At 38.1% G+C, this 274,110-nt stretch overlaps 10 protein-coding genes and 3 long non-coding RNA genes across 16 annotated transcripts; 8 read left to right on the forward strand and 5 right to left on the reverse strand.

Annotated features, from left to right (window-relative positions):
* Positions 1–2,378: 2,378 nt before the first annotated feature.
* Positions 2,379–3,688, forward strand: LOC105385091. Its single transcript, XM_038113439.2, has 2 exons — positions 2,379–2,559; positions 3,386–3,688. Exons 1-2 carry the CDS (start codon positions 2,444–2,446, stop codon positions 3,612–3,614), a joined length of 345 nt encoding a protein of 114 aa, XP_037969367.1. The 5' UTR covers positions 2,379–2,443; the 3' UTR covers positions 3,615–3,688.
* A 3,898-nt stretch (positions 3,689–7,586) lies between these two features.
* LOC105381303 (alpha-1,3-mannosyl-glycoprotein 2-beta-N-acetylglucosaminyltransferase) lies at positions 7,587–33,730 on the reverse strand. 2 transcript variants are annotated; one of them, XM_048628946.1, is made up of 11 exons: positions 33,290–33,730; positions 32,785–32,913; positions 31,887–32,011; positions 30,621–30,834; positions 30,168–30,246; positions 29,569–29,718; positions 28,344–28,434; positions 26,859–26,963; positions 9,251–9,313; positions 8,741–8,848; positions 7,587–7,936 (listed from the first exon to the last, which is right to left on the reverse strand). In XM_048628946.1, the coding sequence occupies exons 1-11, from the start codon at positions 33,444–33,446 to the stop codon at positions 7,838–7,840; spliced, it is 1,320 nt and encodes a 439-aa protein (XP_048484903.1). In that variant the 5' UTR covers positions 33,447–33,730; the 3' UTR covers positions 7,587–7,837. The 2 variants fall into 2 exon arrangements, with proteins under 2 accessions (XP_048484903.1, XP_048484865.1); XM_048628908.1 differs by lacking the exon at positions 8,741–8,848 and having other exon boundaries at positions 9,143–9,313.
* Positions 17,586–26,157, forward strand: LOC125490269. Its single transcript, XR_007267586.1, has 2 exons — positions 17,586–17,662; positions 26,048–26,157. It is a non-coding gene; the product is annotated as an uncharacterized LOC125490269 (long non-coding RNA).
* A 399-nt stretch (positions 33,731–34,129) lies between the features above and the next one.
* Positions 34,130–38,548, forward strand: LOC105381302 (translin). The gene is made up of 8 exons (XM_048633147.1): positions 34,130–34,302; positions 34,388–34,475; positions 35,403–35,499; positions 35,834–35,949; positions 36,546–36,628; positions 37,062–37,153; positions 37,542–37,747; positions 37,851–38,548. The coding sequence occupies exons 1-7, from the start codon at positions 34,225–34,227 to the stop codon at positions 37,714–37,716; spliced, it is 729 nt and encodes a 242-aa protein (XP_048489104.1). The 5' UTR covers positions 34,130–34,224; the 3' UTR covers positions 37,717–37,747; positions 37,851–38,548.
* A 765-nt stretch (positions 38,549–39,313) lies between these two features.
* On the reverse strand, positions 39,314–45,992 carry LOC105381301 (dihydrofolate reductase). 3 transcript variants are annotated; one of them, XM_038113494.2, is made up of 6 exons: positions 45,742–45,992; positions 45,299–45,470; positions 44,263–44,373; positions 42,496–42,603; positions 40,342–40,362; positions 39,314–39,549 (listed from the first exon to the last, which is right to left on the reverse strand). In XM_038113494.2, exons 1-6 carry the CDS (start codon positions 45,825–45,827, stop codon positions 39,469–39,471), a joined length of 579 nt encoding a protein of 192 aa, XP_037969422.2. In that variant the 5' UTR covers positions 45,828–45,992; the 3' UTR covers positions 39,314–39,468. The 3 variants fall into 3 exon arrangements, with proteins under 3 accessions (XP_037969422.2, XP_011549297.3, XP_011549299.3); XM_011550995.3 differs by lacking the exon at positions 40,342–40,362 and having other exon boundaries at positions 42,490–42,603; XM_011550997.3 differs by lacking the exon at positions 40,342–40,362 and having other exon boundaries at positions 45,742–45,991.
* A 6,903-nt stretch (positions 45,993–52,895) lies between these two features.
* Positions 52,896–175,883, forward strand: LOC105381300 (diacylglycerol kinase 1). Its single transcript, XM_048633137.1, has 24 exons — positions 52,896–53,326; positions 122,648–122,741; positions 124,483–124,550; positions 150,803–150,876; positions 160,878–160,989; positions 161,875–161,983; positions 162,534–162,701; positions 164,167–164,289; positions 165,598–165,722; positions 166,321–166,397; positions 167,333–167,493; positions 168,196–168,309; positions 169,180–169,271; positions 169,418–169,558; positions 170,096–170,348; positions 171,500–171,586; positions 171,978–172,068; positions 172,446–172,554; positions 172,717–172,806; positions 173,135–173,290; positions 173,515–173,653; positions 173,959–174,027; positions 174,584–174,696; positions 175,305–175,883. The coding sequence occupies exons 2-24, from the start codon at positions 122,654–122,656 to the stop codon at positions 175,395–175,397; spliced, it is 2,652 nt and encodes an 883-aa protein (XP_048489094.1). The 5' UTR covers positions 52,896–53,326; positions 122,648–122,653; the 3' UTR covers positions 175,398–175,883.
* Positions 175,884–199,234: 23,351 nt separating this feature from the next.
* LOC105393568 (cuticle protein 1) lies at positions 199,235–205,022 on the forward strand. The gene is made up of 3 exons (XM_011565352.3): positions 199,235–199,365; positions 204,278–204,465; positions 204,909–205,022. The coding sequence occupies exons 1-3, from the start codon at positions 199,351–199,353 to the stop codon at positions 204,979–204,981; spliced, it is 276 nt and encodes a 91-aa protein (XP_011563654.2). The 5' UTR covers positions 199,235–199,350; the 3' UTR covers positions 204,982–205,022.
* A 6,259-nt stretch (positions 205,023–211,281) lies between these two features.
* LOC105395767 lies at positions 211,282–212,737 on the reverse strand. Its single transcript, XM_038113547.2, has 3 exons — positions 212,462–212,737; positions 212,118–212,261; positions 211,282–211,587 (listed from the first exon to the last, which is right to left on the reverse strand). The coding sequence occupies exons 1-3, from the start codon at positions 212,528–212,530 to the stop codon at positions 211,324–211,326; spliced, it is 477 nt and encodes a 158-aa protein (XP_037969475.2). The 5' UTR covers positions 212,531–212,737; the 3' UTR covers positions 211,282–211,323.
* Positions 212,738–220,620: 7,883 nt separating this feature from the next.
* LOC105393570 (glucose-6-phosphatase 2) lies at positions 220,621–225,236 on the reverse strand. Its single transcript, XM_048633464.1, has 7 exons — positions 225,041–225,236; positions 224,556–224,720; positions 223,899–224,090; positions 222,812–222,942; positions 222,067–222,251; positions 221,659–221,780; positions 220,621–220,905 (listed from the first exon to the last, which is right to left on the reverse strand). The coding sequence occupies exons 1-7, from the start codon at positions 225,091–225,093 to the stop codon at positions 220,683–220,685; spliced, it is 1,071 nt and encodes a 356-aa protein (XP_048489421.1). The 5' UTR covers positions 225,094–225,236; the 3' UTR covers positions 220,621–220,682.
* A 3,402-nt stretch (positions 225,237–228,638) lies between these two features.
* Positions 228,639–229,643, reverse strand: LOC125491365. Its single transcript, XR_007268273.1, has 2 exons — positions 229,256–229,643; positions 228,639–229,010 (listed from the first exon to the last, which is right to left on the reverse strand). It is a non-coding gene; the product is annotated as an uncharacterized LOC125491365 (long non-coding RNA).
* A 533-nt stretch (positions 229,644–230,176) lies between these two features.
* On the forward strand, positions 230,177–230,832 carry LOC125491366. Its single transcript, XR_007268274.1, has 2 exons — positions 230,177–230,215; positions 230,461–230,832. It is a non-coding gene; the product is annotated as an uncharacterized LOC125491366 (long non-coding RNA).
* A 2,670-nt stretch (positions 230,833–233,502) lies between these two features.
* Positions 233,503–244,095, forward strand: LOC105393571 (segmentation protein even-skipped). Its single transcript, XM_011565354.3, has 4 exons — positions 233,503–234,042; positions 241,347–241,407; positions 241,617–241,749; positions 243,247–244,095. Exons 1-4 carry the CDS (start codon positions 233,670–233,672, stop codon positions 243,553–243,555), a joined length of 876 nt encoding a protein of 291 aa, XP_011563656.2. The 5' UTR covers positions 233,503–233,669; the 3' UTR covers positions 243,556–244,095.
* Positions 244,096–262,510: 18,415 nt separating this feature from the next.
* Positions 262,511–272,936, forward strand: LOC105395960 (putative ammonium transporter 2). Its single transcript, XM_048622096.1, has 12 exons — positions 262,511–262,744; positions 262,947–263,033; positions 265,821–266,019; positions 266,813–266,958; positions 267,150–267,313; positions 268,880–268,965; positions 269,345–269,427; positions 269,705–269,854; positions 270,314–270,391; positions 271,419–271,597; positions 272,046–272,165; positions 272,496–272,936. The coding sequence occupies exons 1-12, from the start codon at positions 262,564–262,566 to the stop codon at positions 272,901–272,903; spliced, it is 1,881 nt and encodes a 626-aa protein (XP_048478053.1). The 5' UTR covers positions 262,511–262,563; the 3' UTR covers positions 272,904–272,936.
* The last annotated feature ends 1,174 nt before the right edge of the window (positions 272,937–274,110 follow it).

The following is a 274,110-nucleotide window of genomic DNA, read 5'->3' on the forward strand; positions in this document are numbered from 1 at the left end:
CACTTCTGATTGGCCGAAGACGCATTTTGATGTGTTGATCAACATCCCATACTCCTTCAACTTCTGGAAGAGTAGGTGGAGATGCTGCTTGTGCTCTTCTTCTGTAGCTGAAGAGACCAGAATATCGTCGATATATCCGTAGCAGAAGTCTAGGTCTCGTAGGACTTCATCGATGAATCGTTGGAATGTTTGAGCTGCGTTTCGAAGTCCGAAGGTCATGTATGGAAACTCAAACATCCCGAACGGTGTGGTGATCGCTGTTTTGGGTATGTCGTCTTCAAAGACTGGTATTTGGTTGTACGCCTTGACCAAGTCTACCGTGCTGAAGATTGTCTTGCCTGACAGCTGATACGCGAAGTCATGAATGTGACGTACCGGATATCGGTCTGGTATGGTGCGAGCGTTTAGCGATCTGTAATCTCCGCATGGACGCCAACCATCATCTTTCTTGCGGACAAGGTGGAGAGGTGAAGACCATGGGCTGTCTGAGGTTCGAGCTGTACCGCTAGCGAGCATGTCGTCAAACTCCTTCTTGGCTATTCGTAATCGCTCTGGGTCTAAGCGTCTTGGGCGGCTGGATACTGGTGGGCCGGGTGTTATTCTTATGTGGTGTACTGTATTGTGCTTGGGAAAATCAGGTTTACCGGCTGGACGGGTAACTTCAGGATACTCTCTCAGGATATGGTGGTACGGTGTGCTGTCTATGAATGTGCGGACTGATGCGATACTTTCTGTACCTGATTGACGTGGGACTGCCACTGTAAGTGATGTGAGTCCATCGATGAGACATTGCTTGCGGCAGTCGACGAGTAGGTTGTAGAAACCTAAAAAGTCGACTCCTATTATTGGCTTCGAGACGTCCGCGATTGTGAAGCGCCACTGGAAGGCGCGCCGTAGGCCAAGGTCTAGGCTGATATTAATGTATCCATATGTGGGTATTACTGTACCGTTAGCGGCGAATAGCTCGTACTTGGCTTTCTTGCGATGAGGCACCCGAACAGCTGACCGAGGGAAAACGCACAAGTCTGAACCCGTGTCTATAAGATAGCGTATCTTGGACTTCCGGTCGGTTATGAACAGGCGGCCTGTAGTGATAGGGCAGATGCTTGCCACCTCTAGTGGCTGCCCGTCTCGTTTCCCGAGTTATAAGTGCACGGGTCTGAGCATTTCTTTGCCTTTGCCCCAAATTGGAAATGGTACCAGCAGTATGAGTGTCCTTCAGGGTACTCTCTGGATCGTGATTGCTGACGGTGTCGGGGTTGTGAGTTTGATCTGGATCGGTTACGCCTGTTGAAGTTTCTTTGGAAAGGACGATTCTGGGACTGTACCTTTACTAGCGCTTCCACTTGACGAGACAGTTCTTCGATTCTCGCTTCCCACGGAGCAACGCTGGCGGCTGGAACGCTGACTGAAGTACTAGCGACGACGTGTGAGGGTTGCACCACGTCACATATCTGGTCTGCGAGTTCCGCCACCTCATCCAGGTCTACTCTACGCTGTGATGCTACGATAGGCTGCACGTGTGGGGGCAAGCGACTAGACCATACGGTTCTGATAAAATCATCCGGCATGTTGGGGCCTGCTACGTGCCGGAGATGACGCAAGAATTCAGTCGGCTTTCTATCGCCGAGCTCTTCGTGTTGCATTAACTGAAGCGTCTTTTTCTCCCGTGATGCTGATATGCGCCTTATTAATTCTAATTTAAACTTATCGTACCTGCCTGTGGGTGGCGGCTTGGCAATCACATCCTTGACGATCCGGGCGTACTCCTGTTCCAGTTGACACGACACGAAGTGGAATTTAGTTGAATCTTGAGTAATTCCAGACAATATGAACTGACTCTCAACTTGTGCAAACCATACCTCAGGATCATCGGGCCAAAATGGAGGAATGCGTACACTCACACGACAAACTTCACTTGAACCAGCGAGCACGTTACTTGCGTTTGCGTTTGTCATGGAATTTTCACTTGGACCACTGCCGAGTCCGCCGCCATTGCCGCTTGGAGATCCGAGTATTTCGCCGTCGTTTTGCGTGGCCATTTTCATTTGCGGAGCGGAATCACAGTGTAGCGGGTTGTGCCACTACAGAATCAATGGAATGGAAAAATCTGAATTCCACATACCTCCTACAACCAATTAAGTTTGCATCTAAAGTGCCATTAGGTACATTTACTATGATTTTTGTGCTATAAGCATTGTCGGTAGGTAGGTTTAAAAAAGCAAAATTATTATTCTCCAAAATCCATCAATCACCAATGCCAAATGCGGTATGTCAGGTATTGTTTTACAAAAAAAAAAAACTGTCCATATCTGTGGTCCAACTATTGTCATAGTTGTCATTCTTTATTTAAAATTCAACGGTCTATCAAATCAAAGTTCCAGCTGTTTTTCAATATTTTCTATTTACAATAATAACATTAAAATTCACTAGTCAGTTAGTTATGAAGACAAACTCTTCAGTGTCGATTCTTCCGAAGAAATGTCGATCCAGGACGAAGGGCTCCAGGTGCTACGCTCTGCCCCGGAAACAGGAGGAGAGAATCAAGACTGGGCTTAGGTATTTCATTATTTAGATCACTTAGGCCCTGTCCGCACAGCGAATATTTCGCCGCGCTAAATTAATTCGCGCGAATTATATGTAGGTACCTATTCCGCGCCCGAGGTTCGCCTGTTCACACCGCGAATAAAATTTCGCGCTTTTGTCACTTCTATGCAGATCCCGGCTGAGACAAATCCGCATTTGCGGAAACTCCTATAGTATTCAATGTGTTACAGAATTGCCAAAAAATATTCGCGCGGCGAAATATTCGTGGATAGGGCCTTACTTACCTGAATACTCAGCCACCTTCTTACAGGGTATCTAGAAAAGAATAGAATAGAATAGAATAGAATAATATTTATTTCAGACATAAGTCCATAGTTGTGTTAGTAACAATTTGGCTTATTATCTAGGTTAGTTACATTATCGAAAAGAATAATCGTTGGCTAGTTCGTTACAAAGAAAAGAATAGAAATCGTTAGCTTGTCGATGCTGTCCTACAGATAAATAATATCTAGTTAGCGGTGAAATATACATCAGTCGGATAAGCGCCAGCTTCTCACGCCAGAGATGCGGTTTTGAATCCCAGCGCTGAAATGTAGATACCAATGAGTTTTTTTTTTTTTTTTTAATTTAAGAAGAATGTGTTCCATCGCTCTTACGGCGAAGGAAAACATCGTAAGGAAACCTGCATATTATTATCTAGATTTAGCATATCTAGAAGTTGTCCTATGTACCTAAGAGACCGCGATGCAAAACTTTTATCACGTCTTGCGCGTATCTTGCGCCCCGTGCTAGACCTTCAGGATATAACACCCCACTATAACCACCATTTCCTACCCAGATACAACAACCCAGCAGCGATGGTGGTGTGGGCGATCACCCGCATCCCCGCCTCTGAGAAGGGGGTCACCGGCCGTCGGCTGATAAACTTTATGAAGCGTCACTACGAGGCCACTAACGACCCCGGCGGCACTGGAAAAAGTTTAGGAGCGTTGCTGCGCTATGCAGTGACCTTCGGCCTCCTTGCTAAACGCGGGAATAAATACTTTTTGGCGGTTAAATATACGTAAAAAGTGTTTTTGTGTTTTTTGTACTTTTTTGAGTTTTGTTATTTATTTATTGTTATTATACCTATTTAAAATCATTGTGGTTGTAGTTATTATGGAGAAATACATCTTCAAAACACACATTGTGTCTTTTTGGTTTCATAACTTATGCATAACCTCCTATTATATTTCACCAAAGTAGTTCGGAATCAATGACGAATGAATTATTTCTTCGTCATTGTTCGGAATACATTTCTCTCTTTCTACTCTTTTTATATCGCCCTTCTTAAAAGGAGAAGGGGGTGACGGGCCGTGGACTGATAAACTTCATGAAGCGTCACTACGAGGCCACTAACGACCCCGGATGCCGGCGGCACATGGCGGCACCGGGAAGAGCTTAGGGGCGTTGTTGCGCTATGCGGTGACCTTCGGCCTCCTTGCTAAACGCGGGAACAAATACTTTTTGGCGGTTAAATACCTATACGTAAAAAGTTTTTTTTTAATATATATTTTTTTATCGTTGGTATTCTGTTGGCTCTTCTATAATGAGCAAGTGTTGGCTCAAAAGGACACGTATCCAGGGCTGTTAAACCTAATATTACAAAAAAAATCTATAATCAGTCTGTGGCAAGGACTTTGGTCTGTGGTTGTACTTATTTATTGAGAAATAAATCTCTAAATAGCTACGCTTTTTTGTTTTCAACTGATTATTCGTAAAACTCAGAAACACAAGTAGGTTATTCAGTCAGTACCTATTACCTCCTGTCCGGTCTCTCTCTTGGGTACTGTGTGTTTTTTGTTTATTTATTTTTGATTGTTATCGTGCGCACTGTTGCGTAAGGATCTTCTGAAGAGATGGGAAATAAATATTTAAAACAAGCGTCTTGGCTTTCAAATTATTCATCACCTTCTAATTTGGGACTCGTAAAATCAAAGTTATTCGGCTTCACTCTCTTTAGCTGTTATAAATAAAATTGATGCTGCGCTGTCTGTCTAACAAACATTCTGACGCGAAAGCAAAAATTATTTTCCCCGGATAACTCTTTATCTAACCATTAAAAAACTGATACTTAATATGAAAGAAATAAAATAGGGAAAAGAAAAAATACATGTAACAAAACACACATTAATATATTTTAGCATATTTACATAGATTATTATATTAGATAGCTACAGTAAAAATTATATTATTATGCTACTATTATCTACATAAATTAGGAATCACTTATTAATTTTAAATAATATAAACGACTACACCACAAAAATCACAGTCTTATCTCGGCATGAGCCATTTTATTCTATTAATAGGTATATAGGGTGTTCCAAAATGGTCGTCTCAACTTTGAAAGAACAGATTTTTTTACAAGTAATAAATAATTATGTAGGTACTTGGCGTTTTAAATTGCAAATGTAGTTGTTTTATGAAAGTTCAGAATGTAAAAAGAACATAATATGTAACAGAGGTAGGTTACGGAGACAATCAGTACATTGGTTTAATGGTGAAGCCACACGAGCGTAATTTTGTGTGCGCGGGGTCGAGGGGAGCGAGTAACTTCCCCGGCCCCCTCGTCCCCGCGCACATATTATTTCTGCCGGAATACGCGACTCACAACTCACAAAATCGCGCAAAAACGCTCGTGTCGTCTCAGCCTAAAGGAAAAATGGTTTAGAAACCAAACATTATGTTTTACAGAAATAGATAGGTAAGTATAGGTACTTCGGTTACGAATTATTACGATAAATGCCACCGTAAAAGTAGCATTTAAAATTAATAATACAGCGAATAGCCGAACATATACAGGATGTTGCAAAATTGGTATACTAAGCCGAAACCTACATGTGCAGCATGTTATATCTAAGCCCAAAACTGAAATCAGAATTTGTAAATTCGTGAAAAAAAAATTTTTTTTTCCATAGTAAAGTCACGTGACCAACAAAGTTTCTATGAAAAATGAAAATTTTTTTTCGCGAATTTCCAAATTCTGATTTCAGTTTCGGGCTTAGATATAACATGCTGCACATGTAGGTGGTTTCGGCTTGGTATACCCTTTTTGCAACACCCTGTATAGCTTACATTATATCTGTACCTCAGAGGCAAATAGTAATAAGTCCACTTTTTTACACTTATGTGATAGAGCTCATTCACGCGATCTCAATAGAAAAAAAAGAGACAAAAAAGTGGACTTATTACTGTTTACCTCTGAGGTACAGATATTAAATACTACAGGATGTTGTAAAAAAGCTACAGTAAGCCGAAAAGGGTTGTCTCAGTTCAAAATCTATAAAACGTTTCATCATCACGACCCATTACGTCCCCACTGCTGGGGCACGGGTCTCCTTCCAATGAAGGAAGGGTTTAGGCCTAGTCCACCACGCTGGCCGAGTGCGGGTTGGTGGACCCCAACACAAGCAAGCTTGTGCTGAGAGAGTTGTCGGGTAAGTGGGCAACCCGACTGTCAGATGTTTTCAAGCCGCCCGAAGGCCTCTGACTAGGCTTAACGACTGCTACCGAAGCAGCAACCGGGACCCACGGCTTAACGTGCCGTCCGAAGCACGGAAGCGTCCAGAAAAGCACCACTTGAAATTGGTCACCCATCCAATGGCTGACCGTGTCAGTTGTTGCTTAACCTCAGCGATCAGTTTTTTTTTTTTTAGAATAGAATAAATCTTTATTCAAAGAAAACAACTTATGCTATTACATACATCCCACAAAACCAAATGTTAATATGGTTTGACTGTGGGTAAGGAGTCGCACTACATAACAAATTTATCATAGCTTAGTAGCACATATGCACATTTATATATACCTAGCTTACATTATAGTTAAACAGGAGTTACGATCACTGAGGCCCGCTCGACTACGGACGCTTCATAAACAAAATAAAAAATGTTCCGAGAGATAGCAAAAAAATATCTTCATCATATCGTCATCTTACCACTTTCGCAACAACCTGTAGATTAACTACTAATTGTAATCATATCACTGAAAATTTAATGTGATGATATTTTATTTTATATTTACTGTGCATGTGATATTATAATGAATATACCTAGATTACGTAAAGTTATGTACAAAAAGTGGAACTACTTATAAAATATTATTACATCTAATGTTCATCATAATATATTTTAATACATATAATGCTAGTTTCTCAGAAATACTAGCATTTATGTTTCGCATAAAAATCAACAAAAAAAAGCAAACTTGCTAAACATAAAATACGCAAAAAATTCTTGCGGCATCCATTTTTTAAAATATTCTAATTAAAATAATTATTAGATATAGGTAAAACAAATAGCACTTTTAAGCAAAACTTGTTTCCTACTAAATAATGCCATATTTGATAAGGTTTGATTAGAACTACAATATTTTGGTCACTAAAATGATAAAAGGGTTTTTTTTTCTGGAGACAATTGTACAGAACAATGTTGTGTTTATAGCACAATACTTTGCTCGTTCACTGATAAAATGTCAACCTAAGTGCCAGTTTCTCCATAGTCGGTTATCTAACCGACCAGTAATCATTCATCAATTATACGTCATATCCATATAAAATTCATGCCAGATGTGTCAAAAGTCAACCACTCACTACTCCCTGGTTATGCAGTATGCTCTAACCGACAATGGAGAAATTGGCACTAAATATAGGTACCTAAAGTATAAACAAAATGTAGAAAATCATTTTATAAATGCTAATATGGAATGAATTCGGGCCGATTTAACAAAAAAAAAATACACAAAGAACTGAAGTTTCTTTAGGGAGCTATTTAATTGGTGAGAGAGCATAAAAATGCAATAAGTGCGTACGTACGTATACAGGGTGGGATTTAATAACTCTAACACATTGAATGAGTGCCTATTTTTTGTGAATGAAATTAACTTTTGGTACCACCCTGTACTTAGAATAGATTTTTTTATCGGTATAATTAATATGTAGCTGCCAAGTATTTTTTACACCCATCCCGACCAAATCAGTGGTCGTACACGGATTTGGTCGTGTAGTACACGGCCCACCGGCTAGACAGGGTGCAAAATTATCAGTGATATTCCCGCAGCTCGGTTGTCACTGATAGAATTCCACGCGGCTAGGCATAGTCTTATCGCCCACCTCGAGAGCGCGATATACACTCTTATCACAGTTTATCTTGTGCGCCATACGACGGCACCAATATTTTTGTCACTATACAAAAGTCACATAAAATGTGTCAACTGTACACTATTCAACCTAATTAAGTTGCAAGTCTGTTTATATAGTTCTCAATGTTTCCCTCGGCACTAAGTACACTCGGCGACCTTTAATGAAGCATGTCACTATGCCTTCGTAGCCAGTTCTGGGTATACCGCCCTGGAACAAAAATAATACTATTATTGAAGAAAGAAATAAAGATAAAAACCTTATTTATCACAGACAGCAACAATGATACATTAATTAAGAAAGAAATGTAAACATAATCTAATTTAAATTTGGAGTCGTCGTCAAAAAAGGTGTTCACTCAGCTAATGCAGAGCCTTTGGCTAGCTCAAAGGACACTGCTGGTATTGGCGTTATTGCCGACTTTTCTGTTTAATGCAAGTAACAGATTGTGTGTGTAAAAGTAGGTGTTGATTTTTGTGTGTGAATGTTGAATGGTTTGTTGGTAAATCCATCTTACCCTCAAATCATCCATAAGTCCGAGAATTTTGGCTGAAATTTCCCTGATTTATCGTTAAAACACTCATCGCTTACCCTCAAATCATCCATAAGCCCCAGAGCCTTGGCTGCCCTAGTGTACTTGGGTACACTGTCGTAGATGATGATCACAGACTCCGGCGCCACAGAGTAGCTGTTCTTGACCTCAGTAGCCGTCATCTCCTAGCATTCTAATGTAGCTAGTCTATTCTGGTCTACCGAAAACTATAATCTTTGGCTCTTTATAATCGATACAATGATTAACAAGAAATTTAATACATTCATCGACATTACTGCAACATTTCTCACATTTTCAACACACGAATGAGGTTGTGTTGTGTTTTAGTGTGTGTAAAAGTTTGTGTTAATTTATGTGTGTGTAAATGTTTATGTCGATTTTTGTGTGTGTAAAAGATTTTGTCGATAGTTTATGTCTTAAATTTCCGTTGTTTATCGTTAAAATAGGTACTCATCGCTTACCCTCAAATCATCCATAAGGCCCAGGGCCTTGGCCGCCCTAGTGTACTCGGGTACACTGTCGTAGATGATGATCACAGACTCCGGCGCCACAGAGTAGCTGTTCTTCACCTCTGTGGCCGTCATCTCCTAGCATTCTAATGTAGCTAGTCTATTCTGATTTACGGATAATTATAATCTTACGCTCTCTTACAATGGACGCAATGATGCTCAAGAAATTGAATACATTAATTGGCATTACTGCAAAATTTCTTACATTTGAACACACGAAAAAGGTTGTGTTGTGTTTTAGTGTGTAAAAGTTGGTGTAAATTTTTGTGTGTAAAAGTTTGTGTCTAAAATATTGTGTTAATAATTTATGTCTTAAATTTCCGTGGTTTATTATATATTAGGTTTATCGCTTACCCTCAAATCATCCATAAGTCCCAGCGCCTTGGCTGCCCTCGTGTACTCGGGTACACTGTCGTAGATGATGATCACAGACTCCGGCGCCACAGAGTAGCTGTTCTTCACCTCTGGGGCCGTCATCTCCACCAGGGTGGGGAGAAGCATGCGCAGGTTGCGGTCGTAGTTTTCCTGAGGAGATGAAGGTGGCTTAAGTATGTAGGATGAAGTACTGTGAGTCTGATTTTGCAAGACTACTTAGTCTAACTCAAATGTTTGTCACTGGTGAAAGTGAAAAGATAAGGGTCTCAGCACATCCTAACGTAAAGGGATCATCATCAAAGTAGAACGCGAGCTCGCGAACGCCTGGTTGACCAAAGAAAAACAGTCCAGTCTATTTATGCACCTTATTACAGTGGTAGGGCCAGCTTCATAAGTAGCAATAGCTATTTTTTATTTTTACTTATGTTTGCTTAAAATAAGAGATGATTTTTGAGTTTGCCAAGGAACAGTTTCTAATGACGTTGACTGTACCTTTTATTTTATGAAGTATGACTGTACCTGTTTTTTAATCTCATACACTGAATTGACAGATTCTGATGGATTCATCCACAGTCGATTGTCCCGCGATTAAAGGTATTCGCACATTATAACAACTCCACGCCAACGCGGCAGCAACTCTACTCACACTCTCAATGAGTAGTCAACTAGTTGATCCACCCAATGGTCACTAACGTGGTGTCAAAGAGTGGACAACGCCAGGCGCGGATCCACCCATATGGGCAAGATGGGCATGCCCATCACGTCATCCGTCGGTCTCCGAGTGTTGTTACGCACAGTCGCGCTCCAAATCCACATTACAAGCGGTTCTCAACCTTTGATTAGAGATGTACAAGTGCGGTCGGTGTAACGCTGAGATGTCTGACGGGGCTCTGTGCAGCGTTTGTAGCCGTCACTTCGATTTTCCGTGCTCCGGTATCACTGAGGCCGGCTATCGCAAGCTTGGTGACAGGAAGGCTTCATGGCGCTGTCCCTCATGCAAGGCAGGATCATCCCCCCAGGTAACTCCAAAAGTCTCTGCACCGAATGTTGAGCAACTTTACAAGGAATTGCAACTTATAACTAAGAAGTTGGCTCCTCTCACTACGCTGGTCGAAGATGTGAAGACTATCAGATCCGACATAGATGGGCTTATGGCTTCAGTCGAAAATGCACATGCATCTATCAAGGACTTTAATGACTCCGTCAATGTGCTGAGTTCCAGACTTAAACTCGTCGAGGAAAGAATGGAAATTATTCCTGACCTTGAGAAGAAACTGTCTGATCTTCAAGAAGAAACAAATCAGCGTGAACAATGGCTGAGAGCGAACAATCTGGAAATTAAAGGTGTACCGCAAAAGCAGGGAGAGAATCTTCTCGACATCGTTGTGAAGATTGGTAGTGAGATTAATTACCCAGTTACTAAGACGAGTATCAACTATGTGGCTAGAGTGCCGTCACGTGATACTTCCACACCAAAACCTATAATAGTTTCATTCATAAACAGATATATGAAAGAAGATTTCATTGCTGCGGCGCGTTCTTTAAACAAGCCTCTCACTCCAGAAAATATTAATCTGCACGGCACAATGAGAATTTATATAAACGACCACCTCACTGTAGCTAATAAACAACTATTGCTGAAAACTAAGGAAGCCGCACGTCAGTATGACTTTCAATTCGTTTGGGTCAAACATTGTAAAATATTGGTCCGCAAAAATACAACTTCACATATCATTAAAATACGCTCAGCCATTGATCTCAAAAAGATTATGTAAGAATTTGCTTGGCTATCATCATTATATTATATTGTTGCTTTTTATCACTTGCTGTTATCACAAATGTTTGAGGACCACTGACCCTAAACAAAATTATATTTTGCATTACAACTTACCACTCGACTTCGCTACCGCATGCCTTACGCCGTTAATTAGAACAAGTAATTTGTACCTTATATGCATTTCGTGTAGGTCGCGATTACTTTGTCAGCACTATTGCTTACTTTTTCTGTATACCTTCTATCGTATCGCACTTGTATTTAAAATAATGTCAATGTATCTTACACTTGCAATCAAATTTGTTTACAGTGTTTTCTATGCCTTTTACTTCGTTATTTTCGCTTTGATAATATTAAGAGGTCGTGATTGTGGAATTTTAATGAGTGGGACAATAGTGGCGCTCACTCATTTATTTCTAATATTATGCCCTTTGTATGATAAGAATAAGGTGGCTTTTAATTCCTATTGTGGTGTAATTATGGTTTCAAACGGTGTTCATAACGAGTTCTACAGTTTATACATAAAATACATAGTGTGTCATGCTTTGATTGTCTATTACAGTGATTTACTCCAGTTATTCTCACTAATTACTAATGGCTAGCCTAAACATTTATCATCAGAATGTTCGGGGACTACGGACTAAAACTGAGGTCTTTATTCACAATGTATTGCTTAACGACTATGACGTGATTACTATAAGCGAATCATGGCTTCTTAGCAGTATCGCAGATTCTGAGTTATTCGATAGTAGGTATACTGTATATCGGCGGGACCGTGATTACGTAGCTACTAGGCAATCCCTGGGAGGTGGAGTGGCGATAGCAGTCAAGCGTAGTCTTCGCTCATCATGCAGCTATGCGTGGCAGTCTTCGGCCGAGGATATCTGGGTGACAATTTCTTATAAAGACTTAGTGAGGAAACGTATTCTCAAATTACATATTTGTACTATCTACCTTTGTAGTGAAAATCTAGGTCATAGTTTTTCCAGGCAATTATATAACTTTACAAATCAATTGACTAATTTGTTTTCTACTCATAGTGATGACTTATTCCTTGTGTTAGGTGACTTCAACATGAGCGATATTACTTGGTTATCATCGGCAAATGATTTCCTAATACCGTCAGGATTATCTGGTGACCATGTTTATAATTTTATTGATACTCTCAGTTTATGTAATCTAAACCAGTACAATAATATCCACAATAACTTTGGGCGCCTGCTGGACCTGGTACTGTCCAACAAAAATGTCTCAGTTAAAGAATGCTTAGACCCGCTAGTGCCCGAAGATCCACACCATAAAGCCTTGCTTATTGACATAGCATTATCTACTACCACTCCTCTCCCAATAAACCCGCATACTTTATACTCATACTCTCGTGCCGACTATACTAACATTAAGAAAAGTGTTCGCGAAATTAATTGGCATGATAAACTGTCATCTCACGATCTTAATACTGCAGTGGATTTATTTTACAGTACGCTATACTCAATTAGAGATAAATATGTCCCCACCCGCCGGGCCGGTAATGAGTCGTACCCACCATGGTTCAACTCAGCACTTGTGAAAATACTCAAGGAAAAGCATAAATATTATAAAAAATTTAAAACTTACAGTAATATATCAGATGAGCTCTCATTTAAAACTCTAAGAGATAGGGCGAAAAAAGTCGAAAATGAATGCTATGCCAACTACATAAGGTCGATCGAATCAGCCATAGTTCAAAACCCAAAAGCGTTCTGGTCGTACGTCAAGTCTAAGCGAGAAGGTAGCTCTGTCCCCTCCAGCGTCTCGTATGCAGGTGTCACTAGTGATACTGGTCCGGGTATATCCGAGCTATTTTCCTCTTATTTTCACTCGACGTTCATTCAAAATAATATTTCCAATAACAACCCTTATCCTAGTGACATATTATCTGTGTGCGATATATCATCTATCGAAGTAAGAACTGGTGAAATCGAAAGGTTTCTGAAGTTGTTAGATTTATCGAAATCTGCGGGACCTGATGAGTTGCCAGCTGTATTTCTTTCCAACTGTGCCTCTGAATTAACTGTTCCAATTGCAATCCTCTTCAGTAGGTCACTAACTGAAGGTGTTGTCCCGTTGCGTTGGAAACTGGCATTCATTTCTCCAATTCATAAAAAAGGTTCTAAGGATCAGGTAGGTAATTATAGACCGATTTCGAAACTCTGCCTTATAGCAAAGGTGCTGGAGCGGATTGTCTTCAACCAACTTTATAACAGACTAAAATCAGCGTTCAGCCCTGCCCAGCATGGCTTTCTTAAAGGACGATCCACTGTATCTAATCTTGTTATTTTTAATGATTTTATTACTGAGGAGATGGACTCGAATAACAACCAGGTTGCTACAATCTACACAGATTACAGCAAGGCCTTTGATCGGATTGACCATTACCTGCTTCTCCAAAAACTACATATCATCGGTGTGAGGGGTCATCTTTTAGACTGGTTTCGCTCCTACTTGAATAATCGCAAACAAGCTGTTGTTCTTAATGGTTTTACATCTTCCTGGAGGAGTATTCCATCAGGTGTCCCTCAAGGATCTCTACTAGGACCTCTATTATTTATCATTTTCATTAACGACATCGACACGTGCTTTATAAATTCTAACTATCTGTTATTCGCTGATGACATGAAAATATTTAGAAAGGTAAACAATTCTTTAGATGAAGCGCTTCTCCAGGATGATCTTCAAAGGCTTGACCAGTATTGTACAAATAATAGTCTAGACCTCAATGTTGACAAGTGCTATTTTATTGTGTTTACTCGCAAACGCAAGCCATTCATGTGCTCCTTCAAAATTAAAAATCAATCACTTAATCAGGTTTATAGCACTAAAGATCTTGGAGTTACTCATGATTCAAAATTATTATTCGATTCGCATATTGACAACATTGTGGGCAAAGCTAGTAGGGCTATGGGTTTCATTATGCGTGTGTCAAAACCTTTCAAGTCAATGAAGACCTTAAAAATACTATATTGTTCATATGTCCGTAGTCACCTAGAATACGCTAGTCAAATATGGAATCCGAAATACGAAACCTATATAAACAGATTGGAGAGAGTACAAAAAAAGTTTACTCGGTTTCTTGGTTTTAAGTTCAAACTACCCAAAATGTGCTATCAAACAAGATGCAGCAACATGCACTTCTTATCTCTTCAAAATCGCAGAGAGATTGCCGACGTACTATTTCTAGCCAAATTAGTGAAGGGTAATATCGACTGTCCGGCATTGCTGTCCAAAGTAGGACTAAGAGTACCCCCTCGACTGACCCGTTTGAAACCGTTATTAAATGTACCCACCTCAAAAACCAACTACAGACAAAACTCATTCCTGATCAGAGCTTGTAGAACTTTTAACAAACACTTTACTGGTTCTGACATAGATCTTTTTTGCAACAGTTTGTCCTCAATGAAACATCATCTCATAAATGTGTGCTGTTAGTTTAAATTAATAAGACCCTTTGTTTTTTATGTGATTGTGGTAGGTACCTATTTGGGTTTTTATTTAATTGTCACGGTTTTTTGTTTGCTCCTACTTACAGTCATTACTTTTGTGTTATATGCGGGAACCTGTTAATGGCATCTAGTTGTTATATGTTCATAAGTAATATTTAGTTATTAACAAAATGCTGTTGGTTCTCCACGAAAATGTAAAAATAAATAAAATAAATAAAAATAAATAAATCACCTAAATGACTTGTCATATCGGGATTTTAATATAATGATTTCTCACTTTCGTAAGGCTGTTTTTTACCATTATGTTGGTGGTGATGATTTCGGATTATGCTAAATACTTTTTTTCCATCTCGAAAGCCCTCCGGATAGTTGAGTTTCGGCTTACAGCAAATGTGACTAGTTATTTACGTAAACAACGAGATTAGTTGAAGTCAAATACTTTTTATGATATAGTTAGGTACATATTATAAAAAAACGCGAAGATCAATCTAAAATGTTTTTAGAATCTGTTTCTAAAATGTTCTTAAATGGGTAATTCGGTGTCGACATTTTGTAAGTGTAACTTTTTCATTGCTCGTGAGTGTGAATATCTAATGAAATGATACGAGTTATGTGTATTAAACTTGATAGTGTTCTTGAGATTCAGCTGTTAAGTTGTAGGGGTAATTAACTATTTATAATTAGGTATAGGATCCTTTACATATTAGAATTCCAATTTTGCCGCCATTTTAAATGACCGCGCGTTGAGTTATGGCTGAGGCAAAATTTGAATTATATCTACTACTATGTGAAGGATCCCAAACAACATACCTAATTATCAAAAATGCAGCGATACCGCAATGATTGCAATTTAAATATACTTAATTACTGCACTTGTCTTAAGTTAGTTACTTTGCTACAATTCCCGCTTTCTACGCTTTGCCTTAAAAATATTCCTTTGGGAATTCTCTAATAAAAAGTAACCTGTATTTAAGTTCAAGGTGTCTGTTATCTACATTCGTTTTCTCAACGATTTTAACAATTATTGATCCAGAGGGCTTTTGAGGAGGAAACATTGCATTTAGCATAACCGTAATAATATATGATCACACCTAGGGAATGCCATCTCGATCCCGCGAGATCGAGATTTCACCGAGATCTCGAATAATTTTCTTCAAGAGATTCAACCTTAAAGGCCATCAATCTCGAATTTTGACAACTCGTCGAGAAAGCGACAAAATGAACCGACATTTCGAGATCTCGAGATTTTAAGACTGGGTGCCACCGAAGTCTGGATTGCATAATTTTTGTCTGTTTTCCCAAAATCCTCAAAATTGTTGATTAATAAAAATCATATGTTTAGTAATAATATAAAAGAAGAAAGTGACTGATTGGGCATCAACGCACAGCTATGCCAGCCAGCCTGGCTCAAGCTACAATCATGAAACTTGGCACGTAGGTTCCTTAGATAGTGTAGTTAGGTGAGCACTAAGAAAGGATTTTCAGAAACTCCACCCTGAAGGGGTAAAATAGGAGATGAAAGTTTGCACCTTCAGTTTCAAAGTAGGATCTTAAAATTTAGGATTTCGAGATTGAAAAATAGTGTACACGTGTCTCGGTGATTCTGATGATTCCACCCCCATAAGGGTAAAAATGGAGATTAAGTTGTGGAAAAAAAACTGTCTGGGTGAACCGGTAAAAGAGCGGTGGTAGCTCAGTCGGGTAAGCGCCCGCTTCTCACGCCAGAGATGCGGGTTCGAATCCCGACGCTGACATGTACCAATGAGTTCTTTTCTGAATTTAAGTACAATGTATACCATCGCTCTTACGGTGAAGGAAAACATCGTGAGGAAACCTGCATATCTAGATTTAGCACATCTAGATATGTGAACCCACCAACCCGCAGTGGACCAAGCTTAGGAAGGCAGTTTAGACCTTGGGGATATGCACAAAGGTTCCATTCGAGAGAGCCAGGTGCAGGTACTGTTACCCCCACAGAAAATAGAATAGAAAATAGAAATAGAATAGAACCGGTAAACGTAGAGACTTGAAATTTATCCTAAATTTCATCGCGAGCAAAGCTAGTTTTTAATAATTCCCGATTCACAACGTTTTTGGCGAAATTAAATACTTACTGGTTATTACAATATCAGAAATGAGGTTATCCGTCAGAGGACTAAGGTTACCGACATAGCTGTCAAAATATGCAAGCTGAAGTGCCAGTAGGCTGGTCATATCTGCCGAAGAACCGATAACCGTTGGGGTAGATGAGTTCTCGAGTGGAGACCACGAACAGGCAAACGCAGCATGGGACGCCCTCCTGCCCGCTGGACTGATGACCTTAGGCGGGTAGCCGGTAGTGGTTGGATGAGGAAGGCCGAGGACCGAGCGTTGCGGCGCTCTTTGGGAGAGGCCAATGTCCAGCAGTGGATGATTATTGGCTGATGATGATGATTACAAGTTACAGAAATTATTTGACAAAAATAGAAACTATGTATAGATCTGTTAAATCTTGAATAATCTCGATTTTGAGATCGATATCTCGACCCGGATCTCGACGAGATCTCGAACGATCTGGAATGGTCAATCTCGGTCGGAGATTGCATTCCCTAATAAAAACCAACATACAAAAAAAACTGCTATCAGTACCTCAAGGCGAGGCAAAACCACATTTTTTTGACGTGCCCATCACCTATTTTGAGGTCTGGATCCGCGCCTGGACAACGCGGTGTGAAGAGTGGACAACGCGGTGTCACTATTTTTCGAATCATGAGCTGGCAAATGGTTGCCCGTCACGCGTCAGTCGCAAACGCATAGTCGTTGCGTGGACAACGTGTGGTCATGGCGTGACCAACGTGTCGGGGTTGACCTTTAGTGTACGATGTGTAGGCCACTCGTTGTACACTACTTTATAATCATTTTTTGTTAAACCTTGAATAAATTAAATTAAACCTTGAACATATGACACAGGGCTTAAATATCAATGTCTATACCATTTTCCAGGGGCAAAGACATGGGTGACACTTTAAAATTTTCCATTTAACGCATGAATAGGTACTATTGCAAAATCTGTCATTTTATTGACAATGACCACAGATAATATATTTATAGAGTACGCACTTTGGTAAAATGGAATGTACTAGAGATGCGACGCATCAAAGTCGACATTCTAAAATCGATTAAAATTTATACAATATTAGATTTTTTACAACGTTGTATTATACAGGTTGTCCGAAAAATCAACGGCACGCTAAAAACTGATGCAAGGTGGAATCGAATTTTCGATTTTTTACTAAGGTCATTATTACGATATTCTGGCCACTCCAGAGCTAGCCTCTAGCTCTTATAGGCCCTTAGAGGGACAACGTTGACTTTTGGGACATCCTGTATAATATAAGTGACCAACAAATTTTATATGGAGAACCATTTTTTCTCGCGAATTATCTGGTTAGAGTTGTAAAACAAAAGTTGTTTAGAAGTATCACCCTCTTCTATTTTATTCTATTCTATTATCTGTGGGGGTGTAAGTACCTGCACCTGGCTCTCTCGAGTGGAACCTTTGTGCATATCCCCAAGGTCTAAACTGCCTTCCTAAGCTTGGACCATTTCCCACCACGCTGGTCCACTGCGGGTTGGTGGGTTCACATATCTAGATGTGCTAAATCTAGATATGCAGGTTTCCTCACGATGTTTTCCTTCACCGTAAGAGCGATGGTATACATTGTACTTAAGTTAAAAGAACTCATTGGTACATGTCAGCGCCGGGATCGAATCCGCATCTCTGGCGTGAGAAGCGGGCGCTTACCCGACTGTTTAGGCACGTAAAGTTCAGTTTTGTTTAACGAGGATTGATGAAATAGAAATACGTCTTATAGGTGTCACTCTTTATTTGCTACTGAATTTGCTTATAACTTGGTACAGTTAAAAAGGTGTTCGACATTCCGCCCACCAAAACGAAATGTTTTCAACAAATTTCTACGATATTAATGGACTGTAACATTATTTGAATCTAACATACTTAATCACTGTCAACTAAACCAAATTAAATACATGCAAATTACAAAAAAATACTTTACATTAGAAAGCATTGAAAACTACATAGTCCACCGCCCACCATGATCTAACAGTTTTCTGAATTAGGTAACAATATTAATTTAGATAAGGGCCTCTTCACTTCTGTTTGTCCCTTGCATTGTACAGTTACAACTCGAACTAGATTGTCTGCTCCGGGGTGGACATTTTTTATGATTCCTAGAAGCCATTTTGTAGGTGGTAAATCATCTTGTTTTATGACAACAATATCTCCGATTTTAGGCGCCGGTACTCTCTCTTGCCATTTGTATCTTTGCTGCAATGTGTTTAAATATTCATTTTGCCATCGACGCCAGAAATCTTGAGTCATTCTTTGAATTAATTGCCATCTGGTCAATAGGTTGACATTCTTGTCTTCATAGTTCATATCTGGGACAGTGATCAGGGGCTCTCCAACAAGAAAATGTCCAGGTGTGAGGGGTGTCAGGGTATCTAGTGTATTGTCCAGCTGACACAGAGGACGCGAATTCAGACATGCCTCTATCTGTGCCAGTAAAGTTGCCATCTCTTCATAGGTCAACTTTGTATCACCATTCACTCTGGTAAGATGTCTTTTTGCTGACTGGACTCCGGCCTCCCACAGTCCTCCGTAGTTTGGCATTCTCGGTGGTATGAAATGCCAAGTTGTGCCATCATTAGCCAGTAGTTCAGCGACTTGCGTACTCATGTTAGCCTTGCCCTCTTCGAACAGCACCTTCAACTCTTTAGCACTGCCGACAAAATTGGTCCCGTTGTCGCTCCATAGATGAGCGCAATGTCCTCGCCTCGCCACGAAACGGCGGTATGCACTCATGAATCCTTGGGCTGTTAAGTCCGTAACAGCTTCAAGATGTATAGCTCGTGTTGCCATGCATACAAACAAGCATATGTATGCCTTCATGGTTTTCTGACCACGACCCTTTGACATTCTTATATGTACCGGACCAGCATAATCTACGCCACTGTTCAAAAATGCTCTGTGGGGGCGTACTCTTACTGCAGGCAGCTGTCCCATAAGCTGTTTTCTTACTTTAGCCTTGTCAATTATGCAGGTTTTGCAGCTACGTACGTGGTTTCTCACTGCTGCTTTCAAGCCAATAATCCAGTATCTACTGCGGATGTATGTCATCATCAACAGGTTGCCACCATGGAGTGTCTTAATGTGTGCTTCTTTCATTATCAGATTTGTAATGTGTACACCTTTGGGGATGATTATTGGGTGTTTAGCCGTTTCTGCTATCTCAGCGTTTTGTAAACGTCCTCCAACTTTCATTATGCCATTCTTATCTAAGAACGGTGAAAGTGTGATCAACGAGCTCTTGTTTCTAACCTTTCCCATCTTCTTTAGGTCTTCTATGTCTCTTTCATATACTTCATTCTGATAATATCTTATACATGCTTGCAATATATCTTCCATTTCATCTGCTGTTATGTTTACATCTTTGTTTTCCTTTGGCTTCGCAAATCTCTTACATAAAGCGAGCACTCTCTTCATTCTAGTTATATTGGAAAATCTTTCCCAAATTGGACTTTCTTCTTCGTGTGTCTTGTCTTGTCTTGTATGAAATGAACTCTTTTCTTCTAAATCTGTAGCAGGTACTGTATTTGTAACATATTCTATGTCGTTTGACTTTAGCCATTCAGGCCCGTTCCACCAAATTCTGTAATCAGGTAAGTCAGCTGCCCTGATACCACGACTAGCGATGTCTGCTGGATTTTCATTTGTTGTAATATGTCTCCATCTTTCATTGTCTATAATTCTTAGAATCTCTGCGACTCTATTAGCGACAAATGTTTTCCAGCGATTTGGATGAGCTTGGAGCCACGCTAGTACAACCATGGAATCGGTGTATGCAAATATGTTGCCTTGTGACACTTCTAATAATTGTGACACATCAGCTATCTGTTCAGACAACATCACAGCAGCACATAGTTCCAATCTTGGAATTGATAGTTGTTTTATAGGAGCCACCTTCGTTCGGGATGCTATCATCGTGACATGTACGACGTCATGTTCATTAACCACTCTGAGGTAAGTTACTGCAGCATATGCTGAGCTGGATGCATCAGCGAACCCGTGGATCTGGACTTCTTTACAGCGAGGAGTTGTTTGCAGCCAACGTGGGATTTCGATCATTCGCAGGTCAGTAAGATCTTCTCTGTATTTTAGCCATTCTTCACACAAGTCAACGGGCAGTTCATCATCCCAACTGAGATTGCTAAGCCACAATCTTTGTATCATTATCTTGGCTGTGATGACGACTGGTGAAACCCAACCGAATGGATCAAATAGACGAGCAACATCTGAGAGAATGGATCTCTTCGTTATTGGATGGGGTGCATCAGGTAAGTTGACTGTGACATTGAAGTTGTCATTCTTTCTATCCCATGTCAGACCAAGAATTCTTATAACTTTGTCAAGCTTTATTTCTATTGTGTCTTTCGTATCATCTCCTTCCTTTAGAAATTTTAGTAATTCTTCTTCATTACTTGACCACTTCTGCATTATGAATCCTCCCTTTCTCAATATCTCCTTGATATTTTGGCATAACTGTTTTGCTTCTTCGACATCATCATGTCCTGTCATTAGATCATCCATGTAGAAGCAATTCTTTATAGCATTCGTCGCAGCTGTGTATTCTGGATGTTCGTGACCTTCATCATCAGCTAGTTGGTTCAATGTACGTACTGCAAGGTATGGGGCTGCAGCCGTACCAAATGTGACTCTCGTGAGTTTGTAGCTTACTATATCTTCATCTGGGTTGTCTCTCCACACAATGCATTGTAAATTTGTGAAATCATCTGCAGTCTTCACCATTCTGTACATTTTCACTATATCACCCACTACGCAAACCTTGTGTTTTCTCCAACTTATAATGAGGCTGCGCAGGTCAGGTTGTAATACTGGTCCAACCATCATGGTTTCATTCAACGATTGTCCATTGGATCCCTTAGCCGAGGCATCAAATACCACTCGGATCTTGGTTGTATCTTTATCATCTCTGATTACTGCGTGGTGTGGTAAGTATATTTGTTTGTGGTCTTCTTCATCTTCAATCTTGTTCATATGACTCATGTCAATATACTCATCTATCACTTTCTTGTATTGGTCTTTCAGGTTCTTGTTTCTCTCAAGTTTTCTTTCTAATTGTATAAATCTTTTGATTGCTTGTTGTTTTGTGTCTCCTACCGTTTGTATCGTTTCTTCTATTGTTTGTTTTAATGGTAAGTGCACAATTTATCTACCGTCTTCATCTCTCTTTGTTGTATTTTTGTATATTGTTTCACACTCTTCTTCTTCTTTTGTCAGGATCTTCTTTTTGTGGTATAAGTCTGTTTCTATTTCCCAAAACTGTCTCAATAAATCATTGTTTTCTCTTACTAATAAACTTGTTATTTTGGGTTGTGTTTCTTGTGTATTGTTTGTTCTTCCTGACAATATCCACCCAAGACACGTCTTTTGTGCTATAAGTCCATCTTGTAATCTGACTAATCCTTCTTCTATGATGCTTGAAAATATGTCAGCACCGAGTAGTATGTCAATTTTACCCGGTACGTGGCATGTAGGATCAGCCAACTTCAGTGATTTTAGTTCAGGCCAGTTTATGTCAACTTTCTTTGCTGGGAGCGTAGATGATATAGTTTTCAGAACGTAGGCATCGACAGGAATGGGCATTTTGGATTCTGATAACACTGACAGACTAACTTTGTGCTTGAGTTCATGTTTTCTTTCTCCCACACCAGATACTGTGCCATTGATTTTTGTTTTCTTAAGTCCCAACAACTCTGAGGCTCGTGCTGTCACAAAGGAAGCCTCTGAACCTTGATCGATGAGCGCACGGAAGACGTGTGACTCTCCAGAACTTGATACCACGTCTATCAGTGCTGTAGCTAACAAAACTGTTCTGTTAGTTGTTTCTTCTCTTGAGTAGTGTGACGTAATGTTGTTATCTGTATCTTCTTGACTTTCAGTTGTCTCTGTTCTACTTGGTGTGTTGTTGTTTTCTATATTTGTTTTATTTTCTTTATGTAGCAGTGAGTGATGTTTTCTTCTACAAATTCTACAAGACGTTCTATGTTTGCACCGGAACACAGTGTGGTTTGGAATGAGGCAGTTGAAGCACAAGTTACTTTTCTGTACGAATTGATGCCTATCTTCAACTGTCAGTTTAGAGAACTCTTTACAATTGTACAGGTAGTGGGTTCCGTTGCAGAAGGTACATGAAACTTGCGGGTTTGGTTTTATATTGTCGCAGCGAGCGTTACTCTCTTCTTTGTGATTTGTCATAACGTGGAATGATTTGTGTGGGGTCACTCTATCTTTTGTTGTTGTTTGTGACGTAGGAGCGATCATTTCTAATGTTCGGAATTTTGATTGAAGAAACTTTTGTAATTGATTCCATTTGGGGAGCTCATCAGTGTTTTCGTTATAAGCATGCTCCTCCCACTCTTTGTGTGTTTGCATGTCTAACTTCTGAACCACTAGAAACACTATCATCGGGTCCCAGGAGTCTGTTTTTACACTAAGGTTCTCAAGGCTATTTAAACACTCAGTGGTCGTATCCATCAGTGATTTGATATGGGGCGCAGACTGATTAACGATCTTCTTTTGATTAAATAATCGTTTAAGAAGTGATGTTGTTACTAATCTTTTGTTTCCGTAACGACCCTTCAGCATATCCCACGCTTGTTGATAGTTACTCTCGGTTATGTTAATGTGACGTAACAATGCTTCCGCTTCCCCCGATACACTAGTCTTCAAATAATGCAACTTCTGTACGTTAGATAAAGAAGTGCTGTTGTGTACGAGAGATGTAAACAAATCTTCAAAAGTCGGAAATTCATCATATTTGCCCGAGAAACACGGTATTTGTATTCTAGGTAACTTCACACAGGATAATGCTAAGTCTGAAGTATCCATGGAGGGCTGCTCAGGTTGTTTCTTCGCCTGTTCTAATTTGTTCAACAAGTCTAACAGGTCCGCCTTGATGCACAGGTAAAGATTAGAGATGCCACGAATATTCGGCAAGTATTCGGTATTCGGCCTATTCGGCTAGTTTTTTCAGTATTCGGTATTCGGCCGAATAGTAAGTAGTATTAAAGGTACGATTAAAGGCCTCTACACACCAAAGCCGCTGACCCGGCGGCATAGCCCGGCGGCCTAGTGCCGGCGGGTTAACATAGTACAAAATGAGGCATGATTGTACAAAATGTGGCCGGCGGGTTGAGCCGGCGGCCTGAGCCGCCGGGTCAGCGGCTTTGGTGTGTAGAGGCCTTAACGTAACATTTCACATTTCACTATCAAACAATCATTAATTACGAAAACCTGAATACAACATCAGTATTTTTTAAATTTAAAATTAATTAAAGGCAAATTGTGATGAATAAAGACAAGTTTATCGGCATTTGTTCGTAAGAGACGGTGGCACTTTTCTTCATAAAATATACGATACCTGCTACTGCTATGGCTTGCGGGATGACGCGGGTACACTGAACGGATCGCGCCCGGTTACTGAAATTTATTTTAGGCTGCAGGTTGTGGGTGCGTTCGCCGTTTCATTATGGCTACCCACTACTTTTTCGCATCGCACTATTACATATTTATTTTGCTCTGTATTTAGTATAAATTTATTTTGCTCTGTATTTAGTATTTATGTTACTGATACCTTTTGTAATATTTATGTATTATTAATGGAATTAGTGTATATATTATTATTATTTTTTTAACAAGTACTATTTATTTTTTACAGAATTTACACACACATACCTATCTATTTTTAATGTAAGCTGCATTATTTATTTACTTACCATACACACTCATAACAGTAATCACACAACACACACGTCCCATATACCTATACTTATATATTATTATTATTTTTTTTGTACATAGTTAAGTAGGTACTCGTGTACGTGACTGAGGTCACTTAAAAGGGCCAGCTGAAAATCAGCGCTGTGGCCTTACTGTCCACAGCTCATGCTGAGCTGGTGCCGTTTCGACACTCCGGACAGCAACCCGTTGTGTTATTGTTTTATATTTTTCCTGTATTTTTGTTTTTGCCTCATGTTAGTTTTTTATTATTATTTTTTTGGCCTTGTTATTTTGTATATGTATTTCTTTTCTTTAAGTCTGTATTTTTCTTTTTGTTGTTGTTGCTGTCTATGTGTCGAATAAATGTTTCTTTATCTTTTTATCTTTACTGAGACACAGGTATTTTTTAACATAATATATAAGGTTCCGCTACTGATTAGAGTTGGTTGACCACCAGTTGTACGGATCTGCCGTAAGATAAAGAGGAGAGTATACCTTCGCGATTCTAGCGAAATAGGTATTTAGGAAAACATTTTCTATCGCTTGTACTCTCATGCCCCGGGTACGGGTGCGATAGAGATGCACTGCAGCTCGCGACTGATAATAGGTACTTTTCTTGATGAAATTCTGGTTTCCGGAGAAAACTTTTTACACTAATTAAATATCAACCAATCTCTTTGATTTTGATGTCAATCGCTTCAGCATAATATAAATTAGGTTTATAGCTTTTGCTTTTAAAGAAAAAAATATATATATTGTTATTGTACAACAAACGGTTTGATTCAACAAAGTTTTTATCACAAAAATTACGTTATTTGAGGTGCCTATAAGTTTGAATCTATTGAAAATATAAAAAAAAAGCTATAAACCTAGTTATTCCTTGTCTCAACAACATACAAAAAAAATCATGGAGATTGGATAATATTTAGTAGTAGTAAAACGTTTTCTCTTTTTGTATGGACGAGCAAGTGGTATACGATGGTCTTAAGAAGAACATTCTTTAAAAAAAATTTCAACTTATTGAAATACTAGATCACCTGCCGAATATTCGGTGGCCGAATATTCGGTATTCGGCTGAGAGCGCCGGCCGAATATTCGGTATTCGGTATTCGGCCAAATCACTATTCGTGGCAACACTAGTAAAGATCTTCATATGTGAAATATTCTTCATTAAGGAAGTACGGTAATATGCCGCGTTGTTCCCGTGGTGTGATCTTCGTTAGACTTTGATTAGTCTCATTGAATGTCTTCCAATAATCTTCAATACATTGTAAACGCGCCTTAATGTATCCCTGAGTAAGTCTTGCCTTAGGACATTTCTTAAGGTTAGTCTGAGTTTTAGTAAACATAGCCGCAACATCCTCCAATGTAGTTAAATAACTCGCTTGTTCCGGAGTTGGAGGCATTTTTATTTATTTAATGCAAACACAACACTTTTAGAATAATATTCAACACGTAATGTAAATTGTTTTGATTAAAATAGCACAGTTTTATTCACTTGCAAAGTCTCTTATCGCTTTGGAATGCGGTCCTTTTGTTCTCGCTCGCCGGCCGTCTATTCAATTCGTCGTAAACAAAATATTAATCCGGTTCGATGTGGGCCATATGTTTAGGCACGTAAAGTTCAGTTTTGTTTAACGAGGATTGATGAAATAGAAATACGTCTTATAGGTGTCACTCTTTATTTGCTACTGAATTTGCTTATAACTTGGTACAGTTAAAAAGGTGTTCGACACCGACTGAGCTACCACCGCTAAAACTGATGCAAGGTGGAATCGAATTTTCGATTTTTTACTAAGGTCATTATTACGATATTCTGGCCACTCCTGAGCTAGCCTCTAGCTCCTATAGGCCCTTTGAGGGACAACGTTGACTTTTGGGACATCCTGTATAATATAAGTGACCAACAAATTTTATATGGAGAACCATTTTTTCTCGCGAATTATCTGGTTAGAGTTGTAAAACAAAAGTTGTTTAGAAGTATCACCCCCTTTTAGCTTACCACTTTTGCAATACCTTGTATTTTCAAAACTATTATTTTAGGGTATGCAGCCAGAAACAATAGGTACATCACCACCCTTCACTGCTAACAAAATGTTGAAATTGAAGGTGGTCGATAGAACAAAAAGAATGATACTACATGACTGTGATCGTTTCGCTCGGATAGATTGTTTGCACTTGAATTTAATTTAGATTGAACTGATCATTAATGTCGACTGTTGACTCTGATACATCAGATTCTGAGAGCTATAACAGTAGTAGCATATACTGAAAGCGTTATAGCAATTATAATGCGTTTTCCGAAAATACGAATAAATTCATATTTATATTAATCTATGGAGTATATACAAATCGATAGGTTCAAGTCGATAGGATTTCACTCTCGGACACCTCTAGAACTGTCAAACTCAAAACGTCCCACATATCAATAGCTCTGAAAAATGGTATAGCATAGAGTCGAGTCGCCGGTGAGTTGTTATAATCTGCGAAGACCTTAAGTTGACGTATCGTTCTATTCGCGGGACAATCGACTGTTGATGAACTAGTTTATGGTAACACATAATACGGTAAATGTCTTACTTTAAGTAAATAAGTGAGGTTGAGCTTGGTGAAGTGCACGAACTGGGTGTTGAGCTGCATGTGCCGCAGGTGGTTCTCGAAGTACTGGCCCTTGCTCACGCCCACCTGGGGAGAAATATACGTTACAGTGCCACAAACTTATCTGTTCCGGTGAGATTCCACATAAATGTCTAATATTTCTTAATTCTATAAGATTTTATATTTGCTCGTATTGTAAATTCGCTCTTGCGGTGTTCATAAACCCATCTATTCATTAACAATATACAATTCATTAGTAAGTAATGAGATATGGATCAATTTAGTTCGCTTTCATTTATTTTTTATTTTATTTTTTATTTTATTATTGTTAAGGAAACATACAGAGCAGATGGATGCATTAAAGTTGGTGTGGAAATGGTCCAAGCTTAGGAAGGCAGTTTAGACCTTGGGGATATGCACAAAGGTTCCATTCGAGAGAGCCAGGTGCAGGTACTTACACCCCCACAGAGAATAGAATAGAATAGAATGCATTAAAGTTAAATACATAAGTAGTACTTTTTCCAATAAAGTTTCCATTAATATTTAAAGACATTTTAGTTTTAAAAATCCACAATACACACTAAAAACTTAACACACACAAAAACATGGTTACACAGAGCAATTATACTACAAAATTAACAGAAAAATTACAAAGGTCACAGAGACTATGCGAAATTTAAGATACTACCAGGCTCAATATAATAATCCTTATAAACCTATTCACAAAAGGTATTCATTAGGTATTTTTTAAATATACACATTTTAGTATGGAATGGATCAAGTTTGGAGAAGTTTTTATTAAAAGACGTACATAGTACATGCACGTGATATAAAAGCATTATCAGCATACTTGGTTCGAGTTGAAGGTACATGGAATAACTTAAGCTTTCGACAATTTACCCTAGGGCATAAAATAGATACTTTAGAAAGCAGTTTGGGGAGTCAATTTTATTATGTATTAAGTAATTTGTACATAAACATTTGATCAAGATAATTGCGCCTATTTTTAAGTGATACAAGTGAAATGGAGTTATCGGATTTATCGGATTTGTTCACCGGAACAGATAAGTTTGTCGCACTATAAATTAGATTTGTGTAATTTCGGAAGCATCTAGTATTTATGGTACAGTAAAGAATTATCCAGAATAAGCCAGATGATTGCCGACCTCCAAGTATTTATTACGAACAACTTGTAACCGCGAAAAAAAAATTGCTTCTGTATAGAAACTTTGTTTTACTTGTCTTTACTATAGAGAATATTTTTTTACACATATAAAAAAGGTAGAATAAAAATTGTTTATTAGGTAGGTAGGTGGGCCAAAACGAGGTGAATAACAAATTAATATTGAAAATATTGGCTCACCTACTATCACTCAATAAATTAATTTATTTAATCCTTTATTGCACAAATATACCGCATTTACATCATCCTGTAGACAGCAGACATGTATTGAAACACAATCTTACCTTCCCGAAGGAGTAAGTCCTGGAGATCTCCGGCCGGATGCAGGAGCGAGATTTGATGATGGCGGGGTCCCGGAGCCAGTCGTCGAAGAACCTGCAAAGAAGGATGGGAATAAATATTTATGATTCATCACTCATGCTCGGAGTGTAGGTAAGAGTGATTGGAAACAGGGGTAAAAATAGCTGCTTTCGTCCCTAGAGAAAATTGCTTTCCCACTAATATTAATATTGTTTTGTAAAATGCAATGATGAATTTCATTAAAATCTTCATAAAATTAACGTCGATTGTGGTTGTGAAGTTGTGATGAAACTAAACCCCGACTCCGGGGACGAAAAATTATTTCATCCCTTGGGTAATAATTAACAGTCAAACTTTGATAATGGTGAAAAAGATAACATTGTTGCATTGGGAATGAAATACTTTATAAGAATAAGAATAAGAATAAATTTATTCAGATAACTATAGTAATACATATTTTAAAAATAGGTCAACTCTTAAATCTAAAGGTAGGTGAAATACTGCTCTGAACTAGGAAATAACAGAGTTTTTCCTGTGTTTCAGATTAAAAAGTTACATAAAGAAACTTAAGCATCTAATTAAATAATCTTAATACTTTATCCTCTTGAATTTCTATCTTCGACTGTTTTACTCAACCGATTTCAACGAAACCCAGTTTGACTTACGCCTCGGGCCACACAGGTCGCAGCTCCCCCCACACCCCGCTCCTGAGCAGCCAGCCCAGCCCGGGGAAGAACTGCGTGCGATGGAGTAGCCCCGAGTAACAACGATGACGACCAGTTGAGTGTGTGAGGCAACGATGATGCTCAACGATGACGAAGTATTTAGGGCCTTACCAAAAAAACTTAGATTGATACTACTTAGACTTAGATAGACAGTATTTAACAGATGTTTAGCGCTGTCAAACGCTTACAAAATCTGTCATATTTAGTTTTAAACACTAGTTAAACAGTGTTTATAGTTTTTTTGTGGTAGCAGTATTAGTGTGTAAGTCAACAATGAATTCTAGATACTTCTTCATGTTGGTGTTAAAAAGTGTAAGTTGTAATTTTTCCATTCATCGATGAATTTTACCGATGATTGTGTAGCGTGTTAATATTCATCGTCCTTTTCATCGATGAGTTAACAATGAAGATCTATGATAAAAGGAAAAAACATTTTTTGACATTTATCGACACGACTAAACCAATTTTGATTACTCATACTCACGCCTCTGGCCACACAGGTCGCAGCTCCCCCCACACCCCGCTCCTGAGCAGCCAGCCCAGCCCGGGGAAGAACTGCGTGCGATGGAGTAGCCCCGGGGAAGCCAGGTCTATTAGGCTCTGTTTGCCGTTGTCGTTCCACGCGGATATGCACCTGAGGGGGAAATAAGGGGTATTATAGTTTGTAATGGTTGTTCTACACTCGGGAGTAATGTAAGAGCTCCAGCAACATAAAATAAATACTAGGTGGCCTTATTGCTTAAAGCAATCTCTACCAGGCAACCTTTGGATGGAAGAGATAATATGAACATATTTTGAGGTAACTGTACGCCTAATATAGCACATAATGGGATTTAAAGGATAGAACGCAATCGAGAGGCAGCGTGAAAGTCTAGTTCGTATGTAATTTTATTCTCTGAAAAGAGGCATGAAAATACCCCTTTTAATGCCCGGGCAAAATTGCTTTCTTACATCTTAAATTATGATGAATTTCCAGAAAAAGCCTTGTTAACCGCTAGTAAGTACACTGGGCTGCAAAAATAATACAGTACTTTATATTGCAGCCGAGTGTAGTTAGTAATTAGTAAACAGGTAAATACATACCACAAAGTAGGATCCTTGGACAGAAGTGGGTATGTACCGAGGAAGTATTCAAAGAAATCCGGCGATATGTCCAAGTCATCTGAAACAATGGAAGGAGGTCGCACGCTATAATAATATATGCAGCTGGACAAATATTAATGAACGCATTTTTCAGTTTCAGGTTAATTTGCTATAATACTGAACAAATAAGTATTTGATTTGCAAATTTTGTTAGTTCAAGATACTTTCTGTGAGAGGCTCTTATTATCAATATTTTTCTTATCTTAATGAAAAGAATTTAGCTAGTTAGATTAGTTGTCACTGACTCCCGAAGTAGAGTGCGTTGAGTCATATTTAGCCGGGTCAAAATTAGTATCAGATCTCCATATCAAATCCCCATCATAATTGCTGATACTTCATTTGGGAGGGATCCTTTGGATTTTGAAAAAAAAAACTCTATTAGACATGTCTTACCTTCAACAATAATAACAGCCTCATGTCCCAAAGTCACAAGCACATGGTCCAGTGCGAACTTGTAGTGTCTGGCGATCTTATAATACCCCTTTAGACTCCTCATTTTCTTTGGCACGGTGATATCTGACTGGTTCGGCTGGAGAACCACTGATATTGACGGATCGGCATCGACGAAGCTTTTGATGACTTGGTATGTTGCGTTGTGACCGCAATCCTGTGGGTGTAATGGTTTATTTAGCTTGGAGGTGAGACAGAGCTAACTTTGCAAAGGGTAAAAGATGGGAAATTTCTGAATCAAATGCTGTAGGGTCCATATTTGGAGAATCGTTTTCGTTATTTAATCCGTACATTTCCCAGGAAAAAGTTGATTAGAATGACCAGTTGTGTGACTACTCTACAGTAATCAATTCGTGTGTCCAGGGTCCTGTAGGTACATTTATAAAAAGGGGTTTTTATAATTATATACATATAAGTCATGTGATTCATTCATGTTATTAGATAGCCACACTGATTTCAGCCAACACTATAATCATATCAAAAGTACATTACGCACTATCAGAAACGTCGTTAAACGATAATTATAATTATTGTGCCTATTATATAGTATCCAAGGACATGGTATGTACGAAACTAATCACTCTTATCTTAAAATTTCATTGATTAGAAGTATTACAAGAGAGCCATAATACAACGATTGTAATCAAATAGCACAATCATGCTCACGCTACGCCGCCATGTTTAGGAAAATATCTACCATGCACTGAAAATATTTTATAAGTATAGTATTGTAGAGGTATGTTTAGAGGAATGCTAATTATCCCTGAGTAAGGGTTTTTTTTTCAATGGTTATCTGATGAATAAAATTGTTGCTGTCACACTGTCTAATACAAACATTCAGACGCCACAGCCTCAGAATTATTCCTCAGATAACTTTTCTCTGACTATTGAAAAATAAGTCCTAAATGTCATGATTTTTCCATAAACTGGTGCAGAAAAGATACTATACTATACAAATCTTACCTTATTCATAATCACATTATTATGGAGAGGAATTTTATAAGTTACATTCCTGTTGCCACAGTAATATGCACCAAACATACTGATTACTCATATATTAACCCACAGTCAAACCATATTAACATTTGGTTTTGTGGGATGTATGTAATAGCATACGTTCTTTGAATAAAGTTTTATTCTATTCTATTCTATTAAGTTTCATCATCATGTTGCCAACCCTGATATCCATCAAAATTACACAAAACTCACCTGACTGACGATGATGGGGAATGTCTCCGGATCGGGGCGGTGCTTGACCAGCTGCTCGAGGCAGCGGCGCACCGTGACGCGGTTGCACGCCACCACCAGCACCGGCAGTATGGGCTTCTTTGGAGCTGGGGAGTTTAAATTGTGGGTTGATTTGGGATCTTACATAACTGATGTCTGAAAATTTTAATAAATAGATTGGGGGCATCCTTCTTTTCGTCATCCTAGTTTTATTTTTATTTAGGGTTGGTTTTATACATCATGCTAGATAGATAGATAGATAAGTTATTTATTTACTTAACACAACACATACACAGGTTACACAGCAAGATTTCTAACATGAATTTTTAGATTACATAAAACACAAAACATTATTATAAAACATGCAGATAGAAAAGCAACATGTGTATTTATCACGTTAGCAAAAGAGTTCTGACTCAGCATAATACTATGATTATAATTAAATAATCACAGGGCTGGTATTCTGCCAGGACCAAATTAGTGAGTGGGAGTGGAGCCTCAACCACACACACGTTGGTTACATGCTACACCATTTACGTTATTGGCGCTTCTGCTCCTCATGATGAGATATGAGATGTGTGTTCTTTGGAATTTATGTAGGTATGTGTACAAAAACCACTAAAACCTATTTTCTGTTGCTGTATTTAATTGCATAAATTTTAAAACTTAACAAATTTTAACTTTTGACTTAAAAGGTTGTAGTCAATAGAGTACCATTAAAAACAGGATCTCACACCCCCTAAAACAATGCAGTGGAGGATCAGAGATAATGTTTCAGAATATGTTAGACTCTAATAATTGATGTTTCTACAACTGATTTCATAAACCCATATTCAGGAAAAAGAATCTTCATCTCTTTATTTCTAAAATAATGTCTTACATTCTCTCACACCCCCTCCTCCGTGCCTCGCCAGCAGTTTCTGCTGCACCTCCAGCAGCAGCCGGTTGCTCTCCTCCAGCTCGTTGCTCACTTGCTCGAACAGTATGTCCACCTTCTGACTTATTGCTTCTGTAAATGAATGTAGGAGGTATTGTGAGGGCAGTTTCATGTATGAGACAGTTAACTAAGTTAAGCTTAACTTTGGTATGATTGGATTTGATTTGCTGGGTAATTAAGGGCAGCATTTAAGTTTCTTTGATACATTGACCCAAATGAAAACTGGGTAACATTATTTTATAGTACTTACACTCCATTATATTATTTTATAGTACTTACAGTCAATTAAATGAAAATAATTTATATTCATTATAACTGGTACATCTTTTGTACTGATCTATTCATGATGCTCATTTTGTGCTAGCTTTATCAGATATTGTTGTGTGTCTTTATTACTCTAAATAGGTTTATTTTTTCCAATGCAAAAATAAAAGTTTGAGTGTCTTACCTTTATCAATATTATCATACTTTTGGGCAGCTGATAGCTTGTTCCTGACATCCTTTAAAGGCTTTGGTATATCCTTAATTAATAAAAACATCCACACTAATACGAAAATAACGAGGAATGTTGTGACCCGTCGGTAATTTATCCTTTTAAACGACATGATTCCTCTGTTCAGTTTTACTTTATAAATTTGGGTAAAGTTTACACATAAATGTGCTTGTTACACCGGCCTATTGTAGCACCGTCCACGTCACATGTAGAACACAATAGTCGACATAGAGCGCGACTGTTTACAATCAATTTCGTATCAAAATACACCATCGTAGAGACCAAAAGAAAATTTGCACATAAAGTTGGGTTTCAGTACATTCAGTTCGACAAATACTGGTACAAAACTAGTTGGAGTGGACACGTAATCTGTTTAGATTAGATCAGATGATAGCTACAGCAGAAAATAAATGGAATAAATCCAAATAATCGCGAATATTGCACTGCCTTTGCCAGCTGAATTTCAATTTCAGTCAGCAGTGACAACTTGATGATGTGTGTGACATGACATGACATTATCTGTCAGTTGCAATTCTGGTCTGTGTTATTTTCTCAAAATAATAACGGTTTCTATTTCTCTTGCCACTAGGGCAACAAAAAAACAAATAGCAACAATACCTAAACCACTGATATGTTTGCGACTACTTTTGCGTATGAGTGTTGTGCAAAACAAAGTTACGCTATCGCTAATGCTTACTTCGTTCGTAAGAAGGAATATGTAAAGTAGGTCTCAGAATAATCATTATCTCAGAATAATCAGTACGCATTTCCACAAAGAAATATTGTTCTGTGATTAAAAAAAAATACGTCAAAACAAAAACGCGGCGGCGACGGCGTGCGGTGTTTTGAGATTTCTATTTCGTTCGTGATTTCCTAAAAATATAGTAAAAATGGCAGAGAATTTGAAATTAAAAGCAATATTCAGTGAATTTCAGAAGAGCTTAGATACCGAGCAAGAACGTCGTGAGGTGAGTTTGTACAAAAACCTAAAAAAAATACATTTTGTGTCAACCGAATCCATTTTGTGGTTTAATTTGATTCCATTTATTCCAGATTATCCGTACTATTTGCCGGGAAATCGATCAGTTATCGAGAGAAATAACAACAATCCTGCAGGCTATCCACCACAGTGAACAAGCAAGTAAGTTACCAAGTTATCATGCCTAAACTTCACGTTATTCACAGGATTACCGGCAATGTACGGTCGAATGGCGTAGTGGTTAGTGGCCCTGACTGCTATGCCGAAGGTCCCGGGGTTCAAAGGGCTTTGAGAAGATTTCTCGATTCCCGACTGGGGCAGATATTTGTTTAAAGACAGATATTTGTACTCGGGTCTTGGGTGTTGATATTTATATTTTATATTGTATCTATCTATGTATTTGTGTAGATATATCAGTTGTCCGATACCCATAACACAGGCTCTGCCTAGCTTGGGGTCGGATGGCCGTGTGTGAGATGTCCTCACATATTATTATAATGTATGCCTTTGTCATGTTCATCATTGTTTAACACTGAACACTGGTGATTTTGTTCTACGGCACTCATCGGTTTTCATGGAATGGCCTTCTGCATTCCTCCTCCCTCATTCACGTTTATGAACTTAATCCTCATCATCATCAGGTCCTGGGATTCCTAATCTGGGACATATGGCTCGAAGTGTAGCTTTCTACTCTGACTGGTCCTGTGCCACACCTTCGACTTAATCCTCTGTTCAGCCAAAACAATTAAGGAGCTCATCATCATCTGCCTGTAATTGTACACTTCGGGATATGGGCCTCATTCATATTATTATAAAATCAAAATACACTGTGAATGGAATGAATGAAAAGGCTTGGTAGCCTTATGATCAGATCGCTGGTAGTAGAAGCGATGTTTATTGGTACATTACAAAGGGTCATTGACATAGAAGAGAACTTAATACTGTGATGTAGTTTGCGAGATAGTGACATCTATGTATAATACGAGAAAGCTATTTGATAACTGAACACTTACATTGACTGAAGATAGAGGTAAAACATTGTGCAAGTTGATTACAATATCCAATACAATAAACTAAACATGTTTTCAGTACCACAAGCGTGCTTGAAGGCGCGCGAACTGTTTGCGAAGACCAATGAGGGGTACCAGAAGCTGGTGGCGGCTGTCCCGCCTACAGACTACTACAAGTAGGTTACAACCTAAACATTAAATTTTAATAAGACTATGTAGCACAAAAGTAGCCTCACAAGATGGCATTTATACTTTCAATTATAACTGGCCCTGCATTCATGGTCCAAACAAAACCAGTGATAGAGTTCATAATTTGCAGTAATTAACTTCATAATGCATGCTCTTATGGAGTAATTGTAATGCTTAAATATAAAAAAAGTACCCTTTACAGATCAAGTTTGCCTTTATACAAATTTCTTTTGTGCAATAAAGAATTTAATCATAATAATATAGTCATAGATCATAGTCACGTTTATTACACCCTAATGTATTGCTATGCTATGACTTCAGATACCAGGACCACTGGCGGTTCACGACGCAGCGATACTGTTTCCTGGTGGCGCTCGTCATCTGGCTGGAGACCGGCATCATGGCCACTCATGCCACCATCGCGGAGGTGCTTGGCAGTAAGTGCTTAAAATTTATGCCATGGCTGGGGATCAATCTCAGGACCAGACTGGGTACAGCAGTCAGTAATTACTGCTGCCGCTACATGAGTTCCCTATCGACGTAGATCATCGTCACCTATAACGCGATTCGTCATAAATACGGCGCTGAGATTGGTGGAACGATCTGCGCTGACTAAAGCAGTGTAACAGCTGCTGAGCTTTAGCTATATTATTATCTTATTATCGTTGTCAGTTACTGCATCATACATAAATAAACACTTGCTTTTCCTGCAAGTCCTTTTTTATATTGTTTTAAAAGGATTTCCAGTAAATGTTTTCTTCCATTACTACTATTCCATTGTCATTACAAACATTTAGATATGTCCTACCTGACAAACACGTTAACTACAAATTTTATCATAATTCACTTTTTTTTTCTGGCTTTCATTAATACTATACTTATAACCTACCTACCCCGCAAGGGAGTACATTAGTACAAGGCGTGAGTGTGTGTTTTTTTGTTTTTATACTTATAACCAAAAAGTCGCATTCATGCGTCATTGCCGCTACTTTTTAAAACCTCTGAAATTCATTAGTCTATTATTAATTTCCAGTAAGTGCAGTGGAGAGCAAGATCGGTTTCCACCTGGACATTGAGGACTACCTCGTGGGCATCCTGCAGCTGTGCTCAGAGTTGGTGAGTTATTTATCACATAATATGATTATAATTGTTGAAAGGTCCCTAAAACATGGTATTATGTAAATAGAATGAAGTTAAGAGTAAGTTTGCAAATTTTCATATTTGAACATGATAATAATATTCATGGTAGGTTCTAGGTTGATAATATATCACTGTACAGAGCCTCAGTACAAAATTCTTACTAAATTAAGTCACTGAGAGCAGGCATCATTGCCATTCCAGTTACCTAATTAGGTATTTAGACAAGCTAAATATGTAGTCTCTTTCAATGGTTTTATTTTATCGTAATATTAAAAAAAATACCCCATCTATCTAAATATCTGCTTATAATGTCTTGGTAACAGATTCACTTCCTTCTCTATCACCTTACCACTTCACCAACACCCTCTACACACCCCCCACAATGCTCACACCACCCTGTACATTGCAGTCCCGGCTGGCAGTGAACGCGGTGACTCGCGGCGACTACAACACTCCTCAACAGATCTCCAAGTTTGTGCTGGAAGTTAATGCTGGGTTCAGGTTAGTAGATGGATATTTTTTATTAGCTAAGGGGCGAGACCAGTACTTCCACTAGTGAGGGAATGGAGGGATGTGTAGATATTATAATAATTTTCACACAGTATACTATCACATAAAATGAGTGACCATAACAAAAATAATATTAAATATAATTTTTACTAGCTTTTCCCCTGCAAACTATAATAGTTCGTTGCTTTTACCACCACCAGCTTTGGTCCGCCTCGAAAATACTTCAAAGATGACCGTATGTCTTAATCTTTTTATTTTGGCCTACCAGCTAATAAATAATAATAACCACGCATATTTTCCTCGTTGCAAAGTTAGCATGATTGCCCCATGCTTTACCTGTTGTAAATTTAGCTTTAACAATATTTTGTCTCCCTCCCAGACTACTGAACCTGAAGAACGACCACCTGCGCAAGCGCTTCGACGTGCTCAAGTACGACGTGAAGAAGATCGAGGAGGTGGTGTACGACCTCAGCATCCGCGGGCTTCTGCCTCGCACTGAGGCAGCCCCCGAGGCAGCGGGGGCGGGGGCCGAGGCAGCGGGGAATGAAGTGTAGTGAATAGTGAAGTAGGAGGAAAGAGGGGGTGGTGCCGCGCGCGGCAGAGGCGACCCCCGAGGCAGGGGGGGCGGGGGTCGAGGCAGCGGGGAATGAAGTGTAGTGAATAGTGAAGTAGGAGGAAAGAGGGGGTGGTGCCTCGCGAGGCAGTAGCCCCAGAGGCAGGGGCCGAGGCAGCGGGGGCGGGGCCGAGGCAGCGGGGAATGAAGTGTAGTGAATAGTTGTGTAGTAGAAGACAGGGGGTTGTCGCGCGCGGCAACCAATGCATAGGTCGAGGCAGTAAGGGGGTTGGAATGAAGTGTAGTGCAGTAAATAGTGATGTGAAGCCTGAGGCAACGGGCGAGGCAGGGATTGAAGTGGATGCGGCATGCCACTAGAGTTACTATTTGATCTGCTGTCATCAACCAATTTAGGATTACTGTAGCCTTACAGCAACACCCTGTATTTTAAGTAACAAAGTTAACAAGTTGTCAGCTCTCATTGGGTCTGGGCTATGCTCATTTGGCATATTAAGATGTATGGCCCTTTATAAGGCAACAATGTTTAAATATTTCAGTGTATTTAAACCTTAATTCCATGGCATAAAGATTAAATAATATATGGTAGCTATATTTCAGCCACTGCCTGTAAAAGGGATAAACGAGTGTTGGGTACAAAACAAATTATATCTTTCATAGTTACTGTACTGCCTTAGTTGTTAAGGTTTTTATGTTTAAGGTTAATTTAAGAGAGTTGTTATACCCCATGAGGTATTGTGTTTAAATTATTTCAGTAATGATTAATTGAAAAAACTAAATAAATAAGGACAACTTCATAAAAACATATTTTAAAATGCATTCGTTTTATTTTACTTCAAAAAATTATCATTTCGTAACTAGAAAAATATAAAAAGTAACAAAAATTAACATAACATGGCACAATCAATAATTAGCATACCTACTACATTATAACTACAATAAATGCATATAGATCTTAGTGGTAAATCGAGACAGATATAAAAATGAATTATTTATCTTAAAATTACGTAAAGAACATACATTATTTGGCTTAGACGTTAAAGACGTTTTATTTGACTTACAAAATAATAACATTAAAATCCCAAGGGTTATTTAGTATATTTACACATTATAGCAATATTAGAACAGATCATCTTTCTAGGGTGCAGGCCTAAAGACTGAAAATCACATATCTGGATAATGGCCACCTCCTACGGTATAAAAGACATGTTGCCACTCTCTGTAATTATATTTTAGACAGTGCTAGCATGTCTTTTATCCCATATGTAGCTATTATCCAGACATTGTGAAACCTTAGAATAGCAAGCAGTGGAATTTAAATGAAATCTCTTCTAGATTTTGGTGGCTTATTACCTGACTGTCCGGCCCGGCACTGTCATCCTCATAACTTCCTAATAACTAATGAATTAAACTATTTGTTCGTAAATTAAATGTTCGCGTAAATCTCTTCATCATCCAGTAAGCAAATTAAAGTTATCGACCATCTAGCTTCAGTTAGCTTTAAGAATCGAGCCCATGATCTATTCAAAAAGTCGAGATTCTTTTTATACTGCCACCACATTTGGCTATCCGTATTAATCATTGGATGTTAGCTGTATTTGCCAAATACCAAAAATGGAGGCAAATTCGGCAATAATTTTGGCGTATTTACTTACCACACATAGCAGTTTTGGCAAATACGAATAGCCAAGTGGGGTGGTAGCATTACGTTTGGTGTTTCGAGATAGATGCCGTTTTATAACATCTTGTAGACTCTGAAGTAGTAGCTGATGTCTCCTTCTGTCTGCTTCTCTTCAGGTATTTCGTCTTCCTTCACCTGTGAACGAGATAGAACAAGTTAGGGTGAGGCCACACGAGCGTAATTCCGGCAGAAAAGTGTGCGCGGGGACGAGGGGGGCGGGGAAGCAACAATACGCGACTCACAAGTCTCACAACACTCAAAATTACGCTCGTGTGGCTCGCTCACCCTTAGACAGATAAAAATAATGTCGTTGCACGTTAATAAGTCTTGCGGCCGCTACACGGGTTTGTTATCGCTAAACTCGTTTAATGCGCGTTCCACCAATCACAGCGCCGTATTTATGGGGATTTGCGATATGTTACGTTTGTCCACGTCGATAACGAGCCCGTGTAGCGGCAGCTATGCTATGCTAGGTAATTTACAATGCGACAGAACGTGTTGTCAAACTAATTTTCATAATACTTCAGGGCTTGTTGGTTCTGCTGAAGGTACTCAGTGTTGAAAGATGCGGGATACGTAATGATTATGGCAGCAGGGTGCATTCGCATTTTGCACGGCTTATAAATACTGCCTGAGCAATTTGTGTTATTTAAAGTACGGATATATAGAGATAGAAAGGTAAGAGATAAGGTAATATGTAATATGGGTGAGTCAATTTCAGTTCCATTAAAATCAGTTCACCATAAAAATATTAGTGCGCAACTTCATTCGTTTTAATTAAGTTAGGGAATGGGCTTAGGGCATAAAAAATCATTAATATGTTATCTTTAAATTATTAATAATATCCATATGTGTATAAATAATACTATTAGTTAGAGAAAAAAATAACAGTCAAAAGTTAATTTTATTTATTACTCAGATACTTACCAAGTTTGGATCCATACCCAACTGTGAAGCGTGCAAAATTAAATATGCGTCAGTTAAATCATTTAACAAGTTTTTAGTAATTTATATAATCATGATTGTGATAGTAATAATAATACGTGGGCGACATAGACATAGACACATCGTCGTTTATTCACTCACAAAATACACATCACAAATACAAAACAACAATGTAGGTACAGTGGCATAAAGAATAACAATAATTGTGGTGTGTATTATGTCAGTAAAATGGCTCTGACTCAGCATGTGCTGTACAAAAAAGTATACAGCGCTGGTAATTCTGCCAGAACCAGCGAGTTGAGGTGGTACGCGGCTAAAATATAATATGATATAAACGTGCTGTGTTTGCTCCGAAAGATTTATGTTTAAATTAGAATCTTTGTGTTAATAGTTTAAAACAATATATATACATATCATAATATAATAGGGTAATGTGTTAAAGTGTGGTTTGTATAAATATACATAAAAGGTTGATGCTTAATCAATAAAAAATAGTATAATATTAAAATAAAATACAGGATAAGGCGATAAGTGCTGGAAGCTTAAATACATGTTAGGTACTGGCGGAGTTTAATCTTAAAGAGGTGCTTGGACTTAAGTTTGCGCAGTGGAGGGGGAATATTGTTCCAGCACTTTGTCGCCTGGTACTTAAAGCTGCCTCGGAAGGCTGCAGTTTTACTCTGTGGCAATACAAGAGGTGGCGTGTGGTACCTTGCTGCATTTCGGCTACATCGCCAGTCGAGCTTTTCGTACAAATAGATAGGAGTTTTTTTGTGTACCACTTCGAATAGCAATGTTGCAAGGTGAAGCTTTTGTCTCTGCTTCATGTTTAAGATTCCGGCTTTTTTGAGATACGGAGAGACATGTGTCCGTGGTGGAATGCTAAAGCAGAACCGGGCACATGCGTTCTGTATTCGCTGGATGAGTCGTTGCGACCTCTCTAGAAGGCAGGGCCCATACACCGAAATGCAGTGATTGAGTTTAGACAGCACTAAGGACTCACAGAGGCTAATTCTTAGTTCCTCGCTTAAGTATTTGCGGATATTATATAGTACTCTTAGTCTGTAGAAACAATTTCTAACAAGTTCCAGTACATGCTTCTCAAAACGTAGCTCACTGTCCATAGTTAGACCAAGATTACGAGCCTCTTTGACACATTCGATAGGAGTGCCTGACACCATTATCATGGGGTCCAGTCTGACCATACTCTGAACTTGTTTCGATGTTCCTAAAAGCATAAACTTGGACTTGTTAGGATTGAGAGTAAGACAATTTCTATAAGACATCTCACACAGATCCTATAATATGGGTATCGGACAGCTGATATATCTACACAGATACATAGATAAATACATATTAACATCCAAGACCCGAGAACAAATACCTAAGTATCTATTTTTAAACAAATATCTGACCCAGACGAGAATCGAATCCAGGACCTCTGGCATAGTAGGTAGTCAGGGTCATTAACCACTATACCATTCGGTCGTAAATAGTAGTGAAGTCATCATTATCACGTCCTAACTGCTGCGGCACGGGTCTGCTTCCAATGGAGGAAGCGTTTAGGTCTAGTCCACCACGCCTGCCTAGTGCGGGTTGGTGGACCCCAACACAAACAAGCTTGTGCTAAGAGAGTTGTCGGGTAAGTAAGAAACCCAACTGTCAGATGTTTTCAAGCCGTCCGAAGGCCTCTGACTAGGCTTAAAGACTGTAGCCGAAGCAGCAACCGGGACCCACGGCTAAACGTGCCGTCCGAAGTATGCACCATATGAAATTGGTCACCCATCCAATGGCTGACCGTGCCATGTGTTGCTTAACCTGATCAGTTATGATCACTGAGCTAGCTAGACTACGGACCTACGGAACTGTACCTTCTTCAGTAAATAAGTACAAAGTGTATACGATCACTGAGGCCCACTCGACTATGGATATGGACGCTTACCAGATGTGCTAAATCTAGATATGCGGGTTTCCTCGCTTCACGGTAAGACCGATGGTATACATTGTACTTATACTCCAAAGAACTCATTGGCAAATTTCAGCGCCGGGATTTGAACCCGGGCGCTTACCCGGCTGAGCTACCACCGCTCTTCAATAGGTCTAGTGGTAGTGTATTATAAAGGCTAATACCTGTACCTGTTTGAACACCTCCTGCGGTATCTTGGGGAAGAAGGTGTCGCACTCGAAGCTCCTCTGTATCTCCGTCAGGTAGATCTTGCCACAGTTGGGGTGTTCCATGGCGGCCTGCGGGGAAAGAAGAGGTTAAGGGTCAATTTATACTGGGGCAGAGTCGAAGCGCAGCGAAGCGTCAAATTCTTCACAACTAATGCAAAGCCGCACGAATGGTTGGTTGCGTTGGTCACGCGTAGACGCGCGAATCGCGAAGAATGCGCGCGACTTTTTAAAATCTCAGTAGCAATGTGTGGCGTTATGCTGTGGAGTTAATGTTGTATTTGTAATGTTCAGTATTGAATAGACGCTTCGCTGCGCTTCGACTCTGCCCCAGTATAAATTGACCCTAAGTAGAAATATATATATATATATATATATATATATATATATATGGAAATTCGCGAAAAAAATAATTCATTGTCCATAGTAAAATGTCACGTGACCAACAAAGTTTCTATGGAAAATAATTTTATTTTTTCGCGAATTTTTGAATTCTGATTTCAGTTTCGGGCTTACATATAACATGCTGCACATGTAGGTTTCGGCTTAGTATACCCTTTTTGCAACACCCTGTATATATGTATATATATATATGTGGGGACATCTCACACACGGCCATCCGACCCCAAGCTAGGCAGAACCTGTGTTATGGGTGTCGGACAGCTGATATATCTACACAAATACATAGATAGATACATACTAAATATAAATATCAACACCCAAGACCTGAGTACAAATATCTGTCTATAAACAAATATCTGCCCCAGCCGGGAATCGAACCCGGGACCTCCGGCATAGAAGTCAGGGTCACTAACCACTACACCACTCAGCCGTCAAATAGGCACCTGTGTAGGTATTGTAACCAGAGATAGTAGTTTAATTGTCTAATGGCCTGTACTCACATACGGTTTTACTGTCGAGGGCCAAACTGTTGAGTAAAACCCATCGCATAATTACAATACAATACAATACAAAACACTATATTTGCACCAAGAACAAAAATTACAAAAAAAAAACAGTACAAAGAGGCGGCCTTATTGCTTATAGCAATCTCTACCAGACAACCTTTGGATGGAAGAGAGAAGTAAGTAATTAATTTCATTTAATTCCATCGATCTGTGAATTTTGCGGTCCACACATAGATTTTTACTGGACTTCGACTTCGAGTAAAACTTTCGAGTAATAACGATAGTGAGGCCTTAAGACTGTAACCTATTGTTTCGGAAGGGGACGTCCTAGGCGACATAGTCAAGAAAAGCCACTCATGTGCCACTCCTAATGGAGTTTCCGAAACCAACGAGGTATATGAGTAGACCTATGAATGTAGAAAGGAGTATTTCAGGATCGTGGCACATAATCCATGGAGCCCGAAGTCTATAATCTCTGCCTACCCACACTACTGTCATTGGTTTATAGTGTTTGGGTCTGATGGTTATGTTTATAAAATTTCTGTTTCCATAACACACATTATTACACTGCCGGGCAATGAAAAAGTTCCATTCACAAAATTTCGACAGCAAACGACCCAATTTTTTCAAAGATTTAATTTAAAATTTGAACAAAATATTACCGATTTTAGTTGGTAATATCCTGATGCTATGTTAAATGTACTTCAATGTTGCAGAAGACGGCATTAAGCTAGCCTTTTCTGTTTAGAAGTAATTTAGTGCTTTTCTCAGTAGAACCTTTCCATTGCCCGTGAGTTTGAAGATTAATAAGCTTAAAGTATACCTGGTATATTGAAGAGCCTCCAATGACCCATGTGCTTTCAATGTCTTCCCTCCCCTCAATGTATGAGATGGCCTCGTCTATGCTCGCCACTACTATCACACCTTCTGGGACCTGCAAAATTTATTTATAACTCATTGTAGGTGATGGACGAGGAAAGCAATAAAAAACGATATTTTTGAGAGTGCAAAACGGAGCGCGCGCGACATCAACTTGAACAGGCGGAAGAGCTTGCTGCTCGCGGGGTTCTCAAGATGGCCGCTTTGCAAAAGCGCGGCTAATTTAAATTTGGAACAAAATACGATCTCGAGTGCGCTCGTATTTATTTAAGATATTAAATCAAAACAATTACATAGGTACACGTAGGTACCTAAATAGGGCATTTTCAATGCAAGTAAGTAGATAAATATTATAGGTACAAATAGTTTAGAACAATAGTTATTTGTTATGTAGTGCGTCGCCTACACTCATCATCCTGGGACCAATAGCTTTACATGCCATCCGAACCATGGAAGCGGCCACAAAACAACCACTTGATGTCAGTCACAATGGGCACCATGCCATGTGTTGTTTTACTTCAATGATAGCTTCCGTATACTGAAGCTAGTTGTACAACTAGCTTCAGTAATCAGTATTTACATTGAAAGATTTTCTTTTAAATTATAAAATTAATTTCTTAGTCTATAATTATTAGCCAGCTATTCTATTATACTTAATTATTATTACTTCTTAAACTATCTTGGTGTATCACGTCTGTGATTTCTTCTTCTTAGCAAGTCCATGTGGAGTAGAGTTTGTCACTATGGTGAAAGGATTAACTAGTCAGATTAGTTTGCTGACCGAGAATAAGTATAATAAATTTAAAATAAATGTATAATGATAATAAGTACCTAGACATAAACATATGCACTCACAACTGTAATCCCCGAAGGGGTAGTCAGAGGTGGCTCATAAGTCACAGTCATAGGTTGCGAACCATATCACTGTTTTGGAATAAGTACAATGCAATAATACCTTTAATAATACAAGTAATAAGTACCTTTTCCTTCAAAACATCAACATTATGCGTAAGCACAATGTTAACTCTCTCGGACAGTGGTTTGTACTTTGGTGGGATACACTCCCAAGTTCTCCGTCCCATGATCACCGCATTGACCTTAGACGGATCCTTCACTTTTATTGTCATTGTAGAGAAGTATGCCATTTCTTTTCTGTAACATAAAGAATAATATAATAGTATGATGTTATATAGAATGTATGTTTGTAATGAATAAACTCAAAAACTACTGAAACATCGTTGCAATAAATAAATGATTATGATTAAGACTGTCCTAAAAAATGATACAATACCCCTGAAAGATACAGACTAGTTTTTATCCCATTGGAAACCCTTTAAAGGCTATGCGACGCAAAGAAAATTAGTAAAAGGACAATAACATAACCTAAAAAAAATACTTTAATTTCTTTGTTAAAAATACTCACTTTAACCGCCACGGCAAGGCCCCATTGGATCCAATGCCCATATTCTCACACGCAGCAGCAATCAGATTCAGTTTAGTCTTACACATGATAGATAACTTAATGGTAATGGTAATAAGAAAATACAAGTGTAAGTAGTTGGCTGGAATGTGTATGAGGAATGTAGATTTAACTAAACTAACAGACACAGTTATTTGTTAGGTAGATTTGTATTCAATTTGCGCTTCTTTTATGATTAGAATTCACGGCTTTATGAGGTTAGGTTAAGTTCGAGAGTCGAGCTTTAAGATATAAAACTATTCTGTGGTATGGTTTGACATTTGTAGTGTAGGGACATTTTATGGGACAATGACGGAGAGAAACGGACTACATGAATGAATCGATAGTAGGTAAGTATTCGATAAAATTCGGATCCATCGCATCAAGTACATTTAATTATTTAAAAAAAATGTAGTACGGGGCGCTAAATGCGCACGAAAAGACCTTACAAAAGTTTATTTATTTATTTATTTTATAAAACTTATACTATCATTACAGAGTAACCTAATTCGATAGCAAGCTCAATTTTATTATAATTATAATTAATTTTAACAATGGCAAATCACATACACAATAATACAATAAAAATTACATCTAATCAATAAAATAAATCTAAAATCAACATAAAAGCAATTTTCACACAAACATTTCATTACATATTATAAAAATTATTTTTCCTTAATTTATCATTGTAGCATAAAGCCGACTGTGCAGTTTTAGTAAATTCGTTCAGAGAACAACAAAATATGTCAACTGTCTCTGAGATACAGTTGAGAACGCGGAGGGCGCGGGTGAGCGGGGCGTCCCGCAGCAGGTTGGTGCGCGCGCGCGGCACGGCCAGCAGCCCCGCGCGCCGCCGCCGCCCCACCATGCGGTCCGGCACGTTCAGACTCACCATGCGGAGCACCCCTGGGTTGCACTGCGTACCTCGCAACAACTGCATAACGTACGTGGCTAGTGCAAGCTCCCTTCTAACCTCCAGTTGGGTGTACCCGACCATGCCCAAGACGAACAAGGTAGGGTACATGAGGGGATAAAATGGATATACCCCGTACATTTTTAAATAGATGGCTCTAACAAATTTGTTTTGTATACGCTCCAACATAAGTCTATATTTTTCCTCATGTGGGCTCCAGATGACTGAGTTACATTCAAGATGACTTTTAACAATTGCCTCGTACAGAGCCCGAATGGCTGTGATGTTGGTAAAATTATACGATTGACGCATTATAAAGCCAAGGTGTCTAAAAGCTTTTTTACATACGCTTCTAATGTGATCGCGAAATGATAAGTCGGCGGAGAATCGAATGCCGAGGTCACGCACCTCCGTAACGCGCTGCATAGTGACTCCATCCACACGGTAATCATAGTGATGCGGCGATTGCCTACGGCTAAAAGAGATGACCTGACACTTGCTTACATTAAAAAAGAGCTGGTTTGCGTTACTCCAGGCCACTACCCTATCAATGTCAGCCTGCAGTTCGAGACAGTCTGACTCTTCCCTAATTTCTTTTACAAGTTTAAGGTCATCAGCGAAAAGTAGGCAGATCGAGTTAGCTACTTCTTGCGGCAGATCATTTATCATAATGATAAATTCTAAAGGCCCTAGGTTACTGCCTTGACTGACTCCGGACCTTGTAAAATATGGTTGGGACCTATGACCAGCGCAGTCCACATACTGTTGTCGCCCTCTCATGTACTCTGCAAAGAAATTGAGAGTGTGAGGAGTGCAGCCTACGCGTGCCAGCTTTATTAACAAGATGTCGTTATCCACAGTGTCAAAGGCCTTTTTAAAATCAAAATAGGCTACGTCAACCTGCCCTCCGGCATCCACCGCAGGCACGACATTAGCCATCAGATGTAGCAGCAAGTTTTTCGTAGCACTCGCTCACATTGCCACGTTATGTCGCGCGCATCTTGCGCCTTGTGCTAGGTATGCTAGTAGGCTGTGTCCTTTTCTGCATCTACACTAACTACATAAATAATAATATTAACGTTATAATGTTAAATATAAAGAGAAAGCTTTAAAGATGAATCATCTTTTATTTTTTCAGCTCAGTATGTTGGTGACAGCTGTGGTGTGAATGTTTCAATTTTATAATATTCTTTGCGCAAAAGACTCGTACTTTTAAGTAAGTATCTAGCTTCGTGCCACATAACCTGTAGCAACCAACATGCTACGCGTCCGCACCCGTAGCAATACAATTTTCTTAGGTTGTTGTTGCAAAAGGTATATTGATAAGCCGAGGGGGGGGGGGGGTAACTTTTGAAAATCGCGATATTTTTTTGGCAATGGAAGTACGACGTGACTCGCACTTGGCCGGTTTTTTCGAATTCACTTTTCGCTGTATGGGCTGTAAAAATAATTATTTTTCGATAATTTTAAAACCAATTTTTGGATTATCTATACTTATACATGTCTCCATCAATAAATCGGTGCAGAAACAGCGGAGATCGAGCCAGGACGGACATACGGACAGACTGACGGACAGACATGACGAAACTATCTTCCTAGTAGACTACGGAACCCTAAAAATGGGTCTAGCCGAACTCGACTCTTTCACCGAAAAACGTCCATCCATTGATGATCAATGATTGATCTATTCATCCATCCATACTTACCAACTTTGACTTAATTATAAATTAGCCTTTGCTTAGGATGCTGTAATACCTGCGATCCCTAGATATATTTTGGTACCTACTTACAATACAAAGCACTTCAGGTCAAGTACCTGTACAAAAAAACCGGCCAAGTGCGAGTCGGGCTCGCGCACAAAGGGTTCCGTAGCTTAAATCAACCTATCTCAAAAACTATAAGAGATACTTTGATCAAACCAAAAATCGTTGAAAGAGTTAATTAGCATGCATCACCTCTATTTTTTTTAGAATTTTATACCCCGTAGTTATAAAAATAGAGGGGGGGGGACATACTTTTTACGACTTTGAGAGCTGATATCTCAAAAACCGTTCACTTTAAGAAAAATGTTTTTTAGAAAACTTTATATCATTTTAAAAGACCTTTCCATTGATACCCCACACGGGTATGTACATCGAAAAAAAAAATTTCATCCTTCAGTTACATGTATGGGGGGCCCCACCCCCAATTCTTTTTTTTACTATTTAGTGTCATTTATTTATTTATTTATTTATTTATTTGATTCACCAACAAAGATTACATCAATTACATGCTAAATTAAATTAAATTAAGTCTAATGATAAATGCATCTTCAATTATAGGTGAATACAGCATGCATTATATAAGGAATAAATTCATTTATTAATTTACTATTAATAAATATACAATTTTAATTATAAATCAGAATGTAACATACTATATAATTTTAAATTAGATTAAAATTTTGATGATCAATATTAATTATACATAAATTATAAATCCGGTTAACACGAATTTATATACTAAGAATTAATTACAATAATTATAAAAATAAAATTAAAATTAAAACGTTGCCAAAATAATAATTAATTGTAGGTAAATGGGATTGAAACAATAATTTTATTGATCCCCAAAATAAAATTAAGAATAGAACAATTTAAAAATTGAAAATAAGAATTTGAGGATTAAACATTTGAAGGCAACGACCGCATGAGTTCCTTTTTGAAAAGTGGAAGCCCCTGGAATATGCATAGATTCGTTTTCTTTGATATTATATTATACGATCTACAAATCCTATTCAGTGGAGAATATTGACCCAAATTCGAGTTGCTTTTATTAATATGAAAGAGGGTATATACATTTTTTCTTGGCAACCGTGTGGGGATAGCTATATGCAATTTAGATAGTAATGTCGGTGCATCTATCTTTCCGTTCACTAACTTATGCAAAAAAATAATGTCAGCAAACATTCTACGTGAGGATAATGAATGCATATTAAAATGTTTCAATCTGTCTTCGTAGCTGTGCAGTTTTTTAGCTAGACCAAATCTGTAACTTAGGTGCCATAGAAATCTTTTTTGAACACTCTCGATTCGTTTTATATATACAGCATAGTGAGGATTCCACACCGGACTGCAATACTCTACACAGCTTCGGACAAGCGAGTTAAATAAAATTATCCAGGACGTAACGTTTTTGAAGTCTTTAGTGTTTCGAATTATAAAGCCCAACATTTTAAAACTACGAGTCACCATAGATTCTATCTGCTTATGAAATTGCAGTTTACTATCTAGTCTCACGCCAAGATCCCTAACCTCAATCACATTTTTTAAAGGAGAGTCGTTTATGAAGAAGGTTTCAGGTGGAATATTGTGCCTAGACCTCGAAAACATCATGTGGTAACATTTCGAAGCGTTTAAAGACATGCCATTTAGATCGCACCAATCAACGAGACGGCTTAAATCATTTTGAAGCTCTTCTTTGCTCTGCAATGACATCATAGGCTTGACGATTTTTAGGTCATCGGCAAATAAATGTCATAATAAGTGTCATATTTTTGTAGCGGTTCATACAACACATATTCCCATCAAATTTCATCACTGTAGTACTTATAGTTTCCGAGTAAATCGGCTGTGACAGACGGACAGACGGACAGACGGACAGACGGACATGACGAAACTATAAGGGTTCCGTTTTTGCCATTTTGGCTACGGAACCCTAAAAAACCGTTTCCTAAGTTTAAGGTAAGTGGAGTAAGACGATATTTTCATTCACCGCAAGTAACTTTGGACCTATTACACTGACAAGCAATGAAAAAGTTCCACTCACAAAATGCCGACACCATAATAATGTCCCCAATGTTATAGTTTTTAGTTAGTTGGTTATATTATAACAATGTATTCAATATTCAGTGCCATTATTATAGACAGCTGTTCCCGCGAGCTTCGCTTCGTCTTAGAAAGTTTTCCTAGAGGAATTTCGGGATAAAAAGTAGCCTGTGTTCTTTCTCAGGGTCTAGACCATATGTATACCTAATTTCATTCAAATCCGTGCAGTAGTTTTGGCGTGAAAGAGTAACAGACAGACATACAGACAGCCACAGTTACTTTCGCATTTATAATACTAGTTAGGAAGTTACCACAAAAACTTAGACAGTATTAAACAAGTGTTTAGCGCTGTCAAACGCCTACAAAATCTGTCAAATTTCATTTTAAACAGTGTTTAAAGTTTTTTGTGGTAGTACAGTTAGGATTCAGTGCCATTATTATAGATTTTACCGTTCAGGAGTAAGTACTTAATTTGTTTCTGTCACTGGAACTTTTTCATTGCTCGCCAGTGTATCAGCTAAGGACACACACACACACACACACGCACTCACGCCTTGTACTAATGTACTCCCTTGCGGGGTAGGCAGAGGTGCATTGCTGCACCCACTTTTCGCCAGAGTGTTATGTTAGTCCCAATGTAATAGGGGGCGGGCCTATTGCCATTTTACGGGCACATCCAAGACCCGAGAACAAATATCTGTGTTTAAACAAATATCTGCCCCAGCCGGGAATCGAACCCGGGACCATCGGCTCAGTAGTCAGGGTCACTAACCACTACGCCATTCGGTCGTCTAAGGAGGGCCCAATTAAACTTCCCATTCTGCCCCAGTATCCAGTCGTTTATTCAGTGTTTTACGGCTGAGTCCAAGCACATGGCTACTCTGATTAGTAGGTTAGTGACGTAGTAAAGATAGCTAGACGTGAGAAGGGAAATGTATGTTGGGCTTTTTACTGACGCTGACGTAACAGGCGGTAAGGCCCGGGTCTCCTATTACGCACCGTAGATCGCGTCCAGCGTCACGCCGTAGGCCGCGACACGATGCTCACTATAGAAATGTACTGATGCGGTCTCCCTCACACGCCGACGTTGGCGCGTAGACATAATGAGCATTGTGACGCGGCCTACGGAGTGACACTGGAAGCGACCTACGGCGTAAATAGGAGACCCGGGCCTAACATGAGTAAATTCGATGTTCGATGTAGATAACGTGAAGAAGAAGGAAGAGGAATTTATAAAAAGGTTTCCATATGATCAGAGGTTTCCATACATTGATCCGATTACAGTTGGGATGCAACCACTTGATAGTTTTGAAGTAGGCAGCAATAACAAAGTCAAAGTCAAAGTCAAAAAAATTTATTCATCGTACAAATATAAAATTTTCTGATGAACGTCAATTTTTACAAATTACTCTCCGTTCGGATAAGGGGGGGCTCTTTCTGTCTACACTACTTTCTGTCTAACACTTTTGTGCTTAGTCAAACTTACCAACTTTACTGACAATCTTTGAAAGGATTTAATAGGTGGTTTGTTAGTTTGATAAGGTACAAAAGTGTATTCGCCAACTATCAAGTTATTTGAACCGAACTGTACGTGCGATGCGAATCAGCTTCAATCCTTCCTCTGCGGTGATAGATAAACTCTAGTGTTTTGTGTGTCAATGATACGCTAAACGACCTACCCATTTAGGGTAGTTGCTTATTTTAGGTACTTGTTACAGTTTGTATTTATGTTCGTTTTAGGAAAAATATGGGGAAAGCTTAATTAAGTATCCAGGTGGAGACTCCTTCATTCATTAGCTATTTAATTAACTTAATTAGTTATAACAATAATGGACGGATCCGAAGAATGAATATTTTATATTACCTACTTACGTATATTTTTACTGGAATGTACCTACAGAGTGGGGATTTGTTAGTGACCTCCCCGCTGACAGATGAAGGGTGGGCAGTGGGTAGGTATATTTCACTTTACTATGAAGCAGAGGTATATTTTTTTAGCTATTTTTCAGTTTGTCCAATAATGACAGTTGTTCAGTATGAAGGGTGTTCACCTGTGGACGGGACGCCACTGATTAAACTCCCCCCTGTATACAGATAGGGCTAGCCATAGCCACCGATACGATAGTGTAATAAAGTCTAATCCTTATACCCCAGCAATAAAAACGAAAGCAATAAATAAAATCTGAAAGCGTAAATAAACATATAAAAACAGTTAACGACACGCGAACTCGCAACTAACTAAAACTAATTGAAACGTCAAATTGTGAATCGCATTTTTCACATCTACATCAACGTGATGTACGTAGCTATAGATTTTCTTGACTAGGATAATTATAATAAAGAGGAAGGACGTAGGAATGTCCTCGGGTTAGAAAGGGACGGGGGATTGTGTACTTGTGCTTATAGATTCGCTGAAAGCTTCAATATCCCTTTCAGATTTCAGTGTTGGAGAGACCGTGGAGTGGGACGCACGTCGCTGCGTTGCGTTGCGGGGAAAAAACCGCTTTTTTCCACATGTGTCAGTTCGCTTTCCGCACGGTTTTAGTTTAGCACGTTTCACGCGTTTATAGGACAGAAATGTGAGTTTGGAGAAGGAAAGAAGTTGCTGTAGGACCAGCAAGGATTGTGGTGTTTTTAACGGTGGTTATTCTAATAATAAACCATTAAATCTGCCGATCGTTCGATGGACGGACTGTGTTTGCATTGTTAACAGTTCTCATTGTAAATTTCCGTTGAGTGTTGTGCGTTTTAAAATGAGTTACAAAATGTGTTCAGTGTAAATTTAATTGCAACTGTTTTTTTCAATGTAGAAGCGATCCGCAAACAGGTGAGTTATTAAAACTAAGTATCTTCTTTTGTTTTTGAAGAGACTGCACGTAATATTTTGTGTTCGTTTACATTTCTAAAAAGCCCGTAATATGAATACATAATGTTATCAAATGGTTAGACGTAGGTACATACCAGTATCTAGTAGTTTTGTTTACTAAACCGATAGATATCAGCGCGCAAACATATGCAAAGAACGCTGCACAGAGTCTGTTTTATTTATTTTCGTATTAAAATAAGTGTTATGTTATTCCTCTATCAGTCAGTGCTTCCAATTAGGGTGGATTTATGTGTTTTTTTCCGCACGAATCCATTAATTTATCGTTTATCACTTTGTGAGTTTTAGAGGGTAGATTTTTGTTTTTATTTTGTTCTACCACATACCTACATTATGTAGTAACTGTTATACAGCGATAATATCATCATCATCATCATCATAAGCCGATAATCATCCACTGCTGGACATAGGCCTCTCCCAAGGAGCGCCACAACACTCGGTCCTCGGCATTCCTCATCCAACCACTACCGGCAACCCGCCTAAAGTCGTCAGTCCAGCGGGCAGGAGGGCGTCCCACGCTGCGTTTTCCTGTTCGTGGTCTCCATTCGAGAACTCTTCTACCCGATTATCGGTTCTACGACGATAATACGGTGTACTTAATTAAAAAGCTTAGGTACTCGCCTGTTGATCATGAGGCATGCATAAGATTCAAAATGTCACTTTCTGAGGAACTACAATTTAGACAAATGGGTACCTTTTAAGGTAAGCGCCCACCTTTCAGCATCGTACGCAACGGACGCATCGCCTGCAATATTCTTTGTATAAAATAAAATAAATAAATAATAATTTATTTCATAGCCAAACTTAAACTTAATTACAAAAAAACAAAGTTAACAAGCATAGATGTAAGCTACAAGCGTACTGTAAGCTGTATATATATGCATGAAAAATATGTCCCCTGATACTCAACTAGGTAAAAACCTGTAAGATGACGATGTACTTATAGAAATTCACACAAGTGGCATTTGCGATGCTGTTTCTCCGTACATTTATGAAAATCCGTTTGGTCCGATACTCGAGATACCGATACGTGGACGCTTACGTTTATAGGCAGCCTGTGTGGAACGAGTTCTTAGTAAGATAACATCCTAACTACTATTATAAATGCGAAAGTTACTGTGTCTGTCTGTCTGTCTGTTACTCTTTCACGCCAAAACTACTGAACGGATTTGAATGAAATTTGTTATACATATGGTCTAGACCCTGGGAAAGAACATAGGCTACCTTTTATCCCGGAATTCCCACGGGTAAACTTTTAAAGGCGAAGCGAAGCGCGGGGGCACAGCTAGTTTTAATATGTTTCAGGATTAAGTAAATTATGTTGGTATAATAACTTAATACACTCTAGAAACATAACTTTTTGAAGCTCTCATTTAGTCAGCTATAATGCAAATGCATCTGAGCGTACCTGGTATTTCCCAAGAGAGAGTACAACAGAGGGAAATTATACCGTATCCCTTTTAGCTAAAGTTGATATTCGTAACAGCAACTTTCCATGCTTCTGTACGCTACAAAATTGCAAACTTCATTATTTTGAAAACTAATTTTCTTTGAAGCATTTTTTTTTGTTTAGTTGGATGGTGTAGTGTATGTGGTGTGTATCTATCTACGTTATAATTATAAATAGTAGATACATGACACATGAGTGTAAAATAAATAATTATAAGGCCAAAAAATATGCAATTATTAAACTTACTTAGGGCTGATTTTTCAATAGTCAGATACATTGAGTATGAATGGTCTGGAGACGAAATAGGCAGACGTTCCCCTCTGGCGGGGTGGTAGGCCAAAAAGGCCCACCGATTTATAAAAACTAGTTGCAGTTTCAATTTTCACTAGACTCAATCTAGTTGGCAAAGCGTTCGTTTCATAGAAAATGATTTGTTTACATACTAAAATGACAGCTTCAATTCATAGAATATCCGGATTCCGGATTTGATCACAGATTTGGTCATGGTTTATTGTTATTAGCTGTTTCCTAGCAACCAATGTCAAAAAAATGCAATAGTGATGTACCGGTATGTAGATATGTATTAATCGACAAAAAAGGTCATAGTTGGGAAGCGTCCGTAGCCGAATTGGCTTCAGTAATCGTAACTGATCACTGAGGTTAAGCAACAACTGACACGGTCAGCCATTGGTAGGTACAGCATGGCATGAGTTACCGATTTCAAATGGTTCTTTTCTGGACGCTTCCGTGCTTCGGACGGGACGTCAAGCCGTGGGTCCCGGTTGCTGCTTCGGCAGCAGTCGTTAAGCCTAGTCAGAGGCCGCCCGAAGGGGCGGCTTGAAATCATCTGACCGTCGGGTTGCCCACTTACTCGACAACTTCAGTGCATCGTACTCATTCAAAAACGGCGATACGGCTCGCGACCTATCACGTGAGTATAAATGTACAGCGAAAAGCGGGTGACTTCGTTTATTAATCATTCCTAATTAAATTTAACTATACCTAATTAATTTGAAATTAGTATTTGTAACCCATGTTCTCGAATTCATCGATAACACTTATCGATAATTGTTACATCCATTGGCAAGAAAAATGAAGACACTGTGTTCATTATTAAATGTCACTTCACGTTACCCTTATTGCTGGGAATTAAAACTCATAATGATATGTCCCATGAGACATAATCATGGTAAACGGTAAAATTTCCCCCCGCAAAAATTGGCAGACTTTTTTGTATCAAGAAAGATCGCTATGGCGCTTCCCGAGGGTACACCCGAGTCCGCGTTGTTCTATGGTCAGATAAGTGATATCTAAAGAATAAAATTTTGCTGTCGTTGTTTAATGTTTGTAACATTCAGATGTGACACCAACAATTTTATTCGTCAGATAACACTTTAGTAGGTATCTGACTATTGAAAAATCAGGCCTTATCTACTTACTTAAAATTAAGGTAACTACATTTTCACTAGGTACATAGTATTGAGCAAAGTCGCTTTGGGCGTCTGTCTTTATTGAAGTGTGTATGCTTTGATCTTAAAACTAACTGTTTTGTACAAAACTTATTTTGATGATTCACATGTACGTACTCGGAATTGACACAGAATCTATAAATTGGTTCTCCAGCTACCTTGAGAATCGCGCTCAACATGTTGTAATTGATAACACAGATGGTTCTTTTACTATGTCCGAAAGAGAAGCACTAAATCGCGGTGTACCTCAGGGTTCTATTTTAGGGCCCTTACTGTTTATAATCTACTCTGCCGACTTAACTCATACTATAGCCGATTGCAAATATCACATTTATGCAGATGATACTCAGGTTTATATATCATTTGACCCTAAAGATACAAACTCTGCCATTCAAAAACTAAACAAAGATTTGGATAATATTAACGTTTGGGCAAATAAAAATACACTTGTCTTAAATCCTGCGAAGTCAAAATTTCTAATCTTAGGATCGCGAAAACAAATCTCCGCCGTTGAATCTTACGACTTTATTGTAGAAATACAACAGCAACCGCTTGAACGCGTCTGGGAAGCACGCAATCTCGGTGTGATTATGGATGCTGGTTTAAAATTTGAACATCATGTTAGCGAACTGGCTAAGGTTTCTTTATACAAACTAAAGCTTTTATACAGGATACGAGATTGCTTAAGTAAAGAATTGCGCGTAAAACTATGTGAGTCTCTGGTCTTATCGAAATTAAATTATTGTGATACACTATTCGGACCCTGTTTGCTTGAGAGTTCCAAACGCATATTACAACGAGTACAGAATGCCTGTGCTAGATTCTGTTTCAGCATTCCACCTAGAAAACATATCACTCCGTTCCTGAACGCTGCCAGTATGCTTAGGATGGAGGCTCGCAGACAGCTTCATTTTGCCGTTCTTTTATTCGGAGTAATTAAACAAGAAACCCCTAAATACCTTTTTGACAAACTGGGGCGCTCTCGTGAGCCACCCCTTCACTTTACCCGAGGATCCCTTTATATGATAAAAGTACCCAAGCATAAAACTCAGGCATTCCGCGGAAGTTTTCGATATTTATCATCTAAATGCTGGAATAATTTACCTCCACCAATTAGACGAGCTAAAACCAAAAGTTCTTTTAAATATCTTCTTAAAAAATACCTTCTATCCCTTCAAAAACTTTGTAATACGTCACATTCCGCAACATATGCCAAGTCATATTTATTATTTTGAATTTGCTTGTACCCCGTCTAAAACTGTCGTTTAATAATCTGTAAACTGTATGTCTATTTATTTTTATATTGTTGGTATGCATTACTATTCTTTTGGTATGTTACTTAACTGTGTGTGTTTACCTAGTTGTGTTAAGCCATCCTGTTTATTCTAAAATATAAATTAAGTATTATAATATTTTTTCACACTGCACCGAGCACGACTCGCGGCCACCTGATGAAAATCAGCGTCACAGGCTTCTGTGACATTATGTTGAGACGGTGACCATTTTGTTTGAGACACTTTGTAACCTAGTGTATTTTTTTTTTAATTTGTTTTATTTATATGTTTTGTGTCTTGGACGAAATAAATGCCTTTTTCTTTCTTTCTTTCTTTCTTTCATGTACTTAAGGTAATTCAGGAACTTAGGTAAGTAATTATTTTATCTATCAGGCCAAGCGAAACTCTCGGGAAAAACTATGTATGTACTATACAGGGTGTTACAAAAAGGGTATACTAAGCCGAAAGGGGGTGTCTCAGGGGGCCATTCTGAACAACTTTTGTTCTACACCCTGTATATAAGACAATGATAACCATTCGGAACTTCCTATCCGTTTCCCAAAATATCCATTCTCAAGACATCAGTTCCCATATAAAACAGTATTCAAAGCCGCGTTTAAAGCAGAACAATTTTTAAACAGATACAGATAACAGAGTTGTCCTATATAATGTTATTGCTATGCTAATAAGTCAAAATTGGTCCAGCCATTGAGGCGTGAAAACAAATGAGACAAACTCTGTTATTCGCATTCACAATATTCAATATTCTCGCAAAATTTTGGCCAATGATTATGTGAATGTTTTTCCTATAGAAATTTCCTTAAATTGTTTACCCAAATCAACGATATGTTAATACCTACTAGATGGAGTGTCAGTGCAAACGAAACGACTCGACAAATAACACCCCATTCTACTACTGAGCTCTTATTTTGAACTAGCGGTTCCCGCTACCTTCGCTTCGCCTTAAAAAGTTTTCCCGTGGGAATTCTGGGATAAAAAGTAGCCTATGTTTTTTCTCAGGGTCTAAACCATATACATACCGAATTTCATTCAAATCCGTTCAGTAGTTTTGGCGTGAAAGAGTAACAGACAGACAGACAGACAGACAGACACAGTTACTTTCGCATTTATAATATTAGTTAGGATAGTTGGGATTAGGATTAGTTCGGTTAGTTAGAAGATTCGTGACTTTATTCTGGTTAGTGCAAGTTTAGTACTTTTCATAACAACTAATGGTAAACTCGCACTAGTGCCAGAATTTTTGCGTGTCAGTTGCCTCCTAACCCCTTTATTCAGTGATTCAATGAATGGTTGTGATTAGGTTAAGCTCCAATTTCACAAAAGTCGGTAAAATCGTAACCAGGGAATGGTTGATCAATTATACGTCATCTCCATATTAAATTCTTGACAGACGTGTCAAAAGTCAAGCAATAATCCCTGGTTATGCTCTAACCCACTATGGAGAAATTGGCACTCAACTTCAAACAATTTAACAGTAAACAAAATGCGGGCTGTTTTTGCTTTATTTTTGTATGTGACAAACCATCCTGTTCGTATATTGTTAATCTAAGACCCAAATTAAGGAAGCGGCAATATCGGTAGGTTCTGGGGCTTATTTTAAAGTATTCTTCACCTCTATTTTCCTTTCCTCCGATATCAGTAAACGTTGGGCTGAAGTTACAGCGTCATGGGTACAGTGGTGAAACTATTTATTTATTTCAAATACTTATACATAGAATAGAATAGAATATTGCTTTATTGAACACCACATAAATCAGACACACAAAAAAAACATACTTATAGACTAGAACTAATGTACAATAGGCGGCCTTCTCGCTGAGAGCGATCTCTTACAGACCTTATATGTTGCGGAAACAAAGTGACAAATTACTTAATTACTTATTACTATAACAGGATACACCTAACACAATAATATAGAAAGTTATTTTTGCCTATATCCGACTGTGGCTGTAGCACTATAACGAGGAATATTCTTTGGTTCACAACTGCGTTTCACAACCCAACACAACTCGTCTAAATATGATGCGCCCGTTTTGACGAGAAAATTTAAATTTACTCTTGTTTTACTGAAAACGGAAGTGTCATCACGACCCATTACGTCCCCACTGCTGGGGCACGGGTCTCCTTCCAATGAAGGAAGGGTTTAGGCCTAGTCCACCACGCTGGCCAAGTGCGGGTTGGTGGACCCCAACACAAGCAAGCTTGTGCTGAGAGAGTTGTCGGGTAAGTGGGCAACCCGACTGTCAGATGTTTTCAAGCCGCCCGAAGGCCTCTGACTAGGCTTAACGACTGCTGCCGAAGCAGCAACCGGGACCCACGGCTTAACGTGCCGTCCGAAGCACGGAAGCGTCCAGAAAAGCACCACTTGAAATTGGTCACCCATCCAATGGCTGACCGTGTCAGTTGTTGCTTAACCTTAGCGATCAGTTACGATCACTGAGGCCCGCTCGACTACGGACGCTTCGGAAACGGAAGTGAATCCTAACTAATTGTTAAAAAACCGTATTTTATCGATCTATTATATTTATTAAAGGATAATCCGTTAAAAATCCATTATCAATCGGTATTTTATTTGTAAAATATATTAGCAATATCGCAGCCTTTATTGTCAGAACTATATAGTTCGCCTGTAAGTATTTATTTTATATAGATACCATATGTTTTGATTTAAAACTATAGGTCTACTTTACTACTATATTGTAGCAGTCTTCTTGTAAAATGTAAACTTAACACAATATCAAAAAGTTATTTGTGGGATATGAATGTGCGTCCACTCGCTAAAATTACAGCAGTAGGTATCTCTCGAGGCTTTCGGGCACTGATAAAGTCCACCATATACCATCGCCACTGTGGACCAGCGTGGTGGGAAATGGTCCAAGCAGGCAGTTTAGACCTTGGGGATATGCACAAAAGTTCCACTCGAGAGAGCCAGCTGCAGGTACTTACCTACACCCCCACAGATAATAGAATAGCATAAAATATAATACCATCGCCACTGTTCTACTAGAACTGTACCGTGGATCATTGGAATGCGCACAGCGTATCTCATTACAGGACCTTAAGACGTCTCTTATTTGCGTCATTCCAGTGATATACAGTTCAGTATACAGGGTGTTGCAAAAAGGGTATACTAAGCCGAAACCTACATGTGCAGCATGGTATATCTAAGCCCGAAACTGAAATCAGAATTTGAAAATTCGCCAAAAAAAAAAAGTTAATTTTCCATAGAAACTTTGTTGGTCACGTGACCTTTACTATGGAAAAAATTTTTTTTTTTTCGGGCTTAGATATAACATGCTGCACATGTAGGTTTCGGCTTAGTATACCCTTTTTGCAACACCCTGTATATCTAGTGCTGAACTATCTGCTTTGTGACTAAACTGAAGCAGAATGTTACAAGTTTGATTTATGTGATAAAGGAACTTTAAGCTTAAATGTATTGCTGCCTGCTTGCTTGACTAAGGGTGAGACAGACAGACAGACATAAGATTAGGCCTAGTTTCACCATACTCTGTTAGATCATTAACATCACTGTTACATCTGTCAGGAAATTGATGATGGACATGGCGTGTAATTTTATTTCAGATTACACTTACAATGTAACATGGGTGTTAATGATCTAACAGACTGTGGTGAAACTAGGCCTTAATGTTACTTTCTGCAACTCGGCACATCAGTTCTAATGGGTAGGTCATAATATTATCATAATATTAATTATATAATGTCTTATTATGTTGCCAATCTAGATAGATGTGATTTATTTGTACACAAACGAGATAGGTACGGTTACAGAACTTAAACCTCACGTTACGTACCTATACTTATGTACAAAAGGTGGTCTTATCTCTAAATGCGATTTCATCTCGCGTTGCACAGTTGTAATTTGTTAAAGTTCTGTTTTTCTATTGTATTGTTTTTCAAAAAGTCGGTATATTATTGTCTCACGGAATTAGCAACCGTTAAAATATTGATAAATCTATGTGTGTTCCTGTAACGTATTGTCACTATGACAAAGTCCCATCAGCGTAGCTCACGAGCGTGCAGTTCCCATGGAGAACCCTGTCACACTCACCTCTATTTATAGGACAAATCGATCGATACAATGTACGCTAAGGGCTTGCTTTATAGTGTTTGAGGAAGTGACAAGAGTAAGAATGTTCTAGTATTTACTAAAAAAAAACAAACAATCACACCTTGTACTAATGTACCTTGCGGGGTAGGCAGAGGTGCATTGCTGCACCCACTTTTCGCCAGTCTTATGTTTAGTCTAGGGGGCGGGCCTATTGCCATTTTATGGGCACACCCAAGACCCGAGAACAAATATCTGTGTTTAAACAAATATCTGCCCCAGCCGGGAATCGAACCCGGGACCTTCGGCTCAATAGTCAGGGTCACTTACCACTACGCCATTCGGTAGTATTTACTAGTACCTAATAATTGTTATCAGCATTAGTAGTGAAGTCATTTATGTCTAGTAAAGTGGGTACACTCATTACCTACTCATAACAGAAAAGACTGGCTTCTAGCTTTATGACGCCGTCTGCAATATTGAAGTACATTTGAAAGCACATCAGTATATTACCCACTAAAAACGTCAATGTTTTGTACAAAATTATACAGGGTGATGCTAAAAGGTAAGCTAAGACGAAAGGGGGTGACTCAGGGTGTCATCCTGAACAACTTTTGTTTTACAAGTTTTGAAAATTCAATGAAAAAAATAAAGTACCTACACATTTTGTGCAACATTCTATATATGAAATGTTAAAAAAAAATGGGGGTTAACATTAAATTTTGCAAGTGAAACTCTTTCATTGGTCGCGAGAGTCGCGAGTGTAAAATAAAAGAAAATAAATAATTACTGTTGTAGTAGTATTCATACAATACAATACAATACAAAAAAAAACCAAACATAAAAATAAAACAGTACAAAAACGCGACCTTATTGCTTATAGCAATCTCTACCAGACAACCTTTGGATGGAAGAGAGTGTGTCTATCTATATACGATTGTGAGGAATAGTTGTACTTACAAAGTTTCCTGTATCTCGCGTGCTATTTACTTTTCTATATCCCGGTAAGTCATTCGAGATTTATGAGGACAAACACATTAATAAAATGTTATCAGCTGTTCAGCTGTTATCTTGGTGTCTAGTATAGAAACAGCTAGTTAAAGTCAGATTCATTATTCAATATATAATATAATATGTGGGGTCATCTCACACACGGCCATCCGACCCCAAGCTTGGCAGAGCCTGTATTATGGGTATCGGACAGCTGATATTAATTATAAATATCTACACCCAAGACCCGAGTACAAATATCTGTCTAAACAAATTTTTGCCCCAGCCGGGAATCGAACCCGGGACCTTCGGCTTAGCAGTCAGGGTCACTAACCACTACACCAGTCGGCCGTCGAAATAAGAATACTCGAGAATCTCGAGATATTTGCAACTGTACGAGTATGTTGGGGGACATTCACCTGGTAACAGGAAAGTCATTAATAAAAATTTACACTGTCATTGGGAAGAACGTAAGTACGTCTAGTTCAACGTAAAAAGTTCACGTTTTTGTGTGTCATGCGTAACTATATGTATAATTGGATTTTGTCGGTGCTTTCTGAAAAAAAAAACAAAAAACCTTTCAACCTTTCAAGTTTCTTCAATCTAACATCGATGTAATGATAGCATAAAGGGAAGACAAAAGCTTAAAATAGGTTTTTTTTACCTCAAATTATATTATTCAAAAATTACACAGCGAAGCAAATCGTAACGGTATTTTTTTGATAAATTCAATGTCAGCCATTTAATACAACCTGTAAAAAGAGAGGAATAAAAAAATTACCTCTTCATCAAAGAACCTACAGGGCTAAGACAATGTTATTTAATAATTGAATTCTTTTCATTAAAACAGGCTCGCTTGATTAATGTTACAGGGAAAACAGAAGGAAATTATAGCGAACAGGAAAATTGGAAATGTAATTGTATTTTCAGTGGATATTAAAGATATCTTTCATTTACATAGAAAGAGTACAGTGTTTCAACAATGAAGTTAATGTTTAAGTAGTATATATTTTTATATGTATATACTTGCACTTATATGATTTTATCCGTCAGAGGACTAAGGATACAGACATAGCTGTCAAAATATGCAAGCTGAAGTGGCAGTGGGCTGGTCATATCTGCCGAAGAACCGATAACCGTTGGGGTAGACGAGTTCTCGAGTGGAGACCACGAACAGGCAAACGCAGCGTGGGACGCCCTCCTGCACGCTGGACTGACGACCTTAGGCGGGTGGCGGGTAGTGGTTGGATGAGGAAGGCCGAGGACCGAGTGTTGTGGCGCTCCTTGGGGGAGGCCTATGTCCAGCAGTGGATGATTATTGGCTGATGATGATGAATACTTGCACCACAACTACCTCACAATCGTATATAGACACACTCTCTTCCATCCAAAGGGTGTCTGGTAGAGATTGCTATAAGCAATAAGGCCGCCTTTTGTACTGTTTTTTTTAAGTTTTGTTTTTTTTTGTATTTTTTGTTCTTGGTGCAAATAAAGTGTATTGTATTGTATTGTGACTACGAAAGAGCGCGGAGTGTACCTACCATGAGTTAACTACGAAAGAAGTACAGTCTAACTACAGTATTCTGTTAAATATCGTAGACTTAATTTCTTTATTACTATAGTCAATCTACAAAGTCACAAATCTTCTAACCTAACCGAACAGATTGAAAATAAAAGCTCACTTGGAAAATGAGGTGTTATTTAATTTTATCGAGACGTTTTTTTTTTGCACCGAAACTATCTTGTTCGTTTATTACACTTTGAAAAACAATAAACAAACACGATAGAGTGTCGGAATACTCATACTAGGAGCTATCAAAGTTGGTTTTGCGAACTCTGATTGCGCTAAGACAAACAAATCTAGCATCTAATATTTGCAAAGCTACCTAACTACCTATGGAGTTATATTGAAGTGCCGTTTGACTCGTTAGGACTCATGGTTTTGAAGTTTTGGGACGGTAAGGTCATAGGACCAGTGAGATGACGCTATGTCGAAGGTCCTGGGTTCGATTCCCAGCTTGGGCAGATATTGATTATTGTTTATTTTTTAAATACAGATATTTGTACTCTATATAATATGTTCCTATCTAAGTATCTGTGTAGATATGTCAGCTGTCCGATACCCATATTACAGGCTCTGCCTAGTTTGGAATCGGATGGCCGTATGTAATATTAATAATGATATGTCCTCACATATCATTATTAATATTATATGTATCTACAGGGGATGCATATGGAGTGTAGACAATTTTGTCAAGTCTAAGCGGTCTGAACTAAAGCTCTGTTTAATGTAAATATGTAAATACGAAAAGCTCAAAGCTAAAAACAAAATCCCATTGGAAACCAGTTCAGCTCCTCAGCTATATTAGGTACATTCTGCATCGAAGCCTTCTGATAGATACAGCGTGTAAATGTGACATGCTCCCGATAGATGAAACTAGATGATCTTTACCTACTGGTCACACTGATCAAAGGTCCACAGTTGGTATGAAACTTTGCTAAAAAAACAATGTTGATGATCCTTTTTTGATTTATAAAAAGAAAGTACGGTGACAAGTAACATGACATTTTGACATATAAAATAACAAACTTTGAGATCAATAATAAAAGCTATTGAAGGAAGATCATTTCTATTTATTGTGAGATATTTGACCAATTCTCTACATTTGTGGTCCAATCGAGTCCGGCATGGACCGACCACTACGCCGTAGTGCTAGATTAAACAAAAATGAAGTAAGTGCTGACCAAGAAAGTAGGCCTGACGAGCAACAGCCGAGGGTGCCGTGCTCCGATCGATCATCGAGCGCGCGCTCCAGCGCCGCGACCATGCGCCGGCTGGCGGAGGCTCGGGCGGCTCGAGAGCTTGCCGAGCTGGAGGAGAGACGGCTGGAAACTGAACAACGGCACCTGGAAGAGCAACGACAGTTGGAGCAACGGCGCCTGGAAGAGCAACGACAGTTGGAGCAACGGCGCCTGGAGGCTGAGCGCGCAAGGATAGAGGCTGGACTAGAGGAGGAAAAGGCCCAAATAGAGGTCGAGGAGGTGGAGAAGGCCTCAAGTCGTGCCTCGCTTTCACGAGTGGAGAAGGCCTCAAGTCGTGCCTCGCTTTCACGAGTGGTACATTGGCTTAATCAAAATCACTCGCCCAAGCCTGAAGCGAATCGAAGTGACAAATTGCTAGGCCGCCTGTCAGCCAGAGACCTGCCTACGTTCTCTGGCGATGCACTCGAATGGCTGCGTTTCAAACACGCCTTCGAGTCGACGACTAGAATAGGCCAGTACTCGGAAGACGAAAACGTAGCCCGCCTACAGAGATGCCTGCGTGGAGAGGCGTGGGAGACGGTAGCGGCCCGCATCATCACCGTGTCCTCGGCCCAAGAGATCATGAAGACTCTCGAAATGCGCTTTGGAAGACCAGATCTTATAGTGCAGAAGATTATTGGAGAAATAAAGAAAATACCGAAGCTAAGTGGCTCTAGGACGGAGTTAGTGACGCTCGCGACTAAAGTTTCAAATTGTTTAGCTGCTATCACAGCGACCAACTGTTCAGATTATTTATACAGCCCGGATTTGGTAATGGAAATTGTAAATAAATTAACTGAGAACTTAGTTTATAGGTGGATAGATTATAGCGTTACCCAAGATGCCGCCCGCCGTCCGAAATTAGCCGCATTATCCGATTATTTGATGCGTGAGGCCGAACTAGTGTGTAGGGCTGGGGTAATGGAGCCGCAACTAAAGACTAAGACTTTTTCCTCAGGTTTTGGCCGTCATCCTGTGCTCGCGATGGTCGATGATTATTCCGATTCCGGTGCGGCCAATGCGACTAATGATTATTCCGATTCCGGTGCGGCCAACGCGACTAATATGGCTTCGATCAATGCAGTTTCCTTTCAGAAGCGCGGTGGGCAGACCGACACAACACGACCATACTGTCCCTTCTGCGAGAAAGATGGTCACGACTTGAACAGCTGTTCTCCATTTAGTTCTAGGTCTGTGGACGAGAGATGGGACTGGATTTGTAATAAGAAGCTGTGTTTCAAATGTTTCAGCCCCAAACATCGACGTGAGCGCTGCAGGTCCAGACGTCAATGTGCCACGTGTAGTCGTGGGCACCACACATTGCTTCATCGCGAAGACTGGCTAAATTGGACCAAAAGTAAGCAGTCTAATGGCGATAATGATAAAACGACTGAGACTACGGCCAACTTATGGACTAAACCCGAACAAGAGGGGCGGAGGTATGTAGGAGTCTTACCTGTCAATGTGGAGGGTCCTGCTGGTAGCGTCCGCACGTGTGTCATGATAGACGGGGGGTCTACCATAAGCTTGATAGACTCCCGCCTAGCTGAAAAAATTGGTGCAGAGGGTCCTCGCGTGAACCTTAATTTGCAGGGTGCTGTCGGCGAAACGAAAAGAGAGAACGATAGCCTTGCAGTTGCCGTGAGGTTACACACTTCTACGGGTTCCTTTTATTTGCCGAAAATACGTACTGTAGACTCACTCCGCTTGCCCACACAAAAGGTCGATAGAAAATTAATAGAAAGTTGTCTACATTTACAGGATGTGCCGCTAGAGGAGTATGATGGCTATCCGGAGATTCTAATTGGCCAGGATTATTTACAGCTGATATTGATAAGAGAGAACCGAGAAGGACGAGCGAACGAGCCTGTTGCTTCGCGGACTAACCTAGGCTGGGTACTTCACGGATTCGTATCATCTAGTTGTAAGGTAAACAAAGAATTCACAAACCATCTCCATCACTCTGAAGCTGACGTCGAATTACATGAATTGGTTAATGATTATTTTCGTGTCGATAGCCTTGGTGTAAAACATGAAGAGAATGATAAGTTTTCACCAGATGAACAGCGAGCTATGAGTATTCTCGACGCGAAGACCAGGAAGATCGGTTACAGATGGGAGACCGGGCTGCTGTGGAGATCGGATGACGTCGCTCTGCCGGAGAATAAAGGGAGCGCAGTGCAGCGACTGAAGGTGATAGAGAGGATGATGGACGTAGACCCCGCTTTCTCGATTGACTATTCGAAGCAGGTGGATAATTTACTGGAAAAACATTATGCAGAAGAAGTCCATGAAACTTTGGCCGGCCCGAGACTTTGGTACTTGCCACATTTCGGAGTACGCAATCCGTCTAAACCGGGAAAGCTTCGCCTAGTGCATGATGCGAGAGCAGAAACAAAAGGCATTTCTCTGAATACGGAGTTGCTAGCAGGCCCTGACCTTCTTAATTCATTAGTTGGTGTTTTGTTCCGTTTCCGAGAGAGGGCGGTAGCAGTTACGGGAGATATCAAAGAAATGTTTATGCGTGTCAAAATAAACGAAGAGGATCAGAAATCGCAACTATTTTTGTGGCGTGGGGTGAATAGAGATCAACCTCCCCGTACGTACAAAATGACTTCGATGATTTTTGGCGCGAAATCATCCCCGTGTACTGCTACGTACATTATTAGAAAGAATGCTGACCAATATGCTGAATCTCATCCGCGCGCCGTGATAGCTATTAAAAGAAGACACTATGTAGATGACTATTGTGATAGCGTGGACACAGTTGAAGAGATGAAGCAACTAGTAGCGACGTCACTGCGATTCACCATGCTGGTGGATTTGAGATAAGAGGCTTCGTATCGAATAAACCTGAATGTCTTCCTGAGCCAACAGAGACGCCGTCGGTTAGCTTATTGCAAACGGAGAGCTCTCAGCGTACCTTGGGAATGATATGGAAGCCACAGAAAGATGCTCTTGGGTTCGACCTGAGTTTCAAGATGTTGGAAGCAGACATTGTCGACGGATCACAAAAACCCACTAAACGTCAAATGGAGTGAATTCCTGATAGATTTAAAGTCGTGTGAAGAGTTTATGGTACCTCGTTGTTATGGTTTCAGTGCTTTCGATCAGTTTCAACTGCACGTTTTTGTGGATGCCTCAGAACAAGCATTTTCGGCAGTAGCTTACTTGCGTAGACACAACGGTGAGGTAGCCTTTGCAGCTGGAAAATGTAGAGTCGCGCAACGGTTAGCCGACGCGTTTTGGAAGCGATGGCTGCGTGAGTATTTGCCCACATTGGTTCCTCGACCGTCTCGAGTACAGGATTGTTTGTTAGTCGAGGGGTCTTTGGTTTTGGTGGCGGATCCATCTCTACCTAGGAATGTTTGGCTTAGAGGAGTGGTTGTTAAAGTTTTCCCTGGGCCCGACGGTTTATGTAGAGTAGCGGACATTCGGACGTCGGGCGGCATATTGCGGCGACCACTAACTAAATTAATAGTGTTAGGTAGCTCTGAATGAATTTATTTTGTACCTTTAATTTTATTTTGTATCTTTTTAAATTTATGTATTTTTTTTGGCCGGGAGAATGTTGATGATCCTTTTTTGATTTATAAAAAGAAAGTACGGTGACAAGTAACATGACATTTTGACATATAAAATAACAAACTTTGAGATCAATAATAAAAGCTATTGAAGGAAGATCATTTCTATTTATTGTGAGATATTTGACCAATTCTCTACAAACAATACAAAAGCTCGTATCTCCATACAAATATAAGTTTACACGTTACTTTTATTATGTACTACTCTTAAACAAATGAAGAAAAATCAAGTGGCATAGACAACAAAGAATAGAAACCTAGACGGTCTCCTTGCTGAAACAAAAGAAATATATAACGAGAGATTCAAATGCAATCTTCAGACTCATACTATGAATGCAAAATAGAACCGTAACACAACCCTTATCCCTTAAAATCCCCACTTTCTTAAGATAACCGTACAAAATCTGCAATCACTCTTCTGTAAGTCGCTTGGATCTCTTCATCTTCTACAATCCATTTATCATTCCCAATATCGTAGTACACTCACCAGTAATGAAAACGTTTCACTTACAAAAGGAGAATGGCCATTTCTGGCGCCATGACCCACCAGAGCAGCCATTGATGAAACATATACTAATGTGTAGCCCATGACTACATTATATCCTGGTGTAAACTTTATTACTATGAGGCATGGGAGAACGAAGAAATAGGTGCTGAAAGATCAAGTCTTTGTACTGTACTAGAAGTTTCCCTAAAGCAAAGTATCTTTTTTAAAAGTGGTTTAGATTTTTTAAACATTTTTTTGTCACTGAATAAAAATAGGTTTGGTTAGTAGTTGCAAAGCGGGTCAGATTTGGCCAACCACCGACACCAAAATCGGAGTCATTTAGAGTCCGATTGTTTCTAACATTTAATTTAAAATTCAGAACAAAATATTTCAATTTTTAGTTGGTAATAACCTGATGCGTCGTTAAAAATGTACTTCAATATTACAGACGACGTCATTAAGCTAGTTTTTTTTTCAATTTAGGAGTAATTTGGCGCTGTCTCTGTAACTTTTTGATTACTTGTGACTCCCATGAGTGTATAGACTTCGTTTTTTTAAGTACTACTTTAATACTGTTTACATTAAGTATAAATATTAGCGATTAGTTTGCAATGTAACCGTCGCTGAGATATAATAAACAAACAACGATAAACACATGTATTTATAATTCTCAAGTGTTTTCTCCAACAGTCAGACATTATGGCAGGCTACAGATGTGTTCATTTCAAGAGGTGTTTATTTTGAATACAAATCGTTATTATCATAATAAATGATTTATTGCGAAGTTAAAAGACGAAACTTTGGTACCCAGTAACCCATTCATTCCTTACTTAAGTGTGTACGATTTTTTTATGTCATTAACGTACCTACATGCTACATGTTAATTAATGGTTACTTGAAAGGTTACTGGGGTGTCAACTTCCTGTAAATGTATAACGAATTTTATCAAAATTGGTTCAGTCGTATCCCCGTGAAATAGTTATTTACCTAGGCCTTTCGTTTATAATATTAGTGTTATGTATCAATATAGGTATGTATGAGGTAGGTACCGGTAGTGAGCGGTGGTATCTCAGTCGCGTAAGCGCCCGCTTCTCACGCAAGAGATGCGGGTTCGAAATCCCGACGCTGACATGTACCTTCCAATGAGTTCTTTTAACTTAAGTACAATGTATACCATCCTAAGCTTGGACCATTTCCCACCACGCTGGTCCACTGCGGGTTGGTGGGTTCACATATCTAGATATGTGAACCTACTTAGGAAGGCAGTTTAGACCTTGGGGATATGCACAAAGGTTCCACTCGAGAGAGCCAGGTGCAGGTACTTACATCCCCACAGAGAATAGAATAGAATAGAATAGAGGTAGATACCTTTATCATCCATTTCAATTAAAAAATCCTATTTGTTTAAAGTTATTTCTGCTGAAACGTGGTTTTTTAAAACTCCAAGCGAGCACAAGTTAATCCTCGCAAAAAAATTGCCATGTCAATATCAGGAACGGACAGAAAAAACAAAACACTTCCAAAATGGCGGATCCTATTAGTAGAAGTCAACATCAAAGGAACGATACGATGTACAAAAGACCGATAACGTTAGCGATGCAAAGTTAGCACTGTATTCCACACTACACAATCTATACATATTATACAACTCACTCGTTTTAAGGGTGTGATTTCAGGTATTTTGATAATTAAATTATATCCATTTTATTTCGGGCATATTTATATAATTCATGTAAAAAAACAAGAGATCACAATATAGGTACTTACTACTAGACTGTATTTTTTTATCAACCAGTGAATTTCAAAAGAATAGAATAGAATAGAATAAAATTTTATTTCAGACCACGTCCATAAAACTTTGTAACAAAACATAACATATGAAAACAAACAAATACATAACATATGAAAACAAACATACAAAACTTAATACTAATAAATACTAAGTAATCTAATGTTGACAACACAAAAAAAAACGTTTTCAAAAATCTACGTTTTGCCGTTGCGACACGTCGTGACACTTTTTTTGTTTTAGTAATTGGCATCCCACTTTTATATGAATTTACTATCATTATTTATAATTGAATTTGTACACTATTTTGTAACGACATAACACACATTCCATTTCGATTATTAAATATCTATAAACCATCTATCTATATGGCGTTGAATTCATGCTGTTACTCGTATATTTGTGGAATTTCTGCGAATTTTCAATTTGCTCGGTCCATTTTTGCGAAACGCCGATAGCCTTGATACGTCAAAGCGAGTGAAACCGAATATTCTGGAAACCGGCGGGGGTGGCAGAAATTTGGTAAATAAGCCCTGAAAATGAAACCTCGTGTCCACTTCGGTGTGATTAAATGAAAAAACTTAAATTATAAATTGTGTACGTACCAACGAAGGTTGACAACAAGAAATTACTCTACACAGGGTGTTGCAAAAAGGGAATATTAAACGAAAAAAAATGTTTACTTTCCATAGAAACTTTGTTGGTTACGTGACTTTTTACTATGAGAAGGTTTTTTTTTTTGCGAATTTTCAAAACTTGTAGAACAAAATTGGTTCAGAATGAACCCCTGAGTCATCCCCTTTCGGCTTAAAATGGTATACCTTTGTGCAACACCCTGTAGGGTATTCGGCACATGGACCTACAATTTTTTAGGTGATAGAAGAGTATTTTGTTCTTTGAGACCTATGTCCAAAACCCAAAAGTTAATGAAATATTTTTTTTCTACTTTTTCAATATAATATATAGTAATAGTTACGAGTACATTTAAATTTCATATAATTTAAGTTGTCAGTGTAAAACTTATAACACCCCTTATGATGCGAAGCTTAGTCTATTAACCGGCATTTATCACATTTTCGCCAGACCTCATGCCACCCATAAACTTTATCAGAACATAAAACAAGTACTTTCAAATTAAATATTTTAGTAGTCGTAAAAAATCATTTTACCAAAGTCTATAAAAATGAATAAAGTACAGGTGTTACTGAACAACTTTTGGAAATTCATGAGTTTCTAGTTATGGAGAAACAAGTTTTTGTACAGTTTAAACTATCATACAATTTTTGCAACACCGTTTTTAACTATTTAGTAGTATGAGTGAGGATAATTAGTAGTATACTATTATACTACCTGCGCAGCGATCACAGGATTCGATACTATTTTCGAATCTACACAAACATATGGAAAAACAAATGTCACTTTTGAAACTGTCAAATTTGCCTTACATTTTGACAGTGTCAGTTGACAATACTGTTCTTTTTCCATATATTTATGTAGTTTTGAAAATATGTAGTTTCGAATCCTGTGATCGCTGCACTGTACTTATGTACACTTGTTAATAAAACTTTTAATTTGATATAAACTTTATCTATTATTTTATGCAAATCGTCAATAGGGGTAGAGTAGCCTTCAAACACTATAAAATGCTCGCGATATGGCAAAGATATTAATATGTAGGGAGTATCACAACTAACTATTACTGGATTTGATTCCCAATGGCATTCTGAAATATATACTTGGCGGCCGATACTTATAATAATAATAATAATAATAATAATAAACCTTTATTTCAGGCATCAGTGGCCCATATTATAAACTAAACACATACATTTTAAATCATACAAAATAATAAATAATTATAAAATTTAACTAACTTAAACTCTAGCACTATTAATAGCAGGGAATTTAATAGTCTTTTTCGCCTCCCTGTAACGACGGAAAACGATTCCCGCAGGCCAGAAGTCCTTGTTCAGTAGAACCTTCTGCTGGTCGGCGGGAACCCGAAGACGGAAGGACTTGAATGTTTAACATATGTATAATATGGTTGTTTTATGAGATATTAATTAATTTAAATGTTTATTATTCTTTTAAGCAGATACATAATAATAATAATAATAATAATAATAATAATAATAAAAAACGTTTATTCCGTGCCATCGCACACACACAGAAAAAAAAAAGAAAACATAATGAAAAACAGTAATAAATGAACACAAAGAAGACATTATGACTAAACAAAAGAAATAAATGAGAGGATATGTGTGCGTTGTCTGGCACCGAAACGGACGGCGGCTCAGCTAAGGCGGTAGAAGATAATATATTACCTACTACCGCGCTGATTTTCAGCCGCTTCCCTTTATGATGCCACTGACGTAGTATTGAATATTTATGTATAAATAGGTAGTTATGGCAAGTGCACGGCCGGCAGCTGTGAACCAAGGTCACCCGGGGTACTTCACACGCATAAGCGGTTCGTGTTTTCAGCGGCCCCGAGTGCCTCACGCGGCAATGTATTTTGGTTTACAAATAAAGAGTATTCTATAAATCCTTTCGAATGAGCACTAGATTCATATTTAATTTTAAGTTGTGTTTCGTGAAATTGTTTCAGTATTTTTAGTTTTTTACCTTTTTATACATCTCTTTGACGTTCAGCAGGAGCAAAAGCATAGACAACTTTTTAGTGCATATTTTTTTAACAGTCGAGTTTTAAAAAAGATCTCTAATATACACGAAAAAATGCACGTAAATTTTATTACAAAACCCTGAATATACTCATTGTTCTTATTGTTACATTCAAATGGGATTACATAACCCAGGAGGTGGGTCTAGCTTGGCAAAAAACATCCAAACGAAAGCTGGAAAAAAATGTTTATTTAACCAAAATTAACACAAGTTACCTATCTTTATAAATGTTGTGGATATAATTTACTAAGCTACTTAAGTATTAAGTATGATAATTTTTCCTATTTGGTTGTCTGGAAGGGATTACTTTTTAGTAATACCTAAGGCTGCTGATTGTACAATTTATTTTCTGTTCTATGTTTGTGAAATAAATTACTTAGTATGATTAAAGCTAAGCGTCCAACTTTCGACATCGTACGCAACAGACGCATCGTATTCAGTATTCTTTGGATAGAAATTCACACAATTGCGTCCACTTCATCGGCATTTCCGACGCCGTTTGTCCATACATTTAAGAAAATCCGTTTGGTCCGATACGTACGATACCGATAGGTAGATGCTTACATTCGAGTCGCGTGATGGCAGCAAGCGCCCCAGCCCATCTAGTATAGGTTTGATAGTTTATCGAAAACTATAAAAGTATACGTTTTCTCGCATAAAAAGTGGCGTCTCTAGCGGAAACTATGATTAAACTTATGACGGATTATGTATGCAGATGACAAAAGGAAACCTAAACTTTTTTCGTTTTCAAAAATTGCAAAGCCCGTACTAGACGGTCAGAAGTTTTTTTTGTAAGCTAGAGAACCCCCTTGGGCCGCATCGTGTAATATTCATGAGTTCCCAACACATATTTACCATTCAATGGCGACCTGAAAATTCAGAGCTTATTTTGGGGTTCAAAATGAAGTAAAAAAAACTCCGTCTCACCGTTCAATCAATGAAACACAAACGTGAATTTATTGATTTTATATATACCTACCTCGTTTCAGCTAAGATGATTCCTGTGACGTCATAGAGTTTTACGGTTGATTTATTGTATGATTCTTAGGGCTGATTTTTCAATAGTCAGATAAAAGTTATCTGTGGAATAATTCTGATGCTATCAAATCCGAATGTTTGTATTAGACAGTGACAGCAACAATTCTATTCCTCAGATAACATTTATCTGACCATTGAAAAATCTGTCCTTTTCCAATGAAATAAATATAACTATATAATTCTCACAGATTTCGCAATAGTGTTTGTGCGTAATTCGGAACATTGTGACTTCTCACAGGCTCATCTGCTAGAACTTTCAAAAGTCGCGAACTTTTTTGCGAATTTTCAAAAGTCGTAGAGCAAAAGTTTTTCAGTATGATCTCCTGAGTCAACCCTTCTCATTTTACTATACCCCTTTTGTAACACCCTGTACATAATGATAAACAAAACATAATACACTCACGGGCGATGAAAATTTTCTATTCAGAAAATCACCAAATTAGTTACTCCAAAACGGAACGGATTAGTTACTAAAAAACTAACTTAATGACGTCTTCCGCAATATTTAAGTAGGTACGCATATACAGTATATTATTACATACATAGTATATTTAAGTATTTCACGGTTCATCAGAATATAACCAACTAGAAACATAAATATTTTGTTTAATTTTCCTGAAAAAATTGGGGCCATTTGGTGTCTGAATTTTGTTTAAGTTGAACTGTTTCTTTGCCCGTGAGTAAAATAATAATAATAAAAAAACTAAATATACTTTTTACACATTAGTATGATAAAATGGCTTGTAACAAATTGTTGTTTTCATTTTCATGTTAAATTAATTGTATTGTTCAGCTTCAGTTTAAAACTTTTGTCGTGAAAAGTCTTAAAAGCTGTCTAGAGAGATCCCAGTAGTAAAATGCATAATTTATTTACTCACAAAAACTTTGTAAGTCTGTGTCCCTATTACGTAGGTAAGTACCGTACATATTTTTTTAATGAATATTCTTCATGGTAGGTACGATACTTTATCTATTAATATTAAATTAAAACGTAAAACACTTAAAAAAACCAGAAGAGCTTTTTGGTTAAGCACTTTTATTTTTATGGTGCATGTTCTTGTATATTTCTCGTAGTAGACATGCATATTATTCACAATAATAATATTATGTAAAAATAATGCTCATAATTCAAGAAATTATGTACCACCCAAGGACAAAAACAACAACAAATTTTGATATTTGATTGTTAACACACATACACACATACTCACGTCTTGTACTACAGTACTCCCTTGCGGGGTAGGCAGAGGTGCATTGCTGCACCCACTTTTCGCCAGAGTGTTATGTTAGTCCCAATGTAATAGGGGGCGGGCCTATTACCATTTTACGGGTGATTGTTAGGCCCGGGTCTCCTATTTACGCCGTAGGTCGCGTCCAGCGTCACGCCGTAGGCCGCGTCACGATGCTCACTATAGAAATGTACTGATGCGGTCTCCCTCACACGCCGACGTTGGCGCGTAGACGCCGTAGGTAGGCCGTAGGACGTTGATAGAAACGTTTACGTCAAAGTCGGACGCCGCATATAGCATAAAATAGGAGACCCAGGCCTTACAAGTTTGATTTATGTGATAAAGGAACTTTAAGCTTAAATGTATTTCTGCCTGCTTGCTTGACTAAGGGTGAGACAGACAGACATAAGATTAGGCCTAGTTTCACCATACTCTGTTAGATCATTAACATCACTGTTACATCTGTCAAGAAATTGATGATGGACATGGCGTATAATTTTATTTCAGACTAACAGACTGTGGTGAAACTAGGCCTTAAGAGGAGAGTATAGCACTTGTTCGTCCATACAAAAAGAGAAAACGTTTTACTACCTCTAAATATTATCCAATCTTCATGATTTTTTTGTATGTTATTGACACAAGTAATAACTAGGTTTATAGCTTTTTCTTTTTTCGATATTGTTTATAGATTCAAAATTATAGGCACCTCAAATAACGTAATTTTTGTGTATTGAATCAAGCCGTTCGATGAACAATAACAATGTATTTTTTTAAAAAAAGCGAAACCTATAAACCTAGAATATATTATGCTGAAGCGATTGACACCAAAATCTAAGAGATTGCTTAATATTTAGTTAGTGTAAAACGTTTTCTCCCGAAACCAGATTTTCACTAATATAAGAAAAGTACCTATTGTCAGTTGCGTGCAGCAGTGCATCTCTATCGCACCCGTGCCCGGGGCATGAGAGCGCAAGCGATAAAAAATCTTTTCCTAAATACCTATTTCGCTAGAATCGCGAAGGTATACTCTCTCTTAATGTTACTTTCTGCAACTCGGCACAGCAGTTCTAATGTGTAGGTCATAATATTATCATAATATTAATTATATAATGTCTTATTATGTTGCCAATCTAGATAGATGTGATTTATTTGTAGACAAACGAGATACGGTTACAGAACTTAAACCTCACATTACCTACCTATACTTATGTACAAAAGGTGGTCTTATCTCTAAATGCGATTTCATCTCGCGTTGCACAGTTGTAATTTGTTAAAGTTCTATTTTTCTATTGTATTGTTTTTCCAAAAGTCGGTATATTATTGTCTCACGGAATTAGCAACCGTTAAAATATTGATAAATCTATGTGTGTTCCTGTAACGTATTGTCACTATGACAAAGTCCCATCAGCGTCGCTCACGAGCGTGCAGTTCCCATGGAGAACCCTGTCACACTCACCTCTATTTATAGGACAAATCGATCGATACAATGTTCTCTAAGGGCTTGCTTTATAGTGTTTGAGGAAGTGACAAGAGTAAGAATGTTCTAGTATTTACTAAAAAAAACAAACAATCACACCTTGTACTAATGTACCTTGCGGGGTAGGCAGTGGTGCATTGCTGCACCCACTTTTCGCCAGTCTTATGTTTAGTCTAGGGGGCGGGCCTATTGCCATTTTATGGGCACACCCAAGACCCGAGAACAAATATCTGTGTTTAAACAAATATCTGCCCCAGCCGGGAATCGAACCCGGGACCTTCGGCTCAATAGTCAGGGTCACTTACCACTACGCCATTCGGTAGTATTTTCTAGTACCTAATAATTGTTATCAGCATCAGTAGTGAAGTCATTTATGTCTAGTAAAGTGGGTACACTCACGATAAATGAAAAAATGTACAGTGACAATGGCACCAAATTACCTACTCATAACGGAAAAGACTGGCTTCTAGCTTTATGACGCCGTCTGCAATATTGAAGTACATTTGAAAGCACATCAGTATATTACCCACTAAAAACGTCAATGTTTTGTACAAAATTATACAGGGTGATGCAAAAAGGTAAGCTAAGACGAAAGGGGGTGACTCAGGGTGTCATCCTGAACAACTTTTGTTTTACAAGTTTTGAAAATTCAATAAAAAAATAGAGTACACATTTTGTGCAACATTCTATATATGAAATTTTAAAAAATGGGGGTTAACATTAAATTTTGCAAGTGAAACTCTTCGAGAGTCGCGAGTGTAAAATAAAAGAAAAAAAATAATTACTGTTGTATCAGTATTCATACAATACAATACAATACAATACAATACAATACAAAAAAACCAAACATAAAAATAAAACAGTACAAAAACGCGACCTTATTGCTTATAGCAATCTCTACCAGACAACCTTTGGATGGAAGAGAGTGTGTCTATCTATATACGATTGTGAGGTATAGTTGTACTTACAAAGTTTCCTGTATCTCGCGTGCTATTTACTTTTCTATATCCCGGTAAGTCATTCGAGATTTATGAGGACAAACACATTAATAAAATGTTATCAGCTGTTCAGCTGTTATCTTGGTTTCTAGTATAGAAACAGCGGGTTAAAGTCAGATTCATTATTCAATATATAATATAATATGTGGGGACATCTCACACACGGCCATCCGACCCCAAGCTAGGCAGAGCCTGTATTATGGGTATCGGACAGCTGATATATCTATACAAATACATAGATAGATACATATTAATTATAAATATCTACACCCAAGACCCGAGTACAAATATCTGTCTAAACAAATTTTTGCCCCAGCCGGGAATCGAACCCGGGACCTTCGGCTTAGCAGTCAGGGTCACTAACCACTACACCAGTCGTCCGTCGAGATAAGAATACTCGAGAATCTCGAGATATTTGTAACTGTATGCTGGGGGACATTCTCCTGGTAACAGGAAAGTCATTGATAAAAATTTACACTGTCATTGGGAAGAACGTAAGTACGTCTAGTTCAACGTAAAAAGTTCACGTTTTTGTGTGTCATGCGTAACTATAATCGTTTGCAATAGAATCCAACAATCATGTAAACAAACCAAATTGTCACGATTACTCCGTAATCACATACATTTGACGATCAATTATGAACATAGTCTGATTTCAACGAACGCACCATTGTTTTCACATTATCTTCAACACGATTTAACTTGTATTTATAAGTTAAATTTGTTAAAACATTTGCAACGTAAAAATTTCGAAGTATTTGACAAGCTGTCATCTTTGTTTTTTACTCATCTAACTCTATAAGTCATTGAAAAGTTAGTGTTGTTCGTAATCTGAAGTTATGTTTTAATTTTAATTTAATAAATTATTTTAATTTAATAGTATTTGAATACAATATTTTTTTTTTTCAAGAGCTTAATATAATTAACCAAAACGAAAAAAGGAAGAGGAAGAAATGAAAAAGCTCGACGGCATTTTAGACACGGCAAGCGATGACACAGTGGTTCCATTTATAATTACGGTCACCGGCGACACTTCTGATAGTGATGATGAAGAAGACGAAGATTTAAATTTGTTTTAATAACATTTTTTTATATATAATCAGTTTAATTTTATAGTCTATGGCTTATATATTTAATCTAATTAGAACACTATGGGCATAAACAATACGCTGTCAATGTCAGTCCGCCATATTTGTTTACATGATTGTTGGATTCTATTGCAAACGACTATATATAATTGGATTTTGTCGGTGCTTTCTGAAAAAAAAAACATAATTATAAACAAAAAACCTTTCAACCTTTCAAGTTTCTTCAATCTAACATCGATGTAATGGTAGCATAAAGGGAAGACAAAAGCTTAAAATAGGTTTTTTTACCTCAAATTATATTATTCAAAAATTACACAGCGAAGCAAACCTTAACGGTATTTTTTTGATAAATTCAATGTCAGCCATTTAATACAACCTGTAAAAAGAGAGGAATAAAAAAATTACCTCTTCATCAAAGAACCTACAGGGCTAAGACAATGTTATTTAATAATTGAATTCTTTTCATTAAAACAGGCTCGCTTGATTGTAATGTTACAGGGAAAACAGAAGGAAATTATAGCGAACAGGAAAATTGGAAATGTAATTGTATTTTCAGTGGATATTAAAGATATCTTTCATTTACATACATTTATAGAAAGAGTACAGTGTATCAACAATGAAGTTAATGTTTAAGTAGTATATATTTTTATATGTATATACTTGCACTTATATTATATGAGGTTATCCGTCAGAGGACTAAGGTTACCGACATAGCTGTCAAAATATGCAAGCTGAAGTGGCAGTGGGCTGGTCATATCTGCCGAAGAACCGATAACCGTTGGGGTAGACGAGTTCCGAGTGGAGACCACGAACAGGCAAACGCAGCGTGGGACACCCTCCTGCCCGCTGGACTGACGACCTTAGGCGGGTGGCGGGTAGTGGTTGGATGAGGAAGGCCGAGGACCGAGTGTTGTGGCGCTCCTTGGGAGAGGCCTATGCCCAGCAGTGGATGATTATTGGCTGATGATGATGAATACTTGCACCACAACTACCTCACAATCGTATATAGACACACTCTCTTCCATCCAAAGGTTGTCTGGTAGAGATTGCTTTAAGCAATAAGGCCACCTTTTGTACTGTTTTTTTTTGAAGTTTTGTTTTGTTTTTGTAATTTTTGTTCTTGGTGCAAATAAAGTGTATTGTATTGTATTGTGACTACGAAAGAGCGCAGTGTACCTACCATGAGTTAACTACGAAAGGAGTACAGTCTAACTACAGTATTCTGTAAAATATCGTAGACTTAATTTCTTTATTACTATAGTCAATCTACAAAGTCACAAATCTTCTAACCTAACCGAACGGGTTCCGCTCATCTCGCATAATCTTTATTGACCAAAACTCATTTCGTATAACTCGTATGGTCTAAACTTTTTTGGCCGAACCATTACTTTGCCAAGACTAAGGGTGCTTTTCCACCAGAGATGTGCTATGCTACGATGCTATGGATGCGTTTGATATCCACCAATCATATTATTGGTGCACATAGCTTAGCACTGGTGGAAACGGATTCAACTAAGATATGTTTTTTGTATGGAATGATGCGTGCTATGGATGTGTGCTATGGATGCGTGCTATGGATATGTGCTATGGACCATCGCGAGTGGTGTAGCTATGTATGTGCCGCCCCCGTCGTTTCCCTACTATCGATACATAGCATAGCTCGAGATGTGCATCTTTCTCGCACAGCTACTTTGCGGCGGCGCATCTTCGTAGCGCATCTTCCTCGCACAGCTACCTAGCGTAGTATTGGTGGAAACGGTCACATATTTTCGTAGCGTAGATATCACATCTTCGCAGCATAGCTGCATAGCACATCTCTGGTGGAAAAGCACCATTAGGGTGCGTAGACAGTACAAACGGTCACATATTTTCGTAGCGTAGATATCACATCTCTGGTGGAAAAGCACCCTAATGGTGCTTTTCCACCAGAGATGTGCTATGCAGCTATGCTGCGAAGATGTGATATCTACGCTACGAAAATATGTGACCGTTTCCACCAATACTACGCTAGGTAGCTGTGCGAGAAAGATGCGCATCTCGAGCTATGCTATGTATCGATGGTAGGGAAACGACGGGGGCGGCGGCGCCATAGCTACACCACTCGCGATGGTCCATATCACATATCCATAGCACGCATCCATAGCACACATCCATAGCACGCATCATTCCATACAAAAAACATATCTTAGTTGAATCCGTTTCCACCAGTGCTAAGCTATGTGCACCAATAATATGATTGGTGGATATCAAACGCATCCATAGCATCGTAGCATAGCACATATCTGGTGGAAAAGCACCCTTATGTGGAATAAGGCTCGTTTCGTCTAAAACTCTTTAGGCACAATCTTTAAACACCTAAGTTTTGTTTGCTCAAATTTATGTTCGTCTACACTACACCTATGTATAATCTTGTTTCTCCTAATGTTATCTTAATAAATAATATATTAAGTATGTAGTAAATGTACAAATTGTGGTATTTTTCTCCTACATCCTGAAAATCACGATATTGTATGATCAAAAAATCGAAAGTTGACGACCAATATAATTATTACAAACCCCATGAGATCGAAACCTAAAAATAGGTGCGACGACGAGCAAAGCGAGGAGGAGCGTGTTAGGTGCACATGTTCATCAAAACCAAAGCGGAGCGCAGCGAAGCGGAGCGGAGCGTTTTCCAAACAGCGGAAACAATACAAGCTGCACCAGTTTGAGCTATGTAGGGAGACGCTCCGTCAAAGTTAAAGCCAAACGAATATTATTACTTTGTATAAACCTATGCCATAGCATTATTAGGCTATTCAAGATTCGGCCATACCATTATTAGGCAAAACAATGTTATGCGAAATAACTTTTTACTTAACGAGATTTATGCCATACGATTTTCGGCGTAACGAGACTTTGACCAAACGTTACTATGCAATACGAGATTAGGCAAATAAATCTTATGCCAAAAAAGGTAGAACCATCTTGTTTGTTTATTACACTTTGATAAACAATAAACAAACACGATCGAGTGTCGGAATACTCATACTAGGAGCTATCAAAGTTGGTTTTGCGAACTCTGATTGCGTTAAGACAAACAAATCTAGCATCTAATATTTGCAAAGCTACCTAACTACCTATGTAGTTATATTGAAGTGTCGTTTGACTCGTTAGGACTCATGGTTTGGAAGTTTAGGGACGGTAAGGTCATAGGACCAGTGAGATGACGCTATGTCGAAGGTCCTGGGTTCGATTCCCAGCTTGGGCAGATATTGATTATTGTCTATTTTTTAAATACAGATATTTGTACTCTGTTCTTGGGTGTTAATTTGTTTATAATACTAGTATGTGCCTATCTCTAAGTATCTGTGTAGATATATCAGCTGTCCGATAGCCATATTACAGGCTCTGCCTAGTTTGGAATCGGATGGCCGTATGTAATATTAATAATGATATAATGTCCTCATATATCATTATTAATATTATATGTATCTACAGGGGATGCATATGGAGTGTAGACAATTTTGTCAAGTCTAAGCGGTCTCAACCTAAAGCTCTGTTTAATGTGAATATGTAAATACGAAAAGCTCAAACAAAATCTCATTGGAAACCAGTTCAGCTCCTCAGCTATATTAGGTACATTCTGCATCGAAGCCTTCTGATAGATACAGCGTGTAAATGTGACATGCTCCCGATAGATGAAACTAGATTATCTTTACCTACTGGTCAAACTGATCAAAGGTCCACAGTTGGTATGAAACTTTGCTAAAAAAACAATACAAAAGCTCGTATCTCCATACAAATATAAGTTTACACGTTACTTTTATTATGTACCTTACTACTCTTAAACAAATGAAGAAAAATCAAGTGGCATAGACAACAAAGAATAGAAACCTAGACGGTCTCCTTGCTGAAACAAAAGAAATATATAACGAGAGATTCAAATGCAATCTTCAGACTCATACTATGAATGCAAAATAGAACCGTAACACAACCCTTATCCCTTAAAATCCCCACTTTCTTAAGATAACCGTTCAAAATCTGCAATCACTCTTCTGTAAGTCGCTTGGATCTCTTCATCTTCTGCAATCCATTTATCATTCCCAATATCGTAGTACACTCACCAGCAATGAAAACGTTTCACTTACAAAAGGAGAATGGCCATTTCTGGCGCCATGACCCGCCAGAGAAGCCATTGATGAAACACATACGTGTAGCCCATGACTACATTATATCTTGGTGTAAACTTTATTATTATGAGGCATGGGAGAACGAAGAAATAGGTGCTGAAAGATCAAGTCTTTGTACTGTACTAGATGTTTCCCTAAAGCAAAGTATCTTTTTTAAAAGTGGTTTAGATTTTTTTTACATTCTTTTGTCACTGAATAAATATAGGTTTGGTTAGTAGCTGCAAAGCGGGTCAGATTTGGCCAACCACCGACACCAAAATCGGAGTCATTTAGACTCCGATTGTTTCTAACATTTAATTTAAAATTCAGAACAAAATATTTCAATTTTTAGTTGGTTATAACCTGATGCGTCGTTAAAAATGTACTTCAATATTACAGACGACGTCATTAAGCTAGTTTTTTTTCAATTTAGGAGTAATTTGGCGCTGTCTCTGTAACTTTTTCATTGCTTGTGACTCCCATGAGTGTATAAACTTAGTTTTTTTAAGTACTACTTTAATACTGTTTACATTAAGTATAAATATTAGCGATTAGTTTGCAATGTAACCGTCACTGAGATATAATAAACAAACAACGATAAACACATGTATTTATAATTCTCAAGTGTTTTCTCCAACAGTCAGACATTATGGCAGGCTACAGATGTGTTCATTTCAAGAGGTGTTTATTTTGAATACAAATCGTTATTATCATAATAAATGATTTATTGCGAAGTTAAAAGACGAAACTTTGGTACCCAGTAACCCATTCATTCCTTACTTAAGTGTGTACGATTTTTTTATGTCATTAACGTACCTACATGCTACATGTTAATTAATGGTTACTTGAAAGGTTACTGGGGTGTCAACTCCCTGTAAATGTATAACGAATTTTATCAAAATTGGTTCAGTCGTATCCCCATGAAATAGTTATTTACCTAGGCCTTTCGTTTATAATATTAGTGTTATGTATCAATATAGGTATGTATGAGGTAGGTACCGGAGGTGAGCGGTGGTAGCTCATTCGCGTAAGCGCCCGCTTCTCACGCAAGAGATGCGGGTTCGAATCCCGACGCTGACATGTACCAATGAGTTCTTTTAACTTAAGTACAATGTATACCATCCTAAGCTTGGACCATTTCCCACCACGCTGGTCCACTGCGGGTTGGTGGGTTCACATATCTAGATATGTGAACCCACTTAGGAAGGCAGTTTAGACCTTGGGGATATGCACAAAGGTTCCACTCGAGAGAGCCAGGTGCAGGTACTTACACCCCCACAGAGAATAGAATAGAATAGAGGTAGATACCTAGATACCTTTATCATCCATTTCAATTAAAAAATCCTATTTGTTTAAAGTTATTTCTGCTGAAACGTGGTTTTTTAAAACTCCAAGCGAGCACAAAGTTAATCCTCGCAAAAAAATTGCCATGTCAATATCAGGAACGGACAGAAAAAACAAAACACTTCCAAAATGGCGGATCCTATTAGTAGAAGTCAACATCAAAGGAACGATACGATGTACAAAAGACCGATAACGTTAGCGATGCAAAGTTAGCACTGTATTCCACACTACACAATCCTACACATATTATACAACTCACTCGTTTTAAGGGTGTGATTTCAGGTATATTGATAATTAAATTATATCCATTTTATTTCGGGCATATTTATATAATTCATGTAAAAAAACAAGAGATCACAATATAGGTACTTACTACTAGTTACTATTAGTATATAATTTAGCACCTAAGTTCAGGGCATACTGAAAACCAGCGCTGCATAGATTATACGAGGTATAACTCGCAGCATTGCTGAGTTTGTCCTTTTGCCACCTTTTAATCTTAAGTTAATTTTTGTATTTGTGTTTTATTGTGTTTTCCCGATTATGTGGCAATAAATGTTTTTCTTTTCTTTTCTTTTCTTTCTTTTTACTAGACTGTATTTTATATCAAGCAGTGAATTTCAGAAAAATCGTTGTCAAAAATCCTCGTTTTGCCGTTGCGACACGTCGTGACACTTTTTTTTTTAGTAATTGGCATCCCACTTTTTATATGAATTTACTATCATTATTTATAATTGAATTTGTACACTATTTTGTAACGACAAAACACACATTCCATTTCGATTATTAAATATCTATAAACCATCTATCTATATGGCGTTGAATTCATGCTGTTACTCGTATATTTGTGGAATTTCTGCGAATTTTCAATTTGCTCGGTCCATTTTTGCGAAACGCCGATAGCCTTGATGCGTCAAAGCGAGTGAAACCGAATATTCTGGAAACCGGCGGGGGTGGCCGAAATTTGGTAAATAAGCCCTGAAAATGAAACCTCCTGTCCACTTCGGTGTGATTAAATGAAAAAACTTAAATTATAAATTGTGTACGTACCAACGAAGGTTGACAACAAGAAACTACTATACACAGGGTGTTGCAAAAAGGGTATATTAAACGAAAAAAATAGTTTACGTTCCATAGAAACTTTGTTGGTTACGTGACTTTTTACTATAAGAAGGTTTTTTTTTTGCGAATTTTCAAAACTTGTAGAACAAAATTGGTTCAGAATGAACCCCTGAGTCATCCCCTTTCGGCTAAAAATGGTATACCTTTGTGCAACACCCTGTAGAAACAACCCTGCCTAAGTAGATATACAGGGTATTCGGCACATGGACCTACAATTTTTTAGGTGATAGAAGAGTATTTTCTTCTTTGAGACCTATGTCCAAAACCCAAAAGTTAGTATAACAAAGTAGTTATTGAAATATTTATTTTCTACTTTTTTGAGTACATTTAAATTTCATATAATTTAAGTTATCAGTGTAAAACTTATAACACCCCTTATGATGCGAAGCTTAGTCTATTAACCGGCATTTATCACATTTTCGCCAGACCTCATGCCACCCATAAACTTTATCAGAACATAAAACAAGTACTTTCAAATTAAATATTTTAGTAGTCGTAAAAAAATCATTTTACCAAAGTCTATAAAAATGAATAAAGTACAGGTGTTACTGAACAACTTTTGGAAATTCATGGAAAAAGGAAAAGTTTCTAGTTATGGAGAAACAAGTTTTTGTACAGTTTAAACTATCATACAATTTTTGCAACACCGTTTTTAACTATTTAGTAGTATGAGTGAGGATAAATAGTAGTATACTATTATACTACCTGTGCAGCGATCACAGGATTCGATACTATTTTCAAATCTACACAAACATATGGAAAAACAAATGTCACTTTTGAAACTGTCAAATTTGCCTTACATTTTGACAGTGACAGTTGACGATACTGTTCTTTTTCCATATGTGTGTGTTTTGAAAATATGTAGTTTCGAATCCTGTGATCGCTGCACTGTACCTATGTACCCTTGTTAATAAAACTTTTAATTTGATACTAACTTTATCTATTATTTTATGCAAATCGTCAATAGGGGTAGGGTAGCCTTCAAACACTATAAAATGCTCGCGATATGGCAAAGATATTAATATGTAGGGAGTATCACAACTAACTATTACTGGATTTGATTCCCAATGGCATTCTGAAATATATACTTGGCGGCCGATACTTATGTTTAACATATGTATTATATGGTTGTTTTATGAGATATAATTAATTTAAATGTCTTTTGGTTTACAAATAAAGAGTATTCTATAAATCCTTTCGAATGAGCACTAGATTCATATTTAATTTAAAGTTGTGTTTTGTGCAAAGTTTCAGTATAAAAATACTGAAACAATTTTGCACAAAACACAAGTTTAGTTTTTTACCTTTTTATACATCTCTTTGACGTTCAGCAGGAGCAAAAGCATAGACAACTTTTTAATGCATATTTTTTACAGTCGAGTTTTAAAAAAGATCTCTAATATACACGAAAAAATGCACGTTAATTTTATTACAAAACCCTGAATATACTCATTGTTGTTATTGTTACATTCAAATGGGATTACATAACCCAGGAGGTGGGTCTAGCTTGGCAAAAAACATCCAAACGAAAGCTGGAATGCAATGAAAAAACTGTTTATTTAACCAAAATTAACACAAGTTACCTATCTTTATAAATGTTGTGGATATAACTCTATAATTTTTCCTATTTGGTTGTCTGGAAGGGATTACTTTTTAGTAATAAGGCTGCTGATTGTACAATTTATTTTCTGTTCTATGTTTGTGAAATAAATTAGTTAGTATGATTAAAGCTAAGCGTCCAACTTTCAACATTGTACGCAACAAACGCATCGCATTCAGTATTCTTTGTATAGATATTCACACCAGTGCGTCCACTTCATCGGCATTGCCGACGCCGTTTGTCCATACATTTAAGAAAATCCGTTTGGTCCGATACGTACGATACCGATAGGTGGAGGCTTACCTTAACGAAACGTTATTCGAGTCGCGTGATGGCAGCAAGCGCTCCAGCCCATCCTAGTATAGGTTTGATAGTTTATCGAAAACTATAAAAGTATACGTTTTCTCGCATACAAAGTCGCTGCTCTCTAGCGGAAACTATGATTAAACTTTTGACGGATTATGTATGCAGATGACAAAAGGAAACCTAAACTTTGATCGTTTTCAAAAATTGCAAAGCCCGTACTAGACGGTCAGAAGTTTTTTTTGTAAGCTAGAGAACTCCCTTGGTCCGCATCGTGTAATATTCATGAGTTCCCAACACATATTTTACCATTCAATGGCGACCTGAAAATTCAGAGCTTATTTTGGGGTTCAAAATGAAGTAAAAAAAACTCCGTCTCACCGTTCAATCAATGAAACACAAAAAAAAAAAAAAAAAAAAAAAACACGCACTCACGCCTTGTACTAATGTACTCCCTTGCGGGGTAGGCAGAGGTGCATTGCTGCACCCACTTTTCGCCAGAGTGTATGTTAGTCCCAATGTAATAGGGGGCGGGCCTATTGCCATTTTACGGGCACATCCAAGACCCGAGAACAAATATCTGTGTTTAAACAAATATCTGCCCCAGCCGGGAATCGAACCCGGGACCATCGGCTCAGTAGTCAGGGTCACTAACCACTACGCCATTCGGTCGTCTGAAACACAAACGTGAATTTATTGATTTTATATATACCTAGGTACCTTGTTTCAGCTAAGATGATTCCTGTGACGTTATAGAGTTTTACGGTTGATTTATTGTATGATTCTTAGGGCTGATTTTTCAAAAGTCAGATAAAAGTTATCTGAGGAATAATTCTGTACCCGTATCACGAAAATTCGAGCTAACGAATAGAATCGAATGCGAGTGCGACTATTGTCAACTTGACAGCACTTTCGAACACTTTTTACCTTTCGAATTAGTTTCGAAAAGAATGACCACAGAGTACATAATATTATTTTGACAATGACCTATGGAATGATAGCTGTCAAACTTTCGCAAATCTATACACCGCCATTTTGTTGTTGACAGGTTGACAGCACTTTCGAATAGACTATCGAATAGAATGTTCTGCGTTTTTTCCGGATCGCTCTACTGATGCTATCAAATCTGAATGTTTGTATTAGACAGTGACAGCAACAATTCTATTCCTCAGATAACATTTATCTGACCATTGAAAAATCAGCCCTTTTCCAATGAAATATAACTATCTAATTCTCACAGATTTCGCAATAGTGTTTGTGCGTAATTCGGAACATTGTGACTTCTCACAGGCTCATCTGCTACAACTTTCAAAAGTCGCGAACTTTTTTGCGAATTTTCAAAAGTCGTAGAGCAAAAGTTTTTCAGTATGATCTCCTGAGTCAACCCTTCTCATTTCACTATACCCCTTTTGTAACACCCTGTACATAATGATAAACAAAACATAATACACTCACGGGCGATGAAAATTTTCTATTCAGAAAATCACCAAATTAGTTACTCCTAAACGGAAAAAACTAACTTAATGACGTTTTCCGCAATATTTAAGTACGCATATATAGTGTATTATTACATACATAGTATATTTAAGTATTTCACGGTTCATCAGAATATAACCAACTAGAAACATAAATATTTTGTTTAATTTTCCTAAAAAAAATTGGGGCCATTTGGTGTCTGAATTTTGTAAGTTGAACTGTTTCTTTGCCCGTGAGTAAAATAATAAAAAAAAAAAACTAAATATACTTTTAACACATTTAAGTATGATAAAATGGCTTGTAACAAATTGTTGTTTTCATTTTCATGTTAAATTAATTGTATTGTTCAGCTTCAGTTTAAAACTTTTGTCGTGAAAAGCCTTAAAAGCTGTCTAGAGAGATCCCAGTAGTAAAATGCATAATTTATTTACTCACAAAAACTTTGTAAGTCGGTGTCCTTATTACGTAGGTAAGTAGTAAGTACCGTACATATTTTTTTTTATGAATATTCTTCATGGTACGATACTTTATCTATTAATATTAAATTAAAACGTAAAACACTTTAAAAAACCAGAAGAGCTTTTTGGTTAAGTACTTTTATTTTTATGGTGCATGTTCTTGTATATTTCTCATTAAGTAGACATGCATATTATTCATAATAATAATATTATGTAAACATAATGCTCATAATTCAAGAAATTATGTACCACCTAAGGACAAAAACAACAACAAATTTTGATATTTGATTGTTAATAAGGTAATATCATAAATACAGGCTACATGTGAGCCTAGTTATGATAGTAGTCGTCAAAACTATTATGTTACGTTGATTTGTTTTTTACTATGAATAAAGACTATTTACTATTAAAAAAAAAAAAAAATTGGCCCTAAAATCTGAAGCCCGTTAAATTCGCTACTTCTAAGTAATAGGGCCGCGAACCACAAAGGTAAATGTTTGACATTTATAACGCTTTAGTACCTCAGGAGCACCCTTTATATAAAAACTAGCTGTTCCCGCGCGCTTCGCTTCGCCTTAAAAAGTTTTCCCGTGGGAATTCCGGGATAAAAAGTAGCCTATGTTCTTTCCCAGGGTCTAGACCATATGTATACCAAATTTCATTCAAATCCGTTCAGTAGTTTTGGCGTGAAAGAGTAACAGACAGACAGACAGACAGACAGACAGACAGACACAGTTACTTTCGCATTTATAATATTAGTTAGGATACTGAAAATATTCCATCGAGTTGGTTCATTGTACGAATGTTTTTGCTGTATTTTGATGTTGTGTTTTTATAATGTCTGGGGTTGTTTTGGCTGAAGGCAGTCAACCCCTGATTATTCACTCGAGAATATTGTAAGAGTAAATAAAATTAATTCAAAGCAAACAACACAGATAAATGTATTGATGCGAAAGAATATTTTCGCAAAGATAGATAGATAGATAGAGTACTCTTTATTTGTACACCAAGAAATGATTAACAATTTTACATAGACACTTAACTAGGGTACAAAAGGCGGTCTTATCCCTTATAGCGATCTCTTCCAGACAACCTTTGGATGGATGGACTAGAGATATAAAAGGGGTACAGTGTACTTACTCAAGGAATATAGTATAATTTAAGTTATTAATTTAATTAAAATTTAATTTAAGTTATCAAGGAATATAGTATAATTTAAGAACATGTTTTTTTATGAGACTTCTATGTAGGTATATATTTTTAGCTGATATTCCTATGTCTTATAATGATTTCATCGATCATAGAAATACCTTTTTAAATTAATAAATAAATTAGGCTTTAGCACTTTTTAGTTTCTATAATATGTCTATAAACACGTATCCATGCTCCGGCCGAGGATCCAACTGCCCTTCGGTTTAGCAGTCACTAACCACTACACCATCAGAGCATCAAACGGTATAACCCCAGATTTTTTAGCCGGTGGATAAATCTAAATGCGAAAGTAACTGTGTCTGTATGTCTATTTACTCTTTCACGCCAAAACTACTGAACGGATTTGGATGAAATTTGGTATACATACGGTCTAGACACTGGGAAAGAACATAGCCTACTTTTTATCCCGGAATTCCCATGGGAAAACTTTTTAAGGCGATGTACCTACAAAAAATAAATTTATTTTGTAAAAAGTCTATTCAAAAGTCAAACCTCCCTACACTACAGCCAGATTGAATCCATCGTGTCGTAAAACTGTAAGTTTATGTCTTAATCGAACCCGGGTCCGCTGGGGTCGTAAACCGCAGAGTTGATGAAAAATACACCAGACGGTTGGTCTTGTTTGATTGCTGTGAAATTTTACGGCGCGGAGATTCTTCAGTGAAGACTGGTGAAGACCGATTTAGGCCGGGTTTTTGAACCGTAGTCAAGGTAGTCAACATAGAACAACGCAGACTCGGTTGTCATACTTAATGGTAGACAACCTTAACCCAACCAAAACCCAACCTTAAGTGCCAATTTCTCCATAGTCGGTTAGTTAGAGCATAACCAGGTATTAGTGGTTGACTTTTGACACGTCTGTCAAGAATTTTATATGGAGATGACGTATAATTTATGAACCAATCCCGGTCGGTTAGATAACCGACTATGGAGAAATTGGCACTAAAGGTATTATATACATACATGATATATACAAAGTCCTTGCGTATGCGTATGACATAGCTCCATATAAATTCTGTTGGTTAATTTGCGGTTTTTGTCCAATGGTTGTGTTGGTTACGGATCAAAAAACTACTAGCACGGCGTGCTTAGAATTAGCGCAGAACTAACAAACTGTGAACAGTTTGCCTACTGTGGGCTCAACCTTATAATATACTAGAACCAGGTTCAACGTACAAATCAAACTTCTTATTCTAAGAATTCACAAATCATATCTCATATCATATTTGATAGACGGGCCATAAAGAGCTTTGAAGATCACATCAAGTTTAAATTAACTTTTCCTAGGTAGGTACATACATAATATAATTTGTCAAGATATTTGCGGGTATATGCAAAGATCTTCGTAAAACTTTGCAGACAAGCTGAATGTTTTAGCGAATTAAGGTAGGTACTTTTAACTTTTTAACCCGCGACGAAAAACAGTGGTTTTATAAGTTTTACGTGTAAGTATCTGTGTGTCTGTGCAGGTAGCTCCCAGACGGCTTCACCGACTTTCGATTTGTTTTTTTTTTGAGTCGTAACTACATAGGTAGGTTACTCCGAGTGTTTTTATCATATTTTATCAAAATCGGCCTAACCGTTCGAAAGTTCTGCAACTTTTATTATTATTAAATACTTTATGCCGATACTAAATATGTACATAGGCGAACTTAATGCTAACAGCATTCTCTTCCAGCTAACCTTGGGTGTTGTGGAGAAAGTTATAGGTAGTGCGGTACTAGTTATTATTCTGTGGTAGTGCGAAAGACTGAGAAGAAAAAGACAATTTGTTTAAAATACCTATAAACACTACAATACTTACTTTTATACATATAATAAACATTCATCATCTGGGGCGAGGAAATACATGTAGAATAGAATACTAGTTTATTGATTTCACATAACTCGAAATAACAATTTGATAAAACGGAAAATTACTGAATAGGCGGCCTTATCGCAAAAAAGAATCTCTTCCAGGCAACCTTTGGGTGCAGGAATTACTTAAAGAATAATTGAGGAAGGTGTACAAATATTTTAGTAAACATTCATATGTTTTTAATTATTAATACTTAAAAACTACAGTCAGCAAAATAAATGTGTTAATAACCTTTATTTTGTCTACTCTCTTTTGCTGACTGTACAATATTGAAGAGTGAACCTGCCTTTACCGGGAGTAATGACCTGACCCGAAATAGACCAAAACTTCACTCAGGTTAGTTTTGGAATCTCGGTGACCTAAATATAACCTCACGTTTCCGAACGGAACATTCTACGTATATGTATAGAACTCATGATTAATATTAATCTCTTATCTGAGATTTTAGCTATCGGTTTGTCCACCGACAAAAAACGAGGTGTTATAAGTTTAAAGCTTTTATGTATCTGTGTGTGTGTATGTCTGACTGTGGTAGCTTAGCTTTCAAACAGATAACTAATTTTTTATTTGTTTTTTTTGGTCATAGGTAGACAAGGTTACCCCGACCGAGTGTTCTTCGCTATAGGTACTTCATGAAAATTGGCTTAGCCATTTAAAAGTTACAAACTTACGCGATGTTTTGAACGTTGGTTTTAGTTTAAATACTTTAAATGATTAGTTTAACAGTATGGTATGTATGCAAAAGTGTGGTAGGATTATTGTCATTGCCCGCGTGTGTAATATAAATAAGCGGACTTATCACTAACAGCGTTTTCTTACAGGAAACCTTCAGCTAGATTATGGTAAGGGTTAAATATGAATGATACACCTGTTTGTTGTTGAAAAAGTCATTACTCGAGTAAGAATCATCTAGCTTAAATATAGCTTTGTGCTTGATCCAATGTAGGATGTAGGTGGTATGTTTTATATCAGGTCAGGCGTAAGTGTAAATCCGAATTCTGCTGCATAAACTCACGAGCAATAAAAACGTTCCAGTGACAATAGCACCAAATTATTCACACACACACACACGCACTCACGCCTTGTACTAATGTACTCCCTTGCGGGGTAGGCAGAGGTGCATTGCTGCACCCACTTTTCGCCAGAGTGTATGTTAGTCCCAATGTAATAGGGGGCGGGCCTATTGCCATTTTACGGGCACATCCAAGACCCGAGAACAAATATCTGTGTTTAAACAAATATCTGCCCCAGCCGGGAATCGAACCCGGGACCATCGGCTCAGTAGTCAGGGTCACTAACCACTACGCCATTCAGTCGTCTGCACGATAGCACCAAATTATTCCTAAACGGAAAAGGCTAGCTTAATGACGCCGTATGCAATATTGAAGTACATTAAACAACGCATCAGAGTAACATTATTAACAATAAAAAAAACACACTAAAAACACGCACTCACGCCTTGTACTAATGTACTCCCTTGCGGGGTAGGCAGAGGTGCATTGCTGCACCCACTTTTCGCCAGAGTTGTTATGTTAGTCCCAATGTAATAGGGGGCGGGCCTATTGCCATTTTACGGGCACATCCAAGACCCGAGAACAAATATCTGTGTTTAAACAAATATGTGCCCCAGCCGGGAATCGAACCCGGGACCTTCGGCTCAGTAGTCAGGGTCACTAACCACTACGCCATTCGGTCGTCTAAATTAAAAATGTTTTGGAATTCCGGTAATTTGGTGTCGACATTTTGTAAGTGGAACTGTTACATCGCGACTGTTCTTAGTGTATATACGTATATATATAGTGCATATAAACTTACGCTGTATTAAAAAACTCTTCATTCTACAGGGTGTTGCAAAATTGGTATACTAAGCCGAAACCTACATGTGCAGCATGGTATATCTAAGCCCGAAACTGAAATCAGAATTTGGAAATTCGCGAAAAAAAATATTAATTTACTTCATAGTAAAAAGTCACGAAACCAACAAAGTTTCTATGGAAAATGAATTTTTTTTTTCGCGAATTTTCAAATTCTGATTTCAGTTTCAGGCTTAGATATACCATGCTGCACATGTAGGTTTCGGCTTAGTATACCCTTTTTGCAACACCCTGTATAATTTAAACTAAAATAGATTCCGTAGTATTACCAAAACTAAACGCATTAAACGAATAACTCGAAAATAAACCTTTTACCGAAATGAGTTCGCGAGTCCGATCGGCCGTTATTAATTTGTAAATGGAACCTCCATTGCGGTTAATATAACAAAGATTTACAAAATGTTCACTAACATTCACGTATAATAACTACGTATAGACGTATGATGAAATTCCGTTTAAATATCCGCGATTTATGTCAATTCTAATATAATATTATAAATGCGAAAGTAACTGTGTCTGTCTGTCTGTTTGTTACTCTTTCACGCCAAAACTATACGTTGTGTACACCTTTAATAGGCTTTTACAACAAAATTATAATTTTAAGAAATGATTTATTAATGTAAGTTGTTTAAGCTGCTGGTGTTCCATTTTGAATAAATAAATAAATAAAACAACTAAACGGATTTAAATGAAATTTGGTATACATATGGTCTAGACCTTGAGAAAGAATATAAGGTACTTTTTATCCCGTAATTCTCACGGGAAAACTTTTTAAGGCGAAGCGAAGCGCGCGGGAACAGCTAGTTTAATGATAAAGTAACCAACGTTAAAAACCCCGAAACGTATGAACTGAATATCTATTTGTTTTTTGAGCCATAGGTAATGTTTACCCTGAATGTTCTTAGCCATATTTTATCAAAAACGGCTTAGCCATTCAAAAGTTATGCGACTTTTCGTTATATATTTATATAGATATTCAGTTCATACGTTTCAGAGCTACGCTACCACCTTTGGGGATTACAGTCGAGAGACTAGACTAGACTTAGTTATACAACTTTATCTTATTTAAATAGATTAATTTAGATTTAATAATTAAAAAAAAAAACACGCACTCACGCCTTGTACTAATGTACTCCCTTGCGGGGTAGGCAGAGGTGCATTGCTGCACCCACTTTTCGCCAGAGTGTTATGTTAGTCCCAATGTAATAGGGGGCCGGCCTATTGCCATTTTACGGGCACATCCAAGACCCGAGAACAAATATCTGTGTTTAAACAAATATCTGCCCCAGTCGGGAGTCGAACCCGGGACCATCGGCTCAGTGGGCAGGTCACTAACCACTACGCCATTCGGTCGTCTTAATCTTTATCTTATTTGAATAGATTAATTCAGTTTTAATAATTCATACATTATATTACTTAGAAACAATACAAAATACATAAGTGGAACATTGTCGAGCATGAACTAGAGAGCTTAGTATAAGCAGGTTGAGTGGAGAGCGGTGGGTTTGCGGTTGAAAATGATATGTAGCGTCGCTGTTTTACGATTGTGCCTGTGATCATAACATTATGTATATTTATGTGTTATTACTTGTTAGGTAGATTACATCCATGGAAGTAGAAAATACACCAAGTTACCAAAAAAAACTATCTCTGCAATATTGAAGTACATTTTACAACGCATCGGATTATTACCAACTAAAAAAACTTATGTGATCAAATTCTAAATTACTGACATGTTTTAAAATAATTGGACCATTTTTGCCGTATTTTTTTGGGGTGGAACTTTTTCATTGCTCCCGAGTGTGTTTAGGCCACGCCATCGCACACGTTTGTCAGACAACCAGCTAGCAATGATAATAGACCTCACATACATACACACACAGTGAATCCTCCAGCATTTCGCTTTATACGGCCTGGTTGCGGGGACTGGATATGAAATTCCACGCTTTGTGACGGACCCTGGTGCAAGAGACACGCTCAGGGCGTCTAGTATGAGTTTTGCAATTTATTTATTTATTTTTATTTATATACACTTTATTGTACACATACACAAGCAAACATAAAAGAGAACAGTTACAAATCAAAAAACAAGACGTATACAAAGGCGGGCTTATTGCCAAAAAGCAATTTCTTCCAGCCAACCTACGACTGGGTGAAAGATAAATGACATTAGATCCTTTAACTAACTTGAGTAGGTACAATTAATAATTATCAAACAGAAATTGGCCTATGGTTTAAATCTAAAATTAAATTAACAGTGCATGATTACAACATAAAATAAACATAATATTATAACATATAACTTATATATAAATACCCTACCAGCCCAACCGACCCTTGCACCTGGCAACATATAACGCACGGACACTGAGGGAAGACGTGAAGATAGAGGAGCTGGAAGAGGAAATCAGCAAGTTAAAATGGGACATTATAGGGTTATCCGAAGTCCGACGAGAGGGAGAGGATACGGAAATTCTCCAGTCCGGAAACTTGCTGTACCACCGGGAGGGCGACCAACTGTCCCAAGGGGGTGTCGGGTTCATCGTCAACAAGTCCCTCGTCAACAACATCGTTGAAATCGGAAGTGTGTCGACACGGGTTGCGTACCTCATCCTGAGAATATCTAAACGATACTCAATGAAGGTCATACAGGTTTACGCACCCACATCTAAGCACACCGATGATGAGGTCGAACTTGCGTATGAAGACGTATCGTCTGCCCTGCGTAAGTTCACTACTCATTTCACGGTGGTGATGGGAGACTTTAACGCGAAACTCGGAAAACAAGAAGGCGGCGAGACGAAAGTGGGGTCACATGGATTTGGAGTCAGGAACCATCGTGGGCAAATGCTGGCTGACTTCTTGGAGAAGGAGGGCCTCTATATGATGAACTCCTTCTACAAGAAGAAGCCACAAAGGAAGTGGACGTGGATTAGCCCCGATGGGAAGACTAAAAACGAGATCGACTTCATATTGACGGATAAGAAGCACATATTCAATGATGTCTCAGTGATCAGAGGCGCGAGCATAGGATTCGATACTATTTTCGAATCTACACGAAGGGTCACTTTTACCAAACGCTAAACGTATTTAAATCAAAATTTAAATACATTTTGTACTAACTGACAGACGTATGACAGGCTACTAAAAACGTTTAGCGTTTGGTGAAATTCCACCTAACATATGGTCAAAACGAATGTCACTTTTGGAACTAAGTTTGCCTTACATTTTGACAGTGACAGTTGACGATACGCAACGCTAACGGAGGATCGAAACTTGTGCTCACGACTCTGTAGGGTTAAGACCGGCAGCGATCACCGACTCGTAAGAGGCACTTTGAATATAAACTGCAAAATAGAACGCTCCCGTCTAATGAAGTCCACGCTCCGTCCTACTCCTGCTCAAATCCAGGATCCCGAAAGCTTTCAGTCTGAGCTTTGCGACCGCCTGATATGTTTAGAGAATTGCGTTACAGTTGACGATTTAAATAATAGGTTTGTGGAAACTGTCCGAGAGGTAGGATCGAAATATTTTTCGTCCCGAACCAACCGAGGACCTCAAAAACTCTCAGATGGGACTCTGAGTCTCATAAGAGAACGGAGAGAAATGAGGTTGCAGTCTTCAGTTGATATGGTCGAATACAGACGTCTAAACAGACAGATCGCCAAAGCAAGACGTTGCGATATGAGACGCTACAATTGCAAGCGCATTCAAGACGCAATAGAGCAAAACAAGGGCTCCAAAGTCTTTGCTAGAGATCGATCTGTTCGGCAGACTCTGTTGACCCAACTGAAGACCGACACTGGCAACACCGTTTCATCAGTGCCCGAAATTCTGGGAGAAATTGAGAGATTCTACGGACAGTTATACACCACAACACAAAACCCTATTACCAGCGGTGCTCACGACAGCCGAGCGCCACTCACCCGACACTATACCGAAGATAATCCGGACGTCAGTCTAGACGAGATTAGTATAGCTCTCAAACAGCTAAAAAACAACAAAGCTCCGGGAGATGATGGAATAACGACAGAACTTCTGAAAGCCGGCGGTAGACCGATTTTAATAGCACTTCGGAGGCTGTTTAATTCCGTCATACTCGAAGGCACAAGCCCGGAGGCATGGAGCAGAAGTGTAGTGACTTTGTTCTTCAAGAAAGGCAACAAAGCCCTATTGAAGAATTATAGACCCATTGCACTTCTGAGCCATGTGTACAAGCTGTTTTCGAGAGTTATTACGAATCGTCTCGAGCAAAGACTCGACGACTTCCAGCCACCCGAACAAGCCGGGTTCCGAAAAGGCTATAGTACCATAGATCACATACACACGCTTCGGCAGGTTATACAGAAGACCGAGGAGTATAATCTACCTTTATGTCTAGCGTTTGTGGACTATGAGAAAGCCTTTGATTCTATTGAGCTCTGGGCGATGCTTCAATCCCTTCAGCGGTGCCATATAGACTATCGCTATATCGAGGTGTTGAGATTTATGTACAATGCTGCCACAATGTCAGTTCGATTACACGAACATAGCACAAAACCGATCCAGTTGCAAAGGGGCGTGAGACAGGGAGATGTTATTTCTCCGAAACTGTTCACCTGTGCACTGGAAGATGTTTTTAAGCTTGTAGAGTGGAAAAGACTGGGCATTAACGTCAATGGCGAATATATCTCTCATCTACGATTTGCTGATGACATAGTTATTATGGCGGAAACGCTGGAGGAGTTAGGCGAAATGCTCACAGACCTCAATGATGCCTCTAAACAAGTTGGGCTGAAAATGAACATGGACAAGACAAAGGTCATGTCGAACGAACATGTTTCATCATCGCCCGTAACTGTAGGAGGTGTCACCATCGAAGTTGTTGATCAGTATCCCTACCTAGGACAAGTGATCCGATTAGGTAAATCCAACTTCGATAAAGAGGTAGCTCGTAGAATCCAACTCGGATGGGCAGCGTTCGGGAAATTACGACACATCTTCACTGAAAACATACCTCAGTGTCTGAAAACAAAAGTTTTCAATCAGTGCGTGTTGCCAGTGATGACTTACGGAGCCGAGACGTGGTGCTTCACCAAAGGGCTTATCCACAAGCTCAGAGTTGCTCAGCGTGCTATGGAAAGGGCTATGTTAGGCGTGTCCCTGCGAGATAGGATTCGTAATGAAGAAATACGCAGGAGAACTAAAGTTACCGACATAGCCAAAAGGATTAGCACGCTGAAGTGGCAATGGGCTGGCCACGTAGCCCGCAGAGCCGACGACCGATGGAGTAGAAAGGTTCTGGAGTGGAGACCCCGTGTCGGCAAACGGCGTGTCGGTCGCCCCCCAACCCGTTGGTCTGATGATCTGCGGAAGGTAGCGGGAAGCCGCTGGATGCAGATGGCGGGTGACCGTTTGGGGTGGCGATCGTTAGGAGAGGCCTATGTCCAACAGTGGACTACGGAAGGCTGAGAGAGAGAGATATATATAAATATATACTACATACATATAAATATATATACCTATATATCTATTTTACCTGCCAACCTATACCTGGATCTTTTATTCGACGGAATTCTGACAGTTATCTACTTTTGACATGTCAGAGATCACAAACCTTTTTTGGCTGAGCCCTTTTTTCAATACGAGTCTGGAGAGCCACTACCAAAATCAAACGAACGAACGAACAAGAGCTCGGCTCTATCTCGTTGTATTAAGCGTGCCGATTGCGTGACAATTCTTGTTCATTCGTTCGTCGATTTAGAGAGACCCCCCTGAACATCTAAGTCTAAACTACTCTATACATTTTATTTGTTAGTGAATGTATCTATCCATTTTATTAAGTGCGGCGCTCCAAATTAAAAGGGGATATACTCTACGGTGAGTAATAATTACGTCCCTTTACATCAAAAAAATAATATACTTAATTAAAGTATAAATTAATAAATAAAGAAAAAATATAATTGATTATTAAAATATCTAATCGATTATTAAATAATAATAAGAGCGGTGGTAGCTCTGTCGGGTAAGCGCCCGCTTCTCACGCAAGAGATGCGGGTTCGAATCCCGGCGCTGACATGTACCAAATGAGTTCTTTTAACTTTAAGTACAATGTATACCATCGCTCTTACGAAACCTGCATATCTAGATTTAGCACATCTAGATATGTGAACCCGCCAACCCGCAGTGGACCAGCGTGGTGGGAAATGGTCCAAGCTTAGGAAGGCAATATGAATAGACCTTGGGAATATGCACAAAGGTTCCACTCGGGAGAGCCAGGTGCAGGTACTTACATCCCCAAAGAGAGTAGAATACAATATCTAATCATTATTAATACTAACCGATTATGATGATACTGACTGCTCAATGTAAGCCATTAAAAAAATTTATAGTGGCAATTGGTTCAATCGTTTCGGAGATATGCGTGGACAAACATTATAAACATACATACATCCATAAAATTTTGCAAGTATATTGGTTTGTTGTGCAGTCCCAATAATCTTACATAAGTACATACAAGTATGTACCGAATAAAGAATCTTTGTTTGAAATCGATTAAAAAGGTTTACTATCCCTGAATTTAGTAGGAAGTGATGCCAGCTAAAGAATAAAATAAAGTAATTAATATGAATTCCATACATTATCTGTCATTTTATTTTTTTATTGCCCAGAAATGGATCCAAATTTTTCCTTTTTTCGGTGAAGAGCTTTTTAAGTAGCATCACTTTTGAAATGTCAGAATTCCGTCGAATAAAAGATCCAGGTATAATGATTCAAAATAGTGATGTCTAACATTTTTTTTAAAAGTTGCCATTGATGGTGACTGTCGCACTCCCTCTGGCAAGGAGTTCCACAAACATGCTGCCTTCATTGCGAGTGAATCGCTATAGGAGGCAGCATTATGATCAGGAATGCTCAACAATTTGTTTTCTACCGACCTCATGGCTCTACTCTGAGAATGAGAACACAAAAACGAAAACTTGCACTTCAGGTATTGGGGAGATGAGGGGTTATTTAAAACACTGTACAATATGTTGAGAATATGAGTATTCCGGCGAAGGCGAATCGGAAGCCACTGTAATTGAGCTCGATACTCAGAAATGTGATCATATTTGCGCAATCCGAAAATGAATCGGATGCACAGGTTCTGGAGACGTTCGAGTTTGTTGAGTAGCTCTTCAGTGAGGTCAAGATAGCTTACATCGGCGTAATCAAGAATGTATGTAAATTTATGTAAACGAAAAAAGTTTTGGTTTTCTTCTGTCACCTGCATACATTATCTGTCAAAAGTTTCATGATAGTTTCCGCTAGAAGCGCCACTTTGTATGTGAGAAAACTGAAACTTTTATAGTTTTCGACGAACTATTAAACCTGTACTAGACATGCAGGCGGCTTAAGAATGAGGAAACTCGAGCTTTGGGCGTATCAAACCACAAACTCAATATCACAGACTTGTGAAGTAAGTGTGGATAGGGAGAGGGTTCGATGCAAAAACCTGCATCTGGTAAGATTGCAAATACGAACAAGATGTCAGAGTATTTTATTTTATTTTTATTTATTTTATTGGAAAAGGTGTAATAACAGCCAATAGATTACCATATTACATAAAATTCAGCACTATAAAAACATTTTAAATCTATTGCCCTATTGATAATTACACACAACACTTACATTAACACTAGCTTAAATAAAACTTAACTTAAAAAGAGACGTCTCGACAAATTGATAACACCCATATTTTATTCACGATCTTATTGAATATGTTCGTTTAGAATATTTGTGACTTTATTCATGGCTACAAAGGTAAGGTACCAACCAAATGCGGTAATTTTTTTGCTTTGTATTTGCTTGTGACACAGCATCTTGTTCGTATGTTCGTTGACTTAAACCAAACAGTTAATAAAGATCTATTAAATCTATAGCTCTCTTGCTACAGCAATAGATTTAATTGCGATTTAATGTTTGGTGCAAGTCACCTTTAATCTAAAATTGGACCACACTCCAGCCATGTTGTGGCTCTGTTTGATCTTCAGGCAGTTTTCAGTGTGTTTATTGTCTTCCTAAACAACCTGCCGGAGACATGCCTCCGCTTATCTCTGCATACCTCAGTAACCTCCTTTATTATGAAACTGAGCTTTTCATTTCCACATTTAAGGTAATTGTCAAACTTTCGGCATCGTAAGCAACGGACGCATCGCATTCAGTATTCTTTGTATAGAAATTAACACAAGTCTAATTAACATTAATAATAATATGTGGGGACATCTCACACACGGCCATCCGACCCCAAGCTAGGCAGAGCCTGTGTTATGGGTATCGGACAGCTGATATATCTACACAAATACATAGATAGATAAATATTAAATATAAATATCAACACCCAAGACCCGAGTACAAATATCTGTCTTTAAACAAATATCTGCCCCAGCCGGGAATCGAACCCGGGACCTTCGGCATAGCAGTCAAACCACTACGCCATTCGACCGTCAACATTAAATCAACACGTCTACTTCATCGGCATTGCCGACGCCGTTTCTCGATGCATTTATGAAAATCCACGTGTGTGATATGAACAATATCGATAGGTGGATTCTTACCTTTATGTAGAACCTACGTAACTCTAGTATTTGCCGAAACTGTATACAGGGTGTTTGGTGATTGTGTTTTATTTATTTAAACTTAAACTTCACAACTTTGAGTGTATTTATATAAAGTTTTAAATCTAGATTTAGTATAAATTTATGGCATAAGTAAATCGAGATCTAACACTAAATCTAGATTTAATATGTTGGTGCAAGTGGCCAGATCATCAAGTGGGATAAAAATTAAATGGGGAATCAATAAAAACGTTGAATTAAAAAAACAACATTACAACTTACACTAAATTGTTGTGCATTTTAACTGAAATCTTAGCTACCTCAAAACAAAATACTATGATGGTACAAGATCTTTATAAATACGAAATATAGTATCGTAAGCCTTATATCCGGCAGCAACAGAATAGTTTCAAGATATCCGTAGGTTTGTTTCCAACATTGCGTCTATGCACGGATAAACTATGTTCAGAAACTTTGATAAACTTTATAACATAGCACAAGACTTTAGAGCATTGGTACTCAACCTTTTTTATATAAGGGCCACAAACACGTTCAAGTCATGCTGTCGCGGGCCGCAAGCAATTTTTTTTTAACTATTATAAAGCGATGTATACTAATATTAAAAAACACATGCATATACTATTAGACCAATAAAACAAAAAAATATTGTTATTCATCCAAATTTATATATCTATCACCTTCAATGTATGCTCCTTCAGGAACGATACACATACGCCAATGAATTATCCAATCATCACAACATTTTTATACGCTTTTTGCAGAGTTGTGTTTAGTACTCGCGGCGATTTTTTCTTTTTGTTTTCTATCGATTGTTATTTAAAGTCATGTTGACTGTTTTCTTTGACTATTGTGGTGTTGTGCTCTCGGAATTCTTGCCAGAAAGTCAAACGGTAGGAAAATAGTATTATTTGCGGGTTATGTAAAATTTAATACAGCAAATTCGACGAAGAAGGCCAGATTTGTGGAAAAAAACCAAGAAAGATTTTGCACCACGATATCGCACCTTTCGCACAATTGTGAATGAATTTTTCAACAAATACCATCGAGCATCCACCATATTAACCAGATATGGCTGCAGCTCACGGCTATAGCTTCTTTTTTTCCTAAACACAAAATACCACTTCGAGGCATTGTTTTCAATCGATAGAAGACAATAAAGAAAAATCGCCGCGAGTACTAAACAGAACTCTGAAAACAGCGTTTAAAAATGTTGTGATGATTGGATAATTCGTTGGCGTATGGGTATCGTTTCTTAAGGAGCAAACTTTGAAGGTGATTAAATAAATTTGGATGAATAACAATATTTTTTTGTTTTTTATATGGATATAATCCCGATACTTTTTACATAGAATGTTATTATCTATTATCTCTCATGGCACGCGGGCCACTGATAAAGGCCCGGCGGGCCACATGCGGCCCGCGGGCCGCAGTTTGAGTATAGCTGCTTTAGAGCCTTCAGGCGTAGTGGTTTGACGCTGGTCCTGGCTTCAATGCCCGGCCGGGGTACATATGTACATGTTAAAAGACAAAAAAATATTAGTTTTCGTGTCTTGAGTGTTCGGTATGTGCGTTATTTTTTATTTTTAACTGCCTCTGTGGTCTAGTGGTAGAAGCTTCGCTTCATGACCCAGAGGTCCCGGGTTCGATTCCCGGGTGGGACCATCAATTTGTGTTTCTAAATTGTGGTTCTAAGTTTGGTTAGGACATAGAAGGCTGATCACCTGTTGTCCGAAACAGTGAAACGATCCATGCTGTCGGATGGGCATGTAAAGCAGTCGGTCCTGCGCCTAGCTCTCTCCAGTCGTGTCGGTCAATCCGTCCCATTGGGCTATGAGAGTGATGGAACAGAGAGTGCTCCTGTGTACTGCGCACACACTTGGGCACTATAATCTACTCCTGCGTAGATGGCTGATCTCAATTGAGATTGGCCGCTGTAGTCGAAATTCGGCTAGGAGGACATTATTATTATTTTTGATGAAAAAGTTATCTTAATATTTCAATTTTTATTATGTATAAGTATCAAACAATTTTACCACGTTTAACGGCTGTTTAGAAAGGGTAGATAAACAGCGTTTTGCATGTGATGTGATAAAAGTTGTGAAGGAAATAATTTTCTTTGTTAATAAAATAAATGATGAAATATAAAACTTTGTCGTGTTCGCTGATAAAAACTTACAAATTAACGTTGCTTTATGATGAAAAATTGCAAAAAATGATGAAAAATGGCGGCCTTATCGCCAGCAGCAATGTCCAGGCAACCTTCCGGTCCGTAAGTTCTAGGTCAAAAGTACTGAAAAGCTATCATCATTAAATATTAAAATGAAATTCTCTTTGTAAATAGTACACGAGGCTCGATACTACAATACAAACCCTTTGTTACGACGGTCCAATGGAAAGTTCTTGTTAAAGTTATAAAATAATACATTGGATCCATTGTGATCTGTGATATAATGAAACGGCATTTTAAATTCTACTGTGATATAGAATGACGTGAAGTTAGTGTCGCCGCGCACGGGCCACCGGCCACAGCCGCAAACGCCGCCACGAGAAGCTTTTGTATGGGAACAATTTGAAGCGTGTGGCGGCCACCGGCGTCAACCGGGTGCGGCGAGTCCATATAAAATGTACGAAAATTACAGGAAATATGCCAGTGACGGCGTTTTGTGGTTGTAGCCGGTAGCCCGTGTGCGGGAGCCCTTAGAGGCGAGACCTTTAGAACGAATCTATAATTCATTCCTGAACTTTAGAGCATATAAAGGATTCCCTGTGTGAATTTCAGCACCAAAACGTTACTCAGGTAGCCTGATTATATAGAGTGCGTACTAGCTGTTCCCGCGAGCTTCGCTTCGCTTTATAAAATTTGCCCGTGGGAATTCCGGGATAAAAAGTCCGAGAGCTGGTCTAAATGAACAGCTGACTCGGGCCGAGCGTACTCTAATCACAACCAGTATCTCTTCGCCAATTCACAGTACAGTGCCACAAACTTATCTGTTCCGGTGACAGCTCACGTAAATGTGGAATATTTCTTCATTCTATAAGATTTTAAGTTTGCCAGTAATGGTAATTCGCTCTTGTGGTTTCAATATACCCATCAATCAATATATAATTCATTAGTAAATAATGACATATGGATCAATTTAGTTCGCTCTCACCGGAACAGATAAGTTTGTCGCACTGTAGCACATTTTACGATCATGTTCAGAGCAACAAACAGTTCTCGAGGTGTTGGAACGAGCGTCAGTATTTACCGCCGAATCCTACGGATCAGCTACTGAAACATCATAAATATCGCACAGACAGAGTGTTACCACGCTACCTTTGAAACGGTAAGATATTAAAGGTTGTCTGGTAGAGATTGCTATAAGCAATAAGGCCTTTATGTACTGATTTTATTTTTAAGGTTTTTTTGTATTTTTTCTGGTTTGGTGCAAATAAAGAGGATTGTATTGTATTAAAGATTATATCTTGAACTGTAGCCCTACATTGAATGAACAAACACGGCATAATCAGAAATTTTTAGTAAAAAATATACTTATTGCTAAATTTGTTGTTGTTGTTGGCAGTAGTTTCTGGTGCAAAGTCAACGTGGTCGGAATGTAACGCGGCCAACAATGTATTTCAACGTAACGCACATAAAGATCACGTCAAACTATAATTATCCGTAATAACAAGCAAATGGGTGAATTTCCCGCAGCCAAAAATTGCGTGGCATCAATGAAATCGGTACTAAAAACCCAAGTTATAATTTTCTAATATTTTTTTCCGGTTAAGTGAAATAGTTATCTATGTGTAACACTAAATATTTTATTAATAGGATTAATGGATATTTTTAAAAAAATATTAAACCTCCAAATCTTTCATTGCCGTGTCTGTCCCCAGGTCACCACGTTTTGTATTATTCTTCATTGATGAAAAAATATTGAGTATTGATAGTTAAACTTAGTTTCATTTGATACAATAATAGTTAAAGTATTGTCACAGAATACATTTATTGAAATATATAAAGAATATAACGAACGGTAAGTGAAAATTCATGTGTCCCAGAACTTCTGTTCATCGCCATGTCCTAAACATGATCAAGGATATTGTTTTACCTATGAACTTGTGTGCCCCCCTCAGTGCGCTAATCGTTTCTTACAAGTGTCGCCTAACTGCTCGACGTGGAATGAGGTACATCGGTGCCCGCGTTTTTGCGCTATAGTGAAAATCAGTAAAAATTTTGGGGACTGGACATTTTTTCTTTCATTGCCGTGGACAGATATAACTTCTATAAAATTAAGTTTGTCTTCTAGAGTAAGCATTCAAAAGAAAGCTTTTTGAAAATATTTATCTTATAAAGTGTTTATTTCTTCGAATAGTTAATACTTTTTTAGTTATTTATATTTAATGCCTTGGTTTTCATCGCCATGCTTTCATTTCAGTGGCTTCCGTGGCCAATATTTGCTATGGCAATGAAAAAAAAGCCACGGCAATGAAAAAAAATTCATTGCCATGTCCTGTAAAATAATTTGTATTCATTGCCGTGGTTAGGTTATTCATTTCCGTGGCCAGGTTATTCATTTCCGTGACTTATGTTTTCATCGCCGTGGTATGTATGATTAGGCAAAGTAACATATCTTTACCATCTTTTACCTGTAATACAGGTAATACCAATCACTGACATATTACCGACAGGACTAGTCAAATTACCTCTTTTTGCAGTGCGTTAAGACGGGTGCGTATCGAGATGTATAAAAACGAAATATATAATATTACATTAATAATAACAATGGAATCAATTATAATGAACGTTATGTATAAATAAGATCGGTGGTAGCTCAGTCGGGTAAGCGCCCGCTTCTCACGCCAGTGATGCGGGTGCGAATTCCGGCGCTGACATGTACCAATGTGTTCCTTTGAATTTAAATACAATGTATACCATCGCTTTTACGGTGAAGGAAAACATCGTGACGAATCCTGCATATCTACCTATAGATTTAGCACATCTAGATAATATGTGAACCCAGCCACCCCCTGTGGACCAGCGTGGTGGGAAATGGTCCAAGCTTAGAAAGGCAGCTTTGACCTTGGAATAGAATATTCACATTGCACAAAGGTCCCATTCGAGAGAGCCAGGTGCAGGTACTTACACCTCCCACAGATAGTAGAATAGAATATAATAGAACATACATCTCTGCAGGAACTCAGCTAGATGCTAAGTGGCCTTAATGCTGCTTGCAACGTGTAGGCCTCCGTATGTACTTGGGAAAGACAAAAGTCATGTAGAATGTTCACATAAAACCGGAGCCGGTGATCGTTCGTGAGACAACTATCGAAGTTGTGCAATAATATGACTACCGGAGGCAGACTATTCGGCTAGGCAGAAGCAACTTTGACAAGGAGGCTGAAAGGCGCATCCAACAGTCTTCAACCATTGCGCCCTGCCAGTTATGAAATATGGTGCAGAGACGTGGACACTGATGGTGGGACTGGTCCACCGATTTAAAGTCACTCAGCGTGCTATGGAGAGAGCTATGCTTAGGGTTTCTCTTATGGATGGTATCAGAAAAGAGGTTATACGTCAGAGGACTAAGGTTACCAACATAGCTGTCAAAATATGCAAGCTTAGGCAGGTAGCCGTTAGTGGCTGGATTCGGAAGACCGAGGACCGAGTGTTGTGGCGCTCCTTGGGAGAGGCCTATGTCCAGCATTGGATGATTATAGGCTGATCATGATAACATGTACATTTCATATTATTATACCAATTAAAATATACTATGATTTAGCATAAAGTTCATAAAATATTCTATCATATCACATAATCTGTGTTAAATTACACAACACCATCAAAACCTCTAGCACCACAACCTAAAGATAGGTGCGATGACGAGAAAAGCGAGGAGGAGCGGTTAAGTGCACATGTTCATCAAAAGCGAAGCGGGGCTACATGGGGAGACGCTCTATGTTTAGGTTTTGGTGCAAGGAGTTTTGACTGCGTTATTATTATTGGCGCTATGTAGGGGGACGCTTAGTTGACCAACATGTGCACCTAACCGCACCTATCTTTATATTTTGGTGCTAGGTGTTTTGCCGGTGTTGTGTAATTCTGCACAGATTATGTCATATTATAGTATATTTTATGAATTTTACATAAAATTAACAGTATAAAAATTGGATATTATACCTTATGAAAATATAGATGTTATAGGTAAGGTTTATGATCAAGGTTTGTGAACGTTATTAGTGTGAAATGAAACATTCTCTTTCATACGTCGCAATACGGACCCCACAATGCTACTTAGAGAATTCCATACTATATTCTTATTTTTTATACATACTGTCGTTCTTTCGTTCCAATATCTATCCAAATATTTCTGCTATACATACCTGTCTAAGTTTGCGTTTCCCTCACAGTCTTTTTAAAAAAATGCAGTGGATTGATTCTTTTATTTCCATTGTATACAGTTCTTTCATTGCCGTGGAAGTTTGTTTCATTGCCGTGGGCCTTTGTTTCATTGCCGTGGACGCTTGTTTCATTGCCGTGAACGCATGTTTCATCGCCGTGGCATGAAATTTTTAATCATCCGTATCTCGTTAAGTTTTTAACTTATCTGCTACCCATTTAGTAAGAACACTAACATGAAAAAAAACTTTAATAAAAGCGTTTTTCTAATATAAAAAACCTTAAGATAAAAAAGTCCACGGAAATGAAGATTTTTTAGGACTTGTTGAAATCCACCCAAATATAAAGTGAGATTTAAACATTCTCTTTGATCCCGGGAAGAAATATGGCAACTCAACGTGATGTGGGTGATAACGGCGATATACAGGGTGGTGTTAAAGTGAGACAGGGTGTTGCGAAAGCGATATAGTGAGCTGACATGGGGCGACTCAAAAGGTCATAGTGAGCAACTCTTATTTTATTTATTTATTTATTTATTTATAAAATATGGAACGCCAGCAGTTTACACAACACAAAATACAAAGATAAATTAATAGGTAACAATTTCGTTGCGAAAACCATTTATAGGCGTACACATCCTTTTTAAAGAAATTATCTTAAAAACAACAGAATATTAAAGATGGAAATAAACAATATAACAAACATTAAAATAATTTGTAGCAAAACAAATTGAAGGAAAAAATATAACTATTATAGCAATTATTTCTGGCATATTTTTTTCTTAAAGATATTAAAGGAGTCGTGAAAGATGTCAATGTTTAATTTATTATTATACATGTTATAAAGATCACATAACCTATTGATTGGAGAGTGGGATCCAACATTCGTGCGAGCTTGGGGTCCACTGAGAAGTTTCTTTATGGGATATCTTGGAAGGTGATATGGGATTGGGAAAGAGATAAATGCAAGAATATCGGGACAGTCTAATAAATTATTTAAAGTTTTATAAAGAAATATTAAGTCATGCGTTTCACGTCTATTTCGTAAAGAAGTCATTTTAAAGAATTTTAGTCGGTGCTCATAAGGAGATCTGTGGGAAATATTACGGGATATAAAGGCAAGATGGCGAGTGAAAGATCTCTGTATGCTTTCGATTCGTTGTGAATGTATTGTGTAGGATGGGCTCCAAGCAGAAGAAGAGAATTCCAGGTGACTCCGCACTAGGGAATTAAATAATAAGATTTTGGTTTCGGACTTAAATTCTTTGCTATTGCGTTTAATAAATCCAAGCATTTGTGCAGCCTTCTTGATAATATGGTCGATGTGGGATGAAAATTTTAGTTTGGAGTCAATGATTATGCCAAGATCTCGAATTTCAGATACTTCAGTGACTATATCGGTCCCAAGAAGATAATTGTTGTTAAAAGGATTTCGTTTACGAGTAAATTTTATATGAAAGCATTTTTGAGCATTAATAGACATATCATTGGAATGACACCAATTTAAAATATTATTGAGGTCATTTTGAAGAAGAGTACTATCCTGAGAAGATGTGATTGTTCTATAGATTTTAAGATCGTCAGCAAAAAGAGATTGATTACTATGTTTAATTTGGTGAGTAAGGTCGTTAATGAAAACTAAAAAAAGAATAGGTCCTAAGTGCGAACCCTGGGGAACCCCTGATTCTGCATAAAAAGTTCTAGACTCGTGTCCATTGACAGAAACAAATTGTTCTCTATTTCCTAAGTAAGAAGTAAACCATTGAAGTAGCCAATCATTAATACCTACAGATGCAAGCTTCTTTATCAGTAATGAATGGTTTACTTTATCGAATGCGCTGGCAAAGTCTATGTATATTGCGTCAATTTGGTGACCAGTATCTACTTTATGGGACAGTTCATTTATATAGCTGACTAAGTTAGACTCGACTGAGCGCCCTTTTCTGAAGCCGTGCTGAGATGTACTTAATATGTTTTCTAATTTTCTGGTAACAATGGGACAAATTATGGATTCAAATAGTTTGGAGAAACATGGAAGAATAGAGATTGGTCTATAGTTAGATACCACAGATAAATCACCTTTCTTATGGATAGGAGTAATTCTAGCTCTCTTCCAAGGATTTGGAAACTGTCCGTCTTGTAATGAGCGATTGAAAATAATAAAGAGAGGGTAGGTTAGATATTTTGCACAGCGATTAACAAAGAGAGGGTGTATGCCATCCGTACCAGCGCTCTGGTAAACGTTTAACTTTCGTATATGTTTATTGATTTCTTTCTCGGTGATGAAAATATGTATGTTATTTGTAATGTGTGAAGAACTATTACTCAGGAGAGGGATATTATTGGCAATATTTTTGTTATATATATTGGAGAAATGAGTTGCGAAAAGATTAGTTATATCATGTGCATTACATGCAGTTTCACTATTTAAATGCATCTCAGCCGGTATTGCTGAGGAACCTTTTCGTTTATCTTTGATAAATCTCCAAAAGGCTTTTGGCTGAGTCTTCATTTCAGATTCAAGTCTATTTTTGTAATCTCTATAGCATGTATTCATAAGTTTGTGACATCTATTACGTAGTATATCGTATTCCAGTTTATCTCTAGGGTTTTTGTATTTATAATATCTAATACGAATCTTGTTTTGCTCAGAGAGAACCCGAATCAGTGTTTTAGTAAACCAAGGAGGATACTTTGACATCTTTCTGCTCCGTTTAGGTACAAATTTGTTGATAATTGAATGTAACGTATCGTTAAGTAATATTACCATAGAATTAACATTATCACAACTTAAAAGTAAGCTATCCCAATCTATAGAACTTAATTCTAAATTAATGCTCTCATAGTCAGCCTTGTAGTAATTAAGGTTAGAACTAACATTAGATTTAAGATATTGCACATCAGTTAAAGGAACTTGTATAAGAAGACTTGGGTGCAAATTATCAACTTTACTTAAATTATCTAGGGCTACAGAGTTACTTAAATTACTTATATTACTTAAGATGAGATCAAGAGTTTTATCCTTAACATTTCTAATTTTATTTATTTGGAATAAATTATTTGCATGCATAAAATCTATTAAGGGGTAACCTAAATTATTATTAAAATTATTAGGAACTGTATGTATAAAGTCTTTGTTGGCAGACCAATTAATAAAGCTTAGATTAAAATCACCTATTATAACTACATCGTTTACATTTTGCATAACATCGTTTGCATTATCAAGGAATGCTTTAAGACTATTTAACTTGACTGGTGGAGGAATATATACTGCACAAATAGTAATTTTTTTAAAGATATTATTAATTTTAACATTAACGGTGACCCAGATGTCTTCTGTGTTACTTTCATAACTATAAATTCGGCTAGATTCTATATCTCGTGAGACAGCAATTAGGACACCACCACCATCTTTTTTGTCATTAGAAATACGGTCTCTACGATGCACAATGTATCGATCATCAATAAATTCTCTATTGCTTATGTTAGAATTTAGCCAAGTTTCGGTAAGTACAATTACTTTGTAATTATGACTTAAAATATTTTTATACAAATCATTAGTTTTAGTTTTTATACCTCTTACATTTTGATAATAAATATCAATTATTTAGTGAGTACACTTATAATAGCATTGATAAGGTCAATTTAACTTAAAAATTAATTAATTTTGTTTAGACATGAGGAATTACGGATAACTAAAATGGGCGAATATTCGTCCTTTCGCACTTGTATGCGTCCATTCCGTACCCATATAAATTTGTAGGACAACTCTTTAGCTTTCTTCCGTGCTTCCGCGTGAAGTGCCTTGTATGTCGGCGTCAAGTGTTCAGCGACATAGACCGGGGAGCTTGCTCCATCATAGCCAAGGTGGTTTGTGCTAAGTTTGTTTCCTGGATTTTTCCTGTTGTAGCTAGAGACTGCAGCGATGAGAGCGTCACGGTGGCGGGTACTGCGGAGCTTAGCTACGACCGTCCTGGGCCTTGGGTTTTCCTTGTTGAGCTTAGCGACACGCGTCACATGGAGTACATCATCATCCTTCAGCTGGCAGTCGACGGACTTCGCAATTTTATTTACTATACTCGATAGATTTTCGGAGTTCTTTTCGGGGATACCATTAATCTCAATGTTGCTTTCCCGCATTTGCTGCTCTACCAGACATAATCTCGAGGATAGGTCATTGACCGTGTTTTTTAAATTCAAGTTTTCTTCTTGTAATACCTTGATGTGAGTCGACTTTTCTTCGAGATTCGCTTTTAAATCCTCAAAGTGCTGATTAAAGAAAGTCATGGAGTCATGGAAGCTGCCAATTTGTTGGTTTATATTTTGTAGCTCAGCCATGACCAATTCTTTAATACTTGATTTTATGGCTGCAGTAATCTCTTGCTTTAAAATAGCGCGGAGATTAGACTCTGTTACAAAGCTGGTTTCGTTTTGAGTGTTACTATCGTTTTGCTTCTTGCGGGTGGTTACATGATAGTCAGCTGGTGTTTTAGTCAAGTTATTTGTTTTGCTTGAGGAGGCGGTAGAAGTTTGCGGTGTTGAGGTGGTTGTGCAGACCGGAAACTTCTTAGACACACATACATCGCACTTCCAGTTGGTCTTGTTTTCCTTCGTCATGAGCGCATAACGTTTAGACGACACAACCGCGCAATCCAAATCGTACGTGTGTGCACATTGGGAACACTTCATAAATTGGGTATTTATTATTTTATTGTTACAGTTAACACAAACACTGTTCACTGGTGCCATTTTTAAAATTACACAATATTTTATTTTTCGTTTAACGGCAGCGAGCGCTCGAATCTAGCGCTGCAGCGCTCAGGCAACGATAGCGCAAGAGTGGCCGTTGGCTCAAGGTCAGCGCTCGAACCGCGAGCAACAAAAATGTTGAGTTTATAAAATGTTTATGCTTATTACTCACTTAATAATACACTTGCACTCGAAGCACAAACACTAACAATAAGTACGTAATTAGACGAATAGAATGATATATAGTATGAATATAAACGGTTACTGTTTACTATTGTTTTGAATTAAAATAGACGGAGAGAAAATTAATACATGTTGTCGGTAAGATAGCGCGCGCGCGAAAAAAGTTTTATAAGTTTTGAAAATAAGGTCAACCGGGGCCAAGTCGCCTACGGGGCTAATGCCTCGAATCCATTTATCTTCCGAACCTTATACTTTAGAACTACTGGAGTCATCTGCTATCTATCTTTGGAACTCAAACTTTTACCACTGACCAATAGATGTCGTATCCGAAGCAATTTTCTTAAATAATTTGCCATTTTAATTTTTTCACGTCTTTTGGCCACCTCCGGTTTCCTGACACGTTTTTTTTAATCGTTCCAAATGTGTGTTTGTTTAAAAGAATCTATGTTTCCTAACTGTAAATACTGTTATTGTTTTGTTGCTTTACATATTGTTTTGATTATTTTATTGAAATAACGTATTATTCGGACACAATATGCAATTAAAAATGTACAGGTTTAGCTTTTTTTTTTGGGGTAAATGCCTCTGGGCTGATGGGGTTATTGCCTCTATTGCGGCTAGCCCCATTTCCAGAGGTTCTAAACATTTTATGTTATGATAAATGTATTTAATACACTCACAAGCAATGAAAAAGTTCCAGAGACATTAGCACCAAATTACTCCTAAACGAAAAATAGTAGGTTAATGACGCCTTCTGCAATATTGAAGAATATTTAACAGCGTATCAGAATTAACATTCTTAGATTGGTAATCCAACTAAAACGTAAATAATTTGAATATGAATTAAACTAAATGTTTTAAAAAATTTGCGTCATTTGGTGTCGACATTATAAGGTTTTTAACACGGTATATAGAAAATAATCATATAATAAATAATAAATAAAAAAATATTCATATTAACTGAATGATCCCACTTGTTTTTTTAACTTTAAATAGTTTTGTAATGATTTAAATTCCGTCAGACTCTAAAAATGGTATACTTACTAATTTAAAGTTGTGGTTTGATTGCAAATTATAAAAAATATGCCCTTGTATGCTTTTATACTTTATTTGTATTTGTCATGTAAGTATTTATACTTTTTTAAGTCCAATAAAGTATTCATAAATAAAATGTTGAGCACCCCTGGAATCTTAGATGGGGTAAATGCCACTACAAGAAATTAGGGTGTGTAGGCGCCATAGCCCCGAAAATTTTTGATCAACTAATTCTCCTTAACTAAGCGCAGTATTTAGTTTACAAGCTAATAATTACCTACGTTAATAGTAAATCTATACATTATATCTACTGAAACTTGTAAAAAGCTCTTCCAAGCACACAAAACTAGTGAAAGAGGCATTAGCCCCACTAGGGGTTATTGCGCCAAAAAATCCCATTTTTTGTAGAAACGTCGTTTACACGTAGAAGATATTTAAAATTCTACAAAATTGCATCAATATATGAAACTAGATAAAATTTCCTAATATGTATCACAAGTTATAGCTTAATAGGGCGTATAGTCTGTTTGTTATGTTCAAATGAATATGAAAGTCAAAGTATTGTGGCGCAATGGCCCCGGTTGACCTTACATATACAGGGTGTTGCAAAAAAGGTATTCTAAGCCGAAAAAATATATTCAATCTCAATAGTAAAAAATCACGTGACCAACAAAGTTTCTATGGAAAAGGAATTTTAATTGTCGTGAATTTCCAAAACTCGTAAAACAAAAGTTGTTCAGAATAGCCCCCTGAGTCACCCCCTTTCGGCTTAGTATACCCTTTTTGCAACACCCTGTATACTATCATGTTCCATATTTTTTATTTTTACCTTAGTACCTAGATACCTAATTTTGTAATAAATTAGTTGTCGTGGTCAGACTGAGAAACTAAAACAGCCTTTTAACTTATAATGTCTCTTTGCCTCTTTTCGGATACGAACTCCAAAAACTACTAACTTAACGCAATTTATAATCAGTGTAGACAAAAAGTTGGATACCGTAAAAACAAAAAACTAGTGAAATAAGCCCAAATCTTGATCTGCTTGGTAAGCAAAACAAACGACGAACCTTCTCGAAGACTTTCCAACTTTTCTCATTTGTTCTATTCTATTTTCGAATCTCAAAATTATGAACATCCGGCGGAAAGGGAAATGTATCTGAAGTTTTTATGTTGGTAGCCATGTCTTATCAATGCTAATTCTTTTACAATCGTCTTCAAAAGATATTGGTAGGTAGATCTTGTCAGTAGACATGATGAAACTTATAGTTTTTGTATTTTCATAATTAAATATGTGAGCCCCTTCGACACGACTCACAACTATTACGAATGCCGGATGGTACTATCTTAAAAGAAAACACCAGTATTACTATCACTATTCACTTCGAGGATCTCTGGAGAAGTTCACTATTCGAGCTTTCTATTAGAACTGAACTGTTCGACTGTTACTATTAAACTGAACTTAATGTGCGCCGGACGCCTCGCTTTATATAGGCCGGCGGGCGATCTTCCCGAAAGTTCCAGAGATACTCGAGATCACACTATTTATTATTATTATTATTACTAAGTAGGTATAAACAATCCATACTTATCTACTAACTATAAGTACCTAACTTAGCATCTAGAAAGTTCGCGGACGTTGTGGAACATTCCCTAACTATTGTTCTAGAAGCTTCCAGACTATTGTAGATCTATTGAATCCATACTAATCCTTCTAGAACTTTATCGAATCTACTGGAAAGTGATAGAATGTTCCAGAACCTTCGCGAGTTATCTACTCTATCGATATCGATTGTCGCGAACATTACTCCCGCCGCAGCTCTTGTAGCTGAACTATCCGCGGTCGCGACATCTTCGTCGATGGGCAGCTCCTCGGTCATCTCCATGGTAGGCGCCCGCAGGATTCGTGACGTCTCCTTGCTGCTGAGAATCTCGCACATACTTCTCCATCCATCGTGCCCAATACTTGTCCGTTAATCTCTTGTCTATGAGATCCAGTCTTCTAACTGCCAAGTCGTACTTGCTGTTGGACACTACTTTCCGCAGCAGTTCGTTCTCTCCTGCCGGTATACCCTTGAGTTTGTCCGCCAGAAACGGCAGCGCATGCCGATCTATTTCACTATCTGTCGGACTATCGAATTCTGGAGGGAGATGAACCGTTTTTATGGCCCTCACACTCATCCTACGATTCTCTAGACTACGATCTGTGGTCGTGTCTATAGATGGTGTGGGTGCTCCGATGACTTTAACTAGGGGTGGCAGTGTTGGCCCCTCACTTTCAGCACTGACTGGCTCACTTGTCGATGTGAAACTGTTTACTGGAGCCACTCTATTTCCCTGCAGCGGTTTGTTCCGCTGTGGCTCCCGCCGGTTTTCACCGGCGACGACTACTTCCGCAAGTTCAGGCGTAACTCTGCTTGCGACGACGTTTTCCACAGGTTCAGGCGGGAGAAGGCAGGGCAAGATTTCTACCACAGGTTGGCTGACGACGACTTCTTTTCTTACTGGTGCAGGCGTAACTCCGCTGGCGACGACATTTCCCGCAGGTTCAGGCGGGACTTGGCACGTGGTGACGCCTTGCGATCCGCGTGCGAGTGTACTTCTCCGAACCCGTGCTTGTTTTATCTCTTCTTCTAGTGCGGCGACCTTGGCTTCAGCCAATTTAGCTTTTAATTCATCTTCCTCAGCTTTAGCTTTAGCTGCAGCTATTGCCACCAGAGCGTCAGCTTTAGCCATCTCTTTTTGTCGCTCAAGAAATTCCAAACGGGCTTGTAATTCTCTGCGCCATGTTCGAGAATCAATGTGGCGCGATAAACTTGGTGGAAGTGAAGTTCCGTTCTTCGACGATCTAGACTCGTAGACACTTCCTTCTATTTGCTCCTCTTCCGAGTCCTCCTCTAGCGCGGCGACCTTGGCTGCAGCCAATTCAACATCAAGCATAGCTGCCTCCGTTTTAGCTATGGCCGCCTCTTTTCGTCGCTCGAGAAGTTCCAAGCGAGCCTGGGCCAATTCTCTTCGCCGTGCACGAGAAGCAGTGGAGCGCGACGAACATGGAAGACATGATCTTCCCTGATTTGTCGATGTTGACTCGACACTATCTAATACTATTGCAGCGCTGACTGCGGCGGCGGGGGCAACGGCAGTTGTGACACCGGCAACGACTATAGGGCAGGGTGGCAACAATGGAGGGGACAGCGTCTCCGTCGTCGGCTCTGACGGCGGTTGTGGACCTGGTGTACCTCCTGTGGTTGCACCCAATGCCGATGCGTACTCCGTTGCATCTGCAGACCTCGTCGTGGAGACGGCAGATTCCTCGTCCGTAGTCCTCTTCACTGCGTACAACTTCTGAGACCTCGTTACAGGCATCTTCTTTTCTTCCAATCCGGATGCACGAATGACCATAAATGTAAGGTCATTTCACGAACGAATACGAATGCCGGCTCGACTATAACTCTCCGGCTCAAAGGACCATAAATGTGAGCCCCTTCGACACGACTCACAACTATTACGAATGCCGGATGGTACTATCTTAAAAGAAAACACCAGTATTACTATCACTATTCACTTCGAGGATCTCTGGAGAAGTTCACTATTCGAGCTTTCTATTAGAACTGAACTGTTCGACTGTTACTATTAAACTGAACTTAATGTGCGCCGGACGCCTCGCTTTATATAGGCCGGCGGGCGATCTTCCCGAAAGTTCCAGAGATACTCGAGATCACACTATTTATTATTATTATTATTACTAAGTAGGTATAAACAATCCATACTTATCTACTAACTATAAGTACCTAACTTAGCATCTAGAAAGTTCGCGGACGTTGTGGAACATTCCCTAACTATTGTTCTAGAAGCTTCCAGACTATTGTAGATCTATTGAATCCATACTAATCCTTCTAGAACTTTATCGAAACTACTGGAAAGTGATAGAATGTTCCAGAACCTTCGCGAGTTATCTACTCTATCTATCGATTGTCGCGAACAAAATAAGGTATTAAATAAGGTAGATATTCTGAAGTTTTTTGGCATTTCTTATGTGATGCGCAATTAACTGTCTGCAAAGTAATTAAGTGATCTACAAACATCTACGATGATGAACTTTTCCAATGCCCAAATTTTTTTTAAAATGCACAGTACTACTAGATTACCTGATTCGGGTTCGAATCCCGGCGCTGACATGTACCAATGAGTTTATTGGAATTCAAGTATCTATAATGTGTACTTTCGCTCTTGCGGTTACAAAAACATCACGAGGAAATCTGCTTAAATCTCGATTTAGCACATCTAGATATATGAGTCTACCAACCTGCAGTGGGCCAGGGTGGTGGGAAATGGTCCAAGCGTAAGAAGGCAATTTAGACCTTAATAATATGCATAAAGGTTCCATTCGATAGAGCCAGATACAGGTATAAAATATCATTTTAGTTAAGTATAGTATGTATAAGGTTTATGTATTGTATATGTATGTAACTTATAGGGATATATTTATTATACATGTATTATATACAAGTAAGTATATTCTAGTGTTTATAGGTATTTTAACAAAATTATCTTTCCTCTCAGTCTTTCGCACTACCTATAACTTTCTCCACAACACCCAAGGTTAGCTGGAAGAGAATGCTATTAGCATTAAGTTCGCCAATGTACATAAATTTATTATTGTGCAATAAAGTATTTAATAAGGTACTTACGAGTACAACGCCACCGTAGCTAAGGCGGCAGTGCAGCTGCTTCAGAATTTTGGGGTTCGAATCCCGCCCAGGGCAAACATCGGGTGCGCATTGCGACGTATAAAAACGAAATGTATAATTTCACATTAATAACGTTCACAACATATAATGAACGTTACGTATAACAACAAAATCTATATTTTCATAAGGTATAAGATTCAATTGGTATAACGTACATTTTATATAATATCAAAATATATAATACTTACGAGGACTAATATCAATTCGTATAACATACATTACGTATATCGTTTAAAATATATACTATCATTTAGTATACAGTTCATAAAACATACTAACATACAATAACATAATCTGTGTTTAATTACCAAACACCGTCAAACCCCTTAGCACCAAAACCTAAAGATAGGTGCGACGACGAGCAAAGCGAGGAGGAGCGTGTTAGGTGCACATGTTCGTCGAAACCAAAGCGGAGCGCAGCGAAGCGGAGCGGAGCGTCTCCCCACATAGCGTCAATAATAATAATAATGTCAAAACCCCTTAGCACCAAAACCTAAAGATAGGTGCAACGACGAGCAAAACGAGGAGGAGCGTGTTAGGTGCACATGTTCGTCGAAACCAAAGCGGAGCGCAGCGAAGCGGAGCGGAGCGTCTCCCCACATAGCGTCAATAATAATAATAATAATGTCAAAACCCCTAGTACCAAAACCTAAAGATAGGTGCGACGACGAGCAAAGCGAGGAGGAGCGTGTTAGGTGCACATGTTCGTCGAAACCAAAGCGGAGCGCAGCGAAGCGGAGCGGAGCGTCTCCCCACATAGCGTCAATAATAATAATAATGCCAAAACACCTAGTACCAAAACCTAAAGATAGGTGCGACGACGAGCAAAGCGAGGAGGAGCGTGTTAGGTGCACATGTTCGTCGAAACCAAAGCGGAGCGCAGCGAAGCGGAGCGGAGCGTTCCCCACACATAACGTCAATAATAATGAAAATACGATACGACAATCTTTTATACTTTTTGTGCATTATACATTATGATAATTATATCCGTTGTAGAATATATGTTATAGGTAAGCGTTATATATTATAAACGTTATGCATTTTAATCGTTATATCAATTGAAATTATACTTTTTGAACGTTATTCTTTACGAAATTATGTATTTAGTAATTATGCCTTTCGTTTGTTATGCACAGTGATCGTTATACTTAATAAATTTATATCATATGGGCGTATACCTTGTGAATGTTATACCATTCGTTTTTATACCTCGTATTACTTACCCGCAAACATCTGTGTGATGAACATTTATGTTTGCCTTGTGTCGGGTTTTCGTTTCTATTTAACATGTATCTGTCTATGTATTTGTGTAGATATACCAGATGTCCAACACCCATATCACCGCGGATGGCCGTGTGTGAGATTTCCCCGCTTATTTGATGATGATGATGATTCTGTCCGACCGGGTTCGGTCACGCCGACTCGCTCGCGTGTTGCGGCTGGGGAGGGCGTCGCTTGTGTGACCTCATTATATGACTTACTAGCTGTTACCGCGAGCTTCGCTTCGCCTTAAAAAGTTTTCCCGTGGGAATTTCGGGATAAAAGTAGCCTATGTTCTTTCCCAGGGTCTAGACTAGACCGTATGTATACCAAATTTCATTCAAATCCGTTCAGTAGTTTTGGCGTGAAAGAGTAACAGACAGACAGACAGACAGACAGACACAGTTACTTTCGCATTTATAATATTAGTTAGGATTTATTTATTGTATATCCTGTATTGTTTCAGTCGGAGATGCCCAACACCAAGGCTGCGGCGGCCAGCTTCCAGTGGGACAAGCTGTCTCCGGCAGAGTTTCAGCAGCTTCAGGAGCTCGCCTCGTGTGAGTACCTGTCATCAGCATTGCCAGTTTCAATAACTATCTACCGATGACTGGTAGTTACAGTGCCACAAACTTATCTGTTCCGGTGACAGCTCGCGTAAATGTGTAATATTTCTTCATTCTATAAGATTTTAAGTTTGCTAGTAGTGGTAATTCGCTCTTGGGGTTTCAATAAACCCATCTAATCTATATCAATATATAATTTATAAGTAAATAATGAGATATGGACCAATTTAGTTAAGTGTCACCGGAACAGATAAGTTTGTCGCACTATACCGATGACTGGTTACTTTCATACTATTTTGACACATAAGTTACAACCTGTCAAACTCATATGAAAGTAACTACAACTATTGAAACTGGTAGTAAGTTGATCATCATTATCGCAATTATCATCTACAGTCCATGTTTAGAGTCATGAAAAACAATGTGGCCTAGATTTTTATCATTTTCAGTTTACTTACAGTTAAAATAAATGTAACCTTTCGTACACCCCACCAATATAATAAATAAAATAATTTAGGTCCGCTAAGAAAGGATATGAAGATAATAAAATTATATGCTGTAATTCTTCTTTAAGTACCACCTTCTTATATCGAGAATTGACAATCATTTGACTTAATTTCTCTCTCGAGACTGCTACTCGGTACAAGGATGTGGTGTTAGACAGATAGATAAATTGTTCATTTACTGAACCCAATCCATACACAGGTTACATGGAAACATTTTGTACACTGCGACAACTCAACGCACCAATGGGGCCCCGCCTTTACATTCAACAAGTGTGGCAAACTATACGACTCTCCACCTAAAGCCGGTTAATACACACTTAGTAGTTACTGAGTCTTTCCTTTTTTTCAAGCTGTTTACTCGATCAAAATAAGGTGTTATAAGTTTTGTGTCGTGGAGATGGCTTGGTCGTCTTTTTACACCATTATTTTACCTTTTCAAAAAGCTAATAGCTATATCCAAGGATGTTTACATACTAAATTACTTCGGCTATTGAGTAGTCGATAATTTTTTTACAGTTTGTCGAAGACTTAGGTGGAATTTCACCAAACACTGAACATATTTAGTGGCTTGACAAACGTCTGTCAGTTAGTACAAAATGTATTTAAAAAATTTCATTAGCGTTTGGTAAAAGTGACCCTGGCTAGTTTACACAGTGCGAGCTAGCGTACGAGTAGCTGCACTGCAGTAACTCGCACTGTTTGGACGTAACTTACGAGTAACTCGTACGTGCGAGTTGGTCAGTAGCTCGCATCCGAGTTACTTCAACATTTTTTGTTTTCACTCGCCTGCTCGCCCGGCAGCAATTCGCCATGACAGCGGCTCGGCCGTCGCTCGCATCGTTTGGACGCGTTCGGCAGTAGCTCGCCAGTGCCAGCTGGACAGTTGTGAGTGGAACCCGTGTTTTTTGTGTTACTTCGCCGCGACTCGACTCGCACTGGGACTGGGTGTCGTGTAGACAGCAAAGGCGAGTCGAGCTACTGGCGTACGAGTACACAAACCGAGTAGCTGTCTACTGGCCAGGCAGCAGCTCGCACTGTGTCAACGAGCCACTCTCGGATTAATAGAACGAATCACTGGAGTTTTAGCGAAGTAAAACGAAGTAAAATTAGTGCCAATTCAATACAATTTGAATCCAAAAATCGTCAAAATAGGGACGTTGCAACTTTACAGCGTCATCGTGATAATAGAAGCTCAACTCAGTGTCTTACATGTATACATGGTGTTTCAGATTCTACAAGAAAGCTACAGGATGTTCTCAACGAGTACTGCGAGGTCAAGAAACAGAGTTCGGATGGGGTGAGTTTATTCTTAATTTGTCAGGTTTTTAACCGACTTCAAAAAAAGGAGGAGGTATGTTCACCGATAACTCCGCCGTTTATGAACCGATTTTGAAAATTCTTTTTTTGTTGTATTGGGTTGAGCTTCCAGGTGGTCCCATTTTTTTTTCAGAATTTTATCTCACCCCTAAGGGTGGGTAAAGGGGTAAAAACAGGGTATGAATTTCCATTTTGGACACATATTAACCGATTCTAATGAAATTAAGAACGTAAATATAGTTCTTATAACAATAAAATATGATGGTGACCTTGAGCTGATCTGATGATGGAAACGGAAGGCAGTCAAGGGAACTCCTCAACGGTATATAGCAACTACCTCGTGTTTAGGCTTGAATGATTCGTATTGATTAGTAGGACTTTTTGGTATCATTTGCATCTTACTTTTGATTAAAAATTATTGCAAATAAACTAAAAACTATAAAATAAAATAATAATTTAAAAAAATAAAAAACCGACTTCAAAAAACCACTAAAATGTAAGTAATAATTTAAGGTTTACACAAATTATATGTGACAGTACAAATATACCTAAGCAGGAACTGTTCTTTTTTGAAGTTGGTGCCATATTTCTTCAGATTACTTTGTCACTGCACCAACTTCAAAAAAGAACAGTTCCTGCTTAGGTATATTTGTACTGTCACATATAATTTGTGTAAACCTTAAATTATTACTTACATTTTTGTGGTTTTTTGAAGTCGGTTTTTTATTTTTTATTCCTGGGCTCTAATTCAAAGTAAAATCTATTTTCTTTTCAACGCTTCCACTTTTGTCATGTCATGCCAACCAAATAACTGAAGTATGAAATTTCCTGGCGTTTACAAACATCCAATTGACATTATTAAATTTAAGCAGACTTCGGGACCTCGGGGACCTGTGGGATAAAAGACATTCTGGCACTCTTAGTAATAATGTTTAACACAGTGACAGCATGTCTTTTATCTTACAGCTAGCCAATCTCATGAAATTGTGAAAGAGGCCCTAAGTATTGCATGCTACCGTAACAGTAAGCAACTTACGACCATCCAAACGCCTGCAATTTTATTAGCACAAAGATTTTTATAGCTAACAAAATATTATAATCTGGATCATAAAAGTGTCATATAAGCGATAGTGTCTGCCAATAAAGATAAAATGCACTCATTGTTGGATTGGAGGGCTCTCCACGTTTATAGACACTTCAGAGTTAATTAGGTAAAACAATCACAGGGCATTGCTTAGCTAGGCTTTTTCAAAGATGCATTTTTGTTTTCACCCTTCTCAAGTTTGGTTGTAAACCACTCATGATCCGTCGCCGTTATTTAGCTAGCAAGTATATCATAAAGGCCAGGTCCTTCCAAAACAACGCTATTTTAAACAAAATTACTGAGTTAGCTACTTTATGCGAATCTAACAGGTACTGGAGAAATAAAAAACCTATTCTATTGGTGGATGTTTATAATCATATTAAGGATACCCCGGTTCAAGCTTGTGATATACTCGAGATGTTCACACTGGAGACTTGGGTTAGCAACATCGATTTGTCTAATATTGTGGTTCATTCAATCGAAAGTGTAGATAAATCAAAGAGAAGATACAAATCCTCTGAGCTATATGAAAAGTGTAGTGTATACCTAACCGAAAACTACCCTAATTTTTATAGGATCTTTACAGATGGCTCGAAGAGTGGTGATGGTATCGGGGCAGCATTCTTTGATAGTCAGGCTAATGTTCACGGCAAATTCAAAATTACGTCTAACCTTTCAATAATGTTTGTTGAACTACTGGCGATAGCGGAAGCCATGTCTTACTGCTTTAGTTTGGATAAAAACAAATTTGTTATCTTGACTGACTCAAAGAGTGCGCTTCAGCATGTGGCTCGATGTACCTCTAGTAGTAGAGGTTCACCGATAGGCTACACAATTTTAGATATGCTTTTAAAATTTGCAAAATCTAATAAAACCATTGTTCTTCAATGGATCCCATCACATATAGGCATACTTGGAAATGAAGAAGCCGATCGCTTAGCGAATGTAGCCATTACAGATGGAATCCCCACACAAACCTTACCTTTTTACACGGACCTGCTACCCAAAATTAAATTAAAATGTTATGATATGTGGAAGGAATATTTTGATGAACGGTCGCAAACTTTGGGCATTTGGTACCGAACTATTCAATCACACCCTACTCACTCACCATGGTTTGATACATCAGAGTTAACAAGAAGAGATATTGTTACAGCTTTGCGATTAAGATCTGGGCATATACCGTTAAACAAGTTCGCATTCCTGATGAAAAAAGTTGACTCTCCTAATTGCACAGAGTGCGGTGTGATTGAAGACGTTTACCATATTATTGTAGAATGTGTACGTAATTGTAGTGTAAGAGAACAATTGTATATTGATAATAGTTTACAAGTAACTGGTGGCTGTAATAGCATTTTAGCACGACCAAACTCTGATAAGGCTAAAATACTGTATAAAATTGTCAACTTTGGTTTAAGTGCTAGATTTAATTCAAATAGATAAGCTTAATTAAGTGTGTGTAATAATGAGGGTGACATGGTCACTTGTGTACCAAGCCCTTTTAAATTAATAAAGATTTAAAAAAAAAAAAAAAAAGTTTGGTTGTAATGTTCTAACTATTATGAGGCAATGTGTCTAAACTAAGTTGAATAATGCGCAATTGTTTATAATTAGATTGTTAAGATTTTACAATTGCAATACAATTAAAAATATATTCCAATATGGCATTTTTTGAGTATTTTTTTTGTTCTTTAAACATAAAATTTAGAATAAAAACTTGAAAGAAACCCCAAATATCTCAGAAATGGTCGAGTTTCGGATACGACATTAAATGGAACGATTGGAAAAACCTTCCTCTTTCACGCATTTAAATGAAAACATCTATTTACCAATCACCCTGTATATATTGTAATGTAGGCATTCCCATAATGTTAAATGAAAACGACTGAAACGCCACACAGTTGCCCACTCCGCACAACTTTAACTTTAACTTTGAAAGTTAAATTACTTTGCCCGGTGTGTGGACCAAGTCTGAATCGCTGAAAGTTGGTATCAATTTGATGTCATATATGAAGTTGCGTGTTATATTTAGTTGTGGAAACTCCTTGCCTTGTTGCAACTTTCATAATATCAATGCAATATTGAAAGCTACGACCGAATGGCGTAGTGGTTAGTGACCCTGACTACTGAGCCGATGGTCCCGGGTTCGATTCCCGGCTGGGGCAGATATTTGTTTAAACACAGATATTTGTTCTCGGGTCTTGGATGTGCCCGTAAAATGGCAATAGGCCCGCCCCCTATTACATTGGGACTAACATAACACTCTGGCGAAAAGTGGGTGCAGCAATGCACCTCTGCCTACCCCGCAAGGGAGTACATTAGTACAAGGCGTGAGTGCGTGTTTTTTGTGTTTTTTATTGAAAACTTCTATCGGACAGTCGGCAAAATAAATGTGGGTTAAAAAAGGGTTCAGTAATCCGAAAGGCTAAGGAAATAATTTTGAACAAACTTTTGCTCTGATAATTTTAATCCTAATCCTAACTAATATTATAAATGCGAAAGTAACTGTGTCTATCTGTCTGTCTGTTACTCTTTCACGCCAAAACTACTGAACGGATTTGAACGAAATTGGTATACAACCTGAGAAAGAACATAGGCTACTTTTTATCGCGGGATTCCCACGGGAAAACTTTTTAAGGCGAAGCGAAGCTTGCGGGAACAGCTAGTTAATAATAAAAAACTTTTGATCACGTGACTTTTAGTGCCATTTTTTCACGTATTTCTTGGTCACCCCTTGGCTTATAAAGTGGTAAAGGCTGATTATGATGGCTTATAAAATGATAGGTATTTAATGTATGAACTTTTGCAACACCTTGTAAATATGATTCTTTATTTGTGATCAGTAGGTATAGCTATAACCACAAAATCGTATTCCTTATCGAAAGAAATCGTCTGAACTCGCAAACTCCAAGAGCAATAACTTTTTAAGTACCCACCAATCTGAATGATGAGTCGAAATACTACCCAGTTCGTGACGTCACAGTTTTCCAACTACCGCATGCAATTTCCAGCCTTACACTAACGATGTAAAGACTAAATTCGTTCAGGAGGCTTGCACCATCGATTATGGAGTGACGTCAGCAAAGGCCGTTTGTGACGTCATGATATTTTCTTTCTCTTTCGTCGGGCGCCCGTTCCGGCCAGTGCTAAAATAGTATGGGATCAAGGATGTTTTAATACGTAATAGATAGAGTGTCAGTGCAAAGGAAATGACATTTCTTTATGTTTAAGGTTGCCTGTAAGAGATCGCTCTTAGCGATAAGGCCGCCTATTGTTCATTGTTCCTAATTTATAAGTTCTCTTTGTATGTTTTAATTTGTAGTGTTCAATGAAGATATATTCTATTCTCGACAGATAAGACCACACTTCTACCACTGAGATCTTATTTTGAATTAGTTCGGTTGGAAGTTTTGTGACTTTATCCATAGGTATAGTGCCACAAACTTATCTGTTCCGGTGAGAGCGAACTAAATTGGTCCATACCTCATTACTTACTAAATGAATTTCATATTGACATAGATTATATGGACCAATTTAGTTCGCTCTCACCGGAACAGTGTCGCGAGCATAGGATTCGATACTATTTTCGAATCTACACGAAGGGTCACTTTTACCAAACGCTAAACGTATTTAAATCAAATTTAAAATACATTTTGTACTAACTGACAGACGTATGACAGGCTACTAAATACGTTTAGCGTTTGGTGAAATTCCACCTAACATATATGGAAAAAACAAATGTCACTTTTGGAACTAACTTTGCCTTACATTTTGACAGTGACAGTTGACGATACGCAACGTTAACGGAGGATCGAAACTTGTGCTCACGACTCAGATAAGTTTGTGGCACTATACAATGGTTGTCATTACTTTGAACTTAAAACGGTTTGACAGTAAACAAAATGCGGATAGTTTTGACGTGAATACGATGAACGTCTATTGTTTTGGATAGGGGGGCTATCTTAGAAAGTTGAGCCCCCAAAAAAATGTGCATCACCGTTTTCGTTATACCTTTCGAAATATCGTAAGCACCTTTTTTAGATTAATGTATACCACTGGAGAGCTGAGATTCCAAAGAACAGATTTAAATAAGTAAGAACAGTATGGCATTGTGGGGGGGCTTTTCTTCATTTTTAGGGTTCCGTAGCCAAAATGGCAAAAATGGAACCCTTATAGTTTCGTCATGTCCGTCTGTCCGTCTGTCCGTCTGTCCGTCTGTCACAGCCGATTTACTCGGAAACTATAAGTACTACAGTGATGAAATTTGATGGGAATATGTGTTGTATGAACCGCTACAAAAATATGACACTAAATAGTAAAAAAAAGAATTGGGGGTGGGGCCCCCCATACATGTAACTGAGGGATGAAATTTTTTTTTTCGATGTACATACCCGTGTGGGGTATCAATGGAAAGGTCTTTTAAAATGATATAAAGTTTTCTAAAAAACATTTTTCTTAAAGTGAACGGTTTTTGAGATATCAGCTCTCAAAGTCGTAAAAAGTATGTCCCCCCCCCTCTATTTTTATAACTACGGGGTATAAAATTCTAAAAAAAATAGAGGTGATGCATGCTAATTAACTCTTTCAACGATTTTTGGTTTGATCAAAGTATCTCTTATAGTTTTTGAGATAGGTTGATTTAACTATTTGCTGCTACGGAACCCTTTGTGCGCGAGCCCGACTCGCACTTGGCCGGTTTTTAGATCATTTTATTGCTTTGTTTTTGTATGTGACACGCCATTTTGTCCGTATATCGTTTATCTAAGTATGGGGAGTTATTTTTGGCCGTGTATGGGTCGCTTTACCTCGTTAAAAGGGATGAAGGTTTTACAAGTTACATGGTGGGAATTTGAAATAGGTCAGTGAAAACATGTTTAGTGGAACATAATGAGAAAGCCGCATAGTTGGTAAACGGCAAAGGTTAACCTACCTTTAGTGGTTGTGCAGGTTGGTACCTCTAATCAAAGGCTTGTATTTTATTATATTAATATTTAAATATTCCTTCGAATAAAAGAACTCAATTTAGCCTACATAGACAGTTTCGATAAACTGGATAAAATATATTTACCAAAAAGTTAGTAAGTACTTAAAGTTTCTTAAACACTTGCAGATCTAGCTAATAGTGGTTATGTTATTTATTGTATTAAATTGTTCGTGTTCGTGTTTAATTTAACTTTTACAAAATTAAGATATTATGTCTTAAGTTTGGCTCTAAATAGCAATGTCAGAGGGTAAATATAATAGAGACTGGAGTGTAACCAGTTTGTAACGACGATATTTGAATGAGATCTAGAATATTCATTAAAAACTAATCACAACAAAACTGTTGGAACTTTACCAATTAAATTCAAATTTGTAACTCTTTAGGAGCTGTCAACCCGATGTAATGAATGGCGGGAAGTTCGTAATTCAAGGGTTTTAAGCAAAGCAAAAAGTTTATATTCAATAGAGATAACGCTTTACCCTTTTGATACAAGTGAACATTGTGGCTTTCAAATTTTTTGTGTCATCGTAATCATTTTTCATCTCTCATGCCACGAAAGTACACTCCCAGGCAATGAAAAAGTTCCTCTCACAAAATGGCGACACCAAACGACCCCAATTTTTTCAAAGATTTCATATAAAATTGGAACCAAATATAGTTAATACAGTTTTTAGTTGCTAATATCCTAAGGCTCTGTTAAATGTACTTTAATGTTGCAGCAGACGTCATTAAGCTAGCCTTTTCCGTTTAGAAGTAATTTGGTGCTTTTCTCAATGGAACCTTTTCATTGCCCGTGAGTGTAGTAACTAGGGATTGCCCTAAAAAATGCATGATATTAGGTATTTTCATCCCTAGGAAAAAATGCTTTCTCTTTAACATTATTTGTTGAAATCCATTGGACGATCTCAGACCAAGTGCCTGAAGATATTTACATTGTATGTAAGTGTTTTTAGGAAATATTTTTGTTTTTGATACTTATAGGTAAAACCTACACCTATTTTGTACCTCTCTCTCTCTCTCTCTCTCTCTCTCTCTCTCTCTCTCTCTCAGCCTTCTGTAGTCCACTGTTGGACATAGGCCTCTCCTAACGATCGCCACCCCAAACGGTCACCCGCCATCTGCATCCAGCGGCTTCCCGCTACCTTCCGCATTTTGTACCTATCTACATTTAATTACTTAGGGTCACTTTTAGCAAACGCTAAACGAAATCATACTGACTTTACATACATTTTGTACTAACTGACAGACGTTTGGCAGGCGACTAAGCTCTAATTTCTCCATAGTCGGTTAGATCGTAACCAGGGAAAGGTTGATCAATTATACGTCATCCCCATATTAAATTCTTGACAGATGTGTCAAAAGTCAAGCAATAATACCTGGTTATGGTCTAACCCACTATGGTGAAATTGGCACTAAATAAGTTTAGCGTTTAGTGAAATTCCACTTTAATCTGTGTAAGTTTGTTAGTTACAGTCCCACAAACTTATCTGTTCCGGTGACAGCTCACGTAAATGTGTAATATTTCTTCAATTTATAAGATTTTAAGTTTGCCAGTAATGGTAATTCGCTCTTGTGGTTTCAATAAACCCATCTAATCTATATCAATATATAATTCATTAGTAAATAATGAGATATAGATCAATTTAGTTCGCTCTCACCGGAACAGATAAGTTTGTCGCACTGTATTGTTCTTGTTTGTTTATTTGCTGTCACTGACTCAATTTGTCTTTCTTTCACAATATACCATCAAGATGTCACATACAAAAACAAAGTAAAAAAAAACTGCCCGCAGTTTGTTCCAATTCTGAACCAATGAATAAAGTTACATATCATCTAACGCAGTGTTTTTCAACCTTTTTCATGACGCGACCCCCCTGGTATAAAAAAATATTTCGCGACCCCCTTGACCCTTTCGGTTTTTTATCATGTATGTATGTGTATGTTACAGTATTCCCAATATTCATTCCATACGACGTATTGATGGTCTCCATGATTAGGATTAAAAGTAGTACATACTTATCGGATTTAAAAACACATTATTTTAGAATTACACACTTAGAATACGTGTGGCCATGTACATAGGTACGTACAACTATTGCCATTGCGACCCGGAATTTCTTTTTCGAAATTAGCTTTTTTTATTTGACTTTTTTGAGCATTTCAATATCTTGAATAAAAGTTTTCAACGGTGAAATGAAAGTAAAAAGACAAACTACCTGGCTTTACAAAAAAATTAATACTTGTGGTCGTCGTCTTTGAACCAGGCAGGAAGGCCTACCCACGCTACGTTTGCCTATTCGTGGTCTCCACTCGAGAACTCGTCTACCCCAACGGTTATCGGTTCTTCGGCAGATATGACCAGCCCACTGCCACTTCAGCTTGCATATTTATTATTGCTTATTGCTTCTGCCTAGCCGAATTTGCCTTTTGTCTCCCCGAGGTAGACATATCTTGCACAAATTCGATTGTTGCCTCACCAACGATCATCGGCTCCAGTTCGATGTGAGCATTGTACCTATATGACTTTCGTCTTGTCCAAATTTATACCCCAAAGCCTGAAGGATACACGTTGGGAAGCAGCATTTAGGCCACTTCCATCATCCAGCTGAGTTCCTGCAGAGATTCTGCCATAATAACAATGTCGTCCACGAAGCAGAGAGGTGTGTCATGTACTTACTCGCCATTTATACATATGCCAAGTCCGGCGGCATCGTCGTACAGACTCCTCAACTCCTCGATATAGGACACGTTGGGAAGCAGCATTTAGGCCACTTCCATCATCCAGCTGAGTTCCTGCAGAGATTCTGCCATAATAACAATGTCGTCCACGAAGCAGAGAGGTGTGTCATGTACTTACTCGCCATTTATACATATGCCAAGTCCGGCGGCATCGTCGTACAGACTCCTCAACTCCTCGATATAGCGCCATTCGATTTGAAATCTCTGCAACGCTACCAAAATTTCCCATGTCTCGATTGAGTTGAAGGCGTTTTCATAGTCCACAAAGGCTAGACACAGAGGCTGATCATAATCTTCGGTATTCTGTGTAATCCGCCTTACTGTGTGGATGTGGCCTATTGTAATAAAACAGATCCATGAGATAATTTTATAAAAAACAAGCTGAGCCTTCGCATTTAAGATTTTTTGTTATTTTTAAAGTATGAGTACTAATTGTCTTTATTGTTTTTGTACTAAAGTTCCCAGTTTTTTCGCCCTTTGGCGACCCCCCTACAGAAGCTTCGCGACCCCCCAGGGGGTCGCGACCCACAGGTTGAAAAACACTGATCTAACGGATCTAATCCTAACTAATACTATAAATGCGAAAGTAACTGTGTCTGTCTGTCTGTCTGTCTGTCTGTTACTCTTTCACGCCAAAACTACTTAACGGATTCGAATTAAATTTGGTATACATATGCTCTAGACCCTGAGAAAGAACATAGGCTACTTTTTATCCCGGAATTCCCACGGGAAAACTTTTTAAGGCAAAGCGAAGCGCGCGGGAACAGCTAGTTAGAAATAAGAGCTCAGTGGTACAAGTGGGGTGTTATTTGTCGAGCGAGTCGTTTCTTTTACACTGACACTCTATCGAGTTCGTATAAAAATATCGTTGATCATGTGTTTATTTATTTTATTTATGTAAGTACACTTGTCCAAAATTAATAATGCACATGCAGATCTTCACACCTGAATCATTAAATCGTAAGAGCCTTAAAAAACACTTGCAGTTTGCACCTTGTTCGAAAGAAATAGTAGTCAATATCATGTGTCACATAATCGAAAACAACCGATCTGTCAAAGATTTCTATGCGCATTATCAATTTTGGAGCACTGTACTTATGTACAAAGCACAATCCTGCGAGGATTATTGTAGTATCTTTAAGCTTGTTTTTTTATGTATTAATTCTTACCTATAATTCAATAAATAATAATAATAATGTGTTGTTTTCTTTATAACTGATAGCTACTGTTGTTCTATGCCAAAAGTTTGCAAATTACTAATGTGTAAATGTTATGTTATGCCAAGTTGTTAATGTTATACCAAGTTATTCTAGGATTTAGTTAATGTAGAAACTAATTATGTAACCTCATAATATAAAATAGTCAAGTTGAACATAAAATACCTATGAAATTTTTTATATTTATAAAATTTATCATGAAAAGGTAAGTTTTTAACTTTACTTACCTACTTATTGATTTTTCCCTGGATATCAGATCTGTACCTATGTAGTAAATATTTAAGTACGTACCGAGTAGGTATTATTTAAGTATGTATGTTTAGTTTATACATACTTTCCAACATGATTTCGCATTTTTACGACACACCCAATATTTTCGCTACATGTCATCGTTTACGTACCTACGTCATCATATAAAATGGTGGGTTATATCCTTAGATTAACAATTGTATAAACCAGATGGAGTGTCAGACCAAAAGAATCGTCTTGACAAATAAAAACCCACTTCTTCCACTGAGCTCTTTCTATTCTATTCTCTGTGGGGGTGTAAGTAGCTGCACCTGGCTCTCTCGAGTGGAACCTTTGTGCATATCCCCAAGGTCTAAAGTGCCTTCCTAAGCTTGGACCATTTCCCACCACGCTGCTCCACTGCGGGTTGGTGGGTTCACATATATCTAGATGTGCTAAATCTAGATATGCAGGTTTCCTCACGATGTTTTCCTTCACCGTAAGAGCGATGGTATACATTGTACTTAAGTTAAAAGAACTCATTGATACATGTCAGCGGACATTATTTAGGTTGTAAGTGACACAGCATCTTCACCATCTCGTTGGTATATTGTTATTCTATGTTTACCTATATTCGTTATATCATGTCATATATCATCAGTGTGACGTCACACGTGCCATTTTGTTTTTCGATGACTTGGCACAACCCTGCTTTAGCTTAAATTATGCTTATGACCCTCAATGCTAAGAAGAGGTGTTATATGTTTTAAGTCTCTGTGTATGTGTGTATGTATGACGTACGTACGTATGATGACGCTTGGAAAAAATACTATTTATGATTTGAACGTACACACTACCTATTTATATGCGATGATATTAATTAGTTTATTATTTGTTCGTTTTTAAAGTTATTTTTTATGTCAGGTCGGGGGTTTTAAATTTAACTTTTATTTTAGTCATTTTAAAGTAGGCACCAGAAATTCTAAGGAAGGTTGTAGTAATACGGCTGAGCTACCACCAATCTATCTATAGAGAGATACTCGTAAAGTCTGAACTTTTTTTTAAAGATTGTTTAGCTGCATGTGCTGTCGCACATCGTAATCTGCTACTTCACGGTGTTGTTGGGTACAATTATATACACAACCTAACTGTTTTAAACAAATTACAATTGATAGAGAAACTTCCAAAGTCGAGGGACAAAACTACTCAATAACAGTTCTCGAGTTACTTTCATGAAACAGTAAGTTTCACCATTTCTTTTTATTACCGAGCCACGTTCATACCATTTGAATTCTCGTTCCCTGTAAAAAGCGCGGAATTTATACGGTGAATGTGGACTGAAATATTTATTGTTAAAGTTCTTGTGTCGCTTCTGTTCGAGAATTCCTGCCGTTTGCATTCTTTGCCAGTAGCTATGAAAGGTACAGAGTGTTGCAAAAAGGGTATAGTAATGACAAAAGCACATACAGTGCCACAAACTTATCTGTTCCGGTGCGAGCTCAAGTAAATGTCTAATATTTCTACATTCTATAACATTTTAAGTTTGCTCGTAGTGGTAATTTGCCCTTGCGGTTTTTATAAACCCATCTAATCTATATCAACAAATAATTAATTAGTACCTAATGAAATATGGATCAATATAGTTTGCTCTCACCGGAACAGATAAGTTTGTGGCACTATAACACGGAGGGACATTCTAGACAACTTTTGCGCTACTTATTTTGAAAATTCGCTAATAAGGGTTTAAATTTCCATTTTCTAAACTTATTTTGCCAGGTTGTATGTTACTCCTCCAGTTTGTTGTTAACCTGTGGATTATAAACCCGGAAGTAAGTACAGCCTCCTAATATTAGTGTTCGTAAACGAAACCTCATTTATTATTTACTCCTCACGAGACGAGAAAGTCAAAAGTACCTACATAAACCTCTCGTCGTGAAACCGCCTAGCCGCCATCTTGGATCCAGTTTGAATAATCATTTGGGTCCGATTGGTGTTGCCAGTTTAAAGTATGATTTTTGTTTTCTTTGCGTGAGTTCAAAATGTACTGGCAACAAGGGTGACCCGCCTGCGAATGGCCTTTGACTACCCCTTCGGGGATTACGATTAGCATGCATAGGCCTTTCAGGCCTATCTGTAACGTACTCTAGATTATAAATCAATAAATGAGCTTGTTAGGTACTTATCTATAGAAGTATATAACATTCACGTATATATCTGCGTATCTAAAATTTATATTGCAGTCATGGAATACTATAAGATCTTACTCGATACAATTCAGATATATCCATTCAGTTTCTCAATACACATATACAATATTCTTTATGTTATTATATCCTACACAAGATATTCTTATTTATTATTGTACTTACATCAACATTATGCCCAGCAACTGTCTCTAAATCTCCAGATTCCGGGTAAAATCGCCCAGTTGCTGGCAACACCGGCTCTCAGACTCAAGGCCGCGTGCTAGTGGGTGCAATAAACTGGCGAAATGACGCCATTTTGAGAATTTACTGGGCCCCGGATAGCCTGTTAACTTTGCCGATGGTGACATTACACTGCCCAACGGTGACATACTAACTAGAGTATAGATTGAGGCTTCAAAGTTTGAGTGTTATTTTTATCTTCTCATAAAAAAGAGAGGTTTCTTCATTTTACGGTTGAACTGGTCCAGAGTTTCAAGAGCTGGCAAGCGCAGCGTGGGACGCTCTTCAGACCGCAGCACAGACGATCTTAGACAACCGGTAGTGCCTGGATAAGAAAGGCCAAGGGCTGAGTGTTGTGACGCTCTCCTTCATAAAGGCCTCTATGTGACATATACTATGTCCAGCAGTGGATGATTACAAGCAGCAGCTGAATATTATAATAATGACAATTACCTACATACAATATTTTCAATTTATCTTTTTCTTTTAAACGAGCTTTGTGGTAAGCGTCCACTTATCGGTATTGTAACTATCGCATGAACGGATTGAAACGGATTGTCATAAATATATGTAAAAACGGCGTCTTCAATGCCGATGAATGAATTTCTATACAAAGAATGCTGAATTCGATGCTTTTGTTACGTACGACGCCGACAAGTATATACAATGTATATATATATAAATTGTCACCTAAATAAAGTTAGTTTAAACCAAAGTCCAGCCACGTTTTCTCAAAAAGTCACAACGTTGAATTCCGAAACAAACTTAACTCCATTAAGTAGGAAAAAGCCTTCGATCCGAAAGAAATTCCTTTCGACACAACATGTAATAAAGATTTGCGGTGCCGCGAGGGCGTCCCACGCCGTAGAATGTAATTTACCGAAACACATTCGTTTCAATTACCAGTGAACGCTGTAGTTAGAAAATGGTCAAGTTGGTAGGTAGTTTGTTAGTTTTGTTTTAGTTTTTTAACTGACTTCGAAAAAGGAGAAGGTTCCCTATTCGTCTGTCTGAATGTATGTTTTTTGTTAGTATTTTTCATACCCAGAGCTTTTCAGCAATTGCCATATTGCATTGAAAGATTTTCCCTAAATAACGCAGGGTGTTACAAAACGGCGAAAAAGGGTTACTCAGGGCCTGGGGTTAATTGTGGACAACTTATATCCTGCGACTTTTGAAAATTCACGAAAAAAAAAATTGTAGAAACTTTGTTGGTCGCGTGCTTTTTTCCTATGGGAAGCCACAAATTACTAGTTATCCTTAGGAAAAGTCACACTTTTCGGCATTAGCAAAAACCGTTTTTTTAGTTTCTATGTAGAGGTAGAAGCTTGCCCTTTTTGGCTTATGTACCTAGTTATATCGGCTCTGCTCGCTGTTCTAACATGCCGAATATTCGACTTAAGTATATCTTACTCAATAATTATTGAGTGACATTGCAATTTCTTTATTATTATTTTTTGCACACCTTTAACATAGTTTCTCCTGTACTTCCTGTGGGTTGACTGTTAGAAAATGCTTTTAGCATTAAGTCCACCCTTTGTACACTTATTTATGTTCTTACATATTTGTGCAATAAAAGATTAAATAAATAAATAATATATAAATACTCACATCGAGCGACTATTAAACGTCAGAAGCCACCTTAAAACAACGCGCTAAGCTCCGAAGATTAAGAAAAACCGCTTTAATTCAATCAAAACAATCAACAAACATATATTTGTGTTTGTTTTTCCTCATAAAGCTCACTTATCCGGCTCATTGCCATTCAAGATGGCACTTTAACGTATAATCTTTAAGGACCTTTTTGTCCCGACTGCAAACGACCTCTGAAGATGATCCTCGGATTGCCTTTAAGGGGTTTTAAGCTGTATTTCCTTTGATTTAGGTTTGTTTTCCCTCGGGAGTGGGCTGCCCTAGTGATATTTAAGCGACCCATATAAGCGCTATCATTATGTTGGGTCTATCTATGTCAGGGGTGGTCGAGGATGGGCCCGCGGGGTAAACTGACAGTTGTTGTCATGACATTTTGACATGTGTGTTTATATGTTTTATCGTATATCCTGTACTTATTTAGAAAGTCGGTTAAGTTTTTACAACAATTTAACAATGTCAAACTGTAACTTATTAGAATATAAAACATTCAGGAATTATTAATTAATGTCAAATTCAAAGATTTCAGAAAACGCATCCTTATTAGTCTTCCAATCCGATCTCCTTAATCAAAATTAGTTCGATATCGTCTGTATAACCAACATGTTAAAAAAGTTTTTAAATAAATACTTTTAGAAGGCCCCTAACTTATAAGGTACTAGCTGTTCCCGCGCGCTTCGCCCTAAAAAGTTTTCCCGTGGGAATTCCGGGATAAAAAGTAGCCTATGTTCTTTCCCAGGGTCTAGCTAGACCATATGTATACCAAATTTCATTCAAATCCGTTCAGTAGTTTTGGCGTGAAAGAGTAACAGACAGACAGACAGACAGACAGACAGACACAGTTACTTTCGCATTTATAATATTAGTTAGGATTTATAAAGTTATAATCCTAACTAATCCTTAGTTAGGATTATAACTTTATAAAGTTGGTCTCATCTGGCCAAGACTTTATGGAAGACTCTGAAGGCCGCACTACTCTGTCACGAATAAAAGAAATATTTCACTAAAACGTGATAAGACATTCCTTTAGGACTGATCCTTTTAAACACGAGAGTCCAACAGGAAGGAATTTTATCAGTATCATTCAGCCACATACCTACTGCGAATCTTTCATCACGGGACCAACAAACTATGAAATATTGAAAAAAAAAACAAGACAAAAGAGTTTTGCTTTGCCAATACCTGTAGATTAAACAGTATTTATAACAGCGCTAGCTATCCGTTTTTAACGACGCTAAAAGAGGGGTGTTGTAATTTTCACGCGTCTGTTTATTTGTCACTTTGTTTCCGCAATATATAAGGTTGCCTGTAAGAGATCTCTCTCAGCGATAAGGCCGCCTATTGTACATTAGTTCTAGTCTATAAGTATGTTTTTTTGTAGGTACGTTTGATCGTTTTATGTGATGTTCAATAAAGCAATATTCTATTCTATTCTATTTATCTGTGTATCTGTTTGCGGTACCGTGGCTCCTAAACGACAGCAAACCATCTACCGTCCACGTTTTATAATAAGGGTGGCTGTGTTGTCAGATTAACCTACGCAAACAAAATTACCACCAAAAATTGTGTTTGTTTACAGGAAAGCCCTTAACACCGTTGTTTTCCACGGGTATAATAGACGAGGTTATTTCCCCAGAGTATGTTTGTCGGAACACGCGGGGAGGGTTAAATTTGAGATTACCCCGCGCGTTAAAGGGTTAAGTGATCTTATTGAATGAAGAGTCCTTCCACGCATTATCACGTCAGGTATTTAGAATTCTCATCATTTGGGATGTAATGTAACGCTTGAGTTTCTGGAGAATATGCTTTAGGAGTCGTGATGGCGTAACGTAATAAGAAAGGTATTGGAAAGGCGGGTAAAGAAAACTTCGTGAGGAAACCTGCATATCTAGAATTGGCACATCTAGATATGTTAACCCACCAACCCGCAGTGGACCAGTGTGGTGGGAAATGGTCCAAGCTTAGGAAGGCAGTTTAGACCTAGGGGATATGCACAAAGGTTCCATTTGAGAGAGCCAGGTGCAGGTACTTACACCCCCACAGAGAACAGAAAAGAATAGAATAGATATGACATCTAAATTTCAATTGAAAAAGTCTGGCATTCACTTAATTCACCCCGTTTTGGTGGAGAATGGGAGGCGCCGCCGCCGCGAGCTATTTTCGTTTTCGTCTGATAAGGAAATTCTTTTGTCAACGAAGGAATTTTGAATGCCGTCGTGAAACCATCGTTTTCTCTACGAATAAGAATATATTATAAGCACTTTTTTTACTGAAAGCCTTAGCTGAGGTAAAAACATTCAGAAATTGACGATTTATAAAGACTTTCAGAAATATGTAGTGAAATTGTTATTACACTGAAGGCCAATGATCTCGCAATAAGAGTGGCAAAACACTGGAGGAAGTTAGCTTAGTGCATTTACACGACAGAAGAAGAAGAAGTTGTTACATTCACGGGCAATGAAAAGGTTCCACTGATAAAAGCGACAAATTACTCATAAAAGAAAAAGGCTACATTGAATTACATTAAACAGAGCCTCAGGATATTACTAACTAAAAACGAAAACATATTTTTTTAATATAAAAAAAAAAATTGGCCGTAAGTGAAGTTGTTCGTAGACAACTTTATAAATACAACCCTACATCTTATCTATCTAATGTTTGTTTTAGTAATACCTCTTTTATTTACGTAATGGTTAAACCACTTCCGGGATATAATAAAGTGTTCGGCTTAAAGCGATGACTTCTGAGGTTTCGCGTCAACATAACAGTATCCTTTATTTGTTATTGTATCCGATCTGATGCGAAACGCTATATTACGTATAGTATCTGCTTTTCACGATATCTGGTGTTGATAAATCCTCATCATCATCAGCCAATAATCATCCAGTGCTGGACATAGGCCTCTCCCAAGGAGCGCCACAACACTCGGTCCTCGGCCTTCCTCATCCAACCACTACCCGCCACCCGCCTAAGGTCGTCAGTCCAGGGGGCAGGAGGGCGTCCCACGCTGCGTTTGCCTGTTCGTGGTCTCCACTCGAGAACTCGTCTACCCCAACGGTTATCGGTTCTTCGGCAAATAAGACCAGCCCACTGCCACTTCAGCTTGCATATTTTGACAGCGAAATCCTACTAATATTACGAGTATACTCGTATTAAAAAGACGAAAGTTAGTGAGTGTGTGTGTATGTTTGTTACTTCTTAACGTCAAAACGGCTGAACGGATTTTCATGAAATTTGGTATGGAGTTAGCAGACAACCTGGACTAACACATAGGCTTTTTATCAATAATTCCCATGGGAAAACTTTTGAAGGTGAAGCGAAGCTCGCGGGAACAGCTGGTAGGTACATAAGAATAGTCAATGGATCAAAAAACTAAGTGAGAGATTAAGAGAGATTAATTTGTTGCTATGTCACTGGAACTTTTTATTAGAATAGAATAGAATAGAAATAAAAACATAAAAAAAAAAAATCCATTGAAACTTTGTTGGTCACGTGACTTTTTTACTATGGAGTATGATTTTTCTTTTCCCGAATTGTAAAATTATGATTTCAGTTTCTGGCTTAGATACCTATACAATGCTGCACATGTAGGTTTCGGCTTAGTATACCCTTTTTGCAACACCCTGTATATACAGGCGTATTAGCGAAGTGGGTGAGGTCTCGAAGGAATTATAGCAAAAATACGCAGCGTGCTTTTAGCTTGTCTTGATTGTGTGTTGTTGAATTCACTGAGAAACATCGTACGGTAACACCATTGGAAATGAACTTCAATATCATCATGTTCACCATCAACCTTTACAGCTCTACAGACAGATACACTTGGCAAACTTATAACGCTCCTGTTTTGTTGTCGTCGTCAAGCACGATCTATTGACTCGGCTCGAGCAGGGTGCGGGGGTGAGACGGGACGCGGGGGGGGGGGATCCATAAACATAGATTTATTTACTAGCCGCCGCCGAAGCCTCCTATTGTAAGTTTTGCTGTTCATAATACGATTTCATTGTAATAAAATTGCGACCTTAAAGAAGTTTATTGCTATCACATTCTTACAAAAATAAACTCATTTTTATTAATATTTCTACAGATTGGTAGCTTCACAATTTAACGAACGTTAAAGAAATAAAACGTTAAATTTCGTATATATTTACAAACATCATAAGTGCCAGTCAAACATAAATTTCTGGTCTGTTAAACAAACGTATTTACCTGTTAAGTGTAAACGCACTTATAACGGTGAAATAGGTTGTAATTCTGAGAGTAAATAATATTTACTGTCAAGAGACTTGTCCAAGGAAAAGGCACTTTCCTTCAATTTTCTCAACAACCTCTTGGATTACATGAAGCAAACATCTCTTGTACGGTATAGTCGGAGGAAATACTCATTGCACAACGAATGGGAGATTTTCTTTGACAGTTTTATAGTTCCTAAATCGTCCGATAGATGGCATGTCATGGAAGATGTCATAAATGGTACAAAGCTGTCTTAAACTAGTTAAAACTTAATATTATGCATAATATAACAGCTAGTTATCGCATATGGTTGAATTCACATACATTGGGTTTTTGTATTGGCTGAAAGGACTGGAATCCATGCCGAATTAAAAAAAAATGCAGTGCTGTTAAGTATGAAGTTTTACTAGCGCCATCTATAATCGGTTTTTGCCTATGGTTGTTGTCTATGGTTGAAAATCTCCCATTGCATCACAGGTCGCAGACACTGTCTACCTTGGGGCCGGAGGGCTGTGTAATAAGATTTCCCCACATATTATTATTATCGGCAGCTAATAGTACCACAAAATTTGTTTAATTAGCGAAACATCGTCGCAATTAGCAAATTATCAATATCAAAAAACACAATTTGATCAAACATCTGTCAGATCTATCCACCCATGACAGTTTAATTATCACAATAAATATGAAATGAATTCGAACCCTCCGTAGTCGAGCTGGCTTCAGTGATCGTAACATCACTGAGGTTAAGCAACAACTGGCACGGACAGCCATTGGATGGGTGACCGATTTCAAGTGGTTCTTTTCTGGACGCTTCCGTGCTTCGGACGGCACTTTAAGCCGTGGGTCTAGTCTCTTCGGGCAGCTGACATCTGACGGTCGGGTTGCCCACTTACCCGAAAACTTCATTGCATTGTACTCATTCAAAAACGGCGATACGGCTCGCAACCTATCACATCAGTACAAAATGTACAGCGAAAAGCGGGTGACTCGCTTGCGAGGACTACCCCTTCGGGGATTACAGTCGTGAGCATATGTATGTTGAAAAATATGATGGATACGTTTATCACTTGTCCATTCAAAGAATATAGTGTGGATACGACATATTAAATACGACTTTATGGTATTAAAATAGAAAATTTTAGATGAGTAATAAATATTCTAGTTACAAATGAATTTATTCTACTTTAACTTTTGTAAATAAGTGTTCCGTAAATCTGTGCTTTAGCTTGTAGGTAAAAGTTTTGTCAAATGACAATGGATCTGCACGCGCACTATAGAAGGTTTGCTAGTGTAAGCTTCTTAGCACGTGCCACTGCTAGGAGCTCAGAATTTTATACTTGTTTAGTTTGTTGAGGATTTTTTTTTAAAGTATGACTCTACAACTCTACAGCCCGACGTAAAAGTGTAGAAAAATATAAAGTATGCTTTTGCCAATTTCGCTTTTGCCTCTTTGCAAACTTTTTTTAAGTCGGTGAGCTATGTCGTTATAAGATACATATATAGTTAGCTTAAAAAAGTGACAGTGGGCTGGTCACATCTGTCGAAGAACCGATGACCGATGAGGTAAACGTGTTCTGGAGTGGAGGCCGCGACAGGACAACGTAGTGTGGGACGCCCTCCGGCTAGATGGGGTGACGACTTGCGAAAGGTGGCTGGTAATGATTAATACGTGGGGACAATAATAATATGTGTACACACGGCCATCCGACCCCAAGCTAGGCAGAGCCTGTGTTATGGGTATCGGACAGCTGATAATTATATCTACACAATTATTTATTTATATATTATTATATATCTAAGCCCGAAACTAAAATCAGAATTTGGAAATTCGAGAAAAAAATATTTTTTTTCCATAGTAAAAGTCACGTGACCAACAAAGTTTCTATGGAAAATGAAATTTTTAGTTTCGGGCTTAGATATAACATGCTGCACATGTAGGTTTCGGCTTAGTATACCCTTTTTGCAACACCCTGTATATATATATATAAATACATATTAAATATAAATATCAGCACCCAAAACCCGAGTACAAATATCTGTCTTTAAACAAATAACTGCCCCAGCCAGGAATCGAACCCGGGACCTTCGGCTTAGCAGTCAGGGCCACTAACCACTACGCCATTCGACCGTCAATGTTTGGAAGTGAAAAGCTATAGATCGCATCCAGTGGTGTGCCTTGGGCATAACCCAGCAGTGGACTGCTATAGGCTAAGTGCCGATTTCTCCATAGTCGGTTAGAGCATAACCAGGTATTAGTGGTTGACTTTTGACACATCTGTCAAGAATTTCATATGGAGATGACGTATAATTGACAACCACCAGGGATTGGTCGGTTAGGTAACCGACTATGGAGAATTTGGGGCTAATAACGCGAGGACTCTTTGACATTAATCGATGAACGTAAATAGAAACCATAGTTTTATAAATAGAATAATATTATTTTTCCGCCCATATCCGTAGTTATTAAAATAATTTCCTAGTTACCTATAAAGAAAAATACAAACAAACAATAGAAAATCAAGCAATGAACAGAATAAACAAAGCTTTATATTTCGTAAAGAAGCACCTATCGGTATTTAAAAGTGATTCCGTATTTCTTGTTAAAATACACAATATTTTTTTCCTTTCTTCATTTGTTTCTTTGCAAAATCCAAAGCATTTTATTCACAAGTTATAAACTCGCAAAGTGTAGCGAAATTGTAGCTTCGTTTCCGGATCCGGTATTTTTTCAAGTGACTGATAATAATGGCGGCGCAACAAGTGTCTCTAAAGCTTTCAGATTCATGAATGAAGCTTATTCCAGGTTTCCGTCGCTTAAAAATATAGCAGAGTTAATTTTAGGCGTTTATTGGCATAACATGCGGTGTTAGCTCAGTCGGGTAAGCGCCTGCTTCTCACGTCAGAGATGCGGATGCGGGTTCGAATCCCGGCGCTGACATGTACCAAGTACACCATCGCTCTTACGGTGAAGGAAAACATCGTGAGGAAACCTGCATATCTAGATTTAGAATATCTGGATATGTGAACCCACCAACCCGCAGTGAACCAGCGTGGTGGGAAATTGTCCAAGCTTAGGAAGGCAGTTTAGACCTTGGGGATATGCACAAAGGTTCCACTCGAGAGGGGACACAACGATATTTTAATACGAACTAGAAGAAGTGTACTGTTGACGTGCCTTATATGAATAAATAGGTACTTAAATAAAGTGTCTTATTTGAAATATTAAGAAGATCAATTCAAACGGGTTATATCTACCGTACACATTATCTGATAGGTTGATAATAATATATGAACGATCTAACTTTTGTTTTCAAAATTACTTATACTAAACTATCTATATATTTTACAAATAAAAAAGATAATAATATAAAATACTTATAATATCATCCTGGCCTGGAAATATTCTACCCTTAATAAACAGGAGTTTATCAAATAGAATATTTCTTTTAGATTGCTGCCGTCGCCCGGGATGGTTCCGAGGAGGCTGGCAGCGTTCCCTCTCTGTATAGCCAGGCTGATGCGCTGGCTGAGATAGCTGCCAGCCCTCTGGTCCCTTGATACCTCGACCAGGCGCGACGAAAGTGTCTTATTTTGAATTAGTTCGGTTAGAAGATTTGTGACTTTGTTCATTGGTCATTAGGTTCTAGGTTGAACTTAGAACGGTTTGATAGTAGGCAAATTTGGACAGTTTTTTGCTTTGACAGAAAGTCAAAACTGGACGACGGACGACCGGATGGCGCAGCGGTTAGCAACGCTGACTCTTGTGCCGAAGGTCCCGGGTTCGATTCCCGGTCGGGGCAGATATTGGTTTAAACACAGATATTTATTTTGTTCTTGGGTCTTGGATGTGCCCGTAAAATGGCGATAGGCCCGCCCCCTTTTACATTGGGACTAACATAAACACTGGCGAAAAGTGGGTGCAGCAATGCACCTCTGCCTTCCCCGCAAGGGAGTACATTAGTACAAGGTGTGAGTGTTTATATATATATGTGAGTGTTTATATTTCGTTTTGCTGCTATAACGAACTGTCAACCACTATATTGACTTTTCGTTAATGCCAAATTCAGTTTGATGTTAAAATGTATAATAATTATTCATTTATTGGCTAAAGCTTTGAGTCCGCTATTAATAGAGCTTGTCGGTTGCCTAGCAACGGTGGCGTTGGCGGCCACAGAGTAGGCTTGGGGGGTCGGATTATAGAGGTTTCAGCAAGCCTAGTACGGGGCGCATTTAAGACGTGACAAAAGTTTTGCATAGCCCTCACTCACATCGCGCAGCCTCAAGAGTGAGCGCGACGGAGAACTTTTGTCACGTCTTATTAGGGCCCTGTGCTACAGTGCCTGTGTGGTGGGAAATGGTCCAAGCTTAGGAACGCAATAAGACCTTGGGGATATGCACATAGGTTCCATTCGAGAGAGCCAGGTGTAGGTACTTACACCCTCACAGATAATATAATAGAATAGGTGCCACTGAGATGATATCCATAAAGTTTGAAGAGTGAAAACCTAAATACATACATTTACACTATTTACAGTCAGCTGCATAAGTAGCTGTACACTTTTGTACCTTGTCAAACTCACAAACTGCCTATTTGAACATTGAGGCTTTGTTATTTATAGTGCCACAAACTTATCTGTTCCGGTGAGAGCGAACTAAATTGGTCCATACCTCATTACTTACTGTACTAATGAATTTCATATTGACATATTGACATAGATTATATGGACCAATTTAGTTCGCTCTCACCGGAACAGATAAGTTTGTGGCACTATAGTCATTTTGACAAGGTACAAATAAATACCTTAATTTCAGCAAAGGCGACAGTTATTACTGTTCTCTAACTGAATTGCCGAATATTCCGGGTTCGATTTCCGGCCGGATATTTGTTCTCGGCTCGACAAATTGCAACACTCGCGCTTTACTTAGGTATAAACAAAACCAAGAATTAAAGGACGAGGTCTTATCCGTTATTACCACGGCTCGGGACTAACTTTTATGTACTTATTTAATAGAGAATTACAGTTACCTACGGTTTGAATGCTGCTACCGTACCACCGACGCGACGGCACATTATTAATCCTTAAGCAGCATTTTTTATCTGTCAAATCCATACAAGTTAAGTCAGATTTGACAGATAAGCGATGCCACTTAACCTCTAGAGACCCAGAGACCTAAAATTTCACCACTTTCAGTTTTCGGCGGCTGCAAACTTAACTTTGTCTGAAACCTGTCGTGGGTCTCCACATTATGTCATCGTATGAGGTCTTAATAATGTCCATTGCTAATACGTCAGTGGTGTGACCGTAGCTGATCCCACTATATTACCAGCGCACTGTGCCCTTAGTTACCGTTCTGTAGCTTTACACCCACCCACTGACTACTGACTGCCCACCCGCAAACAGATCAAGGGAGGGTCACTCTTTAGCGTCAATTCACACGTACCACAACCACACCACGTCGCAGCGACAAAATGTGGTCAAGCTGTGGTTACGTGTGAATTGTGTGACAGCGGCTTTTTGCAGTTGCGTTGTGGCAGCGACAAAATGTCGATGTGGTTGCGTTGTCGCTGTCATTGCGATGTGGTAACCACGTCGTCGTGTGCAGTTAATACGGAAAACAGGTTGCCGCGGTGCCGCCGCCGCGTGGCGGCGTTGCGGTTGCGATGTGGTTGCGTTGTGGTTGCGATGTGGTTGCGATGTGGTCGTATTACACAGGTGGTCGATAACAACGGCAAAATGTGGCACGTGTGAATTGGATTATTCATTGTCAATACAAAATATACGCCCGACCACATCGCGTGGTTGCGGTGTGGTTGTGGCTGTGGTGTGGTTGTGGTACGTCTGAATTGACCCTTATATCCACGAACGAACGAACGAGAGCTGTCACGCAATGGGCACGCTTAATACAACGAGATAAAGCCGTGGTTAGCGCTACCGTTTTGTTTTTCCAAAGCTTCGGAGCGCTGCGCGAACCACGGGTCTATGTCGTTGTATTAAGCGTGCCGATTGCGTGACCATTCTCGTTCGTTCGTTGGCCGATTTAGAGAGAGACCCCTAGGATCCAGATAGCTCGGCCTAGGTCAATAATGTGGGTGTAGTGTGGGTGCAATGATACAAACAGATTGTAGATGTGTGATGCACTGTACTCATCCAAAAACGGCGATACGATGTACGATATGACTAGGGAGCAAGTATTTTTTTTTAAATAATAATTATAGTCAAAGTTATTTTAAGTATGTAGCTACTAAATTGTTGATTTGTTTTATTTTTTTTAATGCAGTGTTTACCTATAATTGTTTGTGCATCTAGTATGTATTTAGTTCTAGAATTGTACAAGTATTGATGTAACAAATGTTGGTGAACCATAATAAATAAATAAAATAAATAAACAGTTACAGTGACAATGGCACAAGTTATTCCTCGTCATTGACTTATAAATTACATCTTCGTGTAATTTTGGCATGGAAATTAAGAATTACTTTACTTGGAATACATCTAGCTTAATAACGCTGCCTGCAATATTGAAGTAAGTAGGTACCTATATTGAATTGTGTATCAAAATATTACCAACTAAAAACAAAAATCTTGTGTTAAAATGATAAATTAATCCTAACTAATATTATAAATGCGAAAGTAACTGTGTCTGTCTGTCTGTCTGTCTGTCTGTCTGTCTGTCTGTTACTCTTTCACGCCAAAACTACTGAACGGATTTGAATGAAATTTGGTGTACATATGGTATAGACCCTGGGAAAGAACATAGGGTACTTTTTATCCCGGAATTCCCACGGGAAAACTTTTTAATGCGAAGCGAAGAGCGCGGGAACAGCTAGTAGTTTTATAAAAATGTCCTATTTTTGTGGCACTTTTTAGCATGTTAGTGGAACTTTTTCATTGCTCTCCCGTGTATTATTGCAGGAGAATCAGAATTGCGGAGTATTTCGCCTCCTGGAATATGTTTGAAAGGAAAGCAATATTCTTATTTCCCGTAATCTTGTTACGTTTCAATTGCTATATCTTTATTGATGTCAAGGTATAAAATTACCTTTCAGCGATTGAGACTTGAGGGCTTCCCTTGAACAGTAGCAGGAAAATACAATCAAAGATAATTTATTGAGTAAGAAAAGTTATAAAAACAGAATTTAAAAAATATCGTTATATCTATACTTTATGTGTAGGTATTTGTTTTTTTATTTTTATTCGACGTTCTAATCCTCATTACAAAACGTAGACTAAAGATGGTTCTGGTTGAAACCCGGGTTTAGACAACAGATTTGTATGAAAGCTCTAGGCTATAATCCGTTCTAAACCAGTACTATATTTAGTCTACGCTTTATAAAATGCATGGTAACAATACCTGTGACTCAAAAAAAAACTTAAATGGGTTCACCCATTTGGAAGCTACGCCACCACAGACAAATATATAGACACACAGATACACTGACACCTTAAACTTATAACACCCATCTTTTTTGCCGTCAGTAAAAAAATATGAATGCAAACATAATACATATGCACTCACGACTGTAATCCCCGAAGGGGTAGTCATAGGTGGCTCACAAGCGAGCCACCCACTTTTCGCAGCACATATTTTGTACTCGCGTGATAGGTTGCGAACCATATCGCCGTTTTTGGAATAATAAAATATTAATGTGGATGTTATAATGTGTTCCAGGACATCGACTACGAGGGGTTCCGGTGGTTCTTGGACACGTTCCTGGAGGTGGACACGCCTGACGAACTATGCAGGTGAGTGACGTCATTATCATCATCATCATCATCATCAACAGCATCATCATCAGGAAGCACTACAACACTCTATCCCCGGACGTCTTCATCCAGCTTCCTGTCAATATCGGTAAAATTTCATCAATATCGGTTCAGCCGTTCGGGTGTCTTGAAAAGCTAATGAAAATTAAATCTATGATCTCTTGCTCTGATATTATACTATCAAAGCAAGACAGCAATTGATTTAATCTGTTAGGTTATCTATCATATGAATTAAGCACCGACTTCTAAGAAGCTACAACTTTTGTCATAAAGAAAAACGGAAAATAATTTTCATTTTATTAGGTACAAGGTCTAAAGTACTTACCTACCTAGTTAGAAAACGCAACTATTCTCCAGTCAGCTTGGCCTTTAGGAAACTTTAGAGCACTCTTTGACAAGATCGCTTTGCTCATTTAAGTTGCGAAGGGGCTTACTTTGCTAGCCAATCTGAATATACTATGTTAGTATAGTAACTATTAGTAGAGCGGCGCTGGTGGCGCCTGTTTCTCACGCCAGATATGCGGGTTCGAAACCTGTCGTTGACAATTACATGTACGGTCGCCTGCGCCTAAACGTATACAAGCGGAGTTTTTAAAATAGCGATCTCAAGCTCACATGCTGCTCAAGCACATCCTCATAAACACCACTGCTACACACATCACACACAACACGTCCCTGGATTTATATATGGAGATGCTGGAGGTGTTGGAGCATCCCCATGCAAAGGGAGGATCCTCCGACCAGGCCGGGTGGTGTGGCCTGGCGGGCAGCTGCCCAACGGTTAGCGTTGGGGATTTATATATATTGCAGAGTAGGTGAGAAACTTCGAATGCGCGATGTAGGATTTTCATAGTAATTTGCGTAGTTCCCATACATCTTCTCTGTATTGCGTTCCGAGCGCCATCTGTTGATCTTCGTCTGAACTTAGTGGCTAGGGGTCCGCCACATATAATAGATGTAGCTGGTCCCTTCATCATCAGGGATCGCTATTTTAAAAACTCCGCCTATGTATACTTTTAGGCGCAGGCAACCGTACCTACCTAACAATGTGTTCTTTGAAATTTTGGAATTTAAGTAGGTACCTACAATCATACCAAGTGCTCTTACGGTGAAGGAAAATACCGTGATGAAACCTGCACATCTAATGGAGCCCTAATAGCATTGTACGTATTTTTTCAAAAACGGCGATATAACTCGCGACCCTTACTACCTCTTTGTGCATTAACAGATCACAGATGTGTGCATATGTATATTTTGCATGCTGTCTGTACCTATCTGATACGTCCAGCAAGACCTATCACGTGAAAACCGAGTTGTTACAGCTGATAGCAACTCTATTAGATTGGACCTGGAGGGGTACTTTATAAGTCTATACTGACGAAAAACGAACGAACGAGAGCTGTCGTGCAATCAGCATCGTTTAATATATCGAGATAGAGTCGTGGCTCGCGCAGCAGCCTTCCAAAATTTACTTTTTTGTCAAATAGAGTGACCCCCCAGTAAAACGCAGCTGTAACTGTAGTGAGGTGCTAAGTCCCCGTCGAATTAACGTCAGTTCCCTGCCTTCCATGCTACGGAGTCGGCCTACAGGGAATACTTATATAATATTTTAATAATGGCTTTAGTCAGCTTCTATTCTATATCGACGGTGGAAAGGCAAAATGGTTTAAGCGCCATGACATAAAATGTTCACCAGAGCGATTTAAAGTTTGAAATTTTCGAAAAAAAATCATATCTCTGTAATTATTCTAGCTATGGCTTTGAAAATTAAAATACGTTAAATTGAAATAGTTTTCTATGTTATTCTGTATATAAAATGAATGTACATATTCTATTTACTGAAATAAGGGACATAAGACATAGGCATCTGAAATCTCAGTCAGGTAAAATTGGCTTAAACGACATTAACATTTTAATTAAATACAAGTAAAAACAATTTAAACACCAAGGAGATTTAACCATCACACCAGGATAATGTTTTATAATAATTTATGTTACTTTAAACATTCCATAAGAATGAATTAACCGCCAGACTAAGGCAATTTATATCTAAGATGAATGACTTAAAGAATAAATGAACTTATAATTGGACCTCAGAACTCGAGAACGGTTGAACCGATTTTGGTCTAGAAACATTTGTGGAAGTCCAGGGAAGGTATAAAAGGTAAGAAGGGTAGGGTATGGTAGGGTAGGGTAGGGTAGGGTAGGGTAGGGTAGGGTAGGGTAGGGTAGGGTAGGGTAGGGTAGGGTAGGGTAGGGTAGGGTAAGAAGCGGTACCTGCGGGCCAGCTAGATTGAAAACAAAAAATTCATAATATATCACCAAGTCGAGCAAAGAAGCGGCATGGCCGTACCTTTTCTCGAAGCATTATTTTATTATAAACTTTATTAACATATTGTTCACCGCGAAATCACTTTGAGATTGAGATCCAAGTGATCAGCAGGTTTACATATTCATTAATTAATAATCATAATCCAACCGACATTTCTTCGTCCGTCTCTATGCCACCATTCTGTCACCGCCTTTGTCCACCTTCCGTCCTGCCTTCGAGCCAAGTTTCCTGCCGACTCCCATTTCAGTTCCGTGACCTGCATACCGACGTCGAAGACTTTTGTCTTTTGGTGATTTACCACGCTGGGAATACGGTCTGTAAGCGAAATTCTTAACATGGATCGCTCCATAGCTCTCTGTGCAACTCTGATTCGGTGCACAGTTTCCTTGGTCAGCGTCCATGTATCGGCACCGTATGTTAGTGTGGGCAAGACACATAAGCAATTATCAATCCATAAGCAGCGTCGCTCGCTTTAAACTATCTGTCAGATTCATACAAGATACGCTAGATTTGATAAGCAAGCGACGATGCTTTAGGATTGTTAATGGCTAAGTTTTAGTGGTGGTAACCCCAAAGGACTATCACAATGTGAGTTGGGTCTCACCCGACAGCCGGACCGAGAACCAAATCGACCGACGATTAGTCGAAAATGGAGACACTTCTGGATGTTAGGAATAAGAGGGTTGCTGATGTCAATAGTGATCACCACTTAGTCGATGGAAAAATGTGCTTGAAGATAGCGGGAGTTTAGGAGCAGGCCACAAGATCTGCCAAAGGTGTCGTGTAAATAAGCTGCAGGACCCACAAGTTAGAAGAAAACTTAGTATCCAGATCGGCAACAACTGGCATCAAAGACGTGTTGTTAAAAATTTGCGAAGAAATAATAAGGCACAAGGAACACTTAAAGAATGAATGGATGTCTAAAGAAACATGGGATATGATCAACCATCAAGGAAGACTTAACGTCGAACTAGACGACCATTCTAAAGAAGCACTTGCGTACGAGTATTTTCTTTGTGAACTTAATATCAAACGAAATTTATAAAAGGACAAACGCTGCTAGGGGTAACCCTATATCCAGCGATGGTCTCATCGGCTGCCATAGGAAACATGAAGGATCTATACAAAGCATCTTGAAGAACATTGCAACAAAACCCAGGATATCTCCTTGTTACTATGAAAGATTGACTTTCAAGATGGAATAGCCACATTGCCGAAGTTTTTAATGATCCTAACCACCACCTGGGGAGTTGGATGCAGATGCAAATATACCAGGAGCATCTTGTATCTTGATGCATAATCGTAATCATTATGATTAATAAAATCGGCAGGTCTTACAGGCTAGTCAGAGGCCTTCGGGTGGCTTGAAAACGTCTGACAGTTGGGTAGCCCACTTACCCGAAAACTCTCTCAGCACAAGATTGGTTGTGTTGGGGCCCAATAACCCGCGCTAGGCCAACGTGGTAGACTAGGCCTAAACCATTCCTTCATTGGAAGGAGACCCGTGCCCCAGGAGTGGGGACGTAATGGTTCGTGATGAGATTTATGACTATCCTGCATCTTGACAGAAATTTAAATATCCAACCCCCGAATAAGACGAATTGATACGGACCATACGATCGCTGAAGAGTGGCAAAGTACCAGGGAACGATGGATTTCCTACGGTGGCATAAAAAGCAGGATAGATGGAATATACCAGATATTGCACTCTTCAGCGATGGAGGATGATGAAGTGAAGTTAGAGAAAAGTTAATTTAATTCATGTCCAACTTTTTCCTATAAGGTTTGCTTTTCGTTGAAATACTTTATTCTGAAAATTATGGGATACAAACAGGTCGTGGTACTCGTGGTCACTGGTCTTCTATTTCGTATAATTACCTAACAATTATCAAAATCGGTTAAGTTGATCTAGAGATTTGCGCTTGGGAACACATTTTCGGTTAGATTTTTATATAGATAAGAAATCCTGTTTCTGACTAGATTTCGATATAAATTATTTATGAATAAGTTTATTTATGATATATAATTATTATTTTGTATAAAAAGTAATGTCATGTTAATACAATACAAATATTTTACATTAAGAACCATATTGTCATAGAAAAAATATTTTATAAAAAATAAATATTTGGTTGGATCCTTTTAGAGAAACGTTAAAATTCCCTACTTGCATAGAAACAGCAATTTAGGCGAAAGGATCCAAGTGCATATTTATAACTCAATAAATATTAATTATAGCAACACTATTATTTAGAACCTGTGTAAAGAGTAATATAATAGATATCATAATTTAATGTAGTTATCGGTGATATAATCAAAAAATATTTACAGTTTTATACTGGCGAACGAATCTGAGTTTGTACCTACGTAATTACGCTGCGCACGCGGCGCCAACTGTCGCATAGACGCACGTCCTCTCCCAATGAACGTCCCGGCGGGGTGCTGAAGCGACACCTTTCCAACCGGTCCTATTTATATTATTGGCGTTTTCACACAATATCCTTCTGGATATAACAGCTTAAACACCATAGACCGCTTCATTGCGATTCTTTTGAATTGTTTTATATCACTTATATCAATTATCCACAAATCGCAAAAAGCTGCTTAAGTGCCAATTGTACCACTAAACAGATTTAGGTAAAGTTGTATTAACCGCCAAACGCCGCGAGTAAGGCTGACTGGTAAAATGGTTTAAGTGCCAGTATGGCTTCAAATTACAAAATTGTAAAATGTATTAAGTGATTTTATGTTATTTTTGACCAGAAGGCATTTTGTTTTATATCAATTACGCAATCAGGTAGGTCGCTTAAGTAACTAATGATACAAATTCACATTAGTTCAAAATGAATTAAGTCACAATGTTTTACTGTTTTAGTGAGGGTACAATGTTTTATATAACTTTAGTTTTGATCAAGTATGTTTGAACATACAAATGACTAAAAAAGTGGCTCTTAATACAAGAAAAAAGTATTAAGATTTCCAAAATCACCGTTGTCTTAAGCGCCAAAAAGTGCTCAGATCGAAACGAGACCCGCACCATTCGAAAGAGAAAAATCAGGCGATTCCAACGGTATATATAACTCATATTCGCCAAAAGTGGCGGATAATACATTTTGCCTTTCCACCGTCGATATTATCTTAGGGGGTGTAGAGGTACCTATAGCTGGCTCGTTCGAATGGAAACTTTGTGCATATCCCCAAGGTCTAAACTACCTTCCTAAGCTTGGACCATTGCCGACCACGCTGTTCCACTGCGGGTTGATGCGTTCACACAAAGGTGTGCTAAATCTAAATATGCATGTTTTGTCACGATGTTTTCCTTCACTGTTCGAGCAATGGTATATTGTACATTGTACAATGAACTCATTGGTATAGGGGTATGTCAGGGGCAGAATTCGATCCCGCATCTCTGGCGTGAGAAGCAGGCGCTTACCTGCCTGAGCTACCACAGCTACCGTAACACCACCGACATATTGGCAACTAACAATCATTTACCACCATCGTTCGCCTGTCAAACATCTGTCAGATCCATATAAGTTACGTCAGATTTGACATTAACTAGCAAGCGACGCAGCGTATGGATTGTTCGGTGGTGGTAACCCCGCAGTTGCTAAATGCAAACTCCCCGTCAAGTTAACGCCAGTTATCTCGGAGCTACGTAGTCACCCCGCAGGGAACTAGGCAGATAATTGGAGCCGGATATGCGGGTGTCAGGGAGGCTTTTCAGGGCCATTTGGCGATTCTGAAACTATAGTGAAATTGAAAAAAAAAACGTAAAATGAAAAAAAAATAACCAAAAAATTAACACAGGTTATTGTGGATAACGTAGCTTTGGATCTCAGTCACAGACAGTGAAAAGAAAGAATGGTATATTATCAGGTGCGATCGTCACCGTAAAATAGATTTCCATTGCCTTAAATTAAATTAGAGACTTAAATTTAAATCGGTGCAATCGTCATACGTACAATGTACCTATGTGCCGAAGCAACTCTAAACTACAGTTCCCCAAAATTGATAATGCACATAGAAATCTTCGTCATTGTTCGGCAACGGTCGTATTCCCGAGCGTTAGAAAACTATTATGTATTTAGAGTGGTTAAGTGCATTTTATTCATGAAAATTAGTAGAATTATGTAATTGGTGCTAAAAGAGATAATTGATTTATCAGTAACGAAATTTGATTCGATAATTCATAATATTCCATAATATTAAAATTTACTTCAAAAATGTTACAGTAGGTACTTTTCAAGTGTCTTACTGAAGCTGATGTAAAGATGGATAAAAGAAGGTTTGAATAACACAAGGTTTATATTATAAGGAGAAATGGATTTCAAACACAGGTTTATATTACAATTTTTAAATCTCAGTTCAAAAGTATTTACAGCACTGATTATTTCACATAAATAAAAATGTTTACATTAAAATCTCAGTTCAAAAGTATTTACAGCGCTGATCATTCACAATAATATTACAATTACAAACATGGTCTTTTGGGTGTGGCTTTATTGGCAAAGTGAAGTCTATCAATGTGACGTATATTTTATTCTTAAATGTGCCTCATAATATGGCATCGTCAAAAATAATTAAAGTTGAAATTAAATTCACATTTGAAAAAAATAACAAGAACGATGTGTAATTACAGCTCTGTATAATTCCACAAAAGTAATATTGATCTTGACCTTGAGACCCTTGACTGATCGGTGACAGCCACCGACCGCCCAAATTGTTTTCGATTTTGTGTCACATGATATTGACTACTACGAGTATTTCTTTCGAACAAGGATCAAAATGCAAGTGCTTTGTTTAAGAAATGATTCGGGTGTTTCCGGGAATACGACAGTTTGCGAAGATTTGCATGCGCATTATTAATATGGGAGAACTGTACTCTACTTAACCGGAGCGGTGGTATGGTAGCTCAGTCGGGTAAGCGCCCGCTTCACACGCCAGAGATGCGAGTTCGAATCCCGGTGCTGACAGTAATATGTACCTATAGTCGTTTGCAATAGAATCCAACAATCATGTAAACAAACCAAATTGTCACGATTACTCCGTAATCACATACATTTGACGATCAATTATGAACATAGTCTGATTTCAACGAACGCACCATTGTTTTCACATTATCTTCAACACGATTTAACTTGTATTTATAAGTTAAATTTGTTAAAACATTTGCAACGTAAAAATTTCGAAGTATTTGACAAGCTGTCATCTTAGTTTTTTACTCATCGAACTCTATAAGTCATTGAAAAGTTAGTGTTGTTCGTAATCTGAAGTTATATTTTAATTTTAATTTAATAAATTATTTTAATTTAATATTATTTGAATACAATAAAAAATAATTTTCAAGAGCTTAATATAATTAACCAAAACGAAAAAAGGAAGAGGAAGAAATGAAAAAGCTCGACGGCATTTTAGACACGGCAAGCGATGACACAGTGGTTCCATTTATAATTACGATCACCGGCGACACTTCTGATAGTGATGATGAAGAAGACGAAGATTTAAATTTGTTTTAATAAACACTTTTTTATATATAATCAGTTTTATTTTATAGACTATGGCTTATATATTTGTCATGTATGTTGCACCCATACTCTTAACCTAGTGTACTATGCACTATGTCACTCTGTACTAACATACTGCATTTCCATTTGGGGCGGGGCCTTCAAAACCCATATCATACAACTTGAACGTGCCCAAAGGTCGGTATTAAAAGTAATGAGCTTTAAACCGTATAGATTCCCAACAACTCTACTATACCAATCATGTAAGCTATTGACAGTGAGACAGTCATATATTTTGCATATCATTAAGCGTTACCACCTGTCCTTAGCATACAATGCACATTTAATGAAATCAAAACGGCGAAATGATATCGTATCCGTGGTACCTGCTGCCCGGACTCAGTACTTTAAGCACCAGTATTTATTTCTAGCTCCATTTTTATATAACAAAATCAATAAAATATTAGCTATCTACCCAATGACCAAACACAATTGTAAAAGATCTGTCCACACTTACCTTCTTTCTTTAGACTACGATAAAACAGAAACACTACTAACTACCATGACTTAATCAATTGCTGAAACTGCTTAAACTACCTATTACTTACAATTATTATTATTATATATTTTTATACCTATGTTGTATTTTAAATGTAAAGAAAAGTAAACTGAACATAGTTAAGTATTGTTGTAAACTTTAAAAGTAAATAATATTTTGTTATTGTCAAAATTTAATTATCATAATTTGTCATAATGCTTACAATGTAACTTGTATACTCGGTGGAGAGAAACTCGTGGCATCCGCAACACAGTTTCTAACTACTGCGGATGCTTAGAGCACTCTTATTTATTTTCGAACAATTATTACGTAAGTGACCATAATTTTACTAAAACTGTAACTTTTTATTTGACAAATAAAATATTTTTATTATTATTATTATTATTATTATTATATTTAATCTAATTAGAACACTATGACATCACTATGGGCATAAACAATACGCTGTCAATGTCAGTCCGCCATATTTATTTACATGATTGTTGGATTCTATTGCAAACGACTATTGTGTACCAATGAGTTCTTTATTGAATTTAAGCACAATGTATTTATCATCGATCACAGAAACCTGCATATCTAGATTTAGTATGGGAAATGATACAAGTTTAGGAAGGCAGTTTAGACCTAGGCTAGAGGATATGCACAAAGGTTCAGGAGACAAGACCCAGGTGCAGGAACTTACACCACCCCCACAGAGAATAGAATAGAAATACTATCGCTTTAGATACGCTGTGTTCCCCAGAATACGGCCCCAGAGATGCGGGCATCAGATTAAAGATGGCGGATAGGGCTCCCGTTTGCAGAATAAACGCCAGCCCTAATTCGTTTTAGATCTTTCCGAGAAATTATGATACTTCCGCTTGCCTCTGCTGGTGGAAAGTTTAGAAAAACGTCTACAGACTCTTTTTCTCGGAATACTACGAGCTTCCTCGCGAATCTCATTTAAATTGATCTTGGAATAATGATTGGAAAGCAAAACACGTGTCGTGTCTAGTCGAGGGGTTACGACGAGTAAAAAGGGGGGTTATAATAATTGTTTGTGTGTTCGGATCTTCCAAAAACGCGTTAAAGAATATTTTGAAACTAAAAGTTTAAACTTTTACTTTGGTCAATAAGTATGGAGCCGGCTGGAAATCCCGTATTGCCTATAAAACGGTATTTGGCTACCCAGTGGATAGTATTTATTATATTATATTAGTTGTAATCAGACTCAGTCCACTATCCTATACCATATAGGATAGTGGACAAACAGGGGTTGCACCAGATAGAGAGCTACTACTATACCCGGTGCAATGCCATATAGGTCTATAGATTATGTACTTTCCTAAACGGCTCCCTTTAAACAAACGTATTACTTACATACATGTCGTCAAAGAAAATACCTACTTCTGTAACGAGAACCATTAAGCAAACCTAAGGACCTTGCGGCTCGACTCCAGGAGGCCAGTTTCACTGCCCCAAGGTTAGCTGGTGTTGTTTAGAGACCCATGCGATTGGGTTTGGTGCTTTTGATCTAAGTTTTTCAGGGTCTTGACGAGAGTCTTCCTAGCTTTATGATTAAACCCGTCTCTTTCCCCCGCAGACACCTGTTCCTCTCGTTCGTGCGGCGCGACCGGCCGGCGCTGCGGGAGATGGCCGCCGCCTCCTCCGCCGCCGCCTGCGCCGCCGTCACCGCGCATGGGGACCAGGTCAAGGTACGGGAGTAGACCTTAGACCAGGAAGTTAAGATTAACAGTTGGAGTAGAAGTACCCTCGGGATACCAGGGACACCAAGTCAAGGTACAGGAGAAGACCTTAGACCATAGACCAGGAAGATAATGAGTATGATAGATTGGGGATTGTAGACCAGCAGTAGTACCACCACGACTACCACCGATCATTAGCACATTAACAATCCTTAAGCAACGTCGCCCGCTTGTCAAATCTGCCGTAACTTGCATGGATCAGATCATAACCGAGTCCGCGTTGTTCTATGGATCAGATAGGTATTTGACAGGCGAGAAACGCTGCTGGATTGTTAATTGCTAATGTATCAGTCGTAGTACGGTAGCTGATGACCATGTAAGTTAAAGGGTATAGATACAACTTCTAAGAGTAGATGTGTCCATGGAGACCAGGTCTACGTACGGGGTTGTAGACACCTGTTCCTGTCGACCGGCCGGCGCTGCGGGAGATGGCCGCCGCCTCCTTCGCCGCCGCCTGCGCCGCCGCCACCGCGCATGGTGACCAGGTCAAGGTACGGGAGTAGACCTGATGGTCATCCCTAGAAATTTGATCTTAGTAGAACCTTCCTTCAGAGTGAAAGATTCTAAGTTGAATAGGGTTTCCTAAGAGTAAAAGTTCACATGGCGACCAGATCCAGGTAAGCTATTGTAGGTTTTATGGACATTATAGCTTACAGATTTTGCTTTTGAAGAGCCGTATCTCTAAAGTAAACAGAAGCCGAAGGGTAGGGCCTTGCCATCTAAGAGTAGATGTTGTTTAGCTATGAATGGAAGAGATCGTTTAAACACAATTTGTGGTAGTAGTAGTCAGTATTTCCATATTAAAAATATTAATATCATGACGTGTGGTTCCAGGGCAAGCTGAGCCTGGCGTCGAAGATCCACGGGCTGGCGGAGCGGCTGCAGCAGCTCGGCCGCGGCGGCGACTCCGTCGACGGGGACAAGGGCTCCCGGAGCAGGACTGGTGAGAACTTTTAAATAAGTACATACTTACAGCATACAGCCTGTCAAAGCCAAAATGGGGATCCGCCAAGGTTGGAGGGTTAATTGCAGATTCCGTACCGCCACCGACACATTAGCAATTCGCAATCCATAAGCAGAGCTAAGGCAGAGTCGCTAGCTATGTCAAACATCTGTGAGATCCGTACAAGGGCAAAATTTACAAGTGAGCGACGCTGCTTAAGGATTGTTAATTTTAAATGAGTGGTAAGGCAGCAAGGCTCATAAATGGCTGGTCCACTAGGAAGATATTGATTCCTCTGAACAAGGAATCCAGAAGCCACAGGAGATATTTTATCGTAATTGTAACCATTATTGCCAGTCAAAGTCTTGTCATCAGCAATCAAGACTGTAGGATCTCATTAACTGCATCAAAAATCGAGACCGAAAAGGTTTTTTTTATTTATAATCTGTACTTAGTTCCGATTGCTTCTTCACAGTTCTGTGTACAAACTCTCAATAGTGTAGTGGAACCTGAATAGACTGACAAAAATACTCCCATCTCTCTCTAACAGGCAGCGTGCACCCCATGTTCACGGTGACGACGCACCCGTCCTACTCCTCCCACGAGCTGACCCTGGAGCGGAGGAACGAGACCAGCCCCAGCCACAGCCAGATCTCGAGAAACAGCAGCCGGAAGTCCAGCAACTCGCTGCGGGTGAACCAGAGCACTAAGATTGAGGGTTAGTGGTTTATCTTCATCGCGGTTTTTGTATGTCCACCAAACCGCACTAGGCCTGAAGTAAATCCTTCAATAGAAGGAGACCCGTGCCCCAGCAGTGGAGACGTGATGGATCATGATGTCGCAAAAGTCGGCTATAAAAATCTCGTAAAATAAATTTACTACGAGAAGTATTTCAACAAAATGTGCTTTTGGCTCAGTTACATCTAATACTTCAAGGCTATAACAATATTCTAGCCTACCTTAGCTTCCATACCACCATGCACCATCGACTCATTAACAATCCATAAGCAGCGTCACTCGCCCGTCAAACATTAGACACAATTAACACATCCTTACAAGTAACGTCAGAATTGACAAGCGAGCGACGCGCTTAAGGATTGTTCATTCCTAATCATAGAACAACGCGGACTCGGGTGAACCCTCGGGAAGCGTCATAGCGATCTTTCTTGATACAAAAAAGCCTGCCAATTTTTGCGGGGGGAAATTTTACCATTTACCATGATTATGTCTCATGCGACATATCATTATGAGTTTTAATTCCCAGTAATAAGGGTTACGTGAAGTGACATTTAATAATGAACACAGAGTCTTCATTTTTCTTGCCAATGGATGTAACAATTATCGATAAGTGTTATCGATGAATTCGAGAACATGGGTTAGAAATACTAATTTCAAATTAATTAGGTATAGTTAAATTTAATTAGGAATGATAAACGAAGTCACCCGCTTTTGTACATTTTATACTCACGTGATAGGTCGCGAGCCGTATCGCCGTTTTTGAATGAGTACAATGCACTGAAGTTGTCGAGTAAGTGGGCAACCCGACGGTCAGATGCTTTCAAGCCGCCCCTTCGGGCGGCCTCTGACTAGGCTTAACGACTGCTGCCGAAGCAGCAACCGGGACCCACGGCTTAACGTCCCGTCCGAAGCACGGAAGCGTCCAGAAAAGAACCATTTGAAATCGGTAACTCATGCTGTACCTACCAATGGCTGACCGTGTCAGTTGTTGCTTAACCTTAGTGATCAGTTACGATTACTGAAGCCAATTCGACTACGGACGCTTCCCAACTATGACCTTTTTTGTCGATTAATACATATCTACATACCGGTACATCACTATTGCATTTTTTTGACATTGGTTGCTAGGAAACAGCTAATAACAATAAACCATGACCAAATCTGTGATCAAATCCGGAATCCGGATATTCTATGAATTGAAGCTGTCATTTTAGTATGTAAACAAATCATTTTCTATGAAACGAACGCTTTGCCAACTAGATTGAGTCTAGTGAAAATTGAGACTGCAACTAGTTTTTATAAATCGGTGGGCCTTTTTGGCCTACCACCCCGCCAGAGGGGAACGTCTGCCTATTTCGTCTCCAGACCATTCATACTCAATGTTCCTAATATTCGGTGGTAGTAACCACACTATATGCTCATCCTTTTCCCTGTCACCTCCACAGACTTCAAGCACCTGATCCGCAAGCCGTCGACCTTGGAGGTGCACACCGTGCGAGTGTCGCTGAAGGACATCGTGTGCTACCTGTCGCTGCTGGAGGCGGGGAGACCAGAGGATAAGCTGGAGTGTGAGTGTTAATATAATTATGATAATATGTGGGGACATCTCACAAAGGCCATCCGATTCCAAAGTAGGCAGAGAATGTCATATGGGTATCGGACAGCTGATATATATACACAAATACATAGATACGTATTATTAATAAATATCAACAACCAAGACCTGGCTACTCTGACTACAAATGTATATCTCTGTTAACCCCGCTTAACAGTATGATTTCGCCGTTTATCTACATCTTCTAATTTAGTATTTTAATATTTACAAAATATACTCGAATAATACCTAAAAACAAACAAATTCTTATACAAAATAATTCGTGTATTTTCTTGTGGAAAATTTTAAAACAAGTTTGGAGAAATTGACCCACCTACGCGTTTAAAATCCAAATAGTTAGACAAGTAGATAGATAGTAAAATAACATTGAGAGTTCGTGGAAACAAAGGGATTTATAAAATAATTGCCTAGGGTATAGAAAATAACAAAACTAAGCTCCATTTAATTGAAAGGAGGTGCCTGCCTATTAAATAAGTTTCTAAGAATTGAATTTTCCTTTAAACAGTTATTTTTAATATACACAGTTGGTAATAGCGTACATTTTAATGTTTTTACAAAATGAAATGATTATATTTTATGTTATTTAAATCTTGTGAAAACATAGGTACTCCGAAATGGAAAAGGCTAGCTTATAACGCTGTATGCAATATTCTAGTACATACAGTGTGTTAAACACCCTGTATAACAACGCATGTCACATACGAATAGCCACTACGTAACACACACAAGTCTGGATAATGCCTACCTGTGGGATAACATACATGCTGTCACTCTCTATAGTTAAGTTTTAGACAGTTGCAGCATGTATTTAATCCCACAGGTACCTAACCATTATCGAGAAATTGTGAAGCAGGCCCTAACTAACGTAACCAACTACGCATTAAGCCATGGTAAACCAACATCTATCTCTCTACCATCCCAGTATAAGGCCATGGTAAACGAACATCTATTACTCTCCCTCCGCAGTATTGGGCCATGGTAAACCAATAGCTATCCCTCTCCCTCCCAGTATTAGGCTATGGTAAACCAATAGCTATCCCTCTTCCTTCTCAGTATTAGGCCATGGTAATCCAACAGCTATCCCTCTCCAGTATTAGGCCATGGTAAACCAACATTTCTCTCTCTCCCTCCGCAGTATTAGGCCATCGTAAACCAATATAGCTATCCCTCTCCAGTATTAAGCCATGGAAAACTACATCTATCCCTTTTTCTCCCCAGTACTAGGCCATGGTAAACTACAGCTATCTCTCTCCCTCCACAGTCATGTTCCGGCTGTACGACACGGACGGCAACGGCGTTCTGGACACCAACGAGATGGACTGCATTGTGAACCAGATGATGGCCGTCGCAGAGTACCTGGGATGGGAGACCAGCGAGCTGAGACCCGTGAGTAGAAGGAGAAACAAAGAAACGAAATACGAAGCGTCAGATTTTAACTGATCACTCAGGTTAAGCAACAAATGGCACGGTCAGCCATTAGATGGGTGACCGATTTCAAGTGGTTCTTTTCGGGACGCTTCCGTGCTTCGGACGGTACGTTAAACCATGGGTCCCGGTTGCTATGTCGGTAGCAGCAGTCGTTAAGCCTAGTCAGAGGCCTTCGGGCAGTTTGAAAACCTCTGACAGTCGGGTTGCCCACTAACCCGACAAGTCTCTCAGGACAAGCTTGCTTGTGTTGGGGTCCACCAACCCGCACTAGGCCAGCGTTGTGGACTAGGCCTAAAACCCTTTCTTCATTGGAACGACCCCAGTTCCTCAGCAGTAGGGACGTGATGGGTCGTGATGTTGATGACACCGCTCCACTAGTCTTCTTCGCTCTAGTGGACAGGCAGGCTTAAGCGCCACAAAACTAATACTCACTCTATCCTTCTAAGGTCGTCCATGACAGACGATCAGACTGGATTCCACTGTTCTTTAATTCAGTACTGGTTTCTAATGAGCTTAAATTAAATTTATAAACATAACAATTTGGTTGTTTTGGCAGATCCTGCAAGACATGATGGTGGAGATAGACTACGACGCAGACGGCACGGTCTCACTGGATGAATGGAAGAGGGGAGGGTAAGCCAAATCATCTTATTTATTTAATGTGTAAGGTTTCCAAAAGATTCGCTTTGCTTTAAAAACTTATGACCAAAATTAAGGTTATTAATGATATTAAAACGTGATCGGTATTATACGCTTAGCAGAAGAAGGTCCACAACCTGATGTGCCAGCGCTGTGTTTATCATTATCATAAGACCATAACTGTGCACTGCTAGACATAGGCCTGTTCTAAAGATCTCCAGCTACTGCATATATATACTTACCCACTACCCATGTATAGTTTTTGGTTACCGGAGATTATTTAATACTATCTCCACCATCATCTGTTGGGGTAGATGCTATGTAAAGAAAATTAACTAAAACTGCAAAATAACATAAATTTCTTAACTCGCCCGGTGTCAGGATCAATGTATACCGCTATTTGTGACAAACTGACCTCAAATATCAAACCCAATTTTTTTAGGCATTAACAACAATAAGCACAAAAGATGCGTTTTAGTTCGAAGGGGCAAAATAAGTTTAACGCTAAAAAAAATACAAAATCAAGCGCACATCACTCAGTATCACTCAGGTTTGAGAGGGCTAGAAGATAAAATAAAAGTAAATTTTCCTGCTAAGTGGGAATTAAAAATGTGTGTATCTACTCTGCGCAAAATGAAACAGTTACCTATGAGCTGCCCCTCCCTAGCTGAAATCCTGGGTACGCCCTTGGTAGATGGTGGAGCCAGTATACTGCGTCCAAGATTTGATTCTCGTCATAAATAATGATCATCATTATCCAATAAAACTTCACTCTTTCCCAAAACGCGCCTGAAAACTGTCCAAGATTTGAATAACCTCACAAAAAATGATTATATCATATCCATGGACTATTAAACGAGCCCTAAACCTAAAACCCCTAAAAGGTATATGAACTGCCATTTGTAATAATGGAAAACTTCTCATTCCAGCATGACAACCATCCCTCTGCTGGTGCTCCTAGGCCTCGACACCAACGTGAAGGAGGACGGCGAGCACGCGTGGAGGCTGAAGCACTTCAACCGACCGGCCTACTGCAACCTGTGCCATAACATGCTGGTTGGGTTGGGGAAGAAGGGGCTGTGTTGTATATGTGAGTAAGCGTCAATTTTAATTGACATGGAGATAAATGGTAGAAGTCAGATTTGGTTGGAACGAAGGAAAAACTTAAGAATCTGGACCGAACAGCGTATTGTAACCTTTGTCATACCTAACATGCTGGTGGGATTGGGGAAGAAAGGGGCTGTGTTGTATATGTGAGTAGGGGTCAGATTAGTTTAGCATTGAGCGGAATGGTAGCTTTGATTGACAATTTTTATCGAGCAGTGTATGGAAACCTGTGCCGTAACATGCATTATGGAAGGCTTATGGGATCAGGGAAGGATGCATTTTGAAATAAACTTCGATCTTAACCCTTTCACCGCTAAGAAGAATATTGAAGCTCTGGTCATTCTAAGACTGGAGTCGATTCCGTGCAGCAAATATATTGTACACTTACTCACTTACTCCGCTGGCTCAGCGACCCGAAGTGGATCTTGGCCTCAAACACAAGCTGTACTACCATAAAAAAGTTTAAACACTGTTTAACAAGTGTTTAAAACGAAATTTGACATATTTTGTAGGCGTTTGAAAACGTTTGAAAACAAAAAAAGTTTTTGTGGTAAGGCCCAAGAAGTCGCCACTGGTTTCTATCCTCTCTCCAGTTGTCTGCCTGTAGTTGGCGCAGGTCCTTGCCGACTTCATAGTTTGAAGTATATTGTTTAGTCTCTAATTATTCTCTCCTCTCTCCCCCCAGTCTGCAAGTTCACGGTGCACGAGCGGTGCGTGCAGCGCGCGGCGCACTCCTGCATCGCCACCTACTCCAAGTCGCGGAGGGCTTCGGCCACGCTCGCGCACCACTGGGTTGAAGGTATGTCGAGCACTCCACTCCACAGGGGTTACCACTTACCAACACTGAAAATTTGCAATTAACAATCCATAAGCAGTGTCGCTCGCAGCGCACTCCTGTATCGCCATCGCCACCTACTCCAAGTCGCATAGAGGGTCGGCCACGCTGGCGCACCACTGGGTTGAAGGTAGGTCAAACACTCCACAAGTAGGGTTGCCACCACCAAACATCAGCAATTAACATTCCATAAGCAGCGTCGCCGGGTGCCGAGCGACGGACGCAGGCGCCCAGGTAGACCTAGACGGAGATGGCGGAATGACCTGGACAGATTTTCGCCGGATTGGCGTCAGGTGGTTGACAGCAGAGACGTGTGGAGTAAACATGGGAAGGCCTTTGCCCAGCAGTGGGACACTGAATCGGCTACATAAAAAAAAGCAGCGTCGCTCGCGGCGCACTCCTGCATCGCCACCTACTCCAAGTCGCGGAGGGCGTCGGCCACGCTCGCGCACCACTGGGTTGAAGGTGGGTGTGGTGGTGTTTGTGACTTCTTAATTTGGTTGGGTTATAGTTTTTTTTGGCTGGTATGGTTTGCTGCTAGCTTCACAATTTGGGGAATGGAACAATTTGCCGGTGAAAGTTGCTAGTGGCGAAATTACTGTCAAAATCGAGGGTGATGGAGGGGATGGAAAATGGATGGATGATGGCTTTTAAAGAGCTTTGAGAATGGCTGCTTATCATATTTATTTTTGTAGTAAGTAAGTACTAAAGTTATTATATCAGTTAGAGATATACTCTTCATGTAAGTAGGCACTATATTCAGGTCTTTGTTCTGAGCTAGTCCATTTTAATAATTGAAGATGTCTACATTCAGCTTTCTTGTATCACTTACAGGAAACTGCCACGGCAAGTGCGCTCGGTGTAGGAAGAAAATCAAGGGTTACAACGGCATCACCGGCCTGCACTGTCGCTGGTGCCACATCACCGTGAGTAGACAACATTAGTACAATTTATAATTAAAAAATAAAAGTCTGCAAAGTATCCTCTACATCTGGAAGGATGTCATCTTTATCCAACATCTTTATCCATCAATAATTTCCAAGGAAGGCAACTTTATCAATTTCCTCCCCAGCTCCACCACCGCTGCGTGGGCAGCGCGGGCGGCGCGTGCACCCTCGGCCGGCACGCCAAGCACATCCTGCCGCCCACCGCCATCCGCCCGCTGGTGCTGGATAGACAGCGGAGTCTGCCGCACCGGCCGAATAATGAGAATGTGAGTTTCGGTAACCCGAGAAAACAAACAGTCAGGTGAGCGGATGCCTGGAGCTTCCGCACAAAAGCATATTCGAACTAGCGTGATGTATGTGTATGAAGGAAAAGCTTTGTAAGCATCTCCTGTTGACCAGAGCTATTCGGCCCCTGGTGCTGGACCGACAGCGGAGCCTCCCGCAGCGGCCGAATCATGAGAACGTGAGTTTTGTAACCCTAGATTCTAGGGCCTAGAATTATTCGGACTGTTAGGGTGCGGCGGGTGGATGCCCAGAACTTTCGAACAAAAACAACAAATGTAGCAAAAACTTTGGGCTAGTTCTCAGTGCTGGCAACCCTAAAATACATCATAAGGTACATATTATTATAAGGTTTACAACCAATGATGGTCGCGAAATCTACGGGAATAGGTCCTGCATTAATTTTTCAGTGCCTTGGTAGTCTTTGCACAGCAATCATTTTGTCTATACTTTCATAACAATTGCCTAGCCATGATCAGTTCGTACATACAGAAAATAATCAAACAACGTATCATCCACAGCAACCACTGCCCACATCGATATCCCTGCCGATCTCCATCGCAGCCAGCTCAGAGGAGAAGAAAGAAGAGAAGAAAGAACACAGAGCCCCTCCCATCTCATTCCAGATATCCCCATCAGAAGACACGTGTCCATTACTGGTCTTCATCAACCCTAAGAGTGGGGGGAGGCAGGGAGACAAGGTGTTGAGGAAACTGCAGTATATATTGAATCCGCGCCAGGTCCATGATATCGCTAAGGGAGGACCGACGCAGGGTGAGATTTTCAGACCTATTAACTTTAAGATTACTTGTGTTTTGTTTGTTTTATTTTTTTTGTATGTTATTTTTGACGAAGCGCTGGTGGATTGTATGTTAAATGTTTGATAAATTTTGTATTTTATTTAATAAATGATTTCACTTAATTCATTATGTCGAGAATCGGGAAACTTTGTCTTGGTCAGCCAGCCACTGCCTTTTATCTATCTGTTTAATAGCGCCTAAACAGAGGCTAGTGCCCTGCTTTACCTTCCTTAATAAATGTATACAATAATAATAATGGGATTAGGGATTATAATATTACTTAAAAGATAAGATAAGATAAAATACACTTTATTGCACACAAACAGAAACAGTTTCACAAACATAGAAAAGAAAAATGGTACAATCGGCGGCCTTATTACTAAAAGTAATCTCTTCCAGACAACCACATTGAAAGGAAATATAAAGTATAAAGAAAGGGGTAACGTGTGACAAGACAAGAGAAAATACAACATAATTATTTATTTATTTATATGAACTTATAATTACTATGAACAATGTGTAAATACCTACATACAATAATACTTAAATATATTATGAACACATATAAATACTTTAAACCTACATAGCTATTAATAATTATATACCTAGACCTTATATGTAATAATACAATACATACCATAAATAAATATATATATATTTATATAACCAGCATTATATATATATATATATATATATATATATATATATATATATATATATATATATAATGCTGGTTTATTCTAATCTGGATAAGCTAAATTTAAGTAATGCTGTCTGAGCTTGTTTTTGAAGGATGGTAGAGAGGGTGCGAGTCTGATTTCCATGGGCAGATCGTTCCATAATTTAACAGCCTGAAAAGTGAAGGAACCTTCATAAAACACCGTGGTGCAAGAGGGAACATGAAGGTGAAAGTTATGAGATGAACGTAGTGAGCGGCTGTGTGTAGAGCATCTCAACTCAAAACGCTCCTTAAGGTACTTACCACCCACAGACCGGATGGACCTGAATATCTTTCAAAACCTATATAAATAAAAAACATGAACAAGGATCGTGTTTGCGTACCAAAAATCTAGATCTAAGGATAGCTTTCTCTCCAAAAAATGATAACATTGGCAATTTTTTCAGGTCTGCAGATGTTCAAGGACGTGAAGAACTACCGCGTGATCTGCTGCGGGGGCGACGGCACCGTGGGCTGGGTGCTCGAGACCATGGGTAAGGGTCTCCCATCATCAGCCGTCTACCAACTGTTGTGTTGGATCTAGGCTTCTTTATCATCATCTCTTTATCACTCATTATTGGTTCTAGGCTTCTTTATTTGCAAGAACCTATTTTTTACGGTGAGGTTAATGATGTGACTGGTCTGGCCACTGCTTCCTTGGGCAACATTCTAGATATTTCCAGCGAGGATCGTTGTTAACCGTTGCAAATTATAATTGATTGATTAGTTACTCAGAGTCCCCTTTCATGCATTATTAGCCATTATTGGGCTAACATTCTTATTGACAAGAATAACATCCAAATCATTTGAATTCTTTACCATCAGAGCATATGTTTTGGCCCTGTTTATACCTACCTACATAAATTGGGAATATCCTTTTTTCAGATAAAGTGCAGATGGAGACGCAGCCAGCAGTGGGGGTGATCCCGCTGGGCACCGGCAACGACCTGGCGCGCTGCCTGCGGTGGGGGGGAGGGTAAGACGTTGCATATATTTATTACTTTATTTAATATATAAATAAACGCTGGGCCATAAGCAATCCCAACGATGGTAGTAATTTTGTTTTAATAATAATACTATTTTTTACTAAGCTGACCAAATCATGCTCATCCAAACCGCGGCCATCAGTCTAAAAACTCCTGTATTAATTGGACAAACAATGTAACATTTCATCTAAATTGCTGCTACGAATTGCACAGGCTTCCATTTTTGGCACCAATTAACTGGACATTACTGATTGTGTACTTAATTTGAATGTATATAATTTGTTTTTTTTAACTGTCGGTTTTTTTAAATTCTATAGATTATTGTTAATAAATCATACATAACTAAACTTTTTTTTACTCCTTACAGGTACGAAGGAGAATCAATCCACAAGATCCTGGACAAGATAGCCCGCGCCAGCACCGTGCTGATGGACCGCTGGCACATAGTCGTCGAGAATGACCCCACTTTTGCAGATGTGAGTGTCCATTTTGTTCTTATAGTTGTTCCACGTTGGGCGCCAATTTTATCCCAAGTTGGGCGCCAGTTCTATTTTTGTCCCACGTTGGGCGCCAATTTATAATTTTGACCAACTATTTTTTTTTTGGAAGGAATAAAGTAATTATTATTTGTTGATCAGAACTGCGACCAGCCCGAGATGCCGGAGTCGGCGCCGCACCCCACCACCGTCCCGTACAACATCATCAACAACTACTTCTCTATAGGCGTTGTAAGTATATCACCCATGTTAGATTATGATGGCAATTTACACAAATTATTATTAATCAATATTAAAAAGGCTTTGTCAAATAGGACGCGTTACTGACTGACGCTCTGTTTGACGGTAATTTATCATAGCAGTACAACATATCTTAACGTCATAGCGCGGCGTCTTTAGCGCACTGACGCGCGCTAGTAACGCTTTCTGTTTGTTTAATTATGTCAGCAAAGATCAACCGCCAAATGAAATATTATTATCTCTCTAACTATTTCTCTCTCTTTGACACGTTACTTTGTTTTTGTAATACAAAATATCCCTTTATTTCCCATCCGCCCAGGACGCAGCAATCTGCGTGAAGTTCCACACGGAGCGCGAACGCAACCCGGACAAGTTCAGTTCGCGCATGAAGAACAAGCTGTGGTACTTCGAGTTCGCCACCTCAGAGCAGTTCGCTGCTAGTTGCAAGAACCTGCACGAGAATATTGACATTGTTGTGAGTATCATAGCTGCCTATGGTTGCCTGTAAGAGATCGCACTCAGCGATAAGGCCGCCTATTGTACATTGCTGTATTTTTCCATATATTTTAAACCTATTGTATGCTATTGCTAACACATCCATTTCCCTGGATCTACAGATGTGCTTCTTCTGGTTCTTGGTCTTCATCAGTCCCGGCAGCTATCATTATTCATAAATTATTATATTGCATTTTCTTCCAGTGCGACGGCACATCCCTGGAGCTGAGCAAGGGTCCGTCGCTGCAGGGTATAGCCTTACTGAACATCCCCTACGCACACGGGGGCTCCAACCTGTGGGGTGCTAGTGGGGGGCACCGCCGGTTTCCTACCGCACAGCAAGGTATTTACTGAAACAGTTAACACCACAGAGCCAGTATACAGGTTCTTGCAAAAAGGGTAAGCCGAAAGGGGTTAACTCAGGGGGTCATTCTAAACAACTTTTGTTCCCCTGAGTCACTTATTTCGGCTTCGTATAACCTTTTCGCAACATGGAAAATATTTTACTGCCCTATTATGTCAACCTACCAAGGTAGATCGGTGTTTTTCTTAGCTTATCGGTAGCAAAGACTAGAGTTGGAATAGGGTTTGTAAGCGTTTGGCTAACGTCTCTAAAAAAAACCTGTAGTAACCCTAATTGTATTTCAGATATTGGTGACAAGCTAATAGAGGTGATAGGACTAGAGAACTGCCTCCACATGGGACAAGTGCGGACAGGTAAGAATTTATCTAGGAACCATAACGTTAGGCCCCCCGCGCACTAGGCACCCTGGCTGCGCAGCCAGGGTTGCGGCAGCCAGTAAAACATATGATGTTGTATAGGAGCCCACGCACTAGGCAGCCACGGATTCCCATATATTTTACTGGCTGCCGCAGCCTGGCTGGGCAGTGCGCGGGGGCCCTTAATGTTTCATATTTTTGCATTGTTCCACAAAGTCAGAGTGTGACAGCATGTATTTTAGCCATGGCGCCAATATCCAGACATTGTGAAATATACCTTTGTATCATTGCCCTAAGAGAGGTTATAGTCTGTCGATGAGCTATTTTCTATTTTTCGTCATAAATGTAGGTATCCACGACATTTCTATGTTTCATCCAAAATTAAACATATGTGGGTAAAGTACATAATGCATACTTAACAAAAGTACATAACAGCTCTGTGATGTGCGTCCTCTATGGCTATCTACCCTGATAGCACCTAGCATGTTACCATTGGTTTAAATTTATTTAAATTCAATAAAAAATATCCTTACTAACACCCCCCACTACTCAGGTCTCCGCGCGTCAGGGCGGCGGCTGGCGCAGTGCAGCTCGGTGGCGATCACCACCAAGAGGACATTCCCCATGCAGATCGACGGCGAGCCGTGGATGCAGCCGCCCTCCAAGGTAACACTTGGACCGGATTTATGAAGTAACATTGTTGCCTACGCACACCGAGACGACCTGGCATTGAAAAATCCCTTTATATGCAATAGCAATTTATGTCGTATTTCTGTAAAATTACGGTAGAATGTCCATTACTCAAAATTAAAATCCCTTGCCATGCCATCCCGGTCTGCGTAGGCCATTTTATTATGAAAAATTAGCGCCCGACGTGAGACTCGTTCAAAAACCGAATCACAGATGATTATGCGAGTATGTACTGTAATACTGACCGGATGGAATAGTATCAGTGCCGTTCTTGTTGCCAAGTAAACGTACCCAACATTCTGAGTGACTTTCACTGTGAGAGCAATTCTGAAATCGTTAAAAGTAACAACTGCTGTGTTCCTACATTTTGTGTTAGTATGGAGCAGTTGTTATTTTTAATTTAGTCCCGTAAAGTTTTTTTCAGACAAAATAATAATAAAAAAAATGACAAAAAATATCTAATGTCTGTACAATTGGCGCCCACCGTGCGGCTAGCTAGCTGGCAAAAAACATAATTTGGCGCCCGACATGGGACAAAAGCCACTCTAGAAATTCCTTTCTAAATATTGCATATTTTATTGCAGATAACAATAACCCACAAGAACCAGGTCCCGATGCTGATGGGCCCGGCGCCGGAGAAGGGCCGCGGGTTCTTCAAACTCTTCACACATTGTTGAAGTACCGTCTTCCGTTTTAGCAAGCTTCTGTTTGTGTCTTTTTTCTACAAATTTGTGATTTTTATGTTCTTAGCTACAACAGGAACATTAAGCTAATGTCGGCATTAAATCTATGTCTTTCTCTTTCTGTCTCTACACTGTCAACGCAAGGCAGCTATACATTTAATGTCGAAATTAGCTTAATGTTTCTTTTTGTAACTCAGTGTAAGTCTATAGCAACAAAAACAATCCACTTAACCCCGTTTTTTTACAAAAATAACCGTCACCATAAGTAACTGCCATTTGAATGTTTATATTATGCTGACTGTGAATATTGCATTAGCTGAGGTTTTTAATAAAGTTAGGAATTTAAGAACAAAAACTAAGTAGAGTTAAGGTAAGCGTCCACCTATCGGGATCGAATAATAATAAATAAATATATGGGGACATCTCACACACGGCCAACCGACCCCAAGCTAGGCAGATCCTGTGTTATGGGTGTTGGACAGCTGATATATCTACACAAATACATAGATAGATACATACTAAATATAAATATCAACACCCAAGACCCGAGAACAAATATGTGTGTTTAAACAAATATCTGCCCCAGCCGGGAATCGAACCCGGGACCTTCGGCTCAGTAGTCAGGGTCACTATAGTCACTAACCACAACACCATTCAGCCGTCAAAAATACTGAATGCAATGCGTCCGTTCCATACAATACCGAAAGATGGACGCTTACCTTTAGAAGGAAATAGTATCAAATACTCTTTTTTGTATTCCACGGCATCAACTAGCAATCAAGTTACTTACAGTGCTCCAAAATTTATAATGCGCATAGAAATCTTTGACAGATCGGTTGTTTTCGATTATGTGACACATGATATTGACTCCTATTTCTTTCGAACAAGGTGCAAAATGCAAGTGTTTTTTTAAGGCTCTTACGATTTAATGATTCGGGTGTGAAGATCTGCATGTGCATTATTAATTTTGGACAAGTGTACCTATATTGGAATATTATCTATAGGTATTTCTCACAACAGTACAACAGTTCAATAATACTGTTTTTAAAAAATCTTACTTAGGGCATGTCAGTCTCTGTGATTATGTTTTAAAAAGTGACAGCATGTCTTATCCCAGAGATATCCATTATCCAGACAATGTGAAACAGGCCCTTAGTTGGATCCGGAGAGTCCGAAGATTGATAAAATAAAATATGGCCTGATAATCGCTTTGTGTGTTCAAAACTTTTCCAAACACGAAAATATATAAAAACATATAAGTAATTAAATATATAAAGTAAGAGTAAGACTTAGCGCAATTAAGCATTTTATATATTGATTTGTTGATACAGGATGTTCAGTATTTATGTTATATTCCATATATTTATTTCAAAACAGGGTAATAATTATGTTTTTAAAAATACAAAAAATCTAATCTGCTTTTTTAAGAAATATATTTTATAGTTTTAAGTGATATTTGTGAGAACATTATTTTAAATTTTTATAAAATCCATATTTCCATAATATGTTACGAAACTTGTATTTAATCGAAATGGTTGTTTTATTTTAAGCGCATTTAATAATAATTACTTACAATAATTTAGGTACAGAAATTTAAAATGAAATAAGAGTTTATAAATTATATTAAATTATTATCTATACTTTTATGTCAAACTAGGAAAGTTACGTAGATATTTACGAATTTTATCTTAGATTTAGAATATTGTTACTTCGTGTTTGGTGGATATCTATTGAAATATTTAATATATCTAAAGAATGTAACTTAGATAAAATAAAAAGAAATCTCTTTTACGTTCTTATCTCAATGTTCTTTTAATAATTCATATAATTCTATTTTTCTGTATAGAATAGTATACAAAACTGCTTTAATTCCTAACAATCTGAAATCGGTGATAAATATAAATGTAAAGAACACGTATTTCAAAAAAAGAATATAAAATATCAAAAGTGTGCCAACAAATACGTCCGAAACTTCCTAATGCCAGCCATTTTGTAAATATTTTCTAACGGATTTTTATCATCCAATTTAGGAAAATATAAATAATTTTATAATGTAACGCAACAAATAAATATTCTATAAATTAAAAATATATACTCATAATTAAGAACAGTCATTTTTTGTTTTGTGGGACCAGTATCTGATAAATTGATATATAAAGTTAAAAATCATATTCGTCTACAAAAATTTTGAAAAGTTTTAAAAAATCTTTTAAAAAAACTGGTCAATTATACTTCCGAAACTTTTTATCCAAAAAATTACTGTTCTTACAGATGGTATTATTGTTACATGGCTATTTTTACAATAATAACTATAAGTAATATGGCCCCTGCTTTGCTATTAAAAGCCATTATTATTATTTTCTACAAGATATACGATAAAAATACTCAATCTTTAATAGGTATTAATACTAGATATTTTGTACCTATACTGGGTTGATTTTTTTTAGTGGTCTACTTGTGTGCCAGCGTGTGTGTTTATAGCCAGTATACTTTATTGGGCAGCTTGTGTCTGACTTCCAAACGTGAATTACCAAAAGCCATGTAACAAAAGTTGTTCAAAATCACCCCCTTTTGGTTTAGTACCAATTTTGCAACACCCTATATAGGTACTTACCGGGTGTTTTAGATATACTTTCAAGCTTCGACCAATGCATTTGATGTCAAATTAAGAATTTTATTGTTGTATATTTATAAACCACAACGAGGTTATAAGTATATAAAATCACGTAAGTAAATAAAACCTTATAAAATAACATAAATATTTGTAAAACATTATAAATAATTATGTAGGTATTCCTAATTCTTAATAATTTTATGTAGTTACTCTTAATGATCTTTTTGTATATTTTTAACGTCCATTAAATTATTTCGGAATAGGTACCTTTCAGAAAGAAGTGAGCTTTTTTGTATAATTTTATTCTCATTTTAATCTTATTTTTTATAGTTCCTAAATAAACATTATAAAATGTCACTAAAAGCAGCAACATGTTGATACGTGTAAACACGTGTAGATTTAGTGGTGCTTTCATATTAATTTTTATTTTTACCAGACTAAGTCTACACTAATATTTCATAGGTATTTTAATATAATACTTATATAATAATTATACCATGGCGGATATTTTTCAATGATAGCTAGCCATAACCATATTACATTGTAAAATTTAGCATGAGCACTATGATCTATGATAGTCCCCTGTCCAATGCATATTTTTTCATCCATATTTTTTCTATAGGGTTATTTTGGATTTCAACGGAATGGCATAAGCATCTGTCAAAAAGACGTCATAGGACTCTTCTACAGCCGTTGTTTGTCTATATTTATACAAATTTTTCAGCATTCCAGATTTCCCATAATTATATTTCTTTCTTTTATAAAACTCTAGTTGAAATGTATAAAACTATAATTTTCCACTTATAATGTATTATATTTGTACCTACTCACATGAAATTCTAAGGTATATACACTTTTGTATTAGGTACTTCCTGTCAAAAATTAGCCTCACAAACCGCCAAAAATATTTTTAAAAAAGCTGTCGCATTCAAGAATTATGTTTATATAAGATATATTAAAACAATTTATTCATTATTTAAATGTATATATATTAAGTGTCCCGCGGTAAAACATTGTGTCAGCTTTAATAGTTACTTAAGAAATATAAATTATATTAAATTATTGTATCGAATATATTTTAACTGTGCAAATTGAGTTTTCATTTTATTTAGTACAGCCATCCGAATAAGTAGCGTACATAAGTAGTATATATATACACTTCTCTACCTTGTGAAAGTTACAAATGAATGTTCAGACATTTAAAAGGTACTTATCATACTTTGACAAGGTACAAATTTTATAGCTACGGTGCGACAAACTTATCTGATCCGGTGAGGGCGAACTAAATTGATCCATATATATTACTTACTAATTTTTATTTATTACTTACTAACTAAAATCGCATTATTACTTACTAACTAAAATCGCAAGAGCGAATTATGACTACAGGCAAACGTACAATCTAATTGAATGAAGAAATATTCGACATTTACGTGAGCTCTCGCCGGAACAGATAAGTTTGTGGCACTGTACTTAAAAAGTGGACCGTACCAAGAAGAACCTCCGGCAAAACAATCGTGGAATTACCATTTGACGAGGAGCGGTGGTAGCTCAGTCGGGTAAGCGCCCGCGTCTCACGCAAGAGATGCGGGTTCGATTCCCGGCGCTGACATGTACCAATGAGTTCTTTTAACTTAAGTACAATGTATACCATCGCTCTTACGGTGAAGGAAAACATCGTGAGGAAACCTGCATATCTAGATCTAGCACATCTGTAGCATAGCAGTGGACCAGCGTGGTGGGAAATGGTCCAAGCTTAGGAAGGCAGTTTAGACCTTGGGGATATGCACAAAGGTTCCACTCGAGAGAGCCAGGTGCAGGTACTTACACCCCCACACAGAATAGAATAGAATAGAATAGAATACCATTTGATGACCGAATGGTTTAGTGGTTAGTGACCCTGATTGCTATGCCGGGTTCGATTCCCGGCAAAGTTAAAAAATAGTAAAGGACAAAGGCAGTCCTCGTACCGCCAATTTTTTGGAGCGTTTCAGAACCATGTTTTCACCATTTATTAATACAGTGTAGATAAGGTATTTCCAGTATTTACAATATTTTTAGAAGTCGGGGGAAAAGAGAAAAATATAAACGAATAATATTTAAATCTAAGGATAATGGAACGTAAAAAGAAATATATAGAGAACGGAACGTAACAACTGTGATGCCAGCCCTCGGAATATTACCAGCAAATCCGAGCAACAAAGTAATCGAATAGAAATATCGATACAATATTAAATACAAAAGATATTTTATTTATCAATAAATAACATGTTCTGGTACTATTTGTGCCAAAACTAGTACATTTGGTTTATAAAATATCATTACATTTAAGTCTTGAAGACTTTTATCCATAGTAAACCATTTTCTTTTTCTCTTTATTCGATTCACTATAATCGATATTTTTTGAATATTTAAATCTAATAACACTGAATCTTGCTTGTCAATCTTGTCATAGTAGTTGTTATTTCATTTTCCATTACCTAACCTGACCTAACCTAATTGTTTAATATTTTGAATACCGCTGAAACTGCTGAAGATATAGAACAAATGTGACAAAGGGGAGAACCAGACCCGGTTCCTGTTCCACCTCCCCGGCAGACTCCCGTCCCACTTCTTCATCAGGAACCTGCAGAAGCAGCAGAACAAGAACACGCAAAATCCTGACAATATTTTCTATGAACCATAGGATGATAAATACCTAAGTCAAATATGAGAAGAGCAACTGCGTTCTGCAGTTCGAATCCCGGCGCTGACATGTACCAATGTGTTCTTTGAATTTAATTAAAATGCATACCATCACACTTACAGTGAAGGAAACCTGCATACCTATCTAGATTAAGCACATCTAGAGAGCCAGGTGCAGGTACTTACAACCCAACAGAGAATATAATAGAGTAGGTAATAGGAACATAAAATTCCTAAAGTTGATTCCAGGCAAATTATGTTATGTAAATAAAACAATGATCTTTTAAACAGTATATTTTATTTCATTACATTACTCGCCAAATGCATACCCATATAGTAGAACCTTTACATATAGCATTTCGAAATGGCATAGCAGATCCCTGTTGCGGAATGGCAATTTAAAACTTCAGAAGTTGGATAAGTATAACATTATTCCATGATGAAAGTAGTAGCCTGATCTAGTCGATAATATTAATAAAATCATTATATTTATTATGTACGTTGCACGTCCCGTATTTATTTAAGCGTAAACATATAACTTGATATACCTGTATTCACGTTGTTCGTCTTGTGTTGTTCAAGTGTTGACATGGTGTTGACGTTTAGTTGTTGACATGACTAATTTTTTTAACATTTCAATTTTTCTGCTCTGGTTTGTCAATTTTTATCATTATACTGAGATCCAACCTAGACATTTATGACGTAAATCACAGAGTACTTGGCATAAACATTACTTCACTTGACGTTCCATTCTCCCTGTATTAATGTTTACGTTCCATTACGACTACTTTTTAAACATTATTTTTCTTCATTTTTCTCATTTCGCCCAGCTTCTAAAAATCTAGTAATTTATTTATTTGTGTACCTATACAGTGGCTCTCTAAACATGGTACTTTCATTACGGAACCCGTCATTTTCATAGGGGTACCAAACGTCCTTAGAACTCTGCCATTGTCCTTTTCACCGTTCTTAATGTTAGGTACTTACTGTTCAAAATTTCTAACTTTAAGTGTCAATTTCTCCATAGTTGGTTATCTAACCGACCGGGGATTGATTATCAATTATACGTCATCTCCATATAAAATTCTTGACAGATGTGTCAAAAGTCAACCATTAATACCTGGTTATGCTCTAACCGACAATTGAGAAATTGGCACTAAATCGTTTTTTTTCATTGAAGTTTCAGGTAGGTAAATAGATTGAGAAGAATACCAAGGTAACCCTTATGTATTAGTTATCCTTTTGTACCTACAATACAACCAACATACCTACATTATATTACATTTTGATTAATAGGTATTGGTTATTATAACATTGTCAAGTAATAATTTGAATATGTGATTGTAGATAATGATCGGTATTATCATAACTTACTTATACTAACATTTAAATAAGTTACGATTTAATAAATTGCTTTTGCATCGTAGCCGAGACTTTGCCTAGAGATCATCATCATCATCAGCCAATAATCATCCACAGCTGGACATAGGCCTCTCCCAAGGAGCGCCACAACACTCGGTCCTCGGCCTTCCTCATCCAACCACTACCCGCCACCCGCCTAAGGTCGTCAGTCCAGCGGGCAGGAGGGTCTCCAGCTGCATTTGCCTGTTCGTGGTCCCCACTCGAGAACTCGTTTACCCCAACGGTAGCCTAGAGATATTTTATAAAAACATATATGAAGTAACTAATTTCATTCAAATTATGCGCAATAATGACTTAGCTGGAAAGTTAGGTAAAAATAACTAAACACTAAGTACCTTCTTATACCTAAGTAGTAGTGTTGGATTAAGTATAGATAATCTGCCTAAATACCTCCTTATTACCCCAAATCCATGAAGTAATCCATAATTATTCAAATGAAACACGATAATTAAAATTCTGTTCGCTGAAATTCGTTGCAAAAAGTGTAATTTTTTATTTACGATTTCAGTTGTAACACCGGACACCCCGCCCAACGGTCAATGACCTGCGATATACAGGGTGCAAATTTATCAGTGATATACGATGTACCTGTTGGTAGATGGTTCTACAAACTGAGCGACTTCCATGATGGCACTTTAGATTATCAACATACGCAAAGCCGTTCAAAAGTTATGCGAGTTTTAGTAATAATTTCTCCATAGCCGGTTATCTAACCGAAAGAGATTGATTTATCAATTACTAGCTGTTCCCGCGCGCTTCGCTTCGCCATAAAAAAATTTCCCGTGGGAATTCCGGGATAAAAAGTACCATATGTTCTTTCCCAGGGTCTATACCATATGTATACCAAATTTCATTCAAATCCGTTCAGTAGTTTTGGCGTGAAAGAGTAACAGACAGACAGACAGACAGACAGACACAGTTACTTTCGCATTTATAATATTAGTAAGGAAGTAAGGATAAGGATAAGGATACGTCATCTACATATAAAATTCATGACAGATGTGGCAAAAGTCATTATGTTAGATAGTAGGTGTGCCGACTATGGAGAAATTGGCACTTAGTATTGAATGTCAGCATTTTTTTACTATGTTTATGTCCTACCTAGTTTACTTCTTAATTCTCTCCTTTTTAACCACGTGTACCTACATTCACACAACAATAACAGGCAATGTAAAATTTGGTATGATTGTTATTGTTATTGATGTTTGATTAACACATAGGCTATCCTATTTTTATCCTGGAATGCCCACGGGAAGCTCGCGGGAACAGATAGTTAATGTATATCCTAATCCTAACTAATATTATAAATGCGAAAGTAACTGTGTCTGTCTGTCTGTCTGTCTGTCTGTTACTCTTTCACGCCAAAACTACTGAACGGATTTGAATGAAATTTGGTATACATACGGTCTAGACCCTGGGAAAGAACATAGGCTACTTTTTATCCCGGAAATCCCACGGGAAAACTTTTAATGGAACAGCTATAATGTATATAACTCATCTTAGGGCGCACGCGCGCCAACAGAACTAGGGGTCGAAGTGGTCGCCATGGCCAAAATAGGTCGGACCAATCATCATCATCATCATCATAATGTATATGCCCAACTAAATTCCCATTCCAGAAAGGGCCCATCTTGATTCACGTAAAAATAATATAACCTTGAAACTGCATATAGAGTTTTCTCCTCATTAGCCGTGACATTCAGCAACAGATGGACAAGTGTACATAACTACATGTACATTATGTATGTGTGTACGAGTATGTACTTGCAGTGAGTGCGGCGATATGCAACCGGTTTGTACTGGCAGCGCCACAATTTGATGTGATTTTGCCCGACAACCGTGAAGCGAAAGGAGAGGATGTGTTTAAATCCAAAAATACATTTATTTAACGCACTGACCGCTTCAGACGACCGAATGGCGTAGTGGTTAGTGACCCTGACTACTGAGCCGATGGTCCCGGGTTCGATTCCCGGCTGGGGCAGATATTTGTTTAAACATAGATATTTGTTCTCGGGTCTTGGATGTGCCCGTAAAATGGCAATAGGCCCGCCCCCTATTACATTGGGACTAACATAACACTCTGGCGAAAAGTGGGTGCAGCAATGCACCTCTGCCTACCCCGCAAGGGAGTACATTAGTACAAGGCGTGAGTGTGTGTGTGTTTAACGCACTGACCGCCTAGTACGGCCCGTACTGTACGGGTTTTGCAATTTTTGAAAACGAAAAAAGTTTAGGTTTCCTATTGTCATCTGCATACATTATCTGTCCAAAGTTTAATCATAGTGTCCGCTAGAGGCACCACTTTGTATGCGATAAAACGTAAACTTTTATAGTTTTCGATAAACTATCAAACCTGTACTAGACGGGCTGGAAACTACAAGTCGTACACGAAACAAGAAATACAAAATAATGAAAAACATAAAATGTTTAGAGTTTCAAGAAGGCAACAGCTCAGCATGTGCTGTAGTTTGTTACTCTTATGCTATGGATGTACTTAATTATGCAGCTTGCTCTTCTTCGCCCTGATTTAAGTTAGCATGAATCCCAAGCATACACACACACACACACACGCACTCACGCCTTGTACTAATGTACTCCCTTGCAAGCATACGTAATTATGTTTATTATATACGTTATTCATATTTATTATGGCACCAAGTGTACATTGCGTGTATTTTTTATACTATATGAAGTAGGAGACCCAGATATTTCTATCTTCGTTTAAACTTGATTTATTTCGACCACCGAACCGCGCTGCTGTTAATAAACTGACTGAACGAGAACTGAAAGCTGTCAAGGTCTCAGGTTCATTTATCGGTCAGGACAAACATAAAAATAAGCTTAGTGTGCCAGCGGGTCTGAAAAATGATTTATTATAATAATTATTATAATAAATCATTTTTCAGACCCGCTGGCACACTAAGCTTTCGGGTCTGAAAAATGACTTATCAGTGCTGTTTCCGTCTGAATTCCGGGAAAAAAGTTACTGGTTTTATTTTCTGAATTCAACAAATTCGTATTTTCGATACTAATTGAAAAATTGAAGTTCGAAATTGCTTAGAATGACCACTTGAGATTTCCCGTTCCGGATTATTAATTTTAAAGCCTGTAGTAAGATATAAAAACTCCTACACCTTGCCACAAGCTAACCCAAAATGTCCGAAACACTTTTAAAAAGCCCATAATCATAACATCGCCACTAAAAGCCCTATAATCATATTTTAAATGTATCATTGACTTCTGACGTTAATTATAATTTTGAACTTGTAAAAAAAACGTAAAAAATAATCTAGAACAGGTATAGCATCGTCCTTTGTGCCCTAAAAGGAAGTCTAAAAGGGCGCCTAGCCGTATGTAGGCTTTTATTCATTTTTAATATTCTTCTTCCCCGGTTGGATGGTAATGGTAACTGATACTTACATTTACTTAATAACATATGCCCTTGGCAACAGACGGTATTTTGTTACAAAGTAGGTAGGTCGAACAAACATGTAGGTTTGGGATGAGTAAGACACCTAACCTACTGACTATTAGAAGAAATGTCAGACGCAATAATTTTCATTAATTTTATGTCCTGCATTTCGTCATTATGTGGGCAGGACGCTAAGATGACATACAGGCAAAGACTATCTGAGCACACAGGTCGGTTCGAAGATAAAAAAAAATTGTATTGTGTTTAGTACACATACAAAAATTTTGTCAATTTCTTCATGATAAGTAAGTAAGTAAGTAGATAAACCTTGTTACTGTGACTTAAAGTTCTATAAACAGGGAGAACTGTAAGTTAACTTATGGGGGACTTTCATTTCGCGAAATTCAAAAAAAAAACCATGATCAAAAGTTGCTTAGAATGATGATTTATTTCACCTCCTGCCCGCTTGACGATAACTTACGGGACACCCTGTATTTCCAATGGGAAAATCTGCTCTATTCTCTGATTCAGTTTGTGTGAACGGACCGTAATGCTTGAAGTCTTGAGCTCAATTCCGGAAGCACTTATCAAGACATATATTCCGTTTGAAATACCAACCTATCTCTAAAATGTCCATTCACCACCCATCTCCAACTCAAAGTGATTTTTATTTTTCCCGAGCTAAAGGTTATCGATATTTTACTCGTATCGCAGTTTACTTTTTTGTATGCCAACCATCTAAGCCTACATTTTGACAAATTAATTAACAAGTTTTTTCTCCATACAAAAGACATCAACGCGTTCGTAAAAAGAAAGTTCTATTTACAAATATTTACCATGCGATTTTTCTGTCAATTTCCGAGTTTTACACGGAATTCTTTAAGCCATTTACAGTACATATGTGTTAGATTAAGTTTTTTTTGTAATTTTGTCCATATTCTTGTGTACAAATAAAGAAAATCTATTCTATTCTATTCAATTATATTCTAGTGGATTAGATAAAAAATTATTTGCATTTTTTTTTATTGTAAAGCCAGACAAGCATATTTCTGACCCACCAAAATCTGGTCGCCACAGTAAAAGTCACGTGACCAACGTTTAAAAAAAAAATGAAAAAAAAACGCTTTCGGCTTATTTTTCCGATTTTTAACATTGTATAGAACCTACTCAATTAGTATCAAGTGTACTGTGTTTATTGGAAAATACACTCACGGGCAATGAAAAAGTTCCATTCAAAAAATCACCAAATTACTCTTAGGCCCTGTTCCACAATGTCTGGTTAGTGGCTACTTGTGAGATAAAATACAAGCTGTCACTCTCTGTTATTATATTTTTGACAGTGACAGCATGTATTTTATCTCACAAGTAGCCACTAACCAGACATTGTGGAACAGGGCCTTAAACTCATAAAACTAACTTAATAATGCCTTCTGCAATATTTAAGTACATTTATCGGCGCATCAGAATATCACCAACTAAAAACGTAAATATTTTATTCAAATTTCCTTTTATATGTTTAAAAAAATGTATGTCATTTGGTAGACCTTTTGTAAGTGCAACTGTTTCTTTGCCCGTGAGTGTACAATTGGGTTTAAAGACAAAATCACGTCAAAGTGCCACACCTTCGTTCAGAATGCGGAAATAATATGGATCTCTGACTCAGAATTAAATGGCCGCTTCGATGATAATTACACTCATACATTACATAAGTAGGCACTTGTAAATTGACGAGATTTAATTTTATGTACATTAAGCACTAGTATTTAAAAACAGTAGCTTAATTTAAAGATAAATACTTAATTACTAAGGCTCCGTTTTGTAGAAAAATACAGAAGTTTTTACAAAATACCCACATTTTGTGTTTTTGTATTTTTTTTACAAATCGGACTTAACATTTATATCTGTTTTTAAATGAAGCTACTGACTGGTTGTAGTAATTTCATCAAGTGCCTTTCTAATTAGGTTTTATCATAATTGGTTCAGCTTATTAGATGTTGTGAAGAAACTTTATGTATTTCTTAATGAATATTAACTTAATTTTTAAATTTAACTTACGAACCTACGGTTTGTACAAAATTAAATATTGAACTTATAGTGCTAAACATATAACTTCAATAATTATTATAAATAACTAGGTACTATTTCAATTATTTTTGCACCACACTAAATATAGAGCTATTATTTTGACGACCGAATGGCGTAGTGGTTAGTGACCCTGACTACTGAGCCGAAGGTCTCGGGTTCGATTCCCGGCTGGGGCAGATATTTGTTTAAACACAGATATTTGTTCTCGGGTCTTGGATGTGCCCGTAAAATGGCAATAGGCCCGCCCCCTATTACATTGGGACTGACACTCTGGCGAAAAGTGGGTGCAGCAATGCACCTCTGCCTACCCGGCAAGGGAGTACATTAGTACAAGGCGTGAGTGTGTGTGTGTGTATTTTGTCTAGCTCTAACTAGATACCTAACCAAAGTATAGGTAAGTATTATACTTAATTTATATTTATAACTGCATACCATTTGAATATAGCATTGAATGTTAAAGATATATAATCTTGCAGATGTGATCTGTATCAAATTAGCTATGTAAATGACCTGGTTTTGACACTTCGTAGTTAAGGATAATATATAATTGAAACATATCATTATACATAAGGCCTACATAATTTAGTTCTGTGCTATTTAAGTGGGTATGTTTATGTAGTTAAGATCAATTTTGATACAAGTAGATGTACCTGATATGAGTTCTGTAGGTATTATAATGCTGTGAAAAGCACAAAAAAGTATAAGGGCAGAGGCGTATTTAAAGATTGCGCGCCCTGGGCTCCTGTAGTTTTCCGCCCCATCAAGGAATGAAAGAAAACAAAAAGAGCCGTCAGTGTAGAGTTCCTACCGACCAAAATATGTATAAGAACATTGTGGTGATAGATTTGCATAGATAATAATATCATCCGAGTGGTGGTAGCTCAGTCGGGTAAGCGCCCGCTTCTCACGCTAGAGATGCGGGTTTGAATCCCGGCGCTGACATGTACCTACTAACCAATGAGTACTTTGAATTTAAGTACCAGTCAACCTGCAGGAGGTGCAGGAGCAGAAAGTAGGGAAGTGAAAAAAAATAACAAATTCATAATGGACAACATTTCATTCTCTTTACCCTATATTTTTATTAGCTATTCGGAAAGTTTATAAAAAATTAGAGGACCCGTATTTTTTATTTTGTAAATACATAAATTTCTGCATGTTATTTTTAACTTTAAAGTTAATTATTTTAAAACCGGAAGTGACGTCACATATTAGGCTCAATTTTTATTTTTGTCTTTTGCCTTAGTCTCGAAAAAAACATAAATGACACTGACAAATGACATTTAAACTTTGTTTACATGCCAACCAACAAATGGGTCATTTTCAATGGCATTGATATTTCTGATGATACAAAGTACTTATCACAAAAAACACACAAACACGCACTCACGCCTTGTACTAATGTACTCCCTTGCGGGGTAGGCAGAGGTGCATTGCTGCACCCACTTTTCGCCAGAGTGTTCTGTTAGTCCCAATGTAATAGGGGGCGGGCCTATTGCCATTATACGGGCACATCCAAGACCCGAGAACAAATATCTGTGTTTAAACAAATATCTGCCCCAGCCGGGAATCGAACCCGGGACCATCGGCTCAGTAGTCAGTAAGTACTTATCATGTAAAAAAAATAAGCAGAAGCATTTTTTCAGCTGCGTAGGCGGTGGCATGCCCTGGGACATATTATATAATTTATGAAAATGACCCAAATAAACAACAACGTCACGGTAAAACGTCAACGTCAATCATGAATGAATCTATAGGCTTTGATCATCAAAATGCATCGCACCTGATGCATGACGTAATCAGCACTTTTTTACTATTTTATTATTTTCTCGAAAATGATACTGTATCCAAAAATACAAAATCATTTTTTTTGTGGCCTTTAGAGCTAAATCTCGAAATGGTTTTCGATTTATCGCAGCTTTAGTTTTTTGAAATGTTGTCCATTACTTACTTAATAAGAATTATTAACCTTGCATTTACATGCAAGCATAACAAAAAAAAACATACATCTAGGAATGTGAACCAACCCGCATTGGACCAGCGAGGTGGGAAATGGTCCAAGCCTAGGAAAGCAGTTTAGACCTTGGGGATATGCACAAAGGTTCCAGGTTAAAGAGAGCCAGGTGCAGATACTTTCACCCCTACATTTGAAACATTTATTTATAAAAATCAATTACAGATGTACATAATTTCATGAGCACTGTCCTCTGAACTAGAAAACTCTGTATTTCAGAGGATAATTCTCTTCCAGTGATGGTCATTAAGATTCTAAAATCTAAAATTTAGAACGTTTAGAAATAATCTTGTGCAGCACTGAGTGAGGCATTTTTTTTTCTTTAGATTTCTTTAAAAACAATACCGATGAGGAAAAAAAATGACTATTCCACCGGTTTAGAAAAGACCAAAGGCTTTCATACAAAAAACCAGCACTGGTCGTCACCAAAATACCTCGGAGTGACCCTGGATAGATTCCCTTACGTACAAAACACCAAGAAGAAAGTCAGCTCCCGAAATAACCTTCTGCGAAGGCTTACGCCTACCAGGTGGGACGGGTGCCTCTCCGCAAGTTCTACGAATAAGTAGCCTAGTACTCTGCTTCTCAACTGCCGAATTTGCCTGCCCGTATAGGCAAGTTCCGCGCATGCTAGAGAAGTAGATGTTGCTCTTAAAGACACAGTTCGTATAGTAAAGGGATGCCTCAAACCGACACCGCTCTACAAAGTCTACTCTCTGGCTGGGATAGCAGCCCCTAGCATACGGCGAAAAGTGGCATGTTCTGTTGAGAAAGCCAAACAAGAACGCGACTCCAGACATCCACTTCACTCACATACTGCCGCCCTTTAAGAGCCGCAAAGCGTTTCTAAATAGTGAGGTGTCCTTAACGGATGAAAACCCACAAAACGCAAGGCTAAGGCTCTGAGAGGAAAAGCAGCCCCAGGATCCTTTCCTACTACTTGAGGAAAAACTTGCTCCCGGTAACAGTCTCCCCTGGCATATTTGGAAGACTCTAAATCGGTTGCGAGCAGAGGTAGGCTGCTGCAAGGACAATCTTTGCAAGTGGGGCTATACCGTTAGTACCACCCTATGCGACTGTGGTGCCGCCCCCCCACCATGGCGCATTTACTTTCCTGTCCCCTGTGCCCTTCCACCTGCACTCGGGAAGACTTACTCCAGGCCAACCAGAATGCTATCAAAGTTGGTTGGTTCTCTTTGGTCTGGACAAATTTAAAAATTCGCATGTTCACTGACACGAAAGAAGAAGTGACCTACCGACCTACATCTATTCTATTATATAAGAACATTGTGGTGATAGATTTGCATAGATAATGATTATCTTCCGAACAAAAAAAAATATTTTTTCTGGATAGACGAGTACACTTTAGATTTAGAACGTTTATACTCTGTCCATTATATTATTGGTTTTTTGACAGTCGAAATCCCATACATATTTGATGACTGCAAAGGAAAACCAACTTTACTTACCAGACATAAGGAAACGTCTAAAATACAATAACATAGTGGAAGCTCTATAGAAATAAACTTGTGCAGGGCGACTGAGTGAGGCAATTTTTTTTTGTTTACGGTCCCTTCAAAAAAATACCGAGGTGGAAAAAAATAGATTATTCCACCGGTTCAGAAAAGAACAAAGGCCGGTTTTCTTACTTTAGATCAAATTTCTTAAGACATGAAATCAACGCCGTTCTAGGCTTACGTCCTAAATATAGTTCTGTACTTTTGTAATCCTCCAACCTAAAGCCCAAGCCTACTGGCCGCCCCTGGGCCGCCCTTCGCCGCCTGTCGCCCCGGGCTGTAGCCCTTTTAGCCCTAGGGTAAATACGCCCCTGTATAAGGGTTATCACAGATGAAAGAGCGAAAAGCCTGAGTGTTATTGTAAGTTCTTTTAAGGAAAATTTCATGATAATTGTTTTTTGCAGTATTTGCGACTAAACTGTTTTGTAAAAACACCCGTTCCTTATACATATTATATTGCGTCTGGCATACCCTGGGCCACCTCACCTCACCAAGTACCAAGCTGGATTTAACAGGATGAACCCTAACATTTTATTTTGCAATTATGAAACGATGTTCTCAAAACTATATTAAAGCTAACCTTAAAACAAAACGGAGGCTATTTCGTTTTGTGAACCATCAAATCTTACAGTGCAAAACGCACAGTTCTAAATTATTAACCCTGAAAACGCACCCACAAAATTCCTTACCATTTACGCGAATAACAATGAAAATCTCAGTCCATACAAATACTTAATTAATCATCACCGTGACAGCTCTTACAGGTTAATTAAAACTATTAAAAGGATAAAAATCTGACGTTTGCCCTTTCTGTCACAGACCCCCATTTTAGGAAGCCCTATATCATCAGGTGTTTCCTACTAACAACGCATAACCCACCTTATTACCTTAACATAAAGTTTACTACTGCGTGACCTGTCTGCGTATATTATTGCCCGGTGGTTATGGCTTTTATTACAAGGGGGGTAGAGTTAAATTTGGTGTGTGTTAGTAAAGTGATAAATAGTGTTAATCAGGTAGGATCTAGGTGACACGCCTTCGGAGTGTATGTAGTTGATGTAAATTTAGTTTTAGGGTTCCTTCGGATTTTGTATATATTTTCATGGATTTAAACTGAAATAAAATTCATTGGAAAATTATAACGTAGATTTTTATGAAACATTGTTTCTAAAAACTTTCGAATTTGGGTACTTAATCACTAGAATAATTTGAATAGAAAAATATGCATTTGTATTACTTATGTTATTTTTTATTTTTAAGAATCAGGCACATTCAAAATTCACATACACATTTAAAACGTATGAATGAAACGCCAAGTTATGAATGAGCTTAATTATGTATGTTATTCCATTAACGATCTACAATGCACAAGCAAATTAGTGCCTCATTTACTTAACATTAATCCGACATGGCCACCGACTGACGCACCAAGTACGCATTCATAAAATTCACATATGACATACATCTTTTTTACCAAAATGCCGTGTCTGTAAAATTGCTTATACATACATAGGTACAATCTCATGTCATTGTTCCTGAAGCGCCCCTCCCTCGCCCCTCAAGAACACCTCGCTACTTTTGACAGATTCTCATTTTCATTCGAGGAAGACGGAAGTCTTAAGTGACGTTTTTAGTTCTTTCATCTTTCTTTTTTTTCTTTTTTGCACATCTTTGTACCAGTTTTCCTGTACCTCACAGGAGGTACCTACAGAGGTTGGCTGATAGAAAATGCTCTAAGCAGCCCAACTTTTGTGCATTTATTATATATTTGTGCAATAAATAATTAAATAATAATAAATAACATACGGAACCATTAAACATGGTATTAAAGTCTTGCTCTCCAGGTATCTCTTATCAATTTTAAATTAAACGCTGAGCTATTTTAATTATCAATTAATGCGTGTAGATGTATATCGATCGCTAAGGACTATCAGTTTCTATATATGCCGCTGTACGCTGGCCAACAAATTGTTTCCTATGTCACTAGTCACTTTTTACATTTTATTGGCGTGTTTCTCAACATTCTATATGACGAAAATTTTTGTTTCGTTGCGCTGATGCGCGAGCCCCGACTCTATCTCGTTGTATTAAACGTGTAAATTGCACGACAGCTCTCGTTAGTTAATTTTTCATCGGTTAGATCTTAAAGAGCAGAGAGTAACCCTCATGATCACTGGCAAAAAACGTAATTTTAGAGAGTGAAAGTTTGCTTTTCATCCCCTGTGGGAAATTTCTCAATTCTTGAGAAATTTTAACAGAAATTAAGACATAAACATTTACATTCTCATGTGATCCACGAAGGGGTAGTCAGAGGTGACTTGCAAGCGTACCACCCACTTTTCGAGAACCGTATCGTGTCATTTTTAAATGAATAGGTACTATGCAAGGTTAAGTTAGGTTAAGGTTAATAGATGTGCAGGTTTCCTCACGATCTTTTCCTCAGGACTAATAAATGAGCTAGAAAGTCATAATTTTAATAGAATAGTAGGATAAATGTTTCCATACTATAGTAGCTACATACTTCGTATTTGAACAGACCATAGTACCTACCTACTAAGCCACACTGTTCTTATTTGTCTATGCTTCAATAAATTCACCCATATTTGTTTTTATGTGTGCTTGTCCGATTGTGTGCTAGTTTTATTGTGTCTTCCTGAACGGATTGACCGATAGTGATTGTCCGTTTCCCAGGGCCGAGATAAGATCTAGCCTAGGTCTAGACTGCTCGCGTAAATTGGGTCTAGATAATGGATTTATCCTGGAATGATAATAATGTATCAAGTCATGAAATATTTAAGTATGCAGAAAAACAATGTTTTTTGCTTCTTTAATTACTTACTTACTACTTACTTTTAATTACTTAACAAAGTCATCTAAGCGGGTCTGTAACTAAAACTAGGTCTGAATTTATCACCACTTACCATGATGGAAAGGATCAGCTAAACAAAAACAAGTTGACAGTCGCTGACTGCCCAAGGGTTTGTAGTCGATATGGCCTCATACAAAATAAGAAAGTGTATGAAACAGGATGGGCGCCATCATACTTGCTACTATTAGGGGAATTAACGAACAAGTTCCGACTGTATATTATCTTATCATTAATAAAAGTAATCCAGAAATACTACATCATTAATTTTTAAGTCTGAATGGTGTAGTACTACAATTAAACATAGAAAGAGCTGGGTTCCATTCTCAGCCGGACAGATCTTTTATGTTGATGGTGGGCAAATGGTGTAATGTTTAGTCACCCTGACTGCAATGCCGAAGGTCCCGGGTTTGATTCCCGGCCGGGCAGATATTTGTCTAAAGACAGATAGATATGTGTGTGTGGGTCTTGGGTGTTAATATGTATCTATCTATGTGTCTGTCTATATATATTCTGCCCCATATCCATATTACAGGCACTGCCTAGCTTGGCGTCGGGTGGCTGTGTGTGAAATGTCCCCACATACCTATTACATAACAAACCTTCAGGAGTGTGGCATAGTTAAAAGTGTATGAAGCTGACTATTCTATTCTATTCTCTGTGGGGGCGTAAGTACCTGCACCTGGCTCTCTCGAGTGGAACCTTTGTGCATATCCCCAAGGTCTAAACTGCCTGCTTGGACCATTTCCCACCACGCTGGTAGTGGACCAGGTTGGTGGGTTCACATAATCTAGATGTGCTAAGTAAATCTAGATATGCAGGTTTCCTCACGATGTTTTCCTTCACCGTAAGAGCGATGGTATACATTGTACTTATGTTAAAAGAACTCATTGGTGCATATCAGCGCCGAGATTCGAACCCGCATCTCTTGCGTGAGAAGCGGGCGCTAACCCGACTGAGCTACCACCGCTCTCCTGACTGAAACTGACTGTACCAAGAAGTAATTATTACAATAGGATATATCATTGCTTTCGCAACCAAACATTGATTGATTTTTAATCATAGTTTTATCGGCATGTCGCGACGTGAAGCCACTTAGTATTGCAAAATAAATTATAAATGAACTATCCAATTAATAAGATATACAAATAATCATTTGTTATAAGTAATTGATAAATAATGTGTTTCAGGAAGTGATCTCAGTCTAGTTTGTATTACAAATCGTATTGCTAATTTTATTGTAGGTAGTTAGGTAGAGACATCCGAATGGCGTAGTGGTTAGTGACCCTGACTACTGAGCCGATGGTCCCGGGTTCGATTCCCGGCTGGGGCAGATATTTGTTTAATCACAGACATCTCAGGTCTTGGATGTGCCCGTAAAAATGGCAATAGGCCCGCCCCCTATTACATTGGGACTAACATAACACTCTGGCGAAAAGTGGGTGCAGCAATGCACCTCTGCCTACCCCGCAAGGGAGTACATTAGTACAAGGCGTGAGTGCGTGTGTGTGTGTAGTTAGGTAGGTACTTACACTAGGTGCAGGGTGTTGTAAAAATGGTATACTAAGCCGAAAGGATGTGACTCAGAGGGTCAATCTTAACAACTATTGTACTCATATTTTGCTTCTCTTCCCTCTGAGTAGGCTTAGTATACCAAAGTCTCTCTCCCACATCTCTTAAAAAAGAGGTTCTCAAAATCTGTGATAAACGATTTTACCAACCAGATGGAGTGTCACATACAAAAACAAAGGAATAACATTACATACAAGTGAATGCAAAGTTAATAGGTACTTACCTTTCATAAGTACGTATTGCTACAACACCTACAGAATAAAATTATCATTAACCAATCACCTCTAAACTGTCAGCACCGGAATTCAATCAGTAATACTTTAGATTAACAATATGCGATCAAGATGGCGTGTCACATTAAAAAACAAAGCAAAAAACTGTCCGCATTTTATGTACTGACAAACCGTTCTAAGTTCAACCTAATGACAACCATTGTAATCCTAATCCTAACTAATATTATAAATGCGAAAGTAACTGTGTCTGTCTGTCTGTTACTCTTTCACGCCAAAACTACTGAACGGAATTTAATGAATTCTAGACCCTGAGAAAGAACATAGGCCACTTTTTATCCCGGAATTCCCACGGGAAAACTTTTTAAGGTGAAGCGAAGCTCACGGGAACAGCTAGTAATAAATAAAGTCACGAATCTTCTAACCTCTCTCTGGTAGAAGTGGGGTGTTATTTGTGGAAACACTCCATCTAGTTCGTAATACATCTTTGAGTAATAATTCGTAAGCAGAATAATGTCTTCATCTGACAGGCGCCGGGCGGACTCGCATTCCGCTCGCTACAGGATCTGACGGCAGGCCCCGCGGCACGGGTCACTTATCGATGTAGATAAATTCGTGTAATGTACGTTCCATGTATCACGAAAACGTATTTATCATGAATCGCGATATAGCAAAGTTTACATACAGCGGGAACAGTTAAAACAAACTCTCCTCTTGTAATTATTAGGTACCCGTTGCAAAATTATCCTTGTTGGACTCTAAAGTCTGGCAGTAACATAAATCCGCCAAAAGAAAGATTCGTCACTTATTCGCGGGACAATCGACTGTTGATGAACCGTTCAGAATCTGTCAATTTAATATCTGAGATTAAAAAACAGACTTTAGTAGACTGTCGTATCACGTACAAAACTTATCTGTTCCAGTGACAGCTCACATAAATGTCTAATATTTCATAATTCTATAAGATTTTATGTTTGCTCGTATTGTTAATTCGCTCTTGCGGTGTTAATAAACCCATCTAATCTTTTATAATATACAATTCATTAGTAAGTAATGAGATATGGATCAATTTAGTTCGCTCTCACCGGAACAGATAAGTATGTCGCACTATATGTCAATTGATATGTCACAGACCTCGCAGTGGCAAATGGTTTTGGTCCACAATTAGCGGTTTCAAGCATCCATGCGTGACGCTTTGCTCCAATAATCGCGTATTAATTACTTATTTACCGAATAGAACGTGTCAATATCATCACCATGTATGTGGTGTGATTTACGATTTACTAACCCTGACCGATAAAGAAAAAAAAGAAAAAAAAACACGCACTCATGCCTTGTACTAATGTACTCCCTTGCGGGGTAGGCAGAGGTGCATTACTGCACCCACTTTTCGCCAGAGTGTTATGTTAGTCCCAATGTAATACTGGGCGGGCCTATTGCCATTTTACGGGCACATCCAAGACCCGAGAACAAATATCTGTGTTTAAACAAATATCTGCCCCAGCCGGGAATCGAACCCGGGACCATCGGCTCAGTAGTCAGGGTCACTAACCACTGCGCCATTCGGTCGTCTAGGTATAGGAAGACAAATTTTGAAGATTTGAATAGAAAAGTTACCTTATTCTTTATTTTGCACCGTGAAATAAATTATTACAAAATAATAACTGAAGATTAGCCACACACTATAATGTATTTACACACCTAATCCTAACTTAATATTATAAATGCGAAAGTAACTGTGTCTGTCTGTCTGTCTGTCTGTTACTCTTTCACGCCAAAACTACTGAAAGGATTTGAATGAAATTTGGTACACATTATGGTATAGACTCTGAGAAAGAATATAGTCTACTTTTTATCCCGCAATTCCCATCGGAAAACTTTTAAAGGCGAAGCGAAGCTCACGGGAACAGCTAGTATTAGATAGATTCTTTATTTGTAAACTTAAGTATACCTACTTTCACAACAAATGGCGATAGCGATCTAGCATTCTTCTTCTTAGCGTGTTGATGACAAACACTATAGCAACACACTGACGTTTGTCACCGTGGTCTAAAGATAAGCTCCAATTTCCCCATAGTCGGTTAGATCGTAACCAGGGAAAGGTTCATCAATTATACGTCATCTCCATATTAAATTCTTGACAGATGACTGTGTCAAAAGTCAACCACTACTCCCTGGTTATGCTCTAACCGACTATGGAGAAATTGGCACAGAGTCAGTCAGATTGGCTTCAGTCGCCGACACCATATTAACTAGGCATTTAAAAGCCACAGAGTTTTATCTTAATAAAGTTCCGGGTTCGATCCCAACTGAGGCAAATTATTCTTATTTTCGAAATAAACGTAGAAATTCTGAAATGAAAAATGCCAACTAAAAAGCATACTGTCACATTTATCCAACGTTATCTTCAGCCATTAATTAAATTAACCTTAACCTAAAGAACGCAGAGCTCTCTTAGTAAAAAGAACCACAAACTTGATCCATTAAAGAAATAGGACACGAGTTCGAATCCCGCCCGGGAATGTTGCCAATTATACAAACCTGTAGCACAAGGAAATGACTTATCAAGTGTGTTTTTAGATGGATGTCGGGTGTCAATTTTTTTTTCATCTTTTGGGCCCTAGAAGTGTACGGTTAAAATTTTGAGAAATAATACTGGTATCGTGTAAGAGATCGCTCTCGGTCATAAGGCCGCCTTTTGTTACTAGTAAGTAAGTAAATTATGCTATACTTAAGTATTTTTGTCTGTTTTGTTATTATGGTGAGAAATAAATACGTAGGTATAATAATGGTAGAAATGATTATGAAGGTAAAAAATATATTTTTAAAACTATCTACTGTGGAAAATGAGATTAACATAACAAATCATACTGAACGAATTACAAATAATAATTTCAACGCTTTTTATTGTTTTTTAAATGGATCAAACATCCTTTAGAATCCCTACCACAGAGTACCTACTGTTCTAACATTTTTTTCCAATATAATTGGTTGATTGATATAAACTTTTTAACTAAGTAAACTTACAATTAATAAATACATAACAAAAATAAAAGTAACAGACAAAATAAAACTAAATATGATACTTAGATAAAATGAAATAAATAAACTATGATTTACTGAGTAGACTTACTTAGTACAAACTTATGATGTAATTATTGCACCAAATTTCAATAAACTGTATACAAGTACTTACATAGTATAAACCTTATTAAGAAGACATATTATTATTAATATCAAAATACATTATCTAATTAATGAAATGATTAATGAAAAAAACTTAGGTAATATTGTATAAATAAATATCTGCTACACAGATGATAGTAACAAAAAATATCCCTTTTTCTTCCTCCCTCATCTACACCAAGCAGTCTGGACTAGTTTTTGAAAAATTCAAAATTCGAACCGTTTCTAGAGCGATCCAACCTGCTCGCACACAAAGCGGCCGAAGGGCGCTGCGGGTATAAAAGCGGAGTCCAACCTAATTCTAGCATCAGTCTTGTTCCAACCAGCAAGAGGATAACAGCATCACCATGTTCGCTAAACTGGTGAGTGATCTATTTCTCTATTTTATTCACGTCTCTGACTCAATAAGGTGTTGAGGTAGGTCAAGCGCGGCGGATCAATAAGACCTGCCGAGCTATTTATCTAAGTGTAATAAACGCCGCCATAGATTTGTAAAAAAAGTATTGGAATAGGTAAATAACTTTATCTCCATAAGTACTACCTACAATACTTACAGTGGCATTGCTCTAAGGTTTCAAATCATATATTTTTTTTAACTCAGCATTCTTGCAATTCTTTGTAGCAAGCACAAACAACTACACTAAAGTAAGTGCTAAAGTAACAACCTGCACTGTAACTCGAATCTCTTCTAAACAACAGATCATAACACCTCATTACTATTCTCTAGCTGTTGATAATTAGGCCTAATAAATCCATCACAAGTATTCCGATCACACCTGTCAGTGTGTCATAATTATGCAACCTTGCTACGCCTACACTACGGTACGTTAATGTGTTTTTATAATTACACTTATTACACTGATAGATCGACAGCTAACGGTTGACCGCGGGCGTTTGTTTGATTGGTTTTCTTTGATCTTTCAATCTATTTCCTGGTTTAAAAGCATAAATAATTAGGTTTATAATCTACTATAAGTACTTCTTTTTTATTTCATGTTGTACCTGCTTGTAATTGACATGTAATATATGCACTTACAAAATCATTTTTAACAAAAAATCGTGAATGTAATAAGTGCCTCTATTTTGAAGTCACCGTAACGTGTAGTCTCAATAAAACTATATACAGGCGAGAAAACCACGTTTAGAAAGATGTATACGTTATAGATATCAAGATAGATATTCTAACACACGGTACAAAAGCCGATTATCTCTAAAATCTTTTTCATCATCATCATCAGCCTTCTATCGCCCACTGTTTCTAAGTACCTAACAACTAATTCAACCCGGGAATCAAAGCCGAGACACAATAATGTGACTGAGCTGTCATTGCTGCTGACATTGAATGATTATAAACTCTACATTTTAAGCTTAAATGGCTTCTTATAGTGCATTAAAGACAAAAAGTTTCCTAAAACTAAATGTTATGAGCCCCTTATCCGAACGGAGAGTATTTTGTAAAAATTTACGTTCATCAGATTTTTTTTTATTTATACGATGAATAAAGCATTTGACTTTGACTTTGTTAAATTAATGCCATGAGAAATTTCTTCCACGTTGATACGAATTTGATCGATGCATCGAAATATTGACATAGAACTGTTATAAAGTCATTGCCCTATTCAACTTGAAATGTTGCAAATCGATACCAAATATCCAACCGGTTATGTAGAGCACTGTGCAAACACTACGCAAGGGTCTTTACTCACTCTATTTACACAACTTACATGACAAATGTAGCCCTTATAACGAAGGAATAGGAGCGGTTGTAAGTCTAAGTTAACTTTATTGTAGCAAACGTCTGACTGTACTAAAGTTGCGGATTTGTTTCGACAGATAGCGCTGTGATTTATTGTTTGAAACCACGCGAAAATTCTGACTATGTACTTAGATCTATTTTAGTAGACAAATATTAGGTTTGATGTGAATTCGAGTAGATTTTGGTGGCAGGTTTGTACTTAGCAGCCCTTACAATTTTACAAAGAAAGATCGGCAAGTAATATACACGGTCACAGATGGACAAAACAGATAATAAATACTTACGGTTAATGTTTACGTTGAAGGAAAATATCGTGAGGAATCCTGCATATCTAGATTTAGCCATTGACATATATATGATTTAGCACATCTAGATATGTGAACCCACCAACCCGCAGTGGACCAGAGTAGTGGGAAATAATAAATCCTGGACATTCTTTGCAACATAAAGAAGTGTACCAAAATAAGCTTATGGCATCGATAAAATTATCGTTTGTAATTTCTGACACTTGGAAAGTCTTTTTATTATTCATTAGGACTATTCTTTCAGGGATACTATAATTGTAACTACTACAGTGCGACAAACTTATCTGTTCCGGTGAGAGCGAACTAAATTGATCCATATCTCATTACTTACTAATGAATTGTATATTGTAAAAGATTAGATGGGTTTATTAACACCGCAAGAGAGAATTAACAATACGAGCAAACTTAAAATCTTGTAGAATTAAGAAATATTAGACATTTATGTGAGCTGTCACCGGAACAGATAAGTTTGTGGCACTGTACTATCTTCCATAATACCAGTTACAAAGTCAACATTGTCTGACTCTAGGAGATAAATAATGTAACAATTTGTTCTCATGAATTTGAAAAGAATATTCAATTCAAGCCCTACCTAGTCCGATGATAATTGAATTAATAAATGTGTTATAAATCCGTCTGAGTCCGAGTAATCGATTAGTAGTGAAATATTGTGCGCCAGATAAATACATCGAGTGGTTTATTTGCTTACATAATTATTTAAACTAATTAGGTACCTCTCTAGGGCACCTAGGCCAATCCGCAGAAGACTTTTTTTAGGTTCCCGAGGCTACACGACACGAGGCTAGTTTTTCAAGCGAGCATAGTAAACTAGTGTTAGTTAGAAAGCTCTGGTTAGAATTAAGATAGGTTTGTTAACACAGAGCTAGAAATAATAGCTAGTCGTATACCTAGCTCAAATTAATTTGACGTACGGTGGCCTGCGCCTAAAAGTATACAGGCGGAGTTTTTAAAATAGCGATCCCTGATGATGAAGGGACCAGCTACATCTGTTATAAATCCAGGGACGTGTTGTGTGTGATGTGTGTAGCAGTGGTGTTTATGTGGATGTGCTTGAGCAGCATGTGAGCTTGAGATCGCTATTTTAAAAACTCCGCCTGTATACTTTTAGGCGCAGGCCACCGTACAACAAAACAAGATACACAAGACAAAATATAACACAGAACATAATAAGCTGCTGTCCGGAGCGTCAAAAAAGCACTTAGATCAGCATGTCATGTAGACAATACCTAAACGACACAGCACTGGCTTGTAGGAACTACATTCGGAATCCCCACATTTCCATATGCACTACCCCTCTAAACCCTCAGTTTACGTTTCCAAACGCACTCCCCAACTCTTCACTATAAACCTCTATGTACTTATATTCAGTGGCGGATTAACCTATAAGCACGACAAGCACGTGCTTGGGGCCCCGGGCCTCCAGGGGCCCCCATCCTCTGCTGCTGTTTCATTTTATACCTACATTTTATTCATCCACAATATGTCCGATGTAATAAGTTTGATCTGAATGAGGGCCTACCACACGCGTAAATATCACCACAGTTTTGCCTGCGCAGGCCGGCTTAAACACGGAATACCGTGCGTGTGGTTGGTAAAGGGCCTACCACATGCTTAAGTATCACCACAGTTTTGCCTGCGCAGGTCGGCTTAAACACGGGATACCGTGCGTGTGGTTGGTAAAGGGCCAACCACACGCGTAAGTATCACCACAGTTTTGCCTGCGCAGGCTGGCTTAAACACGGAATACTGCGTGTGGTTGGTAAAGGGCCTACCACACGCTTAAGTATCACCACAGTTTTGCCTGCGCAGGCCGACTTAAACACGGAATACCGTGCGTGTTGGTTGGTAAAAGGTCATAACTTCTCAACAGAGGCGTTTCTCTAAAAAGTAAAAATACTTATATGATCAGCTAGGTAATGCCTGTTTGAAGAACCTAGAAACCATAATATATAATGCCTACAATTTAGAAGTGATTTGATTAGTAGATAATAATTTAATATTTAAATATATTTAACATAATATATAAGTACTTTAGCACCGGGTAAAAAATATTTATATTTAGAAGTTAACTTGCAAAAAAGCCAAAAATGGCTTTTCAGCCAAAATCTAAAATAAATTCTACGTTCTAAAAAATGGCCTTATCTTGATGAAAATGTACGTATTTTTACTTTTTGTAAAATCGATTTTGAAGAGAAGTTATGATTTTTTTTATGTTGAGTACACAAAACAGCCGCAATACATTGCCTTTCAAGATTAGGGGGGCAGGCCGGCTTAAACATGGAATACCGTGCGTGTGGTCGGTAAAGGGCCTACCACACGCGTAAGTATTACCACAGTTTTGCCTGCGCAGGCCGCCGGCTTGTACTCTACATGGATTACTGTGCGAATGCGTAGTAAAACTGTATACCGCGCCAACCCCAAAGCGCGGCTTGCGCATTTTTCGATATGTTTGAAATTTTAATAATTTTGCCATTCATTAGAGTCTTCTCTTAAATCGTTGAGTAGTTTAACATGTGAATGATTTTTTTCAATTTAGTTAACAGCAATTTTTTTGTCTACTTCGATCGTGTACGGTTTGATTTTTGGGAATAGCAGGCAACTAGACTTTTTTTCTAGTTGTTTGCAAACATTGAAAATATACCAGAAGAAGAAATAGTTCCTCATTGGGAAACATTGTTTCCAGTTTCCACGCCGACGATTTTTACAACTCGGCGTAGGTAGGCTGCGCAGTTGTAACGGTGGTGATACTTGCCGCGAGTCGTAGGCCTTAAAGCATAGCCTTAGAGCCATGCATTTTTTTAAATATGTTTTACATCCTTTTTTATAGAAAAGTTATAGGACGTTTTAGCTATTGAACTGTTTTGTCACTCTTTGTCAAGGAACAAATTGTTCTAAATTAGGGGCCTACACAGGCTTTGTGCTTAGGGCCTCCGATGCTCTTAATCCGCCACTGCTTATATTACTTATGCATGTATGTATTTAAGTATTTATTATTAAAACTACAACATTTGTACACCTTCCTCATTTATTCTTTAAGTCATTCCTCCACCCAAAGGTTGCCTGAAATAGATCGCTTCTAGCGATAAGGCCGCCTATTGCGTTATATTCACTGTATAAATTGTTATTTGGGTTCTGTTTAGTCAATAAAGTAGGTAGTATTCTATTCTATTCTAAACCTTCATTTTTCTCCAGCTCGCCGTCTCAGCCCTCATCGCCGTGGCTTCAGCCATCCCCCGGGAATACCCCGCTGGGGTACACCCGGCCATCTGCCCCAACTACCCCTACTGTGACGTGGAGACCCTCGCACGGTTCACGCCCGGAGGCCAGCCGATTCCGGAGTGGGAGCGCAACCCTGGGATCCTGCCTGTTGGACCGTCTGAGTGAGTGTTGTCATAGACTAATTATTAGTCTATGGTGTTGTTGTATTCTTTATAGAACAATAATGGTAGCAGTCACAGTCCCTTATGTAGGGCATTTGAGGAAGTGGATAAGACAGTTGATCAAATTCTGCTAGCATGGTCATCAACTACAGAAACGTGATATCTATCCTTAGACATACAGAGCGCCTATCTCAGCATTTGCAACATCCAGGTTTGGTGCTCCAATTTCCATAGGAGCTAGGCTGGCTGAACTAATTAGGGCGATATGTAAAAATAATAGAAAAGCATTGGAAGGTGTATGAAAGAAACTTCTTTAAGACCACACATGGTCAATAATGGATACCTCCAACGTATAAATCGTCCCAGTGTTAGGCAAATAAGCGGTAAGGATAATCTCCTAAGCTTTCAAAACTAAATTCATAATATCTTTTTCTTCTTTCCAGGGTCCCTGCTGCCCCAAGATGGCCCGCCGGCCTGAACCCCGCTCTCTGCCCCAACTACCCCTACTGCTGGTGAACATGGACTTCCTTCCCTCCGCTCTTCAATAAGGACTCTACGAAAACATTGCTCGTAACAACATTCTAACCACCCACCGCCATTTTGTTTGGCTGAAAAGGCGCCAACTTTTTTCTTTATGCAAGGGAAATGGTTTTTATTCAGCCAAGATTTGTTACTGGCCAGGATGCGTCAGGCGAAGATAGTGAAATGTGATGCGGTTTCTTTTTCTTTAACCTTCATGCTGAAATGGCCAGTTCGAAATCTTTTTAAATTTGGATGTTGTTGTCGAGTAATGGTTTTGGTTTCTTGAACTTCTGACCTTCACTGCCATATATTTTTAATACCTAATCGAAAATTGTAAATACCTAAGAATTCTTGAATTTTCAGTCATTTCATACAAATCTGATCTTTTGTATGTAAGTTTAAGTGCATTTCGATTTTGTAAAGAGAGTGTAAATTTTGTAAATATTAAAAAGAGATTTTTACAAACATCCTATTTTGTTTCATAACCCATAAAAGGACAAGCTAACACTTCTTCAGTTGGAACAATAGTACTTAATAAGAATAATTGGGTAGGTATATACGATCTTTATAACAATGAAACACCTACAATTTAGGTCTAGGTAATGTAGTTCACACCGGCTTTCAAATTCATGCTCTAGCCACGAAATCTCAAAAGTAGATCACTTAGTCAGTAACTAGGTACTCTAGATAGGTACAAGAATGCGGAATTGATAACAAACTCGGTATGCTGTTAATAAATTTCTTATTGCCTAATACTTAGCTCTCGACATAATAAAGGCCAGGTTCTGATAGGATAAATAAAGGTACCTAATCTACGATTAAAAAGGATGTTGCCGGTTTTCTATTTAACTTCATAAAAAGGTTTTAGGTATTCTGCTTTACCTTAGTATTACAATTTATACTAACCTACAATTAATACCTAACCAACGTTAAAAACCTCCAACATTCAAAGTCGTATAACTTGTGAACGGCTAAGCTGCTTTTCGTAAAATACTTCTAAAGGTCACAGCACGTTTAAGTGTAACGTACAGTGCGACAAACTTATCTGTTCCGGTGACAGTTAACTAAATTGGTCCATATCTCATTATTTACTAATAAATTATATATTGATATAAATTAGATGGGTTTATTTAAACCGCAAGGGTAAATTACCATTACGGGAAAACTTAACATCTTAAAGAATGAAGAAATACCTATTAGACATTTACGTGAGCTCTCACCGGAACAAATAAGTTTGTGGCACTCTAAGGGGATCGCCTCTTTTTCTTCTGTCAACCAGTAGAACGCGAGCTCGCGAACGCCTGGTTGACAGAAGAAAAAAAGGCGATCCGTTTACGTTAGCGTCAATTCACACGTACCACAACCACACCACGTCGCAGCGACATAGGGTCAATTCAGACGTACCACAACCACACCACAACCACAACCACACCACAACCACGCGGTGTGGTCGGGCGTATATTTTGTATTGACAATGAATAATCCAATTCACACATGCCACATTTTGCCGTTGTTATCGACCACCTGTGTAATACGACCACATCGCAACCACATCGCAACCACAACGCAACCACATCGCAACGGCAACGCCGCCACGCGGCGGCGGCACCGCGGCCACCTCCTCTCCCTATTAAATGCACACGACGACGTGGTTACCACATCGCAATGACAGCGACAACGCAACCACATCGACATTTTGTCGCTGCCACAACGCAACTGCAAAAAGCCGCTGTCACACAATTCACACGTAACCACATTTTGTCGCTGCGACGTGGTGTGGTTGTGGTACGTGTGAATTGACGCATAATGTGGTCAAGCTGTGGTTACGTGTGAATAGTGTGACAGCGGCTTTTTGCAGTTGCGTTGTGGCAGCGACAAAATGTCGATGTGGTTGCGTTGTCGCTGTCATTGCGATGTGGTAACCACGTCGTCGTGTGCAGTTAATACGCAGAACAGGTGGCCGCGGTGCAACGATAACAACGGCAAAATGTGGCATGTGTGAATTGGATTATTCATTTTCAATACAAAATGTACGCCCGACCACACGGCGTGGTTGTGGTGTGGTTGTGGCTGTGGTGTGGTTGTGGTACGTCTGAATTGACGACGTCTGAGACCCTAAAAAGTGACGTGTCCAGTGTCCAGTAAAGTTTCTATGGCAATGCAATTTTTTTTTGTTAATTTTTGTATAGATTTTCACTTCTTTTATAATGACGGTAAGAGTCACCAGCTTCCAGATTAAGTATTGAAAACTTTATTGTAATACCTACCCTGTGTACTCGTAGGTGTCTAGTGTCTACACAACACATTGAACTTAACTAATAATCAATAATAATAAAATCAATAAACACGTGGGGACATCTCACACACGGCCATCCGACCCCAAGCTAGGCAGAACCTGTGTTATGGGTGTCGGTCAGCTGATATATCTACACAAATACATTAATAGTTACATACTAAATATAAATATCAATACCCAAGACTATAGAATATCTTTCTTTAAACAAATATCTGCCCCTACTATCGAAACCGGGACCTTTGGCATAGCAGTCAGGGTAACTAAGGCCTGGGTCTCCTATTTACGCCGTAGTTCGCGTCCAGCGTCACGCCGTAGGCCGCGTCACGATGCTCACTATAGAAATGTACTGATGCGGTCTCCCTCACACGCCGACGTTGGCGCGTAGACGCCGTAGGTAGGCCGTAGGACGTGGATCGAAACGTTTAAGTCAAAGTCGGACGCCGCATATAGCATAAAATAGGAGACCCAGGCCTAACCACCATATCATTCAGCCGTCGAACTTCTTTTCGAATGTGAACTCCTTAGGACACCCTGTATAATTTCAATAATTTGAAATTTCACTATACGTGTGGTCCTCTGGCCATCATTTCCATCATCATACTACAAATTTACATTACCCCCGCAATAAGGATATGAATCAAAAATAATAAGAACAGGCTGCTTCATTAAAGCATACATTAATTATACATGAACTATGTGTAGGTACGCTAGGGGGAAATTTATAAGTGACCGATGGGTCGCGAACTACCTACCAGAGATTCAAATGTCTGATGACTAATGTGGTGATAAGTCTACACAACCTAGATAATGAAAAGATGTTTGTTTAAAGACAAATATTTGTGCTCGGGTCTCGGGTGTTGATATTTATATTTAATTATTTATTATTTGTGTAGATTTATCAGCTGTCCGATACCCATAACACAGGCTCTGCCTAGCTTGGGGTCGGATGGCCGTGTGTGAGATGTCCCCACATATTTATTTATTTATTTAAAAAATATATAAGCGAGTAAGTATATATACTTAAGTACCTAAAACAGATTTTTAATATAAAACTTCTATAATCACCAGATGAAATTATGATACCTCATTATATCGGGAAAATAGACCTGCCTTTGGTTGGCTCACTGTTAAAATGCCACCCTATATTTAAACGAGCTGCATGCGGAGTATCAACAGGTGACATTCCGAGGCCTACACATCGGCTTTGTACAGTGGCGTGCCAATAAATAGGTTATCTTTTAGATACTATAAAAAACTAGCTGTTCCCGCAAGCTTCGCCTCGCCTTAAAAAGTTTTCCCATGGGAATTCCGGGATAAAAAAGTATGGGTATAGACCGTATGTATACCAAATTTCATTCAAATCCGTTCAGTAGTTTTGGCGTGAAAGAGTAACAGACAGACAGACACAGTTACTTTCGCATTTATAATAACTATTAGTTATGATACTGAAAATGAGCGACTGTCTTAGTTTAAAAGCAAATCACAAACTGCTGTGATGCTGCAGTTAGAATTTTTTGTCTTGTAAGCGTCCATCTTTCGGCATCGTTCGCAACGGACGCATCGCATTCAGTATTCTTTGTATAGAAATTCACACAAGTGCGTCCATTTGATCGGCATTGCCAAAGCCGTTTCTAGGTATATACATTTATGACAATCCGTTTTGTTGGACGCTTACCTTATAACGCCTAAACGTATTTATTTAATCAATAAAACTTATTGCAAGTATAGAAGGTACTCTACTTAACGATTTTAATAAAGTTTTTTTTCATATTACAATTCAATACTGTGACATGCACTAGGAGTGTAGGACACATGGACTAGGTACTTAGTACTTACTAAGTTCATTACTTCTATGGGTTGGTACCTAGCGCTTCAGACCTAGGTATTTTAGAAAGTTAGTTCACCTACTTCAATTGGGATGGTTCCTATGATACCTCGCGATTATCAATGAATATAATAGGTAATGTACACCGTACATTAAGGGCGTCTTGCACAACAAAGTTAAATAAAATCTATGACCTCTTGCTCTGACATTATACTGTCAGAGCAAGAGACAAACTATTTAATTTTATTTAACTTTGTTGTGCAAGACGCCCTACGTCTTTAACAAAATGCACGCCAGTGTAGTTAAATCAAATCTGGCCACCAGATCAGCGTAGTGGGATGGCCATAAATATTATGAACGCATTGTATTGAAATAATTGAGTGCTGTTTTGGTAGCGCAAGGTTGATTATTTGAATGCAGCGATAACGATACACGCCATTTCTTTTAGTATTTTCCCGCCCTATCATTTTCTTAATGACAGCTGTCCGTTTGAGGTTAAAAAGTTTTTTTTTCAGTTGAGACATCGTACCAGCCAGCGTTTTTATTCAACAGCAAAGGTCACAAAAGTTTCTACTTAAGCCTTCTTTGACAGAAGACACTTTTAACTTGTCAAGCTTAATATCCTTTAAGTACTTAGTACCTACCTAGCCTCTAGCATAATAACTACGACCTACATCAAAAGTTAAATGCAATAAAAATATGAGAAATTAGTACCAAAATCGCATTTCTCGCACCTAGGGTAACCTTTTATAGGTACAAATTGGACTCTTGAAGCCAATAACCATAGCTTGTTAACAAAAGAGGACCATAAAATCCTTACAAGGCTTCGCTCTGCATAAATCAAGCCACTACAAGCACTTTTAATTCATAAAAAATATGGTTAACGTAACGTAACGTATACTTACTTACTCTGCCCGCGAACTTGTTAATAACGAGCAAAAAGGCCAACAACATTATTAAACAATCGAAAGAGTTCGTAAACCTTTTATCTCGTAATATTAATTGACACATTTCGCTCGCGTTTTTTTTTACTGAAGAGAAAATGTCAGGACTTCGCGGCATTCTGTAAATTCTGTTCCTTTTTCAAACCGGTTCGGTTTTATTTATTTTGCGTTCTGATCTGAATGCATCCGTTGGTTGTAAGTAGGTGGACCTTGATCGGCCTTGACTTTGTTCTTTTAATAAAGGGTGCATTATACTAAATACCTATCTAGTGAACAACTAGGTTTAGATGTTCGAAAGACCGATAGTTTGGATGACCAAGATTTAATTTGTTTTAAAATACATGATACAGGGCTAGTATTTAATCGGGATAAATTGGATTGAAGACAAGTCCTCAGAAATGAGAATAATTACGCAGCAGAATAAAAATAAAAAGGGTTTTACAAGAGCCAACTCGCCGTCGATCGCTTTAGTTTGTAAACGAATTTGAGTATTACTTCTTTTAGCCGCACTCAGACATAATTTTAACACTTCCTCTTTAAAGAGAGTTGTAACTATGTTCAACGTGTCTGTTTGTATCTTATATTGGGTCGGCCGGTTCAAGTTATTGTTTCAGTTTTGATAAAAGTAATTTCGATGAATGAGCTTTTAAAGAAGGATTTGAGTGTCAACGGTATTCAATCCAATTTATCCCGAGTTAATTATTTACGAACACTTTATTGCACGTAGTGATAAAATATTAAAAATCTTGTAGAGTACGTTAAAAATAAATTAAAATATTTTTACCAAAGCGGGCTTATAGCGAAAAATTTATTTCTTCCATCCAACCTTTCATTGATTGGGAAAAGATGACTGACACTTTAATTTTAATTTTAATTTACCTAATAGCATCGATGCATGTAGAATATTGTAGAAGATTCTTTAGCAATGTATAGTGCAATCGTTGCTTTATGAAGTCAGTCGACTGTAAACTGTTAGTACCTACCTACTTATGATTCTAGAATCATCGCAGACAAATCTATGTGTGTGCATGAGTAGGTAGTAGGTACTCTCGTAAAACAATTTGTTTCTCGAATTTCGAAAAATCGTAGAGTAATATTTTAAAACAACGTGTTACTCGATTGACCATTCCCATTTTGCAACACTTCACTTCGTATTAGGTAAGTTAACCTACGTAGTAGGTATAGTTAGTTAGGGAAAGAATATTAGGGAAGATTTAAATACATTAACATTAGTTACAAGTATAGGTACTTATATTATTTGTTAAATTTTATCATTCATGACTATCCGCATCTAAAATAAAACTGACAGTAGCCTCGCGACCAGGAGGCAGCAACTCAGGTCTCACTTTATTTCTCTTCAATCCTCTGTTCTTGAACTTCATATCTTTAACACTATTCTTCATCATTTGCAACTCGTGTTCATCCTCGACGTAGATTTTGAACGCACGCAAGATGGCCGCCGCTGTCACCGCTCCCGCGCTTTCTGTGTAGCTGTCAAGTTTGACAGCTATGGCGGAACAGCCTTCCGGGGTTAGCTGGGGGATCACAGGAGTAAGTATTACTTATATAATTTAACTAGGTATACAGGTACATAGGTAGGTGGTATATTGGGAAATGGGAAACAGTAAAGTTACAAAATTTCATTTTAGAGAGAGAGAGAGAGAGAGATTTAAGCACCCCATTCACTTCACGCACCGCACCCGAGCCCCGAGCCGTACAATTCCGTGGACAAATCCTTCATCGCCCACACACTACACGAACCCCGAGTTGCACTCCTGTCTATTGTCAACTTTATTGAGCCGTGCACAAGGCACATAACCTATTTCTTCGCTCGCCGTCTTGGTTCGCGAGCGCCGCGCCGTACCGCGAGCGCCGTACCGCACCCAACAACCCATTCACACGCTGATTTGTCCGCGGACTTTTCGCCACTTTACAAAAACTCTCAGAGTCGAATTTTAATCAAAGTACCTATTTAAGGTCTTCAAAGTACTTATTAAACTAAAATGTAGGTAGGTAGGTATGCCATCAGAATCGAAATCAATATCACATGTTAAGTACATCTTACTTTATCCAGCATAGGTTTTAGATCGGCCACAGCATCGTTGACAAACAGGTTGTCTTTTTCAAAGCTCTTCGACTTTAACCAGCTGTAGCCATCGTCTCTTCTCCTTCTTTCTGTGTCTTTGGCCGATTTCACCAATGATTCTAACTGGAATAAGAAAACGTGTATAAAAGAAATACTTATGCGAAAAAATATTACAGCTTCATAGGAAGGAGTCACGTGACCAACAAAGTTTCTATGGAGATACAATTTATTGTAGATGAAAAGTCTGCCATTCAAAATCACCCCCTTTCGGCTTAGTACCTACATACAACTTTTGCAACAACTTATAGTAGGTAGGTACTCACGTGATCAATCAATTCGGAGCTAGAAAACCTATTTTCCCGCATTACAGGTTTTTCCCCGAAAATCGACATCAAGACCAGGTAGCGGTATATTCAGCGACAACGTTATGGAATATTTAAAAAAAACGGCCTAAACAGAGCCAACGCTTTGTCTGAATATACTTAGCGGAGTGGTTCAAAAGCTACTGAACTTAATTAAGATAGCGTTGGAGTGTTTGGTACCTAGGTAGGTAGGAACTTAATTTACCAATACATTTTTATCTGCATTATCTGAATCTAATATTATTGCTTTCGGGTAAATTCATAGGTACTTTACTTCATTTTCATTTAGTTTATCCAATGTGCTCTGCTACTATTAAAAGCACCTGAAATCGAAGATTAAATGTACCTAAATGCCAATTTCTCCATAGTCGGTTAGAGCATAACCAGGGAGTAGTGGTTGGCTTTTGACACCTCTGTCATGAATTTTATATAGAGATGACGTTTAATTTATAAATCAATCGCTGTCGGTTAGATAACCAACTATGGAGATATTGGCACTAAACCTTTGCTACTTAAAAACAACAAGTTAAGTGTAACAGCTTAGTTCACATACAATGGTTTTTAGAAAGAAAAATACAAGAAATGATCACAAATTCTTTATTAAATACTTACATATGTAACCATAAAAAACAAGCTAACACGCAGTGTAAAATAAACACAGTCACATAAATCAAAGATACACCATTTGAACTCAAATATTTAGTTAATTTTCTATAAAATTCACCTAAATCCTTACTACTATAATAATCTGTAAAGAATTTGACAAGGATGATTATGTAATAATACTGACCAAGTCAAATGATAAAAATCCGATGAAATTTCAATCTTTCCTGTATTATTATCTAAATTCGTTACAAAACACAAATGTTATAGTAGGTGAGGTATGTAAAAGCAGGTACTTAAACGAGTCAAAACTTAATGACCTGATAAGATTAGTTTGTAATGACTTTAAATTCGCGACATTTGTAAAATATTCAGATTCAAACATGGACATACATAGTAAATTTTTTAAATGTAAAATTCTTCTACGTGAGATTTTGAAAATAAGGAATGAACAAAGACTATTAGAAAACATGTTACTAAAAGACGAAAATTGTAAAATTAGATGTTCAATGGTTGAAAAATGCACGCAAACTAATGATCTTGGTTTACATGAAAACTGTGAATTTAGTCAGGATCCTAGTTCCAAAACTGTAAAAGGCCAATTAACTCCTGTTAATAACGGTAATAAATTATTTCGTGAATCAAACTACTAAGTTAAATCTTTTTCATCAAAACTTATGTGGCATTTCTACAAAAAAAGCCTCTTTTGAATTATATATGAGTGAACAAAGTAGTAAACCGCATTATTGTGCTGTTAGTGAACATTTCCTGTACAAAGACTCCATATCACACTTCAAACTTGAGAATTATGATATTGTTTCTTACAATACAAGGCCAAAGAAAAAGAGAGGTGGTGCATTATTGTTAGGCATAAAGGAAAGAGATTATGAAGAACTGTTAATATGTAAAAAACTTTATAAAACAGAATGCTTTGAAATTTGTGGTATTAGAGATAAGCAAACGTCAGTGAATATATTGTGCTGTTACAGGAATCCGAAAGACAGTAATTTTGAAGAATTTATCAACAGATTAGAGCAATTGTTAGAACATTTTTTCAACAAAAAGTGTATAATTTGTGGTGATTTCAATGTAAACATTCTCGAAGACAGTAAGCATAGGAGAGACTTTTTATCTTTGCTTGAATGCTATAATTTCAAACATTTAATCTCTGATATTACGTTTGTTCGGAATAATTCCGAGTCTTGTCTAGATAATTTCTTAACAAATGTTCCTGAAATCCAAATCTCTGGGGTTTTTGTAGATCACAATGGACTTGGAGATGGCCATGCTGGTATTTTTAGCACACTTGAGGTTGAAAACGTCTCCAGCGTTAGTAGATGCCAATATTTAACGGTAGAACGGAGATCGTACACTGAAAAGACTAATATGGAATTTAGAAAAAATATTCTGAATGTGAATTGGAAAAATTTGGGTATTAATAGTTTTATTGATAAATTCAATCATATTTTTAAAGATAGTTTTAGGAAATCTAAAAGAAGAATAAAAGTAAAATCTAAATCATATAGTAAGTTGAATTGGGTAACAAAAGGTATTCGAATATCGAGTAAAATGAAACGACACCTTACTGCATTAAAGTGGAAAAACAATGATGATTCAAAATATCGCAGCTCATATATGAATATATATAACAGGGTCATAAGGCAGGCTAAACGCTTAGCAGTTAGAAATGAAATTGATAAAGCCAAGAACTCATCTAAAGCAATTTGGAAAGTAGTAAACAAACAAAGAAGTAAACTCAACAATAATGTACACAATAATATAATATTAAAAGTAGAAGGAAACCTAAAGAACATACCTAGTGAGGTTGCTGATACTTTTTCAGAAGAATTTCATAAGAAAAGCATACCTAATCATCAAAATTTAGAGTCTGCGATCAGTTTTCTCAAACAGGGCAGCAAACGGGTAGAAACTGATCTAAAACTTAGATTAACATCACCTTCAGAGGTTATGAAAATAGTACAAGAATTTGAAGCTAAAAATTCCTATGGTCACGATGAAATTCCTATCACCATTATTAAGGATCACATTGATATTCTTGCTGAACCTCTTAGTTGTTTCTACAATAACTGTCTTCATGACAAAATTTTCCCTGAACAACTAAAGATTGCCAGAATTGTGCCTATTCACAAATCAGGGTCTCATACCGACCCAAAAAAATACAGACCGATTTCCATGTTACCTACACTGTCAAAAATATTTGAAAAAATTATTAAAAGACAGCTTGGTGTCCACCTTGCCTGTAATAATGTAATCCATGATAGACAATTCGGTTATCAAAAAAATATTGGTACAATTGACGCAGTTGATTTGTTAGTTGATGACGCAATCACAAAGTTAAATAACAAATTAAAAGTTGCTGGTATATTTCTTGACCTTAGCGCTGCTTTTGACATGGTGGATCACGCTTTATTGCTTAAAAAACTTGACTATTATGGAGTGAGGGGAGACATTCTAGAACTTTTGACATCTTATCTTAAAAATAGAAAACAATTCGTTGAAATTATTAGCAGGGAGAGGGATTGTGAAAATACTCATAGATCAAAGTTGGTGAAATTAGAAAGAGGTGTTCCACAGGGATCAGTTTTGGGACCTATTTTATTTATTTTATTCACAAATGATTTAATTGGTTACATAGGACAGTCTTTCCCAGACATAAGCATTGTAGTATTTGCCGATGACACTAACGCTATAGTTAATTCAAATGACATAAAATCACTTAGTAATAAGACTAATGCTATATTAATGACATTTGATAATTGGTTTAGCATTAATAACTTGAAATTAAATACTGACAAGACAAACGCGATGCTTTTTAAAACGACAAGTAGGAATAATGATACACTCGACATTCATATAAATAATAATAAAATAGAACTAGTAAATTCCGTGAAATTCCTAGGTATTCATATTGACTCCAAACTTAACTGGAACGAAGAGTTAAAATATGTCTCCAGTGCTATAAGTTCAGCCTGTTATGCCCTTCGTAGCCTGAGAGATGAGCTAGGAATTAACCACCTTAAGCAGGTGTACTACGCCTTGGTTGAGTCTAAGCTACGGTACAGCGTACGTTTTTGGGGAAATAGTTATCAATGTAATATAAATAGGGCATTTGTTCTTCAAAAAAGAGCAATAAGGACCATGATGCGAATGTCCCAGCGTCAATCTTGTAAGGAAGTATTTATTAAACTGAGCATTCTAACAGTGCCATGCTTATATATTCTGGTGGTCACTTCCCATCTTGTAAAATATCTACGACGATTAGAATCTGAATCAGAGAGACAAACTCGATTACAGACAAGAAGAAAGGATCTCAAATCTGATTTCTGCCCAAATCTTGACATAGCGAAGCATTCACCAAAGTATCAAGCTCTCCATTTGTACAATCACCTGCCTATAGAATATAAAGAGTTGACTGCTCATAAACTATTCAGTAAAAAACTAAAATTGTACCTGTTGAAGAAATGTTACTACTCAGTTGAGGAATTTATAAATGACAAAATTGATAATTAATTTAGCAGTATTTTTTTTTTAATCTTATAAAATTAGTTTTCCTATAATGAATATTTTTGCTTGTAAGTATATAATAATATTGTTGTGCATGTTATTGTTATGTTAATCATAGATATTTATGTTATTTTTATTGTTAAATTCAAATGCAATAAGTTAATTGTTTACTGAATAAAGAACTGAACTGAACTGAACTATCCGCAAGTGTGTGTCTACCTATCGGTATCCTACGTATTAGGGTGCTTACATAGAGAATCGGGTTCACTGTATCTACCTGTACCGGTTACCTGATTAAGCGAAAGCGCTCATGACATTTAAAAATCCGGGAAATGCTCCATAAGTGAGCGCTTTCGCATAATCAGGTTACCGGTACAGGTAGATACAGGGAACCCGATTCTCTATGTAAGCACCCTATCGCACCAAACAGATTGTCATAAATGTGTGGAGAAACGACATCGACAATGCCGATGAAATGGATACTAGGTATACAAAGAATACTGTACCCGTATCACGAAAATTCGAGCTAACGAATGCGAGTGCGACTATTGTCAACTTGACAGCACTTTCGAACACTTTTTACCTTTCGAATGAGTTTCGAAAAGAATGACCACAGAGTACATAATATTATTCTGACAATGATCTATGAAATGATAGCTGTCAAACTTTCGCAAATCTATACACCGCCATTTTGTTGTTGACAGGTTGACAGCACTTTCGAATAGACTATCGAATAGAATGTGCTGCGTTTTTTCCGGATCGCTCTACTGAATGCGATGCGTCCATGACGTACTATGCCGAAAAATTTACCCTAGGTCTCTCACGCTTTAATAATAAAAGAAGTCTCAAGTTAACACTTGTTGGTAGATAACTACCAACAAGTGTTAACTTGAGACTTCTTGCTTCAAGCGCATATATGTATACAATAATGTATACATATATGCGCTTAGGCGGAAGTTGTAACGCGGGGCAGCGCCCCCGCCACCTCGATGTACTTATGGAATAAAGACAGTGTGCAATTAGCTAGCGTGTTTGATGGTAGTGTCGCGCCCTTACCTCAGCCCCCTCCTGCACATACTTAACAGTAGTAAAACATTTTTGGTGCAAAATCATAGATAACATTTTGATAGGAAGTATAAAAATTATCACAGCATTTATTTTCATAAGCACGTAATTGAACAAATTGCGACAAATACTTAATTAATAGTAGGTACAGTTCCGTCCAGACAAGGAGATAGTCCTGAATTAGGAAGCGATTACACTTTTGAACCTTGTCAAACTAACCAATCGTCAATCTTTGAATGAATGAATAGGTGGTCTGTTAGTTTGACAAATATACTTAGTGTCAATTTCTCCATAGTCGGTTATCTAACCGACCAGGGATCGGTTAATCAATTATACGTCATCTCCATATAAAAAAACAAATGTCAAAATTCAACCACTAATACCTGGTTATGCTCTAACCAACTATGGAGAAATTGGCGCTTAAAGTATAAAAGTGCAAACATTCTAAATTTCGGGACTATCCACTTGTTTAGACCGAACCGTTAAATGTTATTCCAATAATAGTTATACCTCGTTTCAGCTAAGATAATTTTATTGGTGTGACGTTATGGAGACGTTTTGAGTTTTGCGGTTTTACAGATATCCCAGAGTGAAATACTAAATATTAAAGAATTTGTCTGAGTATCAACTTATTGTATGAAGCGTATCCAATGAAATGTACTTAATTTAATTCACACAGATTTCGCAATAGTATTTTTGAGTAAGTCGGAAAATTGTGTACTGTCTTAGCTGAAACGAGGTTTAGGCATAGTTTCACCATAGTCTGTTAGATAATTAACACCCCTGTTGCATTGTAATATCATCAATCATACGACATCTCCATTCTCCATATTAAATTCCTGACAGATTTAGTCAACAACTAATCCCTTGTTATGGTCTAACAGAGTATGGTGGGGCTTAGTGTTAGGTACCAACAATTTGGGGCAAAAAGAGTTACAATGCTACTTTAGAGAGGAAGTTATATGTTTGTTATAGCGGTGGGAGATACATAGTTGAAACCTTAGATTATAAAAACAAAAGTTAAACTTGCTTAACTACGTTGCTGGTATTCATTTTCACAAATTTGTACTGGGATTAACATAAAACTAAGTAAATATGTAAAAAAAAAACAGTAAGTAAAATACATTCATGAACATACCTAAATACAATAATAATATAAATAACAAAGAAACATAACAACGTTAACATAATATAAATAAAGATATTTATTTTTCTTTACATAAAAAGATTGTTGAAAACAGCAAATCATGGTTAACTTTAACCAGTTATTTAGAAACATGTTTAGCTCCAATTTCCTCCATAGTCGGTTAGATGGGATTGGTTCATCAATTATACGTCATCTCCATATTCAATTCTTCTTGCGTCAAAAGTCAAACAATAATCCCTGATTATGATCTAACCCACTACGGCGAAATTGGCACTTAAAGTTTAATTATATTTCAGGTGACAAAAATCATAATAACATTAATAAAAAATACAATGTTGACCTACCGACGGGTACACTGATAAATAAACACCCTGTATGTTATAAGACGACCGAATGGCGTAGTGGTTAGTGACCTGACTACTGAGCCGATGGTCCCGGGTTCGATTCCCGGCTGGGGCAGATATTTGTTTAAACACAGATATTTGTTCTCGGGTCTTGGATGTGCCCGTAAAATGGCAATAGGCCCGCCCCCTATTACATTGGGACTAACATAACACTCTGGCGAAAAGTGGGTGCAGCAATGCACCTCTGCCTACCCCGCAAGGGAGTACATTAGTACAAGGCGTGAGTGCGTGTTTTTTTTTTGTTTTTATGTTATAAGCTTATAAACTATACTTAAAATCTCACTCGGTATCATATGTTTGGTTTCAATTAATATTTTCACTCAAATGTCATTATTACTAAAAATTTACTAAGTAATTTAAATATTTCACATTATTGTTATGCTATAAGATATTTCACATAAACGCATATTGGCAAATATTTAGATAGGTACATATTTTACATCATCTTAAATTATGAGTCGATTCACGAACAAATTAACATAAAGTTTTTTTTTATGAAATGGCAGATTACAGTTTGGCAAACAAGGGTTGAAAACAGAAACAGAAATTCAATAATTATATCAAATCAATGAGATAGAGAGTAGGTATCATTCTGTATCGATTTTTTATTACACCTTTATCCATGGGTAAATATCAGACTAATTAGGTTCATAGTTCATAGTTATTTATTCATAAACAATATACATTGTGTGTGAATTTTTTAAAACTAACTTAACCTAGGTAGTTACACAATTTAATAAAGTTTTGTGGTATCCAACCTATACTTTACAATATGCAATCAACTTTTTACGATTAATATAATTTGAAAAAGTCATTAAAATAATAATTATGCTTAATACAATTTGTCGAAATTACCAATTTAAATAATTATAATATCATTTCAAGTCAAAATAGATGTAAGTAGGTAGTTACAAAAATTATTAAGTTTCTTATGTAGGTAGGCAGTCACTTAAGATATTCATCTAGACTATAGAAGCACCCCTTCAACAAAAAATCCTTTAGTTTCGTTTTGAAGCTGCTATGGCTAATAAGTATTTTTAAATAGAGTGGCAATTTGTTGAAAACGACCTGGGACTGATATGAGGCCGAATGTTTAATGACTGTAAATTTTGGAACAAACTTTATTGGTAAGTCTTTTCTTCTAGTATTTTCCCTTCGTTTTTTTTCATCTTCACTTTCAATTTCATGTCTGGTTATAAAGAGTGATTACAAAATGCCCGATTCCGCCTTTTTTCTACTCTTATTTGCCAGTGTATCTGTGCCTCGAGTGCGAGGTTTTTCACCAATCGAGAAGTGAAGTCGAAACGCAAATTTGTATGGCGCGGGAGACACGCCACCTAGCGGTAAGTAGCTGTACTAGCTCCGCGCCACACAAATCACTTCTCGATAGGTGAAAAAACTCGCACTCGAGGCCCTGAGCCAGCATAATAAAACTCACCTAAGAAGTTTTAACCTTCTGTTTAAAAGGCAACATGGCTAAAAACGGAGTCACTCTCAGGAACAAGGCGGGTTTGGCCGCGTATACTATGAAATTCAGTAGATAGTACAACCAGGCCTTCTCTCTGGGTATGATCTCCTGGTAATACCTGGTCAGGTAGACGAAGACGAATTGCACCGTGGTGGCGATTATCAGTGAGCGGGCTTTAGTGTTGTGGCGGTATCTGTGAACAAAAGATTATTTTTAACCAGTCAGTCAGTATTTTTAGAATAATTTGGAAATTAACATTAATTTTCGCTCCTAAAAGGTAAGCGTCCACCTATCATATCTGGGCTGGTCATATCTGTTGAAGAACCTATAACCGATGGGATAAACGTGTTTTGGAGTGGAGACTGCCACTAGGCAAACGTAGTGTGGGACGCCCTCCGGATAAATGGGGTGACGACTTGCGAAAGGTGGCTGGATATGATTGGATGCGGAAAGCTATAGATCGCATCCAGTGGCGTGATATAGGCTGATGATGATGAACGGCGTCGGCAATGTCGATGTAGTGGACACTCGTGTGAATTTCTATACAAAGAATACTGAATGCGAGTGCTAGTGTCATATATGCGTTCTAGTGTAGATAGGTATATTATACAAAAGGTTACAAAAGTGGTTAGTTTAGGAAGCTGCCATGAGGTGATTTGCTGAGACGTAGATGAAAAATTGTTCCTAAATTGCCCCTGAATCAGACCACAAAAGGACCTACCTATAGTGTCTTCTGCGTGTTGTTCGTTAAGTTATAGTCATGTGTATAGAATTACCCAAATTAAGTATAGTAAAAAAAAAATTGTGAGTGATTTTCCAAAATTCATACTTATATCAACATTGATTCAGAATGACACCCGAATCACCCGCGTTTGGCTTACTCTACCATTTTGGAAACATCCTGTACATTCAACACTATTGCAACACCCTGTATCTAGATACATACTTGTCGACGGCGGCGGTGGCGGCTAGTGCCCAGCCGAGCAGACTGCCCGTAGATTGGACTAGGGCATACACCGGGGTGGTCGATACGTGGATGTTCTCCGGCACTTGACACCAACGGAAGGCCTGTGGGAGGTTGTGGAAATAAATACATAGTTAAATATGTGAGACGTCGGAACAAGGGCATGTGAACCAAAGCTAGGCAGAGCCTGTGATATGGGTATCAGACAGTATCATAGGTACATAGAGAGATAAGTACATAATAATATGAACACAACCAAACATTAAAAACACCCAAGAACCAAAAAAATCGCTGTATCTTCGTCATTTCTCATCCGATTTAGATGTTTCTTTCACCAAAAGTCATGGTTTTCTTAATGCCATCGATCTACATACTGAAGAAACCCCTCACCATCTGCACGCTCCACATGGGGTCCCGGTGCAGCCACTTCAGCCCCCAGTACACCGCGCACGCCGTCACTACAGCAGTGAGAGACAGCGCCGTGTGCCTCCACTGTATCAGGGGGTCGCGACGGCGGTGGCCCCAGACTGCCGGGTCACTAATGTAGATGCAGAGGGCTGGTGCTAGGAATGCCCCTGGGGAGGAGATAATGAATGTTGTCAGTCAATGTTTGTAAGAAGAAAGGAGTTTGGTATAAAATTTTGTACTTAAATTAAAAGGTAAATGCCTAGTTACACCATACTCTGTTAGATCATAACAAGGGATTAGTTGTTGACTTTTGACACATCTGTCAAGAATTTAACATGGACATTTTGACATTTACAATGTAACAGGGTTAATGATCTACCAGACTTTGATGAAACTAGGCACAATGGTTTAAAAGTGAACTTGAACTAAACTAGTCTAAAGGTGCCGGCCAAAACGACACTACTAGATTCTATGAGATCCACAGCACGTCCTCTATATGGACAGACGTTGAGACACATCACTTCAACTACAACGTAGTGATGCCCGCCGCCAAAATAGGACTATGCAACGTTAAATATTTGAGTTGCAAAAGTGCTGCCATCTAGTAGTTCATCTTTGCAATATTAAAACTCTAGACACATAGAACCTTGTATAAGTGCTAAAATTATAACATAGAACCTTGTAATAGTGAGCTAGTGAAATGGTACCTTAACAAAGCTGTACATACCAATAATAGCTCCCAAAACGACTTGATGTGGGAAGTGGGCAGCCACGTACAGTCGCGCCAACATCGTAGATGCGAGCACCACTGCACATATCGGGTAGGTTATGTGCTTCCACCACCATACGTAGCACTTCCTGTGTGTGAGAGAGTAGAGGACAAAGAAATTAGTTAAATATCCAACAAATCGTTTAATAAATATCCAAATTGTTAAATAGTTATCCAAAAAACAGTGTTTCGGGTACTTATTTCATTGTTTCTTAGGAATAAATAGAACTCGACTTGGTGGTGATAGAAAATAATGCACATAACCGAGAGAAAAATACATTATTTACTGAGAAATATAATTCACACGGCATATATTATGGACATACGAGTATTATAATACCATAATATATGTGAAAATGTTGAATGTAATAAGTGTGATTTTGAATTTGGTATTTTTCTCAGTACATACACGCGATAATTTCTCTTACTAGGCCAGGATTCGCAACCAATACATCCCAAATAAGAAGATGCAGTAGTTGCCTTTAAACATCCACAAATTTTCCTGACTTAAAAGCTAGTCAGCTGAAACCGAGCGCTGTGGCCTAATTGTCTTATCTACAGCCAGATCTGATGTCTTTTTGACGCTCTGAACAGCAACTTGCTGTATTTTTTTTATTGTTGTTGACAGTGTGTCAAATTAAGTTTAAGTTTAATTAAGTTTCTTTATCATACATGTATAATAATAAATGAAACATTGACATCTTTCACGACTCCTTTAATATCTTCAAGAAAAAAATATGCCAGAAATAATTGCTATATAATACTTATATTTTTTCCTTAAGTAAATTTGTTTTGCTACAAATTATTTTAATGTTTTTTATATTGTTTATTTCCATCTTTAATATTCTGTTGTTTTTAAGATAATTTATTTAAAAAGGATGTGTGAAAGGAAGGACGCCTATAAATGGTTTTTGCAACGAAATTGTTACCTATTAATTTATCTTTGTATTTTGTGTTGTGTAAACTGCTGGCGTTCCATACTTTATAAATAAATAAATCATTATCTTAACTAACTTATAGCAACATTCATCATCATCATCATCACCTGTCATTCATAACATGCGAGATCCACATCACAATCAACAGTAACTCCATGGCCACGATCATGGCGTGTCCTGAAGGGCTCCCCGGGCCCGTCTCACACGTCTGGCTTGTCTGCGCCAGTGTGGGACGACTCTGGCCCTTGTAGTATGTGGTCTCTCGCACCCACCAGTACGGACGCTCTTCTAGGAAGCACCTGGAATATACAGGATGGAATTTATATTTATTTATGTGACACTTTATTGCTCACAAAAAACAATTTTTATTCATTTATTTATTAATCCTTTATTACACAAATATAAAAATAAGTGTAGGTACAAAGGGTGGACTTAATGCTACAAGGATTTTCTACCAGTCAACCCACAATTTCACACAATTTTTACACAAAAAGATTTGAAAACATGTACATAATTTGTAAACGAAGGCGACTGCGCCAACAAGCTATTTCTACCAGCCAATCTTTGATTGGTGGTGATGAGTAGTAAACACCATACATACGTTTATTGGCTGACTTAATAGGAGGCCTTTACCTTCTATTTGTTAGAACTAAGAAAGTTTTGAAATAAATAATTTTTAACTTGTGTGTGAACTTAATGTAATTTTATAAGTGCAAAGCTGTTAAGCTGTATCCTAATAAAGAAAATTCATTAAATTAAAATACCATTTCAAGACAGCATTCAGCCAGCTCCCGAACGCCATGCACAGCAAATATTGTGATGCGAACACCGAGTCGAAGATGCCCACAATCGGAACAAACAGCTCGAACCCATGATGCGGGTTGGCCAGGTCGTTCACATTCTCAAAGTATTCTGCATAGTTTTTAAACCTGAAAGTTTTGAAAGATTTCTTGTGTGATTAAGTTATGTTATGGAATGGTAAGAGGTGTGGCAGCGAGAGACTGATCGGTTGCACTGACCATAAGAGGGCTTTACGGAGCGGGGATTTAGAAAAAATTCTAACCATAAAATATTCTAACTAGAATTCTAACCATGAACTTTTAATAGTACCTATTTCTTTACTGAAACAAATATAATTATGTAAGAATTTAATATACCTAGGTCGGAATGTTATCAAATATCAAACCTCTGATATAACTTTAAAAAGACGCAATGCCGAATTTATTAGAAAAATCAATAGATAACTAACCAAGATTGGATGAACTCAATGCATATTACGCCACATGCGTACACCGCTTCCATGTTTAATTAGACGACAATAAATAGTCACAAGCACATAGTTATAGCACTGTTTCACTCATAAAATTAGCTAAATTACGCAAAGTTTCTCACAACAAATCTCAGCTGTAGTTTTTTTTCCCCCAATGGCTGTCTGTCAAAGTCAAAGTCAAGTCAAATGTCAAAATATGAAACGAAACGCATTTTGCCTTTTGTTATTTTATTGAATTCAATTTTTATTACGTTATTTTTTCCCTATAGCTACGTAAATTATTTTACCAAAATAAATATTTTTTTTACTACAACAGATACCGTAAACCATTCTATAAAAGGAATATTTAATGTACTACAATACCAACCATCTAGCGGCGAGTAAAGTAACAAATAGAATGGTCACAAATCACAGTAGTTCCAATTTTATAACTACTCTCAACATTCTTACTACTCGTCAATAGATGGCATTAGTAGTTTCGTTAATTAAATTATAATAATCCTATCCTAATCCTAACTAGTATATTAGTCAATCCTAACCTAACTAATAATTCTCAATAATTCTCTCTAATAACTCTGTCACGCCAAAACTACTGAAAGGATTTGAATGGTATACGTATGGTCTAGACTAGACCCTGAGAAAGAACATAGGCTACTTTATATCGCGGAATTCCCATGAAATTTTTTTTTTTGAAGCGAAGCTCGCGGTAACTTTTTCTTTATACATACATATATTGATTGATAAATTTTAGGCATTACCTAGCTGAACATATTTTTACTTTTTCTAAAAATGCTTTTGAAGAAAAGTTATGATCAAGTAGGTACCATTTTAATGTAGAGAACGCAAAACAAGACTTTCAAAAAGGGGTAGAGTACAGAAGGCTCATGATCGTGATTCGTGACCAACAAAGTTTGTTCACTTACCTACTTATAGTAATTATTAAGTCAAAGTATTGTACAATTATTAAATATCTACTAAGTATTATACAGGGTGTTTTAAAAAGGGTATACTAGGCCGAAAGGGGTGACTCAGGGGGTAATTTTGAACAAAAATGGTTCTACGAGTTTCGAAAAAAAAAAATCTTTTTGTAACACCCTTCATCTATCTAAGCTATAATCTTCACCACTGCACCTTCGTGACTCAGGTACGTCTAGTCTCTAGACGAAAAGGTATTATTGATTACTAGCTGTTCCCGCGAGCTTCGCTTCGCCTTAAAAAGTTTTCCCGTGGGAATTCTGGGATAAAAAGTAGCCTATGTTCTTTCTCAGGGTCTAGCTAGAGTCTAGACCCTATGTGTACCAAATTTCATTCAAATCCGTTCGGTAGTTTTGGCGTGAAAGAGTAACAGACAGACAGACAGACAGACAGACACAGTTACCTTCGCATTTATAATATTAGTTAGGATGAATTTTAGCATGTTACTCGGACTATACGTATGGTGCAGAGACTGGGACACTGACGGTAGGACTGGTCCACCGATTCAAAAGTCGCTCAGCGTGCTATGAAGAGAGCTATGCTTGGGGTTTCTCTGATGGATCGTATCAGAAATAAGATAATCCGCCGTCATTGTAAGTACGTATCGCACCAAACGGATTGCGATATAATATGTGCCTATGGAGAAAGGGCGGCGTCGGCAATACCGATGAAGTGGTGAATTTCTACAGGGTGTTGCAAAATTGGTATACTAAGCCGAAACCTACATGTGCAGCATGGTATATCTAAGCCCGAAACTGAAATCAGAATTTGGAAATTCGCGAATTTTCAAATTCTTTCCCTTTTTGCAACATCCTGTATACAAAGAATACTACATGCGATACGTACGATGGCGAAAAGTGGACGCTTACCTTTAGTCGTCCATGCAGTCTTAAAAACAAGTTCCACACGGGAGAGTCGCGAATTTTCTATCACAATAAGTACCTATAACTATTTGTGGACTGCTTATTTGACATTATTAGAAAACGTTTTAATTAAGAAATAGAAACATGAGTGTGTGTTGGAAAGACTTTGGATCACAAACATACTTTATTTTGTAAATATTTTGACTTATTGTGTAAAGGGATGTAACTGTAAAAATAATTATTATGCTTGCGGACAGCTTAATAATATTTATTAAGAAAACACTATTTTGGTAAATGTGATTATGTTATTGTTAGATAATATGTCAACTCTAAATGCTAAAGGTGTAAAAATACAGATTTCAAATAGGAAATAAGAGACTGTATCATGTAGTTCAGACGAAAAAGCTCTACATTTGTAGGGAGTAATTGAGATACCTACTTAGGTACTGTTCACATAGGTATATTTCAAACCTTTCTAACTGCAAATTCGCATACATTTCAGTTTTTTTATCGACTTGTTAAATAAAACCTCGCTAAACGAGACCTATATTTATTTAAACCTGGATAGATATACTACACTGAGTAAGTCGAATAGGTACCTCTTCATATAAATGAGACAAATTTGTCGGTCATTTGAAGTCCCACTTATCTAGGTTTCACTGTAGATAGGTACTCATTAATTAGATACTTAGATCTGTACAAATTGGGTACAATTGTACAGATCTAAGTATCCCTCATGTCTCAGTTTGACATTTGTTTAGGTAGCATTTTATCACTCAAGTTCGAAGGTGGTGATAACATGTGACACAAATAATTATTTGTTTAGTTTTTGTTAATTTCATCCTTGCTCTACAAGAAGAGATGCAGGAAAGGAAAATTACTATAATACTTATAGGGAGGATGATCCGGGACTCTAATAACCCGTTGAAAATGCTTTAAAAACAACATTTGTCAAAACACACATCCTCTTTTTATTTGATTAAAATTATATATCATATTACTTATATGTAGCGGTGTTAGCTCAGACTGGTAAGCGCCCGCCCCTCACGGAAGAGATGTGGATTCAAATCCTGTCGCTGACATGTGCTAATAAGTTAGATAGATAGACATTAATTTGTTCCACTTAAATTAAGAGGCGAAATGTGTGTGTTGAAGCAGACCAAAAGGGAAGCAACTCAGCGCATATGTTTGCCCTTAGGAACAAACCACAGATTTTCAGTTGTCTCCCATACTTATACTTTAAGTTTGCCTATTCACGTCAAAGTATGTAGGTAATGAAGTGGCTAATTGAATAGTTTGAATGCTAAATATAGAGTTCACGAAATGTAAATAATACTTATAAACTGTACATTGAATACATCTGGCACACGCAGTCAGCGACTCATTCTAATCCTTCACCACAGCGACAAACCCTAGTCAGGCTTTATGATTTATCAACAACACGTGAACAACACACTAACTGAGATGAAGTGGCTAATTGAATAGTTTGAATGCTAAATGTGGAGTTCATGAAGTGTAAATCATATAAACTGTACATTGAATACATCCGGCACACTGGGTAGTCAGCGACTGATTCTAATCCGCACACTGGGTAGTCAGCGACTAATCCTTTCACTACAGTGACAAACCCTAGTCAGGATTTAGTATTTATCAACTACACACTAACTATAAAAAAATAAGTGGGTATGCTAGCATGTACTTACAACTATTTTAAATGGTTATAAAAATATAATATTTTCTTTAGGTAAGTAAAACATTTATTAAACTTTTAATTAATAAATTATAAAAAGTATACTATTTCACACACCATAAAAGCATATTAGGTATTCTTAGTTATCAACTATCACAATAATCAGTCTGAACTTTGCTTATATCAGTCATCAAATGGGTCTCATAGTATGTATGCCAAGTTTTTCAACTTTTTCAGTTCGGTGCCGCTCCAGTTCATTGTTTCACCACAAGGTTGCTAATGTCATCTGACCATCATTCAGCACCACCATTCACCATTCAGGTGGTTTCTGCCAACAAGAGCTCTCCAACCGTGTCTAGGGCATCAATTTCTGACCGGTTTTGACCATCTTCCGTCTTGCCTACAAGCCAATTTCAATGTTCTGTAACAAACAAAAATGTTTCATTAGATTTTAGATATACTTATGAACTAAGATTATGACTCCTATTGTCCTCTTCATCATCATCATAACCCATCACGTCCCCACTGCTGGGGTAGGGGTTTCCTTCCAATGAAGGAAGGGTTTAGGCCTAGCCGACCAAGTAATGCCATGTGAAAAAAGTTTTTTGAGTTGTTTTGTGTGCATATGCCCAATTATAATAACATGTCACGGGTACTGGCACTTACCTACTGTTTTTTTCCTTCCATTGATTATATAAATATTATTCGTCAGGCCGTGGGACAAGCATCGAAGATGATATTCTGCGCCCGTCAGGATCCTGCCCGGGCTTTTTTCTCAAGGCCTTCTAGCTCCTGGGTCCGGGTAGACAGTGGGTGGGTCATCAGTCAGGTGGCATGCTGTTTTTGTTCTTCGTCTCAGGGATTTGATGCATCGACGGCTGCCGATAGCAGGAGCTCCCAAGGAATCTGAGCGTGCTTGGTCGGGAGCAAGCTTGGTCGTATATCATTTGATGAGACGATGTCCAAGAAACTCAATAAAGTAGTTTAATGAGCCAATATGAATCCATGGGGTAGCGCAAAGCAAAGTAATATTACCAAAATAATACACTCGAAACTCTGGAAAGCACCAAACCCAAACAGTCAAAATTTTCTTCAAGTTTGACGTTTGGTGACATTTTAATTGTCAAAAAACCATAGACAATACAAACAACAACCACAAATGAGAGGTTTTCGGAAAAAAATAACATTTGAAAAACTTATTTGCACAGAGCAGAAAAGTTACAGTGTCTGTCACTGGGACTAATGCCGAATCACACAAATAAAACGAGTCCCATGTACACCCTATGCTAACATTTAAGACTGATATCAAAAAGTGACTCAATTTAATCAGTCACTTCACATGTTGTCTTATTATGGCCATACTAGCCGTGCAGCTCCTGCTATCGGCAGCCGTCGATGCATCGGATCCCTGAGACGAAGAACAAAAACAGCATGCCACCTGACTGATGACCCACCCACTGTCTACCCGGACCCAGGAGCTAGAAGGCCTTGAGAAAAAAGCCCGGGCAGGATCCTGACGGGCGCAGAATATCATCTTCGATGCTTGTCTTGTCATTTACCTACTGGCACTTACCTACTGTTTTTTTCCTTCCATTTATATAATCAATGGAAGGAAAAAAACAGTAGGTAAGTGCCAGTACCCGTGACATGTTATTATAATCGGGCATATGCACACAAAACAACTCAAAAAACTTTTTTCACATGGCACTACTTGGTCGGCTAGGCCTAAACCCTTCCTTCATTGGAAGGAAACCCCTACCCCAGCAGTGGGGACGTGATGGGTTATGATGATGATGAAGAGGACAATAGGAGACATAATCTTAGTTCATAAGTATAACTAAAATCTAATGAAACATTTTTGTTTGTTACAGAACATTGAAATTGGCTTGTAGGCAAGACGGAAGATGGTCAAAACCGGTCAGAAATTGATGCCCTAGACACGGTTGGAGAGCTCTTGTTGGCAGAAACCACCTGAATGGTGAATGGTGGTGCTGAATGATGGTCAGATGACATTAGCAACCTTGTGGTGAAACAATGAACTGGAGCGGCACCGAACTGAAAAAGTTGAAAAACTTGGCATACATACTATGAGACCCATTTGATGACTGATATAAGCAAAGTTCAGACTGATTATTGTGATAGTTGATAACTAAGAATACCTAATATGCTTTTATGGTGTGTGAAATAGTATACTTTTTATAATTTATTAATTAAAAGTTTAATAAATGTTTTACTTACCTAAAGAAAATATTATATTTTTATAACCATTTAAAATAGTTGTAAGTACATGCTAGCATACCCACTTATTTTTTTATAGTTAGTGTGTAGTTGATAAATACTAAATCCTGACTAGGGTTTGTCACTGTAGTGAAAGGATTAGTCGCTGACTACCCAGTGTGCGGATTAGAATCAGTCGCTGACTACCCAGTGTGCCGGATGTATTCAATGTACAGTTTATATGATTTACACTTCATGAACTCCACATTTAGCATTCAAACTATTCAATTAGCCACTTCATCTCAGTTAGTGTGTTGTTCACGTGTTGTTGATAAATCATAAAGCCTGACTAGGGTTTGTCGCTGTGGTGAAGGATTAGAATGAGTCGCTGACTGCGTGTGCCAGATGTATTCAATGTACAGTTTATAAGTATTATTTACATTTCGTGAACTCTATATTTAGCATTCAAACTATTCAATTAGCCACTTCATTACCTACATACTTTGACGTGAATAGGCAAACTTAAAGTATAAGTATGGGAGACAACTGAAAATCTGTGGTTTGTTCCTAAGGGCAAACATATGCGCTGAGTTGCTTCCCTTTTGGTCTGCTTCAACACACACATTTCGCCTCTTAATTTAAGTGGAACAAATTAATGTCTATCTATCTAACTTATTAGCACATGTCAGCGACAGGATTTGAATCCACATCTCTTCCGTGAGGGGCGGGCGCTTACCAGTCTGAGCTAACACCGCTACATATAAGTAATATGATATATAATTTTAGTCAAATAAAAAGAGGATGTGTGTTTTGACAAATGTTGTTTTTAAAGCATTTTCAACGGGTTATTAGAGTCCCGGATCATCCTCCCTATAAGTATTATAGTAATTATCCTTTCCTGCATCTCTTCTTGTAGAGCAAGGATGAAATTAACAAAAACTAAACAAATAATAATTTGTGTCACATGTTATCACCACCTTCGAATTTGAGTGATAAAATGCTACCTAAACAAATGTCAAACTGAGACATGTGTGGACAAATTGGTACACCCATGTTAGGAAATAAGACAAATCTTCCAATCTCGCTGTCAAAATTGTAACTCACATCTTATAGTGATTATTTCGTGTTGGCCATGTTAGCGTTTGTGAGGACAACTGGTATCACACAATTTGTTGCAACTAGCTGTCATTTATATCTTGTCGCAGCCATACTGTGCTACGCGTGCTGGAGTTGATAGAGGAAGGCATTTCCAGTCGATTGAACCCTAAAATGCATTATCCGAAACTTAACAATTTCTAAGATACTTATTTAATATTTAAGATTTTTAAATATTTTACCGAAATTTTATGTTTAGAACCGAAAATTTAAAAAAAACTAGCCATATTTCAATATTTCTTTTGGTAGTTTTGCATAAGTAATACCTTAATAAAGTAATTGAAATAATCAAATGTGCATTATTCGACTTAAATTAGACACAATACCTCAAAATAGTTAAACGATTTAAAAAAATATTCAAAACGCAAAAACAAGTTTTCTCCGCTGTCTCTGGTTGTTTTGGCCATATCTTGGTGATACCTACATCGATTTGATATTGAATTATTTTATTTGAAAGCTTATAAGTTGACAATGTTTTTAAGCAGAAGTGCACAAAAAATGTCGTATGAAATTCTTTTTTAATTTAATTTATTTGTTTTTTTGTTTTTAATATTTTTTGAAAATGTTTAAATATTTTGAGGTATTGTGTCTAATTTAAGTCGAATAATGAACATTTGATTATTTTAATTAGTTTATTACTTATTCAAATCAACCAAAAAAATATTGAAATATGGCTATTTTTTTTATTTTCGCTTTAAAACATAAAATTTTGGCAAAATTTTAAAAAAAATCTTAAACATTAAATAAGTATCTTAAAAATTACCACAAAAACTTAGATAGTATTTAACAGGTGTTTAAAGCTGTCAAATGCCTACAAAATCTGTCAAATTTCTTTTCAAACACTTGTTAAAAGGTGTTTATAGTTTTTTGTAGTAGCACAGTAAATATCTTAGAAATGCTTAAGTTTAGGATAATGCATTATTGGGTTCCATCGACTGGAAATGCCTTCCTCTATCACCTCCTGAAAGGATCCGGTCGACTTACCAATAACCCTGTATGTATTAGTTTTTTTACCTGCCACTGCCGTTCCATATGTCACTGGATTTTTTTCATTGCTCGTGAGTGTTTTTTTTTTAACATTAACTAAGAGGACTTAGATTTATGCTATGTTAGTAAGTACTTAGTTAAATTAACATAGCACAAATAGCTAGGTACCAATACCTACCATAAATTTAAAATTCAATAGGTTTTTCTTTATAAACACTTTAATAGCACAGTCTTTATTATTTATTTTATTATACTTACTACATTATTAATAATACCTTAAAGCTGTATGAGTTCACAAATTACTATTTATTGGACCTAATAAAGCAGCAATAATAGTGCTCAATTTCGGTCCAAAACGCAATCGATTTTCAGTCTTAATTCTATCCAAAAAGATTTCAAAATAGTGAGGTCAACTATAAGGATAAAATTGTGTAGAGGAAAATTTAGCTTCAGCAGAAGAAGTAAGGTGCATTTTCAAAAGTTCTGTATTCTTACCATAGAGTCCACCCTCCTTCAAAAGGGGGCGTGGCTTCAAATAGCTGCGAGAGCGAACGCAGACAGCTTCTCAGTTGTGAACCGACATCCGCGCGTTCCAAATACAAATCGAATACTACATTAAAAAATACTGATTGACAGATCACGATAATTGACTTTTTTATTCGCGTCTCAGTGGCCAGTGTTAAGTGCGGTGACCAAAAAGGTTGAAGAACAAGTGTCAAAAATGGATTCGGACATCAGCAAGCTGCAGACGAAAATCCCTCCTAAAAACTTCTCCATAGAATCCATAGTCGGCTTCAACGACCGCCGCTCGCCAGACATCGACATCGAAAACAACATATCCCAGGATTACTCCAGAAACGACATAAACTCTGAAGACGAAGAGAAACTAAAAGACAGCAAAATGGGGTATTATTTTCCGCAGAATCGCGTGCCGAATTTTCCGTTTTTCATGTCGTATGACAAGAGGGTTTTGGGGGGTGGTTTTCAAAATGGCGGCGACGGCGGGAGGCTGGCGGAGGATCTGAAGAGAGGGTCGAGTCCGGCAAGCGTCCGAAGCGAGGTGGACAGCGACGGCATCGACGACCGGCCGCATGGTGAGATATTTTTAAATTTAATAATATGTTTAATGACATAAACAAGTAACCGACATGACATAAGAATCACGATAAAAATTTACGGCCACAACATGTGAACTAATCCAATTTCACTTCAAAATTCTTGACAGATGTGTCAAAAGTCAAGCCAATACCTGGTTATGCTCTAACCCACTATGAAGAAATTGGCACTAAGTTCACCGCACATTAACCGTATCCTAAAGGGATCGCCTCTTTTTCTGATGAAAACTAGTAGAAAGCGAATATCTCGCGCCAGGCGTTCGTGACATTCATTGCCTTGGCGATTAGGTTTTTCTTTATAGGGTTTACGTTTATTATTATTGCCTAATCGTAATATCTACATGCACACAATTTAATGCTTAAAGGATGTTAAATCATGTTACTGATATTAGGTAGGAATTATTATTACAGGACAATAAAATAATCGTCCACTGCTGGCCGTTATAGATTCAATGAGTCAATTCAGTATTTAGATACAGGTACGATGCTATTAATACAGTCATTACTAAGTCGTTAGAATGTAACCCGCCACACAAAGTCGAGTTTCGAAATAATAAAATAAAACGGCCTTAAACGATATCGATACTCACTAAAAACCAATAAAAATATAATCCAAATTACTTTACAACACCAAATAATATTGTATCGTAAAATTTATCTTTTTTTCAAAGGCGGCGGGCGATGGCAAAGGCTCTCTTCGTATACAGCCTCTTTGTTAGATTATGCCTAACGGGAGATTCACTAATTGTCGTTTATTGTATCTTGAACGCAGCGATAACATCAAACGATTTTTTTTAATAGTTGTTTTTTGTTTTAGCGGTAAATCTTAATGATGCTGTATTGGTAGTTTTATGTTCGTTTGTATGTACGAAGTTACCTGTTACCTAACTGTGGCCCTAACGTCCCGATTAATTGATTTAATATGTATAAAACTTACAAGGAATTGTGTGGAATTCAGAATTGACACTTTTCCACCCGCAAATTATATTAAAAAATTTAAGTCAAACTATCTTTTTTTTCTAAAACACTTTTTTTTGTATGTGATACTTACACCATTTTTTTGTATTGTTTATCAAAACACTAGCCTAAGCCCTGAGCCCAATTGTCTAGGGATTAGGTTGCCTTTTGTTATGTAAACAAGGGCAAACATAAATACTTACTTATTACTATATTAACATCATAATTAAACACATTCGCGAACAATTCATAAAAACAATGTTTTCACTAACATAACACTGGCGAAAAGTGGGTGCAGCAATGCACCTCTGTCTACCCCACAAGGGAGTACATTAGTACAAAGTGTGAGTGTTTTTTTTTTTTATATTTGTCGTTGTCAGTAGCGGAATTTTGAATTTTCTAGAGTTATTTCATTATTGTAATTATACCATTCGGTATTTTTGCCACCGCCATCGCCGGCGGCAATTAATATCTCGTATCTTTAATGTAAGTACACAGGCCTTTATAAAGGTAAGCGTCTACCACTCGGCATCGTACGCAACGGACGCATCGCATTCTGTATTATTTATATAGAAATTCACACACAAGTGCGTCCACTTCATCGGCATTGCCGACGCCGCCGCCGTTTCTCCATCCTCCGTCATTAGCTGTCAAACGTATAGATATTATAATAATCATAATATTATTTTGATCTCAATACGTTCCTAATTTTAAAAAATACTGATGCATTCAGATTAAATATTTTTGTTACGTATAATTATTATGTTTATGCAAATAAAATGGATATGAACAGTTGATTCTGAGTCATCATCACCATTCGAAAACTAAACATGTACTTACTCTCAGTATAACAAAGATAAATTTTGACATTAACACACTAGCAAACCTTCACGGTATAATTTTGACAAATTATCACCCCAAAACAGTAGCTCTTCATTCAATATTGCTACCGTATTCAATGCAAACAAAAAAAAACATCCTCAACGCAGCTTGACGTTTAGTGTAAATTTTACCGCCAATAGAAATGTCAAAAAAAACATAGACAATGAAAGAGTGCAACAAAGAGTTCAGCCTCTTTTCAAATAATGGAATGTTGGCATACAAAATGGATTGTCTTTGCTCAATTACGGTATGTTGTCTGTGGCCACATTGTAAGGACGAATTTCTCTTTTATTGCACCCGTTTTACTTAGAAACTTAAAGTTGGTATTTGGGTGACCGACTTTGTTTCAATTTTAGTTTACGGCTTCTGGATTTTTGAGAAATTGTTTGCGTGACAAATTTATTGTTATGGTAAATATTAAGAACAATAAAAATAACAATTCGAATTCAAACTCATAACGTTTCCCCAAATCCAACTATGATTTAGTAGGTGCCTCAAACATAATAACAAGAAATGATTATTCCAATAATCAGTAGCCGAACCTAAACCTCCTTGATTGGCTACTATTAACCCGAACCGGATGTGTTCACGATCAGAAACTAAAACGGAAATGACTATAAACCGCGCTCCTCATTTTCATCAGACATATTTAGCACCTATAAAATGGCCGACAACGAGAGAGCTCATAGCCACTTATCCAGCTCTTGGAAATTGGTATATTAATAACTAATACTGGAGTAATAACGTGCCATGATGTTCAGCGGGTCTTCTGAAAATGGTGCGATGAAAGGCTTAAGTTGGCGGCACACAGCGAGATTATTATTTATATTTTAATAAAATTTCATATTTATTAGTAGGTGATTAAGATTGGTAAAAAAAATATAACACGTACCTACCTATTATAAATAGAGACTTTACCTTTTATAGACCAAACAAAAAAAGTTTGAAGGATAACATAATGCTACGAAAAAAGTGCTACGGTTTCGTAGCTTACCGTAGCAGCCTACAAAAGAATTCAACGCAACGTGCAAGTGCATAATATTTATTCTATATTATTAATCATACTATTAAATTGATATGAATTTGTATTTCATACCTATAATTTAAACTGCATATTACGTTGTTTATTTATAAACTCATACTCACCGTCATAAAATACTAGTGAATGTAGTACCTATTTACGTACTAAATCTGGTAATCTGTAATAAGACACTAAATACTAAATGCGCTTTGTACACCACCAGCTTTACAAAACAGTTTTCAGTAGAAGAGCACAGTCTGTTAGACAGAGAAAGAAGACGTTCTAATCTACGCCCGCCCTCATTGGCGGGGATTAGGACCCCGGCCGGTGATTGGCTGGCGGCTTATAGATTTTTTACGACCACCACAGAGGCGGTTAACTACCAACTGATGATATGACAGTTTACTTTTTCATCTCACGAAATCGGTCGTTAGTCTAATCGGCCAGTAATATTTGGTTGTTTACATTTTAAGCAGTGCGCTCTCGATTTAGTATTTTTTAAGTATTCTATTTTCAAAATGGAGTCTTTTAGATCTTTCGCTTTGGAAGCGCCCAAGTCACTTCGTTTGCCGCTCTCTATCGAATTTATGACTAATACGGACATTAGTAGTAAATATACGGATATAAGTGTTGATAGCCCACCGTCGTCGCCGAAGAGCAAAGGTATTTACTGTTCCATATTTTATTAAACATGAATAGGTACCTATAATTGTTCAGACATAATCTTGTTGACAATGTGTCATTGTAATATAATTTACTCTTATAAGTTGCGTGAAATAATTGAGTAAGTACCTTAACATTATACCTAAGTACTTTACACTAAAATTTAAACCAGGGTTTAAAAATAAATAATTATCCTTGTCTATAATTATGTAGGTATCTGTAAGAACTAAGCATAATAAACAGTTTAATATATTATTTTAAAAGGTATAATATATGTAACCGTTTACTTCATTATAGGTAGGTAAGTAAGTAAATACACTTAAATTACTGTAATCTACCTTTTCACTAATTAACCGACTTCGGAAAAAAGAAGAGGTTCTCAATTCGTCTGTATGTATGTTTTTTTTATTTGATTGCTTTCTATTATAACTAACAACGTTATAATTATAACCTAACGCTAGTTTGTAAGTGTAGGTAATCAGCTGTCCTTCAAAATAATAATATGCATTTATTTTATAGTTCCAAAACATTTCCTATTCCTTTCAGGTAGTTTCAAAAATTTCAAAAACAATAGACAAACATTACGAGCGTCATAACCTGGCATAATTTTTACACAGCCTTTACAAAGTACCGCCTTCTTTGACGGTACCTTTTTGGTAATTCTAGTCCCGTAAACCAACAAATTACTTTGTTATCTGAAATTTTATTGCGGTCGAGTCAGTTAGATAGAAATACCGTTAAACGACGTTGAGGTCATAAACGAAAAGATTGACAAAAACTACGGAAAGCCAAAGTTAAAGTACTTACAGATTTTTTTAATTATATTTTCCGAAATTATTTAGTAGGTAAGTAAAGTAATTAATTACCTACCACCGTCATAATTACACTGTTCAACTATTACAGCAGTTACCCGTCCAATTACTACAAATAGCTACAATAGCCCATAAGGTGCTTAAATTTAACTCCTATAGGTAATTAACAAAACCACATCTGTCGAATCTATCGATTTATTGGCAGATTAACACGAATCAATGCCTTCCAAATGGAGCGTTTAAGAAAAAGAAAAATGTCACGCGTGGGTGGAAGTTCCCGCCACAAAATTGACAACTCTACTCTGTTGTCTATGCCCTTTCTAATTACATTCGGCCAAGTTCCATTGTCATGTTTAGAGGGGGTCGGGCACGCGATATGTCTTGTCAATTGTGCTCAAACTGATTTTGTTTTTATTGCACCGTACTCCCTACTGTGATATTTATCTTCATTTGATTGTTGCCGACTAGTAGTCACGGATTTTACTGTGAAGGGGAGAGCGTCTAGGGATGGCACATTGTAATTGGTTCTGTATTGGATAATTGGCTGCCAATTGTTTTCTTGTGAACTGTGTAAATCTGTTTAATTCCACGGGGGAATCAGTACTTAGCTGTTTAGCTGGCTGCAAACATTTGCGCTGTTGCACCCCTTTATTTTTTAAATTTTATTTTTATGTCTATTAATGTTATGATTATCTAGGCACCTACTATAAAGACTCATATGTCATATTGAAAAGACCCTAGTCAGTCAAAGATAATAATTATCAAGTTTTTACATAATCTTAAGAAAAGTAATATTCTCTTCCGGTACTTATTATAATAAGAAATAAATTCAAAATATCGACCGTTCCATTTTGAAATCACGCAGTTTTTTTAAGGGCTGGTTTATGTTTTCTTTAATTTGGTATAACTTGTAATGTAAAAATAAACCTATTATAAGGCACTGGACACAACTCCTTTTCAGCCAAAATCACAGACCAAATACGACCAAAGACTCATTGAACAATGGCGGCGAACCGACGCGTGGCCAATACCAGTGAGGGAAGATAATCCAATTGTTAATGTATCGGCTATCGGTCGGCGACTATTACCGGGGCAGTTTGCCAAATTGACCGTCGCCATTATTAATTACCCGTTTAACTCCGTAATTGGATGATACCTACACACGTGCCGGGTGCAATGGGGTTTGGTTGTGTCATAGACTAATATTACTCTATGGTTGTGTTGTTTCGAGAATGGTTTGAATGTGTTATACAGTTTTGAATTGTTTCAATACAAATCTGAAGGTATAACAATTAAAGCTACCACATAATTTTGTTAATAATATCTATTCAAATACCTATGTAAGATTTGCAAGTATAGTAAAGTTATAAAAGATCATTGAGTTTCCCCGACGCAAGTTTTACTGGAAACCAAAAGCTAGAGCTCATAATAATGACTTCTTTTGTCTTACGGCCTTGTGTTCACTTATGCACTCATCAAGTTACTTTCATTATTGACAGTAGCAATGTGCCGGCCTTTACCCCGTTATTACTCTATTCGAAGTAATGTTGTCCTTTAAAATTATCGGCCATTTTGAAACAAAGCCGCCTCAAAATGAAAATGTTGAAACCGCTCTTGAGCAAAGCTACAAATATAGGAGGTGATGTTCAATTTGAAATCGGTTAAAAGTAGACGGTAAAAAAATAAGGTTGAACGCCGACTCATAAAAGAACACTCGCAAATCCTATAGATAAGTCAGACGGAAGCGTTTTAAAATTATAAAAAAAAACTGTTCCGTATTTACACAAAAAAGTTGACACACGCCATAAAAGCCCATGTGCAGACCAAAGAGTCCGGAAAGTCACTAAAAAGTTTCATTTCTAAACAAAATTTGTTAATTTATAAACTGAAGGAAGCTATGGCTAGACGATTGCAAATTGGCTTCTGAGTGTTCTGTCGCCACCCAGCATGGGAACCAGTCAAGTGGCGGTGACGCCGAGTGATCGAAAAAAACTAACATCTGTACTGAGAGCATTTAAATCCGCAATAAATTTTCCATGATGATGGCTGAATGATGTTCAGTATCTTTGCTTTAAAGATTGAATTAAAAATAAATTTAAATAACATTTTATGTTAATCGTAACAAGGAGTATTTAAGTCGAAAAAAATGACCAAAAAGTATCTTAATCACGCCGTTGCTTGCCCTCATTAAGCGCATAGACAATACGTTACCTAAAAGCATTCATATTTCTTTTTTTAGCGGCCAGTGTCAATAGCGCTCCGCTTTGCCGCGCCTTTTTAAATTTAGAACCACTTCAGCGACTAATCAGATTGGTAAAGATGTCGAGTTTTTGTCTGACGAGCGGCGATCGGTTTCTTTGTGGCAAACTCTATAATGGCCGGGGAAAATACAGTTCTAATAAACACGTATACAGCATGGGAAAATATTTAATTAGACAATAGCTTATTTGTGTTTGTCTTGTGTTAATGTATTCCTTTTGAAATGTTGGGTCGGAGCAATTAGCACCTCCATGGCTACCGGTTGCGTTCCGATGCGTTCAAGATTTTCTTTCTTTTACAACTCAATCTTGATTCAATGCATAATTAGTCACGATTTCTGGTAAAGTTTCGAGGAGCAATGGATGGGACTACAAGTAGCTAATGTCTAGACAAAACAGTGATTTAGATAACGTTCTATTAAGGGAAGGACTGTTCAAGTACAAGCAACCCTTTAAAGTAATGCGCCTCCTTTTATGAAACAGAAGGATTAGTTATTATCGTCCTTTAGAAAGTGATTAAAGGATGCTCGACCTCTTTGCTTACGGTTCTTTTTTTAAAATCGTCCGTTCCCGTCTGTTTCAAGTTTGGAAACCTATAATAGCACAACTGCTGTATTATTTAATTTCGTCATTCAAAAATATACTCTCTTTTTACTTAGTATATTAATATTTATTTCTTTTTGTTCACAGAATCCCTGAGCCCTCAATCGGAACAGACCAACCCAAACTCAGCACCCGACCCCAATATCAGGTAAATAACTATCTAATAAATACATATATTTTTTGTCAACTTCCCTCAAGCTAAAACGTATTACACGCAGCATCGTTAAAGACTTATAGCATCTTACTTAATTAATAATTAATAACACACCCCCACCTAAGCTTTTGTTTATTTAAATTCCAACAATGTCTGTCCACTATTAGATGGGTAATTAATTATTTATGTATCTTTGTTCGCAGACGATACCGCACAGCGTTTACAAGAGAACAACTAGCCAGACTAGAGAAGGAGTTTTTCAAAGAGAACTACGTGTCGCGACCAAGGAGGTGCGAACTCGCCGCGCAACTCAACCTGCCAGAATCCACCATCAAGGTTAGCATACATATTACAAATACTATTAGTGAAAACCTCAGAATAATAATGTCTTAGATTTTTTATTTAAAAAAGTAAATTAACTATATTGTTATGACGTCGATAATAGTGCCGAAACTCAACATCTACTCACAATGATTGCGTGAAAATTTAAATTGGCCAGTTTAGCGTACTTTTTCGAGTGTGCTCGTAAATTGCAAGTTAGCATGTCAAAACACTCTTTATGATAAACACATTAAGTATCATGGCCGTGAATGATGCCTCAATTAGAACGTAACAATTTACAACTTGCAAAGACACAGATTCGCCGAATCGTTTGAGTTCTAAAACAAAGACTAAACATGTCAAGTAAAAAATCAAATAAATCGTGCTCAGAAAATTACCTCATCATTTGTGCTATCATTCAATAAAAAAGGTTTTACTGAATTTAAACATTCTTCATCAACATAAAACACTCTTTGGAATGCCGTTCTTTACGCTAATTTAAATTTCGAATCTCCATTTTACCGCGTAAACATCGGCAGTCATAATCTCAATTATCACGTCCAACAAAAAGTCCAACGGTCCGTCCAGAAATAAAAGAAACACGTGTTTTTATTGCCCCGCATTCGAATTTTACATTCACGCTAATTTGTCGATATGCATTAATAAAAGAGCCCGAATACATATTCAGTAGCTGTAGACGCTAATGAAGATTAATGCCAAAAAGAACGAGGCGATCTCGCCACTATAAAGCACTTATTAGTGGCTGTATGAACGATCCTACAGCTCCGTTGTCTATGGCCGGTCGGCATCTGTTTTATGGCGCGATTATACCAATTAAAAACTATCAAATTATATCGACAGAGGCTTCCATTTGATGCGTAATAAAAATCTGGATTTTCTACACTGTGTTTGTTTATTGTGATGGATGTTTATGGCGGCTATAAAATGTGTTCGCGCTTTCTCTAATTTGAGGTTTCTCTTTATGATTATTGGCTTTTTTCGACGAAATATGTGCGTATTTGCCAGATCCACGAGATGTGCTTAGCATTCAGATTACACATGAATAAATAAATGCCTTAGTATTAAATTAATTGCCAGCCTAGCACTGGCAGTCGTAAAAATACTGGACTTTGTGATTTCGTGAGCGACTAATTAAAAGAAAAACGTTTTCAAAATGTTCTTATGAATTTCGAATAACTACGCTGTCGTAATTCAATCAGCCGCGGTATTCGCACGCAAACTCCCGCCAATTAGCACTTCCGTCCGCCATCTTGTGCCGCCGCCATTTCTCCAACACAAAAGAGGTTTTAAACGTTTTCAAAGGGAAAACCTTTATTTGCACACTTTGTTGGCAGCAATAACTTCTGAACCTGCATAAGTTAATTTTAATGTTTCTATTGACAAACCGTTTATATTCTCTTTGCCGTTTACCTTTATTCTTAACCTTCTGTCAGTAGGTTTCCCTCCTTCAAAACAAACATTTAAACTAACCTACATCTCTTTTCTCCTCAGGTATGGTTCCAAAACCGAAGAATGAAAGACAAGCGGCAAAGAATAGCTGTGGCATGGCCCTACGCCGCAGTATACAGCGATCCTGCATTCGCGGCTTCTATCCTGCAAGCGGCCGCTTCATCCGTAGGTTTACCCTACGGTTACCCGTCGCCAGGACTCTTACCCCCCTTCCACAACCCCGTGTTGCCCGGGGGATACCCTTACCCCCCTTACCCGAGGTATCCTTACATGCCCACAGCTCCTACACAGTCCGAAAGCTCGCTACGGCCGGCACCGTACCCCAGTTTTAATATCAATGTAGATAAGTAAGTTGGTTTTGAGTATGTGACATAGACTGTTGTGTTAGCTTCTGTGGAAGAGGATATAGAACTTTAAGATGGTATTACATCTTTCAAAACTTTCAAGGAGTCAAGGGGTTATCCAGCTTCAAGAAAACTGTATGCGCTAACCATTACTTTATCTCGATGTAATAAACGTACATCGCGACCGCTCCCGTTTTCCGTCAAGTAAGAGTGACCTCTTAGTTGTAGGTTGTAAGTACAATATAGTTAGTTACAAGTATTTATTTAAAAGTTAGTTGAGTACCTAATAGACTTCTACAGTTATGTACGCGTAAATAAATGATTGTTATTGTTATGAGTTTAATGAATTGGAAAAACTTGAAACTCCTTTCATTATTTTTCTTCGACAGTAAGTAATTTTACTCGCTATTAAATGTTCATTCCATCTGTAAATACATATGTAGTATTTAAGTTTGTAATATAGACAGCTCAGTTTTGTGTTCAAATATTAGATACTTTATTAAATATGTACTTACCCAGTTGAAAAACCTACATATTAATGTATGATTTGAAATAAAATATGTAGGTACTTACATACTTAAAAACCAAAGCAAAATAATGATTTTTTTAAATCTCTCAAATTAATGTGCAATAGGAATAAATGAGAGATTTAATTTGTAAATAATTTAATTATTATTATAGCTATGTATAAAAAACCTTTAGCATTATGTTTTAGCTGTAATTTTTAAACATAATCCACAATAATAATGTGAAAAAGTTATCATCATTTTGGAATAAATTGTAGCTACTTATGCACTTAAATAGTGTAAGTAAAAATGAATGATTCCTTAGGTAATTTTAACTTAAGAGTACTTTTAAGTATTATTGTAAAAAGCTATATACATTAAAATATAAAAGAGTTATTTATAAATTTATACTGTAGTTTTCTTTTTAAATTAAATATCCTTCAGGCCTTTTGGACCATGGCGTATCTCATCCACTCATTTCTCAACTGCACAGAAGTTTCGTACATTCCAAGTGTAACCAACACAGGAATGACGTAACTTCCTCCCAAAACGAATGCACCCTGTTGGTATCAAAGAGGTGGTATTCCGAGCAGCGATCACAGGATTCGATACTATTTTAGAAACTACACAAACATAATGGAAAAAGAACAGTATCGTCAACTGTCACTGTCAAAAAGCAAGGCAAATTTGTCAGTTCCAAAAGTGACATTTGTTTTTTCCATATGTTTGTGTAGATTCGAAAATAGTATCGAATGCTGTGACAGACGTACATCATAATATAGCGGCGCCTACGTTAAGTAAGTAGGTACCCAGCGCACTCAATGGCCACTTTTTGTGTGACCCACGGACTAGTTACATTTTAAAAAGGCAACACATAATAGAAAAATATAGCAACAGTTTGCTCCTGTAGATAGTAGGCCTTAGGGTCAATTTATACTGGGGCAGAGTCGAAGCGCAGCGAAGCGTCAAATTCTTCACAACGAAGGCCCGGGTCTCCTATTTGCGCCGTGGGTCGCGTCCGGCGTCGCGCCGTGGGCCGCGTCACGATGCTTACTATAGAAATGTACTGATGCGGTCTCCCTCACACGCCGACGTTGGCGCGTAGACATAATGAGCATTGTGACGCGGCCTACGGCGGCGGCGGCGTGACGCTGGGCGCGATCTGCGGCGTAAATAGGAGACCCGGGCCTAAAGCAAAGCCGCACGAATGGTTGGTTGCGTTGGTCACGCGTAGACGCGCGAATCGCGAAGAATGCGCGCGACTTTTTAAAATCTCAGTAACAATGTGTGCGTTATGCTGTGGAGTTAATGTTGTATTTGTAATGTTCAGTATTGAATAGACGCTTCGATGCGCTTCGACTCTGTACTAGTATAAATTGACCCTAAGATGGATGAAATTGTCTATAAGTACTATAAATTCTCTAAGCTATAATGCCGTTACGCTATAAAAATGCGTAGAGTGAGCCCGAAACTAGCAAGCAGAGTGATGGTGGTGTAGCAAGGTCTGGAATAAGGTCTCGGCTTTCATTCATGAGGTTGTGGGTTCGGATCCTGCCATGTAACAATAAATTCTTTAGAAACAATACTCTTAGGCTACGTCCGCACAGGCAGGAGGTTTCCTTAGCGCCTAGCGAGTCACCAAGCGAGTAGCTCAGTAAAACGAACGTTCTGGAATCTTCGTGAATGGCCGCACTGATACACGCTAACCGACTAGCTAGGCGCCTGTCCGAGCGTAGCCTTACGGTAAAAAGAGGCAACGCGAGGAAACCTGCACATCTAGAAAGAAAGAAAGAAAAAAAAAATTTGACACCGACAGCAATACTAATAAAGTTAACTACAACTAAATTATATTTAAACATAAATTATTTCCTGTCATCGTCAAAAAGGTTGTCCACTCAGCTAATGCAGTGCTAGATTCTAGACATTTCTAGATGTGTACTTACCTACTTACTTTAGTACTAAAGCGATACGCCGCGCCGCTAACACAGTCATTGGCGGCGACAAACTGTTTTCCTACTGGAGACGCAGACGGCCGACATACACATGAAACCTATAAAGGTCTTCGCACATTATAACAACTCCACGCCAACGCGGCAGCAACTCTACTCACACTCCTTTAGTTTTTCTAGACATTTAGTGTACGATGCGTAGGCCACTCGTTGTACACTAATTTATATTAATTTTTTGAAATTAAACCTTGAAATTTTATGACACAGGGCTTAAATATCAATATCTAGCATAGAGTCGAGTCACCGGTGAGTTGTTATAATGTGCGAAGACCTTTAACCTCCTCTTTTGCGGTTCGGTCCCGGCAATACATCTATGAGCGAACACTAATTCACTCTGTCGGTAAATAACCGAACTAATAAAACCGGTAGCACCCGCCATTGGCGGCAGACAATAGGAGAGTCATAGCGTGTACGTATAAAGACACATAGTAGAGATATTGCAGGCAGTACGAGGTCTTGGTTCACGATATAGATTTTCTTCTTAGTGTGTCCAACAACGATATTTTAATATAAATAACACTCCACTTCATCCATTGAACTCTTATTTTGAATTAGTTCGGTTAGAAGATTTGTGACTTTATTCATTGGTACAGTGCCACAAACTTATCTGTTCCGGTGACAGTTCATGTAAATGTGTAATATTTCTTCATTCTATAAGATTTTAAGTTTGCTAGTAGTGGTTATTCGCTCTTGTGGTTTTAATAAACCCATCTTATCTATATCAATGTACCTATAATTCATTAGTAAATAATGAGATATGGATCAATTTAGTTAGCTTTCACCGGAACATATAAGTTTGTCGCACTATATAATCGTTGTCATTAGGTTGAACTTCAAACACGGTGTGAGAATAAACAAAATGTGGACAGTTTTTTTATTTGTTTCTGTATGTGACATTCCATATTGCTAATCTATGATATCGAAGACTATCACAAGAGCTGGACTAGGGTTTTTCAGCATGATTCAAAGGTTTGACTAAGTCACGATTATAATTCACTCTACCACAAGTCCCAACACTGCGTGCAACATGTCCACCCTGCTAATAGTGTCAACGTGCGTCTTTAATTAAGGGCGACCGCACATTATTGACGTGTAGGGTTGGTGACGGCCTTAACAAGATGGCGGCGACGCTCCCCGTGCGTTGATTGGCTCATTAATTGCCTACATGAACACGGCATACAAGTTTGGAGAACGGAAAAGGCAATGCAATAATGATTTAGTAAGTTTCAAAATAAATGCCTAAGAAATGAAAAATTTCCACTTAGGTACAAAACGTCGATACCAAATGGCCCCATTTTTTTCAAACTTAGAATTTGATCAAAATATTTTAATTTGTAGGTAGGTAGTTGGTGATTTTCTGATGCGCAATTAAATGTTCTTCATTATTGCAGACGGCGTTATTAAGATAGTTTTTTTTCGTTTAGAGGTAATTTGGTGCTATGTTTTCAGAGGTCGTAAGTGCAGGCTAAGCATATTGTGTATATACCTAATCAGAAAACTCTATCAAGTGACCTCAATTTAAAGAGACAATTTTGTCTTAGGTAAGTACATATTCTTTTGTCTTTAGTCATTTATGGCTTGGGTAACCTAAATAAACAACTAATATACTACCTCTATCTTAGCCAATGAAAGCCAATTCTCATAATAAGCCATGAAAAATACATCCGACGTATGAGGGAAGAGATAAGAGCCTAATAAATGATAAAGAAATAACGGGGAGAAATTGCTTTTCGTGTAGGGTGACTATGGTTTTTATTTATATGATTATTTTCCTGTGTTTTTTTATTAACTCTATATTTTTACTACGTTTTTGTTGCAATTATTAAAGGGTAGAAAAGTTTAGGTATGTTATAGGTACTTACTTAAATAAAAATGTTCTAAATAGAAGCGTCCGTAGTCGAGCGGGCTTCAGTGATCGTAACTGATCACTGACGTTAAGTAGTAGTAGTAGTAGTATAACTTTATTTTAATAACTTTATTTAATACTTAAAATCTATAATACAATAAGGGCGGCCTTATCGCTAAAAGCGATCTCTTCCAGGCAACCCTAAGAGTTAAGAGAGTAAATTTTGCATATAAATAAATAAGCAACAACTGGCACGGTCAGCCATTGGATGGGTGACCGATTTCAAGTGGTTCTTTTCTGGACGCTTCCGTGCTTCGGACGGCACGTTAAGCCGTGAACACATCTGACAGTCGGGTTGCGCAGTTGCCCGACAACAAGGAGGACAAGGCCTAAACCCTTCCTTCATTGGAAGGAGACCCGTGCCCCAGCAGTGGGGACGTTATAAGTCGTGATGGTGATGAAATATTTAGGTAGGTTGATTCTATTTTGTACAATAAAAAAAATAGGGATAACTTTATCAACACTTTATTGTACACAAAAACATAGTATAAAAACATGAAAAATTAGAAACACAGTAAAGCATACAACGGCGGGCTTATTGCCAAAAAGCAATACCTTTCAGCCAACCTTTATTGATGGATAAAAAAAAATACTAGCTCTTCAATTACAGATACAATAACTACCTATACTAATACAGCCTACAATTATTGTTGCTCAGTCTTAAAAAGTACCTATATAAATGTATTTTTTCTTACTTGGCACAGATTTTGGGCAGTTTTAGAGTGTCTTTTTATTTAAATTTATTTAAAAACTAAGTTATAAAATAAAATATAATGATAAACGAAATACTTACAAACAAAAATGATTGATTTCGTAATTAAAACATTTAATTTGGCTGTACTTTATTTCTTTAATAGTTTTTTTTTATTTATTAAAAACACAAAGATTGTTTATCTTTTGTACAAATTAAGAATGAATACAGTATACATATAAAAAGTTATATTTCAATACAAAGCAATAGGTCATATTATTTAACAATGAGCAATATATTTGCATTTGCTTAGAGTAACCTAGGTAAAAGAGGCAGAACTCAAAAACGCATATTAAATTGACTCTACATAAGCTTGATCAATCTGATTACTACGATCCGATCTACGCACCCTATTACAAACATGGCTGAACTATCTTAAATAACTATCTAGCAGTTTATTGCGTGTCGCAAACATGACATTCCCTCTTCCTCTAATAATAATGCATGAAAAATATATCTCTTGTTAGATAAAAATGTAATATAAATGATAACTGGATAATAGACGAAGAGCGATTTTCGTGTAGGGTGACCACACGTCTGCGGTGTTGAATGGGCATATGTAAAAATAATAATAATAATAAAATATTTATTGATCAAAAAATGTAAGATAGACATACATTGAGAATGTGGTACTGCTGTATGTGTGAGTAATTTAAGCTTATAAATTATAGATAAGTAAATACTTTAATTTCTAAGAGCAAGATTTAACTGGAATGAGACGCTATTTTCACGAAAAAAACTTATAGGTTATATTTATTTATGATTTAATTAAAAACTTTTTTTAAATAGCTATATTTTATTTGCAATCCTACAAGTACTAATGAAAACAGGCGGTTTATTTAGTTTATCTAACCAGCAATGTAAAAGTTATTATAATAATAAAGTGATGACTCCTTATTTACGTGATACAAAAGAAAACCGACCATTTGTCAACAAAAACAAAGATGGCATCCGAAAAATTCCAAAGAGGTTCCAACAAAGCATAGAGTTGTTGTCCAAAAAGTTTTGTGAACTCAATAATAGACTCCATGCTGATTTATTTGTTTATAGCGCTGCGTTTGAGTTCCAGTAGCAAATAATTAGCTTCGGTGGCCATTGTAATGCGGACATAATCTGTCTTCACCATTAAATTGGTGTGAAGAAATATAATGTAACAAGTCATACACTTTTGGGAGTTAAATATAAAAAAAGACATATTGTGTTTAGAAGGACAACAATATAAATGAATATAGAAACCGGGCCTCCTTCTGGTAGATTTTAGTTTAAGACAAGAAAATGTGTTATTCTGGCCTCAATATTCAAAGGCTTAGAACGAAAATGTCTTTAAATCGGTCGAAACCTCTTTGCTTACAACCACCCTCAGCCAGCACTTAAGACTTTTTAAATTAATCGACCATAAAGAACGCGGCGCGAGCAATTTGTTTCGGCCAATCACAGCGCGGCGTAGTTTTTTTCAAACAGCCAATGGCGGAACAGAGATAAAGGCCCGTTTCACTGGAAAGTTCCGGTCAGAAAGTCCCTGTACATTTTCCCGTTAGGTAGCTGGGAAAAGCGTGCACGGGATTTTAGCCCGTATTGTATTGTATAATCAGCCATCATGAAAGGCGAGGGCGATTCATGCAGCCATTTTACTGGAGAAAGGTCTTACTTCGCCCGCTTTTCCGCAGTGAGAGTGAAAGAGAGGATCATATGTTTTCACACTGGCTGAAAAGAGACGAAGTGAGGGGTAGTTAAGCCTTTTCCGACATGGAGCCTGGTAAAGTAATTTTCGTGCTTTTATTCAGCTGCAGTAGCGAGAAGAAGCCATACAATGTAACTTTTCTGAGAGTGTATTTTGTTATTTGTGATATTTTGTAACAACTCTGGAAAATACTAAGCTGAATAACAATTTTATTTGTACTTAGATATGTACCTATTCTACCAGCATGCAAAATAGTCAGAATACTATCGACCACTTCTGGACGTTGACCTCTGTCACGATGTACATAGGTTCATCCAACCACTACCTGTTAAGTTAATATAATATTTTAAGTAGGTAAGTATGAACAAGCTGAAAATATTCACTCTACAGTTACGTCAACCTTTTGCCGCCTATGTCTCGTCCAATTACGCTTGCATCTAATGAAAACTTTCATCCTACGTATTTACCTACTATTCAACAAAATCTTGTTCTACGTACAGACAAACCTGGACCCCAATTCTCGACCACTAGTCTTTAATCTCTGGTGTTAGAATTCATTGCAAAAAAGTAAATAGTATCCATTTTGCAATGAATTCTAACACCAGACTTTAAAGACTAGTGGTCGAGAATTGAGGTTTGCTGACTTTCTGAACCACCACTCTAACCCTTTCCCTGCACCAACTTTCAGAAATTTCGTGAAACGCACCCGGTTACATTGTAGTGTCACTGTTTATACTTTAATAGGATATCATAAAACAATCGAGCTCGCCCCGCTCAGTTATTTCCACGGACAATGATAGCCGTTTATCCGCCGCTCCACCGAAGCCATTTTGCGCGGGAACGTTCTAAACGACGTTAATTTTGGCGCGAGACGAATGGCTGACGCTGCGGCAGAATCCGGTTAATTTGTTGTTGCCAATGAAAGATGTTATTTTGTAACCATTTTCCGCGCTTTACATTTTATTTCCGAACTGTTTTCCAACGTTTAGGTACCTACTTACCTAGCTATTTTGTGGCTGGCTCGCCGTAAAGTTATACAACACTGGCATAATGGGTGTTGAACAGAGACGTAGAAAGGCGGTAAAAAAACAATAGCGCGGGAAACATTTTGACGTTTAGTGACAAACGTCAATTTATGGCTGCGTTCAAATTGCCGCGTTCTGTAATTGTCCAAAAAGGTTTTATTTCGGCCGCTGATGGCTGGTTTCCCGCTGGGCTAGCCTGCTTGTTTAGGTTCCAGTAGCAAATGATTAGTTTCGGTCGCCATTGTAAAATGTAAATAATCTTGTTTCTGGTAAGAAAAAAAACGATGAGTGCAAACTGATTGGTCTTGCATGACAATAGACGCTTTCTGGGCAAACACGTTTCAGAGAAAACAAACACAGCTTTTACTACTGCAGTTTATTGCGGGGTTTTATGGTATCTCACACAATAACTTATAAATCTATCACCACACATTTTTTCTGTACCGAGTACCGAGTAGGTACTTTACTAACTTGTTTTACTATGAGTAAGAATTAGGTAGAAGCTAATGTAAGTTCTACCTAATTTTTTACGTTTATTACGGCAAGTGCTTCTAAGAGTTCATAATATCGTAGGCATAGATCAAATATTAAAATATATTTATATGTATATACATTTAATTATGTGCATCTCACACACGGCCACCTGACCCCAGTCTTGGCAGACCCTGTGATATGGGTATCGGACAGCTACACAAAAACATAGATAGATACATCATATACATAAATACAACACAAAAAATTAACTACCACGACCCGAGTAAAAATATCAGTCTTTAAACAAATATCTGCCCCGACCGAGGTTCAAAACCGGGACCGTCAACATAGCAGTCAGAGCAACTAACCACTACAACATTCGGCATTTTGCATAAACTGCCTTTCTCCGTACCCTGCACCAGCAAATCAAGAGTTCGGGTACCAAATCACGCGCCAAACTATACAGTTTACGGCGAAAAATTGTCGCCATAAAAAACGGAAGGTGGACCCTTTGCACTAAAAGAAAAATTACGGCTTCATGAACGCACGAAGGTTCTCCCAAAGGAGGTCTGCAACATTTTGAGAGGGAAATATAGTGCAGATGGAGACATGATCGCGCGAGGATATCTGTGATGCCACCCGCCGGCTGTTTATGAGCAGGGCCCGTGCCTGGACTTTGATTTGAAAAAAAAAGAAATTGGCGGGCTAGCGTAACAAAATGTTAGCTGGCATTTGTTTTTCACAAATTAAATTATAAACCATGTTTGAAGTACTTACTATAAGCTCCTTGCTTCTTTATTAAGGATTCCTAGATTCTAATACATAAGGTTTTATTATTTGTTAGTTAATTATATACTTACAAGAATGATTCTTACCTACCTTTCTGTTTTAATCATGGAGTTAATCTCTACATTAACAGATGAAAATATAAAACGTACCTAATTAAAAACAATAACAACAAAACATAATCAAGTCGCGGACCTTGCTCAATCAGAACAAATTATAAACCCACCCCTCTCCATAGACAATGAAACGCGGAATTACACTCCACTCATACCAACTTGTGAATAAAATAACACCTCATTTATTATTAAAATTTTCGTCACTGGCAACCCTCGAGCGTCGGGTATAAAATCATGGCTGCGTGTGACCCGCGCGAATTGAATTCGAAATTGGAATCAAAAGACAATCCTTTTTTTATTGCGACAAATGGCGATCGCGTTCCGGTCGCCAGTGTTAAATTTTATATGGTCTGTGAGCAGTTTTGGAGTTCTGTGGACAGGTGAGGCCACCAGTGAAGGTTTTAGCTGATAGGTAAAATTTGTAATACTTAAAAAATCATTAGTATTATCCTCAATAATATTTTTGCCCGCTGGACTGACGACCTTAGGCCCGAGTGTTATGGCACTCCTTGGGAGAGACCTATGTCCAGCAGTGGATGATTATTAGCTGATGATGATTCTCAAATGTAATGTAGGTAATTGGTAACTAGTAATTCGGAAAATTATTATAATACACTCGCAACTCTCGCAAGAAATGAATAAGTTCCACCCATCGAAGTAGAAAAAAAGGTTGTAATCACAAAATGCCGGCACCAAATGGCCCTCCTATAAAAACATTAAAGGCTGATTTTACAATAGTCAGATAAAAGTTATCTGTGGAATAATTATGATGCTGTCGCGACTGAATATTTGTATTAGACAGTGACAGCAACAATTTTATTCCTCAGATAACATTTATCTGACAATTGAAAAATCTGCCCTAAGTAATTTAAAATTTTAACACATTATTTACGTTATAGTTGGTAATATTCAGATGCGCTATTAAGTTCACTTGAATATTGCAGACGGCGTCATTAAACTAGACTTTTCCGTTTAGGAGTAGGTACCTAACTTAGTGCCATAGACTAAATAAGTCTATGTTAGTGCTTAGTGCTTGGAATTTATTCATTTAACTACGACTTAACGTATCCGTGAGGATATAGACAAACTATACTCTATCTATTATATTATTGGTTTTTTGACATTCGAAAACCCATACATATTTGATGACTTTAAAGCAAAACCAACTTTACTTACCAGACATAAGGAAACATCTAAAATACAATAACATAGTGGAAGCCATAGAGCTTCTGCGTGAGTAGTTATAGAAAAAAAAACAAAAAACACGCACTCACGCCTTGTACTAATGTACTCCCTTGCGGGGTAGGCAGAGGTGCATTGCTGCACCCACTTTTCGCCAGAGTGTATGTTAGTCCCAATGTAATAGGGGGCGGGCCTATTGCCATTTTACGGGCACATCCAAGACCCGAGAACAAATATCTGTGTTTAAACAAATATCTGCCCCAGCCGGGAATCGAACCCGGGACCATCGGCTCAGTAGTCAGGGTCACTAACCACTACGCCATTCAGTCGTCTATATAGTTATAGAACTACTGCGAGTTTTACATTCCTATTCATCATATTTATAATGAATATTTTTAAAACAGCGGCGGAACCCTTCACCATATAACCTGTATCCAGTGTCACCTCGTCAAAAATTCCCAAGGCTCTGTGACCTGATTGGTCGGGATCAATGGCTGGTCCGTTTTTTTATCTGTGTGCCGCCGAATTACTGAGTTTTATTATCTGTGATCCGAAAGGGTCAGGCTCTAGGCTAGAAGATTGTTGGAGTGCCTGTTCTGAGTAGCCTGGCACAAAGAGTAGAAAACGGCAATTGAAATTAAATAAAAAAATATGCCAGGTTTAATTTTGCACAAATTTATGAAAAGTACTTAATAATCTTAACCATATACCATATACTTTTACCATATCTTTAAACATATATGTTAATATCAGAAAATAATAAAAAGTCTGCAAATTTCATAATTTGTTACAACTACTTACTTACATCATCATCATCATCACGACCCATTACGTCGACACTGCTGGGGCGCGGGTCTCCTTCCAATGAAGGAAGGGTTTAGGCCTAGTCCACCACGCTGGCCAAGTGCGGGTTGGTGGACCCCAACACAAGCAAGCTTGTGCTGAGAGCGTTGTCGGGTAAGTGGGCAACCCGACTGTCAGATGTTTTCAAGCCGCCCGAAGGCCTCTGACTAGGCTTAACGACTGCTACCGAAGCAGCAACCGGGACCCACGGCTTAACGTGCCGTCCGAAGCACGGAAGCGTCCAGAAAAGCACCACTTGAAATTGTACACCCATCCAATGGCTGACCGTGTCAGTTGTTGCTTAACCTCAGCGATCAGTTACGATCACTGAGGCCCGCTCGACTACGGACGCTTCCTCGACTACGGACGCTTCACTTCGCTTACTTACATCACGTGAGTACAAATGTGCTGCGAAAAGTGGGTGGCTCGCTTGTGACCTTGTGAGCCACCTCTGACTACCCCTTCGGGGATTACAGTCGTGAGTGCATATACATATATATATATACATAATATATACTTACATCACATAATATCCGTTTGCGGTTATCTAGCTAGTATACACTTCTAGCTGTATATCAATATCACCTGCTACGAAAATGCTACGACGGACTCGTAGCAACATATTGGCTACGACATGCTACGGCGCAGCGTGGTAATTTAAGCCTATATTTTTAACAGCAAAATCATTACTTTTGTTTTTTTTTTTATAAAAAAATTAACTTTATGATTAGTTGATGACCATTAAGTAATTGAATCAAAGGCCTGTTCCATTATGCCTGGATATGTTGTATGTTTGTAACCGTGAGGCCCCATTGCGTCTCCGCGTTGTGTGGTTTTCCATATTATATGAGATACTAGCTGAGAGAAAAATAAAATATATCAAGTACTTAATAGTTAACTTACAAAACTAAAGTCATATATCCATGGTGCAGTCAACGAAAACCTATGTTATTACGGCCATCCCACTATCCTACTAATATTATAGGTTATAGACCGTACTTAAAAGATGAAAGTTTGTGAATTGACACACTGCATTGACATATAGGCTACGTTTTACCGTGGGGAATTTATGAAAATGAATTGGCGGATAATGTAAGAGCAACTTTGTAAGTACATAGCTTTTTCAAATTTTCTGCGAGATAATCTTACCCGAGAGAAATAATTATAACTGTGTCTAAATACGAATGGGTAGTGTGTAAAAGTTGAGATAGTCAAAGTTGTTAAAGAACAACAACTTTAGAACGACCATCATTATTTCCAAACCGCGGCATCTTTGTAAAAGGTAAAAACCACATGTTGGAGACCTTCAAAACTTGAAATAAAAGGAGACATTTCTACTTTACTGCCCACAATATTGCGGTAGACATCGTAATAACATTACAAGTACAATAAAACCATTTGAAACACTACCGTAAAACTATAAAATCGTTTCTACAACGCGACCTTGACAAAATGGCGGTCAAAATTGAGAAATAAAAGTTATGGTAAGCAAAAACCCTATTGTTAGACATGACAAAATATTTTCTTTTCTCTCTGACGTATTGTCAACTTGTTTTGGCGGCAAAGCCGAAAGGAGGCGGAACCTATTCGGCCAGTACCTTAGTTTTTTTCCGTCGCGGTTGCGTTCATAATTTGGTGTAAGAAAGTTGTAACCTTTTTGGTGTAAAGATTTCTGTGGTGGAAGTGTCCCCGGTTTTGCATTGGGCAATAAAAGTTTCTGATAAGTTTGTAAAGAAGAATTAGCCATGATAGTGTATTTAGTGACTGGCCACAAACTTTGTTCATTGTCTTAAATATAACCTTTTACAATTTGCCAAAATGTCAGTGAGCCTTTACATCTCTTTAATAATACCGTTTATTTGTCCACTGAAATATAATATTGAAATCACCGCACCATATTTTCATGATAAGTGCCTATACTAAGTACTTTCACACAAGCTTCCACTAAGTAAAGAGCAAAAAGTAGAGCCGTGGTGGTCTAACGGATAAGTTCTTGACTTTTATTCGTGAGGTAGTGGGTTCGAATCCGGCCATGTACAATTGAATTATTTATGTGTAAGGTATTTTAGATAGATAGATAGAATATTCTTTATTTCTACACACACACACACACACATTTTAGTAGAATTATACCACGTGCTCTTACGCTGAAGACAAACATAGTGAGAAATCCTGCACATCTAGATTCTACATAGATGTGCACACTAAGTGCATTGTGCTTATTCCAAAACGGAGATATGGCTTGCGATTTATCACGTGAGTGCAAATGTATAGCGAAAAGCGGGTGATTCGCTTGCGAGTCACCCCTTACTACCCCCTCCTACACTACTTCCCTTCAGCAATTACAGTTGTGAGCATATTATGCATGTATGAATGTGTATGTATTTTATAAAAAGAGTCGATGTAGGGTACCTAGCATTGTATTTTTTACTCAATCAAATTATACCTAATTACCAACGTAATACTTATTATAATTTACGAATGCACCCATCTCCATTAAACCAAAACTCTACTGGCTGGTAAATTTTTAACTAATAGCATAGACAAGCTTCAAACAAGGAATACACATTTCGTCGTCCCCCCGAATTCTATTTTTGAATTGAAACTTTTTTACCGCGCTAATTGTGGCTTTATTGGGCGATACTTTTACATGTGACATATTACACGCATTTACGAATGCTGTTAGCGTGTTTTAAGTGGAGTCCTTAAAATGTTTTGATGGCACATCATGGTGGAGTATCGGATCGTTTTTATTTGATCTTCAAAAATGCTTATAGATGTTTATTGAATAGGGCTGTTAAGAGTTTCGGTTGCACTTCCGCTTTTAAATAATAATTTTGAGTGATTTTTGACGAGGCATATTGCTGATATCATTTGTTATATTGAGTTAATAATTATTGCGCTTTTTAAAAGCACATTTAAGAATATTACTTTTATCATAATTATCTTATGTAAAATAAACATCAGGTAATAGTTTCTAAGTTATACATTCATCACAACTTATTTACAATTAACTTATTTTGTCCCCGCTGTTGGGGCACGGGTCTCCTTCCCGAAGGGTTTAGGCCTAGTCCACCACGCTGGCCTACTCCAACACAAGCAAGCTTGTGCTGAGAGAGTTGTCGGGTAAGAGGGGAACCCGACTGTTCGATTTTTCCAAGCTGCCCAAAGGGGTCTGACTAGGGTTAACGAATGCTGCCGAAACAGCAACCGGGACCCACGGCTTAACGTGCCGAAGCACGGAAGCGCCCAGAAAACAACTACTTGAAATCGGTGTACATCAACTGTACACACCTACAGAAACTCAAAAACTTTGCAATTTATTTATTTATTTCTTGGAAAACAAACAGCATGCTTAGTTTAGTACATAATGTTACTTATCAAATGAATAGTACATAGGCCAGTAAAGTTTTCACAAACAATAATTTGGTACTTTCGTTGTTACAAGGAAAAAGCAATTAGTACAATATTAATATTTCACCCACTTCGCTCTCCATCCAAAACACTGCACAAAAGACTCAATCATGACATAAATAATCCCGTTTAAATACAGCCACCATTTAAAGTCAATTTTGCGCCATTTTTTGCAAAAATAAACATATGGGTGCGGGGCACAGGTGCCGGCGCCCCCTTGTGCTAATTTGACAGACTATTAATCCGGATTTAGCCGGTTCAAGCCGGATTAGGGCGGATCGCGCCGGCTTACAGTAGTTTAACTGTTTGTGTATGTTTAATTTTGTGTTTATTAACAAGTGGTGTTTTTTGTTCTATAATTTTTTCGTTCAAAAACTGGGTAGGTCGATGAAAGTTTTCGGAATTTATTACTTAAAGTACCTATAATTCATTATTTATTTAAGTATTTTTATAAATTCAGGAAATATATTATATAGCGACTTTGTTAGTTTGTTCTCGACACGATTAGAAGATGAAGTATTTTGATAATGCCATTAATTAAATTTACAGGTGAGGAAACCTGCTCCTCTATAGATGTACCTGTTTTATATAAGAAGTCCCTTGACAATTATTATGGTAATTACTTCATAAATGGAGCATTATAGACTCTACATAACTAGATGTGTCAGTTCAATAAAAGTGATATTTACTAAATCAAATCTGCACGTAATCGAGTCATAACAAGCAGTTATAACCCCTGTCATAACTACAACAGATACACCGTGAGGAGGCAAAACAATCTACTCAATTAACATAATAAAAGGGAGTGCGAACTGCATCGATCCGTTGGCATGAGGTTACTCTATCTTGCCACACAACCTGCTAAGTACAAACCTATCTTCAATGTAAATAATATCATAAATAACTACATAGTCTGAAACTGTCGTAACGTAAACTATTTTAAATGTACTAGTTATAACTAGTTATATGGAAGAGCGGGGTTTCCTGGTACTTTATACTTAAAAGGATTCCCCATCAACTATTGTAACTAGCATAGGAAATAAATTATTAGTTTACGAAATAAATTATTTGAATCTTTATCATAGCTCCTATTTCGTTATAAGTACAACTATGTATATCTGTCGTTGTGATTTGTTGTGTATGTAAGAAAGTGGATCAAATAAACGCTTTATCTATCTATCTTGGCAAAAACTGTCCAAGTGTGAGTTGGACTTACGCACAAAGGGGTTCCGACTCCGGAGGGTCACTCTATGAGTTGACAAACGAACGAATGAGAATTGTCACTCAAACGGCACGCTTAATGCTATATAATATTAAAACCTCTGTCTGCGACAAAAATGAAATACTTACCTACTATGTAATGTAATGTACCTACTTACTCAGCCTGCACGTACGTTATAATCATTTTATTAGTTTAAGTACTTACACGAAAGATGCCTGGCTACCCATAGCACAGGGTATCCTAGTTTGGGAGCCAGGAACCAAAATGTAAACCTACTTATGGCTAATAAACGTTTTTCATTTTTCATTTTCATTTTTTCAATGCAACGAGATAGAGTCGGGGTTACAGCTGCGATCCAAAGCTTCGTATTTTTAACCCCCGACGGAATTTTTTTATTGTTATAAGTTTTACGTGTCTTTATGTCTTTGGTAGAGTTACTTCCAAACCGATGAACCGATTTTCATTCTGTTTTTTCACGATGATAGGTCCCTATATACCATTCCACAGGGAAAGACATCTGATACAAACAAAACTACCCTTATTCGAATGTAATAAGGGATCTGTCAGATGTCTTTCACCGTGGAATGGCGAGGAATATAGTGTTCTTAGAGCTGATTTTTCAATAGTAGGTATAAATGTTATCTGAGGAATAAAATTGTAGCTGTCACTGTCTAATACAAACATTCAGTCGCGACAGCATCTTATTCCTCAGATTACGTTTATCTGACTATTGAAAAATCAGCCCTTAGTATTATTTAGTACAAAATCGGCTCACCCGTTCAAAAGTTCTGCTACTTTTAATGTTGACCATCACAGTTTAAAGTTGGTTAACTGCCTCTGTGGTCTAGTGGTAGAAGCTTCGCTTCATGACCCAGAGGTCCCGGGTTCGATTCCCGGGTGGGACCATCAATTTGTGTTTCTAAATTGTGGTTCTAAGTTTGGTTAGGACATAGAAGGCTGATCACCTGATGTCCGAAACAGTGCAACGATCCATGCTGTCGGATGGGCATGTAAAGCAGTCGGTCCTGCGCCTAGCTCTCTCCAGTCGTGTCGGTCAATCCTTCCCATTGGGCTATGAGAGTGATGGAACAGAGAGTGCTCCTGTGTACTGCGCACACACTTGGGCACTATAATCTACTCCTGCGTAGATGGCTGATCTCAATTGAGATTGGCCGCCGTGGTCGAAATTCGGCTAGGAGGACATTCATTCAAAGTTGGTTAGATTTTTTAAGCTGAAGTGACCCTCATGGGCGCGTGGTGGCTGATTACATTTTAATGTAATATTTCTGAGATCATGCGCCCTTTATGACACGTCGTGCTACACATGAGCAGTGGTAAAGGGATATATCTTAAGGATAAGCTTTTTGAACAACTTACGGTTACAATGGAAGAATAGAATAGAAAACTAGGTACTTATTTATTTTATACCATAAAAGAAAATATTACAAAATTACAACATATAAATAAAGTAGTTAAAAAAGGCGGCCTTATTGCTTAAAGCAATCTCTACCAGCCCAATTGACAGAATGAGTTTTTTTCAACCAACAGTAGATACAAATATGTATGCATTCGTCTCATCAAGAGATTTATTTGTTTATTTAACTACAGGTAAAATATTTTATACAAGAATTTAAAATAATAACCAAAAGCCAACCATAACTGCAAGTTGTCGCTATTAAAAGAAGAAAATAATTAATTTAATAGGTACTTTTACTTGCATCTAGCGTCATCTACGAAAGACAAAAAGTTTGAGACTACCGCCATCTAGTGTTGAGTAGCAAAAAAAGAGTAAAAGTATAATTGTATGTTTTTAATGCCATCTATTGTTGAGTAGCAGCTAACATTTAGTTATAATTAATTTACATAGATGGCGCTGATTTAAATTTATTATAATTTGTCCTGCGACATTAGGACGCGTTTACACGGATGCCTTAACGACGATTCGCTAGCATTGCGACATTTCGACCTTGGTCTATTATAAGTAACTCTACCGACAAAAATAAGGGATATAATAAGTTTAACGTGTCTCTGTATATAGCTCCCAAACGACTAATCCGATTTTCGATTTATACCTACCCCGAGTGTTCTTAGTCATATTTTATGAAAATCGGCTTAGCCGTTCAAAATTTATGCCACTTTAGTGTTGCGTTTTATTGAGTTTGATTCGCGCCTGTCCTAGGTATATTAAATTTGTGCTATAAAGTACCTATTAAATTAATTGTTTGTAAGTTCTTAATTACTTTTCAGTTAAATACTTACCTAGACCTTATTGCCACCTACGCAGCAGTCGGCCAAAATGTTTGTTTTATATTTTCAGCAAACCTGTAACTTAGTTTTTACTCTTACCAACATTAGGTATTCCAGTAATCTAATTAGAAAGACCAAATAAAAGTTTAAAATCCTAAATCATGTCCATTAGGTAAATCATCATTAAATTAAACATCCTCACTAAGCTAAAAGTAAACAATGTTAAAAAAAACGATTGTCACTACCACGAATTCCTTATCACTACCCCACAAAGTTCAAAGTCACATGCATTTTTTTTGTTTTTCACTCGTTTTTCAGTGGCATGCATGTAATAGATGTCTAAATGGAAAATCCGAGGAAAACGCGAGCTATTTAGTTAATGGTCTGTAGTATGCTGTAACTTAATGCATGGGTTGTTAGTAGTGGTGTTCAAAACACGCTCACTGGATGGTGTGAAATGTGCTGTGATAAAATTAAAATTATAGAGGTTTAGTAACGTAAAACGAATTATTTTAGACGGTTTTACACAAATGTTGAGCGTTATAAATACTGAATTACCTTTTGTGTTTAAACAAGCTAATCTAATTTAAAGTTTAATAATATTGTTGAATAACACTATAATCATAATATAAATGTAAAATGTGGTTTAATGAATTTAGGCTCCTGCCATTACATTATTATACCTAGTTACTAGCTGAATGATAATTATGTACTTAGTAACAGATAGCAATTACAAATATTTTATAAAAAAATATTTATAAATTTCCGACGTCTAAAAGTAATTCCAACAGTTTTATTCGTATCATACAGTTTTATTCGTATAACGGAAAAATAAACATAACTAACATCAAAAATGGCGAATAACTCAGAGATAGCCACCATGAATAACTCTACAAAAGTCCACCTGATGGGGATTCGAATCCCGAACTTCTCAAACGGGAGTTCCGTGAATCTGCAGGACAACTTCGACATAGATCTCGAAGACACCAACTGGATCCTCACCTCTTCGTTCATCATATTCACTATGCAGACTGGTGAGGTTTTCTCCTTATTCACTTACTAGCTGTACCCGCGAGCTTCGCTTCGCCTTAAAAAAAATCCTGTGGGAATCCCGGGATAAAAAGTAACCTATGTTCTTTCCCAGGGTCTAGACCGTATGTATACCAAATTTCATTCAAATCTGTTCAGTAGTTTTGGCGTGAAAGAGTAACAGACAGACAGACATTCTTGTTTCAGGTTTCGGCATGCTGGAGTCCGGCTGCGTGTCCATCAAGAACGAGGCCAACATCATGATGAAGAACCTCGCCGACATCTCACTCGGAGGTAATTAAGATCTTTACCTCCCTATACCTACCCCTTCGGGGATTATGTACTTAGTAGCTGTTCCCGCGATCTTCGCTTCGCCTCAAAAAAAAAAAATATCCCGACGAATTGAGAACCTCCTCCTTTTTTTGAAGTCGGTTAAAAAGTAGTTAGCCTATGTGTTAATATCCAGGGTGTCAGCTAAATCCATACCAAATTTCATTAAAATCAAATATACACACTCACAAATTTTCACCTTTATAATATTATAAGTAGGAAGTAGGATAGCAATTACAAAACAGTCAGCTTAGATCTAGAAAGCATTCATCAAAGTTCTTGCTTCTTCTCCAATCACATTCGCCGTAGAAGTCCTATAGTCTTGAAGTCATCGTCAATGGATTACTCATCATCATTAGTATGTAGTACAACGTAGTTAGAACCTTCCCAAAATTGGGCAATCAGCAGGGGCGTATTTACCCTAGGGCTAAAAGGGCTACAGCCCGGGGCGGCAGGCGGCGAAGGGCGCCCCAGGGGCGGCCGGTAGGCCGCCCTTGTGCTTTAGGTTGGATGATTAAAAAAGTAAAAATATTTTAGGATGTAAGCCTTGAACGGCCCTGAGCCATCTTTCCACATGTTGATTTCATGTCTTAAGAAATATGATTTAAAGTAAGAAATACGGCCGTTGTTCTTTTCTGAACCGGTGGAATAGTCTAATTTTTTTCCGCCTCGGTATTTTTTTGAAGGAAATCTAAAGAGTTTTTTTTGCCTTCAGTGCCCTGCACAAGTTTATTTCTAAACGTTGTAAAATGTACTCGTCCATCCAGAAAAATCTTTTTTTTTGTTCGGAAGATATTATATCGATCTATGCAAATCTATCTCCATTCTCCACAATGTTCTTATACATGTGTAGGTCGGTAGGTACTCTACACTTCTTCTTTCGTGTCAGTGAACATGCGAAATATTAAATTTGTCCAGACCAAAAAAAAGCAACTTTGATAGCATTCTGGTTGGCCTGGAGTAAGTCTTCCCGTGTGCAGGTGGAAGAGCACAGGGGACAGGAGAGTACAATAGTCAGGGGGCGGTACCACAGTCGCATAGGTTGGTACCAACGGTGTAGCCCCACTTGCAAAGATTGTCCTTGCAGCAGCCTACCTCTGCTCGCAACCGATTTAGGGTCTTCTAAATGTGCCGGGGAAGACTGTTACCGGGAGCAAGTTTTTCCTCAAGAGGTAGGAGAGGATCTTGCGTTTTGTGGGTTTTCATCCGTTAAGGACACCTCCCTATTTAAAAACGCTTTGCGGCACTTAAGGCGGGAAGGTGCGGCAGTATGTGATTAAAGTGGATGCCTGGAGTAGCATTCTTGTCACACTTTGTGTTGCAACACTTTTCGCCGTATGCTAGGGGGTGCTATCCCAGCCAGAGAGTAGACTTTGTAGAGCAGTGTCGGTTTGAGGCATCCCGTTACTATACGAACTGTGTCGTTAAGAGCAAAATCTACTTCTACAGTATGCACTGATCTTGCCCATATCATCATCATCAGCCAATAATCATCCACTGTTGGACATAGACCTCTCCCAAGGAGTGCCATAACACTCGGCATCGGCCTTCCTCATCCAACCACTACTGGCTCTACCCGCCTAAGGTCGTCAGTCCAGCGGGCAGGAGGTCGTCCTACACTGCGTTTGCCTGTTCGTGGTCTCCACTCGACTCGTCTACCCCAACGGTTATCGGTTCTTCGGCAGATATGACCAGCCCAATGCCACTTCAGCTTGCATATTTTGACAGCTATGTCGGTAACCTTAGTCCTCTGACGGCGGATAACCTCATTTCTGATACGATCCATCAGAGAAACCCCAAGCATAGCTCTCTCCATAGCATGCTGAGCGACTTTAAATCGGTGGACCAGTCCTACCGTCAGTGTTCACGTCTCTGCACCATACGTCATCACTTTTGTCTTCAGGCTCTGAGGAATGGGAATCTTGCCCATATGGGGCAGGCAAATTCAGCAGCTGAGAAGCAGAGTGCTAAGCTACTTGTTCGTAGAACTTGCGGAGAGGCGCCCCAGCTGGTAGACGTAAGCCGTCGCAGAAGGTTGTTTCGGGAGCTGACTTTCTTCTTGGTGTTTTGGCAGTGGATTTTGTACGTGAGGGATCTATCCAGGGTCTGAGGTATTTTGGTGACGAGCAGTGCTGGATTTTTAAGTATGAAAGCCGGCCTTTGTTCTTTTCTGAATCAGTGGAATAGTATTTTTTTTTCCGCCTCGGTATTTTTTGAAAGATTTTTTTTGCCTCACTCAGTCGCCCTGCACAAGTTTATTTCTAAACGTTCTACAATGTACTCGTCTATCCAGAAAAATCTTTTTTTTTTGTTCGGAAGATATCTTTATATATGCAAATCTATCACCACAATGTTCTTATACATAATATATGTAAGTCGTACTCTACACTGACTGCTCTTTTTGTTTTCTTTTATTCCTTGATAAGGGGGGAAAACTACAGGAGCCCAGGGCGCGCAATCTTTAAATACGCCCCTGGCAATCAGTACTACCTACTCCGCAAGCTAGCTTGCCAATGGTTGAGTTAATGGGAGCTCCCATTCAAATCATAATAGTAACATAAATACTTTGCGCCCGCTTCTCATGGCAGAGAAGTGAGATGCGGAATCTCGTAGTGGGTAAAGTTCCAAGCTGATGTAGGCAGTTAAGACCTTGGGGATATGCTAAAAGATTCCATCCGATATAGCCAGGTGCACTTACACCCCCACAGAGAATAGAATAGAATACAAATACTCAAGTCCACAATTCCCCAGGTCTAACCTACTGGATCTTCGGCTACGGCATGTCGTTCGGCCAGGGCCCATACGACAACCCGTTCATAGGGCTCGGAGACTTCCTGGTGGACCCTCCAGTGGGTGACGAACTCATGGGTCCCGTGTTCGCCAGCTTCCTGTTCCAGCTGTCGTTTGCGACTACTGCTACAACCATCGTGAGCGGTGCCATGGCTGAGAGGTGAGGGACGAGAGGTGAGGGACGAGTTAACAAAGACATTAAGCATACTTAGAGCCGGTTCATAATGTCTGGATAATGGCTACTTGTAGGATATAAGTCATGCTGTACCTCTCTGTATCTAATTATGATTTAGACAGTGACAGCATGTCTTCTATCCTACAGGAAGCCATTATCCAGACATTGTGAAACGAGACTAAGCATACTTAACGGTAGCATACAAAATGCTGTCAACCCTTAAAACTGCCTTTCCACCAGAGATATTCCATGTAGCTATGCTGAGAAGATGTGAAAGAAATCTGTTCTCACCAGTGCTATGCTATGCTATGATTCTATGTGGACCAAAAAATATGAGATGGATATCTACGCAGTATTGCTGTACTCTTGTGGAAAAGCACTTTAAGTTCTAAAGGCTCAGACACATATACGACGATACAACACGATACGACGTCGTGTCGTCAAAACATCTACACTCACAGGGGAGAGAGCGAGAGAGTGTTGATGTTTGCGAGCCCTAACTTCAGTTCTGACCCTGGCCAATCTCCCTAAGCACATCTATGGGGAAAAAGCACTTTAAGCAATCTAGTTCTCCTCATCATCATCATCATCACAACCCAAGTCCCCACTTCACGGGTCTCCGGCCAGGGAAGGGTTTTTAGGCCTAGTCCACCACGCGGGCCCAGTGCGGATTGGACCTCTACTTCAAACCCTGACCAATCTATCTCATGCAACTTCGTAGCACAGCACATCTCTGAGGGAAAAGCTTTAAGTCCTAACCCTGTTCTATCTCCCTCAGATGCAACTTCAAAGCCTACTGTCTCTTCTCGTTCCTCAACACGATAGTGTACTGCGTACCTGCGGGCTGGGTGTGGGGGCAGCACGGCTTCCTCCACCAGCTGGGCGCTGTGGACATAGCTGGTAGTGGACCCGTGCATCTTATTGGTGAGTGGAGGAAGAGTTGGTTGAAGAGAAGGTGGAAGGTTATTTGGTGGTAGTTAGGACACATGGGAGAAGATAAATTAATCTCCAGGATTTGGCAGAAAGAGAAGGGTACCGGTTTCTGTGATCAAGTACACAGTTACCCTAACTTACCAAGAGACATCTATAACTAACCTCACAACTTCCCTCCCTAGGTGGCTCATCAGCCTTCGCCTCAGCCCTCATGCTGGGTCCCCGCCTCGGCCGCTACTCCCGCGGCACGGCGCCGCTGCCGCTGGGGAATCCGGTCAACGCCGTCATGGGCACCTTCGTGCTGTGGTGGGGATGGCTGGCGTTCAACTCTGGGAGCACTTATGGGGTGAGTTGAGGGGGGTGGGGAACGGGTTGGGAGGAGAGTTTTTGTTGGCATTTGTCGTTGGCTAAGTAAAAAAGTCGTAGCACAAAAGTTGCTAAGAATGACCTCTACAGTGACCCCCTTTAGGCTTATTATACTTACCACTTTTGGAACATCCTGTTTATGTAGATGTTCGGACACTCCGGGGCTGATGTATGTCAGATAACTATTTCATGTTTTTGCAAGTCATTGGACATCTTTGTCAGCCGTGTCACTTATAACTAATTAGGCAGTACTAAGGTACCTACATACCTACTACAATTAGCCAATGTACGAGTAGGTAGGTATGACAGAAAAAAGAGACATCTTACATTCAGTGACATAGCGAGTGTAAAACGACAGAATTGCTGCTGAAATCGTACTAGGTAACCTATGGGAAGCCCGAAAAAGAGCCTTAATTTTCTGTGGCCTTTTTCAATAAGTCCCCCTCATATGTCATTTTCATGTCTCATTACTCATTATTTATCCTTCACGAAACTGGCTGAAGAAAATGAAGTGACGTAACTTGTAGACAGGCCTATCATATCCATTACTCATCTTCACATACAAACACACTCACATATATAAATAATATCTTTCATGACCGCAGAGACCGAGGTCGTCAGAGAAAAACAAAGTTAATGCCATTTAAACGATGCTAGATGCATGTCGTTCAAAATAATCGTCCAATTAGGCTTAGCACGAAGCTATTTAGAGCGGGATACTTACCGTTTAATGATTTTGATTGAATTTAAACGACCACCATTTGCAATTTTGAAAAGACGGTTGACAAGATGGCCGTTTCGCGCGCTTTTGTTTTTGAAACAATTGAAATTACAGATATTTTAAGAACGCCACTGGTTTTACTTCAATTGTCATTTTAAAAGACCGAGAATATGTAAATTTTGCATATTTTTATGCAATGATCTAACGTAGGAGTTACCTTGGGAACAGTATACCTTACCTTACCTTACCTTACTTACATTTTACGTTATAAATAGGGTAACTCTACCTACATAAATGTGGCTATTGCCTACTTTAGTAGGTACTCTAAGTACTTATATTCAGATTTTATTCTAGTTAGTTTTAAATACTTAACTATATTTTTATTAGATTCCTCGCTGACACTATCAACCAACAAAAGATTAAAATCAGGTGTAGGTAACTACATGAACGGTGTCGAACATAACTTATGGTCACGCGATACTTCCTAATAGGCATAACATGCTGACTTTATAGGATTTAAACATATTTAAAAAGTAAACACTCGCTATTTTAGATTATCACCAACAAGCTAAGAAGTTGTCCTGAAAACATTGTTGCAATTACTTTCCACCAGTCATGACAAGCATGCGTAGCCATCCTACGGGCGCAACGAGCAAGAAAGATAACAAATATTGTAATCCCGGGATACCTAAGCTTTTTTTCACGTCTTCTTCTTGAGGAAGTTCCGATTCCCCTAATTCCCTGTCAATATCCGAGAGCGCGCATACTTGTTTCGTGACCCTTTCAGTCGCAAGTCCTTGAATTGTCTACCTGCCTATGTTTCAGGTGAGCGGTGCTAAGTGGCAGTACGCGGCTCGCGCTGCTGTCATGACCATGATGGGGTCCTTCGGAGGAGGCTGCTTCGGACTCATGTAAGACAATTGAAAGAAAGAATGAAAGAAAAAAAAACCTTTATTTTCTCAGACAGCAAAAATTTACTGTCAATTGAAGTCCAGCAGGCATATAGCAACATACTGCTGCCACAGTGGCCAACTACTTAGCAATATCATGATCATCAGCCCGTAATCGTCCACTGCTGGGCATAGAGCTCTCTCAAGCAGCGCCACAAGTCTCTGACTTTGCCTTCCTCATCCAGCCACTACTCGGCCACCTGTCTTAGGTCATAGGTCCAGCGCAGGGTCTCACGCTACGCTTGCCTGCTTGTGGACTTTTATAATATATATATATATACTAGCGACCCTGGATAGAAGTCTCAAAGTGCCTCTCAACTACTTTTGTAACTTTTTTCAGATTCACTCTAGTGAAGAACAAGGGCCGTGCTGACGTGATGGAGCTCATAAATGGCATTCTCGGATCACTTGTGTCAGTTACTGGTAAGAAATCTACTTTCAAATTCTTCACCAAATCATTGCTAAACTTAGACGCTGACTTGCCATAGGGTCGCCATGCCGTCGGGGGTAAGTATGAAAGGCGCAGTTTAAAATACGTCAATCGTGGAGTCATTCGTGTACTCCAAGTCCAATTACTATAAATTTGAAATTAGTGTAAAATTTGTCCACAGTAGATGGCGATTTTAGGCTCACGTTATCCTCACATGACTTACCTCCTACCTACGGCATTTTGCACTGACCCCACTCTCCCTCCTTACAGCTGGCTGCTTCCTCTACCGGGCGTGGGAGGCCCTCCTGATAGGCGTGATCGGCGCCGCCATCGCCTCCGCCACCACCCCTCTGTTCGACAAGCTGCGCATCGACGACCCCGTTGGGGCTTCGGCTGTGCACGGCGCCTGCGGGGTTTGGGGTGAGCTGGTCACACATACAATACATCATCAGAAGATCGGTGGTAGCTCAGAAGAGCAGATGTCATGTCATCGTCCGTCGACGGCGACACCTTGTCAGTTCCTGGCATGTGCTTGTATGCATGTGGCTTGCATGTATCGTATAACCTACCTATCCTATTCTCAGTGGAAGAATAAGTGTCTGCACCTGGCTCTCCCGAATGGCACCTTTGTGGAAATCCACAGGGTCGGAAGTCCCTTCCTAAACTTGGACCATTTTCCATCACGTGTGTGTGGTCATGTACATCTAGTATGCAGGTTTACTTGCGATGTTTTCCTTACATAATAATACATATCAGACTTTATCAGATTATACCATTTTGTATTTCACGGTAACAGCACCTGCCCTGCCTACGTGTTCAAATCTCCGTGATAGATCTAATACTAGGTATGTAATTAAGTAGGTACTATTTTGGTTTCAGGAGTCCTTGCAGTTGGTCTGTTTGCGGATAACCCGACCCCCATGGACACTACGAATGGAAGATCCGGTTTATTTAAAGGTGAGAATAAAGTTTCTGACTTGATGAGGTGCTTCGTTATTAATGGTTAAAATTTCACGACTGTAATTCCCGAAGTGACTCGCAAGCGAGCCACCCAATTTTCGCTGTATACTTGTACTCACGTGAGAGGTTGCGATCGGTATCGCTGTTTTTAAATGAGTAGGTACGGTGGCCTGTGCCTAAAAGTATACAGGCGGAGTTTTTAAAATAGCGATCCCTGATGATGAAGGGACCAGCTACATCTGTTATAAATCCGGGGACGTGTTGTGTTATGTGTGATGTGTGTAGCAGTGGTGTTTATGTGGATGTGCTTGAGCAGCATGTGAGCTTGATCTCGATATTTTAAAAACTCCGCCTGTATATTTTTAGGCGCAGTCCACCGTACAATGTACTTTGGGTACATATGTAGATGTACATATATCTATTTCCACACGATGTTTTCGTTTCAACCCCGATTTCGATTCAAACCCACATCTTTGTCGTGAGAAGCGGTCGCTTACTCGACTAAAGCTACCACTGCTCGTATTATATACTTACTTCTACTCTTCCTACCTCTAGTTATTGTTGGCAAAAGCGAAGCAATCTGGCATGAAAGAAAACATCCATCGTCTCATGAGCTAACGACAAAGTTATTCTACCATCCTTCACCATTTGTCAGTTCGTGACCCAGCCTCCTTCCACAGTTCTATTTATCTATTCATCCTTGACCATTTGTCAGCTATCCGTAAACCAATCTCCTTCCCTCAGGCGGCGGCTGGTACCTCCTCGGAGTCCAGTGCCTCACAGCGCTGTGCCTGGCCACCAGGAGTCTACTAGTCACCATGGGGCTGCTGTTGGTTTCCTTAACCACATTTTACCCAGCTGTCTGTGACCTAACCTCCTTGCTCCAGCTAAGAGTCTACAGATTATAATAGGTACTCCACAATTTTGTTGCAACAGCTGAGACAGCATAGACTATTCCACCAATTTCACCATCCATCACCAACCCCAGTAATCCAGCTGTCTATCCCCCAACCTCCTTCCACAGGCGGCGGCTGGTACCTCCTCGGAGTGCAGGCCCTGACGGCCCTGTGCCTCGCCACCTGGGGTCTGCTGGTCACCATGGCGCTGCTGTGGGTCATCGACCGCATCATGCCGATACGCATGGACCCGTATGAGGAGCTGCTGGGGGCCGATCTGACGGAGCACCGGATACGGCATGGGCAGGTTGGGAGGAATTTTTGTTTGATAGATGTATTTCATACGTCTTGTCTATAGGGCACCGAATAATAACTAGTAAGTAGTAAGTACCACTAAGGGTAAGGGTAAGTTATTAGGAAGTGATTGGTTCATAAATCAAATCCTCCAGAACCAGAGGCTCTGAGGTATATACATATATGCTGATGTACTTATGTATTGTATCATACTAAGTCTCGGTATCATACCTACTAAAAGGTACTAAGTCTTGGTAGTTAAAGTACCTAACTACAAACAGCAATTTTTGACGAAGGTGGTTTTACTAACACTGCAAGGCTGTTTGTAGGTACGCTCTGCGTCTCACACAACTCACAATTTTCACGTGGAAAAGGCAAAAATATAATTAGCTCTGTCTACCAACGTAGTCATTATAACATCCTATATGTATAAGAACCCTCCTCATTGTCCCCCCACACAGGTGGGCGTCTCGCGGGCGGTGTCGGCGCTGCGCCCGTACCACCGTTCCGGCAGCATCGAGGCGGTCGGCGGCATCGGCGTCAACACCGGACACAACCTCGTGGTGGAGAAGCTAAAAGAGGTACGTGGTATATATGATGAGACCAGAAGACCTACGGGGCCTGTGGTACAAGACGCGCACGCCAAGACATGACAAAAGTTTTGCGTCGCGCTCACTCACATCGCGCGGCCTCTAGAGTTATGTGATTTTAGAAGACCTACCACGGGGTTTAGCTATGACGCACCTTAGTTACACCCCGTGGTAGGTCTTCTGACCAGGCCAGCTGACGTCTTAGGGTAAGGCCCCTTTGGTATCCGTACCTTTGGGACGACGCAACGCAACGCAGACATACCTATTCATCACCCTTACGTTTTTTTCAAATACTTGTAATAACCAGTATATTTGTAACAGGCACACGAGAACAAGAAGAAGAAGGGAAAATTCAGCGCGAAACTGCAAATGTTCACAAACAACGCTTACGTTGACGACGGGGAGCCAAAACCCTCATTCTCCAGAACAAGCAATGGAATATTGAACAAGCGTCCTGGCAACCCAGAAAACGACCTTCACCGCGCTCTGGACTCTATGGCCGATGAGATAAACGGAACTAGGTTTTTCAAAAATCGAACGGCCAGTGCGAACAGTTTAAATATGGCGCGAGTTGAAGAAGTTAAGGGGAAGAAACTGAAAGAGTTGACGGTTGAAGAATTTGAAGAGATGAGTGAAATGAATGCAAATCAGGACCGCTTTAGGCACAGGTTTAATGACGAGGAGTATGCCCAGGACATCAGCAGGGCTAATGTCAGGTGGATAGATTAGGATTAGTATGACTTATTTTGATTAGGATTAGAGTAAGTGTAGGTAATTTTTTCTGTAGCCACCATAAATCCATGGTCCATATTGTCACAAACAAACATATTAATTACCTATTGTTATATCGTTATACAAACTATGCTCGGACCAAGCACATGAACCCTATTCGTAAAAATAACTCTCACAGGACATCATACGAATATTCACGGATAGCTACGTACCTATCTACAACCAACTATACAGGGTGTTGCAAAATTGGTATACTAAGCCGAAAACTACATGTGCAGCATGGTATATCTAAGCCCAAAACTGAAATCAGAATTTTGAAATTCGCAAAAAAAAATATTAATTTTCCATAGTAAAAGTCACGTGACCAAGAAAGTTTCTATGGAAAATGTTTTTTTTTTTCGCGAATTTTCAAATTCTGATTTCAGTTTCAGGCTTAGATATACCATGCTGCACATGTAGGTTTCGGCTTAGTATACCCTTTTTGCAACACCCTGTATAGGTAGGTAGGTGGTACCATAATCTTAAGTATCATGCTTATTTGCTTAACTTCATGAAAAAAAATAACAATAGAGTTTAAGTAACTAGTTAAGTACTTATAATAGAGGAGCCGAAGTTATGTAGGTATTTATTGAGTAAGTGTAAAACCTACCTTTTTGACTAGTGTTGTGTAAAGTATGTAAATAAAAAAAATATACAGGTAATATGGGTGCTTTTATAGTTTTATGTTGGTAGGTAGGTACCTAGATAATATTAGTAGGAACAACCTAGTTAAAGTCAGAAAATATGTACCTACGTATCACGTGTTATTAGATTAATTGTTTTATTATGAATGTGATACGTACATTTTCTTTATTTCATGTAGGTACTTATGTCAATGTAGTAGGTAAGTAGTATAAATAATAAAATTATGAAGGACCTAACTAAGTACCTACTTATATGTAGTTTATTCTGCTTTTTGTTTTGTTCCTTTATCCTTTCAATAGGCCCGTCCCCTATTACATTGGGACTAGCATAACACTGGCGAAAAGTGGGTGCAGCAATGCACCTCTGCCTACCCCGCAACATTAGTACGAGTACATTAGTACAAGATGTGAGAGTTTTTTTTTTAATCCTCCTTTCCTCTTACTGATTCATGATCGTAATGTACCATGTTGTGCCGCCAGCCACGGTAGCCGTTGACAATGACGGTGGCTTGGCGATGGTG

This window comes from Plutella xylostella, chromosome 2 (assembly GCF_932276165.1).
Source record: "Plutella xylostella chromosome 2, ilPluXylo3.1, whole genome shotgun sequence".
In the NCBI taxonomy this organism is placed as follows: Eukaryota; Metazoa; Arthropoda; class Insecta; order Lepidoptera; family Plutellidae; genus Plutella; species Plutella xylostella.

What these genes read in the sequence shown, in the direction of transcription:
- LOC105393568 (XM_011565352.3), top strand. An exon ending in CTGCCTGTTGGACCGTCTGA is followed by an intron (nt 204,466 to 204,908) that starts GTGAGTGTTGTC and finishes TCTTCTTTCCAG; the next exon opens with GGTCCCTGCTGCCCCAAGAT.
- LOC105393571 (XM_011565354.3), top strand. Translation starts at nt 233,670, where the DNA reads ATGGATTCGGACATCAGCAAGCTGCAGACGAAAATCCCTCCTAAAAAC. An exon ending in CATCGACGACCGGCCGCATG is followed by an intron (nt 234,043 to 241,346) that starts GTGAGATATTTT and finishes TTTTGTTCACAG; the next exon opens with AATCCCTGAGCCCTCAATCG. An exon ending in TGCCAGAATCCACCATCAAG is followed by an intron (nt 241,750 to 243,246) that starts GTTAGCATACAT and finishes TTTTCTCCTCAG; the next exon opens with GTATGGTTCCAAAACCGAAG.
- LOC105381301 (XM_038113494.2), bottom strand. Translation starts at nt 45,827, where the DNA reads ATGTGTAAGACTAAACTGAATCTGATTGCTGCTGCGTGTGAGAATATG. An exon ending in GAGGCTCTTCAATATACCAG is followed by an intron (nt 42,604 to 44,262) that starts GTATACTTTAAG and finishes CTTTCCCCGCAG; the next exon opens with GCCGCCATGGAACACCCCAA. An exon ending in TGGGTATGGATCCAAACTTG is followed by an intron (nt 39,550 to 40,341) that starts GTAAGTATCTGA and finishes TCTCGTTCACAG; the next exon opens with GTGAAGGAAGACGAAATACC.
- LOC105385091 (XM_038113439.2), top strand. Translation starts at nt 2,444, where the DNA reads ATGAAGACAAACTCTTCAGTGTCGATTCTTCCGAAGAAATGTCGATCC. An exon ending in AGAATCAAGACTGGGCTTAG is followed by an intron (nt 2,560 to 3,385) that starts GTATTTCATTAT and finishes TTTCCTACCCAG; the next exon opens with ATACAACAACCCAGCAGCGA.
- LOC105395767 (XM_038113547.2), bottom strand. Translation starts at nt 212,530, where the DNA reads ATGTCGATTTTCGGGGAAAAACCTGTAATGCGGGAAAATAGGTTTTCT. An exon ending in GCTCCGAATTGATTGATCAC is followed by an intron (nt 212,262 to 212,461) that starts GTGAGTACCTAC and finishes TTCTTATTCCAG; the next exon opens with TTAGAATCATTGGTGAAATC. An exon ending in TAAAACCTATGCTGGATAAA is followed by an intron (nt 211,588 to 212,117) that starts GTAAGATGTACT and finishes GTGATCCCCCAG; the next exon opens with CTAACCCCGGAAGGCTGTTC.
- LOC105381300 (XM_048633137.1), top strand. Translation starts at nt 122,654, where the DNA reads ATGCCCAACACCAAGGCTGCGGCGGCCAGCTTCCAGTGGGACAAGCTG. An exon ending in GGGCTCCCGGAGCAGGACTG is followed by an intron (nt 161,984 to 162,533) that starts GTGAGAACTTTT and finishes TCTCTCTAACAG; the next exon opens with GCAGCGTGCACCCCATGTTC. An exon ending in GAAGGGGCTGTGTTGTATAT is followed by an intron (nt 167,494 to 168,195) that starts GTGAGTAAGCGT and finishes CTCTCCCCCCAG; the next exon opens with TCTGCAAGTTCACGGTGCAC.
- LOC105381302 (XM_048633147.1), top strand. Translation starts at nt 34,225, where the DNA reads ATGGCAGAGAATTTGAAATTAAAAGCAATATTCAGTGAATTTCAGAAG. An exon ending in TGCAGCTGTGCTCAGAGTTG is followed by an intron (nt 36,629 to 37,061) that starts GTGAGTTATTTA and finishes TGTACATTGCAG; the next exon opens with TCCCGGCTGGCAGTGAACGC. An exon ending in GAAGTTAATGCTGGGTTCAG is followed by an intron (nt 37,154 to 37,541) that starts GTTAGTAGATGG and finishes TCTCCCTCCCAG; the next exon opens with ACTACTGAACCTGAAGAACG.
- LOC105395960 (XM_048622096.1), top strand. Translation starts at nt 262,564, where the DNA reads ATGGCGAATAACTCAGAGATAGCCACCATGAATAACTCTACAAAAGTC. An exon ending in CATATTCACTATGCAGACTG is followed by an intron (nt 262,745 to 262,946) that starts GTGAGGTTTTCT and finishes TTCTTGTTTCAG; the next exon opens with GTTTCGGCATGCTGGAGTCC. An exon ending in ACTCTGGGAGCACTTATGGG is followed by an intron (nt 267,314 to 268,879) that starts GTGAGTTGAGGG and finishes CCTATGTTTCAG; the next exon opens with GTGAGCGGTGCTAAGTGGCA.
- LOC105381303 (XM_048628946.1), bottom strand. Translation starts at nt 33,446, where the DNA reads ATGTCGTTTAAAAGGATAAATTACCGACGGGTCACAACATTCCTCGTT. An exon ending in GGCTGTTATTATTGTTGAAG is followed by an intron (nt 30,247 to 30,620) that starts GTAAGACATGTC and finishes CCATTGTTTCAG; the next exon opens with ATGACTTGGACATATCGCCG. An exon ending in CGACCTGTGTGGCCAGAGGC is followed by an intron (nt 28,435 to 29,568) that starts GTGAGTATGAGT and finishes CCTTCTTTGCAG; the next exon opens with GTTCTTCGACGACTGGCTCC.
- LOC105393570 (XM_048633464.1), bottom strand. Translation starts at nt 225,093, where the DNA reads ATGGAAGCGGTGTACGCATGTGGCGTAATATGCATTGAGTTCATCCAA. An exon ending in CGTTTTGGGAGCTATTATTG is followed by an intron (nt 222,252 to 222,811) that starts GTATGTACAGCT and finishes TCTCCTCCCCAG; the next exon opens with GGGCATTCCTAGCACCAGCC. An exon ending in GCCACCGCCGCCGTCGACAA is followed by an intron (nt 220,906 to 221,658) that starts GTATGTATCTAG and finishes TTTTGTTCACAG; the next exon opens with ATACCGCCACAACACTAAAG.